The 288358-nt window shown below is 42.0% G+C and overlaps 6 protein-coding genes and 1 pseudogene across 6 annotated transcripts; 3 read left to right on the top strand and 4 right to left on the bottom strand.

Moving 5' to 3' along the window:
• Window positions 1-73242: 73242 nt before the first annotated feature.
• Window positions 73243-81932, bottom strand: hadhb (hydroxyacyl-CoA dehydrogenase trifunctional multienzyme complex subunit beta). The gene is made up of 16 exons (XM_069656737.1): window positions 81871-81932; window positions 79685-79757; window positions 79407-79448; window positions 79179-79275; window positions 79007-79051; window positions 78620-78719; window positions 78408-78495; window positions 77941-78128; window positions 77627-77807; window positions 76050-76171; window positions 75528-75607; window positions 75382-75429; window positions 75196-75283; window positions 74224-74298; window positions 73855-74019; window positions 73243-73679 (listed from the first exon to the last, which is right to left on the bottom strand). The coding sequence occupies exons 2-16, from the start codon at window positions 79749-79751 to the stop codon at window positions 73644-73646; spliced, it is 1422 nt and encodes a 473-aa protein (XP_069512838.1). The 5' UTR covers window positions 79752-79757; window positions 81871-81932; the 3' UTR covers window positions 73243-73643.
• A 338-nt stretch (window positions 81933-82270) lies between these two features.
• Window positions 82271-91679, top strand: hadhaa (hydroxyacyl-CoA dehydrogenase trifunctional multienzyme complex subunit alpha a). The gene is made up of 21 exons (XM_069657347.1): window positions 82271-82337; window positions 82822-82863; window positions 83914-83984; window positions 84147-84280; window positions 85327-85465; window positions 85551-85670; window positions 85852-85954; window positions 86092-86214; window positions 86562-86680; window positions 86777-86833; window positions 86947-87056; window positions 87150-87284; window positions 88284-88455; window positions 88628-88714; window positions 88955-89095; window positions 89232-89300; window positions 90506-90619; window positions 90788-90869; window positions 91087-91201; window positions 91285-91430; window positions 91534-91679. Exons 1-21 carry the CDS (start codon window positions 82271-82273, stop codon window positions 91677-91679), a joined length of 2292 nt encoding a protein of 763 aa, XP_069513448.1.
• Window positions 91680-94137: 2458 nt separating this feature from the next.
• On the bottom strand, window positions 94138-111228 carry gareml (GRB2 associated, regulator of MAPK1-like). Its single transcript, XM_069686654.1, has 7 exons — window positions 111117-111228; window positions 107038-107178; window positions 100578-100708; window positions 100295-100460; window positions 99193-100043; window positions 96457-96626; window positions 94138-95134 (listed from the first exon to the last, which is right to left on the bottom strand). Exons 1-7 carry the CDS (start codon window positions 111226-111228, stop codon window positions 94537-94539), a joined length of 2169 nt encoding a protein of 722 aa, XP_069542755.1. The 3' UTR covers window positions 94138-94536.
• Window positions 111229-113659: 2431 nt separating this feature from the next.
• Window positions 113660-116171, bottom strand: atp5mj (ATP synthase membrane subunit j). Its single transcript, XM_069686720.1, has 4 exons — window positions 116082-116171; window positions 115003-115126; window positions 114770-114790; window positions 113660-113800 (listed from the first exon to the last, which is right to left on the bottom strand). Exons 2-4 carry the CDS (start codon window positions 115124-115126, stop codon window positions 113787-113789), a joined length of 159 nt encoding a protein of 52 aa, XP_069542821.1. The 5' UTR covers window positions 116082-116171; the 3' UTR covers window positions 113660-113786.
• Window positions 116172-118077: 1906 nt separating this feature from the next.
• On the top strand, window positions 118078-222994 carry syne2a (spectrin repeat containing, nuclear envelope 2a). Its single transcript, XM_069685177.1, has 110 exons — window positions 118078-118153; window positions 122879-122940; window positions 127099-127194; window positions 127326-127403; window positions 127488-127580; window positions 127676-127872; window positions 128058-128257; window positions 128544-128644; window positions 129633-129746; window positions 129843-129980; window positions 130146-130310; window positions 130456-130568; window positions 131217-131385; window positions 131565-131661; window positions 131750-131934; window positions 132137-132289; window positions 132380-132517; window positions 132606-132707; window positions 132813-132980; window positions 133146-133304; window positions 133397-134101; window positions 134463-134597; window positions 135817-135954; window positions 136080-136246; window positions 136560-136896; window positions 138576-138691; window positions 138963-139113; window positions 139799-140691; window positions 141749-141907; window positions 142003-142153; window positions 142247-142405; window positions 143178-143345; window positions 143444-143545; window positions 143774-143977; window positions 145580-145785; window positions 147112-147219; window positions 148714-148990; window positions 149259-149306; window positions 152294-152458; window positions 152581-152919; window positions 153040-153161; window positions 154123-154252; window positions 154388-154558; window positions 154652-156037; window positions 158996-159166; window positions 161422-161577; window positions 162092-162333; window positions 162419-164435; window positions 164518-164852; window positions 164982-165126; window positions 166398-166598; window positions 166759-167018; window positions 167095-167245; window positions 167642-167785; window positions 167861-167992; window positions 169128-169310; window positions 169436-169573; window positions 169696-169881; window positions 169963-170085; window positions 171778-171960; window positions 172356-172451; window positions 173681-173782; window positions 174257-174334; window positions 174509-174919; window positions 175691-175794; window positions 175893-176040; window positions 176398-176484; window positions 177208-177363; window positions 177481-177681; window positions 178313-178402; window positions 179097-179282; window positions 179604-179774; window positions 179918-180049; window positions 181361-181560; window positions 182103-182235; window positions 182536-182718; window positions 183301-183450; window positions 184029-184205; window positions 184685-184840; window positions 184925-185080; window positions 185206-185376; window positions 185729-185862; window positions 186095-186284; window positions 188467-188649; window positions 188826-188939; window positions 190320-190474; window positions 190818-190965; window positions 192063-192151; window positions 194143-194374; window positions 194497-194694; window positions 196963-197079; window positions 198798-198953; window positions 201937-202095; window positions 204276-204442; window positions 210909-211071; window positions 211451-211641; window positions 212076-212226; window positions 213634-213816; window positions 214043-214180; window positions 214304-214495; window positions 214820-215105; window positions 216492-216560; window positions 217664-217806; window positions 217888-218014; window positions 219408-219610; window positions 219687-219863; window positions 220000-220128; window positions 220216-220407; window positions 221329-221417; window positions 221537-222994. The coding sequence occupies exons 1-110, from the start codon at window positions 118078-118080 to the stop codon at window positions 221742-221744; spliced, it is 21879 nt and encodes a 7292-aa protein (XP_069541278.1). The 3' UTR covers window positions 221745-222994.
• A 609-nt stretch (window positions 222995-223603) lies between these two features.
• On the top strand, window positions 223604-223863 carry LOC138611903 (H/ACA ribonucleoprotein complex subunit 3 pseudogene; annotated as a pseudogene).
• Window positions 223864-228359: 4496 nt separating this feature from the next.
• esr2a (estrogen receptor 2a) lies at window positions 228360-243147 on the bottom strand. Its single transcript, XM_069657223.1, has 8 exons — window positions 242747-243147; window positions 241744-241910; window positions 239414-239530; window positions 238635-238943; window positions 233985-234123; window positions 232112-232245; window positions 228708-228891; window positions 228360-228588 (listed from the first exon to the last, which is right to left on the bottom strand). The coding sequence occupies exons 1-8, from the start codon at window positions 243145-243147 to the stop codon at window positions 228360-228362; spliced, it is 1680 nt and encodes a 559-aa protein (XP_069513324.1).
• Between the last annotated feature and the right edge of the window lie 45211 nt (window positions 243148-288358).

Genomic DNA, 288358 nt, shown 5'->3' with positions numbered 1-288358 from the left:
ATGCATCTGACACAAAGTAAATTATTCGGAAAACTTCACCAAAATCTAGGAATTTAAGTTTGTTAAATCATAACTCTCACAAAGTTTTTCCCAACAACGACGAATGGTTTCCTCAAAACATCTGAGAGGGAAAAATTTGGCCAACATGGGTTACCATAAATTCAAAGTGTTAAATTTTCTGGATGAAGGAAAATCAGAAACAACCTGCCGTGTCAGTATTAAAAAGAAATCAGTATCTTAATGATACTTAAAAAATACTGGGGTACTTACACGGTAAACTTTATTACCAGATAAAGCATATTTACCTAAATGAGAGTGCACATACAGTAGAATAAAATGAAAACCCTCAAAAGGCAGGCGTCCCATGTACAGAGGCCACAGTCCGTGACGCAACAAATGCAGGTTCGACTCCCGGCCTTTGATCATTTGGTGCATGTCATCTCCTGTCTCTCTTCAGCTGTCCCTTATAATAAAGGCTAAAACAGAAATAATAATCTTTCAAAAAAAACAGACTTTCAAAAAAAACAAGGGAATTTCCACTTATGTTTTATATATTTTGCAATGACTGAAATGTGTAGAAAGAAAAACCTTTGGAATAAATGTCCCGCTATATTTTGTTTAAAACTGTCTGATAATATTGACCCTGCAGCCCTGAGCTGTTTAGTAACGTACTGTATGTGTTTGATGTGTTTGTATGATGATAATTAAACTGAAGCACGCTTTCACACACTGTACCTGTTCTCCTCTACACCAGGTTTTATTAGGGTGGTGTTTTTTTTTAAATTATTTTATTACAGTTTCCTTTTCTTATGTGTTCATGTACAACACCAAACTTTTTTTATTTTTTATTTTAGTTTACTCTCAGTAGAGAAATGTGCAAGGAAAAAATGATCAAAACTAAAACATCTGATATAACAATAAACTTTTAAAACATAATTTAGCAAACACAACCTGTTACATTAACCCAAAAGTGGATACAAACTTTAAAGATAATTAATAAGTACCATAAATCCCACCAGAAGAGCTGTGTGTTAAATTAAACAGAAAATAACATTTTTATCGTCGTGTCAAGCAGTAGTGAACTTTACTCGATCATTTTAAATGTGGGATCACTGTTAATAAAATAATTAAAGTTTAAAATTAAATAGACAACAGAAAAAAACTTGACACTCCAACTTGTGTAGAAACTATTTAATTGCGGCGCACCTCCTCGGTGTGTGTAAAGTTAGACTCAGGAGCACACACGCGTGTGTCAACCAGATGAACACAGGAATACAACCCACTTTATTTATATAGCACATTTAAAAAATCATAAAAGTTTATTAAAGTGCTGCACTATTAAATTAAAAAGCAGAAATAAAAACAGTAAAATACATTAAAACACATACAAATACATTAATAAAACAATAAAGACCATAAAAAGTGGGATAATTTCACAGGGGAAGATGACTCGGAATCAAATTTAACAAAATAAAACAATGTAAACTTTAACATATTATATGTGTAAAGTGTATAAAATGTCTCACTATTGACCTTCATACAAATTTAAACAGAAAATGTCCATTCAAACTCCACGTCTGAAACATTTCTCTATATATAATCTGTCATTTTACCTCCTAAATAGTGTAAAATGATTTTGTTCTCAGAGCACACTGGTGGCTTCAGTGGATTTCAGGAGCACAGACAGAGGTCAGGAGGTCATTTAAATACTTAACTGAGCAGCCGTCTTAATTTATCCCATGTGGATCGCACTGACGCTCTCTAACCTGCCAAAGAACCTGTTCAAACTTTGCCGAGCGCTCCTCCAGTGGTGAGCTGATCTTCCTGTACTTCAATGAGAACATTAGCAATGCTAATGAACTCTGATCAACTGACCGCTATCAGTGGAGAGCTGGGATGGCGGGGAGGTGGCTGCCCTCGCTCGAGCTCTGCGGAGGCGATCTCGGTGACATTTTCTGGTGACGCCTGACGTGCTCTAAAGCCAAAGTCGGAACAATCCGGTGTCGGCGTTCCTCCTGTGTCTTATTTGAGACACACATCATCTTCAAAGGAACATTTTGCTCCAGTTATTGCTCTTCAAGGGGATCACGCTTTTTATAGAACTATAGGAATCCACTCACTTCTCCCTCAAGGGGTACTACTTAAATGTCATTTTTGTCAAGCACATTATGACAAACTTTAGACTTCTTATTAACTGCGGCATGTCACAGCCCATCAAGCTTGATGCTGAGAGCAACATTAGACGCTCTGTCATGATCAAGTGTGGTTTTGATTTGATATGAGACAACAATGAGGCGTCGTCAGAGGAGGATTGGCGCGCTTTAGCTGCCGGTTGTTGCTGGATGTTGGGCCTGTGGCTGGCAGGCTGCTGCTAGCGCTCTGCCAGGCAGATGAGAGCCGGGTTAATGTTGGGATTTGTTCCCTAAAGCTCCGACACAGAGGAAATACTGATCAGCTCCGCCGTCAGCCTCAAGACCTGCTAATCGCTAATCAGCGCTTACACAGCCTCTGTCTGACTCTCTCTCACACACACACACACACACATGGAGGTGGAGTAGTGACACATTTCCTGGCTTTATGTTTGTTTGTGTTCAAAGATGAAATATACGTCTGCAACTTTTTGATTTTTCACTTTTTCTGTCCTGCACTTTTGTACTGTAGGTGTGGTGTGTGAATTTTGCAACTTACAGCCACTGAAATACGCCGCGGTAATTATTTAATTACAAACCTAATGTTAGTATTTTGTTTGTCCTTTTAAATGAGCGTGATTATTTACGCAGCTTAACCAGAAAAAGGAGCGTCCCTTCAGATCGGGACCTGTGACCAACATTAAATACACCGCTGATAAGACAAGATTAAAGTTGTGGGTAATATTATCGAATTATTTGAGCCCATTTCTTTCTTTGTTACTTTAACTTTCCAGACATTTAATATGTATGTTTTGTGTATTTATAGTCCCTTATAGGGTGTGTTTGATCCCCAGGAAGCAACTACATCAGCTGATTCTTAAACATAAACAACGTCTAGTTTGGATTAGGTTACTTATTGAAGACGCTTTGAAATCAACCTGCAGCAACCTAAATGTCACACATACGCAGAGGCTGAATTAGAGACAGTAGAGCACACAACAGATTTAGTTTTAGCATTATTAAACACAAACACAGGAACTTTTCTAATGTTAAGCGGACGTATCATCCCTCTGCTAGGTTAGAGAAACATATCAAGAAACAATAGGTCCAAAAATATAGATCTGCCTCACATAGCACCTCAAATTAAGATACTCAAAGACTGCAGACCTCCATAATTCACCTCTTCTTCAAGTGAATTGCCGCCTCGCTCTGGTTTCCATCCTTTTATACAGTCTTCTCTGTAATTAAGCAAAAAAACACACATTATCTTTTATGTCTGCCTTAGTCTCCTTTCTTCTATCTGTCATGTGTTACCTGCACGTATGAGACGCTCAAAGCACACTTCATTTAAACTTAATCTACAACAACAAACGTTTGTGAATTAATCCACCTTTCAATTGTAGGTGTTTATTTTGCAGGTGTTGCATCACTGCAATTAGTTTTTTAATTTGACACATGATTTGTGCAAAAGCTGTGGTTGCAATGTGCCGAGTACACCTTTATTGCACAATCTGATTTAGAGCTTGTAAATGATGTAAAAAACAGTCGACACTTTAGAGCCTTTAAAATGATAAGACAACAAAATAATATATTGACACAGAATAAAGAATAAAAAGTAACCTTAACATGTCATTTAATACTAAACTTGCTGATGTATACACCAGTTATATAACTGAAGTTTAACATTTGTACTCGTGGTTGACCGATGTGGGTTTTTCAATGGCCGATATTTAGAGCCGATATATGATGCAGATATCATGCTGTTGCTTTTATTGCATTTGATAAAATAATTCAATTCAATAATAATAATAAATTAGACACAAAATGTATTTAACTCTGTTGTCTGCATTATCTGCAAGTCCATCGATTCATCAGTCGACCCCTAATTTTTACTCCATATTAGTGATCGTCTCAAAGCTCCTTTAACAACCACACTTCTACTTTTACTCTATTTTTTCCAACAGAAATGTTTTAAAAATCTGAGCGTATTCATGTGCATGTGAACTTTACCTGCAGAGCAGTAAATACAGTACAGTCCAAACTGCACGGTATCGATCCCAGCCGAGGTGGAGCTCATGTGATCTGTAATAAAAAGGACGTCATCACCCTCGGCATCGGCGTGTCCGCCTGGCAGATCTCTGTGATTAATTCAACATCTCAATCACATCCAATATCTACACCTGGTGTCACAGCGCTCCCCTCACAACCATCTTAACCTCCTGCACCACGTTCAGGTCCACCCTCCACCGCCCCGCCACCCCCAAGATTGGACCCGTCATATGGAGGCTATAATGTGGGCATTGTTCTGGGCTGGGCCGGCCTCTTCACAGGAACATCGGATTCTGTTTGAAGTCGTGATCCGGCACGGCCGACTCACCTGCAAAGATCAATACGCCGGGGTTCAAAGCTGCCGGCTTCACAGAGAACACACTCTTATTAATTTATAGAAACTTCTAGAAACTTTGTCTGAAGGGGGAGAAAAAAAAAGCTCCAACTCTGTGTGGTGGAGAGACAGGGGGAATTATTAATACACCTGGAGAGAGAGAGAGAGAGAGAGAGAGGCCGGCGAGCCGTCTTCTAACACCTTATATGAATATTTAAATCACTTCCTGTTTGATGTGGATTGATCATACAGAAAGTGTGTGCGTGTGTGTGCAGACAGATGGATAAGGAAGACGGTTAAAAGACTCATTAGATCAGGAGTGTGTGTCGGCGCGTGCGAGTGTGTGTGTTTAACTCATTAAGGGAGCCCATTTGAGTTCTCCTTTGTTGTCAGATTTGATGATTTGGGGGAAATTTTCCAGCCTCGGATTCAAAGCATTCCCGTTCGCAGCTCCGAGCCCGCGGCGTCCGGGAATGAAACACGCTGCATTTATATTTAATGATATCAATTTATCAACAGGAACAATCTCAGGATGTTGGCTCAGATTTGATTCCATGTTCCCCTGTTTTTACCTGAGGGACACATGCGCACGTTTTCTCATCGGCAGAGCCATTAGCATACTCTCCTCCGCTCCTCTTCCTCCGCTCACAATCCGTGAGCAACAACTTCCTGACGGAGCAGTTCAACGTGCGCCTCAGTTACTAACAGCACACACACCGAGTCTGTGGGGGGGAAGCGGGTGAGGTTTATACAAGCTGGGTGCAGACTTAACAAAGATTCTGAGGAGTTAAGATTCACTGAAATCCAACAGGAATTTATGAGCAGAAAAATAAGAACTTTAATCTGCAGACATGTTCATGTTTGCAACATTAAAACAGCTTTAAAGCGGATACAAAACATCACGTAACAACTGAACAGTCTGAAACCTCAAGTTTAACTAATAATTGTGCTCCAGGATGATGTTTGCCCTCCTTCTTGTGCACTGATATGCAGCACATCCGTCCTCCAGGATGATTTAAAAAATTAACCATAATGTTGCAGCAGTAATTTCTATACAGGTAGAAATGAGACTGGACGCCCTGAGAGAGTCCGTTAAACCTTAAAGATGACGAAAGTAAAGCAGCTGTTAAACACGGAGCAAAGGGCTGAAACAGTGTTGGATGTTGTTGGAAGAATATTTAAACTATTGCGTCTTTTATCACTGACATTTATGCTGATTATTTTAAATGTTTTTAACAACTTTTATTCAAGTTAGAGAACGTGCATGGGAGGGAGCGCTGGCTTAGCTCAGACTCGACTCCCGCTCTGTGATCATTTGCACGTCATCCCCCCCCACTCTCTCCTCCCCACGTCGCTGCTCTAACTAATAAATGCGAGAGCCAAACAAACCCGACAGAGACGTAAGCTGTGGACGAACACACACTTAGGTAAGCAATAAAATGATGCAAAATGCAGATAATAAATCAGGTCAGTTAAAGTAGAGGAAACAGTCGTGTCGTATCAGATCCATCACTTTATGTTAAAGTAGAAGTCTAGAGAAGTCTGTACATCAGGGACAGGCAGGACAATATCTCTCATCTCATTATATCTCATCATTTGTAGACAGAATGCTCGACTTACAGAGCGTGTGTCTAAAATCAGTTAGAAAACAAGTTATTTATTTAATGTTTGCAAGTAAACCGATGCCTCACACTACAGCATTTATAGCCTTGTCTATTTTGCAGTGCCCGTCCCTTTAAAATACTTACAATAAATACACAAGAGACAGAACAGAACAGACTCAACAACAATAACACAGATATACCAACACAGGAGACAAAATGTCCCACAATGAAACCAGAACAGGAAGCACAAAATCACACACGACCACATGACTGAGACCTTCTCAAAGATTACTACGCCTTAACATAAAAACCCTCTGACATAAAGGATCTGCACTTTATTTTCATAATAATTAACAGTGGATGTAAAATGTCATTCATTCAATTGAATACACCTTTCACAGTGTGTCACACTTTTTTTCCCCATGATGCATTGCACAAGGGAAATGGAGGCGCTTGTGATAACCGTGCACAAAGTGTTATTTAACCCAACTCAAAGTAAACCGGATCTAAAATCAGAACAAAAAAGTGTGTTCAGATGTTATTGATTATTAACACTTTAACATGACATTTATTGTCATTTTATCGTGCACGTAAAGAGTCGATCCTTCATCTCAAAGATTTGACATCAAGTTTCTCAGTGAACGCATGAAGAAGAAGTTTTGATGCTCTGATGTCAGACACACGAGGCAGTAAGTCAAGCCGATTAAAGTCCTCAAACCTCGAGTCAAAGGCGTGCTGTATTAATCACTGACCTCCTTCTGTTCTTCATCCTCCTCCACTTCATCCTCCTGCTCCTGCTTTTATGTCCTGCTCTGTGCTGGACTTCTAGAAGTTGCCTGCGTGTGTGCGCGTGTGTGTGTGTGTACGCTGCATATAAAAGCTCCTCCATCCTCGAAAACCAAGTGAACTGGCACAAGCTCAAAGTAACAAGGTTCAAGAGTGCACGGTTCAACTGGAGAGGCTGAAAGTGTGTGTGTGTGTGTGTGTGTGTGTGTGTGTGTGTGTGTGTGAGAGGAGGGACGCTTAAGAGGTAGATATTACATGACTGACTAAGTGTGTGTGTGTGTGTGTGTACGTGTGGAGAAAAGTCCAGTGTGCAGGCCGCTGCAGTGAACTCTGGGGAAGGTAGAGAGAATCCTAAGTCAGTCTGTGGAGAGCGAGGGCTTTCCCTTTCAACTAGAGCTCCCCTGGACTCTGCACACACACACACACACCCACGCACACACCCAGAGACACACTGATGTACGTAGCTCCATGCACAAGCCAACACACACGCACAAATATACACACAAATTCACGGGGGATTTAGGGATGTGGAAGCCGGCATGCAAACACCGACGAAAGCACACACAGGATTTTTCTACACATTGTTACACACACACACACCGTCATGTACGCACACACTCATTCGCACACACACACACACTTGCTCTCTCTCTCTCTTTTAGTGTCTCTCAGTAGTTCCTCAGTGTTTCATCTGACAGCTTATTCCCAGTGTGGCTCCACTCTGTATTCACCCCGGATCCCCTCAGCACAGACACCCTGTGAACACACACTCCCAGGTGGAGAGCGGGGGGGAAGGTGACCTCGGTCCACACACACACACACGCACACACACACACACATGCACACACTCTGACACGATCACAACGTCAACACGACAAAAACAAATTCTCCACGTTGACAATTATTTTCCGCAAAAATTAGACTCTCTCAGATTTTACACGTGCTCTAAAAATGTCGGACGTGTCTGGCAGTGACGACGAGCCGTCTCCAACATGTTCTGCAGACTCTCAGGTGACATACGTTCAGTTTTATGGTTTGGTTTTATCGCACAAGGTGGAAGCTGAAGGGCTGAGTTTGCATGGGAGGAAAAAAGGCAGCAGGAAAATTTAAATCTGCACCGCTTCATCAATAACTGTGCCTTTTTTTACCCCTAAAACGCCTCTACTGTACGACCTCAGAGACGTGCCTGCAGAATTTAGCAGCCTAGAAATTGAACCTTTCGCCTCATTTTGTTGAAGTATATGTTTCCTGAGTCTCGTCTCTCAGCCAGAACAAACACTGTTGTTAGAATAAGTCTGAGTTCATCATTCAAAAAATCCTGCAGGTTTCTGTTCCCGTCTCAGCTCGGTGTTCTTGTGGAAAGAGAAACTGTAACACCGTGCTGAAGGATGAAGCTTTAAAGAGAGAAAGTGTGACCAAGCAACAGGAGGGACGAGAGCGAGCCTTTGACTGGGTTCGAGCTGTTAGCGAGGGAGTGGTCTGCACTTTGAAATTTAAGCAAATATTTGCGCTTAACATTTCTTTAAATTGTTCTTTTCATGTTTCAAAAACACTTTTACTTCTTGATACGAGAGCAGAGTCCTCCTGATGCTCTCTGTCGAACTTAAACTGCACATCACCTCCCTGTTTAGTCTGCTTGTACTGTAAATGGTAAAACTGTATATAACACCTTTCTAGTCTTCCGACCACTCGATGCTGCTTTCACACTACACGTCACATTCACCCTTTCACACACTCGTTCACACACTGATGGCAGAGGCCTAAGTGCGGATCTCCAATCAGATGTATGCATTCATACCCGAGGGCTCTGCCACCAGGAGCAGTTTGGGTTCAGTGACTGTGACTGTGGCAGTCAGGGATCGAACCACCAACCTTCCCACTGAGAGATTGTTTATTTGTACTATATTATTTTATTATACTTTACTAGCATTTCTCGATGTGTCCGTCCGTCCGACGGCTTTCAGACCTTTCGTCCAATCACTGCTGAGGTCTGATTGACAGACGCCGGGCTGAAGAACTGAGCCGTGATTGGACTACAGGCCTCTAAATGAGATACTGTACGCTCACACACACACACACACACACACACACACACACACACACACACACACACACACACACCTGAACACACACTATGCTATATTTGTGGTATCTCCTATTGACAGGAAGTGCTTTGGTTTGGTTTAATACAAAACCAAACCACTAAACCAGTTCTAACTTCTCCTCCTCTTTCTCTCTCCCTCTCTCTCCCTCTCTCTCCCTCTCCCTCACTTCCTCTCTCTCTCTCTCTCTCTCTCTCCCTCTCTCTCTCTCTCTCTCTCTCTCCTAAGGTTTCCCCTGCAGCACTTTGGGAAGAAACCCAACGTCAGGCAAACCGCCTGCATCCCCCGAGAGTGGGTGACATCCACAACCCGTGAGTGTGTGTGTGGAGTACATGTTCACACACACGTGTGTAGGAATGTGTGTGTGTGTGTGTGTGAGAGTGTGTGTGCGTTTTTGAGAGAGAGCGAGAGGGAGCTGTGGCTAGCCCTAAACCATCAGCCTAGCGGCACTACAGTAATAACCACAGGACTCAGTCACTACCACAGGCAATGTGTGTGTGTGTGTGTGTGTGTGTGTGTGTGTGTGTGCATACTGTAGGCTTATGCCTGATCGTATGTGCGCTACGTCTATTGATCTATTTCTGCATGTGTGTGCACTTCCTCCTCGCTTCCTTATATTTTGTATAATGTCTACCGCTGTTCTACATGTCTGTACACACAAATGCAGGAATACTGTGTGTGTTCAGGTGTGTGTTCAGGTGTGTGTGTGTGTGGGAGCGTACAGTATCTAATTTAGAGGCCTGTAGTCCAATCACGGCTCAGTTCTTCAGCTCAGTTCTGCGTCTGTCAATCAGACCTCAGCAGTGATTGGACGAAAGGTCTGAAAGCCGTCACACAAGGTCACGACAGACAGATAGATAGATAGATAGATAGATAGATAGATAGATAGATAGATAGATAGATAGATAGATAGATACATAGATAGATAGATAGATAGATAGATAGAGCGCTACATCATCTGCATATCAAGTGATTTGGCACTAAATATATGCAGCGAATGATATCATTTAAAAAAAGAGGAATGGTAAAATAAGCCTGCCCTCTATTGCCCTCTCTTCCTCTCTCTCTCTCTCTCCCTCTCTCTCCTTCTCTCCCTCTCTCCCTCTCCCTCTCTCCCTCTCTCTCCCTCTCTCTCTCTCTGGTTGCTGCAGGGTTGATTGGAGGTTTTGTCACGCCTGCTTTGACAGGCCGGGCAGAGCTCAGGTCCCAACGGTTTGGCAATTATCCTCTAACCCAGCAGCCTACTACTGCACAAATGCACTCACACACACTGCACACACACACTCACACACACATACACACACACACATACATGGCCTGCATGTCAATACGTCAGAGATGGGGAGACAGGCTGTCTGTGTTTTCCATCTCCTTCTCTTTCGCCCTCTCCACATCTGTCTCTCTCTCTCATTAGCCGGCTGCGTTTTCGAGGGGAGGAAGGTGTGAAACTCCGGAGACTCTTAATATTCCCCTCTAATATACAGTCCATCTTAAGCCATCCAGGGCCTGAACTCGCACACATACGCACGCACACGCGCGCGCACACACTCCGTAATCCTGGGAGATCAGAAGGGCTCCTCTTCCTCTTGCTAAGTAGCGCTGGAGCCGTCTACAGACTCGCTGACAGTCTCTGCAGCTTAGTGAATGTACAGCAGCTTGTCAAGCACAGGAAGTAGCTTAGGCCGCGGAATTAACTTAAACATGCACTTTAGAAACAAGGAGGAAGCTGCAGCGGCATCCAGCCTCGTGTTAAACCTGCGATGCAATTTGTAACTTTACTTCAAATTGTTACAGATCAATAGGATGTACTGTACTCCACATCAGCGGCTCCCTGTGACTGCTACGGCTGCAGATACAATGCAGTGATACTACAGAGTAATGTCACTGTATGTATTCATATTGATTATGTAGTATTTGAGTTTGGCTCCGACCCCCGGCCCTTTGCTGCAGGTCATCCCTCCTCTCTCCTCCCATAGCTCCGACCCTGTATCAGAATCAGAATCAGGGTTTATTGCAGAGTAGGTTTGCACATACAAGGAATTTGTTTTGGTGGTTTTGGTGCAGAACAATTAACACAGAACTACAAAAATAAGAAAATAAAATAAGATATTGAAAAAAAGGCAATAAGAATTAAAAAATATAAAAAGCAATACGTATTATACAAAATATGTACAACAGGTGTGATTAAAAACTGTATAGGTGTGCAGGATATTGAGTGTAAAAGCTCACAGTATAGAATTAAAAATACTAGTGTGTACTGCCTACTACATACTCAAACAGTATGTACTGCATACTGCCTACTAAACTGACTATTAGGATGCCGGTGACATCATACTCAGAGCCGTCTTCTCCGTATCACGTGACTTAATCGTTTACGTATGTCCGGTCTGATCTCCGGTCCATCTCCACCATAGTAGAAGCTGAATAGCCGCAATGCATTTTGGGGCGGTTGAGTACAACCAGTGAGCTCCTGTCTCATACTCAAATATCCGGGCTGATCTATTATACATCTGGGCATTTCTTGCATACACAAAATTGCATACTATGAGATGGGAACGCATGACATACTCAATTTGACGTCACGGTTAGTATGATTAGTATGATAGTATGCAGTTTCGGACACACCGATGGTCATGTGGGGGGGTCGGGGCCTTGTTGACGAGGCTGGCAGCAGAGGGGAAGCGACTGCTCCTGTGTCGGGAGGTTTTGGTCCTGATGGAGCGCAGCCTCTTGCCAGAGGGGAGGGTCTCAAAGAGAATGTAACCGTGGTGAGAGGGGTCGGCCTCAATCTTACCTGCACGCCTCAGGATCCTGGAGGTGTCAGGTGTCAGCCAATCACCCTCTCTCACTGCAGCCGATGTTCAGCTCCCACCTGAGGTCCTGGCTGATGGTGGTCCCGAGGAAGCTGAAAGACTCCACACTGGAAACAGTGGAGTCCTCTGTCCATCCACTGTCCTATCGAATAAAGATGAAAGCCACAAAAAATAATGAATCAATAAATAACACGATAACACTTCTTGACAGCGAGACCATAGAAAACAGCTGTAGTTTGTTATTCAGAGGATTTCTGTAATGATTTGGTGAATACATCACGAGTGCAGAGGACGTAATGTGAAGGATTTTAATAAAGTGATAATCTGCTAAATAAATGTCTGTAAAGTCACTATCTATCGCCAAATTAATTTTATTACAAGTACGTAAACAGTTACATAAAATAACACAAGTACCGTAACAGCTCAGATAATTACACAAGCCAAAGATAAACAGATTCAAACAACAAGCTACGTGGTTTCAGCAATATCAGCGTCCATAGCAACCACCATAGCAACAGCTGAAAACGTTGAATTTCTACGCTTCTGAAAGAATCTTCAAACTAAAGATCAAACACATCCAATGAGCGAAGATTGTGAAATAAAATGTACATTCTCGCTAGCAATGTCATCAAAACGATCTTATCGATCAAACAAAAGGAACGTCCGCCATGTTTTTTGTCTTTAGCCAAGGGAAACTCAGACGGGACACCGGCCCATAGAAAAGAATAGGGGGGAAAAAACGTAGGCATCTCACTATTTTAGAGCCGTTATTTTGAAACTACGATTTGCAGCGCGAACCAACGTAGCTGTTGTACATTTTGATGTGCGACGACCGTCAGCCAGGAAAATCAAGAGTTCCAACCGGAGCCAAAGTCACACATGCAGCACTGTCTGGATATCTGGGAAGTGTGTTCCCGCAATTACCGTTTATCGCCACAGGTGCCGCCAAAGAGAACAAAACTGCTGGCATTTTTTTTGTTTAACATGTCCTAAAAACAAAATGAGTAAGCTACCTGATTTACAACGGGAGCTAGAGCTGAAACGTCGTCATCTAATTGAGCAGTTTGTCAAGCAAGTTAAACAAGCCAGATTTTTCTCTTAAAGAGACTCAGTTAAACTGTTAACCTTTTCCGGGTTCTCCAATATAGAAATATGTAAATCCAGATCTTAATTTCTAATATGTGTTTCGTTTTTGACTGAATATTTGTGCGTTTTTACTCTGTTCCATCATTTTATAGATACATTAATTAAAAGAATGAAAATAACCACTACTTTTCGTGCTGGATTTCAGAGCTGTTGGAGCAGACCGTCCCTCATGAGTGCGTCCGGTCGCGCTCCAGATGTGTTGATGAAGGTGAGGTCGCAGTCACAACAGGTACAAACAGAGGAGAGAGAGAGAGAAACAAAGGGACGAGCACAGGTGCAGAGTTGGCTGCGGGTCACATGCCGGATGCTTGCCAGTTTGCCGGGTGGAGAGTCGGCGGTGGAGCTGGATTATCCCACAGAGTTCATCAGACGGCCCGTCAAGGTGAGTGACAGGTGTAGCTGCGGTGACGCCGGAGAGATGGGTTTACCTCTGGGACAGCAGGTGGATGTTATTAGCAGGCTGGGAGGACAGAGCAGCAGAGGGGTCACGACTGAAATACTGGGAAGAATAGTGTGCTGCTTATTTGTATCTTACTCTAACTGTGCTTCTTTTTAAGCGTCTCTTAATCTCTTTAATGTTATATTTTAAGAGCAGTGATATTATGCTCATAAATTAAGACGCCTACAGGTTTCCCATTCATGCATAGTTCTTTCAACACTAAATACATCCTATATAGAACACATTAAGCACCATTGTAATTAATACGAGCTGCACGGTGGTGCGCTGGTTAGCACTGTCGTCTCACTGCTAGAAGGTTGCTAGTTCGAATCCCGGTTCTGACCTTTCGGGCCTTTCTGTGCGGAGTTTGCATGTTCTCCCCGCGCATGCGTCAGTTCCCTCCGAGTACTCCGGCTTCCTCCCACAGTCCAAAGACATGCTCGTTAGGTTAATAGTCGACTCTAAGATTTCCCGTAGGTGTGAGCGTGAAAGGTTGTCTCTGTGTGTCAGCCCTGTGATTGACAGGCGATCAGTCCAGGGTGTAACCCCGCCTCTCGCCCAATGGGATAGGCTCCAGCCCCTCACGACCCTGAACAGGATGAGCGGCATATTCTATTTTTATTATTTTATCTATTTTAAAACTGTAGTTACTTACTTGCTATTTTTTTTACTTTGGTTGAAGGTTTACTGTCTTATTGTCACGATGCTAGAGTTTATGTGTCCTTTCATGAACATATCGTAGCTGAAGTTCAGGAGCAGGCCTGTTAAATATCTATAACTTCCTACCTGCCGGACATGTTTACATTGTTGTTAAACTACATCCTGCTCACCTCCGTTACTTTGGTGTGCAGGTTGAAATTTGTCTCTCTCAGAGGCAGACGTCTCGAACACCGGACATACAGCACAAATATCTGCAAGGCTCAATGCCGCAGGTTCTCAGTGAAACTAATGCTTACTTAATGATTTATACATGTGTTTATATACTGATAGATTTACACCAATCAGCCATAACATTATGACCACTGACGGTGATGTGCAAGGATTTAAGCGACTTTGACAACGGCCAAATTGTGATGGCTAGACGACCGAGTCAGAGCATCTCCAAACTTGCAGCTCTTGTGGGGTAAACATTGTTGCAGACTAAGTACACCCCCTCATGGAAACGGTATTCCGTGATAGCAGTGGCCTCTTTCAGCAGGATAACGCGCCCTGCGACACTGCAGAAACGGTCCAGTAATGAGTTCAAGGTGTCGTTCCCCAGATCTCAATCCAATCGAGCGCCTGTGGGATGTGCTGGACAAACAAAGTCCGATCCACAGAGGCCGCACCTCTCAACTTACAGGACTTAAAGTGGAGGTGAAGTGAAAAATGTCATTTTAATCCTTTTAGATCACCTCCCCGGTAATATTGTGCATCTATTTGACAATATAGGCCAAAAAAAATACAGAAAATCCATTTCTTCGTATTCTTATATCAAAATCCGATCATTTTTTCTTCCGGTAAAACTAAATTTCACGCGTGCTTACGTAAGTTAGCACCAAACAATTTCAACCAATCAATCTGCAACATGTAGCCGCAGAGCACCAAGAACGCTCGGTCAGTTAGCTAGCTACTGCGCTGTGGAGAACGTCTGTCTACGCCCACTTCTCAACGATCAAATCAAATCCCTCTAACGATATGTCCCGCCTGCACGTCCTGTTTCACTCGGAAATACGTCACGATACGGAAGCTAGATACTCTCGAGATGCCGTTTCAGCTCGACTTTAACTGATCTGCTGCTGTTGTGGCCGATTATGCCACTCATGTCCACAAAACTGAGCGCAGTGATTAAAGAGGAAACATGTTACAAAAACCTGTCAGGATCCAACAGAAAAAACAGCTGAGTTTAAAGATTACTGCGTCAAATTAATTAAAGTAAGTAGTTTATTTATACTGAGCATTTTGGAAAGAGCCCCTTAAATTCAACAATTCTCAGAGCAGGTTCTGAATTGGTCTTTTTATTCTGACTCCTCCTGGGAAACATGATGGGATATTTAACTATAATAAATATGTAGTAACACTTTTTTAGTCAGTATTTTTTCTTCCTTTTGCACTTTCTGATAACAAAAGAAATATTGAGTGTTATAAAGTATAAACCAGTTCCTGTCACGGCCTCGTAAAATTCACACCGGCATCGTCTGCAGATTTCCCTGACAGGACGTTTCCCTCCTTTTAACTTCTTTAATCAAGTCGTTCATGCTCCTCTTCCTTCCTGTTTTACAGCGTGGCACCATCGCCGTTTCTTGCTCAGCGCCCAGGGCGGCGTAATCGTCAAATCCATCAACACACTCGCCTCACATCAGATCAGCACGGCGCTCTTTGAAGGAGATGGACGTTGTAGCTTTATCAAACAGACAAAGCAGTGATCTTCCCTTCCGGCACAAAGCAACTACATACACCTTACAGCAACAAACGCCTCTGTGTGCGCGCGTGTGTGCGTGTGTGTGGAAGCAGAACAAGTAGATGGGTGTAATTTCATAGGTGTGTGTGCTTGAGTGTGTGTGTGTGTGTGTGTAGGCGGACCTTGCCTCAAGCTAAAGTCATTGAACAGTTAAGGAGTTCCTGCTACACTCCAGGCTAAAGCTGAAATGCAACCGTCTGACCACGCGTGAAATTACCAGCCTTTCATGAGAGCAAAACACACACACACAGCCACTTACACACACACAAGATTGTATATTAGGCACACATATACTGTACACCTGGAATAAACACACACACATGATAAAAGCGTGTGAGGAAAGCATGTCATGGCTGTTAGGAGGAACATGGCGTGATGACATGAACGTGCCTCAGATGTGCTAATAGCCCCTCCAGTCCAAACCCGTTCTGTGTGTGTGCGTGCATGTGCGTCTGAGTGTGTGTGTGTGTGTTTGTCTCAAGTCAAAATTGGACTGTATGAAGCAGTGTAACATCTTTATCTACAGTATACAGGACTTCCCTGCACTAAAGGCTGCAGAGAGAGCAGACCGAGGAAAAGAGATGACAACTGAAAACATGGAGAGTCTTAAAAGAAACTAAAAGAATGTCAAATCTATCAGATAAAATGTCAAATTAAACACATTTCTAAGCAACGGAGGCCAGACTTAAGCTCACATGACAAGCTGGGGAGAGAAATATGGCGGCAAATTGAAACCAGAGAGCTCTCAGTCGGGAAGAAACAGGTGTCACGTTAGAAAATATTGCCATCAACATCTTGGCTTTTCGGAGCCATAAATAACCATGTTTGGAAGAAAGAGAGGGGCTAACAGTTGAACCATCTATGCCTTGCTTATTAGCTAGTTGACAAGCGAAGCTAACCAGGTATGCTGAAAAACACCAATAACTGCTAATTAAGGCTAAAATCAACTTAAAGAGGGGGTATTCTGCTGTTTCACATTTTAATGTTACAATGTTGGATGTTCAGACTAAACGTGGGTAAAGTTTCCAGTCTGTAGGTAAAAGTATGTTGGAGTACAAAGTGCAGCCTCAGCAGGCCAATCAGAAGAAAGCGGGCTTGTAAGGGGCGGGGTTTCTTAAAGGGACAGAGCTGACTGAGTCGTTTCAGGCGGAGGCTGTTTGAGGGCCTGCACAGAGCACCAGTGTGAGAAACATGAGGAGTTTTTTTAACTGTAAATGATGCTAAACTACTCCACACATATCACAGAGTGAAATATGAAGCTTTAAATATAAAAATTCACCCCATGTACAGTTTTAATGAAAAGTGAAATAAGCTATAGAGACATGACCAGTTTATGTACCAAGATGTAAACAAGTTAAAATTCTGCTGTGAAGTTGGGCATCCTAACGTTGGGGTTAATGGGGAATGACTCACTTTAGAAGCCAATGAGCCTCATGTGGCCGATCGAGGAACTACAATCACTGAAAACATTCATCCATCCATCTTTAATCTGCAACACTTAGGTCAGGGTCGCAGGGGGGCTGGAGCCAATCCCAGCTGTCATTGGGCGAGAGGGGGGTACACCCTGGACTGATCACCAGTCAATCAGGGCTGACACACAGAGACAGACAACCTTTCACACTCACACACCTACGGGCAGTTTAGAGTCAACAATGAACCTAACTGTGCGTTCACACCGCGCAAGTTTGAACACCGGATCAAAATGCAGGTTTAAATAACAGGCTTTGCTTCCGGAATGGACTAGAGGAAGCGGGGCTTATCTCCATGGTTACCAACGGCGTCAGGAGAATCTCGATGTTGATAGACTTTCACTACACCACATGACACAAATTCGCAGAGGAAGTTACATTTTTTTCAACTTACGCAAATTCGTGTCGCATTCACGCCGCCCAACGCAAATTTGCGCCTACCCGCGTCATTGCATTGACTTTGTATGGAGTCTCGCCGCCAATTTGCGTCTATTCGCGTTCAGTGTGAGCACACAGTAACGAGCATGTCTTTGGTCTGTGGGAGGAAGCCAGAGTACCCGGAGGGAACCCACGCATGCACAGGCAATGACAACATGCTGCTTAATACGATCAATAACCTTGATAATAGCCACCGCTTCTTCAATGAAAACAAACAAGAACCGAAGCTCAGTGTCACAGAGACATGGCCTTCACCTCCATCACTAACACACAGCACGTTTACTTTTCTCTGCACTATATGAAAGTATAAGTGCAGCTTCCACTCAACGTAAATCTTTAATGCAGTGTGGCAACACATAAACACAATCCGGGCTGTAATTAGAGGATGAGCTCACGCGCTCCGACGCTCAAGAAAGGCAGACAGGAAGTGAACTCTACGATGTAAAAGAACTGAAGTGACTTAGTTTGACAGCTCGGATCGTCTCCGACAGTCTGCAAAAAGATGTACGATTTAAGTGACACAGCACAAATACATCTTCACTTTGTTTAGTGTTTCCGTGTATAGTAAATATATATAATCCTGGGCTCTGGTGGATTAAAGGTTTCTCTTTATTCAGCTGCAACCTGATTTTAAACGTTCACTAACACTCGGCCTGTCACTAAACAGGAACAACTGCTCGGCTTACTTAGACAAAAAAAAAACTCAATACAGAACCCACTCATGGTTTGTAAACACAACCTGTTTATCCACCTGCCAATCAATCTATCAACCTGTGTCCTCACACACACGCACACACGCACACAGAGTCGCACACAGCCCTGGGTGCTGGTTCAGTAGGGTAATACAGTCTCAAGCCTTTCGTGAGGCAGTGTGTCACGGCGCATTATCCCAATTTCAGATCACAGTGAGCGTCATTTAGACACACACATACAGTATGCACTGCTTACACACACACACACACTCGGAGCCATCACAGCAGTCGTCAGTTAGATTTGGTTCTTTTGAAGCGGAGCAGAAGTGCGGTAATGTCACAGCCTTGGGCGACAGACTGCTAGCACCCTGACACCCATATTACCCACAAACCCCCTCCCCTCCAGCTCACCCCCCTCCCTCCCCTCGCCAGCCAGCCAGCCAACCCGCCTGCCCGCCCACCACCAACCACCACCTTCTTCTTCTTCCTCGCGGTGAAGGCACTGAGACACACACACACACACATGCAGACTGTCACGGCACATCTAGCTCCAAACTCCGACTCTGAGTCTGTGTGTTGTTAATATCTCCATCTCTGATACTGAGCGCTGCTGCTACGCGAGCGCTCGCCTCTGCAGCTCAGAGATACAGACAGAGAGAAGGCTAGGCTACATTTAGACACAAGTGAGGCTTCTGCAGGTCGTTTGATAGAGCTGCTTTTGTATCCTAAACCTCAGGTACAGTACACCCTCCTGCGTTCGCCCTCCCTGTCCTGCCTTGTCATCTCAGTCTGGGTTCATGAGCTTGAAGCTAATCATCTTCCTGCTCGCTCAGAAATTAAAGTTGACACATCACATAACTTCCAGGCTTCAAATGACTCCGCGTTGTGTTTAAACTACGAGCACAAACAGCTCTACGCGGTAAACTAAAGCTTCTTCTTTGTCTCATGATACTGCAGACAGAAACAAGAATTGATTTTGATGAATCAGGTAGTTTCTTTTAACTGCTTTAATTGCGTCTTATTTACCTCTGTGTTGTGAGCCTCCGCTGCTCACCACAAACACTACTTTAGATGTAAGCTGGCAGCTGCTGTTAAATCAGGCGGATGACTTTTAAGATTAAAGCACCAGTCAAAAGAAAAGTTAGGAGCCATGAAGTTCAAGAAAGTATGCTTTCCAAGTTTAGGAGGGCGAATGTGAGAAGATAATTCTGGTTTATTACGACTACGCTCTTTATGTTATCGTTCTTATTGATTGGAAGCTATGGAGGGACTTGTCTTTGATATTTATTGGTGTTTACAGCAGCCAATAGCACTGACTGTGAGAACAGTCAAACACAGGATGCTGGTTTAGCTTAGCTGGTAGAGCAGGCACCCCATATATAAACTGTTGCTCCAGGGAGGATGCTCCATTCGTAGCCTGCGCTGACCGTTAAAGCCGAGCTGAAATGAGACGGTCCGGTCTGCCCTTGCGTCACCAAACGCCGCTCCTGTTGCCTAGCAACAGGTAACCAGCGGGCTAACTAGCTAGCATAACTAACGTTGAGTTATTTAAAAGATCATTTGTTTCAAGGACCCTTTTGTTTTCTTAAACATGTGTAACGCTAGCTATTCGAGTGAGTTGAACCAAAAACTTTAACATTTTTAAAGTGTATTCCTCGGGCGCGTTAAAGTCCACCACTTCGTTTGAATTGGCGTGCAATGCATCTTGGGATACCCTCGGCTGGGAAATGGAGGACGCATTTGTCGGCCGCATCTGACGGAGCCTTCGAATTGGGACAGCCTTCGACGCGCTTCTGTGATGCCTTCAAATACAGCCTTCGAAGGCTGCAGCCTCTGGATTGGGACACAGCTACAGAGGCTATCGCCTCTACACAGCGGCCACAGGTTGGACTCCCGCACTCATCCCTTTGCCGCATGTCATCCCCCACTCTCTTCTCCACATATTTCCTCTCTCTCTTCAGCTGTCCTATCAATAAAGGTGAAAATGGCCCAAAAAAGTATCTTTAAAACACTCAAACAGACGACCCATAATGGCTAGCTAGCTTGTAGGTCTGGTGTGCTGGTTGCAGATTTTATTGGAGGGACAAAATTTCAAGAGAGCCTTTAAATTTAACGTCGTCCAAACCTCTAAAAATAAACCTCATATAAGTATAAAATTAACTGTTCACACACAAGCTAATGGATCGCTAATCTGTTGCTAATGCTAGTTTTTGCTGCAGCTCAAATGTCCTTCTCGTAAGTCTTCCACTCAGCAGCAGACTCTTCTCCTCTCCTGTAGCATTAACAGACAGTGAACGTAGCAGCAATGTTAGCATAGGGAGAAAAGTATATTAGCACTAAAGCTAGCTTCACTGTAAAGCTGAGGTGAGCTCGGGTGTGATCCAAGTACGCGGCACTAAGCTGCTCCTCACCTCTTCCTCCACAAACGAGGCAATTTGGGAAATGTGATGTTAGCGCCGCCGGAGCTTCAGGAGCTGTTGTGTCTCTGAAGCGTGTTCATAAATCTGTGGATGTGACATATCGACCCGCTCGGAGGAGATTTATTCACTTCACAAAAACCTCCGAGCTGGCGGTGGATTTTCCTCGGGTCCCTGCTCCGCGCAGTCATCGGTCACACTCCGGCTCAAGGACGATGTGTGGAAGAGTGTTGCAACAAATATCAGCGTGTGTTCGTGTGAGACATTTTGTTACGGGTGTGTCTTTGCTTTTGTGTGCGTCGGTTTTATAAGCAGGTGTGTGTAGAGTTAACTCTCGTATTAATGTGTGTATTAATATGTTGCAGTGCATGGATGTATTTTACTTTGTTTGCAAGTGCAGCTATGTGAATGTGTGTGTGTGTGTGTGTGTGTGTGTGTGTGTGAGGGAGATAGACCATGGCCTGAGGTCATATCTGCGTCAGGCGGCTGCTCGAGCTCAGTGCCGGAGCATGATCCCCTACGCCTTTAATTAGACACATTAACATACACACACACACATACAGTACACACACAGACAGGAACACACACACGCACACACACTTCTTCTCTCTCTCTGCCTCCCACAATAGGCCTGTTGCATGACCCGAGGCTATGCCGACCACACCACATTAAAACCTGGACTAATCAACCTCATACTCTCATGGACACTTACCCACACACACACACACACACACACTCTGCTCTCTCCCATGCGAGTCATACTTAAGCTCACACACACACACGCAGACACACTCTCGGCTTGTTAATTCTCCAAACAGAACATGAACTCAGAGTCACGGTGGTTACAGTCTGATTAGATGTGGTGGCTGCGGCGTGGAGTAAATTAAACCTCCAGTCCCGCCAAAATAAAAGGGACGCGGGGATGATTCGATACGTCCCCTTTAGCTGTTTTAATGTATATAAAAAAAATCAATGTGCCCGCCTGTGGTCAAATTGAACCGATCACCTGCTGAGTAAATGTATAATCACGGTGTTATGGTAGCAGCTCGACTGGATCATGTCTGGTAAACGCAGACTGACGTCATTGTCTGCTTTACTTTTAGTTCAGCAGGGCGAGGAGAGTCTTCATGTGATCACACAGCCAAACTATCTTAACCCAAAGTTAACTCACCTGAAAAGTGAGTGGTGTTATGTTATTGCATTGAACAGCTATGTGCCTAAATAACTCCTAAAGATATTTTAGGCCAAAGGCGAAGCAGGAAGTGGCCTTCTAATACGTTGAAGTTAAAGAATGAGGTTGTGCACAACCTGTATGACAACAGTTCCTCAGAGGACTTCTTTCTAGCAGTGTCAGCGCAGCCTCACATATCAACAGGATTTTAAAAATCTTGAGACCCTTCTCCAAAGACAAACGAGACAATCAGTGGTGACGAAGCTGTCTTCTATTGAATCCAGGGTCCTTCCTGAATGTGACTTAAGCCGGAGATATACTGGCTTTTAAGTAGACATTTGCGTGCACTTTCTCAAAACTTAAAGGAGCAGTTCACTCCTGGAAAAAGCCCCTGTCAGTCAAAGCTGGTGTTCTCTGTAATTGATTGAAGCAATAATATTTTAAATTGGCGCCATAGCTGTGGAGAAAGTCATACAAACAGCTCGTGGTTTCGCCCATTCTACATTCCTACAACACCCAGCGTGCATTGCGCCCCTCCATCTGAAAGGAACGGCCCAGCGAGAGACGCTGGAGTGAAATACTACGCTACAGGCAATGGCTCAGAGCGTACAGAATCAGAAATACGACAATAATATACCGGTGGCTCGTCTAAAAAATCTTCAGGTCTGCAGTCTACATTTCAAACCTGCAATTTTGAACGAGACATGACATCGGAGGCGGGCGTCCTAGATTGAGGAAGTGTAGTTTAGCGAGCTCCCTGGCCTCCGCCAGATGACGCATTTTACGCAGTCTGGCTGAGGTTTTCCAGAGCCCATTGGAGAAGCGGATAGCATCCTCCAAAGGCACAGAGCGACCTATCATAATGGCATTAGCTCCCCATAATAGCATGATAGGACTGAGGTTGAAAATCGGCGAACTGGCCCTTTAACGCTACGTGTATGCGAGATGCAGTATGCACATGAACAGTAGGGGCAGTGTAGAGGCAGAGGGGATGTGACAGGGTGGACATAGCAGCAGGGACAACAATGGCATTAAGTTCTGAAGACAAGCTGTTAAACCAAGTCAGCGATTATCCACATCTGTACGATGTGACATCGCCGCTGCACAGCGACAAACATGCCTGTGAAAACAGCTGGAGGCAGATAAGACTTATAAAAAAGGACATAACCATTAAAGCTTGGTAATAACCATGTCGTGCTTCATGTATTTTTATGTTGCAGGACCTGAGTGACAGCAGCAATGGCAACCCTGCAACAAGAAGGAGAGAGCTGGCTCGGTCTGCTACAGGCTTCTGAAGGGTGACACCGATATCTCTGCACTCTAGCTGCCCATAGATGATGTAAATAACTTTTAATATGTCAACGATGCAACAAAAAAGCATGTTTTTCAGTTTAATCTACAGAAGCCCGAAGCGGACATGCATCTATACTTTTTATTCACTCTGTTTTCCCGTGATAACAAGTGATTTCCGGTTGTTTTCTTGAGATCTGAAATCATTTCTCTCGTTATCTCAGGATAACAAAGCTTGATTTCTCGTGATATCGGGATTATTTTCTGGCATTATATAAAACATTCTGGACTCTGGGATATTACAGACCACTTTTGCAACTCTGTGGATACGAGTTATGATCATCTGACGATACGGTGGTACGGTTGTTCTCAAGATAACGAGATAAATAAGCGATCCCGAAATTTCTCGTTATCACAGGAAATATAATGTACTGAAGCATGTCCGCTTAGGGCTTCCGTACTTACTCCGTATTTAGACTATAGTTCCCTTGACTCTCACTGAAGTGTTCATAATGGTGATAAAACATGGCGGTTAAATACCTCTGATAGACAGTAAGTGCAGCATTGACAAACGCTGTTATAAATGTGCTCGATCCGACTGCATCTGCAGCTTGAATGCATATCTGATTTTAAATTAGAAGCCATCATCAGCTCAATACATCCGTCTAACCTTGGCTCAATGATTTTCCTCCAGGATTTATCAAATCAAACGTGCACACCTGACCGCTGAAAGCTGTCAATACTGTAATATTCTCATTTGCATGCTTCTTCTTTAGCTGCTGACCAAACAGTGACAGAGACAACCTGCAGGAAACGCAGGTATGAGTATCACGTGACCTCTGAAGTTTACCTCGCAAATGAACAAAGAAACAATCAGCGACCCACAGAAACCTTTGTTAAATCAGCGGACTCGCCTCTGTTCGTCGGAAATCAGTGCGTTTCCAGCGGCTGCTTGCTGGAGGTGTGGACGTAACAGTAGCCTGAGGGTGCAGAGCCGGGGATCCTTGAGGCTGCCATGAGGAAGTATTGGGAGTAATAGAGGCATGCACCGGCCACTAACCTGCAGCTAAATACACACAGAGACACACACACACACACACACTCGGTGTGGAGGAAGAGTTTTAATCCAAAGACACACACAGGCTACTTATAAATCTGCATATTGATAAAACAATGTCTTTACAGTGCACTTGTTTCTGCAGCCTATAGATTCAGGTTCATGTGAGAATACACACGACGACTCCACACATTTTCCCTGCTGCACAATATTGATCAAAAGTGAACCATCAATTTAATTTATTTATGAAACTTTATCAGCAGGAAAGTTTCAAAAACAATTTTGCGAGATCTGATGTTTGGATTACAAGAACAGTTACGGTATATTAGCAATAATAAAGGTTAATAATGGTGGAAATGACGTGCCTAAGTGTCTTAAAAGAAAGTATAACTACATAACTATTGTCCTAAATATTTAAGTCCATCCTGATCAAATCAAACTAGGTGGAAGTGAAGAGCTCTCAACTTTAAAGACTTTAAAAATGTTTCCTTTAGAAAACATGCTGTTCATTCTTTGCTGCTTTGAAGTAAAGAAACCGAACGATACTTTTTTACAGATTTATAAACGTGTGAGTGTGTAGAATCCAAACTAAAAGTGTATGCACGCTGTAAACCCGAAATAATTCAGATTTCTAAAACCGTGTACACGCGATCCTGCACGCTGTGTTCCCCTTATTAATCACAATCAACCTGGAAATGTGCACACGTGGATCAGCCCTTTACTCCGCCCTCTACACGCCCACGTTACACCTTACATGGTCGGATCAAAGACTTTGCGGAGAATCACGGAAACAACTGAGAGGAAGACAAAGGAAGTTAATGACATTTTCCCATCAAGTTTGATTTTACAGATCACAACTTTTGAGTGGGGAGGTGTACGGCACTCGCAGGATCCGCTTTGTGCATATGCAACATTTATAAATGAGACCTCAGGTAAGGACACTCTGACAGTCTGTAATCTAGAAATTTGTTCAAGTATAATTTAATACAATACTCATTCTAACATGAGAAAATTGAAACCTTTGCTCAAAGTTACAAACTATCCAATCTAATGCAACACAGTGATGTAAAAAATGTTCCTTTTAAAGAGCTGGGAGAACAAGAACGTCTAACACAATCTGACATTCAATAGAGTATACTTTGGATAAACACTTTCATTGCAGCCAGTAAGGTCAGCTGCATGTGTGTGCTTTCTTTCTGTTGTGTTATAAGTATGTTGAATAACCAATAAATAGCATAATAAGTTGCAGTGATGTGTATGGTGGCCGACAAGGGCAACCGCGTTGCAACGGCCCAAACAGTCTCCATCAGAAGAAACAGGTTGCAATACAAAAACACGTGTGAAAGTCCAAAACACATGCAACCATGGAAACGTGCTGCAAATTCAGAAACAAATGCATTAACATCAAATGTGCTGCATATACAGAAACTGTGGAAAGTCAAAAACACACAAACCCAGAAAACACACGCAAAAGAAAAACGCTGCCAATCCTGCCAACACAATGAAAGTGCTCCAGGCCTGCAGGGGGCGCTCACTGTAAAAGCTAGGAGCAAGAGCTAAGTGTTGCTTCCCTTCCCATCTAAGTTAGCCGTGTAGCTAACGGTCCTGTCAGCTGACTCTGCCTGGTGTCAGGTTTAAGATGATCAGAACTTGTGGTATTTTCAAAAGCTAGTATGATATCGTTGAGGTTACATTTTCCGACATGTTTTGCCTAATTTGAGCCAGTCTTTGTGACTTAGAACTCTGGATCACAGCAGTGAAGTTGCTGTCTGAATAGCTCTTGTAAGTGATGGGACTGATATCTGAAACTATGTGAATAAGATGCAGGGTGTGTTCCTTTTAAAGGGTCAAAGTACACCTAATGAATAAAGAAGAGTTATGAACTATTCAAGTTGTTTTTTGCCACTTCTTGATGAAGTTATACACTCGCAGCTGTGTCCACACGTACAGCACACACAAACACAAACACACATATATGATGGAGCAGGAGGCAATCGAACATGAAGGGTAGAAAGAGGTCGATGGTTCACGCTCGGAGCACCTCTCACCTGGAAAACTAATGATTATTGACTTCCCTCCAGCGAGCGTTGGGGACGTTCGCCTCAGGCCCTCGACCACCTCCCCTCCACCTCCCCCCTCCAAAAACACGCACACGGAAGTTACTGAAGTACAGTTGACACCAGACGCATGCAGCCTCAGAGGCAGGAGGCGGCGACCATTTAGCACCGCTCTAACGGAAACCACGCACACACGCGTTTAGCGCTGACAGACGGGGGTTAGTGAGGAAAGAAATTGGGAGGGGGGGGTCGAAGAAGAAGTAGAGAGGTTTGGTGAGGGGGGGGGGAGTGGGCATTGTCTGCATCTTTTTTTTTTTCACTCCAGTAGCAGCAGCATTGCCTGGGGGGCTTCAGCCCTGCCACTCCCTGCCAGAGGAGAGAGGCTGTCACTACGCGTCTGTGTCACCCTGTGTGTGTGTGTGCGTGCGTGTGTGTTTATGTGCATTTCAGCGTTGTACATGTGCACATATGTGTGTTGCAGTACTTTCTCATTTGTGTGTGTTTATGTGCAAGTTTGTGTATGTGTGTGTTTGTCAGTCCTGCTCTGTGTCAGCTGCTTAAAGCTGCCAGCCCACATTGTGTCCCCTCTCTCTCTCTCTCTCTCTCTCTCTCTCTCTCCTTGTGTGTTTCCCTCTCTTACTCGCCCGGCCCTGATTGGTCAGTTCGTTGGCTGCTGGGGGTAACCAAGGCGTAAATAAGCCGGGAAGGAGGGGAGGGGGGCAGTGATGCAGTTAGTGTGCGTTTAAGAACTACTCACAACTTTTCTTTGATGCAGTCATCTACTAATAGAAGGTGTTAAATATGTAGGTTGGAGCCAGAAGGCAGTTAGCATAACTTAGCATGAAGACTGAATGCAGAGGGATTAGCTAGCATAATTAGCTAACATAAAAAAAAAAAATAAAACCATCTAAAAGTATCACTAGAGCTCCCTATGTACGACATTGTCACTTTTTAGATCCATCTATTTAATCCATACACGTTATGTAAAACAACAATTCGATTCAAAGATTTATTGTCTGATGTTCGATGCTATAACTTTTATTTTGGCGGGCAACAGCTGTACACAGTGACTTCCTGTAGTTCATGTTGTCACAGTGCGGTTGTCAGTAAAGCACCAGAAACACAAAACAGACAAAAATGTTCTTATTAAGTTTGATTTTCTGCTCACATTACAGAGAGAATATGTAAAAGTTAGCTTTAGCTGTGTTAGTAAGCAGCTAGCTGCTCCGACTCTAGCTCCACTTAACACACAGATAGTAGAGTGGTAGCAATCTTCTCTGCTAGCTATTTTCTTTAAAAAGGGCAACTTTTGGTTTCACTCAGTTGCCCAGTTGCTGTTTTAGCTCAGGTGCCCCGTGAACAGAGGCTAAAGTCCTCAACGCACTGATCACAGGCTCGACTCCCCGTCTGCCGATCATTTGATGCATCTCATCCCCCACTTTCTACCCCCCACATTTCCAAGAGCTGTCCTATAAATAAATAGTTGTTTTTCTTACTGTGAATTAATACTTTTTAGATATGGACTGTTAGCTTGAAAAACAAGCAATGTGAACGTGTGATGGGCTTCAGAAATGTGATTAAAAGGAGACTTTGTAGCTGCTGCTGTGGCCACAAATGACATTAAAGCAAAACATTTTAAGGGGAGATTTACTGTATTTCATCGAGATTTTGTAAATCAACGTATTTTGCGGATGTTTATTGTGATGATGGACATCACAGACAAAATATTATCTTACTATGTAACTGAATAAAATGAATATTAAAGGACAATCATTAATTTCGTAAAGTATCTCAGTAGCGCCAGTTCTGAAGGTCTCAAATATTAGCTACGTTAGCCAACATTAGCTGCTGGTATCAACTGAACTTCTAAGTGGAGGATTGTGTTATTTAAAGTCTCACTCTAAATAAATGAAAGGATGATTGGAAAGATGTTCAGCAGTATTACAGATAATGAAAAATCATTAGTTGCAGCCTTGATTTAATTCCCTCAAAATGATCCTGTTAGACGAGATACATGCCGTCTGACCAGGTACAGCACAGTCAGATCTTCGTTGTTATAATAAATAATCAGCACATAAATGTACCCCTTGCTCTGTGGATAAAATCAAATTACAGTTTGAGGAAACTCACTTGCTGATTTGAAAATTTGTCACATTAAACATTAGAGAGCCTCTGCTGAGAGAGGACAGCTTGGATTAAAAATACCAGCAGCCTGACAGACACCGGCCTGTTTTTATTGTCAGTAAAGCATCAGTTGACAGATGTGAGGTTGTGGCTGTGTGTCTGCTGCCGTCTGTCTGGCATGTCTGGCTGGATTCGGCACGTCAGCGCGACGCGAGGAGGTTTCCCACAGACTGACAGATGTGTTAAAGCCGACTCGGCCCTCGAAACCCAGCGTGTCACCTCCGACACGCCGCTGTCAGCTTCCCCCTGACGAGCTCTCACACTGAAATGTCTCTCTCGCTCGATTCAAAAGCATCAGCATCAGTTTGTTAGGCTTTTTAAATGTTTTTGTTGTTGGACTAATTAAGAAATTTTACTGAAACTTTCATATTTTGATTTCAGCAGGAAGAATAATATATTTGATATCTTGTGTTATCAAAGCAGGGTGATTTAAGGACACTGTTTCGAGACCACAAACATATTCATGATACAATTTTAGATATTTACTTCATTTGGCCTGAAACAAATCACTCCTAATTTCTTAGTAACAGCAAACTCCACAACATGACTTGCTTATATATGTGGAAAAGAACATTTACTACCTCTAAACGTTCATAAACGTATCCTTATACGACAAGTATATCATTAAAAAACGACATAAGTTCAATCAATCGAAACACATGCAGGTGTTGACTTGTTTAAGCATGCACCTCCATACTGCAGAACTGATTACATCAAGGATGATAAATTATCTGTGATGTGATGCGATGTATCAAACATTTTAAAGAGTTTAATGCAGCTAACAGCATCTTTCACAGAATACTAATAATGTTTGCTGACCTGCAGTGATCCAGGATACATCCTCCATCCATGTACCTCGCAGGAAAAACTACCGGCCTTACTGTGGCACAGGCTAAGGAAGAAACCGTTACTGACTCACAAGCAAGCAATAATATGAGATTTATTTTCACACATAACATCTCAGACAAACATATATAGTTGTTGCATTTAAGGATTTGCTTATAAGACTGGTATAAGACATAATGGTCTTTACTGACCACGTACAGCACAGCCAGATAGTTAATTCTAGTGTATTTGGCAAGTTGCAAAAATGTTAACTGAACTTCCCAGTGTGTGCTGAAAACGTTTTTTTCTGCAATTTTATTTTTAGACAAATGTAATACGACATGATGTGATGCGCTCAACACGGCACGATACGATACAGAGCAACACGATACGATATGTTACAACATGACACGATACGATACGTTATAACATGATACGATACCTTACAGCACGACACAATACGCCACAATACAATATGATAAGACACAATAAGATACGTTATAACACGACACGATATGATACAACACAGAACAATACAATACAGAGCGACACGATACGATACATTACAACATGACACGATACGATACATTATAACAAGATACGATACTTAACAACACGACATGACACGATACACAATAGCACAATGTGATACGGAACGACACAATATGATACGTTTCAACATGATACAATACGACACGATACGATACAACATGATACAACATAGCACAATACGATACGGAATGACACAACACGGCACAATATGATATGTTTCAACATGATATGATACAATACAATATGATACAACACGGCACAATACAATACGGAACAACACAATACAATATTTTACAACACGACATGACACAATACAATAAGATACGACACGATATACTTCATTGTCAATTCAAAGTTCTGCACATATTTAACCTGCCTCTAGAGAAGTATTAATAAATAAACAACATAAACAAAAAACAAATTAACAGAGAAACACATACTAATGACAACCACAAACGGCACATATTGCACATGTTCATTGGAGTTGTTATCTTTGTATAACTCTTATTTTGTAGTTTAATTTCGGAGCAACTTGGTCCACAAATTTCCTTCAGGATTAATAAAGTTATATTTTATCTTAACATATAGCTCTTTGGTTCACCAGTCAGTAGGACAGAGGCAAAGTCCTCGCCACATCGGCAGCGGGTTCGACTCCCACTCATGGCCCTATGGTGCATGTCATCCCCACTCTCTCTTCCCATAATGCCTGTCACTCACTGTCCTATCGATTAAAGGCAAAGGGACAAAAAATGATCTTTAAAAAAATATATAGCTGTTTCTTGTGAACCTAATTCAGGCGACTGTTACACATGCCAACACAAAGTTATCAGGAGAACAATTTAGCGCTCTATACATGTGATTGTGAGGAGAAGCAATGACACAATGCAACACTGTCAGATGATATAAAGAAGTATTGCATTATGTTTAATGTCAAAGGTCTGATGTCTAGATTGCCGACAAAATATTTGTCAGAGAACATTATCCTCCAACAAGCAGCTAACCAGTGAGCAGAGAGGCAGACGGCAACGAGAGGTGAGAATAAAGGGGTGGATGGAAACACAGGGCAGACTTTTAACTCTTTTAATTCTGCTGGAGGAAGCTGGTTAACCCTTAAGTGTTTCGCCCTGAGGACATCCATGAAAAGTTAATCAGGCCCACCTGGGATGGGCACCACATAACAATGACTGCCTGTACGTGTGTGTGTGTGTGTGAGGGCTGTGGGCCGTGGTCAGTGAGGTATGCAGCTCCATGTCTTATTGATGAGCGGCTGGCAGCAGATGGGCGGAGTCTGCGGCGTTGTGGCAGCACCACAGAAGAAGAAGAGAGTGAATGAGGAGATGAAGGCATCCTGAGGACCATATGCACCCGGTCAGATCGGTTAGCGTGCCCAAAGGCATGGCGGCTTTCATCTGAATATGCCAACTTTGTACTGCATGCACAACCAACGTGGTAGCTGCAGGTCAGTGCGGTCTGTGTGTGTGTTCGGTGTGTGTGTGTGTGAGTGCAAAACAAGTGTGTGTGTGTGCCTGCAGAGATCGATACTGTCGGTGTCCGATGGTCTGCAGCTCATCAATAGCATTGATCACATCGTATCTTATCTATTCTGTATGGTAATGCATTAAGGCTAATGAGACCGCACTCACACACACATACACACACACTCAGCGCTCATCCCACCTGAGAGGTAATTTCTTTCTCTTGCTGAGAGGCACCAGAACAAAACATTCATTTATTATTCAGAAATATATTATTCATCTATTCAATTAGCTTCTGTTCTCCTCAGCCAACCTAAAGAATCAATGTGGGCAGCGGATATGATATGCACAGTCCGTCGTCTCTCTCTCTCACACACACACACACACACACACACACACGGGGAGAGGTCAGTTAGACTGTGATCAGAATCTGTAATAGATATCGGACTGAAAACCACCGACCAGACCAGCAGGCAGCAGCAAAAACACAGAGCCTTTCAGGCATATGTGCTAAAAACAGCACACAGGTACAGAGATCAGACAAAAAGGAGGGAAAGGTCTGACTGTAAACTGATGAGCCGAGGAGACGTTTCAGGGACACATGCAGGTTTAGTGTTTGTGGTCTTAATTTGGCCTGAGTCGTACTGCTATCAGAAGCGGCCTTCCAAATGCCCTGTTAACCAAATCATGGGGATGACATTTAATTTTTAGTGTTGTCTTTTGACAGATGTGTACAATGTTAGTCTAAGATATAGTCATTTATACTGTAGCATGCAGACGACAACATGATATAGCTGAGCAGAGATGTGAGCAGAGACTTTGCAACTTGGACTCAAATCGACTCGAGTCACGTTTTTATGACTTGACAAAAAATAAATGACTTGAGACTCGACTTGGACTTGAGGCATGATGACTCGGATGACTTGAGTGTGTCATAAGTTTGAATTACAACATTTTATATTTAACATTCAAAGTTTCTGTCTAACTATCAAGTATGTACGCAGCGCAAACTGGGAATCATGATTGGACGCCTCAAAAAGCTCCCTGGTATGTGATTGTCATGTTTATAGGACTGGCTGTCAGTCAAACTCCTCGCTATGGAAACACGCAACATCAAAGCCCCCAAATAGAATCCTCATCAGTCGTACTCGTTACTACTCAATACGGTCTCAGAGCAGACCATCATCATGGCTGCGTCTGTGCCAAGATAACACAGACAACAGAGCAACACATACGATGCTCGGGCATTCAAGGTGTTTCAGAGCGTATCTCAACTTCAGTAGACAGACTTTTGAGTAAGCTTCCCAAACATCTCGCGGACAACAGTAATGCTACAGCATTAAAGTATCCAACCACGATTTATGACCGTTGTAGAGGTTGCCTATGACAGAAAGAAAATGTACATATACTTTCATTTCTGTTTAGACTACATTACACCTGTCAGGATATTAGTTTGTCTAGCGTGTCAGAGCATTGTAGCTTTAAGGCATCAAATGCAACACAGAATCTTTAGCCCTGTTTACACAGCGCCGTAACGAAGCTCCGCAGTCATACCACCTTTGCCATTTTACACTGAGCCGAGCAACGCCGGTGTAAAGCTGGCCCAGTGTGTGTGTTTGCTTAACGTTCCATTACGCCGGCTCCGGCGTTAACACTGACGCCATTTCGCCTCTGTTGCTACCTCCAATGCCGGCTCAGAGGTGGAACAACTTTGCCCCACCGTTCCACCTCGGTGTGTTTTACATAAAAGACGAGACGTAACAGAGGCTTAATATTCCGGCCTTGACCAGGCAGTGTATAAGGTGCTTAACTCTAAGCTCTGTTCTATTGAAAAGTAAGGAAAAGGGGCCATACTATGGTAGCTAATAATGAGTTATGTCCCATAAACTCTAGGGGTAATAATAGGTTACTGTGTTGACCAATAGCCTAATAGCTCAGCAGATTAATGTATCCAAAAATAAAATTATACCCCAAAAACTTTCAACTTAATAACTCAACACTGCAGCCAACGATTCATCAGGTAAACATCGTGCAGTCTGGTGAGTCAGCTGATGAAGTGAGCGACAGAAAACTCCTGAAAACTTGTTGTTTAACAAGATGTAATGAATTCAAACTCCTCCCACGGCTTTTAAACCGGCAACTCTTCAACAAAGTGTTCATCAAAGGCATTTGTGCAGCGAACGCAGCCTCGCTCTGACACTGACCTGTGTGTCAGCGCGTACCCGATGTCAGCCTCCACATCAGCAGAGATGCTTCCTGTAGGAATTAGCCAGAGGTGATATCCCTTAAAGAAGACTCACCCGTTCAATACTGTGCATCGCTCAGAGCCTCCCATCATCAGAGTGGATGATACTGAAGAGATAAAGAGAGAGAGAGATGGGGATAGAAAGAGAATAAAGAGAGAGAGAAAGTGTGTGTGTGTGTGTGTGTGCACGGCAGCTTCAGATAGAGACATTGGGCCATTTTTTGTCCCTCCTCAGCGGGGATAATCATCTTTTGCATATTCATATATGCAAACACGACATGAATAATTTCCCTCTCCACCTTCCTCTCCCTCTCTCCAAAGGTTAGCTCATTAATTACAGCCCAACAATTAGCAGGAAATATTTTTATAATTAATTATTTGCTGCTTTTTTGGCGCCAGCGTCGGCGCATAACTTCCAGCGGGGTCAGAGCCCAGGACAGCTGTTGACGGTGTCTGCAGCTAATGTGTGCCCATGCTAATGCAGTATGTAAGGCTGTGGGCTTTGGAGTTGGCGTTAAATGTGTGTGTGCGTGTGTGTGCGTGTCAGTGAGGATGTTGAGTTAAAGTATTTCAAAATAAAAGCGCATCAGCATACGCGCCATCAAGGCAAAACCACACACAAGCAAATCAACGCACGCATGTCAAGACAAAAACATGAACACACAGACCAAACGCTGTCTCTGACTCTGCCTCACACACACACACACACACACACACACACACACACACAGAGGCAGGCAGCGGTCTGAGTGTTGCTTGTTGCCTGTGGGCCTGTGGTCTTTGAACTGCCTCTCAGACTCCAGTCTGTCCAAATTCACTATGAGAGATCCAGCGCTCTGCCTGCCTCAACTACTGCAAGTCAAACACACACAAAGAAAGAAGCACATGCACACAGATATCCCGCAGACAGACAGACAGACAGACACATGCACTATAACACACACACACTGATGGAAACACACTCCAAATGGCTGCACCTTGACTTCCTGAAGAAGTTCTTAGAAAGCGGGTTTCAGTTTCTCCCTGAAGACGAACATCAGTCATTCTCTCTCAAAACTTCAGATATGAAATAATTTAGGAGATCAATTATCAGACGCAATATTTCTCACTGTTTTAGCAATATAATGGATTCTATGTGTTCACGTTTAAAGGGCCAGTTCGCTGATTTTCCACCTGAGTCCTCAGTTGTGCTATTGTGGGGAGCTAATGCCATTATGTTAGGAAAAAGATGCCTTTGGAGGACGCTATCCGCTTCTCCAATGGGCCCTGGAAAACCTCCGTGGGCCAGGGAGCGTGTTAAACTACACTTCCTCAATCTAGGATGCCCGCCTCCGATGTCATGTCTCGTTCAAAATCGTCAGGTTTGAAATGTAGACTGCTGACCTGAAGATTTTTTGGACAATCCCCCGGTATATCAGAGTCTTTACCGGCACTGAAACGCTAGTATTTCACTCCAGCGTCTCTCGCTTGGCCGTTCCTTTCAGAGGGAGGGGCGCAATGCACGCTGGGTGTTGTAGGAACGTAGAATGGGCGAAACCACGAGCTGTTTGTACAACTTTCTCCACAGCTATGGCGCCAATTTCAAATATTGTTGCTCCTATCGATTACAGAGAACACCAGCTTTGACTGACAGTGGCGAATTGCTCCTTTAAAGAAGTAGCAACAGTGATCAGCAGAGTCCAGACATGCTGTAACAGCGGGAAAAAGATTAGTATTCATCTGAAAAGGTTCGGGCCTCTCAGCCTGCTGTCAGCCATCATCAATGCTTTTATATTATATGGAGAGCTTTGTTTCATCACAGAGGGTGTAGACAATGCCATCAGCTCGAAGTCATTCTGTTCTGTACGTCTGGTTTTGGTTTGGATTGCATTCACTGCATGTATTGTATCCTCCACTGTGGCCTCAGAGTTTTATCTAATCTTCTGGGACACTTAAAGACTTTCTGATTCAGCTGTCAGCGTGAACAGACGGGCCAGAGGCAGCCTTTACCTCTGAAAAAAAAACATTGTTATTGTTGCACAATCTTTCACAGGAAAAGGTGGTGCTGAAATCTTGTTGACCTCCAGGCTACGTCTGGATTGCACAGCGGCTACAGGAAGGGCCTGTGTCCGGTAACGGCGTTTTTTTGCACCTCAATTTCAGTTGCTGTTGCTAGGTTACGGAACTTGTCACACGGCACTTCCGCTTCCCTCTGTAGTGACCGTTAACTCTGTTTTAAATCGCTCTGTATCTTAATATTTCATTTCATTCAAGGACATTTTACAAAGAAAACGTAAAAGCAATGGAAAGGAATCGTGTCCTGGCATTGGTACGCTTCTCCTCTGCCATTGTTGTTAATAAAGTTTTTACCTGAAGTCCCGCCCCTTCTTGGTTTGGATTGGTCGGTGAGGGAGCAGTGACATTGCCGAGTGCGGCAGAGTTCCAAAAGTTGAACTATTTTCAACTGAGCGCGCTGTGAGGACGCTGAAGTGCATTGGTTTTGTATAGACAATAGATGTCGCCAATTTTGGGGCTGCGTCCTTCAGAGGACGTATTTGAAGGCTGATTACGTCACAGCAGCACGTTGAATGCTGTCCAATTTTGAAGGCTCCTTCAGGTGTCCTCCTTTTCCCGGGCCGCGAAGGATCCATCAGGTGCATCCTTTGCGGCCCAACATATTCCGAGATTCATGGCGGACTCTTAAACAGCCGAGGAATACATTTTTAATGTTTTTGGTTTCAACTCAATTGAATAGCTCGCGTTACAAATGTTAAAAATAACGAAAAGGGGCCTTGAAACTAATTATCTTTAAAATAATAGGTTAAGTTACGTGACGTTAGTTAGGATAATTAGTTAGCCAATTAGCTACCTGTTGCTAGGCGACAGGAGCAGCATTTGGTGATGCAATAGTAAGGGCGGGAACAGCTGGTGACACATACAGGAAATCCTCCGTAGACCAGACCGTCTCATTTCAGCTCGGCCTTAGCGTCGGGCTATGAATGACTCATCCTCCAAAGGATGCAGCCCCTGATAAAAGGTGCTGCCAGTGCAAATAAACTGCTGTTAGTGGACACAGTCCTTTATAAGCCATGATTTAAAGTTTAAAATAGTTATTCATAATTTCCTCCTCTAACTCGCAGCCTTAAAAGGCGTTAAGAGAGGCCATGTTTTGCTTTTACACATTGTGTCGTCGTCTGCAGATCCTCCGTGCAGCATCACTTGTTATTGTCATTGTCGTCTTTACAGCGTTGAGTCAACAGGTGCTTAAGGTGATAAAAGCTTTACTTCCTCACAGCTTTAATGCAAAGTGAACAATACGACACGATGCTAACAGTTTCCTTTGGTCAACAAACCAAAGGCTGAAACACTTCACTGTCACTGCGGTGTACGGCAGATAATTTCTCTTCCCCCGCGTGACGGCCTGGCATCTCCTGGCTTTGATCCGCTCTCTCTCTCCTCACGCTGTGAAACGAGAGGATGTGACTGCGCCGCCGTACGCCGCGTGTGTAGTTTGTCTCTCAGCTTTAAAGAAGTGCGCTTCAGCGCCGAGCAACCTGTCCTGTTCGCTTTCTCCTGAAGACTAATTTACGCTCGCTGCCTCTCATGTCCGCGCCGCTCGTTCACCGCTGCAAAGGAGCTGTTGACTTCCACACAGGCGGGAAGGTGTGCGTATGAAGGCTGGTGTTTGTGTGTTTGAGGGAGAGAAATAGAGACAGGGATGACGCGTGGGCGTTTGAAGAGTGAAAGGAAACATTCTCGCGCTCTCTCCTCCCATTAAACATATTTGTACATTTCATCGCCAATAAAAACAGCAAATCAATCTCATCCAGCGCTCTTCAGAGGCCGCTTTGAAGTCTTCTTAGTAAATGACCTCCCACTTTCCCCATCAACCGCAAACCCCCCACAACCCTGAAAAAAAGACTAGTGCAATATTTATCTCACTTCACAAAATTTTAAGTTTTTTTCTTTTTTTTTTTAAAGGAAAATCCTTGAAATTTTCATCAAAAGCATTCTAATCAGGCACTCCTCAGGTCAGCTAATGAGTTGGCAGGAGTGGGGCCCTCGCCGGGCGGTTCTCTTCAAAGGGCTAGCTCATTAGCGTTAGCGGCTCTGATTATGATACTTTCACATGCTCCCCCTCACACACTCGTACACACACACACACACACACACACTTGCCAGCTCACTGATGCTGTCTCTCTTGCTTTCACACACATGCACACACACACACACACAGCTGTCATTAGCCCTGTTAGCATCATTAGCATCATTAGCAGCCAAGGTCAGTGTTTGAAGCCAGACAGACGAGCGACCTCCATCTTCCTTCAACCAGCCTTTCAAAATGTCTCCCAGCTACTTTAACAGCTCAAAAGTTACAGTGCCGCGTAAGGCCAGGAGAAAAGAGCGGAGGAGGAGGAGGAGGAGGGGAAGAGGAGGAGGAGGAGGAGGAGGAGGAGGAGGAAGGATACAGAAGGGAAAGGAAATGTAAGGGAAGATAGGCTGGGAAAGAAAAAAAGGAATACAGGGATGGTAAAGGAAAGGAAGGTGAGGTACAGAAAGGTAAGGGAAGGGGGAGAGGAAAGGAGAGGTAAGGAAAGGAAAGGAGAGGACAGCAGAAGAGAGGTAAGAAAAGGAGAGGAGAGGTAAGGAAAGGAGAGGAGAGGAGAGGTAAGGAAAGGAAAGGAAAGGAGATGAGAGGTAAGGAAAGGAAAGGAGAGGACAGCAGAGGAGAGGTAAGGAGGGGAAAGGAGAGGACAGGAGAGGAGAGGTAAGGAAAGGAAAGGAAAGGAGAGGAAAGGAAAGGAAAGGAAAGGAAATGATAGGTAAGGAAAGGACAGGAGAGGAGAGGAAAGAAAATGTAGGAAAGGGGAAGGGAGCTAAGGAAAGGATAGGAAAGGTACATAAAAGAAAGGAAAGGAGGTAGGGGTAAAGAAAGGAAAGGACAGTAAAGGTACATAAAAGAAAATAATGAAAATAATGGAATGGAGGACTGGTAAGGGAAAGGTAAGGATAGAAGAGGTAAGGAAAGGAGAGGCAAGGAAAGTACAGTAAGGGAAATGGAAACAAAGGTACAAAAGAGAGGATGTGAAAAACAAGGCAAGGGAAAGGAAAGGAAAGGCAGGGCAAGAAAAGGAAAGGGATTTAAATGTATAAAAAGTAAAGGAAATGAAAAAGGAAGCAAATGAAAAGGAAAGAGGTGATGGGAAAGGAAGGTAAAGACGAAGTACCACTGCTGGGTAAAGGAAGAAAGCAAATGTACGCGTTGCCCTTTCTGCCCTCAGACTTCCCAGGTTTTTTAGAAGCGAGCGTTTCCCACCATCTTTCTCTGCCGTCAGAGAGAGAAAAGAGTTCACGTGTGATTTCACGACTCCTCTGAGAATTAATTAAAAAAGATGAACAAAGATGTCACCCTGTCGAGGATTATTCTGCCTCTCGTTTACCTCCGAGTGACATCACATCTCCGTCTATATGTGGAGACTCTGGGGGGGAGAGTTTTTCATGTTTGCTGACGTTCGTTGGGCCGTCACGGAAAATGGTTGATATGTTGTTCGTCGGTTGCAGAGGATGTGACGAGATTACATAATTCAACTCCTTAATTTTTTTCTTCTAAAATAATTTGTCTTTCCTTCTTTTGTCGTCATGTTTTACTTGTAGTTTTATCAGCAGGATTGGTGATGACGAGGAGGCAGACTGGAAACTACATGTTGGCCTTACAGGTGGAAAGAAGGGCAGTAAAGGTGAGTATTTTTACATCTCATTGGTATAAAGAAGACATAAAACACAGAAAACACAAACATATTTTTCGACCTTTGTTGGGGTCAAGGCCGCAGATTGAGAAGCACAGGTCTGAAGTAGAAGGAGAAGAAATTCAACTTTAAGGTAAGTGTAGTTATACTTTCTTCCCAGGTAGGTTCGCATAAATCCTTCTTGGAATATTTTTGTTTTGCCTTATTTGATAGGCCAGCTGAAGAGATGTGGGGAGGAGAGAGTGAAGGATGACAAGCACCAAATGATCGGCCGACCGGGAGTCGAACATGCGTTGGGTCGAGGGCTGTAGCCTCTGTACACGGGCAGTCTGCTCTACCTGAGCTAAACCAGCGCCCCATCTTGCAATATTTCTATGTAGAATTTTCTGCACCTCCTCTTTACTCTCAAGTTTTATGCACTGTCCTCTCTCTCCAACGAAGGCATAAAAGGCAAAATGTGTGCCCAAATTAAAGGGCTGCACGGTGGTGCAGTGGTTAGAGCTGTTGCCCCACAGCTAAAAGGTTTCTGGTTCGATGGACGTAGGGGGCCTTTCTGAGTTTCTGTGTGTCTTGCATGCGTGGGTTCTCCGGGTACTCCAGCTTCCTCCCACAGTCCAAAGACATGCTCGTTAGGTTCATTAGTGACTCTAAAGCCACTTTCCCACTGGTCAATACACCCGCTAACACTCAGCTTTTTTGCTTAATGGGAAAGGTTACAATCGGCATTCAGACCCGGGTCGGAGTCATCTGACCCCTTGTTATCGCCTCGGAACGATCAGCATCGTTGGGAACACAAAACCTGGTATAAATTGCCTGTAGTTGTCTCTGTAGCCCTTTTTACGCTGCGGTTCCGCCTCAGCGCCGTACAGAAGCTCCGTCATCATGCAGCCTTTGCCATTTTACATTGGACCAAGAAAGCGCCGGCGTAAGGCCACCCCAGTGTGCGTTTCTACAGAGCGTTTTGGCGTTGCGGAAGCAAAATGTGCGCAAGGTTTAAACAAACAGCGCATGCTTCAAATACACACACACGGCGCTGTTCCACCCTGCCGCCTCTGCTGTTTACACAGACGCTGTTACGCCTCTGTTACTACCTCCGATGCCGGCTCAGAGGCGGAACAACTTCGCCACACCTCTCTGCCTCTTACCTTTTACATAGAAGATGGAACAGAGGCGTAATAATCCCGCCTTGAACTGGGAGTGTAAAAAGGGCTTGTGTGCCAGCCCTGTGATTGATGATCAGTCCAGGTACATAAAAGGAAAAGAAACATAACATGATAAAAAAACCTCATCACTGGCATTCTGCTGCATTTAAGCCCAAAGAGGGCGCCACAGCTGCAGGTCAAACACACGGTGTCAGGGCTCGTGATCGGCTCAGTGGAGGGGAGAGCGTCCTTTAATGGGGAACGTCTAATGTACTCTTCTTTCCTTGTTTCATTTTAGTTTACAACAACTTAAGAAAGGTTTAAAGTTCTTTTGTGACAGACTTTTGTTTTGTTTGATGCAGCTTTCAGAGTGTGTCAGTCCTAACAAGCAGAGAGTGTCGTGATTTCACGGATCAGAAGGAGGGGATTACATCTGTTTAAAGAACCTAAAACAAAGCTTTAAACCACAATTTAAGAGGGAGGACCTGTCTTTCTCTCTCATTATCCGTCTGTCCTCCTCCTCTCCGTGGCTCTCTGTGGTCAGCGTGTGTGTGTGTGTGTGAGTGTGTGACAGCGGCCCCGGGCTGACTAATGGCTGTGGGCGAGATGTCTGGGAGACGGATCTGCTCCTCTAATTCACTGCTGCTGGACACACTGACTGCGAGTGTGTGTCTGAGGCCGCGTGTGTAAATGTGCTTGAAAGCCTAAAACAGAGAGAAGGAAGCGCTGCTGCTGCTGCTGTGTGCGTGCATGCATGTACATGTGTGTGTGTGTGTATGTGTTCCCAGAGAAAGCCCATTGAAAAGCCTCTCTCCAGTCTATCAGATTAGCTCCATTAGTGGATTAGCCGGATTAGCGGGTTAATTGCGCTCTGCTGCTGCGTTGGTGCGCAGAGGCTAATGACGGCTAACGCTAGTTAATCACACACACAGCAGCGTTAGCCGGCTACCGCCACGTCTGGCAACATGGCACACACATCGGGGGAACCAGCGTGCAGCAGCTTCCCATGAGGATTAGGAACAAGACATGTTTGGATTAAAAATGTAATGCCAAAAGCATACTGTCTTTTTTTAGTGCTAAGATTATCTATTTTTGATCATCTGCTGCGTCTTTTCTCTGAGTTAGAGACTTTATCACATTGTTCTTACAGTTTTCAACCTCTGATGTGGGTCGTCTGTGCTTGTTGTTTATGTGTAAGAGGATTTGTCCACTAAAGTATGAATTTAAAGGAGATGTTGAAGCTGGAATTAAAACTTAAAGGGGCTTAATTGTTGGGGAATTTGTGAATAACAGAAGAAAGGCAGCACATCGATCAACCTCCTCTGTAGCACCCCTGTGCAAAGAAGACTTTCCTGCAGAAAAGACATCATAATATTTACTATCTGATACCTATAAAACATGCCCTATATATCATCTAATATATTTTGATAATCTAATGTTTGTATGTCTTTATGAAGAGAATCTGTGCATCTTAAAATCCACCGTCACCACAACAAGGCTCCTCACACATTTATAGGCAAAGTTGCTCCTGTCAAGTAACATCCCTTCAAATCTAACAGTGATATTGCTGCTTGTGCATTGCATTAGTTTGACTTAAGGAGTGCGTTCTGCAACATGTTGTCGTTATAAAGCCACAGGCGCGGTTTGACTCTGCAAGGTGAGAACTGCCTGCCTCACTCGACCCCCTGCTTATTGTTTATTTCACGCGGACAACAAGTACAGAGATTAATATGAATGCAGTGTTTGAATCAGCATGTGGCTGCACAAACTAATACATATTAATAGTGAACTGATCAGGCTGTGATGTGATTTTATATTTATTGACAGAATGAACTGAACTGACTGTAGTTGGAAAAGTCTTTGTAATAGTAGCAGTTCAATAAAGTTTTAATGTCTCCTAAAAAGCTGTTTGAATAACGAGCAGTTCATGTTTAGATTATCAACTAATACATGTTTTTAAAGCTCGATGTGCTGCTTTTATTTTTGTGTTATAAGTTAAAGTGATCTCAGTTTATTCTCTTTGGCGCCACCTTATGGCGATAAACGGTAACTGTGGGAGCACACTTCCCAGATATCCAGACAGTGCTGCATGTGTGACGTCCTCGGTTGGCTCCGGTTGTAACTCTTGATTTTCCTGGCTGACGGTTGCTTTCCTTTTCAGACTGTTTGCTTCATCTGAGCGTCGAGTTTGTTTCTTTTTCTTTGGATTTTCACTTCTTGTTGAGGTTGTATCCGTAGTCAACGATCTTTTCTTTGTTTGTTTAGCCATAGTAGATTACTGTTTACTCGCAACACTTGCAGAGACCGGAAAAGCAGCCGCTTAGCTCCGCCTACCCTCTCTGGCAGACCAACCACTGCTGGCTGATGGAAAACGCGTCACTAACTGGGCGCCACAGACAGCCAGTCTGTAATACTGCAAATACAAAGGCTTTCATCAGCAGGCCATAGGCCCAGTCACCATTGTGTTACCTCATTCTGTGATAGATAGTGACTTAACAGACATTTATTTAAATGAACCAGATCATCACTTTAAGTTAAAGTTATTTTTCGAGGATGAAATGGTTGAAATATTTTATCACTGCAGGAGATTGATTTCACCTGGACATCTGTACTGACCATCACTGGGTTCATGTACTCTCTTTGTGCTGTGTCTCTGTGAGAAGCATTAGAGCTACCCACAATGCTTTGCAAACTGTATTTTGCCTGTGACTGTTTTTGTTGACTGCAAAACTCAATAAAACAACAAAAAACAAAAACACATTTTATAAGAGAAAATGTACACAGACCATGAACCATGCTGCACATGCAAAGCTTTACCACTGATGTCTTCTTATCAAAGCACTCTCAAACTGAGTTATTGAAAGATTATTTATGGATCCATATTTTGTGCAAATATTCAACATGTTTGATCATTTTTATGAGCATGAAAGATGAACAACACTTCTTTCTTTTAATAGTTATTGATTATTACAATTATTATTATTATTATTAGAATTTTATTGGTTTTACCGAAATGATACATTTTTTAAATTTTTTATGTCCTATTTTTTAATTTTTTTTTTTTATTCACATCATTTTAAAATAGTTTAAATTACTTTCTACTTCCTCGTCTTTTAAAATCGTCCTCGTTGTCAATTTCTGTTCTATTTTCTGTCTGTTCCTCTGTGAAGCATCTTTGTATGAAAGGTGCTTTATAAATAAAGTTGAGTTCATATTATCAGTGGACATGAACACAACTGACCTGCTGCAGGTGCGCTTGTAAACTTGGTCCGGCTAAATCTGCATATAAGAGGTTAAAAAATATTGATTATCTGCATAATCCATAAATATCAGTGTCAAAAAAATCAATTAATTAGCACTAATTGGTGTATAATCTTATTCCCAGTGAAAATCTTGCATTAGAGTCGTCCACATGTGAGCTGCGGGCCGACCCCGAGCCCTCCTGGATGAACAGCGGGGGCCGACGTGTAAACAAACCTCAGATCAACCCCAATCACCGCCGCCGCACCAACGAGAAGAAGGAGATAATCGGGGAAAGCGGCCGTACGTGATACGTTGCCGGTGTGGTATTGGGAGCCGAGCGAGCGCGCCGTTATTGATGCGGTAGCCAATGAGGTCTGACACATGGCTGCAGGACAGGAAATGCCAGGGGTTATGGGTAAAATGGGTGTTAGCGAGCGTGTGCAGGAAACCAGAAGCACACACCCACACCTATGCTCACCGCTCGCACGCAAACACACACACACACACACTTTCCATATATTCTGCGGGCACCTCGGCCTCATTAAGGGGAAGTGAAGGGCTCCCTGCTCATCTTTAAAAGATAAAACAAAGTGCTGTGATGTCATCCCTCATCAGCCCGCGCCAAGGAGACGAGGAGCACTTTAGCAGAAAGAGCCGAGTGTGTGATCGCCTGAACGCACAGACCTCCCTCTGACACTCTCTCCTGCTTTCTTTCTCACACACACACACACACACACACAAAGTATACACACACACTCACTCACTCACTCACAGTCGTGGCAGCTAGGATGGTGGATGAGGGATGCATGTTGGTTTGGGGCTAAACATGATATCTGCTTTCCCCAGGGCCGGCCAATCAGAACAAGCTGCCAGGGAAAAACAGCAAAAGCACTCAAGACGGGCAGAAGAAAACACACTTTCACACACACATAAACACACACACACACACACAACTTGTACTTCAACATTCCCTCCAAGCAAACGTCCGTTCAGACAAAGAAATGCTCGGGCGAACACACCCGGAGAGCAGTTTTAGTGCTTTAAAAGTTCTTAATCAACTTCACGAGGTAGCTAAAATATCAGAAGCTACATGCTAACAGCGCTACGAGCGACTACAAAGCCGAGCCTCGTCGTCGATGTTCTTAGAGTTGCACCAGTCAGCGCCTGCGGGGGGGTGGGACCTAAGGGTGGGAGCTGGGGGGTATCGGGGCACAGGAAGTAAGTACCTGGGAGGCAGCAGTGAGGGGGGGAAGCGCCTAAAGGTCCGGGGCTGAGGGGAGACAGAGTCACCGCTGTGGGCTCCGTCGAGGGGGGAAGGATCGAGGCTAAGTGTTTGCAGGGGAAGTGTAAGAGTGGAGGGAATGTTGTCAGCAGGGTGAAACCATGAAAGTGGGATAAAAAAAGAAAGATGACAGTGAAGAGGGGAAAAAAATAATGGTGAGAATTTCACTTTTTCTCACGAGGCGTTTGTGCTCCACTGATCTGATTTTGAGGCTCGTTTTGGGGCCTTTTTCTTGCCAAACATAAAATATCTGAGTTAAACATTTAAATAGAGACACTGAAGTCTTTTATTTTGAAATGCCACCACGTAAACACTGAATATAACATTCATATATTTATATAATGACATGCTCCTGCACGTTTCTTCTTTTTCCAGGTGAATACTGGTCTGAGTTTTAGTGCACACCTGAGGAAACTCTCCGGTCCACAACTTCACTGAATCACTTTTTTTAAACCTTTATTTAACCGTGCAAGTTATTAAGAACAAATTCTTATTTACACTGGCAGGTTGGCAGAAGGCAAAGCCTCTTGAGGTAATGGGCGTAAAAAGCAACATGCAGTCCAGCACACAACCAGTGGTACGGTGGCCCATGAGGGACAGTGGTCACATTTAATGAATTTGAAAAAGATCAATATTCATCATTATGGTCAAAAAAGTTCTACAAATAATGTAAATATTTTTAATAAGGGCTGTTCTACCAAACTAAGAAAATGCTTTTAATTTTTATTATCAACTTATTTTATTTAAAGTCTCAAGTAAATAAGATGAAAACGACCTCAGAGAGTGCGCAGCTGAGTTTTTAAATCACTCTGTTTGACTTAATTAAATTAAATGATCAAATTTGACTTTTCATGCTGGAAATATTTTTGCAGGTTGCTTGATAAATATTGTATTTATATTCATATGTATGATTATATAATATACTTGTTACAGCAGCTCACAAAAAAGAGGCAAATTAATAAAGTAATCGAATAGTAAACATACAGGAGCAGTAAATAGATCATATAAATAATAACAGTAATAATAATACAAACTTAACACACTACATTATTATCATTAATTTTCAGTTATAACCACACAAACACTCGCTTCATCCAGAGAGGAGGCACACTTACTAACACCATGCAGAAGAGCCACAGGACAGCATCAGACACCTTCAGGTGCAGCAGGTTAAACACTAGAGCCTGTTCAATTCATCATCTCACAAAAAAGAGCAGCTCAGTTCAAGTTATTTCTTGTTGATATTCATATATAAATTAAGAGCACGCGTCTCAATGAGATTACCTTTCTAAATAAAGGTAAACATTTTTGCATCATGTCAGCTCTTCTTTCTTCCTCTCTGTTCCAAGCAATGTGTGTTTCCTGCTCACAGCAAGCGAACGGTAGTACGTACTTCTACTGTACTGAAGTTTTTTGTGCTTTAAGTGATTTAATTTCCATTGAATGCATCCTCAACTCAGAGCAAAATATTTCACCCTTTATTCCTCTGCTTTTATCTGATGACTGTCGTAACTTTGCAGATTTAATATCACACAGAACTTTATTGATACAGAAGGAAATTAAAGTGACAGATTGCTCCAAAGATACAACAAACAACTCAATTATAAGTGAAATATAGAATATAAAGTGTTTATGTGTTAATGCAAAAAGACTCATATAAAAACACTATTACAATAAGTGATCCACTAATTAACAGTTATCAAGCAGTTAAAACATTTATATTGCACAAGATTATAATTTCAAAAATACTGCATGATGTAGAACGTAATTGTACATAATAATAAAATATAAATTAATTAAATATAAATTAAATATTATTATATTGCTCCTAATATTAAAAGTTAAAAAGATGCACATGATATACCAAACAATGCATCCTCTATAATGTATGATTATTAAATCATAAAGAAAATATATCTCCATAGTTTACACATAAACTGCTGTTCACACATTTATGCATCACTAATTTAATCCAATTATTATTATAGAAACGTATTTCAGGATAAACTCGTAGAGATCTCGTTTTCAAGGGGCTCCAAAACAAACAATGTATCACAGCAAATGACAATGACAACAAACTAAATAACAGGACAACAACAACAAAATAATAATAATAATGAAATAAAATAAAAATAAAGTTACAACCTTAGATTAGATATAATCAACAAGAAAATTGATCAAACTATTGATAAATCAGCAGAGGAAGGAGCAGTGATGTCACCACTGAGAACAAAGGCAGTTGGTTTGAAGATGAGAAAACAAAACAGTTTTCAATGTGACAAAGAACTTATAAACTTATAAAGTATAAAATACACTCTTTACTTTGGTCCAGTTTTAAATGACTTTAATTATTGTGAGTGCTTTTGCACTTTAAGTAAATATGTGATATAATTCCTGAATACTGCTTCCTCTAGTAAATGTGTGCGCACATCGCTCTCACACACCTCTTCACTGCACGTTCACATACACTGTACGCCATCAGCGTCAGGACAGCAGACTGTACACACACAGAGCTTATATAAGTCTGACAGTTACAACTTTTCTCTGACTTTTTATTGAACTTTTCTGCATTTATGTAAACTCAGAGACACCTTCAAACTGCCCTGCGATGTCACACACACACACACACACACACACACACTAAAGGGAGGGTAGTTATGCAATGTGAGGGCCGAAGCCACAGTATGGACCCGGAGCTGTACGTCATGTAGCAGAGTTGTTTGGAAACCTGCGCTCAGACGATCAGAGAGCGGAAACTCCCAGGTTTGTTTGAGGAGTCGACTGCATCGCTCTCTAGTTTGTCGGTGGGTCTCACTCGGATGTTGACCTCTTATAGATGTCGACAAGAGTTCAGTCTCACTTCCTGTTGCATCATGTCGGCATGCAAAGACGCCAACGAGTAAATACATTTAAAAGGTTCAGAGCGTCGACAGGAAAACTGTTGGATAGATTCTCTCCCCTTCTTTTCTTTCTGCGACTTTGAGCAATAATTAGTCCACAAATTTAAAGCAAGAGAAGCAGAGAGGACAGGGACAGGGGTGAGGAAGGGGGGGACGAGGGTGAGGGCGGGGTGTCAGGGTCATTACAGGGTGCAGAACAGTGAGGAAGTAGGGGGCACCGGGGCACGGAGGAGGGACGGTGGGGGTGACAGTTGAGGGGGGATTTGCGTGGGTCGAGATGAGGGAGGGGGGCAGCTTGGAGGCTGGTGTGCGGCGGGGGTGAGGGTTGGCGGGGTGGGGGGGAGGGAGGGGGGGGTATCAGTGGGGAATGGTGTCAGCTGCAGAGGCAGCAGGGAAAGCCGACATCTTAATAAAACAGCCTCGGGCTAAATCCCATTAAAGGCCTCAGAGCCTGTTACCACTGCTGGCCAGGTAGCGCACACACACGTAACACACACACACACACACATCATATATTTGTGCCTGCACACACACACACACACACACACACACACAGGAATATATTATATATGGATCCATGTGTCCGTCTCTCTGTCTGTCCATGTGTGGGGGTCTTTCTTTCTTTCTTTCTTTGTGTGGGTTTTTGTGGTTTCACCATCTGACCGGCGCGTGATTACACCCTCCACATCACACCAACCACACACACACACACACACACACCTTCTCCCCTCGCACTATTGTTGTTGAAGGAGCATGCTTAATTCACAATCCACGGCTCACACTCGTCTGCTTCGATTTCAGGCTCCAACCTTTCCCTCCGAACAAGGTGGAAATTCCAATCCTGAACGTTTCGAGGAAAAGGTGTTCAGAAATCGGAACGCTTGTGCCGTCCCTGAACACACCACCGGAGCGGATAGTGTTGATGCTTTCCCGGCCTTATCACAGTATAGATGAAACAATGGATCTGATATCACAGTGTGTTCATAATGATCCAACTGTATACAGGTTTATTGATGTTTTACATACGGAGAGGATGCAAGGAGATCTGCTCCTTCACTGACATCGTTTATGTAACGTATCTCTTAGAAAATCATGTTTCAGAAAGTCCACAGATCTTTCATCACTGCAGCTGCATATAGGAAGAGAAGTACATCAAACCTGCAGGCCTTGATCTGCAAAGAACGAAGGAATGACACAGATATGTTCGTCAGAGATGCAAACATAGCAGAGTTTGTTCGTAGCCTAATATGTTGCACACGCAAGAATGCAATGTTAGGTAAAGGCTGCTATTTGATATCACAGACCTTAAACCTTCCCTCAAACATCGTAGATGGTCTGTTCATGAAAATATCTCAACACATACAAACACTTTTTCTTGCCTTTATTGAGAGAGAGGACAGTGGGTAGTGTTAGGAACAAGGGGAAGAGAGAGTGGGGATGACACACGCCAAAGGGCCGAGGATGGGAGTCGAGTCCGGGGCAGCCGCGTCCAGGACTGTATCCTCCGTATATGGGACGTGTGATTTCACCGCTGAGCTAAACTAGTGTGTCTTCCTGCAGATCGTGTACATTATCTTTGACGCATACAAACGTATCACCAGCCTGCACATTAGGGGTGTTTGTGTGTGTTTGTTCCGGTGTACGTGAGGTTTAAAAACACAGGAAATGTGCAGTTCAAGGAGCTTCAGTTTGCGGGAATGACACCAACCGTTAACAGCTTGTTAGCCCACCTCTGTGTGCAGCATAGGTGATTTTAACGGTCTTTTAATGGGGCTGACGCAGCCGAGTGTCCTTGAATGCTTCCAGTTCAGAATCAGGTAAATGGCTGGAGTAGAGAAAGTGAGACAGTGGAGATGTTCGGTGCTTAAGGTGTAAAAACTGTGTTGTTCCTTTCAAAATAAAATCCTGCTGTAGCTGGAGAGGCCTGCTCAGCACACAGGTCATCTTTCAGGTCGCACTCTCCAGGCTGAGGGTGCCTCCACCCTTCTGCACCCCGCTCTGCAGCGCCCCTTGGTGGCTAAAATCAGACCTGCCAGCCTTCCTGGGACATGAAGGCAACTCTCAGAGAGCTTTCAAAACAAAAGCAGGTAGAAGAAACATTTTTCCCTTTATTGTGCAGTTTTTAAAATGTGTAGAATTTATATCCTGGGTTCTTATTCGTCTTAAAAAGTGGATAGATATATGTAATGCCTCATTTTTGATTCTTCTCTTCATCATTTAAACAGATTTATTTGGAAATAACTGCAGGGAGAAAGTCCGACAAGAGAAAGTCTTGTTATTTGTGCAGGAAATGTGAGTGTAAGTGCTTGTAAAGCTGGGGGTCGGGGCCCTCAGAGGGGTCGCAAAATAAATCTGAAGGGCCAAAAAAGTATTAATACACCTACGTGATGAAACTTCTTATTTTACAGACTTTTCTACAAATCTTTTCCTGTAAAATTCTGCATGTTTTCTGCCTTCATCTCCTCTGACTCTTTACATAAACATGCCAGAAGCACTCGCTCCTCGCAGACGTATGCAACATGTAACATGCAGTCACTTTATTCAGCTACAGGCTGAGCCGGTATAGGGAATCACTGCTGCTCTCCACACAGCTGCACGCAGCCTCCTTCAGCTGCAGAGACGGGAAGTCACATTTTTTGAAAAGCGAGAAAAGGAAGCGGCAGAGAAATGTTCGGCGCCGCGGATGAGCTCTGGAGGAGATTTGTCAGCGATGGCAATCCCTCCCCGGAGCTCGGCGCACGCCTGTATGATGAACAGAATCTAAACTGTCCTCTGAGTTTTTCTCCACACACACGCGCGCACGCTCTGATTCGGGGCTGGGATCCAAGCGCACTGGCCCAAATGAAACACACACACATACCCACACACACAAAGGGGGGGGGGATCAATATGAAAGAGGATTCTATATGTCCCAAAGTTGAAGTTCAGCCTGTGTCTGACAGAACACACAAGTTCCTGTTGTAGTAAACTATTGTTTTGACAGGATGTCACTTCAGTTCTGCCGAGTGTGTGTGAGAGCGCCGAGCGCCGCGCGCCTCCTCTTTATCTCAGGCCTAAGGCTACTGTCACTGAGCCGGGGGGAGAGTGGGAGACCGAGGCAGACAGACAGAGGGAGAGAGAGGGAGAGAGAGAGAGAGGGAAATAGGGAGGAAAAGGGAGAGATAATTCACTTGTCAGCTGCCTGATGAAATGCCATTTTAACTGAAGCTGCTAATAGGAGCATTACGGGGGTTCAGCAAGCCGCAGACAACTTGCTGATAGTGAAGTGTGTGTGTGTGTGTGTGTGTGTGTGTGTGTGTGTGTGTGTGTGTGTGTGTGTGTGTGTGTGTGTAATGCCAATACCAGCATACTTTTCCCCTTCCTTTATATAAAATCTCCGGCTGCCAACAGCCGGCACATCACCCCTCAGACTCCACACCGCCTGGGTCAACACTCGTTTAAGTCTGGCCTCTTCATGGAGACACGCGAGCCGCCGCATCCATCAGACGTGTTATTTACTGCACCACACTTTCACCTGTCAGCGCGCGCGTGTGAATTAAAAGTGTTCAAGAAACTTTCCTCTAAATGATGTTTGAAGCAGACCGGGAGCTGTGCTTTAACTTTTAAGTTTGAGAGGATAGAAGGGTGATTAGATGACCTTTGACCTTGTTATTGTACACAGCAAGTACAGGTGTCCCAAAACGCACTTTAAGATGTAACCAGACAGTTTGAATTGACAGTATGTGTTGAACTTATCAGGAGGTCGTCGTTTAAGAAGGGGTCAAAGTTTCTGTCCAACACGCTCGGAACAAATCAATTAAACTTTCACATGTCTGTAGTGTAGCTATAATAGAGTCAATAAATAGATGTACAGGACAATAAGTCTTATAATGTTACGTGTGGTATTCCGTCGTATAATTTAATTTGTGAGACTTACACTTTGCACATAACGGGTAAAGTTTTAAAGACCAATCAGATGATGACACCGCGCTGTAACTTTTTAATATATAAATATAATTGTATGTGATGAACAGCTGCATGTTTGATTATAAAACTCACAGTGGAGTTAACAGACAGACAATCTGCAACTCTTTTTAATGATGCAGATCTACTCTATTATATCATTGTGTTATATATTCATACTTTGGTACATTTATTAATCACCTGATCCATAGTGTGCGATTACTTTTTCATGTGCAGTTGTTCTAATCTGCAGTTTTCACCTCACGTCTCATCATGCTGCACGCCGTGTGTGTTTTAACTTCATGTGCATTTTTTCTGTTCAAAATCAATAAGTGTGTAAATAGTGTTTATATTTATTAGTATCATTTTTGCATTTTTTTAATGTAAGTATTTAGTCCCTGCATTTTTTTTAAATCTATGACTTGTTTACCCTCGTCTTTTACTTTGAGCTGTTGTAACAAGTGAATTAAATAAACTCTATCTTATCTTTTCTTATCTTAATTTAGTCTCATATTTTGTGACACTTTATGTTTCTGTCGCAGGTTTTATTTGTTTGTTAATCGGGAACTTTTTTGAAGTTAAAACAAAAAGTAGTCCAGCCGTGTGATGAGCAACATCTCATGTCGTTTGCTCATGTACTTGATGATTCCTCGTTTTTGTTACGTTTTACAATCTGTTATTTGATGTAGAAATAGATTTTTATATATGTCTTTAACCAGAGGCACGAACATATTTTAACTTTTTATTTTTACTAAACTGTTAAATAGTCTTCTGCCTCCTGAAAACCAAAGAGACTGATCAGATTGATTATATAGCTCTGATTGATTATATAGCTCTGATTGATTCAGGCACTTTAAACATGAGGAGAACTTGTCGTGCAGCTCTGTGATACTTGTGCAGAATTTATGGAACAAAGATTTTCTTTATAAAGTTTTACAACCAATAATTAAGCACCCATAAAGAGGTTGCATACGGTTTCTTTCACATTTTATTTTCTGTTCCCTTAAAGCAGACAGTATCATCAAATCATACATCAGCTAAGACGGACGATTAATACGGAGCTACATTAGGACATTATACACCACAGTGTAACTACATGTCAGATACAAACACCAACACCTCTCTGCTTCTTTAACAAACTTTTAGCAGCTTTTTTGGGAGATCTCGTCTCTTTTAAGTTTGTGGATAAAAACTTCTGCCATATTACGGAAGCCCTTAGCGGACATGCTTCCATACATTTCCTCCGTTTTCCTCTGCTAACGAGTCATTTTGTTGGTTTTATCTCATTATCTCGCGATAACAACGCTGCAGTTGATCATAACTCGTATCCCCAGAGGTTTCAAAAGCACCAAACAAACAGAAACAGGCTTCACTGACCTCATGAGTGGGCGAAGGCACACACAGTAACCAGCCTGGTATTCTGTTTTCTAGATCACCGGAAAATTATCCCGTTATCACGAGAAAACCAGCTTTGTTATCTCGAGATAGTGAGATAAATAAGATAAGATCTGGGAAAAAAAAACAATAATGGGAAAATGGACGCATGTCCGCTAAGGGCTTCCGTACCACATCAATGAACTGTGGTGTTTTTTATAAAGCTGATGGGCTCTAACAATGAAGTCATTTAACTTTGTACTTTTATCACAAAATAGACCCCGTTGGTAATTAAACCAAGTGTCATTACAGCCAATAAATGAATTTAAACACCTTATAACTTTAAAAGATAGTTTTTTTAATATTCTAATAGACCAAATATGACTCATCCGAGCTTATATCATATTTAAATGACATTAAATCTGAGAGTAAATTGAGCGTGAACGTTGTGACGTTCGGCTAACTCGGCTGTGATGCTGATTCGTGTGTTTTGGATCTCTGCCCTGAACGTTCTGATGCTGCGCTAGATTTCACTCAGACACACTGAGAGCTTCTGCAGCATCATCACAGCAACCAGGTCTACTGTCCACCAGCATTATGAGCGTTCAAAGGGACATCTAACGCACACACACACACACACACACACACACTCACACACAGAGAGAGAAAGGGTTAAGAGAGCCCTGAGGCCAAGTGATTTACGCAAGAATGGGCTGAATAGTCACTGTCTCTTTCTGCATGTGTGTGTGTGTGTGTGCAAATGTGTGTGCGTGTGTGTGAGTGTGTGTGGGCACTCAAGTACTGTATTTGAATAAAACACTCTGATAGAAAACTGCAGTTCCTCTTTGTAGTTGTAGAGTTTAAGAGATTTTTTATGTCTTTCTTCGTTCCTGTCTTATAGTAGAATGAAAACACGTACGCACACACACACACACACACACACACACACGCACACACACAAGCATTAAGATATAGAGATAATGTAATGCACAGACATATTCTACTTACATTAAGCTGGACCAGATATGACCTTCATTTCATTGTAAACATTATATTAAAAAAACTAATCGATTATATTCTTAAAAAATAACCACATTTTTTCTTTTCTTTAAACTATTTCTTTAATTTTGATGCTTTTTAAAGAATATTAAGTGTCATTTTTATATTTAAAATTTGTTGAAGGCCCTTGTAAGACAATAACATTATGTTTTTGGAAGATTTTTTTTCCCTATTTCCCAAAAATAACAATTTTTAAAAAATTAATTTAAACTATTTTAATAATGTGATACTTCTTTTGTCGTATTTAGTGTCATTTTTGTATCCAAAATGTGTCTACGGCCCTTTGAAGACAATAAAATGTTGTTTTTTTTTCATATTTCTGCAAAAGTTTCAAATGTATTCATTTTTTAAAGACTGTTTTCATAATTTCATGCTTTTTTCATCGTCTTTAGTGTGATTTTTGTCTTAAGAATGCTTGCAAATACCCTGAAATTAGATTTTGGTGTATTTGTCTCCATGATTGTTTTAATTGCAGAGCTTTAAAAGCACCATAATAAACAAAAATCACATGTTCTCATTACAAAAAATATCAATTTGGGCTCTAAATATTTATGTAGCTACTTATCCAACCTTGAAATAGCTTTTTAAGTAGGATACAAAATCCACCTAAACATATCAAATCTGTGACGGCAGGACTTTAAAAGGTCTCCTCAAACATTTAACACGTTAGGAGCAGAAGATGAGAGCGAGCAGCAGACGCACAGGCAGCCGCCTCTCTGTGTTTCAGTGTGTGAAGAGCCTGAACGCCATCTAGTGGCGGCAGCGGGAGGCCGAGCTGAGGCTGCACACAGCAGCAGGATCAAAGGTCACGGAGGGAGCGACTCTCATGTCAACAGCGCCCCCTGCAGGCTCGAGCTCACACATAACGATCTGCTGCAGTGTGGAGGTTAGAGTTTCAGTTTGACTTGGACGTGGAGGGAAATATTGACTTTTTTAAACACAGATTGATTAAATAATTTACATATTAAGTAAAGATTGAACTCATTCGTTTATGACGATGATTATACTTTTATTTTAGACTGTTCCTGGTGGGGTATCTTGGCCAGGTCTCCCTCTCTCTCAGGGGACTTCCTGGTTAAATAAAGGTTGAACAAATTAACTGATACATACATGAAAAGTGTAATTAATAAAAATCAACTGTCCATTATTTAATTTATTGTATCTCTTTTTAAGGCAACAGCAACATCTATGACGCTGCAGTTTAACACTTAATTCTGCTTTTAACACAACATTACTGCAGAGCAGCTTTAAGAGGAAAATACTGACATTTACTGTACACGTCTGAGAGCTTGTGCATTACTGGTTTCAGTCAAATGTTTGCTCTCTGCATACAGCTACATGTGTTTAGCAAACAGCTACAGGATGTTGGTCGAGACAATTCAAACAAGTTTACAATGCAGTCCGCAGGAGAACAGAAACAAATGTTACAAATCTACCAGGGTGATTGTTAACTTCAGCTGCAGCAGGTACACAGTGCGACGATAGTGAAATAACAGACCAAATCTGAACATCGCTGCATGGCCAAACACATCATTTTCTTCCTTTCATCAGTTACAGTATTTCAGATATTATTCATATTAAAATATGTTTATAAGAATATACAGATGTCTTCTTGGAGGTGACTCTTAGAGGGAGCAAACCTGATGCCGTCTTTTGTTTGGGTTCCATCTTTTGATGCACCATGCAACATCTTTCCCTTAAACAAACTGGAAACTTAATTTAAAACGTGTAACTTCCTGTATGTCTGAAGATGATTTCTTTGCAAAGAAAGAGGCTTTAAAGAACTCCTTTTAGTACATTTATCCTGATATTTAAAGCTGTAATCTCGAAGATCTAAGTTACATTCTCTTTGGCGCCACCTATGGCGATAAATGGTTATTGCAGGAGCACACTTCCCTGATATCCAGACAGTGTCGCGTGTGTGACGTCCACGGTTGGCTCCGGTTGTAACTCTTGATTTTCCTCTTTAGACTGTTTGCTTCATCTGAGCGTCGAATTTGTTTCTTTTTCTTTGGATGTTCACTTATTTTTGAAGTTGTATCTGTAGTCATCCATCTTTTCTTTGTTTGTTCAGCCATAGTAGATTACTGTTTACTCGCAAGACTTGCAGAGAGCGGAAAAGCAGCCGCTTAGCTCCGCCTACCCTCTCTGGCAGACCAACCACTGCTGGGTGATGGACAACGCGTCACTAACACCTCATTCGGCGATAGATGATAAACAGACATTTATCTTTGAGATTATTAATTACAAACATATAATGTATAATAATACCTAAGTTTGTAAGCTCAAACAGTAAGTCGGTATGCTGTATAAGCTTTAATGAAGCTAGTATACTGTGTAGGTTGGATCAGGATCAAAGAGAGAGAATTACTGATGAATAAATAAGTGGAAATGACGCTATAAGTAACTTAAACATACAGTTTAAAGTAACAAAGTAAGTTAAGATAGTAAATATGCAGTTGAATGTAGTTCTGTGTGTAATGTGCAGAGTGTATCCCTCCACGCTCACGTCCCAGTGGCCTCAACACTGAGCTGCTGACGGGAAACAGGGACACTGGATGGGCCTGCAGAGTGACTGTGAGGAACGAGGGACCATGGAGACTGACATGACACACACACACACACACACACACACACACACGTTCACCTTATAAAACAGTGTGACTCTGTGTGAGTGTGCTATCTCTTAAGGTGTGTTTTCTGTCAGTGTGTGTGTGGAGCTGTGGATCTCCTAATTTAGCCTCTAGAGAGCTGAGACGTCGGGGTGTCAATCTCCCTGCGCCGCTTTTTTCCCCACTTAACTTTTTAACCGAGTTTCCTCCTCTTTGCAATCCTCTGTATTTATAGCTGCCAAGCCTGGAGCAGCCACGTCTCTTTCTATGTGTGTGTGTGTGTGTGTGTGTGTGTGTGTGTGTGTGTGTGTGTGTGTGTGTGTGTGTGTGTGTGTGTGTGTGTGTGTGTCTGCGGTATTTACCAACATTAAACTCTTTGTGCCGTGTGTGTGTGTGTGTGTTAGCTGCACAGCTGTTGATATTGTGGGGTTAGGGGTTTGGTATTTCAGTCAATTTCCACAGAGACGGAAAGATGAAGCGCCGAGCGAGAGAGACAGAGGAAGTGTGGAAATCGCTGGAGGAGAAAGAGAGAGAGCAGAGGAAGAAAGAGAAGGAGGTGAAGGGGAGGAGGAGGGGTTTGAAGGGGGTATAGAGGGACGGATGGAGGGATGGAGGGATGAGGCAGACTTCTGGCCGGGCGAAGCTGCTCTGAGACTAATTAAGGTGAGGGCAGTGGCAGAGACGAGGTAATGATGAAGAAAAGGATTTACTCCCTCCATCCCTCCGTCTAAGACACACACCACCTCCTCTCCATCCGTCACTCACACCCTCACCTCTACTTCTTCACCCCCACCTCTCTCTCTCTCCCTCCTGTCCATCTCCCCTCTTGTCTCCCACTTCCACTTCCTGTCGTCGTTTCTTAAACAGCTCAGGAAGACTGAGTTTCGGTTAAACGCGCAGCAGTGATTTGGTTCCAAAAAGTAGTCCCGTTACTTGAATCCGAGCAGTGAAAACATGAGAAAAGTTAAAGACGAGTTTGACAAATAAAAACTGACTTCAGAGTGCATTTATTCTGGACCTTTTTTGGGACGGTGCGTTGGTTTCCTCTGCAGTGCAAACATCTGACCTCGGGGGCGACAACATGTCAGGCGAAAGCACAACTCCAATTAATTTCCATTCCCTGAGTCCCCAACAAGTTACATTGTGGTTAAAACACACCTTAACTTTAAATAATGACTGCTGATTTTCTTACACTCTCTTCCTTTCCTGTTCAGCTTCTTCACCGATCACATGACGTCCTGGTGAATAAGAGGTCAGGGTGCTCGTACACACCAAGCTGTGATCGCAGCGTCCTGTCAGTGAAGGCTTTGTGTAGCCTTGTTTCCCCTCTCTTACACTTCGCAGCGGCTCTAGTGGTAAAATTATTAAACTAACAGGAAGGCTGTTCCGGCTTTTTCCGTAAGGGTTGAAAAATATCACTGACTGTTTGCTGTCTGAGTCTCACTGACACGGTGATTGTTGCTGTTGAGTGTTGGGTGGTTAACCACACCTGCAAATCACAGAGCGTCAATTTGTGTACATGTGTAAAAATCTGTGGTTTGTTTTTGCGGTTTGCATTCTGTCGAAACGTTGCTGCAGTGTTGATACTTCAGTGTTTTTTTCTATTAGAAGGTCAAGCTGACAAAACTGATCTCTTCAGTTCAGGCAAAAGATGATTTTGAGAGAGTGGTATGTCACATAAGTTGGTTTTGAGAGGCTCATTTTAGACAGTTGTGATAAACATAATAATTTCAAATCTAATAATTGTCATGGAACAGATATTACTACAACAGGAAACATTGTGTGTTAAACTTCAGCACCTTCAGGCCCTTTGAGATCCTGTCTGTGAGTGATCTCGACGGATGAATGTTACATATAAATTCTGTCAATCATTCAGACTCTTTGAGTTTGCATCTTTGGAATGTGTTTTTTGTGTTTCTTGAGGAGAAATATATTTGTGTCCCTTTTTTTGGCACTTTTTTTTGTCTTTTCAAGCATCAAGATTAGACGTAGGCTTAGTTAGAGTCAGGGTTTAGATGTATCAAGATAATTATTTTTTCTTTTACAGATATATGTATTCAGAATATAGACATATATAGACACAAATATTAAGACAAACATATAAAAATGTGTCAACACAGAGACGAAGAAACACAACTGTGCTGAATAATAAAGAGAAATAAAAGACTACAGATTAACACTAACAAATAAAAATATTATAAAAATGATGGCTCAGTTTGTTGGAGATTAAAATGCTGATTACACTTAGAATAAAATACACTTTAATATTTTGGGTTCATTTTAAATTTTAAATTTTTTTAATAACGTTTTAAAAGCTTTTATATATTAGCAGCAATTATAAATACAGTTATATGTATTTACATTTAAAATTACTCCTGCAAACAAGAATTTGATTGTTAAATTCAATAATAATAATAATAATAATAACTTAGATTTATATCGTGCCTTTTAAGAATCCCAAGGTTGCTTTACCTGGGAGATCAAACAAACAAACAAAACAAATAACAAGTATCAACAAAAACTTTCAAAATAAAACAACCAGTAATTAAAAATATACATATTTTACTCAATCTGCAGGTTAAATATTTTAACAAAACAATTAAAAGGCCTAAAAAAAAAGAAGAAAATGTCACTTTAAGAAACGTATTCATCATTAAAGTCCAACTCAACCTCCTCCTCTTGTCCCCCTCCCCTCACCCCTCCCTCCCTCACTCTCTCTCTTTCTCTCCCTGTCAGACAGGTGTGTGTCTGCTCTCTCACTCCAGCTGTGACTCTTCCCCTGGTTTTCTCCTCCCTCCCTCAGTCGTCTCCTCTCCTGCTCCTCGGGCTTCTGTCTGTGGGCAAACAGGAAGCTGCGGCTGCTTGTCATGAGGCCTCCCGTTTTTTCAGCTCCACTAAATGTGCTCCTGTCAACGACATAACCTCCTTTTCCAAACGTTCACTTCCACCCACATGTTTTCTACATCTGTTCTCACCTTTTCTTTTTTTTTGTGTGTTACATTTGCATACAATACCTTGTCTTCTCCTTGTGTACATCCTCTCCTGTTGTCTGAGCCTGTCACCTCCTGGCTGGAGCTGTAACAATGAGGTGAAATGTCTCCTCACTTTAGTCTGATTGATTCAGGAGGAGCAGATCATTTCTGACCGTTTTTTGCTTTTAGCATGATTCTGTTGTGCCATTTGATTAACATGCACCTCAGCAGAAGTCTAAGCAAAAGATAGGTGAATGTACTGTTGTGTGAAACCTTAAAGAGAAACAGGTTTTGGTTGGTTTGGTGAGGACAAGCTCCGTTATGAAATTTAATGTAGCTTTACCGAAAATACACAGTCAATAAATATAGACAGAAATATTATAAAGATAATCATCTAGACCTGCTGTGTATGAAAAGTGCTTTGAGATAACTTATGTTGAGATTTGGCACATATAAATATAATCGAGCAGTCTCAATTGTGCCCAAATTTCTCTGCCTGTTCTAAATTCACTCCCCTTGTTTCACTCCGGTCCACTTGGTGGCAGTAATGCACCTCTGATCTGGTTTGAGTCAGTAATGACTACACAAAGTAGAACAAGAAAACCCATTTCCTTTCCTTTATTTTAACAGTAAGGAAATAGACTGTACAAAAGAAGTAAACAGTGCCTTAGTGTCTGGAAAGTGAAGCCAAGGACGAATTGACTTAAACCTGCATTCTTTCTTGTGGCCAGCAGGGGGCCGACTCCACTGGTTGCTAGCAGAAGTCAGAATTTATGTATGTATTTAGGAACTCAATAACATCTTTAAAGTCTTCTTCAACAGGCTACAGAATGATGTACAATGTTAAATCACTCTCCCATTTAGAGTGAACTAGACATAAAAGCAGGGTATGCTTTAGCGCTACTTCCAATTGAGACATCGCTACAGCAGCGACCTAAAAAATTTCTTGTTTGGCATTTGGTTGTACTTAAAAATACTCAAAGGTTTAGGATGTTCAATTTATCTGTAATAATATTTTGGTCATACCCTTTTTTCTGGTAGCCAAAATTAGCATCTCTGTTAATATTACAGATAACATGAACTACAGTTATACCTTGGCAACTTAGCTAGCACTAGCATTAGCTGATGACTTTAGCTAACCCTAGCTCCCCTGCAGCCCAACCCTCTCTTAGAAATATGGTCACTTTGGTGCAGATTTTACCAGAACATTTAAGCTTACAGACAAAAGAAGTTTGTTGACTAGCTTGATCATCGAACAAATTCAAGTCGTAGCCTTTTTTTGCTAGCCAAAATTAGTATCCGGGTTGATATCACAGCTAACATGAATTACTGATACAACCTAGCTAGCGTGAGCATTAGCTGATATATTTTGCTTACCCTCGCTCCCCTCCAGCTTAACTCTCTCATAGAAATGTGGCCACTTCGGTACAGATTTATTGACTTTTTGATTGATTTTTTGACAGAAGAAGTTTGTTGGATAGCTTGGTGGGCAAACATTTTATCCACATTTAAGTTAGTTGAGTTCATGATCAGACAAAGTTGAGGCTAGCTCTGCTGAACATGATTTTTTCAAATCCTCCTCTGTATTTATTTGTGGCAAGAACATGTAACACCAGCACAGTAAATCTGAATTAGATGTAAGGAGTGAGAAGAGAAATTACAGTCCCATAAACTACACAATAAAGCAGGCTATGCTTTAGCGCTACCTTTTAACTGAGAAGTTGTCACAGCAGCAACCTAAAAATGCTTTAGCATTCAGTTGTATTTAAAGACACTGAGGTTTCGGATGTTCATAAATTCAGTTAGTAGATATGTTTGAGTCACAGCCTTTTTTGGGGTAGATAAAATTAGTATCTCCGTAATTATCACAGCTAACATGAATTACAGATACACTTTGCTTACCTAACAAGCACTAGCATTAGCTGATAACTTGCTCCCCTCCGGCTTAACCCTCTAAGAGAAATATGGTCACTTCGGTACAGATTTAACCACAACATTTGGGCTTTTAAACAAAAAAAGCTAATTGGCTAACTAGGTGTGCAAATATTTAATCCACTTTTAAGTTATAATCGCTACCATGAAATGGAGAAGTCGCTACAGCAGCGACCTGAAAAATGTCTTGTTTAGCGTTCGGTTGCACCGGTTGCACTAAAAGACACTCTGAGGTTTTGGATTTTCAGAAAGTACATTTTGTTTAAAGCACTTTTGCTAGCCAAAATTAGTATCCCTGTTAATGTCATAGCTAACATGAATTACAAATACACCTTGCTAACCTAGCTAGCATTGGTATTAGCTTAAGACTATAGCTAGCCCTTGTCCCCCCTCAGGTCCATCCTCTCTGAGATGTAGGTCACTTCTGGCTCCAAAAAAAAAGCCAAACTTGAGGTTTCAAACGGATTTCGGCAGAACTTTTTAGTTGGTTGGCTAGCTTGGTAGCATCTACTGTTAAGCTAGTTTAGCTGATAAACAGAAATCAGGCCAACGCTGCTTTCAACTTTTTCAAATCTGCTGTAACTATTTGTGGCAAGAACATCTGATACCAGCTCAGTATAAATCTTAATCACAGGTTAGAGAGTGAGATGTTTCCTGCTCCAGAGTGTCGGAGCACAGTGAGGAATACCTCCTCGCTAATAGACGCCTTTTAATTCCTGGGGTTTCAATGAAAATATGAACTCTGCTTGCTTCACTGAGCTCACTGATGATATTCTTGAGGAAGTCAGTGAAATAACTTGTCACAAAAAGAAAAGCTTCACATATAATGATGGAGAAACAGCATGGAGATGGCATGTTTGATCACGGCGCACATCAGACGAAGAAGAAAAGCACCTCAGAGGAACACACAACTACAACACTACACCAACAGAGACAGTGTAAAAATGTTAAGAGTGCAGAAAATAACACAGTGTGCTTGAACTAAAAGAATACTGTACACAGTGATTCTGGGATATTAGAGTTACCTTATGTCACCATTACATGTAGGTCAACCATGTTTCTCCCTTGTTGTAAATTGAAGTTGAAGTATGATTGCAATAACCTTGCAATAGCGTTGGAGCATTTTGAGAAGAACAGATGTAAGAAGTCATAAATGTTCAACTGTATGAGTTACATTTAATTTGTATGCATACTTAGACTGTGCAAGAGGGCCAGAGGGACATTTGCCAAAATTGGCACTGTGCAGCGAAACATTGTTCAAATCTACAAAACTTTATTTTAAGTTCTAGTTGAGATTCCAATATTTTCAAACGAACCAAAAGTTTTAATTTTGGAGATTCTGGAAAAATTGTAAAAGAGATATTTAGCTGGGCTGGAACAAGCTGATACAGAATATGCTAAATATAGTAAATAAGCTATTTTTTTTTTCAACATTAAAGCTACATTCAGTTAAAAAAAAACTGTGTTAAAAGCTTAAAGTGATAAGATTTCCATTTAAATAAATTAAGACTCTGTTAAGTCTCTATCTATCGCCGAATGAGGTAACACAATGGTGATTGAGCCTATGGCCCACTGATGAAAGCCTTTGCATTTGCAGTGTTACAGACTGGGTGCCACTTGTGACACCCAGTTAGTGACGCGTTTCCCATCAGCCAGCAGTGGTTGGTCTGCCAGAGAGGGTAGGCGGAGCTAAGCGGCTGCTTGTCCGGTCTCTGCAAGTGTTCAGAGTAAACAGTAATCTACTATGGCTGAACAAACAAAGAAAAGATTGATGACTACAGATAAGACTTAAAAAATAAGTGAAAATCCAAAGAAAAAGAAACAAACTCGACGCTCAGATGAAGGCAAACAGTCTGAAAAGGAAAGCGACCGTCAGCGAGGAAAATCAAGAGTTACAACCAGAGCCAACCGTGGACGTCACACATGCAGCACTGTCTGGATATCTGGGAAGTGTGCTCTCGCTCTTACCATTTACCACCACAGGTGCCGCCAAAGAGATTAGATCTTCAAGATTACCACTTTAATTGCTACACCAGTTATCACCATTTTCTCAGTTAATTTCCACGTTTACACATGTTAGGGGTGAACAGTAGCTCAGCCTGAAGGGACTTGGCTTGTGAACCAGAGGGTGGCCGGCTCAAGTCCTAGTACAGACCAGGCCTGGAAACTGGGGCACATCTCCAGTTCATTTCCTGGGCACTGTCAAGGTGCCCCATGTCCAGGGTCCTGTTAGGGTCTTGCTCGTGCGTGTGTGTAGCATGTCAACCGTTTAACCTGTACTTCGATAAGCCTCGTCTCTTCCTGAAATGATTGAAAGAGTTTAAAACAGAAAAGACGTGATTATAATTAAAACACTGAACCTGAGCTGGGCCTTAACACTAGCGTGATGGATTAGTTAATCTTATAAATATATAACACAGTCAGTGACCACAAAATACTTTGAAGTGAACATTTCGAATGGTAATAATTTGCACATAGTATCTTATTCACCTTGGCTTTGACCCGGTCCCTAGGTGGCTAATCAACTTGCGATGCTACAAGGTATTCTGTAAATCTTTTGTGCTCTGCTGCAGCAGTTTTGACTCTTATTCTGTGCAAATTTTAATGAGTTTCTGCTAAAAAAAACTCTCAAAACTCCAGAAAACTTTCTGGATTCCTGCAGGACCTTGATGATTCATGCATGGTCAGCAATCTGTCGCGTCAGCTCCCACCTGCTGCCGTCCCTCCTCGCACGGCAGGCTGTTACTCGGTTGATTGCCAGCTTGAGCAATGCAGACACTTTGTCCATCATTTTGCAGTTTGTTTGACCTGATGATGGTGTTTAACTTTTGCTTTCTGCGCAGGGGAAGCCTGAAGAAGACGCACAGAAAGATCTCAACCTCCTGTGCCAATCCTTCAAGATTTAATTCCTACACCTCAACACTTACTCTAACTAAGCCTAATTCTAATCATAATGCATGTAAAGCCTTAAAAGAGGGACACAAATATATTTCTTTGCGAGTAATACCCTTAAACTCAAAGAGAAAAGAAGCAAAAGGACACACACATTATCATCAAACCGCCTTTTTGTTAAATTAGGGGTGAAAACAAGCCATTAACAAATGATGTTTTTGTCTCCAAAATGGCAGGACGTCAACCTTTGACCCTTTAAGATTCGAGCACCTAAGAGGCGGGACTCGCGGTGCGGCGGGCGCTCTCATTGGGCAAGGTCGTTGGACATTTGAGCCCTGTGGGGGGACGTGATTGGAGCGCGAGCCGTATGCAGAGCGCAGGATGCGGGCGAGAACAAGAGACAGCGACGCAGCATGAGACGCGTACAGCGAGAGAAGGAGGCTGAGAGGAGAGAGAGAAGGATGGATGGATGGAAGGAGAGACAGGGAGGAAGGTGTGTGTGTGTTTGTGTGTGCAGCAGAAAAGCCCGGATAGCAGTGTGTCAGGAGTGCTGTCAGTCACTCATCCATCCATCTGGCTAATTGGCTCCTTACCCTCTCTCTCTCTCTCTTCCTCTCTCCCTCTCTTTCCCTCACTCACTCACTCTCCCTCTCCCTCCCCTCCCTCCCTCGCTCGCTTGCCCTCTCTCTCTCCCTCCATCAGGCGTTGCTCCTAACTGCGCGCCGGAGGCCAAAATGCAGATGAGCTCTGCCTCGCGTCAAGGGGAGCTTCTGCTCTGCTTAATTATCTGAGTGTGTGTGTGTACGTGTGTGTGTGTGTGTGTGTGTGTGAGAGAGAGAGAGAGAGAGAGAGGGGTAGAGAGTTAGCTTATCAGCTTACCGGCCCACACACACACACACACACACACAGAAAACACACACGCATACCGTTCAAGCTGCTGCTGCTGCTGTTGCTGCTATGCTAAACAGCAAGGCATCCTGGGAATTGCAGTGACAGCTCATTTTGGTTTTTTCGCAGTCTATGTATGAAAGCTGCTGAGAGACAACCCTTCCCTCCCCCCTTTTTACAGCACACACAAACACACACTCATACACACACACACACACACACACACACACACACACAAAACCCTCCATCTTTCCCCGGTGCTCATGGGAACGGGTCCGGGGCCTGTCACTAACCCTCCCTCCCCCTTCCCTCCCTCCCTCACCCCTCCCTCCCCCTCATCGCGGCGGTGACAGGGCTTGTTGACAAACGCCAGCAGTCATCAGGGCACCATGGGAAATCTTCTGCCACCATTTTGTCAGCAGAATGACAGAAGTTGTTAATGTCTCGCCTCTCGCCCTGACACGAGACGCCGGGGCTGACAGACTCTGACACGCGCCATACACACACACCTGGAGATACACACTGCTGTGCGCACTGACACAAATGTCATGCTCCATTCTGACATAAACACACACGTCCGCGCGCGCACACACACACACACACACACACACACACACACACACACACACACACACCATTCATGTCCACATTTCGTGCCCCCCCCCCATCCTTCACTCTCCCCCATCTCACTCAAGTAAAACCGTCAGTGTGTGTGTGTGTGTGTGTGTGTGTGTGTGTTGTCTGACAACTAGATGTGTGTGGATGTTTAGTGTGTATGACTCCGGAGTGTTAATGAGGATACGTCTATGAGTGTGTACGGCTCCTAATGAGTTGTACTCTCTATGTGTGTGTGTGTGTGTGTGTGTGTGCGCGCGCACGTGTGTGTGAGAAAACAGTGTCTCAGCTCTCGTTATGGATGCGGCGTATGCGTCTGATCAATAACATTTACAATCCCGACAGGAGATCGAGCCTGGCGGACAACCCTAACTGACCGTTATGAGAACATGATGAACTCCGGACAGAGCGCGCGCACACACACACACGCGCGCACACACAGATACATACGGGCAGCTTCTCTGGACAGCCAATTACCGTTCCTCATAATCCACTTGCTCCACACACACTCCTCTGCCATCCACCTGCGTACAGTCCATCGCTGCACAGCCGACACACTTCCACTTGTATTTGTGAGTGTGTTCGTGTGTGTGTTGCCAAAGTTCCCTCCAGATCCACAACCAAACGCCGTCGTAAGCACACAGGCCCCAGATCAGATCAACACTTGGTAGTTTAGCACATTTCTCTGAGCCTGTTAGGAGCTGCGCTTTCTCTTTAACGTCTCAGGATCGTGTCCAGTCGCACCTGCAGGGACGAACAGCAGAATCAGTCCAAAGTGCGGGGAAAAGATGTGTTTTTATTGCGCTTCAAAGAGTGAATTAGAATTAGCTCGGGTGTTTCCAGAGGCAGGGAGGAAGTCCAAGCAGAAGAGAAAGATGTGGGCAAAGTGAGCGAGAGGAGAGAGGAAACTGTGACCTTGTGGCTTGGTGATAAAAAAAGATCATATTGCAGCAGGTGTGGAGGTTGTGTTCACGTAATACCAGACAGACTTTACCAATCAATACAGAAAGTAAGACATGGACAGCATCACAGAAACATCTTAATGTTCAGGAGGTACAAAAGGCAGATGATTTAACACCCCAGGTAAGAAAACTATGTGTGAATAATAAAGCATTTTTATGACATGCATACCTGTATTAAAGGAGTGTTGTGTAAGCACATTCAGAAGTGCAAATACAAACGATTCAATGAGCAGAAAGTGCACAATAATAAGACAACATTATGTATAATAGACACCTTTAAGTACAGTATGTTAGGTATGGCTTCCTGCGTAACTTCTAACATCAGACAAAAGTACAGCAACAAACAATCTTTGGTCCCAGGACCTTTTCTTACACTGAATTCTCCACTGGAAAAAGCCACTATCAGTCAAAGCTGGTGTTCTCTGTAATCGGCGACATAGCTGTAGAGAAAGTTGTGTAAACAGCTTGTGGTTTCACCCATTCTACATTCCTACAACACCCAGCGTGCATTGCGCCCCTCCCTCTGAAAGCAACGGCCCAGTGAGAGACGCTGGACTGAAATACTACGCTGCAGATGATGGCTCAGATCGGTACAGAATCTGAAATACTACTTAATATACCGGTGGATCGTCTAAAAAATCTTCAGGTCTGCAGTCTACATTTCAAACCTGACGATTTTGAACGAGACATGACATCGGAGGCGGGCGTCCTAGATTGAGGAAGTGTAGTTTAGCAAGCTCCCTGGCCTCCGCAAGATGATGCATATTATGTAGTCTGGCGGAGGTTTTCCAGGGCTCATTGGAGAAGCGGATAGCGTCCTCCAAAGGCACAGAGCCAAATGTAATTTTTTTCCTACCATAATGGCGTTAGCTCCCCATGATAGCATGATAAGGCTGAAAATCAGCGAACTGGCACTTTAAGTTTTCTGCTTCCTTTACTTGGAATGAACAGAAGGACCTGAAACTAAAGGATCTGCTCTCACTGGATGCTTTTAAGGTGGTTTTGAATAATGGAGGCAGGCACGTCTGGCTGTAGATGTTCTGCCTGATATGTGTGTGATATATGTTTGCTGGATTCACTTATTTCATGTATCTTGTATTGACCATGATGGCAGCACGTCCCAACGCAGCGGCCTTGCGCTCCTCAGATTGATGCAACTTAGGCTAAATGCTTTTGGTCCCCTAAGTGTGGCTCATAACTGCCGACCCTGCCCTTCATTATTGCACATCTGCACGTCGGACCCTACTACCTCGTTGTTTCTTCGTTTTGAATGCGTCTTACTGCTGTATTTATTTATTTTACTGATGGCGAGTTTCACCTTCAGTTTTGTTGTACCTTGTGCAATGACAATGAAGATAGAACTTTGTTAACTGTGCTGCTGCCTGTCTTGTCCAGGACACTCTTGTTTTTTTTCCTGATTAAAAAAAGGTTAAACAAAGAAACTAAAATAAAGGTACACATGCACTGGCCATTTGTAGTGTTGACAATAGCACGGCAGAACATTGTGGGACTTGCAGAAGAGTGCAGAACAAAAGGGAGAAGTAATTTAGAAAAGCAGCAGCTTTTTTGGCTTCTATAAATGATGTATTCTGTGGACACATAATAAGCGGTCAAGTGCATCCTAAAATTACCTCAGCAAGTGATTGGATAACAATTTCGTCTGGGCTGTGTTTCACTTGTGATTCGAATCGCTCCAGACGCATTTAAAAAACAAGTGTTAGCAGGGTCTATTTTATCCTTAAACTTCAAAGTGCAGACAGCATTTATTTGGCCACAAGAGGATAAATGGAACCAAATAGTCAAAACATTTTATGTGCAGGTACAGTGTTCCTCTTTAGAGTCCTCACGCCTAGAGTTCATAGAGTCAACAAAACGTTTGTCTTCTCGGTGTTCACGGCCTCCATGATGGATGTTTGTTTGTATGTAACTGCCTCAACCGCCTTTTCTAGCCTACTCACACTGGAGCAGTGACTATTAGACTAACCAAACAGGTTAGATATTATACAAACACACACACACAATAGTTACAAACACTGCCGAAGAACAGAAGATACAAAAACGTTTAACTTCACACACTCACACTCATTTAGACACTTGTACAGTAAGTGGGCTGTAAGGAAGCCTGTGAAGCAACACTCATATTTACACACACAGACAGACAGTGGAGAGAGCGATACTGTCATGTACACTGTCACACAAACACATGCAGTTCTGTCATACGTCAAATGGGTGTTGGGTCAGTTGTAACATGGATGAGTTGTCCCTACAATCAGACACAAGTCTGAGTGATGTAACTCACACATTACATAAGTTTGTAAGTGAAGGTAGTTGGCTAACATGATGATTAAAAGGAATTGATCTAAATTAGTGTGTTAGAAAAGAGGCGTGTATCTTTTTTTGTCTTCAGTCGGGAATTGGAAAAGTGTCCACTGAAGACAGTTCTGAGGGACTTTTTTAGGTCCTACTTCCACGGTGGCAGACAAAAGCAAAGCATGACCTGAAACTATTTTTAGAGATTTGTAGAGACTACAAATTCAGAAACAATCTAAATCCGAATTCAAGGTTTCGGGACGAACACAACCCTTGAGACCAACGGAGGTCAGTTTGGCAACAGAGAATACAGTAGTGAGGTAGTTTTCTTACCAGGTTTACTCCTGGACTCTCAGTGCTGCTGACCCCAACAAAACCCCCCGCTCAGGTCCGGGGTGGGCACTTACTGAGACTCTAAAGAGAGAAGGCTCAGACTACGGGAGTTATCTCCAATTTAGCCCTCCATCATTCAGAGCAGGAATTCAGTTTGAGGTCTCGACCAGTCTGATGTTCAGCCAAGCTTTACAGATCTAGTATTAAACCTTCTGAACGTCCTACAGACTCAATAGTATCAAACATGCTGTATATTTCAAATCTTTCCAACCACACCACAATAGCCCATGAGAGATAAGGATTCAAGACAATGCAGCTGCTGATAGGGTCTCCTGGCAATGCTAAACACCGTAGCCACTGAGGCTAACGTTAGCTAGCATTCTGCAGTAGACAGAAAATCAGCAGGCTATTCCATTAAAGACCTTGTTTGATCATTATCTATAAGCTATCTTCTTGTTGTAGCTGTTTTGAAAATGCAGATTTTGGGGGGTTGTGTTTTTGGTTAAGTTTGTCTGTTGTCAGCCGTATTAAAGAAAAAATTATGAACCAATTTTTTAGGCAACTTTGTGGATAGGAGAAGCATAGGCTGAAGAAGAACCCATTCAATTTTTGTCTCAAAATAGCCTCTACAAATCTTCAGACTTGCAGGAAGTTTTACTCATCGCATAGCTGTAGCCTCAAAGTGATATAAAGATATAAATGGGTGAAAGCCTGACAATTTTCTTGTGTTCAAAAATATGTGTAACATTGGCCGTTATTTTATATTGAAATATAGTTTTAGTTTCCTTAATATAAAGAAAAAAAAACCGGTCATTTATTTATAATGGGTATATATACGTGCGTTACAGTAAAGTGCTCAGGAACTTGTTTGACACCACACTACACACACGCACGCACACTAACTGAGCGCGCGGAGCAGGTGGAAGAAGTGCGAGTCAAGTGCAGCTTTCAGCAGGTGCGCCCCGCGTGAGCCGGCTAGGACGAGATGAAAGACACCGCTGCACACCGACTCTCTCTCTCTCCCAAACTCCCTCCCTCCCTTCCTCCCCCTCCGCGTGAACACCCCCCCGAACCCCCCCTTCCTCCCCTCCCCGCTTCCCCGCGCGCTCGGTGAGGTAGATTTGTAGTGACAGCAGCGGGTGCATTCGCCAGTCATTCCCCATAAAAGGTTCCGTGTGATCAAAGCCCCGCAGAGGCAGGGAGAGGCAGGGAGGCGGCCCGCTATGTCGGCGTGTGTCGGTGTGTGTCTGCGTGTCTCCGGTGTCTCGCAGGGTTGAGGCGGTTTTGAAGCTTTAAAAACACAAAAACCCTCTCTGTCTCTCTCCCTGCTATTTACATTCGAGCTCCGTTTTGCCTTGGCAGTAAAACATTGGTTTTATTCCCTCCGCCTGTAGCCCGTGTCTGTGTGACAGGCTCGGCTGCATTAATCAACTCTTCCCGCTCCTTAAACTGGAAGAATTAAATCTTTAAATACATTTTAAACGGAAGTGTCTGACTGAAGTTATGTTAACAAGCCCCCCAACCTGAGGTGCGCGCGTGTGATGAGCTGAGTAGACTCCCCGGTGAGCGCTGAGGGGATCGTGCACACCAAAGAAGAAGAGAGGCAATGTGTTGATATAAATTTACCCATCCGCTGTCAATTACACAAACACTTTGGCGGGTGTAAAAGTTCGCTTTCCTTCACAATAAGAGCACTTAAAATGAGGACTGCGCAGCCTGAACTTTAAAGTAGAAGCTATATCCCAAATTTTCCATATTCATGTTGTTTTAAATCACCAGGAAGCCCGAAAAAACTCTCTTTACCCCTCCTCATTAACATCAGTCGTCCCGTCAGAAGCAGACAGCATTATTCACCATCAATTAAGCGCGCAGGAATCCAAAGCCATCCACTGCTGACACATCCTGGTGCACACAGAGGCCGGGATGCAAATGCACAAATATTTTGGCAATGCAAATTTGGGAATCAGTTAAAGACTAGACTACACAACTCCCCCCTTTTCCCCAAATTCACTGTGTTATTGTTGTTATGTGCAGCACAAAGCTGTCTATACATTGATCTTTTCCCTTGTAATAGCTCTAGTCCCTGCTGAATTAAACATAACCCATCTACACTGCTTGAAGTTTTCGTCCGTGCATCAAGGGCCTTCAATCAGCAGAGAGTGTAATGCAAGTGTAAAGAAACGGAGAGCAAATAAGCTACTCAGGAGCAATGTTTTGTACGATTATAATTCAATCTTAGCTTAATTACTGGAACAACTGCTTAAATTTAAATCCCCTGATATATTTATCTTCATTCTTCAACATCAAAACCTTGTTAAACCTGCTACTTCTGCTAAATCTTTTGATACATGAGATGTTTAAAGTCGGAAAAAAATATTTATTTCAAACACATTTTCTGTAAGGAGCGATGTTTTACTACATGAGTTTTCTACCTAACTTCATGTTTTCTTTAACATGAGGAAACATGATGCCACCTATAAAGATTAAGCAACAATTAAATATAAAACGTGACGACACGAACAAACCGAACAAAACAAGTCCTTTTTATTTTTAACTTTTAATAAATAAAACCATTTGCTGACTTTACCTTTGAATGTTTATTTTTAGCCGCAAATATGTGAAAGAAAAATACTCAAAAAATCAAGTTTTTTAGGGGCTTTAAAGTATTTTAAAATTAAACATTAGAGCTGTTAAAATTATCATTTTAATAATATAAATGTATGATCAAGAGTGTTAAATTTTGAGGCAAAATGTTACGACGAATCACAGGTATAAATAATACAATTAAAGATGACTGAATTACATTTATCTGCTACAGTTCCAGGGTCATGGTATTGTGCATGCCAGCTCACTATCATTCTGTCATGGCTGACATGGACACCTGAACACAGCAGATTAAGATTCGTTAGTGTTGGGAGTTACGGCACTTTGAAGTGAGCCGGATCTTATGGCTCCGTTCCTTTCCGAGAGCCGTTCAAAAGAACAGCTGTTTGTTTCAGGGGGCGGAGGTTACTACAGTTTATCTGTGAAACAATCACTATGAAAATGATAGGGTGAGATTTGGATCAGATTCGAATTTAAACATCCCACCAATATAATTTCAATTTGCATGTGAGGACTAGGTTTAGCAGCGCTAAATTACTCTACCTGCAGGCAGTGAAATTTGGGCACAACTATAAAAAGAACGGCTCTCACCTACGACTCGGTTCCCGTCGTTCGCACCAAAGAGCCGTTCAAAAGAACCTGATCGTTCCAGAACATCACACCACTAATATCAGTAATTAAAACCTGTGATTTTCCTCCTATGACAAGTTAAAAAAAAGAAAGATGGAAGCACCCAGATATTAGTCGCAGTGTGATTCTCATCACACCTTTTAATTCCAACAGTTGGTAAGAAAAAACATATTACAGCTTATATAAACATTAGGATCACTCCAGCTGTTCTGAGTGTTTAAACTCTGCTATGTTACATTCGACTCAGTCACGACGCTGACATCATGGTTGCACCTTAAAGTCCACAAAATCAAAGGCAACTTTCCTCGACGACATTCTGCGATAATTTAAACAGCCTCTAAGCCAAAGCTGAATTTATACAAGATTCCTCAAACACACTCGCATACTGCATGGGACTCTTCTCCGATCAAGGCAAGACGGTGCTTTTATGTACACTCTGTTGTCTGGATATTAGCGTCTATGGAGCCGTCGTGGTGAATCTGAAGATTAAGTTAAAGGTGGTGTTTTTAGTTTACTGGGGGTAGGCCTCGATCACCATGGCGTGACCCTGGAAAACACAAGAATACAAGCGTGTCAGGAAAACAATCAAGTAGAATGGAAAAATTAATCAGCAGCTGGAAAAATGAAAAATACAGAAGGAAGAAAGCGTAAAAAAAACACGTAAATAATTATAATTAAAGAAGGTAAAGACTTGTGTGATTCATGCAGGTGACATAACCTACCTGTCCTCCTGCTGCACACGCAGCCACCAGTCCGTACTGTCCTCCCTCCTTCTTCAGCCGGTGTGCCACTGTGGTCACCAGCCTGCAGCCTGTGGCACCGAACGGGTGACCCAGAGACAGAGAGCCCCCCCACAGGTTGAACTTCTCCATGGGAGGAGTCCCCACCTGCGCACAATACAATAACAATTTTAGGACTGAGTGTAGTATTTAATATCATGAGAATTTATGGCCATTTTAGTATAACATTATATCCATGTAAAAATATGATTACATCATAATCCTGACTACATTGGCCAAATGTACTCAGTACACAATGTCCCTGTGTTGCAGTATCTCTTAAGTATCCTGTCTTCATTCAGCCGTCTTTACCTTCGATTTCCTGCCCAAGTACGTCTGGCCGAACCAGTCTGAGTCCATCGCCTTCAGATTTGCCATGATCTGACCCTGGAAAAACACACAAACACATCCACAGAGTTACCATAGATGCCAGGCGGAAACATTGATTTCTCAGGAAATGAAGTAGACCGGTTAAAGCTTCTGCCAACATTTGGCCACAATTGGATTAAGGCAGACAGAAATTGAGAGATTGTGGTTTATCATTAATCATTATTATAAAACATGAGCCTAATTTTGTCAAATGTTTTTACTTATACATACAAAAAGCCATAGCAACAGATAATTAAGCTGCAATGCCTGCAAGTAACCCTGTCATGTACTTGTTTTTGCCTCTGAGGCTGAGATTGTTATTTAGATTTTCAGACAAAGAATAAGAGCAATAGATTTTTGTTGTTAAGTCGCAGTCTGTTTTTAGGGGTTTCCCAGGGGCAAAAAGGTTTTCTCTATTTATTAATAAAAATGTGTATAGAAGTTATTTCAACACGATTTCAATTTATTTTCATTTAAAAACAAATTCAAAACACACACAAACTGAGTTTTCACCATGTCGAGTTTGCAGTCCTCCTAGCTACCGGTGCTGTAGCTCGCGGTAGCTGGCAGTCTACAGTAAGACTGATTGTTGTGAGGGTGGCGGCTGCAATGGCGATCATGACGGTGCATGTCCGTGACGAAGCGTTAGCAACAATCAAGTTAGTTTAAAACAGCGAGGAAGACACAAAGCAGCACTGCAGCATATTGTTAATAGGAGACGTTGCAGCGGCTTGGACCCGGAAACAGTTTGATGCAGAGGTGTGACATCGCCACTTAACAACCAACAGCTTTAGCTAGATTATAGCGCCATTGTCTGGGTAAAATACCCTGAAATCTGTGTTGAAGTTGGAGGGTGGAGGTAGGAACCAGGCACAAGCTAACTCAGCTTTTATTCCTAAAATGTTTTAAACTTACAGCGAATGCCTCGTGGAACTCAAAGACGTCAATGTCATTCATGGTCAGTCCGGCCCTTTCCAGGACCTTTGGAGTACCGTACGTTGGCCTGGAGAAGTCAAACAGGGCACAGTGAGAAACAGGATTTAAGTAAAAGCATGAACAGCTAACATTTCTATCAGGCATAAACTAAACAGAGCGACTCACCCCAAAAGCAGCTGATCTTTGGGGTCCTGGGAAACGTAGACAAAGTCTCTGCCGGGATGAAAATGTTACATGATCAGCACCTCAACGGAAATATGTTTGTTGGTGGAAATTGAGGCGGTTCTACCAAACAGAGAGTGTGCACATACCTTAGGTAAGCTTTAGGCTTGTAACCCATAGCCAAAGCTTTCTCTTCAGACATGATGAGCACAGCAGAGGCACCGTCAGTCTGCAGACACACACACACAAGCAGTTTTCTTACAGTCAGGGCGATACGATGCGTTTATAAAAAGTTAGCAGAAAAGTTCATCGTAAAGCCCTCATAAGATTAATTTACAAACTGAAGCCAAAGTTGCCGTCTGAACTCAAAAGAAATCCTCGTTCAAATCCTAACAGTGTTTAGCTTCGGGTAAATAGCAGGTTTATTTTTGTAGCTTGAAGTGTGTGCAGCTTTGTGCGTTTGTTTTACACACAGAGACAGATGCTCGTGTCAATGCTGAAGGTGTTTTTGAACCAGAGAGGAGGAATTAAGAACACTGAGAGTGCTGCAGGGCCTGATGTTTGCATGGGTTTATTTGTGTGTGTGTGTGTGTGTGTGTGTGTGTGTGTGTGTGTGTGTGTGTGTGTGTGTGTGTGTGTGTGTGTGTGTGTGTTTGTGTGTGTGTGTTTACCAGGAAGGAGGAGTTGGCGGCGGTGACTGTTCCGTGAGGTTTGACGAAGGCGGCCTTCAGTTTGCCCATTTGCTCCATGGATGACGGGCGGATGCCGTTGTCCTTTGAGACAATATCACGACCTGGTAACGACAAAAATATTCAGTCATTAAAAAATACAAATAAGAACAACATCATTTCTTTAAAGTTATGGTTTATACTGTTTTTTCTATTTTTTTTAAATTAAGAGTTCAAGTAAAACACCTTTAAATCAAATATTCATATAATCATAACCTACTGTTGCTACACCTCCTGACAGCGTCTATTTGGCTAACTGTACTGTACAGTTAATGTAACCTGATCATATTTACCAGATCTGTCAGATTGGATAATCAGGGCAGTAAGATGCATGCAAAACACAGCGGATGTAAATATGTTGCAACTTCATGCAATCCTGCATCTCTCGTGCAAATATTCTTTGAGCCAATCAGATAAAATATATTCTGTAAATATAAATGTGATAATATTTAAATCTGTTTTGGTTCAATAGAAAGAAATCTGCCTCTTATGTTTTAGTCTTTACTGGTTATAATATGTTGCAAACCTTAATACAGTGTAATAATTCATCGTTTCAGTATGAGTCTATGGTATTATGTGTAACAGAACTAATCTATAACTAAAATGTGCTTCAATTATTGATGTCTAAATACAATGATTGTATAATTTATTGGATCCCCCTTTTCTTCTGCTATATCTTTGTGTATCTGATACAATAAGGACAATCTAATTTAAAGTCAAAGCTAAAAAAAGCAACTTTTGGTTTATAAAATGTCAGAAGGTCCAAAATCAGGTCTTCAAATGTCTAACAAAAGTCCCAAAGCCAAAGATTTAAGTTTGCAGTGACATAAAACATGCAAAAATCAGTCAATATTAAGCGTTTTTGCTGGAAATAAAATTACTGGAAATTGAGTCAATTTTCTGTCAATTGACTTATCCTTCTTTTTTAGCACTACACACGACCTTAAAGCTCCTGTGAGGAGTTTTTCTCTGGTAATGAAACGGACTGAAATTACTTATGATGACTCCACATGAGCTACAAAAGCAAACCAGACCATCAGCTACAAGATTGATTATTTCTATATCGTTATTTTTAATGCCTGAAACTGCTGGCGGGGGGGGGGGTCAGGTGTCAGACGAAGCGATTAACTGCACGCTGTTAAAGTGAGTCATTCATGTGACTGTTAAAGAAAGCAGGATGATATTATGTGTTAAAAACCCCTGCTTAAGCATGAACAGGACAAAATCAGCAAAGAGAGAAGAGGAACGGCTTTGTCCACAGGGGGCGCCAAAATCAACACAAACCGAAAGTTCCTCTCGGGAGCTTTAAGCAATAGCAATAAATAGGTCAAATGGGCATTCATAAACAAAATCAATGCAAAGGATCAGCCAAACAAGCTCACACAAAAGACATAGATTATACACAGTACATTTAAGTATAAAGCCATACATAAAATTCCACATATCATATACAACTATCCAAAACCCTCTAAACAGTCAAGTGTCATGTATCTGAGCCTAAAGAGTGGAGCAGTGTTTACCTGGTACTTTAAAGGAGATGACGTCCTCCAGCAGGCCGCTGTCCTGGGCCTTCTTGGCCAGAGAGTGTGATCGCAGAGCAAACTCGTCCTGCTCCACTCTGGAGACCCCGAAAGCAGCAGCCAGACGATCTGCACTGTGACCCATCGTCTCAGCTGTGGAGAACTCGGCTACAGCGGGAAGCTACAGACAAACACATAATAAGAAGTTAGAGTTGGAAACAGTACTGTATGTAAAAGATCCAAGACTAAAAATCAGTATTTTTATGCTCGGAAAGCACATTTAACAAACTTCTTGATTTAAGGTGGATATGTACCTCTGGGGCGAGGTGTGCCATTCGGATGCTGCCGATCAGACTGAGCCTCTGTCCGAGGGTCTTTGCTTTGTTCAGGGACAGCATGGTCTTCCTCATCTTACGGCTGTGACGGATGGGAACGTCGGACATGAACTCCACGCCTCCTGCAACAATAGCGTCACACTGACCCGCAGCGATCAGACCAACACCTGGAGACGAGGAAGGACGGGAAAAAGAGACAAAGGTCAAACTAAGAGGGCGACAATCAGAAGCATTTTCAGGGCAAAATTAAATCTGTAAATGTTTTTTTTTCTTGTTAGCTTCCTGAATGTCCCTTACACTGAAAACATGAAGACACTTTTTATCTAGGTCTCCTGCTGTGATCCCCTTTGTTATTTCCCTACCATTGTTGAGATATCTACATAGTTCCTCATTTTAAATTTGCCTAAGTGTTGGTTTGTGTGCAGAGATTTCTCTCCCTGACAAACCTGAGGTCATCGCCTGGTTGGAGGAGATGCAGGCCATGGTGACGGTGTGAGCTGGGATCTTGTCAGAGAAGCCGGCACCCAAGGCTGCCTGGAAATGGAGGAGGTGCACAACAGAGCAAGAGGCTTAAAGTGAGAACAAAAAACATCTGAGAGGCTTGTGAAGCTCCCGATGATATAAGCATCTGGTGGGTGTCGTGGGTGCGTGTGCGTACCTCTCTTGCTACATTGCTGGTTTTGACCTCCTGAATGACGGTCCCATAGATGATGTAGTCTACGGCATCTTTGGGTAACGCCGTCCTGTTCAGCAGACCCCTAGGAAAAAACTAAATGTTAAATCACAGTAGCACAAAAAAAACTTAGTGACAAGTTTCAGACATTTTCAGATGTTTAAATAGATAGATATTACATTTGAAGTTTACCCATGATTCATAGAACCCCAGTTATATATATGTAAATCTTGTTACCACACCCACTACACCAACTGGTAATGGCTAGCAATTTGTTCACACCTGAAGTGTCTTTTTTGCACGTAAGGTAAATAATATGGATTAAGTTTTAAGTTATGTGTACTGCATGCACACGCACACACACACACGTACTGTAAAGCTGCTCTGGCCAAGTCGTGGGGCATCAGATCGGCGTATCTGTAAACATAAAGCAGAAAGGTTTTTAGCGTCAAGCCCGGATTCTTTCTCTGATTAAGTCAAAGGAAAACATTCTTTATTTGACGATTAAACATTTAAAAGCCGTAAGAGAAGAGCAGAGACGTACGTGGTTCCAGACAAAAGGAAAGGGGTTCGAACTCCTTCCACCAGAACTATGTTCTTCACACCGGGCCGAGCCAGCGTCTTTTTACTCTTTGTCTGAACTGAGAGGAAACAAAGACAGTAGATTGATGGACTCTGATTGATTTGAGTACCATAACAATATCATACACTTTCTACTATTCAGGTCTCGTCTCTGAAAGACTATTATCATGATTTTAATGTGACGACTTACCCTGAGCCTGAAGCTGGGCTGTCGTACTGAGAGAGCGAGCCCCTGAGAAACACAGAGAAAACAGTCCTCATCATCCTAGTTAAATAATTAAAAACCAACATCTCAAATTATTCCGAATATACTGTCCAACAATTTAAAGAAAAGATGTGTCTGTTTTCGGCTGAATCAACAAGAAGCATTAAGTGAAAAACTGAAAGGGAAAGTGTCCAAAGATCAGGTTTTTATAACTACTAGCATAGGTGAAACTATGAAAAACATCAAGAAAGTAAAAATCTTACCAAACCGCATCCCCAAGGACGGACTGACCGAGCAGCTCCGCATCGTCGTTAGCAACATGGAAGCCATTTTGTTCTACAGAGAAGGAAACTGTTATTGTTACTGCAAAGTTAAAACCAGGGATCTGGTGGCCCTGCGTACAAATACCCAGTTACTTTTTCCAGTTTAAACAGTTATGCATTTCTCAAACAGAAAAAGTGGTCAGACTTTAACTTAAACTGGACTACAGAGTACCAGCCGATGCAATAAACACCTCATTTAAATCAATGACTGCATGCTAAATAACTGGACCACCTCTTTGTATGATGCACAAAAGTTCAACAGCAACTTGAACAACATCCTCCAAAGTGTCTATAAAGGAAAACGGCTCTCTCTCATTTTCTGTTTTGAGGAATAGTTTTGAGTCTTGTCTCTCATTTTCTGAATTCACAGTGCTATTCTTGTTTTCAGCTGTGTGACTGCATGTATTATCATTATTATCTAAAAATAGTGCAGCCATGAGACTGATCTAACTACATTACATAGCCGGTCAGGTAATAGTAAGATATCCTTAGGTAGACAAAAGGTCAACTGGAGGATGCACCAGGGTTAGGGCCAGGCAATATGACGATATATATCGTTAAAGCGATATGATAATGTCTATCGTATGTGCTTTTCTATACTGTCTCTGTCGTGATGTCACAAAACCAGCAGCTGAGCTGATTTACGGATGTTTTACGTCATTTTGACAACACTTTACGTTCTAATCCTTGCACGTAGGAGTGAACCTGGAGCGAACCATAGAGGGAGGCGCTGTTTATTAACATGAACATTAATGTGCAGAAAAGGACTCAGGCTCGGCCCGAGCGAAAACGGACACTCAGTACTTCTTATTTGTCAAGTATTTAATTACACAAGATTATCCAAAATAGGCTTTACCATGTGGTTATTTCATACGGACAAACTATTTCTTAAATTAACAGAAAACATGATATATCCTGATATATATCATTATCAACATATGAAACATCCTATATTGTGATTTTGGCCATATCGCCCAGCGCTACTCTAAAGTGTCTATGAAGTTAAAACGAACACAGCTCTCTTAATCATTTTCAATTTAATTCAAAGGCTGTTTTTGCCCGACACTTTCAGGAACAATTTTGCCAATGCAACAAAATACTTTTACAGAGAATGATCAAAGTCTTGGCTCTGGTCATTCACAGTGCTTTACTTGTTTTGTATATATAACTGCATAACCCATAAGGTGTGGGACTGTATGTATTATTATTATTATTGTTATTATCTCAAAATATTGCAGCCAGGAGACTGATCTAACTACACTAGATAACCAAGATATCCTTAGGTAGGCAAAAGGTCAGCTGGAGGATGCACCTGTCTGTTAATGTCTGAGTTACACTGGACATGATAAACAGTCACTCCTGCTTGACTGTTTATAATTCGCACAGATTATGTGGTTTAATGTGAATGTAAAATATGTGGTTGAACATAATGTCCTTAAGCATTGAACTCGAATTAAAACTTCAAAATATACAGTGTATACATTCGAATAGCCAATGTATAGAGTTGATTCCATATAAAATGTAGAAATGTAATGTTAGCTTGCTTATCAGTAGAAAGTTGAGCTGAGCTGAGTTAAAACATGTAGACTCTGTTCCGCATTTGCCCCATATTACATCTAAATGTCGTTCAAAATGCTGTGCAGATTGAAACTAAAAAGATCTGTCCACTCGAATATACAGTATATTTGTTTAATACTGTATATACTATGTTTTATTATGTGTTATAATATGACTTTTCATTGACGGTCACCCAGGCCAGCCCAGCCCCCCCACTGTATATGACCCTTCACCTAGATTCCTCTCCTGGAGAATGACAGGCAGAAATACAGAATCACGGGACTCACTTAGGGTCACAACTGTTTGCAGTTCGACTAAAAACTTGATTACTTAAAGGTACATTGACAGAAATCACAAATCTAAATTACAGAAACGATCTAAATACCAAAACGATGAAGTTGCAAGCTAGCTACATGCAAGCTAGGTGGCTACTACTTGTTAGCTAAAGTTTCCATTCAGGTGTGGCCCTTTCCTGTGTTCTTGGCATGACGAATCGCATTTTCATTTCACACCACATCTTTTCTCTTTCAAGTTTTATTATCGACAGTGACAGTTAGGCTGAAGCTTACCTGTCCGTGTGATATGTCTTTGCCGACACTGCTTCCCTGTCAAACGATCGGCCAGTCTCAGCAGCGCTCCCGGACTACGCTTTCAAGGACCCTATGATTTGTTAGCTGACTAAAATAATGCCTGATTAAAAGATAATATTAAGCAATGAATAATTAAATACTTGCTCGTGATAATGGCCTTTATTGATTGTAATGGTACTATATACGTCTTAAAAATATTTATTTTATTTAATAAAATATTACAAAATCAGTACAATATCATTTTGAACTACGGCAATATTTTAGCGTCCTTTGGGTCCTAATCCCGTTTGCCATTGGACACGTTAGCGCCCCCAACGGTCAGAGTATTTTTTGTGTAATTTGTGTATTGATCACTTTTTCTTGAGATTATCAGTTGGACATGGCAATTGCTCGTGCAGTCGGTGTTTTTTCCCAGTTTGCAGCTCGCAAATATCCCTTATTGTCAGGTATGTGAGAAAAAACAACAATTTTTTTCTTAATTGTTTGTTGAAGAAAATTTATATGGCCAATGGGATAAATTGTCACTTTTTTTCATTGTGTTTTAGTTAAAAATCATAGGCCTACTTGTTATTAAAAGTTGGCCTTCAGTTATTTTCCATTTAAACTGAGAAAATTAATATTTTTAAAATTGTATCAAGCATAGACAGGACTTTGGTTCTTTAGTACATATTCAGTTAGTTAATTAGTAGTTAATTGTGCCAAATAATTGTGGGTGCTCTTTACGCAAAATGCCCTTCTCCGTTTCCAGTTTCCAATATATGTTTACATCACTGTAAATATTGGGTTTGGATTGTAAATTGGACTAAACTAACAATTTGAAAATGATGCTCTAGCAGATGTGACTGTTTTATGCATTTTAGCAACTGTCTGGGCCAAAACGATTAATTGTAATTAATAATATACATGCTAATGTTTCTCTATGTTTCTTAGGTCATGCCAGCCGGAGCCTCTCAATGTCCTCGTCATTGGCAGGTAAATAGGTGCTAAACCAGTGTGATAAGAATGATGGGTTACAAAAATATCAAGTCATTTCTGTTAAAGTTAGACTTCATCAAGTTTGCACCGTCTTTTGTAACATTGTCAAGTAACACTATGTTTCCTTCTTTACTCAAATGTTAGCTGAAATGTACCTTTGTTTGCATAGTCAGTAACTGACTTAAAGATAGTCTACCCTGTGGAGTTTTTCGGGTAAAACAAACAAAAGTTGTGTTTACATGCAGTGTTGATTTATCAATAGACACTGTGTGTATCCTTAAGGTGTAACAGAAGAATTGAATGCATTTCCTTCCTCATAAAACATTTGTAAAGCCCATTATTTTCTTTAGAACTGTAAACATCAGTTTTGTTTACTCCTATATGTAGAAGCTCTTCTTTCACATTGTTACTGCCATCTGAAGGTCAGTTAAATGATTTAAAAAACGACTCTTTTAGGCTACTGGAGGTAAATAAAAAACAACAACTGGGTTCCTTTAAAATGTTGTGATTTTGGACTAAAGCTTCTGCATCACTGGTACCATCTATCAGAGAGTGAGTCATCTGATTACAGTAAGTAGATAGAGCTCATTATCTCCTCTTAGTCTGGTTAAGAACTTAAAGCCTTATAAGTTTATTATGGTGGTTAATAACATCATTACACACACACGCATTGAGATGCAAATACCAGGTCTAAAGCACATAGTATAGGTTAATGTAGACCTACTAAAACACAAGATGTACCTTAGCATCTTTAAGGCCTTATAAGGGTCTTATTAACAAGCCCTTATTACAAGGACCGTAATATCTTTCTTGTCACACACAGGTCTAATATTTGAATGTTGTTAAAAACATTCACTCTGTATTTAAATGCAAGTGAGCTTGTGACATGCTGGTTTGTGGGAACCTTCAAGTTCCAACAGTTCCCTTAATGCCCAATTGTCCTTGAGCAGTGTCCTTGCTCATTTGTGCTATTTGTGCTAATATTCTCCTAGCATGACGTTAAACTAGTGATGTCCTCTCATCTTTTTTACTTTTCTCTCCATCAAGCTCGCACACACCTCAGCTACGAGCTCAAAGATGATGTGGCGGTCATACGACTCAATGATCCTACAGCCAAGGTGCGTGTGTGTGTGTTTATGGAAGAGGGTATGAGACAGCACATACATGTCAGAAAGAGAGACAGTCTTGATTTCCTGTCATAGTCTCTCACTGAATTATACGACAATGCTAATCACAATGTCTGTGTGTATATATGTGTGTGTGTGTTTGTGTCAGTGCAGGTGAACACACTGTCGGTGCAGATGATGTCTGATCTGACGGAGGCGATGGGGGAGATTTGGTCGAACAAAACTGTGAAGAGTGCTGTATTCATCTCTGGCAAGCCTGGCTGCTTCATCGCCGGGGCAGATATCAAGTAAGCTTATATTTAAGATCAAGTAAGCTTTAGTTTTAACCTTGAACAAGGATTTCCAACACTTGTGGACACATTGTCACTATAGACTGTACATAAGAAGTGGATGTGGCCTCTGGGTTTCAAAAGTGAGACCAATGTGAAAGTGCATTAAAACTGCATTCTTCCTAACCACCAGCAGGGGGAGACTCCACTAGCAGCAATAGGAAGTCAGATTGTATTAAACCAGGTGGGGAAAAAGACCCTATTTCTTAGTTGAGTCAGTAAGCATTTTCCTTATGAGTTTATGGTCTCAATTGTTAGTTTGAAGTCTCCTACAATACAGCATGATGTTACTTTTGCATTTTTTCATTTCATTAAGAGTAAAAACAAAAATAAAGCAAGGTGTGCTTTAGCATGTGGCTGGCTACCTTAATTTAAAGATATAATCTTATAATTAGTTTTGTTCTCTTTGGCGGCACCTATGGTGAAAAACGGTAATTGCGGGAGTCATAGTAGATTACTGTTTACTCGCAACACTTGCAGAGAGCGGAAAAGCAGCCGCTTAGCTCCGCCTACCCTCTCTGGCAGACCAACCACTGCTGGCTGATGGAAAACGCGTCACTAACTGGGCGTCGCTTGTGATTTTTTCCATGAAAGTCGCTCCAGACAGCCAGTCTGTAATACTGCAAATGCAAAGGCTTTCATCAGTGGGCCGTAGGCTCAATCACCATAGTGTTACCTCATTCGGCGATAGATAGTGACTTCAGATTGTTACTTTAAATATATGTGTCCAAATATGGTCACTTCTTGTTCCAAAAAAAAAGATGGCGCCGACCAAAAGGACAAAGGCGGTTCCCAATGGATGACATCGCGATTGGCTGCCTCCACTTCTTAAGCAGTCTATGATTCTCACACTTCAAGCCCACTGCAAGAAAAAAAGAAGCTTTTAAAGTCATACAATTCACTTCATGCAAATATAAATATTTAGTCAATTGAAAATATATATCTTCTTTTAACTGTTTATCCCTGAACTATTGAGCAATGAAACTCTTCTTTCTTACTCTCAGTATGATCCAGTCCTGTAAAACCAGTGAGGAGACCTCCCGTCTCGCTCGGGAAGTTCAACAAATGTTTGAGAAGTTTGAGAAGTCCCCCATCCCTATTGTCGCGGCCATCCATGGCCCCTGCCTGGGTGGAGGCCTCGAGGTAAAACCATTAGTATGTGTTTGAAAAGCTGCTTATGGGTGCTAATATTTCACCATTAAGTCCCAATTTTGTTTCTTTTCTGTAGTTTGCGATAGCTTGCCAGTACAGAATCGCCACAAGAAGCAAAAAGACGGTCCTGGGGTCACCAGAGGTCATGTTGGGACTGCTGCCTGGAGCAGGCGGCACACAGAGACTCCCTCAAATGGTACACACACACACACACACACACTCATAGTAATCAGTTATTGTCTTAAAAGGACTGCCAAAGTGTTATGCTAGTGGCTATGGAGTATGATAAGGTCAAGAGCCTCACATGGGGGAGATATCAGATCACTATATCTGTGCTTCTCGCCTGCATGTGTTTGTGTGTGTGTGTTTGTGTGTAGGTGGGTCTCCCTGAAGCGTTTGACATGATGCTGACAGGCAGGAGGATCAGGGCAGATAAAGCCATGAAGATTGGGCTAGTTCAGCATCTTGTGGACCCTCTGGGTACGTTTTACATGTAGATTTTCTTCTCTGCTATGCTACATAGGAAAGCTGATCCTGTTTTCCTGCTGGAATCTTCTGCTGTTTCTTCCTCTAGGCCAGGTTGGGAGCAGATTAAACTGTTTGTTTGTTTACTCCAGGTCCTGGTTTGAAGCCTGCAGAGGAGAGGACTATGGAGTACCTGGAGGAAGTTGCAGTGGGCGTGGCCAAAGGAATCGCAAACAAGAAGGTTCCCCTGACAAAAGAGAAGAGCTTCAAGGAGAGTGAGTGAAGCCTGGTTCAGACTTGTTGCCTTAATCTCACCCGCTCTCATTCCAAATTGGTGCGACATACTGTAGTTCAAATTCAATCAACAGATTATAAGACTAAAAGGTGTTACCCTACAAACAGATAAGCAGAGAGCACAGAAGCAGAAGAGCATTAATTCATTTGCAACCATTAATATCACAAACAGACTCAAACCCAGAAAGAACAAGCCTTTAGTGGGGAAAAAAGGCACATCACAAGAACCAAAAATGACCAAGCCATAATAAGATATGTGAAAAAGAATACTGACAGGCAAAGGCCTCTCATCATATCTCTAAACTATACCGTGTATCTGTGTGAGCAGAGCTGCAGGACAGAGTGATGAACCTGGGTCCAGTGAGGAGAAAGATCTTCAAGACCGTCAGTGAGAAAACCCAGAAACAGACGAAAGGCCTCTACCCGGCTCCAGCCAAAATCATTGAGGCGAGTAGCTCAAGATCAGGAAGAAGCGGAAGATAAATACATTTCCATATGTTTTTTGTGTGTATGTGACTGTCTTTCTCATGTTTGATTGTGCAGTGTGTCCGGACTGGGCTGGAGCAAGGCAGAGAGGCAGGTTATCAGGCTGAAGCTGAGGTGAGTCGTAGACTGTCAAAAAGAACATCAACAGTCTCCTACATTGTATGAAACTCTCTTATATTAAGACATAGCTGCATCCTCTGAACTCAATGTTTTTGCGCCTTACTCAGAACTTCGGAAAGCTTGCGATGACTACAGAGTCCAAGGCTCTGTTTGGCCTTTATCATGGTCAGATGGCTTGTAAGAAGAACCACTTTGGGACCCCAGAGAATGAAGTAAAGTAAGAGCTGTCGGCAGGGTTTATGTCTTATTAAAACACCTCAAACATTTGCTGTATTACCTCAACTTGTCCATGAATTGTGTTTTGTGTCAGGAAGCTGGGGGTCCTGGGTGCAGGGCTGATGGGTATTGGTGTAGCGCAGGTATCGGTAGATAAAGGCCTGACCACCATCCTAAAGGACACCAACGTGGAGAGCACCAGCAGGGGGCAGGAACAGATCCACAACAGGTTAGATTCACATGCAAATAATAATAAATTCTAAAAGCAAAGCTCTTCTAAGAAAGGTTGAATTGACCAGATCACACAGTGCCCATTTTGACGTCACACACAGGGTGGGAAGCTCAGATGCTGACATAATGTGTACCAGGTTACAAGCTGTATGAACGGAGGGAATCTAAAAAATCATTTTAACGCTTTTCTATTGATTAGCAATTAAAAACAATGAACAGTTAAAATCCAGAAGAACATCAGGCCATATTCAAACTATAAAACAACATATTTGATGACCCGTTAGCTTCCAGATAATAGCTAAAGTTAGCATTGAACCACTTCCTTGCTAATACTGGCATTAGCAAGGAAATGGCTGAATACTAACATCACTGTTTGAAAGTGTTATAAGATAGAATAGGAAATCCCTAGCTAAGGGTAATATTAGCAAGGAAGTAGTTGAATGCTAACATTAGCAGTTTTCTCACGCTAATATTGGCGTTAGCTAGATAGTGGTTGAGTACTAACACCACTGTTGATGTGTGTTACAAGATAAGATAGGAAAGGAAACCCCTAGCTAATGGTAATATTAGCAAGGAAGTAGTTGAATGCTAACATTAGCTGTTTTCTCACGCTAATATTGTCGTTAGCTAGGAAGTGGCTTAATGCTAACAACACTATATGATAGTGTTAAAAGATAGGATAGGAAAGGAAATCCCTAGCTAATACAGCTGGTAATATAGCTATTTTCCTCACGCTTGCTAATGTTTTTTAAATATATTGTTTTACTTTATATGACCAGATGTCCATTGTATTTTAAGTTACTGATCAACTGGGAAGTGTGGAAATGAAAGGCTAACGGTTGTTACATTCTCTAGGTTTATGACAACCGGGAACACAGTAGAAGGACATTTAACAACATTTTAGCTTCGCACTCTTAGCGTGACTTAAGAGGAAAACAGCCACTGTTTGCTGAATCATGGGGCCCTCTTTGAAGTGTTGTACTGTCTTTGTTTTCAGTCTGGACACAAAGGTGAAGAGGAAATTCATGACCTCATTTGAACGGGATGCCATAATGTCAAATCTCTCAGTCCAGCTTGACTACAGCGGCTTCGAGTCAGCCGATATGGTAATAGAGGCCGTGTTCGAGGACATCGATATGAAACATAAAGTCCTCAAGGAGGTGGAGGCAGTGAGTACAAGCCGATTACCCTTTACAAATAGTTCAGTTTGAGAAATACAATTCAAAATGCTTGCACTGTTTCCTCTTGGCTTTTTTTTTCTTGTCTGAATTCTTTCTTAAGTTTGAATTTAGTCTTCTGATAACATTTATGTCAGTATTTACCTTTTGTCTCTTTCCACAGGTAATCCCTCCCCACTGCATTTTTGCCTCAAACACCTCAGCTCTGCCCATCAAAGACATCGCTGCTGCCAGCAAACGGCCTGAGAAGGTTGGACAGACCCCAAACATTTACTACTGCATGATCGCACAATCTTCGATGATCTTTAGTGCAATATCAAAATCATTACACTTCCACTATTGAGTGTAGTGTTAACTAAGCTTTCAGTTTAAGCTTGTGGAGGTATTATATTGAAGCTTTTAACAAAAGCTTTTAGCAGCAAAATGCAAAGACAGTTTTAAGAATATTTTTTTCCCCCTCCTGCTGATTCATCCCTGTGTGCACTTGCAGGTGATCGGCATGCACTACTTCTCCCCGGTGGACAAGATGCAGTTGCTGGAGATCATTACCACTGATGAGACATCTCAAGACACCCTGGCTGCTGCTTTCAGTGTGGGCCTCAAACAGGGCAAGACTATCATTGTTGTCAAGGTGAGCTCAACTCTGAGAGTTTACTTTGAGTATATTTATGTAATTTCTATCTCAGTTTTCATTTAGCTATTGTTTTAATCTTTGTGTGTGTTTGACTGTATCTTCTCTCTCTGCCTGCTGACCCTCTGAACCACAGGACAGTCCAGGGTTTTACTCAACTCGCTGCTCTATTTATCTGTTGATAGAGATTCTGAAACTCTTACAGGTAAGCAAAGGACTTTCCTCAGAAGAAGTTATAGACAACAGATATATATAAGGCTCAGTACATTACTTTAATGTAGTTTTATCACACATAATTAATTATCTCAATGAAGTAATTGACCAAATTCCCACAACTGCCATTTTCCTCTCACATCAAGTTCAGTATAGGAAGCTGGAACTGGCTGAAAGCTAATATTAAGATATAGGCAAATGATTTACCTTCTAGCTAACTTATTGTTTGCTAACTTAATGTTAGCTAGGCAATAAGGAGTAAGTAAGAATGTACTTCCTAGCTAACTTATTGTTAGCTAACTTAATGTTAGCTAGGCAATAAGGAGTAAGTAAGAATTTACTTCCTAGCTAACGTATTGTTAGCTAACTTAATGTTAGCTAGGCAATAAGGAGTAAGTAAGAATTTACTTCCTAGCTAACTTATTGTTAGCTAACTTAATGTTAGCTAGGCAATAAGGAGTAAGTAAGAATTTACTTCCTAGCTAACTTATTGTTAGCTAACTTAATGTTAGCTAGGCAATAAGGAGTAAGTAAGAATTTACTTCCTAGCTAACGTATTGTTAGCTAACTTAATGTTAGCTAGGCAATAAGGAGTAAGTAAGAATTTACTTCCTAGCTAACTTATTGTTAGCTAACTTAATGTTAGCAAGGCAATAAGAAGTAAGTAAGAATTTACTTTCTTGCTAGCTTAATGCTGTTCCTAGTTATCTAGTGTGAACAAGGTGAATTGCAGTGATTGGATACTGTACTTGTTTAAATTTCTAACTTAATATTAGTGAGGAAGTTGCTAAATGCTAACATTAGCAGTTGTCTAATGGTAGCTAATTGGTCTTCCAATATGTTTTTTTCTTTGAAAAAGGTCCAGTGTCTCTCCATCCCACTGTCAAATGTCTTTTAGTTTTTTTATTAATCAGAAAGCGGTGAAATGATGCCCTAAATTTCCGACTTACAACCTAGAATACAGCAGTACAAGATTATAACTGCATGTGAACCTCCCACGCTAAGCATTGTTTCAGAAGGAAATGTGTATATGGTGAATAGCAGCAGTTTGGATTCTGCTTTTGTGACTGATTTTGATCATATTTTGATTAAACATGAAGCCCTACCAGTGAGCCACCATGCTCTCGTAACCCTGAACACACTTTCTCCACATATGACAGATAACCGCGTCATGTTTGTTTTTTTTTTGTTTCACAGGAAGGAGTCAGCTTAGAGAAACTGGTCTCTCTTGGAACGAGCTTCGGTTTTCCCATAGGCATTCCTTTTGTTACGGATGAAGTTGGTTACGACGTGTGTTTACACACAATAGAGGTAATCCTGTCAGGTTCAAGTTGCAGCCTGTATAGTCGAACTTATATGGTCTGCTTTGAATGTGACCAGCACTCTTTAAACTTTATTTTAAGATAATCAGCCAAATGTTTTTAACAAATTTCTAATTCAACACATCACAATGACGTTGGTGTGTGTGTTTACATGTAGGATATGCTCAATGCCTTTGGTTCTCGTTATGGAGGAGCGAACTTGGACATTCTGGAGATCTTTTTGGAGAGAGGCTTCAAAGGTAAAGCTTTAATAAGAAAATAAGCCAAAACAAGACTTTTTGTCTTTTAATTCCTGCCACTAATATGTTATATTAGGGGAATAATGTAAACTTGCATTTTATATTATTATATTTTGTTCATCCATAAGAAAATGCCCACTTTTATGTTCCTTATAACCTCTTTGCATCGCCCACTTAGCGCTCAGTGAGTCTCACACGTGTTTATTATTAATTGCAGGTCGTAAATCTGGAAAAGGCTTCTTTCTCTATGAAAAAGGAAAGAACTACAAAACTGTGAATCCTGAAGCCGTAGAAATCATCAAGAAATTCCCCCTGCCACCTCAGCCTTCAGTGTAAGAGAACATCCTCTGGCTTGATGTGATCACCACTTCACCCTCCCTGTTTTTTGTCTCTAAAAAAATTTTGTTTATTGCAGCTCTTCGGACAGGGACATCCAGCTCCGGATGGTGGCTCGCAGTTTGAATGAGGCAGTTTTATGTCTCCAGGAAGGAGTCCTGAGAAACCCAGTAGAGGGAGACATTGGAGCTGTATTCGGATTTGGCTTCCCCCCTTGCACTGGTGGTAGGTGTTTATCCTCACACACACACACACACACACACACGCACACATCCTGAAACAAAAACCAGCTAATGTTTTGTTTTTTTAAATTGTCATATCCGTGCAGGTCCTTTCAGGTTTGTGGACACGTTTGGCGCAGATAACTTTGTGAACACTCTAAGGCGATACGAGGAAGTCTATGGAGACCAATTCACACCCTGCCAGCTTCTACTGGACCATGCCAAAGACCCCAGCAAGAAGTTTTACAACTGATCTAATAGGGGGACTTCTCGTATCATCATCAGACCTTATTTCAGAAAAAAATACATACGATAGTCAGTGTTGGGACACACAAAGTTATTTGTCATAAGAGCTGTAAGCAAGGACGTAGTTTTCATTGTAACATTGGTGGGGACGACAAGTGCACTCTCCCTGCCTTATGAAGGATTTATGAATTCACAAACATGAAGTGATTATTGTTTCATCACTGCATGAGATTGAAAAGAAGAAATGATTTAAGTAGATGGACTCTGATCCTTGTTTTTTTCTCTGGTCTCGTCTCGCGGCAGGTTGTAACTTTTGATAGGACATGCTTTCATGATGAGGTGTCTCCACTTCAAATGTCACGCTGTATCCAAAGATGTTAGGGTAGCCATATTTATTAATATTATTATTTATAAAATTTACACAAACTGCACTCACCCAGAGAGAGGGAGAGAGAGAGGGAGAGAGCACGCATGCATATGGACAGTGCGAATGCAACACAAAAACTGATAATGAGACATGATCAGCTGTGTCACTTTCAGTTTAGTGAAGTGTATGAACTGTAGACTGGAGTCCTTGTTTACAGTGACAGACAGAGTGATGGCTGTCTCATCAATCAATCAATCAAATTGTATTTGTATAGCAAAACATCACAACCAAAGTTATCTCAAGACACTTAACAAAAAGAGCAGGTATGAATGTACTCCCCCATTTAGAGAGAGACCCAACATGAATCTACCAGGAGCAGTACTCTCAGATAAACGACTCATCTGCCGGCTTTAAGTGCAACAAGTGTAATTTGGACTAAGTTATTGGTAGGGACTTGTTTTAACGACAATATATATATATCATTAAAACAATGTGAAAATGTCTAGCGTATGTGTTTTTCTTTGTCGTCATTTCATATCGACTAATTATTTGTTAAATTACCTTAAAATATCATATATATGGAGATATATATATCGTTATGGAGATGTGAAAAATCCTATATTGTGAGGTATAGGTTTTTGGCCTTATCGCCCAGCCCTAATCGGGATAACTCAGTAATTTCTGGATATTGGTGGAGACATGTCCCAACCGTTCCTTCCCAATTCTACGCCCTTGGTTGTAAGGTGAGTTAGTCAGGATTGGGTTAGTGTTAAAAAATACTTTTTGGTGCATTGTCTTTCTAATTATTCTCACATTGTTGGTTTATGTATATTCAGCATCCATACATCAACTCTCTAGCATAATTCCCTGATAATATGTCGTTTATTTTACACTTTGTCAATGAAACATTTGGTCTATGAAATTTATGAAAGTGGTAAAAAATGTCAGAATTTTCTTCAACTCAAACTGATCTTTAAAAGGCATCTGTTTGTATTTAATAATAATAAAAACAATAACAGTTGTATTATATTGGATGCAACATTATTAATTAGGGATGCACGATATTATCGGCACGTTATCGGTATCGGCCGTTATCAGCTTAAAAATGAACTATTGGATATCGGCCAACACGCCGAGTTAGAAGCCAAAATGTCTGTGGTGTGGAAGTTTTTCAAAGTGTCCTAAATAGATAGCAAAACTGCTGTTTGCAATGACTGCTCAGCTTCGGTGATGCGAGGAGGAGCCAAGGCAAAGTCTTTCAACACTACAAACTTGATTAACCATCTCAAGACCCGTCACCCCGACCGTCGTAACAAATGTGATAAGAGTATCACCATTATACTGTACGCTAATTCCAATACAGAAGAGAGTTGATGATCTCTGCAATTAGGTGTGCGGGAAAAAAATATCGGTATCGGTAATCGGCTAAATGAGTTGTAAAATATCGGCATATCGGATATCGGCAAAAAATCCAATATCGTGCATCCCTATTATTAATCCTTAAACAGTTAAACTGTTTTATGTATACCTTCCTATATATTCTTCTGACGATTCAAGCAGTCATCTGTGGTGCGGAAACATCAACAACAACAAAATTTATTGTAATTTCATTTATTATTATACATATCTCAACAGGTGATCTGAGGTACATTTTGACAACTCTATTTCTGAGGCACTCCAAAAGGTCTATCATCATAGCATGGCAACAGGTCTGTATGTGTTACTACAGACAGAAGGACTTTTTTGTGTTACCCTTAAAGGGAATGTTAATAAACGTGTCAGCCTCTCATCGCACAAAATGATACAGGGGACTTTAGAGACTCATTGATATCTTTACTGGGTGATTCTGATTTCAGACTTTCGGCCATTTTTCTTTTTTCTTCGGCTTTAAACAACACGATGAGACAGGCTCAGGTAGGGAACAGGATCAGTGTTGTTACATGTCCTACTGCTCAACATTATAGGCTGTAAATCCCTCAGTGGCCCTTATATTGCAACAAAACCACATCTATAACCTTTGCAGGGACAATATGTAGAAACTGCAAAGTTTGTCAAGATATTTTATATGAAAAATGAAGCCGTGTTTTCCCCTCATTTCAAATTTTATGAGGGACCAAAGCATGGCGGTCTGACAGGGCCATGTAGTGCTTCAAACCTTCATCATGAATTTGTACGATCTGCCCCGAAAAACTTATTCCAAAAGGGCACTTATATCATGTCGCCCCTTTCATCATTGTAGCCTTTTGTTAGTAAACTAGTCCCAGTCTGTGATTCAGATCTGCAGTCAGTCTGTCAGAGACTCCTGGCTGTGAGAGCCAGCCAAGCATCAGTTCTATATTCTGACCACAGGGTGGCGTGTTTTCCTTCAGCAGAGTCAGTGGGGCTCAGCAGCCGCTCGGTCACAGTGGAAGGCACATTCAGGACGGCTCAGCAGCCAACAGGCACATTATCAGGACTGTTTTATCTGCGTGTGTGTGTGTGTGTGTGTGTGTGTGTGTTAGATCTTGGGCCTCCAGCCTTGTATGAACTGTGTGATCTTTGTGACATGGAGTCGGCTCAGGTGGAAGTCATGTGACAGGATGTCTTCGGTCAGCTGCACCAGGAGGCTGCCATCGATTCGCTCCCTCTGGAACACGCCCACCGCCGCCTCCGATAGGCCGATGAAGCGAAGGCAGGCCGACACTTCCTCCAATGACAGCACAGAGAGGTCGGCAGGAGGTCGCCAGGTGGGGTCAGGGGGCGGAGACAGGCCTTCAGTGACCCCTAATGATGTCCCGCCGCCCTCTGCGCCTCTGGAGGACTCTGTGGTGGTTGTGGCGGTGGGCTCAGGTGAGGGGCAGGGGGACTGGCGGTTGAAAGGGTTCAGCGCCCCAAAGGGGGCGAATCGGCTCTGCGGGGGCGGCCTCAGTCGAGGTCCGGAGGAGGTGAAGGAGTCCACCCACGGTTCTGCCCAGGTGGCCTGTGCTGGCTGAGGATTGGCTGTGTTGTCCGTAGGGAGGGAGGAGACTGGCTCGGGACTGGTGGGGTTTGGGGCGGGGCAGTCGGCCCATGAGCAGGGGTAACAGTAGAGGGAGGCGTCTGGAGAGGGCGAGCAGCTGGGACAGAGCGGGAGACAGTGACATTAGTATCCTATCCAAAAAAACCTTAAATCTGAAATCAGTCACATTTTATGTGAGGCTGCAGTTTCTGGTTATATTCTGATATCAACATTTCTTAGGCTCGAAGGTTTTTAGTTTAAACCAGTATTTCAGCAGCATTTAAATGTTCCTCAGCACCTTCAGGGGGCAAAGCGTCTGTCACTGACCAAAAGGTTCTGAAGTGACCTTTGAACTAGAAAAACCTTTATGTGCTTTGATCTGTATTTAGGACGCTACTTGAAAAAGTAGAGCTGAAACATTGAGACAATTAATAGATTAGTTGTTTACATTAAATCATTTGACGACATTAACGACAATATAATTGGTTAATTGTAGTTTTTGATAACATTTCAGAAAGTTAGCTGGACTCAGCGTCATCAATGTGACGAAAGGATGGTCTTTATGTTTTATATTATTGTAAAGTAATTATTGACAACTCAAGCAATGTGTGTCCCTTTAGGTCTTAGAACTGACTGAGGTTTTATGGACTGATATGAAAATATGAACATTATAAGTTGTTGCAGCGTTACATGCAATCTGATAGAGACATGTGAAAACAACATCTCGCTCCCGTGTTGATTGTTGTTGTTTATTAGTGTAAAGTTATTTTATACATCGATGTGTGCGTACAGGTCTGGGGGGATTTGACTACATATGTAGAAGCCCTCAGTCGAGTCTACAACTGAGGCTGTTGAGTGAGACAGAGCTTAGCAGACCACTGTAGCCTGCTCCTCTGCTCTGCTGGAGGCTTGAGGCTACATTAGCCACTACTAGCATTACACACCTGTGGTAAAGTTGCACTGTGGGTACTGAAGGCACCAGGGTTTGGCTATGAAGAAGAATCTGTGGAACAAAAAACGGACTCCTGGTAGGCCTGGTGCGATATGGCCTATATCACGATAGAGCATGTTTTCTGGTCATTTAACAAATAATTACTCTTTATGAAATAACCACATGGTAAAGCCTATTTTTGGATAATCCTGCGTGAATGAACTTTTATGTGAGAGTCATATTTTTCGAGTTTCTCAAGAGGAAGTTGCTATTTGTCCTGCTTCCCTTCCATATATCATCTGGCTTTATAAAGCAAGAAGGGTGATGATGATCGATGAGGAAAAAGTGGTCAAATCACTCGAGGTGGAAAAAACGACTTCCTATTTGGGCCTGAAGTACATCCAAAGTAAAAATATGTCAGGGCTGGAAAAGGCTGCTGAGTTATTTTACTACAATGTGATAATGATTTGTTGCATCTCTTAAGAAAAAAACAAAACCTCACACTGTACCTGTCCTGCAGTCCAGAGGAGTAGAAGGAGAGGTTGGGTCTCGGGGAGGTGGAGGTTTTGGGGAAGCGAGGCGGGACGGGCGGGCTGGGTGCCGGACTGGAGATGGAGCCTCCTTTAGAGCAGCGAGGGGGAACCGGAGGGGCGATCAAGTAACGACACTCCTCTCTCACCTACACACACACACACACACACACACACACACACACACACACACACACACACACACACACACACACACAGAAAAATTAGCTCTACAACAGCAAAAAAGTAAAGTCCATAAACTTGACTTCCCAGGAGGTTTTGTGTGTGTGTGTGTGTTTGCTTGGTAAATGTCAAACTTGGTGACCTTTACACCTCAAACAAACTGCCTCACACACAGTAGAAAGCTCTCCTCACACACACACACACACACACACACACACACAAACACAGAGCGTCTTGGCAGGCTAAATATCAGGGAATGAAGAACACTGTGTGCGGCAGGGTATAATCCAGCAGCACAGCAAACATCAACACCCACACGCCCTCGCTGCACCACTGTAAGCTGCCGTCACTGAAACGTTAATTAAGGCAAACAGGCGCGATCAAACACACACATGAACACAGAGGTGGCAAACAACTTTGTTGCAGCTCAGCTATAAAAACAAAGTTGGCTTCCACTTGAGACCGATTTTCTAATAATGTAACGACCCAAAAACATCAGAATGAAGAAGCTGCACATTTTAAATCAACATTCAACTAAAGCACGAGGAACAAAATACTCCACAACCCCCATATATGGGCAATAAAACAGAAATGTCTCTTTGTATAACCAAATGATGTGCCTCAGAACGTTACGAGCACTTGTTGATTATGAAAGCGTGTACTTTTATAGTCAACATTCTTACTGTCTGGTTTCAACTGTGTGTCATGGACAGGAAGTGATGCGTAATACAACCGAAGAAGAGGTTTGTTAGTTCTTTGACATGTTGTTGCTCGCTAGCTAACTAATGAATCTAATGTCTGTGTCGCTGAGAGTGGAAGATTGATTGATGGATGGGTGTCATGTTATTTGGAGAAAATGCTTAGGCACATGTTTAAAGTGATAATCTGGAAGATTTTCATGTAAATAAATGTCTGTTAAGTCGCTATCTATCTCTGAATGAGGTAACGCAATGGTGATTGAGCCCAGTTAGTGACGTGTTTTCCATCACCTAGCAGTGGTTGGTCTGCCAGAGAGGGTAGGCGGAGCTAAGCGGCTGCTTTTCCGCTCTCTGCAGGTGTTGCGAGTAAACAGTAATCTACTATGGCTGAACAAACAAAGAAAAGATGGATGACTACAGATACAACTTCAACAAGAAGTGAAAATCCAAAGAAAAAGAAACTCGACGCTCAGATGAAGCAAACAGTCTGAAAAAGAAAGCCACCGTCAGCCAGGAAAATCAAGAGTTACAACCGGAGCCAACCGTGGACGTCACACATGCAACACTGTCTGGATATCTGGGAAGTGTGCTCCCGCAATTACCGTTTATCACCATAGGTGCCGCCAAAGAGAACGAAACTGAGAACTTTGAGATTACAACCTTAACAGAAAAAAACACAATATATTTCTGTTATCAAAATACACAGACATTTTTTTTGGAATATATTGTTAAATCTCCTGTGAGGAACTTTCGGTATGTGTTGATTTTGGCGCCCCCTGTGGACAGAGTGGTACCTCTTATCTCGTTGCTGGTCTTGTCATGTGCATGTGTAAGAGGTGTTTTTTAACAAAAAGATGTAATTATCTTGTCGCTGATGGTCTTGTTTGCTTTTGTATCTCATATGGAGGCATCAGCATTAATTTCAGTCAGTTTTAAAACCAGATAAAAACTCCTCACTGGAGCTTTAAATACGGCAAGTGCTCAATATGATTGGCGATAAGATCTTAAAATGCATTTTTCATTTCAGCCTATTTATAAATTATAAACTGGGGGTTCATTTTTTTTTTTTTTACCCCCGATTAGCTTAAAACTTGGACTGGAAACCTCAGTTACACATTGAAAAGTGTGTAACACTTAAGTTTTGTCGTAAGTTTAGTCTCTAAGAATAGTTTTCTCTAACCTTTTCTCACAGACGTAATCCATTTTTAAAAGGAGACACAACAAGTTAATACAAAATGAGAGACACTGATTAAACTCCAGGAGCTGCAGACATACAGAGTAAGTGGCACTGCCCCAGCTGAGCAAATGTTTGACTCTCTTGCACGAGCAGCAACGGCCAACACGTCATCAGACTGACGTGATTGTTTAGGAGTGCAGTGCTGACGCAAAGCTGCCAGAGTTCTCACTTTGACAACAAACAGTTCAAGTTTTATATTATGTACGTATCAGACATGATTGGACTTGTGCTTTGTGGCCATCTTTATCATGAAACATTGTTAATCATCTCTTTTAATAAGGGTTAAACTCCATCATTTGACTTTTATTAGATTACTGTATCTATCTAACAGAGCACACATGTACCTGTACCTTGGTCATGACATATGTATTCATGGACTGTGAGTGTGTGGCAGCCTTTCCAGGAAGTCAGTGTGTGTTTGTGTGTGTGTTTGTGTGTGTTTGTGCATGTGGTCGGTGAGGTTTAAAAGCGGTTATGTATGAATAATTCAAACCAGGCATCCTGACTTTTAACAGCCGGATGCTGCTGCGGACAGATAAGAAGGATGAGAGACAGGAGGAGGAACAGGAGGACGGGAGGGTGAAGACTGAAACTCACAGCATCAGATTTTGGAGGTACGGGTGGAGGGGTGGACACTCTTGTCAACACAGTGCCGAGAGAACCGTCTAATGAAGACGACGAGTGGAAGGAGATGAGGTTTGGCTCCTTCCCCAGGCTCTCTGGGTTCTGATTGGTCCAGAGTTCCTCATAAGGGATTTCCTCACTGGTCCTCATTTCCGCCTCAGTCCACTCAGGAGTCACATACTCCCGCTCCTCACCTGGTCCCTCCCCCAGCCGCTCTCCAAGAGAGTCCCTGCAGCGCTGTGATAGGCTGTCCGAAACCCCTCCCCCGTACCCGCACATGGAGAGTCGCTGCAGTGCCGGTGCCAACGAGTCCTGACCCGACACACACATGCGGGAGCGCCGCGGACTCACACACTCCTCTGTCATACACTCCAGCTCCGGTCTGGTTTCTCTCACAGCTCGAGAGTACGCATCCGGGTCAAATGAATGTCGCAGTAAGAGGCTCTCTAGCGCCGCCGTGTGGACGGAGGCCTCAGCTACGTTGAATCTGGGCATGCAGCGCAGCAGCAGGAAGTGGGAAGGGGAGACTTCCTGTCGTCGCAGCACCATGCAGAGCACCACCGTCTTGCTGACGATGTTGAGCAGCTTGTAGCGGTGGCCCTCTCGGACGGCGTGGCGGTCGTAGGGGTTTCGTGGTGGACGTGAAGGCACGGACACGTTGACAGGGAGGCGAACTCTCTCGATGATGCTGCGTACCGTGTGCTCCCCTCCCAGCATGCCTTGCTCCAGAGGGGAGCGGGTGCAAAAGCGCCCACGACAGCCAAAGGGCAGGCTGACGCTCTGATTGGTGCGATGGTTCATGCAGACGAGGCAGGGAGTTTTACCTGGGGAGGTGGAGACAGAAAGGTGGATCAGCCACAGCAACATGAGCCCACAGAAAAGTGTGGTATCGATCGATATCACTTCTATAGTAGACAATATATAAAGGTCTTTTCAGATAGGGGGGCGACCTCCCTACCTGCCCGCTTGCCTCTTATTGAAAATGAATGACTAGGCGCGTTAATCGCCCCCCGTCTGAAAAGACCTTGAGACTTCTTAAACTGAGCACTCAACTCAACAGTTTGGCCTTACTTACTTCTAGGAGTCTTTCCCAGTCGCCTCAGGAGCGCGCTCAGTCCTGTCTTCTCCTTAGAGGGCGTGGCACAGAGGAGCTCCGCCTTCCCCATGAGTGACAGCTCATCTCCAGCCTGCAGAGTGAAGCTGTAGGGCTCGCTGTCCTCGCTGAACTCCCCTGAAACCACCTGCAGAAAACACATTAGGAAATTAGCTAGGAAAGATAGACTAATAAGTTGCAGTTTACAAAAATAGGATAAAGCAAATGCTGAAAAGGAATATAAGTGTCTTCAACGAAGACAAACCTTGACACTAAAAGTGATCGTCTCCATGACAAAGACCCGGTCAGGGAAGACTCCAGCAACTTCCTCCACACTGGCAAAATACTGGACGGGATCCCTGACGTCTCGGTCTTCATCTAACAACTTGAACTTCCCTGCAGAGAGGAAGGAAAGGGGAAGAGAAGGGTGAAGGAGGTGTGAGAAGGCAGGTACAAAGATGGCGGGGGGAAGAGGAAGTACGTTGGGAAAGGAAGTGAAGGCAAGCACATGAAGAAAAAGATGGAGGAAGGAGGAAAAAGGAAGATGAGGAAAAGGAACCAAGGAGGCAAGGGAAGAGTGGAGGAAGACAAGAAAGGAGGAAGTAAAAAGTTGTTTTGTTCTGTTTTTCTTCACTTTTACTTGACTCCCTGCAGCCCCACCGCACACACACACGCACCCACATTCCCGCAGGGGACACAGTTTGGACGAGGAGAACACAAAGACACCTCCGTGACCTATGACCTGGCACCAGCTCTCGGCCAATCAACAGCCGACGGGGTTGGCATGGCAACCAATAAAGGACCCCCATTCTCACGCAGAGCAGAGACACATCACCATGGAGACACTTACACACACACTCTCACACTCTCTCTCTCTGTTTCGGCCTTTCTTCCCCTCCTCCGTCTGTAAATCTTTCACACTCGTGCGCTCCGGTGTCTCGGTCCACTGACTCTGTAAACTGTAAATGTTTTAGATGTTGCAAAGACCCGTCCCATGAATGCACAATAGGCTCAAAATCAAATCCCATGATCCTTTATTCTTATTTAGCAGTTTATAGGATTACATTTAACTACTATTACCCAGCAAGGACCCTCCTGTTTTCTCACAGAGTCAGAGTGTTTGTGTGCGCGAGCGAGCGAGCGAGAGATGAGAAAGTTTCTTTGTCTGAGAGGCCGAGCAGAATATCAAACTCCACCATCCTCCTCGCCAGCACCTCCCTCCTTTTCTCCTCCACCCCCCACCTCCCAATTCCAACAAGAGCCCCCGGGATAAGGCGCTCCGACCCCACCGCACAATACCAGCAAGTGCTACTTTCAACACAGCCCAGTGGCCCCCTTCAAAATAAAAGTGACAGACTCAGGAGGAGTAAACAGGTTGACCAAAAGCTCCGTCCTGAAACTCTTATAAAAACAGGGGATGAAGAAACCAACAGAAGTATGACGTAACAAAATAGTCTGTAATTACTATGTGATTAAATGTTCCCAAAAATATAACTGAATCACTGTGAGGCTGTAAATCCTTGCACATAAGCCTCTGGCAGCTACTTCAGCATTACGAGGACGGCTGTGGCGCCACTTGCTCTCCAGAAACCTCTTCATTCATCTTTTCTGTCCTCTCCCCTTCAGTCATCCTCACGCTGATGGACGGAGGAGGAGAGAGCGGATAGGAAGGAGGGAGCATCCTGTTGTCAATCCCCAGAGGGGAACCTATATTGCTCTCCTCCGAAGCTTATTTAGACTTCCTGTATGAAGTCATCACACAGACGTTAGCTCATCACTGGCGATGGCCTCTGATTCAACAACAACTCACCTGTCAAGTGGTGCTAAAAGTGTGCATGCATTTAAATGGGCTTTGTTGGCTGGCGCTTTTCTCGTCTACCGGAATGCATTGCAAATCAGAAGGTTATCCGGTTGATGTCATGCTACAGGGGCCAGCAGCAGCGATGCTAACTGCATTATTTTGCAAGGAAGAAATCCCAATCTGAAAGGCAGGATAGCAGTCCTAACAAGGAAGTTACTGAGACCGATTTAACCGCCAGTGGAAGTTACTTCCTTTAAAAAGGTCCCTGCCATGAACATTACTAATTGGCTAAACACACAAACACCTTTTTAAAACTAGCAACTAGTTAGTTACAAAAAGAAGTAAGAGCAGGGAAAGCGACCGCATGAACCTGCTGCTGTGCAGACCATTTTTAATTATGTTGTACCCAATGACTGTATATACAGATGGATGACACGTCTCCATCTGCTCTCATTGTATGAAAGTGATGCCAAAATAGACCTGTGATAGGCGCTACCATCTTGTGATGCTGACGTCATTTGGAGCCAGAGCTGCGCAGTAGAAATCGGCAGGTGGCGCCGCTGTAGCCACTTCTGCTAACCAAAAAAACACACACTTAGCTTAAAGAAAAACACAGCAAAGATCCCACACACCAGCGTGTTTAACAGCTTCTTGTGGTGGTCTGAGGTTAACATTCACAGGTATGGAAACTTCAATGACTGTAGTGATTGTTTTAGTGACGTCTCCTCTCACCGTTCCTCCTCTACTCTGCTAATCAGGAACTGATCGGCTGCAGGAGCCGTATTTGTCAACAGAGCTGTCAATCATCATTTGGACAGCATCAAATAACTAATTAAAAATAAACTTGTCAGAAAAATGAACACTTGGACGTAAATCAGCATGATAAGAACTAACTATAATGACAGAAACCATGTTTGAGAAAAATGTATTTGACGTGTATTTTGATTTTATAGTTTGACTCATGTCCCATCTGTTAACATGGAGGAGGCGGGCTTTATGACCTATACTGCAGCCAGTCAGCAGGGGGCGATAGAGAGGGTTTGGCTTCACTTTTATGGAGCTGTCGTGTCGTCCATCTTTTAAACAGTCTGTGGTTTTACCTCATGTATAACCAGACGACACATTTGCATTTCTGCAAAGCAAGAACTTGTGACTTTTGAGTTCACACTCTTCAGGGTTTATCATCCAACACACAGATCCACTTTTAGAGTCGCCAATGAACATAACGAGCATGTCTTTGGACTGTGGGAGGAAGCTGGAGGGAACCCACGCATGCACGAGGAGAATATTCAAACTCCACACAGAAAGGTCCACTTTGCTCAAACCAGGATTCAAAATAGAAACCTTCTCGCTGTGAGGCGACAGCGCTAACCACTGCACCAGTCCTCAGTTTTGTCTATTGTCAACCCTTCTTCAGTTTATTTAAACAAGACGACCACGTCTTTAGCTTTGTTGAGTAGAAGAGGGAAATGCAGCATTACTTTCCTTTGAATGAATAGAAACTCTTACATAAGTTATGTGTAAAACTGGACCGTGTCCTTAACCGTTTACCAAAGATTCTGACTGTCTGCAAGTTTGGTTTGTTTGATGATTATTCAGACTTTGTTTTCGGGGCCTTTAAGCAATCAACCGGAATCAATGTAAAACCAACCAATCTGGCAGGAATACAACCACTTTAAAAATTACTGTGGGGCTCAATCAATGCAGTGCCTGCTGTTTTTAAGAGGAGATTTATAGTGGTCATCTCAAAGATCTCAGTTTGCTCTCTTTGGCAAATTAATGATAATTGCAGGAGCACACTCCCCAGATATCCAGACAGAGTTGCGTGTGTGACGTCCACGGTTGGCTCCGGTTGTAACTCTGTAATTTTCCTCGCTGACGGTCGCTTTCCTTTTTAGACTGTTTGCTTCATCTGAGCGTCGAGTTTGTTTCTTTTTCTTTGGATTTTCACTTATTGTTGAAGTTGTATCTGTAGTCATCCATCTTTTCTTTGTTTGTTCAGCCATAGTAGATTACTGTTTACTCCAACACTTGCAGAGAGCGGAAAAGCAGCCGCTTAGCTCCGCCTACCCTCTCTGGCAGGCCAACCACTGCTGGCTGATGGAAAACGCGTCACTAACTGGGCGCCGCTTATGATTTCTTCCACAGACACCCAGTCTGTAATACTGTGAATGCAAAGGCTTTCATCAGTGGGCCATAGGCTCAATCACCATTGTGTTACCTGATTCGGCGATAGATGGTAACTTAACAGACATTTATTTACATTAAATTCTTCAAGATTATCACTTTAAAGTTTCAAAATAAAGTCTTGTATTGCTGCGACTTGACTGTAAGAAGCTATGGTTTGGATTAACACGTTATCTATCAACTATTCCCAATGTGCTCATTCTTGCAAGTTCTTGTGAAGCGCTGGGAGGCAGGAATGTCATGTTCAAAGAATGTCTGAACTACTAGTCCCTGTTGATAAATTATGAAAATAGACTTCATACTCATGGTCATGGGTTGTACTTCTTCGCCACTGAAAAAAAGAAGGTTTTCAGAGCTTTTTAAAAGTGTGAAAAATCACCCTGATGCTAATGAATGAAACTGCTGAGCTCTCTGCTGCCTGAGCTTCTTACTGCTAACTGCTTATATTGCCAATATTTGTGGCCGCATGCTTCCGATGTAAAGTGCTAAAATGTCTAAAATGACAATGACCTCACCAAACCCCCTCCCATTCAAGAATTCATTCATTCTTCCGAAAAAGCAGCCTGAGCGGCGGCGGTGGTCAGAGGTGACATCAGCACTCAGTCAGAGGAGGAAACAATGAAGAGGAGGCATTAGGCTCCAGTTTCACAGCGAGTGATGTGACCGGTCGGACAGTCTGAACAATGAGATGGTGGTGATGGAGCTCCGGTGAGGTCATGATGATCAGACTCATTCAGCAGGAAGACGACAGGTCAATGAACAGGAGGAGTCGGGGAAGGTCACGTCTACAGCCGCTGGTTGGCTGGTTTAATGTGGGCTGTAGTGTTTGTCTGTATGTGTGGGTTGTAATTTATGCTTACAGTACATGTTTGAAGTTAAACTGTATGATTTTACAGTTTCAACCAAACCAGTGCTTTAACTATATTTGTGTCTACTGTTCGGTAAGTATTTTGTCAACCTTTTAAATGGATTGTTCACCAATTTTCAACCGTAGCACGAAAAACGTCTGCTGTTTTTATGCTGTTATTTGTATGTCTGTGGCTCAGCTGCAGAAGTCATTCTGCCAACAGCGCCATCAGCTGACTTGTGCAGTGACGTAGTTGGTTGCCCTGAGCAATTTCAACTAGTATTTCTAGTCTCTGCAAACAGCATCCCAAAATATGAGCACAGAGGACAATATGGACAAGAACACAGTTAACTGTGCTGTGGCTGATTTATTTGAGCCGATTATACAGCTCAAGAAATGCAGCTGCATGCATGCAATGTCAGCACAGCTCTGCTAGCAGGAGATTGACACTTTCTAGGCCAAACTTGCACAAACTTAGAATCAATTGACTACATTTACCACCTACACTGATTAGTAATCCATACATAATGGGCAACAATTCTCTTTAAAGTTGTCATCTCAAAGATTTCAGTTTTGTTCTCTTTGGTGATAAACAGTAATTGCGGGAGCACACTTCTCAGATATCCAGACAGTGTTGCATGTGTGACGCCCGCGGTTGGCTCCGGTTGTAACTCTTGATTTTCCTCGCTGACGGTGGCTTTCCTTTGTAGACTGTTTGCTTCATCTGAGTGTCGAATTTGTTTCTTTTTCTTTGGATTTTTATATTTGGCTGATCACCGGCATCAGCTCTACACACAGGTACACACCTGTATGTGACTGACTGAGTGAGTGACGGTACTTTCACAGCCGTAGAGAGAGAGAGTTGCGACATCGCAAGGGCGCATTATGGAGCATTTTGGACCTCCACTGATGCGACTCTCTGTCTATACGGCTCTGGATACTTTGTTCAGGGAGTAGGCGGGGCTGCTGCTCCGCTGTCCTCACCTACGTCCGCAGCGCGCACCTGCTTTCAAACACGTTGTCATCGGCCTCATAAAGACAGTCCTTGCAACACATTGCTCACAAAAGCGGACATTGACCTGTTGCGGTCAGCCACATACTAGGTTTTGACCGAGTCTTGTTGAAGTTGTATCTGTAGTCATTGATCTTTTCTCTGTTTGTTCAGCCAGAGTAGATTACTTAACAGAAATTTATTTAAATGAAAATGTTCCAGAAACCTCCACGTCTACCCAAGAATTCCAGCTTTCTGTCGGTTGGGACAAAGTTCGGCTTCAGTTCGTACTGACTGGTTCGAGAAAAACTCTCGGAGGTATTCATTCACACGTTTTGACATACGTGTCTTTTTGGAACCCTGCAATATGCCATAAAGCTGTTTTATTTGGTCGCTGAAACATTCATAACTCATTCAGTTTCCCCCTAAAATAAATATTTCTTCATTGTGGGAGTTTATATTTTGGTCCTGTGTCAATTTTGAAAGATGTATTTTCTCAAAGTTACCTGCCAAGTTCAGGATGAATTACAAGACACCATAAAATAGGAGACTGCTCCACTTCTATTATAAATATGTGTCTCTGTTTTATATGAGCTGTTGAACTTTACTTTATCTTCAGATTTATCTTTTGTGCAAAGAGACCAAATGGAAATGGAAATTGCAACAAATCAGACATTACTTTAACGTTTAGTTTATCTGCTTTTTGCCTGATGTCTGCAGAAAGACAAAGTTTCCCCAACAAAAATAGAGAATGGAAAATGTTGAACTTGTGATTTTTCCCCCCAGAGGGAACAAACATTTTAGGGACACGTTTGTATTTTTAGAGCAAGGATTGACTTTGATGAACTATTTAGACATTGCGTGTGTACTTGTGTGTGTGTGTGTGTGTGTGTGCTCACCCTGGTACTGCAGAGGGATGTCTATCTTGGGTCCAATAACATAGTGTCCCTCCTCTAAGCTGTGGGCGGTCACTGTGGTCCACTGACGACAGGAGTGCAAGAGCACCACATCCTCCTCCGACAGACCCTCCACACATTCACCTGTAACACACACACACACACACACACACACACACACACACACACACACACACACACACACACACACACACATTAACACACAGAAACGTATTACGAAAGAACAAATAGCACATGAAACAATTGGCTTTTCTTTTCTGAGGTCAAACTAAGTAGCTAAGAAACGTGAAACAACAAAACTTTCCCCACACAAAAGCAGACGCGTGCGTACATAATTACAACCCCCAGAGACAGTTCACCACCTCTAACCTACTCATCAGGACCCACTATGCAACTGGCAACCCACTATTACACTGCCCCCACACACACAGCTCTCCAGCTTAAACTGGGGCCATCATGTCGCACAACAGCATTGATTTCTGCTGATAGCACAGTGGTACAACTCGATCACAACACACACACTCTCTCACTCAGACACACAGATCACATCTTTTTGATCTAGTTGCTGATGAATGGCTGGGAATAAAAAACCTTTTAACTGATTGTTGCCTCTGGCTTCATAACAAACTCTAATATCTGTGTGTCTGAAAATAACTCGATGTCAAATGTTTTGCTGAAGGTCAGTCGACCCAAATCGAATCGACACATATTGCTTTTATTCCATGTAGCTAAAATGTATTTTTTGTTGTGCTCAAAGCAATGCCTTTTTCCATGCACAATATGGCTACTCTGCATAACAAAAAGTCTCTGCAGATTTGGAAACTACTTGCTAGGAGTTACCGCTAGTCATAAAGGCGCTGGTAGTCAAAAACATCATGAAAGGAAGTCATATGCACACTTATCCCCATTGCATACACACAATTATAAAAGTTCAGACAAATGTCTGCTTGATAGAAATATAGACAATTGTTTGGGTGTTTACAGTGGAAACATTTATTTATATTGGATTTATTCAAACTAAAGGTACTGAAAACTGTCCAATGTGAGGGGCAATTGGTGGATCATCTTGGGTAACTGCAAATTTAAAGCTTCTGTTCTTCTTAATTCTACATAGTTTCAAGCCTCTGCAGCATAATATACATTCTGTATATGCTCACACAGCAAGGCAGTATTATACATATATTTGCTTTACCGTAAATACTGTAGTAAATGGACAAAATTAGTTTTTTCAAGTCTCTTTAGTTGCAAAAAATACATATTTGACATACAGGAAGTTACACATCCTACTTTAAAGCTGCTGTGAAGAACTTTCGGTTTGTGTTGATTTTGGCGCCCCCTGTGGACAAAGCTGTACCTCTTATCTCTTTGCTGATTTTGTCCTGTTCATGCTTAAGTGGTGGTTTTTAACAAGAACTCTCATCCTGCTTTCTTTAACTGTCATATGTATCACCTATGTTAGATTTTTGCCCTGGAAAAAGTAAAGGCAGCGTGCAGTTAATCACTTCGTCTGACACGTACCCCCCGCCAGCAGTTTCAGGCATTAAACATATCCATATAGAAATAATCAATCTTGTCGCTGATGCTCTGGTTTGCTTTTGTAGGTCATATAGAGTCATCAGAATTAATTTCAGTCTGTTCCACAACCAGTGAAAAACTCCTCACAGGAGCTTTAAGTGCCACAGCAATACAACATAATAGAAATAAGAACGTTGTCTCAACTATTGCGCAACTATTACCAGCAAAATACACTGTATCAAAAAGTTAAAGCACTTTTTGTCTTTCAAATTGGTATAGTATTACATATATATTTAAGTATTATGCAAACAATAACATGGAGTCATTTTAGAACCTGTTGTACAGTAACTTAACCCACAACAATGCAACTTATCTTTTAAAATAAACATATGTTTTGTTCTTAAAATCTTAATCTACTAAGTTAATATTAACTGAAGCTGTCAAAGAAAAAATTGTGGGGAAAAAAGTAACATATTTACATCTAAAGTGGAGTAAAAATATAAAAAAACATACAGTTGGAATACTCAAAAAGGCATTTAAGACCAGTTACTTTTAAAGTATAAGTAATCGCCCACGGGCTACTTTCTAACAGTCGTCACAACCGCAGCTAATTCCACTTCAGTTAAAAGATTAAACAGGCTAGTCTATTCATGTGACTTTGGTTAACTGACTATTAATATATTGACATGAAGATGAATATTTGCTTGCTTCTCTCCATCTGTGAGCCAACTATTTAATTTGATAGCATGCAGTCTTGAGCTTTTATATTGCAGCCTATCAGGAAAGCCCCAAACACATTGAATTACACCCCCACGCTTTCTTTCCACAGTCTCTCTATGCAGATAAAACACTGCTGTTGTTTGTTGTTGTTAATTTGAAATGATGGGAGGGAAAAAATCCTCCATGAAATGCTGACATTATGCCCTTTTATAAATAACTAACCATAAAGTGAGTTGGCTGGCTGTGCAAACAAACAGGCTGCTGTGGGGTTAAGTGCGGTTAATAAACACCTATGGGTGCTCTAGTTATCACTCTATACAATGCACACGCGCGATACCAGAAGTGAAGGTGCGGATTTTTTGAGGACCGTGACATCTCCAGGCTCGGGCGCGCGCTTTAATTGGTCAACGAAGGGAAGTTTGAGGTTTTCCTCCTCGTCGTTGCTCGTTAGTATTCACCACATTCACCGACAGATTACAGCATTTACATATGAAAAGAATTGAGCAGCACTTCAGCAGCACAACAGACACTTTGTGGCTTTCCGGGCCTCGCTGGACTGGAACAATTTTGGCCATGACACCCATCAACCGTTCCCAAAGTGAAGACACCAAATCTGGTTAGGCAGAGAGTCATGTTGGCGGTAAAACATGAAACAAATAAATAGAAAACTGAGCACAATCGTTACAAAATGACTCACTTGTGCAAGTCAGTGGGCTGGGGTGAACTAGAAAAGTCGGTGGCTGAGTTTAAATGGTGCAGCGGCATCAAGGTAGCAAGATTCAAAGAAAATAGTAACGGAAATTAGGCGATGTGGGTTTCAAAATAAGAGCACCAAATGTTTCAGGGGTTAAAACTTTTCACTATAGCATTCTTTCCCCCATAAAAACGTTTAGAGGCTTTTGTAATGTTTTGTCATTAATGTCATTAATGGTGATAATACACCAATAAAATACATTTGTTGGATGTTAGGGTTAATGAAATGATTTCTTCCATCTATCACTTGTTAAAATGTTATCCAGGAAACATGAACTAATCATTTGAGTCACTCAGGCTCATAAAAAGCATTGACAGAGTGTCATTTGGTAAAGACAGAACAGAAACTAGTATCAACGTTCAGAAATTCTAGGTGGTGGATATCCAATGTATCATCCATTAGTATACAATGCTGTTAATGTCCTTATCAAAGTTGGGCTACAACCCCTGGTTTCTGAGATACTGTGATCAAACATACATTTTGACATTATTTTCAAAATAACACATAAACTTTGTATATATTTTAAACAAGTGTTCCCTGTATTAAACTACAAGACTAGCTCTATCAAAAATTCCCTGCCAACTTTAAAGATACGTTTAATTTATTTTTTGCTATTAGGGACTGATTTGCTTCATATAATCTTATTTATATATTTTATCATCTAAACTGTTTTAAATGTGTCTTTAAAAAGTATCTATATTTTTTTGATTTATTTTGAAAGTGTGACCGGAAGCAGCACTATTTTCCTGCTAATTTTGACACCGTTAAACTCCTCTACAGATTCTTCGTAAATTGCTACACTTGTTCTTACATGCCAGCGTAGCTATATTCACAAAAACCCCTCGAAACACACGTTCCTTGTAAAATGTTTAAGTTTTTCTTGTTTCCTGGCTGAAAGACCACCTTTAACGTTATTTATCATCACTACTGTCACGGTTATCTTAACGGTAGTGACATGGAACGATAGAGGAGCGCTCGAGTAAGCTAGCAGTTGTCCAAAATAATACAACAGCGCGAGAAGTTTTTAACGGTCGTTCTAGAGCTCGAGCACCTGCTGAAGGCTGTCCCTTACCGTGCGCGAGGCGGACCAGAGTGGGCAGACGGAACTTGCTGACCACCGCGTCCAACGGCAGCGCCAACGGGCTCCAAGTGATCTCCGACAGGCTCGCCGACAACTTCTCCATCCTCCCGGGTCATCACGGTACCGGAGATAATGGTGTTGATAGAAGTGAAGTTGATGATGACGGTGGTGATAACGATACAGCGGAGGAGGATGGGGGTGATGGTGGTGGTATAATGGCAAAGAGTTTCGCCATGTTTGAATGTGGGAAAAAGGGAGCGCAGTCACTGTCGGTGCGCACGAGCGGTGGGAGGGAGCGCGAGCCCTCTCTCTTTCTGCCTCTCTGTCATTCAGCGTTTTCCACCACCCCCACACATACACAGGAACAAACTAGCTAAGTCGGTCAAACTTTAAATTTGGAGCTTTTGTCATCATAATCTTAAGCGTCAATGTCAGTAAAACCTTAATCTTTCTTTCTAAGCATACTGTTTGTTAACCTGCCCTGTTTGTTCATAATTTCTCCATCAATTACTGTATCACTGTGTTCACTAAGGTTAATCTGTGTAACCACCTACACACCTGCCTGGATAGATGAAGGGACTTTTGGGGCAGGATAATTTATGGCCTACTGTGGGATCATTTTAAGATCCTATCTCATGAATTCTCACGAACCCAGCAATTACATAGTAGAGTTTGTGTGGTAATATCAGGGTTGAATGAAATGAGTGAAGTACTGAAATACAATTTTGAAGTACAGTACTTGATACCCAAAGTTCAATACATTTGTTTAGATTAAAATTTTAAACACAACCGCTAAGATTTACGGGACAAAAAGAAAGACATGACATAGGCTACTTCTGCTACAGAAAACAGACTTATTTCTGACTTTTCATTGGTCTTTGTATTGCCTGTGAAAAATGGGATAGTATTTGGTGGAAATACTATATAAAACATGTATTGGAGGGTCTTAAGTAGACATTGCTTCATTTTTCAAGCCAATATTTTTCACTGATAAAACAAAGCTTTAGTTATGCCTAAATGCTCAATCATTCGCTAAAAAAGCTGGACGAATATTTGACCTACAGATTTATTTTAAAGAAAATGTAATTGTAATTGTAAAAAATAATTAATGTTACATACAAATACATATGGCATTTTGTACATAACCTAAGTCTTATATTGCCCAGTGAATGTCTACATTTTAAAAAGCACTGTATTATGTTATTTATATGTATGCATGTATGTATATGTATGCTCCCCAAGACACTCACACCAGACATCAATGTAATGAAGTACCATTATTGTAGAATTATGTCATCACACTAGTACCTTATGGCTTCTGCAAAAGCAATCGATTCTTCTCAGTCCCACTATAGCAACTCTACCTAAGACTACTGCATCTGTGATGTTTAAAGACACCTCTGTATGATGTCTAGTTTTGGAAGATTAATGACAATGTTCATATTTTTGGCATCCCCTAAGCCTGATTTTAGATTTGTGCAAGTATTGACACTTGACATATCAGCCCAATCACTAGAATACATACACAGTATTGGTGTTGCGGAAGTGGAATCAGTTTATTCAACCCTTCACAAAGCACTAAACTTTTGGCCCCAGGCAGGACTCTGGTCAACACACTCTCAGTTCAGTGAACCAGATTGTAAATGGAAAGTGATTCTTTGACAACAGTTGTGATGCTACAGTCCATTTTGTTAAGTGTGTCATAAGTAAGCAGGTCAAAAGAGATACATGCAACTTGTGTTAAATCTAGAGTGTAAATTAGAGAAACCTTCAAAACAAGTTTTGTGAAAGAAGTATGGTTGATTGTGCAAATACAGATATTTTTAAAGTAGGCTCGTTCTGTCACATCAGTTATACTGTATTTTGGATGGGTTTCGAGATTGAACACAATCCCCACACACAACACCAAATAAGGCAGTGTTGTGGTTCAATCTGTCTTTTCAGTGAGTTAAAATGTAAACCCAAACTGTGATTCATTGGCTGTTCATAGCTCACCAATGCTCCCACAACACTGTGGCAATAGCCAAAATAAGAGGATCACATTTCCAAAAGACAAGGTAATCTGAATGTACCAGGCAAAGAGCGCTAATAACCGATTAAAGAATGGATTTATTGAATATTATTGTACTCCTACTTTCAACATTGTATGCACCTCTGAGCAAAGCATAAATGTGGAATGCAGTAGTTGTTTGCACGTCGGACAGCAAACTATTAATGGTTGATAGTTTCAAATTATATTGGTCAATGACATAGGTTATATTGTACAGAAATATATTGTAGAAGTTTTGGCTGCAATCAGATTAGCATCCCAATTACAGCAAAGGCAAAGGATGTATCTACTAAATGTATATGCATGAGGCCTTCTAACTATCTGCTCACTATAATCTACTAACACAGTTGTACCAGGGATAATGTTCATTCTCATACGTTTCTTTTGATCCAATTTTGTTGATATGATTTTTTGTGTTCAAAGTCGCCAGTGCATATCACGTGGTAATTCATAGTAAAATAAAAAAGCCAACAATGAAATGATAAAAGTTTTGGATAGCAACTTTATTTGTTCCATATTAACAAAAATTCAATGATGAAGCTGGACATCTTGACTAACGACTGGGGCATTATAACACAGCAGGTGAAGGGTTGGTCAGCATGGTGGAAAACTTAATGGGCAGGCTCTGCAAAAAAAAAAAAGAGGATCACAAAAAATGTCTTTAATGACCTAAATAAATATTATCTGAATTTATTTAAATCACAAAATATCTGCCAGTAAGGACTACATGAGCCATTTGTCAGTGACATCTAGAGGAAGTCATATGTCGTTGCACCACAACCTTCACATGATTCTGACCTTGCATCCGTTTGAAATTGATACCCCTTTAATTTAAGTTTTATTAACTAAATACAAGACATACAATAGATTGAGAAAAAAGCTTAGCGCGACTGTAAGTAATTATTAAGTAAATTCTATCCTTTTATATAACTTGCTTGTAGATACAACAAAAGCTGTTTTATAAAGATGATACAGCAAATTAAACAGCAAATTTTAGTAATGAAAAGGTTCAAAGCTCAATATTGCCACAGAATCATTCTTGCTCATTCATTTGCATAATTTCCCAGAGATTAGAGTCATCAAGGCTAGTGACTGAAGGTCTGACAGTAGACAAATTTATATTGTCTCACAGTATATAACCATTAATAGGGGTGTAAGCAAATATGGAGACGCTTAAGTATGGCAAAAACTCCTTTTGTAATACCAAACCAAATTATAAAAACTTTGTAAATTGTTCACACAATTATAATTTTTTTGTTTTTTTTACTGATGTGAGGCTAATGTTAATTCCTTTGCACAGAGTGAAGAAAAAGTGGCACCATTATGTTGGAGGTTACATGAACAACAATAACTACAAAAGTAGATCCTATTATTCTGATTATATACAAAAAATAAGTTACATTTTTCACTCAAATTCTATGCAAATGGTGGCAAATTCTATATTTATTAGTTTCCTAAAAATCTAATGTGAAAAGAGTAAACAGTATTGCAATATATTGAATCGTAACCCCTCTAGCTGTGATACAAATCGTACGACAGATTCTTGCTAATCAGCCCTAATTTAATAGTATCAGTGTTAACAAAGGTTACTTACTGTCCTTCACAGCCTTCTTACCTGGAACGAAGAGAAACAGACCTTATATCAGTCATATTTACTAATATATGCATCTAAAAGAAATCTAAGTTAACAACTACTTACATTCACATGTATTGAGTACTAGGAAAGCCAAAATTTATTTCACAACTATTTTCTACATTGTATTTTTATGTAACAATAAGTTGGAATCTTTTAAGCTTGTTAGTATTTCAATTCAACTTTATACTCACTCCCATGGGAAAGTTTGTAGTACAGGACCGTCATGATGCCAAGACCCACCCACATCTCCTGGTAAGCCTTAGTGTAGTAAGGGCTCATCTGAGACCACCACTTTGCAAACACGCGTCCAGCCATCTGTGGGAGAAAGAAACAGCAAAATTGTAATGCTCATGTACCAGGCCACTGCAATAACACAAACTTTAAGAGCCATTTCAGCAAATGCATGACTTTGCCATGCATTCTCCATTCAGAGAAAGACAACAATTCTACCGGTTAACCAAAGTTGCCCTTAAGCTCACCTGGCAGTTCTAAGTCTAAGATGTTGGATTAATCACAAGAGCTCACACTTTGGGCATAACGCATGTAATACCCTAGGCTGCACTAATGCTGACTGAAGATACGTTTTAAAGCTTGTTCCTTCCCCCAGACAAAGTTGTCACTATACATAAAGGTAACATGGTATCAGGACCCACAATGCTTCAGTGACCCTCAGCTGTATCAGGCCTAGCTCATGACTTTGGCAACCTGGGAAACGGTGTTTAAAATCAAAGGTAAAATAGCACCATTTCACGTTTCTAATCTTATTCTCGTGAGATAAGATACCTCGCCTTTTCACAGACGTTTACATCTACTCGTCTTGACTGAAGATAACGTAATGTTGTTGACTATCACTAATGCTACTGCTAACATTAAAACTCCGAATGTACCTCAGTCAAAGTTAGCATTAACTACAATGTATACAAGCCGGTTAAACGAAGGAACAAAGCACTTCAGAGCTGTCGTATAGCTTTTTATTATATGGCGTTCATTGACTTTAACTTGCTAGCAGTTACAGTGAAACACTCTAATCAATGAATGGCCCCTGACTAGCATATTAGCACATTCTGTACCATAGAACCAGGAAAGAACGTTAACTAGCGTTAGCAGGAAGCTAGCTAGCAACCTAGCCGCGTACACCTGCAAAATTAGCACACACAACCACAGTTAATAGAGATGATAGCTTCATTTTAAGTTGCTGTCGTGATGCAACAACTGTTCTTCTGTTGTTATAAAAGTGAAATTACTTTAAAAGTGTAAACTCTTCTCCTACCTTTCAGTTTGTCACGCTGTTGTTGGAAGGTCAGGACAGCCTGTACTGCTAAACGTCAAAGTCGTGGTGAAGTCTTCTTCTACTCTCAACTGTGTAGTATTTCATTTATGTGTTGGACTGTAGCGCCACCTAATGGATGTACATGATTAATTTAGTTGACATACAGTCTAGCTGGCTGATGTCTCCACCTTGAGGACTTAACCAGAGATGCTTAACACAGTTAGCTTTCTCCCGAGAATCATTTTATATGCATAAAAAACTATTCAATACAGGCAATAGATGGTCTATATATTTTGTTATAACCCACTGCATTAATTTGAGTCAAACTTGTGTATCATAGAGCCTACAATTTCCATATGGTGATGGAAACAGGATTTTAATAGAATAAATAAACCTTTATTGTATAGGTGTATGAATAGGTGTGAAATTGTGTTATGAATTTTTTAAACTCAAAAAGTTTTGGACATGTGTGGGGACAGAGTCTGGCAATTAATCAATAATGTTTGGTGTATCACATTGGTAATTCTATATCTTTTTAATTAGACAATAACTGGCCACTGAAAAACGCTAAAATTATTGAGGTCGAACGCTCAAGTTGTTATAAGGCAGAATAGCGAGATTTCCCGTATTTGTTCATGCAATTAAACCTTACATCATGCTCATTTCATTAGTGCTTTTATAATCTGCATTTTCAGCTTCACACACACAACAGTAACCTTTTATTATGAAAATCTTTCTTCATCATTATCATCATCTTTCCATTACAATCACACAATGTCATCAAAATGTTGTTGTATTTTAACTTTTCCAAGGAACAAGTCAACCACCTTTTATCCTGTTCTACTTTTTGACACCTGTGCCTCTGCCATAATAGAACTGGGAATTTGAGGTGAGGGTGCAGCTGCCATGTGGGACACAGACTTTCCACCAGCTTTGTCTGCTCTCCATAGTGAAACAACAAATAAAACACTGGCACTGCTTTCAAGGGTAAATGTGGCATAGTGTGACATGCTCTACTGCTTGTCACCCCCCCTCTCCCCTTTTATGCATAGCTAAAACATATAAATAACACAAAAACGGGATGAAGCGGATCGACTAAAAGCAGAAAAACATGTATTTTGCAAAATCATGGATTGGAATGACACCTAAAAGATACTTAAAACAGTTTCACATTAACCCTTCAAACCAAATGCCTTTCCCAGCACTGTTGTCTCAACTGTTACATTATTGCATTAGCTCACAAAGAAATACAAAGAAAGACAGAAAATGTATTTTTTATACAAGTTATTATGATCTGCTTCTGCAAACAAAGCCAGAAGCCAAAATAATCAACTCTGGGATTTGTGAGGATATGATTTTTTCCCCCTAGAGATTATGTTGGTATTTCAGCCTGCAGGAGTGATTTGGGCCTGCAGTTAGCGTGGGTGGGACTTCCAGCCTTTTTTGTTCTCATGCTCCAATAGGAAAGAGGCACCTTGTTTCGTTTATGAGCACCTAAAGGCCAAGTCCTATTTGAAGGGACTCAACACAGTGAATGCACGCAGACTTGTGCCAATATGAAAGGACACAGCTGAGGACATTTCCTGTGCAGTGAGCACACTCTGGGTTCATTGTTATGCACTTTGCACTATAGCTGTCTTCAGTGACTACAGCGCTACAGGTATGTTGAAGATTTGTGGCCAGGCCATTTGTATTTATACAGTGACTCTTTCCATACAGCACACTTACAGTATTCCTCCTCTTCAAGCTCCTTGTTTGAGCGTTTGCATGTGTGTACTTGCGTGTGTGTGTGTGTCTGTGGTAAAGTAAGGGTGTGGAGGGGTGCGTTCTTACTATTACATGACTAATCAGGCAGCAGAGGCAGTTAGAATAAAGGTTTTGGAAAAAAACTTTGCTCAGCAGTATTTAGCTTTCTGTTTCTCTTGAGTGGATGATTTGCTAATCCGAGTGTCCTGGACTTTCCTGAGGTTGATCTCGTGCTGCTGTTGGAGACTTCATGGCTTCAGGTGGAGCAGAGGAAGACGATGGAGGGATCCCACTGGACATTGACAACGTGCACATGCTCCTCCAAGGTCAGTCTATTCCTGTACTTTTATACGTGTTCTGTCATGTGATGTGCTTTCATCGGACATCGCAGTGGTGGCCAAACTATGAGATGTGATGACGAGATGCTGTTTCAGTGTGTCTTGCATTGCTCTGATATGACATATGACATATGTACTGTGAATTCATAACCTGAAGGTGTTTTAAAGGCAGGTTAACTATCGGATTAATGCAGATCAGTGCTCAGGTGGAGGTGGTGGTTTGCATGTGTTGACAGCATTCTGTAGACACAACAGCAGCATGATCATGCAGTCACAAAATTAACTTTAGAGTATCTATTAATCTGTCACCAGTCAGTCAAATAATTAGTCACCAAACACACTGACAATATTTATTTTGCTGTCAGATTACATCTAAGACTTGTAATGATTCTTCTGACAGTGAATGAGTGAGCTGTTCAGTCCTTCATGCTGAAATAGGAAACCTGTAATGTTTGTTTGCTCTATACCAATAAGTTTGCAAGTGACTTTGATTGGAAGAGAGATTCAATATTCCGGTCAAACTGGTATTCAATCACATCCTGTAACACTGAAAATGATGATTCTTTTTTTTACTTCAAGCGTAACATGACCCCACAGGAAATATGTAACTATGGCTAAAGCCTCTGAAAACTACTACTACTACTACTACTACTACTCAAAGTATTTATTGATTAGACAAATAATTAGTCACCAAACACGCTGGTACTGCCGGTTTTGTTGTCTCACATTTGAAAACTGTACAGATCTTGTACTTATTTATTATTTCTCATCAGTGTTCACTAACAGCTTTGCACTTTCACGAGCATCAGGGACTACTGAAACAATGCACAAAAATAAATAAATGCATGATTAGATTGTAAAAGTAAGTCGCATGGTATCTTAAAGTTGTAATCTCGAAGATCTCAGTTTCGTTCTCTTTGGAGGCACCTATGGTGATAAACGGTAATTGCGGTGCTGTGGCTCAGTGGTAGAGTCGGTCGTCTTTCAATCGGAAGGTTGGAGGTTCGATCCCCAGCTCCCTCAGACTACATGTCGAAGTGTCCTTGGGCAAGACAATGAACCCCAAATTGTTCCCGGTGGTATAGCCAACGGGTATGAATGTGATATCTGATTGACAGTTGGGCACTTTACCTGGCAGCCTCTGCCATCGGTGTGTGAATGGGTGAATGTGACATGTAGTGTAAAAGCAGCTTTGAGTGGTCGCAAAGACTAGAAAAGCGCTATATAAGTATAGTCCATTTACCATTTACTTCCCAGATATCCAGACAGTTCTGCATGTGTGACGTCCATGGTTGGCTCCGGTTGTAACTCTTGATTTTCCTCGCTGACGGTCGCTTTCCTTTTCAGACTGTTTGCTTCATCTGAGCGTCGAGTTTGTTTCTTCTTCTTTGGATTTTCACTTATTTTTGAAGTTGTATCTGTAGTCATCCATCTTTTGTTTGTTTGTTCAGCCATAGTAGATTACTGTTTACTCGCAACACTTGCAGAGAGCGGAAAAGCAGCTGTTTAGCTCCGCCTACCCTCTCTGGCAGACACTGCTGGGTGATGGAAAATGCGTCACTATCTGGGCGCCGCTTGGGATTTTTTCCGTGAAAGTCGCCACAGACACCCAGTCTGTAATACTGCAAATGCAAAGGCTTTCATCAGTGGGCCATAGGCTCAATCACCATTGTGTTACCTCATTCTGTGATAGATAGTGGCTCAACAGACATTTATTTACATGAAAATCTTCCAGACTATTACTTTAATATTCACTAACAGCTTTGCACTTTCACAAGCATCAGGGACTACTTTAACAAAGCACCAAAGTAAACGCATGCATGACTAGATTGTAATAGTTATTTATATTGTATATTAACTGAAACTACTATCAGAACATCAAAATGATCTACACATACACGCTCTCACAACATGAAATAACTTAAAGCAACATCTACGTATGATTGCACTTTGACCTGAAAAAACACATTTGACTGATGGCATCTTACAAACGCCTGAAGCTAAACGTTATTATAAAGGATTGAAGCCTCCTTGTTCTTTTGTCCTGGGCATGTCAGTAAACTGGGTGGAGTCCAGAGATTTAATTTGGCAGGCTCTTAAACAAACAGCCGACTCACTGAGAAAGATTCATCGACATATCTGATATCTGAAGGTGAGAGTTTGTAAAACTGAAAGTTAATCTAACAGAAAAGCCCCTTTCTTTTCTGCAGACTGAATCAACAGCTTGTTGGTACTCCTGGAACCACACAAGGTGTTATTTTGCAGGTTGTACTTAAAGCCAGCACAAACACTTATCATCTTAAGCTCTTGAGTAACACCATTACACAAAGATACAGAAAGTAGTGCTTAGTGGTTTATGAAGAGGACACAGGTAGGATAGGACACATGATAAACTCCTGTACATTACACTGTAAAATGTATCTTAATAAAAGAAGTTAAGTTAACTCAATCCAAGAAATTTGTCGTAACTCATCCCAATGAATTATCAGTCACTTAAAAATGATTATTGTGGTACTTACTCATTCATTTCGAGTGACACTAATGTTTGGAACACTTTAAGTTGCATTAATTGATTACAATAACTTATTTAGTCTAAAAAGTGCTGTATCTAGTGACAGCTGGCAGCCTGCAGTAACACTGATTGTTGTAAGGTTAAAAAAACAAAAAAACAAAACACCAGGTCACATGTACGGAAGAGGATTAGGGCCACTGGTGAAAAAAAAAAAAAATTAAGGTACAATAAAAAAATGTTTTAAATTTTATTCTGAGAAAAAAGTTTTAAAAAATTTTTTATTTGACCTTTTTTTTTTTCAGTGGCCCTAATCCTCTTCCGTACTCATGACATGGAAAGTATTGAAAAAAACATACACCAATATTAATAGAAAATATTAAAAGCAATATAATCTAATGTAATTGAGTTGTGTCTCATGTGTCCAGGTCAGTTTTAACATCTGATATAGATTTGAGGACACTGGGTCACATGACATGGAAGCTACATGGAAAAAAAATACTATACATTTAAAAAATCAAATGTATAAAAAGTGCATCTTATACACCTAATTTTACAGTATTTGTTTTATGATAATACAACTTACACAAGGTTTAAGGTAATCGGTTTCCTCAATTGAAATGAGTCGACACAGGAGAGTTTTAAGTTGAGATAAACTACTTAACTTAAGTTCAGCTTATTTAGTTGATAAGTTGAAAATACTCACTCATTGTCGGATCAGCTGTTTGTGTCAGCGGTTTGTAGAAGAGACAACAAACAAAAGAAAATACAATATTATGGAAGCGACAAAGTGCCGTTCACGGTGGGGACCAGAGGATGTTGTTTTCTTCATGTGTGAAGTGTTTTAAATACATTAAATTCATTCAAGCAAGCAAATTCCCAAACTACCTCCATGTTTCTATGAGCTGTCACTACTAAATTACCTGTAACAAGTGAAGTCTTTATAATGTTATAAATAGTAGAAGGTTGATATTTTGTCAACAGCAGCTTAAAGGTTCTGGTCTAGTACTCTTCAAAGAGCCATGCATGAACAAAATCCCCTCACTCTGTGTGTGCATATCTGTCTGGGAGTTCATTATCGCTAGTTGTGTCTTAGCTGTGTGTGTGTGTGTGTGTGTGTGTGTCAGTATCTATGTCTGTCACTATCTTGGAAGCCTTCCCGGCGTGTTGCCAGATCCCGCTCGGTAGCCTTAGATTAGCTTAAAGAGGAAGCTTGCCACTCTGGGTTATCTACTGACAGAGCAGTTGTTAAAAGTGCACCCATTATACATGGATTTACTGACCATCATTTCTAAGCATGGAGGGTCGAAGTCAGTCGTCTGCTGAAGGTGAGTATCTTATGACCTGCCTGCAGCTCAGATCAGGGTTCTCACTGCTGTAAGGAAGTTTCAGCAATTATTATTGAATCAGCAGCCGCATGTTCCAAACAAGGAAGTCCGGGTTACTTTAGAGAAATACACTGTCATGTAAAGACGAAGGAGTAGAAGTGTTGCTGGGTCTTTGTAGTAATCACATACAGCACAGGTGCTCACTGGATACTTTGCTATGGTTAATTCATCTTGTAAAGGAGTCGTTGCACAGGTGAAAAAACTCAATCAAAAAGTGTAAAATGTATTTGTCCTTCAGAACACAATCCGAGGCACTCTGTGAGATTCCTGTAGAATTAAAGAGCCGTTATTTCACATGGTAAAAATATACTTTTAAAATAGCCGTGACCAACTTGGTCTTCATCAGGACACATGTCAGCAGTGGTATACTGTCACTTACTTTGTGCTTTTGCCTGCATTAGTCTGTGTTATCAATCCAGCTTGTCTTGAAAGTAGATCCTCCAGACAATTATAGATGTAACCTTTTTAAATCTAAAGCTTGGCCAATCTTACACTGGTGATAATGTACGTTTGATGATTGAAACTGTCTGCTGCACCCTTTTTGTATCGTCCTTTTTGTAAAAAGATATGTAGAAGAGTCCCTCGAAGTGTTCAACATACTGTTTGCAAAACATAATTGCATGCCTGTTACTTTTGAAACCAACATGGTGTCGTAAATAGTCATAAAAGAGATAACGCAGGGATGCACTTTACAAATGATTTACTGAATGCACCTATTTGCTACCTATGTATGTATGTGTCTATTATGTTGCAGCTCTCCATGTTGTCTGACAGAATGAACGTGTATAACATTCTTTATGTCTGTTTCCTCGACAGTGGAGCACGAGCAGATTCAGAAAAGGACTTTTACCAACTGGATAAATGCTCAACTCTCTAAGGTATGTTAAGACTTATAATGAGACATAAAATAAACATGAATTTTGTTGCATTTGTTGAAGGAAACAAGGAGCTGTTCACTCCTGATTTTGATGCAGAGTAACGATTACGTATATGTTGTAAAAATCAAAAAGCTCCCGGATGGTTTTAAAACTTTAAGCACAAAATGTTACCATTTTTAATCTTCTTGAAGGAGCATTTCTACTTTAATGAAACAGATTATATTAAACATCATTTTTACATTAAGCTGTAAAATAGGATCTTTTACAGATGGAGTGTATTAGTCAGTGTATAAGAGAGATCCAATACACTTTATTTATATAGCACATTTTAAAAAACAGCATGGCTAAGTTCTGCACGGTGAAATTAAAAAGCGGAAATAAAACACAGTAAATTACATAAAACTTAAAAGCACAGACTATGAAATAGATAAAAACACATAAAAGCCTGTAAACACATAAAACATATGCTAATAATACTATACAACACCACAAACAGAAAGAGACCACAGAACCCTCATGCTGGGTTAAAAGCCAAGGAATAAAAATAACTTTTAAGACTTTTAAGGATTTAAAAGTTGGCAAGGTGGGGGCCATCCCCGTCACCTCTGGTTTTCAGCATAGTCTTAGGAACAACCAGAAGCAACTGGTCGGCGGACCTCAAAGACCTCGAGGCGTTATCGATTTGTAGGAGGTCATAGATGTACCGAGGTGCTAACCCATCTAAAGATTAAAAATAAACAATAAAACCTTAAAATGAATCCTAAAACGAACGGGGAGTCAGAGGGGGGGAGGCCAGGATGGGGGTTATATGTTCTCGCTTACGAGTTCCTGTTAAAAGACGAGCAGCAGCATTTCGGACTAACTGTAAGCGTGCAAGTGAGGCCTGGTTAACTCCAACATAAGGAGCATTACAGTGGTCCAAACGGGTAGAGATTAAAGCATGTACCAGCTGCTCAAAATCATTAAAAGATGAGACGGACTTGATCTTAGATCAAAGCCTCAAATGGAAAAAACTACATTTAACAACAGAGTCTATCTGTTCATCCAATTTAAAATCACTGTCCAAAGAGATGATGGTGTGTTGATGGAAAAAAGGACTAATAAGGAAATGTGTCTCATGTAGGGATGCTGTATTTTGTATTGCATGGCTTTGAAAAACTCTTATTGTTGGCTTTTTATTTCAAATAAGGTTCAGTAAAAGTTTAGACTACTTTGTCCGATATTTATCCAAAACCTACTGGGCCTTAATTTAAAAGTTGTCCCAAGCAAAACCTTCATAAAATGTGTGAGTGTTTGCATTTGAAAGAAACTGTTTTGCAGAGCTCTATCTAGGGAGGTGAGACATCAAACATGACATCATGCTGTGGTGGAGCTGTAAGTGATATGAAGCGACCTGCAGACGTGCTGACTCATTGCTGAGGTGCATTGAAGCAGCTCGCCACAGACCTGAGAGCATGAGCTGCTTGTGACTCTCGCCCCAAGTATAAATAGTGCTCCGGTGAAGTAGAACAGGACGTAATCTGATCCCGCCATCTCTTCATAACCTCATGCCCCTATGACTGCACTCTGAAACCACTGGTTGCTGCCATCTGCTACAACGATCTCTTTACACCCCCAACAGGAGATACTTCCTGTGTTTCTAGAGGACAACGGTCACTGTCTGGACTTGACCTGAAACGTTGACCCAGAAAGTGAAAGTTTTAATCAGACAGGAAGGTTTCATTGAGAGAATTTATTGGGTTATTAAATGTCTTTATGAAGAGGTGATGCGCAGCATAAAAAATCCTGCCATGACCAAATAAATATAGATATTCAGCACTTTATAAACCCCTTTTTGCCTCATGTCTCTCTTCAGATTTTCCTCCCTTTTCTCTCATGTCACTGAATGTGGTGTTATAATGAATTGATTTTGATGATGCTACTGAATGCAGTAAACTGCTTTGAGGCTTTTAATGCAAAATCAAATTGCATATGTTCCTCGTGTGCTGAGACTCACAAGTAAAGAGCTGTTATGTTTGCAGTTAATGGAACAGATCAGATTAAAGGGCCTGAAGTGTAGAAGTTATTTTAACCAGAGATCTTTTAATCAGGTCCCGTCCCTTTCTCTGTGCAGCCTTACTGTCACTTATAAACAACCTAAACTGTCAAGAGAGAATGCTGGGAGGGTCACATACTCACCGAGAGAGGGTCGTGGCCCTTCCGTAGGAAACAATTGTTTATTCACCACTCAGAGAAATAAAGAGAAGAGAGATTTTCTTAATTAATTTTCTTTATTCAAAGATTATTGTGAGCGCTCTTTTATGTATATGTGCTTATATGATTTCCACAAACGCACAAAGCTTTTCCTTCAGAGAGGTGCTGTAAGTCTGTTTTTGCTAAACTAATTTCCGATGAAGGTAAAGCCTTGCTTTTTTCCTTTTACGGTTTTTGGAGGATTTTCCCAGGAACTGCAGGGTTTCACTTCAAAGTGCATTATTTGAAATTAATGATAAACTCCAATGCACTGTAAAACCTCACAGTCTATCTCAATAAAAGAAGTTAACTCGATCCTCAAAGAAATTTGATTTAACTCATCCCAATGAATTAGCAGTAACTCAAAAATGATCATTGTGGTACTAACTGAGTGATACTCATTTTTGTAATACTCTTTAAATAATTGATTATTGTTAGTTACATCAGCTTATTGAGTCTAAGAAGTGCGGTAGCTAGCGACAGCTGGCAGCCTACGGTAACGACTGAATTGTTGTAAGGGTGGCGGCTGCAATGGCGATCATGACGCTGCGTGTCCGTTGAAAAAAACCAATACAATTTTACATACAAATATGAATATATATTAGCAGCAATAAAATCTAATGTAATGAGGTGTGTCTTATTTGTCGAAATGAGTACTAACATCTGAAATTGATTTGAGGACACCGGGTCACATGACATGAAAGCTATTGAAAAAAAACTACAAATTAATAAATAGATGAAAATAATGTATTTAAAGTGCGTCTTATACACCAAATTTTACGGTATTTGTTTTGTGTTAGTGCAACTTAAAGGGTTAAGGTAATTCCTCAATTGAAATGAGTCAACAGGAGAGTTTTAAGTTGAGATAAACGACTAAGTTCAGCTTACTTAACTGATAAGTTCAAAATACTCATTTTAAGTTCAATACTCTGACTGGAATGAACTGTTTACTTCATTTATTGAAGTTACTGTAACAGTAAATAAAATAGTTGGTTTCCTCAAATGGTTTGAGATGAACTAACTGATCAGGTGTCACAGTGTACTTGAATACATTAAGTGCTCACATCTAAATGTACAGCTTACTCTCATAATGCATGTGTATTCTAAACACATAATCATTTCACATGACTCGACACAGTTAAGTTCTTTTACTTAATTGTCCCAAGGTAATTAAAAAATAGTTCGAATTTATAGTGTCTTTCTTATGATGAAAGTATACAGTGTACACCAAAATCATCATTATAATTGGTTCAGGTTTCCCTGTCAATATACTCTTCAAGTAAGCAAGCAAATTCCTAAACTACCTCCATGTTTCCAAGAGCTGTCAGTCTTTCCTGAAGTTACTGTAACATGGGAAGCCTTTACTTCCCAGGGTTTCCACCTTTAAGCTGGTTTCTGTTCCTGCCTTTTTCCTTTTACGTTTTTGGAAGGATTCCTTAGAAATTCCCGGGGTTTCCCCCTGTTCAGCTTTAGAGAGAGGAGAATAGGAAGAAGCTAGACTAGTGCTAGAGCCCTGATATTTATTCTCTGAGCAGAGGGCGTACACTGGGTGTTAGCACACACCAACTGTCATTGAACAAACGTTCAAGTTGGTGGATAAGTTGTCCCTAGTTAACCCAAAGCTCTTTACAGCAGTTGGTGCAGGTTGTTTGCCCTCTTTGTGAGGCCTCTCAGCTCTGTGACCTTGATAGGTGCTGAGCCAATCGGTTTACTGTGTCCTTCTCAAGGATGCAGGTATCCTCCTTTTTTCCCCTCACAAAGTGTCTCAGAGTTTATCTGCAGGAGTCGGTGATATACGTTTGATGCTCACGTCAATAGAAAGTTCCCAGACTTCCAACAAAGACAAGTCATAATCTTTTTACACCCCAATGTATCTTGCAGCTGGATTGCTTAATCACTGAGACTCCATGTTGTGTGTTGTTGCAGAGATGCCCTCCCTCCTTTGTGTCAGACCTCTTCTCTGACCTCAGGGATGGGTCACAGCTGCTCGACCTGCTGGAGGTGATGACCGGCCAACCTATGGTGAGATACTGTGATGTGCATCTGATGTCAGAGAGTTAAAAAGATTTGTAATAAGAAGAACTGCGGAGGTAAAAAGGCAAAAAACAAACAAACCCAAAACACACTAAATGCATATTATTGTGTCGCTCCAGAAAAGACAAAGGGGCCGAGGGGTTTTCCAGCAGAGGGCCAACATCGAGACAGCACTGAACTTCCTCAAGAAGAAATCTGTGAGTTGCACACACGCACACAAAAACATACTATCACAATCTGCAGGTTGTTGTATTAACATTTCTTGTGGTTGGTCTGTCTAGATAAAGTTGGTGAACATAAACATCCCAGATATCACAGATGGACGTCCCTCCATCATCCTTGGACTCATATGGACCATCATCCTCCACTGTCATGTGAGTACAAATGGTAATTTTTGCGACCTCATATACTGCTCTGCTGATTTTAAATGTACTGAAAATTCATTATGCGATATATCTGTCTGTGTTAGATCGAGGAGTTGGCCAGCACTCTCGCCTACAGCTCCTGTCATTCCTCCCTCGACTCTCTGACCAGCCTGGACTCCTTCTCTGGCAGCCCGGTCCCAGCTAGTCCGGTCCCTGCAGGCCGAACGTCACCTCTCCACAGACGCTTCCGGATATCAGCCAAGAAGGCCCTGCTCATGTGGGTCAGGGACCAGTGCCAAAGGTGGGTTATCCACTTTGTATAGGAACAACTACTCCCAGACTTTTCTTTGTCCTTTGTCAGCATCCTTTGTCATCCTACAGTTCAAAGACATGCAATACAGATGGATAAGCTGTCATGCATTCTTGTCTTTGTAAAAGAGTCATTTCTTTCCTTTTTTGGAAGTTGATTTCTCTCTCTCTCTCCAGGGTCGGTTGCTCAGTCAGTGTGAAGGACTTTAAGAAGAGCTGGAGAAGCGGAGAGGCGTTCTTGGCCATCTTGTGCTCTCTCAGACCGCAGCTGGTCGATCTCTCACTGGTCCGCTCCAGAAGCAACCAGGAGAACCTGGAGGAGGCGTTTCATCTGGCTGAGAGGGAGCTCCACATCCCCCGCCTGCTGGAGCCCCAGGGTGAGGCTGACTTAGTGCCATTCTTGAGTATAACAAATGACTAATACTCATTATAAGGAATTGTGCAATGGATTCTTGACTTACTTGGACGTTTTTTTAATCTGTTTAAGTTACGACATATTATTTTCAATGGATTATTTCTTGGCGAATTTTACAGATATGACTGTTGCACCTTGATTTTTATGCATCGGATATTTATGCATATTATTTGCATCCTCAAGAAACAAAGCTAACTTGGTGTGCTGAATGTAACCTGAAACAACCTCTTGTGATTCTTTGTATTTAGACGTTGATGTTAAAGACCCTGAAGAGAAGTCCATTATGACTTATGTGGCCCAGTTTCTTCAGTACTCCAATGACATGCCAGCACCTGATGACCACTTGCAGGTACGCCTTCTGAAGAACCAAAAGCATGATGTCTTTCAAAGCTGCATCCTCCCCCTTGAAAGCTTAAAGGGCCAGTTCGCCGATTTTCAACCTCAGTCCTAACATGCTATTATGGGGAGCTAATGCAATTATGGTAGGAAATAAATGCAGTTTCGCTCTGTGCCTGTGGAGGACGCTATCCGCTTCTCCAATGGGCCCTGGAAAACCTCCAGCAGACAACGTAAAACGTGCCAGCTCGCAGAGGCCAGGGAGCTCGCTAAACTACCCTTCCTCAATCTAAGACGCCCGCCTCCGATTTCATGTCTCGTTCAAAATCGTCAAATCATCAAAAAAGATTTTTTAGACGCTCCACCGGTATATTCTCATCGTAGTTATGATTCTGTACGGCTCTGAGCCTGCAGCTAAACGGTTGTCTCTCGCTGGGCCGTTCCTTTCTGAGGGAGGGGCGCAATGCATGCTGGGTGTTGTAGGAATGTAGAATGGGCGAAACCACAAGCTGTTTGTACAACTTTCTCCACAGCTATGGCGCCAACTTCAAATATTAGTGCTTTTGTCGATTACAGAGAACACCAGCTTTGACTGACAGTGGCTTTTTCCAGGGGAGAACTGCTCCTTTAACCTCAAGTATCTTCACACTGATTGTATCTCAGTTTCTGCCCCTGCTGCTTCCCCTCCCTGCTCAGACCTTGAACCCACAATCTCTTGCATAAAGAAATTGAACGGTGTTGTTTTCTTTCTCTGTTCCTTCCTGGTGTTGTTGGTGTAGGTGTTTCCTCTGGGTGAGCCCTCTTCTCTCCCACCTGTCAACTTGTCTGCTCACTTCACTCCAGCATTTGCTGTCTCACCGTTACGCCAGGTAGCCGTACACCGAGCAAAAAAGCTCTGCTTCAGCTTCTTTCTCTCTGTTATTTTCATGTCTTTCCTAAATCCAGAAAAAAGATTCATGAAGTCAAAAAGTATTGTGACACTTTCAATATTGAAAATGTAGGTCCCCCCAAGTGAGCGAGCACAAGAGGTGACCTGCTGGCTGCAGCAAACATACCAGGAGCTGTTAGAGGCACGGACGGCTGCAGAGAAATCCAGCTTTGTAGAGAAATATCAGGTAAGGCAAACAACAAGAGCTGAAAGAAGGAAACATCCATAGATGTGTATTGTTTTGGTTTGCTGAACAACAATTTGACTATTTGTGAGTCATCAGGTGTTTCAGAGACTAGCAGACTCCTTCAGTGAGCAAAGGAAACCAGTGATGACCCTCCTCGCTGCCATCAAGCGCTGCCCTGAGCTGAGCCAGGAGCAGCGAGCTCTCAGGACGGCGTGGGATCGTCTGGAAGAGGAGGTGAGGACATCCACTGTGGATAATAAGCAGATGGCTGCTGATGGTTCACTTCCTTCATCCCTCTCAAGATGACTAATTAACACATACAGAGGAATCATTGCACTACATTGCAACTACCAGGTTTTCTGCTTGTACAATGTTATGTATCTGTGTGTCATTTCTCAGCTGCAGAGATGTAAAGTGGACCTGGACTCGAGTCTTCCACCTCCTCTGGACTCGGTTGTTTTGTGGCTGCAGCGTGCGGAGGCAGCGTTAACAGAAGAGGGGGGAAAAGAGAAAGATCATGCAGACGCTGCAAAAGATGCAAGAGCTCAACAAGACAAGTTAAAGGTTAAAACAACTCTTAAACACATAAGATTAACAGGTCATAGAGAACAATGGGGCAGATTTATGCCGCAGGAATCAAAAGTGTTTTAAAGTTTGTGAGATGAAACTGGATGTCATAATGTGAACTTATTATTTTAATGTTTTTCAGACTTTAATTAAGGAGATGAGCCATCATGTCAATACCCTTGATACCTACCAAAACGTGGATGACTCAGGGAAGTTAGTCGTGCCTCTTGAAAAATATGATGAGGTTAAAAGACGGTAAGTGATTAAATTGTTCAAGACATTGAAAGTGATAATCTCGAAGATTTGTTAAGTCACTATCTATCGCAGAATAAGCTAACACAATGGTGATTGAGCCTATGGCCCACTGATGAAAGCCTTTGCATTAGCAGTATCACAGACTGGGCGTCTGGTTGGACTTTCGCGAAAAAAATCCCAAGCAGCGCCCAGTTAGTGACGCGTTTTCCATCAGCCAGCAGTGGTTGGTCTGCCAGAGAGGGTAGGCGGAGCTAAGCAGCTGCTTTTCCGCTCTCTGCAAGTGTTGCGAGTAAACAGTAATCTACTATGGCTGAACAAACAAAGAAAAGATGGATGACTACAGATACAACTTCAAAAATAAGTGAAAATCCAAAGAAAAAGAAACAAACTCGACGCTCAGATGAAGCAAACAGTCTAAAAAGGAAAGCGACCGTCAGCCAGGAAAATCAAGAGTTACAACCGGAGCCAACCGTGGACGTCACACATGCAATTACCGTTTACCGCCATAGATGCCGCCAAAGAGAACAAAACTAAAATCTTCGAGATTAGCACTTTAAAGACTTAAATCTTTAAGTGTCTTTTATTCTATAGTTTTGTTCCAATAAAACATTCATCTAATGCATTAACACCTTCTGTATTTGAAAACAGTTTAACACATATCAGAGTCACAGCCAAGTATCAAGGAATTAAGCTGGAATACCAGGAATCCCATCACACTGTGCTGGATCTCCTGGGCCGAATCCGTGCTAAGATTCAGACCTGGAAAGCTCCCTACAGATCCCAGGAGACAGTGAATCAGCTGCTGCAGGACTGGCATGTAAGTGTCTGACAGAGTGCGGTATAAAATGGATTAAAACAGAAAAGATTCAGAGAAACACTACAATATTCTTGGCTTAAGTAAAACATGTTAACATTTTAAATCTCTTGAGTCATCTGACACATTATGCTTCCTGAAAAGCTTACAAAAGTGATGACTTCTCTTGATTTGTTACCTAGGAAACAGTGGAGCGTCAAGGCCAGCTTTTGATTTTAATGGACGAACTCCAAGTCCTGAAGGAGAAGGCGAATGCTTACACCAGCAAGGCAGCGTTAGGTACGAGCTACATCCTGATAAAAAATCCCGGCTTGATGATTGATGCAAATATTTCTCTAAACTTCCACACGTTTCACCCTTCTCCCAGGTCAAGATTCCCACCTTGTCACACGTCAGGTGAAGGAAGCAGAGAGTGAAACTGAGTCGGTCAGACAGGCTGTGACGGCCGTTAGAGGGACGATGGAGAGAGTCGTGTCTGCGTGGGAGACTTACAACAACTGCATGACTTCTCTACAGACATGGCTGACACAGGAGACACATTCATCCCCCCAGGTAACCTCTATAAATAACTAACTATACTTTATGACTATCACTCTGAAGTCAGATGGTTGAAAGCTGCAATAACCAATAGATATATAATTAAAAAATACACTTATCACTGTATATACCCTCGCAGTTAATCCCAAACTAAGGCTGCAGAAGTAATACATTTCAGCTTCACTACATATTTTACATCTTGTTTTGGTTACTGTAGGATATGAGTGAGTGGATGTCATGCCAGGCGAGGTTAAACGAGGCGGGAAACTTCCTCACTGAAGTGACAGAATCCTCAACCAGCCTCGCTCTGGCAGAGCAACTCAGCAAGGTCAACATGCAGTGGGCTGAATGCATGAAGAGGACAATGTTTGTAAGTTATCTGTCTTCATTTCATTGTAGCAGAACAAAATGTGATTAAACTTTAAAGATAAAAGGAGATCATTAAATATTTCTTTCTCAGGAGGTATCATCAGAGCCCAGTGTCGGCCCCTTGTGCAGTCAGACGGTGCATTCACTGACCCAGGAGGCCAGCTTGTTACTACAGCAGCCGCTGGAGGTGTCCTCAGTCCCACTGAAAGCTAACAGACAGAAACTACAGGTTGGTGAAGTTACACATGATTGGATGCATGCGCAGGGCATGCCAGAGCAAGACTGTCTTTTTAATTCTTGTACTTTCTTTTCATCAGCTGCTGAGTAAAAAGATGGCGGAGGTGGATCGTTCATCTCTCAGTCCATCCCCAGACATTGAAACAAGTCACATAGAAAGCCTCCAGCGAAGTCTACCACAGGTGCGAGAAATATTCTCTGACTTACTGTGATGCATTTTAACAAGTTTCATTCCTTCTCCCAATTTTTGACTGAACCCTTAAACCCTTCTTGTATCTGTACGACAGATGCTTGCTGAAGCTGAGAGGGCGTGTGGAGAGCTGCAGAGGGCTGCATCCAGGCTGGAGGGCCGTCTGGCTGAGCTGGACCGCTGGAGCACCGAGGCCCTGGACTGTTACAAGCAACTAAAGGAGAAAAAGCACAGAGGACGCTCTGCATTGGAATCCACAGCCAAAGTAAGCTAGCTTAAATCAAGCGTGCCTTTGATATGACTTTAGGGCAAACAAAAAAGCTAAATGTGTCCTGTAAAGTTGGTAGCCGTGCCAATGTTTTGGTTTACGTGCTTAAATTCAAACAATTCAATACATAAAACACAGTATATGTTATATAATCCTGTCTAGGTGCTGATCTCTCGAGGCTTGCAGCTAGAGAACCAGGTTGTAACTGAGGGACAGGATCTGCAGGACGTTGTGGCACAAGCACTGAAAACCTCCCCTCTGCAGCACCTCAGCACCTCTGACGTGCAGGACAGGATGTCAGAGGCCGTCTCACACTGCCAGGTGAGGTGACAATCTGTTTGGTTACTGTCTTCACTTGTCACATGTTTTTTTATGAAACAATCTGAATTGTATTTGGTGACTTTTTTTTTTAGGACATTCTTGGTATGTTTAGCTCCCTTGGGTTCCAGCTGCCTGTAGGCACAGCCCATCGGACACAGAAGCAGCCAGAGCCGGGCTCCATTGTTGTGGCCAGAACCAAACAGGTTGAGCAGATTGGGAATGTTTTACTGCAAACCCAGGACTCAAATCAGACGCCTCAACAAAGGTCAAGAGGTCTCCAGGACATAAACAGACAGGGCGAACCAACCATTGTCATACCACATGTCCAATTCCAAATGCTGCCTCGGCCTTTAAGAGAACCAGTTCCTCAGATCCATTCTCCTCTAACTCAAACTGTAAAAGAAGCCAAATCTGAGTCATTTTCCAAAGCCCACGCTCAAGCTCCAAATCTGAGTCAAAGTAACCAACTTCCACCTGCTTTGACCCGAGCTCCTGTTGGACCAATAAGTCCAGTTCTGTCTCAACATGCAACAAGTCCAGTACTGCAAGAAAAGAGAAGCTTATCCCCCTCACACACCCACAAATCCAGAAGTAGGGTGCAACCAAACGCTCCGCAGAGTGAGAAAAAACCTCCACTGCCACCAGTCATGGACCGCAGTGAAGTTCATTCAAAAGCCCAGTCGATGGCGAGGAGCAGACTGGGGAAGGCCAGGTTTCACCTGCAGGGACGCATCCAGCAGGCCATCAAGTTATTTGGTGGAAGAGAGATTTCAGGGTCACAAGCGAAGAAGAAACAGGTATGTTCAAAGATGAAATGGTGGAGAATAAAAAGGACTGCATTAATTTTAACTCACAGCAATAATATTTTCAATTGAATTAATAATGTTTTAAAAGGTTTTACTGTGAGATTTTGATCAACATTTGCCATAAATACCCCTCTGAATGTACAAAGCGACTGTAAAGCCAGCTTGCTTCCCCCTTGTTGCTTCGTATAAGCATAAATCCGAGCTGTTTTTCATGTTACAACATCCAGACCTTTGAAATTCAAACACTATCTTCAGAGTTCGGACCCATCCTTTAAAGGTCTGTGGTGTCTGCTTTGCACAGCTGCCGGTTTTGTTTGTCGATGTTTGTCCAGCTTTGTGTCTTTCTGTGCAGAAAGCTTTAAAGGTTCTGCAGCCTGCCGTCCTCGAGGAGTTCCTGGGTGCCGTTGAGGGTTTTGGGGCCTTTTGTACTGGGCCTGAACTCGAGGAATTGATGTTGCTCTCTGACTCAGTCAGAAAACAGTGGGAGGTATGACAGAGGCTGCACACAGCAGTAAAGAATTTAAATTGCGTTGTGAAACCAGTACTAAGACTTTAAAGAGGGGGTATTATGCTGCTTCACATTTTAAGACATGTATACAATTTTTAAAATCTGTAGGTAAACGTATGTTGGAGTAATCTCCAGGCTTCTCAGCTCAGTCTGCAGGCTGCTGTGAACGCTCGCTTTCAGACAGACTTCTCCAGACGATTCACTTTGTGATGTCACAAAGTGGAGGAACTCTATATTTAGGCATCTGCCCAAGACAGAGGTCCTGCCCCTAGCACAGTTCAAGGACAGGCCACCCAGCAGCTCAGTCTGCCTTGGAAATCTTTTTCACTCCACCACTCTACTCAGCTGCTCTCCTCGTCACGTTGTTTAAGAATGTCTTTGAAGAAAGTGTTTCTTTGGCTGTGAAGGAAAGACGTCAGTGTGACGTTCATTTCAAATCATCAAAACGAAGCTTACTCTTTGCCGACAACACGGCTGTAACACGACCACAGGGTAGGAGGCGTGCCTCAAACACTGAGTTCTGCCCCTTGGCAGGCTTCAGAGAGCTGGCCAATCAGAAGAAAGCGGGCTTGTAGGGGCGGGGTTTCTTAAAGGGACAGAGCTGACTGAGTCGTTTCAGGCAGAGGCTGTATGAGGGCCTGCACAGAGCACCAGTGTGAGAAAAATTAGGAGTTTTTTTAACTGTAAATGATGCTAAGCTACTTCACAGGTATCACAGAGTGAAATATGAAGCTTGAAATTAGCATAATACCTCCCCTTTAAGTTTACAATATATTAAAAAAAATATATATATATATATGTTTTCTAATAAAATTGCAGCATTACAGTGAGTAAAGCTTAGTAGGAGACATGTAACAAGACGTAAGTGTGATATGAAGATTCTCATGTAATAAACTGAAGCAAATACACTAATCCCGTCCCTGCAGAGAGTTAGACGTGGAGATTGATACCTATCAAATTTGTATATTTAGCCAGGAGAGATATATCATCGCCAGCTAACCTCCACTTAGGTTTCATGTAACTGTCTAACTTACAAAACATCTTCATTTCTGGGTTGTTCCACCTGTAACACTGTAGCAAATGTTCATAACAGAAGATCCTAGTTAATATGGTCTCATTCAGCTTTGATAGCTATTAGTTAACATGATCACCTGGCAACACTTGTATGTAAGTTCATGTTTGTTTGTGTCACTCTCAGGATGTACGCAGAGAAATGGCTGCCTTTGTTCCCCTCTTATGGTCTCAGATCAGAGAGCAGTCATTTTACGTTGTGTCATGGCAAACTAACACTTTGCATGAAGCCACTGACCGGACTGACTCTTTGCTGCAGGAACAGGTATTTGCCTAACTCTGTAACATTTGCGTTAATGTCTGATTGTGCTGTGTGGCGAACTGTATGATTTTTGGGAGAAGAAACGATACCCTGGTTTCAGCTTCTCAGAGGTTTATTTTTTCTCTCAGGCCGTCATGGATGAAGCTGCGTCTGTGGAGGAACGAGCTGAGTCACTCGAGGTGCTGTGTGAATCACTTACACCAAGACAAACCTCCTGCTTTGCAACAGACCAACTGAGGGAGTCGGATGAAGCACAGGAAACACAACCCAGCGACACAGTGCTCCCACCTGACTGGTAAGAGAATGCTAAGAACAGGTGCAGCTGCAGGCTGAAGACACTTATTGTTAGCTCATAAGACATTAGAAATCCCTTTTAAAGATGGAGAGAAACAAGGAAAACATTTCTTCACCCTCAGCATTACAAGTAACAAAGCATTTAGAGCACTGAAGTTGACCTGCATGGTTAAATTGAAGCAGACAGTTTACCTATTAACGTTTGTCACTCTGTAATCCTTCAAGTCTATTAATCTTAATGAGATGCCTGCAGACCGAGTGGTTCTAACTGACCAGCCCCGACCTCCCCCCCTGATAAACATTTCTTAACTCAGCAGGGGACGGCAGCTCCGGGTAAACACCCTGCTGAGAGCGACTGGCACGTCGGCCGACACACAGCGGAGCAACAGTCTCCCACAGAAACAAAGCGCTGACAGCCCCGAACGAGACCTGTCAGCCGTGGACGGCGCTGTGTCAGTGCAGCCTTGTGGTGGTACCGTCCAGCTCCGAGCTCAAGATCTCCCAGCAGAGGGTGGAGATGACCTGACAGGACGTAGAGGCTCTGCATCGGGGAAGAATCTGAAGCCTGCGCTTCGAGCCAAAGAGCAGCAGCTGAAAGCTCGTCTACTGCACGTAACAGGGAGCAATCAACCAGCCCAGGCTCGTATACAGGTATGAAGACAGAACATCCACATTGGAATCAGAATCAGGGTTTATTGCCAAGTAGGTTTACACATACAAGGATGATTGTTTGGTGATTTTGTTGCAGAACAAATAACACAGAGCTAGAATAAAAATAAGTAGAAGACTTAAATAGAATAAGACACAAATTAGGCAATAAGAAATATATAAAAAGCAATATGTATCATATAAAATATGCACAACAGGTGTAATTAAAAACTGTACAGATGTGCAGGATATTGGTGAGTGCAAAAAGCTTACAGTATAAAATGTAAAATACTTATTTATATTACTTAGTACTTATTTATACTACATGTTTACTTAGTTTTAGTTGTATAACTCTGAAATGTAGTATCGTATGAGCCCTAAATTGTAGCTATAAACGTTAATCAAAGTTTAAATAACTTATTTTTTAACCTATAACTCCTGTAATGTTAATAGCTTCTTTTTAGTGTGTATTCAGGATGGGGGGGGGGGATTTCAGTGGTAATTGGTGAGTCTTCTTTAGACGTAGCACACCCAAATAAATATCTCAAAATATCCATTTGTAAGCATTGCATTTATAGTTTTGTATCTCATTTCATTGTCTGTGATTTCCTAAGTATAAATCTGTCCACCAGTTTCCATACTTGACAGTAGATCCTAATTTGGGCCAGTTGAGCAAGTATGTGGCGTGCTACACTCTTCCATGGTGCAGCTAGACTAATAACACACATGAGATGACATAAAGCCTTTTAACAAAGAAAGAGTGGGAAAGCTCTACTGTGCTAACTTGGTGGCAGTTTTTTCTTAATCCTGTATGTCCATGTTTTCTGCACAATTTGTCTCCAGGAGGCTGATGCAGCAGAAGTTAAAGTTGTGCCTCTCTCTTAAGTAAAAACCTTAATGCAATAAGTCAGCAATTTACTTCAGTTCTTAATGTTCTTTATCTACAAATTTTGCCAAAGCAGCTTTGAATTTGATATGAGGCATGTTACGCTTTGTGTTTCGACTGCAACGTAATGTTAACAGTTAATAAGTATAATAGGTGTGCATGGTGTGAGTATACAGCAAATATTATTAATAATAATACCTTTATTTATATAGCACCTTTTAAAAACAGATGTTTACAAAGTGCTCTGACAAACAAAGCAAAGGCAGAAACTCTGAAAGAATAATGAGTCCGGCCAAACAGAGTCTAAAAAATTCCACAAAGGGCAAGAACACAGTGCAAAAGGTCAACAAGAATAAATGCAAATAAAAGGAATAAAGGTGATAAAACAGGCAGATCTTAAAAGTTAAAGCAATAAAGCAAAGCAATACAAAGAGATACATAAAAGAATAAAAGCAATAAAGATGATAAAAAAAGATTATAAGAAGACGACATCACATGAGAGGAAATAAAAACAGATAAAAAGATTTGGAACAGTAAGTAAACTTATTGTAGATAAGTAGATTGTGTATGTTGCATATTTTAATTACCCTAAATTAATCTTATATATTGCATATAAAGTCTTTTTTTCTGTAAGAGTTGCAGGTCAGAAAAAGCAGTGTTGTTTGCTGTGACTGACCTGAACAAGACACAGCAGCAGCTGCAGGGCGCTAATCCTCAGTAATTGGATAGGCTTGCCGCTCCATCTTTCCCTCTTCTCTGCACTGGACAGTAACTGTGTGACTCTCCCATCTCTCAGGCGGTTGTCAGGGGCAACACTGTGGAGACCAAGCAGAGGGCAGAGTGGACCGTCATCCCTGAGAAGGCCGTCCTGCCACAGGAAGAGCATTGCTCTGAACAGGAAGTTCTACAAAGGTACTGCTTGATATCTCAGTTTTTAAGAACTTTGAAGAACTTACAACATGTGACATCAAGTTTTAACTCTCTTTAAAGAAGGAAGTTATCTGGATCAGCAGCATTCTCTGACAGTGATAATTTAATGTACTTTTTGTACAGTTGTTTATAATTAAGTGGGACTTAATGGTGTTATTGAATGTCTCACCAGCTTTAAATTATTTAAACAACAGAATTACACAAAATAAACAAGTGATTCAACTAAAGTCGCTTTCACATTGGTGTGTGTCAGGATGACATCTCTAGAGGAAGCTGGTGACCTGATGGAGTCTGCAGACGCTCAGATCTCACTGATCGAAGAAAAACTGGACCGGATCATCGGAGAGCCTGTGGACATCTCCTGCATCACCTCAGCTGATCCTGGCTTGTTAACTGATTTAAAGGTACATTTAAGATGTTTATTAAAATAAGTATATATAGATGGACGAAGCGTCTCCATCTGCTCTCATTGTATGAAAGTGATGCCAAAATAGCCCCTGTGACGGGGCTGCGCTTGTAGCCAGAGTTGCACAGTTGAGATCGCCGGGGGGAGCCGTCGTAGCCACTTCGGCTAACCAAAAAAACACATTTAAATTACTGAAAAAAAGCAGCAAGGATCCTGCATGCCAACTTCTTGTGTTGCTCTGAAGCAGACGTTCACAGATATGTAAACTTCAATGACTGTAGTGATTGTTTAGTTACGTCTCCTCTCGTCAATCCTCCTCTACTCTGCTAATCCAAAACAGATCAGCTGCAGGAGCCGTATTTGTCAACAGAGCTGTCAATCATCATTTTTACAGCATCAAATAACTAATTCAAAATAAACTTGTCAGAAAAATGAACACTTGGACGTAAATCAGCATGATAAGAACTAACTATAATGACAGAAACCATGTTTCATGTCCCATCTGTTAACATGGAGGAGGCGGGCTTTATGAGCTATACTGCAGCCACTCAGCAGGGGGCGATAGAGAGGGTTTGGCTTCACTGTTAGGGAGCTGTCATGTCGTCCATCTTTTTTATACAGTCTGTGATTAAAACTAATTCTGACGGCGAATTATGCAAATAACCGCATCCCTTCTTACCCAGGAGATGGATGACAGACTGCAGTCTGAAATGAGGAGGCTATCAGAGCGAGGCACTAAAGAGGAAAGACGAGGGCTGGAATCCACATCCCCCTCATCCCTTCACCAGGCTCTCCACAACAGTGTCCATCATCTCAAGCAGCTCAGACAGCGGCTGGAGAAGGTTCAGACAGCTGCCCAGGCCCTGGATCACTTCCTGTCCACAGTGAGGGAAGTGAAAGCCGAGATCTCAACACTGCTGGCAGAGCAGGACCCCAGCAGACAGCAGAATGAGGCAGACTGGGAGCAGGAGGGACGCTATTGGCAGGCAGCGATGCAGCAGAAGTTGCAGACTGCTGCGGAACAAACTGACAGCACTTTAAAGGCAGCAGGAATGACTCTGACCAGGGATGGTTCAGTGGTGACGTGCCAGGATGTGGTGACGTCATTGTCCCGGCAAGCTGTGGATGCAGAGAAAGAACTGATGAGAGCCAGAAAGAGAGAGACACTACATGAGATGTATCCGTTGGGGAGGGTGGAAATCCAGGAGAATGAAGGGTTGAATCCCATGGAGATACATCAGACAAAGACTCTGGAGGATTCATCACAGAAGGAGGAGCATCCAAGTCTGAGTAGGGCTGAAGAGGAGTCAGAGCTGGAGGCCAAAAGGAGTAGGCTGGAAGAAAATAATGAAACAGAGACACAAAGGGAGGAAGAGCAAAAGGCTCAAACACAGAGGCCTGACGGGGATGTCAAAGCTGAGAGGAGAAGAAGAAGAAGCCAGGTTAAGAGAGAGGAAGAGGAGGCAGAGAGTTTGGTCCAGAGGAGAGCTGCCTTGTTAGGAGCACTAAAGGAGATAGAAGGAGCGGCTGAGCAGCTGGGGTTACAGGAGGCCACCCTGCCTGCTCTGCAACAGAGGTACAACACTGACCTGGTTGCATAAACTGATGACCTGTCTGGTAGACCTGATAGTTGGTGGTTTCATCAGGCCAGTGAAGACTGCATTATGTAACTAAGCTGACTTTGGTTATTTAATAACAATAATAACTTAGATTTATACAGCGCCTTTCAAGGAACCCAAGGTCGCTTAACATGGGAGTTCAAACCAACAAAAATAAATGAACACAAGCACAAGGAAAGAAAACAAAGTGAGCTGGGTCACAGCTGTTATCAATCGTACATCTTGTTGAAAAGGAAGGTTTTGAGCAGTTTCTTTAAATGAGTGAACAGTTGTTGCATTGCAGATCTCAATAGGGAGAGAGTTCCAGAGGGTGGGGGCTGCCACACTCCCCAAAAGTCCGCAGGGGAATGGTGAGCAGGCCCGTGCAGGCTATGGCATTGAGGGATTTGTATGTGAGAAGGGGGATTTTAATGGAGATGCGGGACCTGACCGGCAGCCAGTTAAGGTGGATGAGGGTGGGGGTAATGTGTTGCCAGGGCTCGGTGTGGGTCAGAACCCTGGCAGCACAGTTCTGCACATACTGGAGCCTGTCCAGGGATTTCCTGGGACAGGACTCCATTGCAGCAGTCCAGACGGGAGGTAATGAAGGCATGTATGAGGGACTCAGGGAGTGATGATTGGAGTCTGGAAAATGCCTTGGTCATTCAACTGTTAAACCTTCATTATCTGCTTTATGATCACACAATAGGACGTCAAAATCCTTTAAAATCCACATACTATTAGGTTGACAGTTGCACTTAAACTGCAAGTCTTTGCAGCTTTATGACCCTCAGGTTAGGGATATACTTGATATCAGACAGAATTGTTAACATCTATCGGTCTCTCTGATTGAGTTAGCAAGTTCAAAGGTCTGGACGCAAGCAGGGAAATAACACAGGCCAAATAATCCTGTTGTGTTATTCAACATTTTATTCTCTAAGCATCGTCTTTGCATTCCAAATATACTTAAACAATACGAACTCCCCCATGTCTACAGGTGTCTAAACACCCTAATGATGATTTTGTTAACTGCAGGACACGTGCCCTAAAGGAGCTTGAAAGTCGTCTTTCTGTCCACCTCGCTGAGCTGCAGCACATACAGGGAGCAGCTTCACACGCAGCGATCCCTGATGGGAGTCAAACCAGAGACGTGGAGGAAGTCTGGGAGGAGACGACAAAAGCGGTTGCTGAGCGGTAAAGAGATCAGTTTCTTGTTCTGACTTTAATACTCTCAAGGTATGGTGCTTGAGTCTGATGCCTGTGTGTGTTGTGTTATGGATCACATGCAGCCTGGAGCAGTGTAACGTCCTGACAGAGCTGCTGAAGAGGTTTCGGAGCATACGTGGTGAGCTGAGCGGGACGCTGCAGAGGGCAGAAAGCACCATCAGTGAACAAGCCTCCTACATGGGGAAAGACAACCTGCAGAGACTGCACACTAAGGTACACAACACTGTTCATTAAGACGGTGAAGAAATACACCTGTTTAGTGGGATCTGATGTGTATTGTGCGTGTATTTTTGTGTGGTTTCTCAGGTCCAGGAAACAAAAGCGGAGCTGAGCGGCCTCGGGGACAGAATAGAGGAGGTGCGCACGGTCTGCAGGCAGCTTCACACTCATCTCCGTCAGATCCCAGAATGCAACAGCATCCCTTTTGAGGATGAAGCAGATGCGCACATGGACCGCTGGCTGGATGTGAGCAGACATGATTCACATTACTTATACCTTTTCTTTTATTGTTTGTTGTGCCTGTTATTAACAGTGTATTTCTTACACACAAATAGCACTTTCTCTTTGATGTTATGTGATGCGGCTCCATCATGTAGCCTTAAAGGAGCAGTTCGCCCCTGGAAAAAGCCGCTGTCAGTCAAAGCTGGTGTTCTCTGTAATCGTTAGAAGCAATAATATTTGAAATTGGCGCCATAGCTGTGGAGAAAGTTGTACAAACAGCTCGTGGTTTCGCCCATTCTACATTCCTACAACACCCAGCGTGCATTGTGCCCCTCTCTCCGAAAGGGACCCTGGAGTGAAACACTACTGTTTCGCTGCAGGCAACGGCTCAGACCGGTACAGGATCCGAAATATGGCGAGGATATACCGGTGGATCGTCTAAAAAATCTTCAGGTCTGCAGTCTACATTTCAAACCTGACGATTTTGAACGAGACATGACATTGGAGGCGGGCGTCTGGCCTCCGCCAGATGACGCGTTTTACGCAGTCTGGTGGAGGTTTTCCAGGGCCCATTGGAGGAGCAGATAGCGTCCTCCATTTTTTTCCTACCATAGTGGCATTAGCTCCCCATAAAAGCATGATAGGACTGAGGTTGAAAATCGGCAAACTGGCCCTTTAAGCATTGTGTAGTAGATCATTATCATTGCAAATATCTCTTTTTTAAGGTCTTATGTTGAGGTGTGTTGTTGGGTTGCAAGATAATTGCTAGCATTCATCTCAAAACAAATTCTTGCAGATCTCAGAGAGAACCGATTCCCACCTTGAAAACCTCCATCTTGGCCTGACTCTGTGGGACGGCATCCTCCAGCTGGGAGCAGAGGTGGAGAGCTGGACCGCCGACAAACTAGCAGTATTTGCTCAGTCTCCATCCTTTCAGACTGAGGAAGACATCGGGGCTTTGCAGGTAAAAGCTCGTCCTTATTCATTCTGTAGTTACATATTCTCTAAACAGAATCATACAGTTGCTTTAAGCGATGATCTCCTCCCTGTAACCGTCTACAGAATGAGATTGTGGCCCAAGAGGAGAATATGGAGCGTTTCCACAGAAGAGCCACTGAGATCCAGGCTCTGCTCCAGAGCACAGAGCCCCCTCTGGAGCTGCAGGTACAGCATGTAGCTTTTGATTTGGGTTTCTGTTTAAGATGTAGGTTTTTTAGGCTGAAGTAAAACTGCTGTGTCGGACAGATACAGAATATAAATATAGCTCCAGTTTCCTTTTAGTTTTGTTACCCTATTTGTATGGGAACATTTTATTTCTGCAGGTCATGATATTAAGGCTGAATGTGACTTTTGAGACTTTTACAAACACAACAACTTTGTTGCTTTGTGCAGGTTGTGGAGACCCAGATGAGGAAGAAGACAGAGCAGCTGAAGGAGCTCCTCTCTGAAGCTGAGGATGTTTACAGGCAGATGGTGGCTGCGAAGGGACACATTACTGCCAGGATGTCTGAGTGCGTTCACTCCCTGCAGAAGATTCAGGACTCCCTCCGAACTCTCAGTGGTTCTGATGTCGCTGTAGTCCTCGCAAAACTGAAGGTGAGTGCTTGAATTGATGCAACAGTTTGTGTGTGCTGTGGTGACTTCAGATTACATGTCTTGGTAGTGAAGTCTCAAGTACACAAAGACAATGTAAGTAATGTGCAGACAATTAAGTATTTTTATAGACATTTTACTTACATGGCATTGAGTAGCAGCAGGAACCTCTATATGTTTAAAGACTTTTGTAAACAATACAAATTATCAGCTGGATTTTTAGTGCATGAAACTTCGTGTGGACCAACTGAGTGTTTATACATTCAGGAACAAACTCCCACAAGATGTACCTGGACTCTACCACAGCATAGGGGAGACAGTCCATGTGCTTATGTCCCAGCTGTCAAAGCAACAATAACTAAAGAAACAATTCTCATTTCGGTCAGCTTACTGTTGAATTACCTGCATTATATAGAAAAAATGGCATCTTAACATCTGCTTAAAGTCAAATAAAAAGAACCGCCTCCCTGTCTTATCACCTGGTTCCTTCTGGAACCTTTAAATTGTACAACCTGAGGACTGTTTTTACAAGCTCACCCATGAGAGAGCAGAGAAGTGACAGCACAGCTATGTTGATATATTAAGTTTGTTGGTGCTTAGCCAGACTTACATAAGTTTTATTGCTGGCCCTCAATCAGTTCCTGCTGAGTGGTTGTTTCATTGTCTGCAAAATACTGATTATATAATACTGATGATTAAGATTAATACACTCATTAAAAGTTGTTTGTGCATTTATATCTTTGTCATTAGTTACAAATCCTCATTTCAGTCAGGAACACACTCGTCATAGATGTGACCATGTATTGGCAAATGGAAACACAGTTATGTTTGGCGCTGATGGCTCCACTCTAAGGTTGCTCCCTGGGGTAGCTGAGCAGCATGCTAAGGCTTTCCAGGTAACGCAAAGCAAACCACCCTTCAGACTAGAAAGGAGGAGGCTGGGGTGGTGGAGGCAATGCATTGCCAGCAGCAGCATTGGTGTAGCAGGGATGAGTGAGAGGGAAGTTGCATTTAGACGGAGCGGCTGTGATTGGTGTATTACTGATTAGAGATGAGGATTCAATCAGCAGGCTGTCAGCTGATTACAGCTGAAGTGTATGACTTCTGTGTCCAGCATGAACTAAGCTTCATAAAGTAAGCATATGTATCTTACAATACAAACAACTGCGAGTTATCAAAAAGCATGCAAAGTGAAGTCACTGAAATCAGTTTATAAATCTTAATTTGGTCTTTATTTGCAGGATAAAATGTCACCATGTTTGAGCCCAGATTTCTGTTGATGGAGCAAACTTTCTGCTTAGTCTATAGTTTCACTTCACCTCAGTTTTAGTCTTTTTGTTGAACAATAAACGTAGTAGACGGGATACAGATTCTCAAACAGATGGATGGAAAGCAGCAGAGACATGCTTTTTATTCTGTATGTTGTTTTGTGTCTTACAGCCATCTATTTTAAACTCATACCACACACTCGTAAAGTAAACTGAGAAACTGTAATCACATATAGAAGTGTACACATGGTCGGTGTTTATGCAAATGTTTGAAATGACACATTGACAGCTGACCTTTTAAAGTGCTAACCACTAACAGAAACATATGTCTGTACAGGATCTACTGTTTGAGCTCCAGACTCAGGATGAGCAGGCAGAGAGTCTCCTGGAGGACCTGTGTGTTATATCCTCCATAGCAGGTCCAGTCAGCCTGCAGAGTCTGTCTCAAGATGGCGTTCAGCTGCAGGAGAAAGTCCGAGACACCCATCAGCTCTTCTCTGAGGTGGAAGAACAGACTGAGAGGAACATCGAGGCCCTCGACAGGTAAATGCATAACGCTAAGCTGTTGAAGCTGCAGCTGTCATGTCATTTTCATACATACACATGCAATAAAATATTAATTAGTGTCTCTTAACAATGTGGCATGCATACACACATTATTCAACTTAACATGCACCACTTACACTTTACAATAAGGCCAGCTGGGCGGGTATTCCTGGAGCACTTAACGAGCACAAAGACACAAAGCATGAAAAACCAGCCTGAATAAAGTACTTAGTGTGTCTGATGTAACCACCGTGTGAAAGTTGTGATCAGTAAAGCATGCAGGATGCAATCTAATTAGGCAACTCTGTTCTTCACAACATAAACATATGTAGTGCACAAGATGTCACAAAAGAAGAAGTCACAAAAGTTAAATGTTTTCTCTCGCTATTCAGTTTTCGTGAGCCACGTGTGCACGGGGGACGTTATTATGTCGTAGCGTTTTTACAAGCTTTAAGACAGCAACAGATTTAGGTTTATTTTAAAAGGAAAAGACCGCCGCTCAATCAATGAATTTTCATTGATAAAAGGAGAGCTGTGTGTAGAACCCGCTCGCGACAGGTATGCTACAAGAGAGGGAGAGAGCGAGGGCTGATTGTCCACTTATTGATCGATCTCAGATGGATAAAATAGTACAAAATTAAAAGTCAGGTAACGCTGTGTCACGTGTTTCCATCATGTTTTCAAAGCTGCTGTATACGGTTGTATGTTCAGTGACTTATGAGGTCAGGGGATATAATAGCGTGCAATTAATATGCATTATTTTTTTTAGGTGTTATTTTTTCTGTAACTAATCAATAGAAATTGATGCGTTATTTTGCCCTACTAACACTTTAGACAACCTCACAATGGGATCAATTTTAAGGTATATGTTTGTGTTGTCTATCTCTACAAAAATGTTGTGGTTATTTTCAGACTGACCCCAAATAAACACACATTTTTAAGTGCTCTGTTCTTTAACATAGTGACAGTTTACTCAGAAAAAGCATCAGTTTATTGTGAGCTTTAGGCTGTTCATGGAATAAGTCGATTATAAAAAAACATTGAATATCACCAGACTTATACTTTTAACTGTATGTATTGTACATACAAGCTTATTCGTGTGTGACTACAATGCTCAGATTCATACAGTCAAACTCTGGAGATTAAGAAGAAGACAGCAGGACAAGTTGAACTTGTTTTCCTAAGTCTTCTTTTTAAAGCTTGTATCCTGCAGCAGAGCAATTTTCTCACAGTGATATAACTTTAATTAACAGTTTATTGTGCATACTGTACATGTGTCTGTGTCCCGCGCATGCCTGCATTCACGCTCCATGTGTGTTGCAGGCTGCAGAGGGAGAGTGAGCTCTTGGATCGATGGTTGCAAGCAGCTGAGGAGAAGGGAGCAAGGGAGGGTGACCTTAATCTCCCGCAAGAGGAAACGCTTCAACAGAGGTAAAGTGTTTCTGATGCAAGATGTAAGCTGTGTGAAGATAAACAAATCATGTACAAAAGTGACAAACTGTTTGTTTATTTATTTATGTTATCAGGCAGAGCAATATTTTTAGTTCACAGTGGGCTACAGTCGGTTTACACTGATAGTAACATGTCTCAGGAGATAGACATGAAAACTTAGATACAAAAAATATCCGTGAGATCTAAAAGGTCTTAGAGAGCAGTCACAACATTTACAAAAATAGTTAAGAAATTCTGCAGCCGGCAATACGTCTTTGAAGTCATTTAATGAGTGAGCAATTCTGGAGGCTGTTTATCCTGTTGTGCTGTACAGATGACTGAGTCATCCTAAACTACATGACCTACTACTCTCCAGCCTGTTGTGCGACAAACAGTGAAAGTATTATTACAACATGGATTATAATTCATTTCCAGTACTAGTGCAGGAGCCCCGTGGTGCAGTGGTTAATGCTGTTGCCTCACAATTAGAAGGTTCCTAGTTTGAACCCCAGTTTGGGCGTAATGGGCCTTTCAGAATCAGAATTGGTGTTTCTTGCCAAGTAGGTTTACACATACAAGGAATTTGTTTTGGTGATTATATTGCAGAACAATTAACACAGAACTAGAATAAAATGAAGTAAAAGACTTAAATAGAATAAGATAAAAAATAGGAATAAGAATAAAAATATAAAAGCTATACGTATAATACAAATAGTACAAAATATGTACAACAGGTGTGATTAAACACTGTACAGGTGTGCAGGATATTGAACAGTGCAGTATTAATTTAAAAATAGTGCAGCGTATAGACAATATAAGTCCAGTGTGCATTAATGTAACGCATAGTCTGAATTACAGACTTAACACTTGTTAAGTGTTATGTGACTGAGGGGCTGGATGAGAGTTTCTGTGTGGAGTTTGCATGTTCTGCCAAGTGCTGAAGCACTCCGGCTTCCTCCTTCTGTCCAAAGACATGCTCGTTAGGTTCATTGGTGACTCTGAATTGCCTGTAGGATGTGAGCCTGAAAGGTTGTCTGTCTCTGTGTGTCAGCCCTGTGATTGACATGTGATCAGTCCAGGGTGTACCCCACCTCTCGCCCAATGACAGCTGGGATAGGCTCCAGAATGTCTCTGTGTTTTTATTCAACACAATTTTGCACACCTGATTTATCACACTGGTTGTAGGGATAAGTTCTGGAGCACACTGATGCAGCAGCATCATTTCGCACATCATAGCAATGACGTTAGAAGCATGATGCGCCAAATGCATCATCTCTAATCACAGTGATTCAACATGAAACCTTAATAACTAAGTGTAGTGTTCCTTTTCTGTTTTCTTCTCATGCACCCTGAAGAAGCTGCAGGGTGTGACAGCTTTTCTACCTCCCTTCTCATTAACAGTACAAGCTCAGTGTTAGCCTCCTGTCTAACATTTGTAATTGTGAATAAAAAAATAACCTAGCATAAAACCTGCCCATTTTTTTCTCTCTGCAGGGTGAGGACAGAGGGCCTGCATCAGCTTGTATCATCCTTACAAAGCAGCTCCCTTCAGCGGTCTGCTCTGGTGGAAGAGGCAGGCAAACTGTTGGAGAGATACCACAACTTTGAAACCACCGTGCTGCGTGGCTCCTCAGTGCAGCAGAGCTCTCTAAGCAGGGACACTGAGGGGATCCAGACTCTAACAAAGACTTTGATTGGAGATCTGAGTCGAGCTGTTGACTCTCCTCTTGAAAACGTGGGTCCTGAAGAGAGGACACTTCAGCATGCTCCAGTAAGAACATATTGATTCATGTAGCTGTAAAACAGCAGCAATTATATTGGTGTGTGAAGGGTGTGGCCACACAGATTTGTTGTTTCGTCCCATCTGCATGTGTTTCTACTTGTCCTTTAAGAAGGAGTGCCCAATGTTGCCTCTGAAAAGGCGGATTTGTGCGCACAGATACTAAATAAGACAGCACACCTTTCAGACTGTGAAGTGACAGATTGGTGAGATTACAACTTAAAGTGTTACTTTTCTCATCTGTTGATATACTTTTCAGACTTTAAGTGCAACAGCAGAGGAGGACGCTCGCCTTAAAGAGCTCGGGGTTACTGGAAATGGTCTGAGCCACAGATTGAGCGATGGAGACGACCTGAAAGAGAAGAGTCAGAAAACAGAGGAGCAGCTTCATCACAGGTGAGTGGATCCAGCAAATGGCTGATTGACAGGTGATTGAAATGGCTGAGGACAGATTAAACATAAACCGTGAGCTCAGTTTTAGATGGATAAGTGTGAATGATTGTATTTTCTAGGGTCAGTTTAAGACAGAAGGTTTTTAAAAACAGTAAAACTCGATGTCCAAGTGCTGCCAGCCTGAAAAACTGCCTCCCTCGGGTTCCTCTTACTCTCTGCTGAGACTGCTGGTGCTGTACTCTGTATTGATATGACCCAAGGCTCTTGCAGCTTTGTCTCCAGCCTTTATTTTTTTTTGCATATTTAAACACTTGTTGTATGGAGCTTGGGCTGCACGGTGGTGCAGTGGTTAGCACTGTCGCCTCACAGCTTCCTGGTTCAAATGCAGGTTCGGACATTGAGGGCTTTTTTGTGTGGAGTTTGCATGTTCTCCCCGTGCATGTGTGGGTTCTCTCCGGGTACGCCGGCTTCCTCTCACAGTCCAAAGACATGCTCGTTAGGTTCTAAAATTGCCTGTGAGTGTGAGTGTTAAAGGTCGTCTGCCTCTGTGTGTCAGCCCTGTGAGTGACTGGTGATCAGTCCAGGGTGCACCCCACGCCTCTCGCCCAATGACAGGATAAGCGGTATAGATAAAGGACAGATGGATGGATGTATGGAGCTTTATCTACTACCTGTTGTATCAACCCCTGGATCTGCTCTTTATCACTTAAAGCTGCATCACCCAAAAGGCTTTCTCTCCCATGACCCGCTAAGATGTCCTTAAAGTAACCATTCACTGACATGGTAAACATGTGTGACGTTATAGTAATATTGCATGTATTCTGAGTTGTGCTCTCTTCGTTTCTTTTGGTGCGTCAGTGATCCACAAGCTGATGTAGAGCTCACCTCCTCCTACCTGGCCCAAAGACAGCAGGCCTGTCACAGAGTGGAGGATCTTCAGCGCAGAGCTGCTCAGCTCCGGTCTCCGCTCCCCTGGCCTGGCACAGCTGAGCGCAGACAAATCTGCCTTTTAGCCCATCAACTGCAGGATGAGGCTGAATCCCTGCAATTAACTCTCACCAGCCTGGCCGAACAGAGGAGGGAGCTGGCCAAACAAGCAGGCGACGCCATCTGGAAAGATTCAGCTGAGCCGGAGGCCGGCTGGACATCGCTGATGGCAGAGCTGAAGGTAAACTTGTTCATGTTCTAGTGATAATTGTGGTTTCGTACAGTGATACCAAACAGGGTGTACTTACAGCCAGGGAGCTCATGGGAAGGTTTTTAAGTAGAATAACTTGAAAAATACAATCAAAGGTTTGATTTCATAAAAAAACATTTAGACACATAATTGTGTTTATGAGGAACCTAAACTTCCACATCGGGTTACAAATTGATGTGATGCTAATCTTTTGTTAATTTATAGTCAACTTAAACAGCAAGCTACCGCTAATAGGCTTACTGTGGAGTATACGCGTCCTACTTATCTGAGACAGTTGTAAAGCCTTAAAGCCACGTGTTGCTATATAGACTGCTTAAAAAATACTGAAGTTGAAAAAGTAAGGAAAAAGTTAAGTAAAAGTAAAAAGATTTTTGACCTGTTTAAACATTTCTTTTGGTAATTATCTAAGTTAGAAAAAAACGGTTAAAACAATAAGCTAAAAGTAGAACCCTCAGGTGTTCTGACCGGGGTCTGCTTGTCGTCCCTCGTGTCCGACTGAAAACAAAACTTGATCGTGCCTTTGAAGTTGTAGCTCCAACACTTTGGAACACTCTGCCTATGCAAACACACTCTGCAGTTTCTTCTGAAGCTTTTAAAAAGCAGCTTTTAAATTTGGCTTTTGATCATCTCATGTCATTTTGAACATTTTTTTTCTCTGTTCATTTTGTTTTTTTGATTGTTATTACTATTATTCTAATACATTATTATTATTGTGATATTTTGTGAAGCACTTTGCTCTGAGAAAGGTGCTGTACCATATAAACTTGACTTACTGACTAAAAGTAATAGTTATATGTAGGGATGCACGATATTATCGGCACGTTATCGGTATCGGCCGATATCGGCTTAAAAATGAACTATCGGATATCGGCCAACACGCCGATATCCGCCGATATAATCAACCGATAAAATAATGGGCTGCTGCATACTTGATTAAATGCCTGACCTCGGCGCAATGTCCCCGGCGCGAAGAAGACCTGCGCGGCGCAGTTTGATGACGTCACGTGTGTCTACCTGCAGCATGAGAGAGTTAGAAGCCAAAATGTCCGTGGTGTGGAAGTTCTTCAAAGTGTCCGAAATAGATAGCAAAGCTGCTGTTTGCAATGACTGGTCAGCTTCGGTGATGCGAGGAGGAGCCAAGGCAAAGTCTTTCAACACTACAAACTTGATTAACCATCTCAAGACCCGTCACCCCGACCGTTGTAACAGATGTGATGAGAGTATCACCATTATACTGTACGCTCGAGTTGATGATCTCTGCAATTAGGTGTGCGGGAAAAAAATATTGGTATTGGTAATCGGCTAAATGAGTTGTAAAATATTGGCATATCGGATATCGGCAAAAAATCCAATATCGTGCATCCCTAGTTATATGGTTTAAACAGAGAGCCAAGAGTTGAAATAATTAGCTGGGAGTAAAGATTGTTTAAATAGTTCGCTGAAAGTTTAAATGTTCAGGCTAACGGCAATAAATAAATAGTTAAAATGTCCACCTACTTAAAATGCTAACTTGGCTAACCTGACCTACATATGGACTTCCAAATACATTGAACTGAACACATTTGGAGCATGACAGGTTGAGATGATGAAGAGATACTTTAGCTTCTCTGAGAGGAGTGTAGGGGCACATCCCAGGTTTGGTATAATAACAATAAGTTAGTCAGTCTTAGCTCTGTGGCTTGATGTGTCTGAAATGTCCACAGGGTGTGTGTTCCGGCCTCGAGGACGGTGTGCGTAATGAGGAACAATTTGGCCAGTTACTGCAGCACTGCCAAGATAAATTGACATCCCTGCAGGAGCGGCTGTCAGCCTGTCAAGCCCAGAAAGAAAACTCACCTGCACTGATCACTGATGCAGCGGCTCTGGAGGTGAGGTCCTGACCTGAAAGATAAATATAAGGGGTCGAATATTTCCTGACATTAAGCCACCTGTTTTGTATATCTACTCAAATAAAAGCAACATGTTTATCTTCCCTCTCTTCCCTTTTCAGGCTTTGCTACAAGAAGTAACAGACGTGGAAAAAGACCTTTTACAATTAGCAACACTCAAGGACTCTATCGCAGCTGGTGTCACAGCTGAGGCCCGGGCCGGCCTCTCACAGCGGGTCAGCCAACTGCAGAACCACAAGAGGGCACTAGATGACAGCATCAGAGAGAATCTGGCACTGATCACAGAAAGCAGAAACCAGAGAGTTCAACAAGTGAAGGAAGAGGTCACCTGTGCACAAACGGCTCTGAAAGACCTGCAGGATCATTTTGGAAACGTATGCGGGAGCTGTGAAGAGCTGCCTGATATCGTCCAGCTCAAACAGCAGTGGCACACAATACAGGTATTGTTACTATAAAATGTTGCTTTATCCGAGAATAACAGCTGATAACAAGTGTTTCAATTATCTGTGCACATATCCACCCTAAACACACTCAAAGCAGCCTTCTTCTGTCTCTCTCAGGATGGTGAGACCGGGCTGACAGAGCTGACTGCAAGAGTTTACAACCTGCAGAAGAGCAGAGAGGCAAACACCCCTGCAGAAGTCATTTTGAGTGTGGATGCAGTTGCAGAAGACATTGACAGGTACTTCACCTTCATAACTTAACAGAAAAGTCACTTTTCTTGTATGATTAACCATTCAAATGGATCAAATGAAGAAGTTCGCCCCTGGAAAAAGCCTCTGTCAGTCAAAGCCGGTGTTCTCTGTAATCAATAGAAGCAATAATATTTGAAATTGGCGCCATAACTGTGGAGAAAGTTGTACAAACAGCTTGTGGTTTCGCCCATTCGACATTCCTACAACACCCAGCATGCATTGTGCCCCTTCCTCTGAAAGGAACGGTCCAGCGAGAGACGCTGGAGTGAAATACTATTACAGGCATTGCCTCAGAGCGGTACAGAATCCAAAATAAGGCGAGAATATACCGGTGGATTGTCTAAAAAATCTTCAGGTCTGCAGTCTACATTTCAAACCTGACGATTTTGAACCAGACATGACATCGGAGGCGGGCGTCCTAGATTGAGGAAGTGTAGTTTAGCGAGCTCCCTGGCTCCCTTTTCCAGGGCCCATTGGAGAAGCAGATAGCGTCCTCCAAAGGCACAGAGCCAAATTGCATTTTTTTCCTACCATAATGGCGTTAGCTCCTCATATTAGCATGAGAGGACTGAGGTTGAAAATTGGGGAACTGGCCCTTTAAAGGGCAGGATTTTAAAATCAATTGGTCATCAGCACGAGAAGGTTAAGACACTGGTATAATTACTAATATTCTAAGACTTTTCTTTTTTCCAAGATGACCATTTATAGACAAACATTCTGGTCAAAATCTGAATAATACAATGAAGGAAGAGAGTCCTCGGCTACTTTAACAATGGGTATTAATTTTTTGGTCTATGGCGGGATTCTTGAAGGAGTGAGAGTTTGATAGGAAAGTAACTTCTACTGTTAAACCTGTCATGCCAGGGAAGGCAGTGCTTACGAATTTTAACTCATTCAGTTTTCCCCAAAATCATTGTTTACATTTTTTCTCTCGTTTTCTTACTTCAGCCTCAAGTCAGTTTTTCTACACAATAAGCAGGAGTGTGTAGAAAACACTGCTAAGAGGGTGAGACAGACCATCAGCCAGCTGCAGAAGTGGAGTCAAACAGCACAAGCAGAGCCGTCATCACCCAGCCAGGTGAAACACAATAATAAGTTTGTGTACAAATACATGTATTAAAACCCAGAATATCAACATGAGGCATAAAAAAGCTGTGTTTGGTAAAAACGATGTGAGGAATAATTTTTCAGTTTACGTATCCGTCTCTCACAGGCAGCTCTGGATGAAGGTTTGGGGCTTCAACAAGCTGTTCGTGAATTTCTCTCAGATCGAGATTTTCTTCTGAACTGTTTGGGAAAGAAAGTGACGAAGAAACTGGGGAGAAGTGCTTCTAATGCTCTCAAGGAAAGCACACCTTCACTTGAGGCATTATCTAAACGCCTGGTGAGTTTCCACTCATTCACAAAATATAAAAAATATAATATTAATAATATATAATATGGAGATTTTGTGGTTTATTTTTTGTCAATGAAATAGGTCGGTCAAGATTCATCCAGCAGAGTTGTTGAAGAAACTTTAAGAAGTGAGAGTGATACCCCGCAGTTAGCTTCACCTGAAGAGACTCCAGCGATACGTCCTCCTGCTTCTTCTTCTTCACACAAAGAAAACTCTGAAAGTGATCAGAAAGACGACAGAACTGAAACCAAAGACACTTTAGAAACAGCCAAAGAAGATGCATGTGAAGAAATCCCTCATATCTCAAAATCACAAACCCAGGAAACATCACATCTAACATCAACTCCATCAAAAACAAAGGCGAAGACTCATCTCAGGTCTAAAGATGCTACAAGCACATTGAACATCAACACAGAGCCTTTAACTTCTGACTCATCTCCATCTCTCAACAAGAGTTCAACAGCCCAGAAAGAGAACACAGAATCATTGCAGGAAGACACGACCTCAACCGTGGAGTCAGCACCTGGTGTCACTTCCCTGGTTGCATCCCCAGCGATGAAGCCGGACAGCTTCCCCCTTCTTACCCCTGAAAATCTGTCTGAACGTCCAGCAGCACAGCCAGAGACCTTTAAAGCAGTTACAGATGCTAAAGAACAAGACTTCCCTGTAACCCCAAAGAAAGTGTTTGCAATAGTGCTGGAGATGGAGCCACAGGACATGAAGATAAATGAAGATCCAGATGTCCTCAGATGTTCTCAGACAGTGTGTGATACAGAGCTCGATTCAAGTATTGAGAAGGGATCTGGAGTCCCTGCAACATTAATGAGTCCTAAATTAGACCAAACAGACTTGAAAAGCCTTCATCTAGAAGCCCAATCCGACACGTTGAAGTCAGTAACAGATGCTGAAGATCAAGAAAAACACATCAGGACATCAGTGGACACGGAGATGCCTGAGCCTCAGCCACACTGGGCGTTAGGAGGTTCACAATTTGAGGCTGTAAAATCCACAAGTGCCAAAGCAGAAGGCTCAGAAACCCATGAGGTAATGCACAATGACGTGTTGAATTCCTCCAAACCATGTGGCACTCTTGCTGAACGTCAGCTCGTCGGTGCACGTGCAGCAGAAACGACATATCCGGATGTCAGACAAGAGGAGATGACTGATTTCTGTCTTGCTGGAGGCCAAACAATGAGCTCAGTGTTGTGCAGTGCGGAAGGAGATGCCTTGACGGAAACACACACACCTGCTGGTGACAATAACCAGCAGACTGTTGCACAGAGCACAGGAACGGTACATTTAGAGATGGCAGAGGGAGAAAACACAGAAGATGCATGTGACCTTGAACTCCCGGAGTCTAAACTTTCAGAAGTGCCAGAAAGAGGAGAGGAAGCTACGCTGCCAATAGATGAGAGTCAATGGAAGGTAGCTGCATCACTGGAGGACACAGAGGGGACACAGACACAGGTACATGTTTTAAAAATACACTACATTTACCTCCTTTCTTCCCTGAACCATCCTTCTTGTTCTCAGAGTTTTGCTTCCCCATTAGAAAAATCTCTCAGTGCAGGATTCTCAAGCTTTTCGACCCCTAAAAACAAAACAATGTATGCTTGTGACCTTCATCACTTGTTTAATGTTTACCTCTAGTAGAGCATCACAAAAATCTTTACACAACCTGAAAAATGTTCCAAGGCCTAAAGAGGTTAGATTACCTAGGAAAGGGCAAACATTAGAGGCAAGTCAAATTATAATAAGATCCAAACTAGAGAGAGCACTTTTCCAAACTCACCTTTTAAAGAGCTTCACACAGAGCCTAACGGATCCTAACGACAAAATAAGTCAATAAAAATGTTGAAAATGTATCCTGATGATCATCCCATGGCCGCTCAGATTTTATCTTGTGAATTATTGTTTAATGCAATGTAGAAATTTAGAGCAAAGACCTAAGTACCTACCTTAAATTGGACCAGGTATTAGTTGCTCTGTGTTGTCAATCTCAATCTGCAGTTTGTTTAACAAAATCAAATTGCCCTGCAGTGATGTAATAGTAATAATATAGCAGCAATAGAACGATAAAAAAAAAAAAAATCTAATTGCTTATGTTGCAATTTCGATATGATTTGCAATATTAAAGGGAATGATCATTTTTACATTGAAAAATGATGGTGTGATTTTTGATACCTCCGCCTGTGTGTGATGTGTAGGCCAGAACATCTCTGCAGCACAATATTTAGATTAAAATGGTGTTTTGACACGTTCCACATTTAACAAATATTGTGCCTCCTGCAATTTGAAAATTGCAGCATAAAATCTATAAAATTTCGATTAATTGTTCAGCCCTATAACAGCCTGACTATACACCAGGAGAAACAGTAGATATCTTCATGTTCTGGATATTGTCAACAACATCCTGATAATTTTTAAAAGTATTAAGGAGACATTTTACTCTCCAGTAGTAGTAGTCGTACACAGTGGAAAGGTAATAGGACGTGAGATGGCAGAGACAGTGAAAGAACATTAAACAGACTTCAGCTGGACTGTCTCATATTATAACATACTGTACGTTTTTTAATATATAAGTACACAAGTAAAATCATCTACAGAACTTCAGATGAAAATTAAATTAAAAGTTTTACATCAAAATGATCAATGGCTGCTCTCCAGATTTGTAATTATTATGGCTAAAAACGTGTTAACCTGTTGAATGAATCAAAACCCCTTTCATTCCTAAATGACACTAATCCAACTCAGTCCTCTTTGACATTTCCAAACCATTCTCCTGTCCTATTCTTACCTTCATGTTAGAGGGGTCATTTCTGACATTTTGAGAGTATAATTTCCAATCCAGGAGTTAGCTGGAACTTATTTCCTTTTAGAATATTTATTCCTCCCACCGTTTGGCATTTGAATGTCATCACATTTGCCAGAGGCAAGTTTTGATATTCATCTTTTTGCGGAGCACTGTTCATCCATCGGAAAGAAACGTATGTTTCCTTTGACAAAAGGAGGAAATCTGTGCTGCATATCGGCTTGTTTGCTGCACAGGACGAATTATTACAACACAAAATGATGCAATGCAGTTTAAGCTTTACTAACTAACATTTATTCAAAGCTTTCAGTTTGTGTTGATTTTGGCGCCCCCTGTGGACAAAGCTGTACCTCTTATCTCATCCTGCTTTCTGTAACAGTCAGATGTGTCACTCACTTTAGATTTTTGGCCTGGAAAGTGTAAACAAAGGCAGCGTGCAGTTAATCGCTTCGTCTGACACCTACCCCCCCAGCCAGCAGTTTCAGCATTAAAATTAACTCTATAGAAATAATCAATCTTGTCGCTGATGATCTGGTTTGCTTTTGTAGCTCATACAGACGCATCAGAATTAATTTCAGTCTGTTTCATAACCAGCAGAAACTCCCCACAGGAGCTTGAAGACAAACAAAAACATAACAAATGGAAGATTAAGAGAGGCTCTTTCACCAGCTAAGCCCGCAGCAGCTCTACAGAAAGCTTAAACATGAACCAAAATGCACATTTATTAACCGTCATTATCACTAGAGGAGGCACAGAACCGTGGCCCTCTTCTCTGCCATTCATATCTTAACTTAATGCTGCTTCATGCTGATGATTCTCCACTACTGCATGTTGCAGAGTAGATTTAGTAAAAGGTCATCATGCAGAGCTCTTCAGTTATCACACTTGTCTTTCCGCACTACTTGCCTAAATCCTCAAAGGACCTGAGGAATTTCTCACAGACATGTAATTATCATCAGTAATAACAGCCCCCCTTCTGTCTGCGAACAGCTGACATTTCCAGGGTGAATGCTGAGTGTCCAAACACGTTCCTCCAAACACCAACACATTTGTATACAAGAAAGCATTAACTGGCTTCCTAAATTAACAGTCAGACTCTAGTTTAAAGCACATAATTATGATACTACTCACAAATGAAACATTACTTAAACACTGTACTGCTTCCTTCCTTCAACCAACCAGAAACCTGCTGTATGTTTTCAAACCCTCTTCCCGCTCTACCTGCACCCTCCTCCGAGACACGCCCTGCTCTTACCAAAACTATTTCAAGAGGCACCTCCCCTGTTTGTAATCGAGTAACCAAGCAGTTCCAGTCATGTTTTGGTGCTCGCCCCGTCTAACCAAGTTATAACAGATCACTTATTTCTTTATAGGATCCAGGGAGGCAACACTTTGTACATGAATACATTGAGTCCGTCTCCCTCGGGGCAGACTGCTCCCTACTCGGGCACATTCTTGTGCTAACTGTACTGACTCGCCGGGCCACCGTCAACATAGTAATATTCACTACTGTGCAGCAGGGAGAGAACAGGAAGCTATGTTATTATGTGTGGACAAACACAGGAGAGAAGCAGGCTAAAATGTGACACCACCCTTGTCCTCTGTGTGTGCAGCCTCAGATCGCAGAGAGCATGGAGCCTGAGAGGACAGCGGAGGGTTTGAAAGCTGGTCTGCAGGACGGGGAAGCGACAGGTGGATCACAAGAGACCTGCAAACACACGTCCACCATGCAGGATATTCTGACAGAGATCCAGAGCTTGGTGGAAAAAAGTAACATCATAAATGTGAGTATCAGTGGCTTTAGCCTTTCTTATTAAGATCTACTTCTACTTAGAAATATGCTGCCGTGGGTTAATAAAGTAATTTGTAGGGGAAACTGGGGATGGTTGTAACATCTTTTCTGTCTGTATCTTGGAGTTCTTTTAAGCAAGTGCTTTCAAAATATAATACAAACTAGGTAAACGTGTCTGCTATTAAACAGAGTAGCTGTCATCTCTGTAACACAAACTCAAAATGAATGGTTAAGTGTCAAACACAAGGAGTGAAATGTCACAAGTTACCCCATAGTCGGGGGTTAGTTGTAACATACACTGTTTAACATAATTAACCATCAAGAGTCACAGTGGCACCGTATGACACTCGAGTAGAACAGGTACACTTACATATGTACATACAAACCTGAACAAAATGTGCACAAGCTTGAACAACTGAACATCAGTGTGTCTGTTTGTATGTGTTTGCATGCGTCTGTGTGTATCTGTGGCATGTGACTCTCCTGGAGTGCAGACTTCTAAAATGAGCATGTTCAGAGTCACAGCGGTGACAGATGGAAGGCATATGCAGGGTTCCCACGTGTCCTGGAAAACCTGGAAAATCTGGAAATTTACAGACTAGTTTTCCAGTCCTGGAAACACCTGGAAATTGATTAAAATGACCAAATTTCCTGGAAATAATTTCATGTTCTCCTGGAAAATTTAAATTTAATTTAGCCCCACGCTCAGCACAAGTTTGCCGCTTCAACTCCAGTCAGAGCGCCCAGAGCTGTCACATTCACAATCGAGTCCTGCGAGGGGTGCAAGATCGCCGCCTTTAGACGCTTTCCAACCAACTGAAAGACGATAGAAAAGTATGACACTTGAATTTGATGATGCTCTCTTTAAAATGTTAACAGGCACACCCCTGTGTGTTCCAAGACTTAGGCATACTGAAATTCAAAGAAAACATATAAATACAAATGCAGTTTTATTTGGGGGAGGTTGTAACATTTTCCCACGTTGTTACAACTAACCCAGACTCCCGTTGCCGTGAACGAGCCTACCTTACAGCGAACAGCTGAAGCATTAGCACTAAAAACTTGCGTGAGAGATATCTACATAGACATATAATAAACATGATGTAAGTTTGACGAATGTAACATAGCATTTTTCCTTATAAATCTGGCTGCATCTGCCACAGGGTGCCACTTCTCCACATGAGGACTAACTGAGCATGTTTAGAGCGAATCAGGTGATTCTTAGCTTGTTGCTCATTCCAGAAATTGAAACTATCCCATGTTAAAACCATCCACGGTCTCCCTACAAGTCTGCTTTAGAGTCTGTGCAGAAAAGGTTAAATTCTGAACTTCTTTGGAATCATTTAAGTTAAAAACAAACATTATTTGTTTGCTGTTTTCAGCACTGACCGGTTTCTGAAGTTGCACACACCGTGTTCAGTGAAAGTAGAAATGACAATCCTCCTTCATGCATCTTAACGTTCATGATTTTTAAGGAGCTGCATGGCTTCCAGTGTCCAAAAAGTGCAAGAGGTCAATTACAGTGTCAGTAAACAGTGAACTGATAAGAGTGGCAGTGTTTTTATGGATGTTTGTGTATTCCCATGATTCTGCAGACGGGAAGGTTCACAGGAAGGACATGAGAGATGCAAAGATGTCCCGCAGGGTCGTTAGTGGGTCTAATTACTCACAGTAAAGTACAGTTTGTGACTTGCTCTGCGACAGTTTGACTCTTTTGTGATGTCGCTTGTGATGTTTGATTTTAACCACGTATAACCTTGAAAAAGAACAACACTGAGACATATAAATCAAGCAAACAGGACTTGAAAGAGAGGAATGTAACTTGGTCATTTGTGGTGTCCTCGACGACCCTTATGTAACAAGTGCAGACAGGAACACGGCGAACTTTAAACTGATTACCTTGCTTGCTATAACTTCTCTGACTCTTGATATCGCATCTTTTTTCTGCTTTATACTTGATTATCATTCAAGCTGAAGCCATAAATTATTTAATCCACATGTCAGTTGACAGGATTATTCTGAAACTACTTTGATAATCAGTAAATCAAGAAATAATTCCAAATAATCTCTAGTTCAAGCTTCTCAGATGTGACGACATGAGATTGGGCTTTAGGATGTGATCATTTTCCAGACTAAACAATGAATCCCTTCTCATGTGATTTATCAGGGTGTTGATCGACATGAAGTTCTGTAAGAAGCTGTTTTTACATTTCACACCGTTTATATTTGTTTGCTGTTCTGTTATAGCGGACGCCACACATCGACTTGAACTGGTACCTGAAGTCGTCTCCTGGTGAATCAGAGATTCGATTGGTTCGAACCGTCCAAAAAGTTCTCGCATGTCGTTATCAACCAGCACAGCTCGATGTCACTGCAATGGCCAAACAGCTGCAGGAGGCAGAGGTATGTACTTGTGTTTACCACTTATGTGTTATGATAAATGTATCACCTAACGACTGTCGATTAATCTAATGTTTGCACCTGAACGCTCACACATCTCTCCTCTCCTCTCGTTGTGACTTGTATCGCAAGTGCGCATTGAGTGAGTGGGCGAGCAAGTACGAGAGAGAGAGAGTGACAGTAAATACGAACGGAGCAGAGACACAGTTAAGCTAATATTTAACATCTTACCGGGGCTTCGTTCCAAACGGTTTAGGCTCAAGCCCCCAGAACGTGGCGCCCTAGGAGACCGGCAGTGATGAGTGACAAGATCTGTTTCTGCCTGCACAGAACTTAAGCTTAACTCAGCCTCTTGTTTTTGCAACCCATCGGCACATGTTACACAAATCGACATATTTCCGTAAGCCCTTGTATCTTGTACCAACTTCTGCTCCACAAAAGCTTCTTTTTCTTTAACGTGATCATCACCAAAATCAATACAAATCTTTATACTTGAGGTCTTTTCTGTCGTCTCTAGGACTACAGGCGCTGCGTGCAGGAGCAAGTGGCCACCATGAAAAGCACGAGCGGTTCCAGGGCTTGTGCCACCGATGCCTTGAAGAGTGTTGAAGGACAGTGGAGTGCTGCACTGCTGGACGCCTCTGCCACAGTGCAGGTCAAAGCAGCACAGCTGGATCAGGTCAAACAGTATCAGAAACAGATGAAGATCATCAGAGCTTTCTTGGCTGTTGTAGCAGTTGAGAAGGACAAAATGAGCCTGTAAGTGATCCTTTGATTCAATACAACTCAGTAGTATTTGTTTGTCCAGCTGATGCACTCATATTCTTTTGTCTGGGTTTGTAAGGGATACTTTAGGAAGCAGTGCCCTTCAAGCTGGCAAACTCCACGGCCTGCTGCAAACCATGGTGCTGAAAAAAGGCATGACGCAAGAGCTCCTCCAGATAAGCAGCCAGCTGTCAGTCCACTTGAGCGACGCTGAAAGCTCAGGTGCCCTTCTTGCACAGCTTGGAGATGTCCAGGAGGAATGGAGGCTTTTAGAAGGAAGTATCAAAAGAGCTCTGCAGCACGCTTCGAGCTCCACCTCGCAGTCCTCTCTTCTAATAAAGGACACCAATCAGCTCAAAGCCCAGCTTAAAGCTCTTCAGACGTCTGACTTCGAAAGCGCTGACAGCAAAAGTGCTTTAGAATTTGTTTGTCTGACCACAGACCTTAAACTGTACAACCAGCTCTATCTGCACTTAAAGTCCGAGTCAGAAGCTCTTGTGCTTTTCTCTCTGGGTCAGAAAGAGAGGAACGAGATCAAACACAGTCTTCAGGAAGTTGGGTCCTTGCTCAATCTCACCAAGAGCAAGCTTGACACTTCCTCATACAGCTCTCCAGCTAGGATAAACAAGCAATTACAAGATTTAATCACATGGGCCAAGCAGGCGGAAAACCACATCTCCATTGGGAAAAAGTTAGCTCTGTTCCCAGAGGAGGCTCGGATTCAGATCGTCGAGATGAAGAAATTCCAAACGGATATTTGGTCCCGAAGGTCCAAGATGCGAGCGGAAGTGGAGCAGATGAAAGATACCGCCTCTGGCGTGGAAAAAGAGGAAAGTGACCAAGTACTGAAGACTGTAGAAGACCTGTATGAAGCCATTGCTGACAGCTTGGATCACGTTCTTGACACCATGAAGAAAAGTCTGCAAGAGAGAGAAAAAATGCTGTGCCAGCTCGCTAGCATGGATGCCTGGCTAGCAGAGACGCATGCTAAAAGAGACCCCTGTGTGCACGTTGACAGTGTTTCCAACGCTGACATCAGAGAGCTGAAGAGTGAGCTGAAAAGTCACACATTTGCCACAGTGAAGATAGAGAGCTCAATAAAACTGGTGGAGGAAATGGCAGAAAGGTGCAAAGAGATAGCGGAAGGGTTGAGTCCAGGAGAGAGCCGCTACCTCGTCAACAGACTGTCAGGTCTTTGGACAGAGTTAGACGGATTGCTGGCTCTTGAGAGATCAACCAGCTGGGAATTAGAGGAGTTGATTCATGAGAGATCCTCTTCAGACGAGGAGTTATCGACCGTCCAGGCTAGTTTACAGCAAATGTCCACAGATCTGGAGCAGCAAAGGTTTCCTTTAACGCACGAAACTGTGTCAAAAATTGCACTTTTCAGGCACATGCTAATGGAGCATCAGTGTCAAGTACAAGAGCTTCAGCACTGCCAGGAGGCCAAGCGAAGCTCCCTGCTGTGCACCATTGGGGAACTGCAAGACCAGTGCAAAGCTCTCAGTATTAATGCCTTTGAGCAGGAAAAGTATCTGCACTTGAAGAGGCAAATGGAGGAATCGAGGGACATTGCCAGAGAGCATATCGAGCGTGCCAAAAATGAAACAATGAGTTTAGGTGAGAGGTTCAGACTGTGCCAAACGCTCTTGGTTGAACTTCCCTTGGTGAAGACACAGTGTCAAGAAGCAGCGGACCAGTTGGAGGCCATAGCTCAGGAGTTGAACCCAACTGAGCTTAACTCAGAGAGGCAGAGTATTCGCAGCACTGTGGAGACTCTCGTCAGCTGGGAGGAATCTGTAACAGATGATATCAAAAACCTAGAGGCCAAGCTTCTGCTCGGGCTGCGATTTTCCTCTGAACTTCCTGCCTTAAAAGAGTTTTTCCAAAGAACACGAGGGGAGCTGGAGGAGGCCAAACCGGTGAATCCAGATGAGAAAGCCATAGATGTTGCTCTGCGGAGGTGTTGGGTTATTTGGAGGAATACAGAGTCTGGGATGAGGGTGTTGGAAAGACTCGGACGGAAAGATAAAATTAACCTGAAGGAACTGTTCTCACTTAGAGATGCAACCATGCAAGAGTGCCATGAAAGAATGGTAAGCATAAAGAGAACTTGTATCTTTGCAATTCATACTTTTGTGAGTTTTTCTGAACAATGCTTAATCATGTATCCAACAGGAGAGTTTATCCCACGCTCGAGAATCCTTGAAAGATTACCAGTGGGCTGCTCAGGGGGCGATAGGTTTCCTTCATAACGCTGAAGCCACCTTCTTATCAGCCCCTGGAGGGTTTCTGGACTGCACCGAGGAACAAAGACAGACTCAGCAGGCTCTGGAAGCTCTTGAAGATGGATTTCAGGCTCACATCTGCCACCTTGTGGATCTGGTACCAAAACAACCCTGCCTGTCCCGCCCAAAGACCGAGCAGCTCCACATCAGCATCGTCAGTCAGTTGTTGGTGGGAAGAGCCTCTCTGGAGGCCCAAGCCCAGCTCAGGCTGGAGTCCTTGCAGAGGTACTGGCTGTTCCTACCTCATTCAAGTGCTTCTCTACAGCTGCTGTCTTCTCTGTTGTGATTATTTTAGTCATTCCCTTCTTCATAATTTTATCTAAGAAATATACTTAAAAGACTTCATTCTCACAGGTGTGAAGCAAGACAACAAAGCCACAGGAAGTGTCATGAAGACCTACGTCAGCGTCTATCAGGGCTTGAAGCTAATCTTCCAGAATGTGCAGCTGAACAAGTGACATCATATGACAAATGTGTCGCCCAACAAAAAAGAGCTAAGGTACGGTTGATGCAGTGGTATTTTGCAGCAAAGGATTCAATATGCATTCCTCCAATTCACTGGATGTACTTGAACTAGGCATATTATAGCTTTTCCACCATGCTAACGGCGTGGCTTTATGGGGGGACTAATTAACAGGATGGCTATGCCGCCAAGGTGATGAATCCTGAGCATTTTAAAGATCTCCTGATGTTTCCTCTGGTGTCACCATGGCATTTGTGGTGCAGACACCCATGTCTCCCTCAGGATGAGGAAGCACAACGGATAGTTACATAGACATGTATTCAGGATTGCCTGAGTTCAGTTATCCCTTTCATTTGGTGTCATCACCGATTTAAAATTGCCCAATTCACTTATTCATTACCAAGAACCAGCAAACCAAATGTAATCAGCCTCAGCTGCAGTTTGTGTTCTGTGCTCATAAGCAAATAAATATATTAGCATTATCATTGTGAGTTTGTTAGCATGCTGACATTAGCATTTAGGTAAACAACCATTTGCCTCACCACAGCCTCACAGCACTGCTAACACAATGGTAAAGTCTTAACCCCTTTTCGCACAGGACTATTATTACCTGGGGACCTCATGTGATTTAGAAATGAACACCTCACGTCTGTGTTTTGTGCGGCGCATTCACACACGATAAGTAAGGCTTCATGTAACATCTGCTTAAAGCCTTAAGCCTGTTGAAAGATAGAAAAATGTTCCTTACCGCATGTTGCCATGCATATCATCGTCTTTCGAGATTTTGCTCTTGAATTTTGTGCTGGATTTGAGTTTGCTCGTTCTTTTTTTATTTTTTTATTTATCACGTGCACAGCAGAAGCACTAACAAGTATTTACAACAAACAGCAAAAGTACAGAGACATATCATAAATAACAACAACTACTACAATGCCAAAAGAAAAAAAATGAGAGTTTGCTCTTTCTCCGAATGGGTCCCCATGCTGTGTAGCGACATGAGCCTCCTGATTTTGCACCCAAGATGTTGTCAAAACTTTCGTTTATAAATGTCCACTGCAGCCTTCGTAATTCTCGACCGGGAGAGAGGCAGGAAAAACTGCGTAGACGACAGACAACCTCCTTAATTATTACAAATTACTCGAGGTCCCCAGGTAATACTAGTCCAATGCGAACAGGGCTTTTGTCTTGTTGTTACCTGTTTGGAGTCTCACATGTGCCTGTGCCCGTTGATCATTGCATGGCGCATGTAGAAGTTCCACAGCCTGATTTAAAGTTTTAATTCAAACTTAATTCCATTCTTCATAAAGCTTCTGATGGAAGATCTCCGCAGCCTGGCTGGTAAGATCGAGGAGCTGAGAGCTGGATGTCCGATGCAGGGCTGTGGGGTCGGAAAGGACGGAGAGTTGGAAGCCCTCTGGAGGCGCTGGGTGTCATTACGACGTGGCGTCGGCCTCCTGATGGCACACACAGAGCAGAGAGGAGAGGAGTGGAAGGACATCACCACGAGTGTGAGTTTTACGAAGACAAAAATACTGAACAGATTTTGCATCTTAACACGGCCAATGTACAAGATTATTTTCAAACAAATGCAAACAAATAAATGAATGTCAAATTTAATATCTACCCCATATTTTACATATATTGAGGATAACATTCCTTTCTCTTTAGATGGAGCAGTGCTGCAGCTTCTTGGCCAGTCTTCAGGCTGAGGTTCCCGACTCCTCGGCGGTGAGCTTCACTCAGGAGGAACCCCAGGAGCTCCTGGCTCAGGCTGAGATGCACCAAGCTGGGCTGGAGCAGGAGCAGCAGGCCTTGGCCTCCCTGGAGCATCGACTGGAGCACGCCCTGAGCTTATCCAGCTCCCAGGATCCCATCAGCCCGGGACCTGTCGGAAAAACCCTTGTGAAGATCCAAGAGAATGTCAGGAGGTGGGATTTGTTTGATGTGGTTTAAATTGACGTCTCATTAATGTTAGGGATGCTGAAAAGATGCTTTTCTCCACAGCTTGAAGGAGAGAAACCTGCTGGTGGTAGCTGCAGCCCAGGCGGAGGAGAAAGAGAGACAGCAGGTGCAAGAGGAGATTGAAGAGGTGGAGCAACATGTGTTCGGCATTCTGTCCTCACTGGAGGCCTGTTCGAGTCCATCCAAACAGCAGGTCAGAGTCCGTCTTTATGCCTTAGAGTCAGAGCTTGAAAGTTGGAGCTTGAGATAGAAGCTCTTCACAATGCCAGCGAGAAATATAAATTGTGTGGACAGGCCTGTTTTTGTAAAGTGCAGCTACAGAGCTCATGTGACTCCAATGATTAAGTTACAAAGTGGCCTTTCAAGTTGACATCAGTCTGAACTGTGTACTATGTGTAACATCAGCAGTTCAGTAAATCATCATTCTCTTTCAAAGAGGAGCCGATAAACTTGTGAGGGGCTGCTGGCTTACCTTGAAGTTTTAACTGGAAAATAAGTTAAACAAATTTAGAAAGAAGGGATTTAGAGCTCAACTTTTCACCCCGTCTCTGTCTAACACATAATTACGTGCGCACTTTCACTCTGACAGGAGCTCAGAAAGGATTTGTCCTCCCAGACGGCCAAACTAAGGTGCATCAGGGACGGTGTGCAGAGCCGCTATGCTGAGATACCAGCTGATATCAGCAGGAGGTTACAAGAAGTTCAGCTTTCTCTGAGATCAGAGGAGGAGAAGGTAACTCAAAACATGATTGAATCTATCCTTAATGAGATACCTCCTTTTTTCTAACTGTGTGTGTTTATTTTACAGCTCATGGAGAAGAGCATCCCGGTTCAGAAGCTGAATAGTAAAGTGGTGGAGTTGGGTTCTGGCCTGGAGAAGGTGAAAATGCTACTGGAGCAAAGGAGTCCAACAGTCAATGAAGCTAAACATGTGCTCAAGGTGAGTGTGTTTCTTTGTTAGGGTGCTTTCACATCTAAAGTCCGTTTGTTTGATCCGAATCAAAGACCAACAATGTTGCATTTTGCCTCGAGTTTGGTTTGTGTTCACACGGCAGCTGTTATCAGTGGACCAAAAGTTTTGATGCGCGAGGACCGACATTGTTCCACAGATCGATCAGTTCCATTCTCCTTTAGTTTTTCACTGAACAGTTTGAATCGCTGTTCTTGTGCGTTACCACAAGCATTTGTGAAACTGTTTGGTCAGCCCTCATCTTGTCGCTCCTCCACGTCTGTCTCTGCAAGCGTCAGCACCTGCTAAAGGGGCCGTATCTTTTGAATGGATATTCTCATATTTTGTGTGGGTTTATTGTACACAGTGAAAAAGTGAAAACTGCATAATTCCGCGTTTTCCCAGAATCACATTTTTAAAAAGATCGCCTCTGAAACGGGCCATTCAGAACAGCTGCAGGTTTCTACGTAGAACCTTGCTTTCGCTGAAATCGACGAATCGTTATTCACTGTCATTCAGCTCAGGCTGCCTTCTTGCTCCAGCTTGTAGTCAAGATCTCAACTTACCATTCCGATACCTCCTGGTGATTCTGTCTCGTACATATAAGGCCGAATAAGCGATCCTAGAGCAGCCATGTTTTCTACGACTTTGGAGTGACAGTGCAGTGTGGCTACTCCCCAACGTGGGATCGCATACATGGGGGAGGGGCTTTGCAGTCACTTTAAATACTGTCAGCCAATCGTGGCTAAGGTCTGACCTTTGAATGGCAAAATGGCTTGTTCGTTTCAGGAGGAAGGAGAGGCTCTGAAAAATAATTACATTCAAATATGTATACAATTTTTAAAACGTAACAAAATTTAACAACGTTATTCAAAAACACTTCCTATATTAGGTCCTACTTTAAGTCCGTTTTTTAAATAAATCACATTCACTGACTGATAAAATATACCCCTTAATTCACATTTGAATTACTAAACACATAATAATCACTTTCTACTAAACAAGTTCACAATTTCATCATGCCAGCTCATTTTTCACAAGACAGCTGGAACAAATCAACGTTAACATCCACCACTTGTTAACCTCAGAGCTCCACATGCTTTAGTTCATATGGTTTGTTCTCCAGCGTGTGTGGGACGAGCTGGACGCGTGGCACAGCCGCCTGATGCTCCTGGATAGCGAGGTGCAGGATCTTGCAGAGGAGCATCCACATCAGGCCCACTTACTCATGGACCAACTCAACCAGCCGCTGCAGCTTTACCAAAACACGGCGCGGATGGCCGAGCAGCGCACCGCCTTCCTCAGCAAGGTCAGGGATACTACTCTTACATCGACAATGAAGTGCTGTATGTTGAAGGCAGAAAAGTAACCATTAAAAATCCATCTGTTAAACTTTCATTCTGTTTCTTTTTATTTCCTATAATCCTTTGTCAGATTCCCGCCTGTCTTCAGGAGTTTGAGGACATCGTGCACAGCGCCACCTGCTGGTTAGGAGAGGCACAGTCTTGGCTCAGTGCTCCCTGCTCTTTCACAACAGCCAGAAGCCTCCAGAATCATGCAAACTCCCTGCAGGTCAGCGATGCCCACTAACAAGCAAACAAAAACATCTGAAGCTATGAAGACCCTTGATGTGTTATGTTTTATGTTTTCTTATTATAATTCTTGGTGATTTCATTTTAAATCCTGAACTGCAGCTGGTCCTTGATGATTCTTCGAGGATCAGAAGCGCCCTGCAGGACTTCAGACCAGTCCTGGATGAGGTCTCTTCTGTGTGCGACGTTAGAGCCCAGGAGGAGAAGCTGGACCACAACGACAAACAAGTCCACAGAATGCAAAGCAAGGTCCTGGAGCCCCTGGAGCAGCTTCTGCAGGCTGTTGAGGTGAGATTTCTGATTGTTGCTAGTGACCCTACAATCCAAAGGCAGTGTTGCTGAAAAGGTTGCTGGGAATCTTGTTTTCAGGTGGTGGAGGAAACAGAAACGGAGCTGAAGACCATGGAGAAGAACATCCAGAAGATCAGAGCGATTTTATCCTCCATGGACAACTCCAGCATCACTCTGATGGAGCATCTTCAGAACCGACAGGTGAGACATTAGATTCCTAATTCTTTGTACAAGTTTCATCCAAATCTTCTTCATTAGCAGGGCACAGACAGAGCATGCAAACAGAGGGATGACACACAAACATTTAAAATCAAGGGCTGAGTCTGTGGAAACTAATGAATTCAGCAGTTAGTTCATGCTCTCATTGTACGTAGATGGATCTACATCTAGATGTAGGACTGTCTCATTAGGGAAGTAAAGAGTCCTAATCATCCTGTTAAAACAGTAGAAAATCTGTTGGAACCAGCATTTTTATTTTTTGTTTCCATGGCATCTTAAAAATGCTGAACAGAGGCAGTGTCCAGTTTTTTGTGTTGGCAGCGCACATGACCTCAATTTCAGGGTGCTGTTCACCGGCGCTTACTGTTGCTAGGTTACGAAAGTTGTCTGGCGGCACTTCTGGTTCCCTTGGTAGTGACCGTTAAGTCTGTTTTAAATCGCTCAGTTTCTTAATATTTATGTTTATTCAAGGACATTTAAAGTGATAATCTCGAAGTTCTCGGTTTCGTTCTATTTGGCGGCACCTTATGGTTGAGGCATTTATGGGAGCAAATGTCTGAGATAACCAGCTGTCTACGGTTGGCTCCCTTTGTAACGGTTGTAACTCTTGATTTTCCTGGCTGACGGTCGCTTTCCTTTTCAGACTGTTTGCTTCATCTGAGCGTCGAATTTGTTTCTTTTTCTTTGGATTTTCACTTCTTGTTGAAGTTGTATCTGTAGTCATCCATCTTTTCTTTGTTTGTTCAGCCATAGTAGATTACTGTTTACTCGCAACACTTGCAGAGAGCGGAAAAGCAGCCGCTTAGCTCCTCTGGGTGATGAAAAACGCGTCAATATCCGGGCGCCGCTTGTGATTTTTTGCTTGAATGTCCCCACAGACACCCAGTCTGTAATACTGCAAATGCAAAGGCTTTCATCAGTGAGCCATAGGCTCAATCACCATTGTGTTACCTCATTCGCCGATAGATAGTGACTTAGCAGACATTATTTTAATGAAAATCTTCAAGATTATTACTTTAACAAAGAAAACAAAAAAACAATGTAAAGGAATCATGTCCTGGCATTAGCAGCAGCTCTACACCTGGAAAATTGCAACCTCAAACGATTGAAACGATCCGTTTCTCCTCCGCCATTGTTGTTGACAAAGTTGATATCAGAAGTCCCGCCCCTTCTTGATTTTGATTGGTCATTGAGGGAGAAGTGACATTGCAAGTGCAGCGGTGTTCCAAAAGTTTTCAACTGAGAGCACTGTGAGCACAGCAACAAGAAACTGATGGTGAGGAAGTTTTTGCGCTGAAAACGCTGAACTGAGTTGCTGCCAGCGAGTGGACACAGGCTCCAGGATAGCTGGAGTTGATTAAAACTTTCTATCTCCAGTGCATATAAAATAAGTTACACAATGATGATTTAAAAGGATGCAAATGAAAAAGTTTTGATGCGAGCAAATGTATGTGTCAGATGTTTTCAGTTACCAAAATAAAATCATAAGTTACATTCTTTCTTCTTCCAAATGTACATTTTAGAGGGTCAAACTACAGAGAAAGAATCTAACGCAGATGTACTAAAAGTCTTCACATTTCTCCCGTTCTCCTGTTCTACAGTTGTAAGGTCACTATTTTAACTTATGACACCCAAATCATAATGATCTAATCACAGTTTAAACAATCTTCCCAGGTGATCCTGGCCAACGTGCAGTCAATGCGGAGGACACTGGAGGAGATGGAGAGATGCAAAGGAGAGCTTCAACTTCCAAAGGGCGCAGAGGACAGCCTGCTGGTCTTCTCAAGAGCCAGACTGCTGCTGCAGCAGCTCAAGGAGCTCGAGCAACTGACCCAGCAACAAGCTACACTGCTGGAGGTACAGTATGAAGTCCTAACGTTACCGCATGTAGAATAAAAAACATATTTGATCAGTTACTGTGGAAGATTAGGGAGGGTCAGGAAAAGTTGTTTCAGGACTGCTAACAATGATAGCACTTCCTTGTTCCTTATACTGCCTTATTAGTAGCAAAAATAAAGCTTAAGTTTGTATCCTTGTGTGTTGTTTCTGAAAAGAACACACTCAAGGTTGCTCTGTATCTTTGTGTGCTGATCTTCTCCGCCTTTTGTTTTGTTCCTCTCTGCACAGCAGCACAAAGAAATACGACATTCTGCAGAACAACCTTGAATATGTATCTCATTAAGTTTTGTAGCTTTTCACAACCTTCCTGTCTTAGTCTCCCTGTTTTTCTTGTGTCTCTTTCACCGACATAGAACCAGATAAAAGAGGAGAATCTGGGCATCACAGCAGTCTCTGACTCTCCTAAAGAAATACAGAAGTCAGACGGATCGGAGAGACGCTTTATTCAGGTAATATTAATACACAATCATAATAAGGTGGGCATGATCATCAAACACCAGCTTAAACAAGGCAACCTGTGTGATGTTAAACCAATTAAACACCTCCTTTTTATTTATTTAATGCTAACAATCTGTTGCAGTGAAACACTTTACATTTAAACCATCAGGGGAAATTCCCTTTGTTATCTGAAATAGGTTGAACCTCCCTGGTAGAGTCCTTTTTCCTAAAAGCATCAGCCTAAAATATGTTACGTCCACTTAATGTTTGTTTTTGGGGAATGACTGACACAGAAGAATTAAATGATTCATTTGTTGTATATTGAGTCTTCCCTGAAAAAATGAACAATCCTTTTAAGCTAATATGTGCTGCTAAATAGACTTACATTACTCCATTTGACTCTATGAGTGAAGTATTTTTCTTGTTATATATTATAGTTCTAAAATTACTTAAAGAGCAGCTCCAGTCATGTTTTAAGACATAAAATGTTCTGCTTGAAATAATAAATTGTGTCTTGTGACATGTTTTTTCTGCAAAATAAGTTTAATTACCTTGTAAAAATCCTCCCAAGGCATCTCCTCCTTCTCCCTTATTAAAAATCTGCATAGGCCCCGCCCACTATGCACATTTCCAACCGCCCCCTCCGTCGCGGAAACAAAACGCGTCTCTGCCATCGATTAGTGGCAGCTTGTTGAAACTTAGCTTGAAATGTAGTAATTAGCAGTAGTAACGTTAACGTTAGCAGTCAGTAGTGAGTTCGCAAAAATGACGATGACGGTTACAGCTGGCTCGAGCATCGCTGAAGTGGTTGCCATAGGTTACACATAATGATATGCATAGCGTCACCCCGTCCATTAACGGGATTGGCTCCTTAGGTTTGTGACGTCTCAAACCTGCCAATCTGAACACGTGTTGTTCAGCCTGTCCTTGGTACACTGCAGTTTAAAAGCAGACAGGCCCAGCCATGGAGATGACTGCTGATGTTGCCCCTGATATGTCTTGTAGCACATGAAGAACACCACATGGAGATGTTTACAAGGTTAAACACTTGTTTTGCACTGGAGGGGGGCTTTAATAATCCCATTTTATCTCCAAATTAAATGAGAAGAGGAGAGAAGATGTCTATAGAACACATTGTTTGAGCATAACATTAAGGAAAAGTTTTATTTAAGACAATTTATGGGTAAATTTTCCTTGAAATAACTCTTTTGATCATATCATTAACCCTCATTACTAAAAGCAGGAGGCTTTTGAGGGGTCTAACTCAGAGGAAGAGGAGGATGAGGAGAACAAGAGTTGTCACTCGTCGTCCTCTGACACACTAACATGCAGTATCCCAGAGGTAAATCTGAAAAACGGCTCAGTGGAGCGTGTTTCTGAGCATGTTTCTGGGCACCTCTTTGGGTTTCATTCCAAATTGTCAAAGTAAACAGTGTAAAAACTGCGAGGCAAAGAATTTAGCAATATACTTACTAAAAATACTAACCCCTTAGCGTCTTATGCTTCTTCTCTTCCTCCTTTATTTATGAATTAATATTTTTTAACATTAATATTGCTGCTTTTTCCTGTGGTACGGAGGATTTCACTAGATTTGTGCATGTTTGAAAGAAGCTGTCACACAGGCTGCTCCTTACTTCCTCTTGTGAATCCACTCTTTCACTGTCAGACGCAGCTGCTTGAAATGTTCCTCCACAGAAACCTGTCCTTTCAAACACACAGATAAACACAACCACAGTGAGAACGGCATGTAAACGTGTGTGTTTTTGTGCGCACGGATTCTGCTTACAATTGTACATTTATATTATTCATGTGTTAGGACCCAGAGGACACGCTCGATGCTTTAGATGTGCAGAGTGAGGATAATGCTGACATTGAGCCACTGCCAGAAGTTAAGGTAAATTATATCTTTCCTTTCAGACGAATGACTGCGGAAGAAACACTGATCATGCATGCACAGCAACAAATTGAGACATATTGTGTGTCCACCCTGCTCTACCGGCTATTTCTGATACTGATGATTTAAAACAAAATGTTTTCTTATCTGTTCTTATTCTTTATCGCCTTTCAGGCGCAGGAGAGTTTGACGGGTCCGTCTACTACTGAAGCGGAGGTGAACACAACAGGTCCTGCAGCTGATCGTTTATCTGTGAAGCCTGAGCTCGATTCAAAAGACTCTGGATCAGAAAGTATCGACCAAAGGTTAAAAACTGTGGATTCCGAAGCTGATGTTGGCAAAGCATTAAATCCTGAGTCACTCATCGCTGCAGTTGAAGATGCTGCTGCTACACTGGACCAACAAGGATCACCAATATATAAAACCCATAGCACAGAACTCCAAACAAAGTCCCCTCAGGCAGCAGCTGCAGCGGAGGACACAAGACTGATTCCTGCAAGACCTGTGACTCCGTTCTCTGCCGCAAGACCGTCAGAGGCAGGAGAAAAGGACCCTTCTTTGTGCACAGCTCCCTGTCAAGACCTGGTGAGTGCCTGAGAAAGAACAGAAACTTTTTTTAAAGGGGCCGTATCTTTTGAATGGATATTCTCATATTTCTGTGTGTTAATTGTTCACGGTGAAAAAGTGAAAACTACATAATTCCGTGTTTTCCCAGAATTACATTTTTAAAATGCTTGCTTCTGAATGGGCCGTTCAGAGCAGCTGCAGGTTTCTAGGTAGAACCTTGCTTTCGCTGAAATCGACCAATCGTCATTCACCGTCATTCACCTCAGGCTGCCTTCTTGCACGAGCTTTTAGTCAAGTCGTTTGGCGATTCTGTCTCGTACATATAAGGCCGAATAAGCGATCCTAGAGCGGCCGCGTTTTCTACAACTTTGGAGTGACAGTGCAGTGCGTGGCTAAGGTCTCACCTTTGAATGGCAAAACGGCTTGTTCGATTCAGGAGGAAGGAGAGGCTCTGAAAAATAATTAAAATATGTATAACATTTTTTAAAATGAAACAAACTTTACCAACGTGATTCAAAAACACATCAGAATAAGAGAAAATTGATTGCATAGCTAAAATATTTCTACTTTAAAAAGTAGAAATATTAACTCTTCAGTGACATCCGGCTAAAAGTTAAATTTTGTGACTTGTTAAGTGTTAAATTGACACTAATTAAAACCCTGAGCATGAATAATGTCTTGCAATATTTGTTCTATGCAAAACTGAAATAATATTTGATGGTAAAAGTGCAACAAAATTCAAAAGCATTTATTTGTTTGACCCTTCATTTTTTTCTCTTCCATGTCCAGGAATCTACGACTGTGTTGAAGGAGCAAAGTGAAGTCTGCACCAGTCAGAGTGGGTTGATGGAGGAATCCCAACAAGCCCAGGAGTCTTCTGAGGAGCCAGTCAGGTAAAAGACAAAATGGCAGACCACAGGAATTAACGACTTAATCACAGGCACAAAATAGCATAGACTCAGATATACTGTGTGTTCCCTTTGGTCCCTAGCTTGGCTGGGCATGAAGAAGAGGACACAGAGCAGCAAAGCTGGAGTCGGCTTTACACCCAGATCTCTCAAAAACTGACCACTCTGAAAAAAGTGAAGGAGGAGCAGGAAGCCCTGATCGGCTCAAAGGATGGAGTGACTCATGGAAAGGTAGGAAAACACAGAAAAACAGTCCGATCTTAGGATCAGTGGTTCAGATTCTTTTTTTCAAAGCTGAGCACTAGAGGAAAAAGGATGTGGATGATGAGTGAGGAGGGACGAAAATAGACTGAAGCAAAATTATTTCTAAGAAGTAGAAGGAATTAAATCCAGCATCACATCTGTTTCCAGGGCAACAGTAGGCCAAACCTGAGTAATCAGGTACTGTAGTAAAGGAGAGGGAAGAGATTTTGTCCTCTGTGCTCCTTTCACTTTAAGAGTGTCACCAGTTTAAGATGAGATGAGAATAATTTACAATATCTTAATATTATTGTTTGAAGTTAAGGAGAAAATTATGTTTTTGTTTAGGTTTCAGAAAAGGAGCTGGTGTCAACCGGATCTGCCTCTGCCGTTCTCCAGCGAACACAGGAGTCCATCAACAGGCTGAGACAAATTGTAAGTACGAAAGTAAAGGTTCAATTTGACTGTAAATGTACGTTCCTATAGAAAAGGCCTTTTCTGCAAACGCAGAGATTGTTGAGTCTTTTCAAATATAAACCTTTTTAGATAAACCAACCCTGTGAAATCAACTTGGTAACAATAAATTCAATCTTACTGTAAACTTACTGCAAACATGTATTTTCTTGAAGGCGATCTAAACAGCATGCTAGAAAAACATATGTTTTTGGGTGCTGGTTTAGCTCAGTGGGCAGAGCAGGCACCCCATATACAGAGGATACAGTCCTCACAACGGCCGCGGGCTCCACTCCCACCCTCGGCCCTTTGCTGCATGTTATTCCCCACTCTCTTCTCCCCATATTTCCTGTCTGTCCTCAGGTGCCCTATCTCAGTGGTTCCCAACCTGGGGTTCGGGGTTGTGCTAGGCTTTGTCTGCACTGAGATTGTCAAGATTAGATTTGCACATGTTAAATAAAATCATTAAAAAAGCACTTACTTGATAATCAAAAGTCTGTTTAACTATTAAAAATAGCTTTTTTTGTAGGCCACACCTCGGCGAACTATAGACTGATCGGTGTTAATTTTTGCTAATAAAGATTTGGAATTAATCTCCTTATTGTTTTGGTGTATGTGTTTGCGGGCTTGTGGGGCTCAGCCTTTTTTAGATACTGTTTCCTAGAAATAAAATGTCTTTACCATGGCAAACATTGCTTTTCCCAGGTGAGCTCTGCAGACGGTTCACATCCAGGTGTGAATAAGGAGTTACACGATGCTGTGCGGAGGGTCCTCCTCTCTCTGGACGCTCTGACCGACCTTCTGTTGACTCCTGGTGGCTCTGATGAAGACAATCCCCAACTGAGGCTGTTACAGCAGGAGGTGCACAATGCTACTAAAGCACACATATGCAGTTTAACCAATAAACAACAGAGTTATCATGTTTTATGTCTTTTATACCCTTTCTATCATTCTAAAAGCGCTCTTTGGTTTCTGCAGTGTGTATCAGCTGAGCTCGCAGCGGTGTCTGAGCTGCTGAGTAAAGCAGAGTCAGACGGCAGACCTGAGCTCTCGAGGGAAGAACCAGAAGCTCTCCGCTGTTTCACCTCCCTGCAGGATTGTCTACACACAGTCCAGCTGGTCTTCACTTCATCCCGCAGTCAGCTCAGTGAACATCTGGACATCACATTCCCACATCAGGTTAGGAATACAACTCAGTTACAAAGAGACCCCCATTTCTCACATCCTCTAGTGATATTCATCATTTATATAAGACTGTTTTTCTCTTCAAACATACAATCACTTCATAAAATAGAATGCATTGCTGTGGTACTGTGAAAAACAAGCAGAAAAAGTCATTAAAGAGGGCGTATTATGCCGGTTTGTGACGTCACAAAGTGCAGTCTCAGCAGGCTTCGGAGAGCTGGCCAATCAGAAGAAAGCGGGCTTGTGGGGGCGGGGTTTCTTAAAGGAGCAGAGCTGACTGAGTCGTTTCAGGCAGAGGCCGTATGAGGGCCTGCACAGAGGAGCAGTGTGAGAGAAATGTAAAACTCCTCTTGAGCAGCTTCCACAGCTACAATTCTGCGTACACATCAATGCATCTGGATTTACAACTAAATAATAAATCACAACATGAAGTAGATATGGTAGCATTTCTGCTGCACAGTAACTACTTTAGTTTTGGTCTTTTACATATGATTGTTCTTTACTTCTGCCAAAGTAAAACTTGTGCTTTTAGGACTTTCAGTGGAGTATTTTTCGCATTGTGGTGTAGTGGTACTTCTTCCACCGCTGGCCTGAAATAACACATGGTATTTCTTCCTCATTGAAGCTCTCATCCAACCAGCTGTGTGTGTTGGAGGACTCTGAACTTGGACCAAGTGAGATATTCCCCAGCATAAAGGACGCTCCCAGTTTGGAGGTAACCAGTGCTCTGCAGCATTTTGTGTGTGCATGTGTACACTCAGATAAACAATATCACATTACAAGAAAGGGCTGATGTGCAAGGGAAAGAAATATATTTATTTATTAGTTTATTGAACAGGGACAGTGCTCATTAAGGAACATTAAGTTATCCGAGAGGCTTTTTTTCATTTGTAGTCCCTGGACAGATAAAAAAAAAAATTACAACGTCATTAAAATCAATTTAAAAGATGCACCACAGAGGCTTGCAATACATGATATGCAACAAATACAAAAGTTAATAATGTTGATAAATATGTGGACTAAATGATACCACACGGTGCTGCATTTTACATTTCAAAAGTAAGCAGCAAGGGCGCTTGTTTAGCTCTCTTAGCTGTTAAGGTTTGCGCTCCACACAGAGGACCCGGGTTCACACCCGACCCTCAGCCCTTTGCTGCATGTAATCCCCACTCTCTCTTCCCATGTTTCCGACTCTATCCACTGTCCTGTTGAATAAAGGTGAAACAAATAGTCTTTAAAAAACAAAATAAATAAAAAAAGCAATAAAAGCCAGAATAAAAACAATAATAAAATATGTAGAATATAGAAAAGAGCAGAAAATCATGATCCTTCTTGCAGCTTGATATCAAAGCCGAAGTTATGTTTCAAAAGTTAATAGTATTTCTCGTAACTTCTCCTGCCTCCCTCAGCAGTGTGTGCTGGGCAGACATCTGAGGGAGGGTCCAGGGGAAAAAGTCCAGCTACAGCAGGCTTCCAGGTCCTTGCTTCAGGGGACGACTCGCCTCCTGGAACTGGGTGAAGAATGCATCACAGAGAGGCAGATGAGCCAGGTTCATAACCGCGGCCAACTTCAAGCCGTTCTCTGCAGACACAAGGTATCTCACTGTGCTTTCAACAAGTTGTTCAGCAGGCAGGGAAAGACCAGATTTATGCTCGGCACTATCCCAAGAGTGTGCAGAAGCTTCATGATGGTTTTCAAAGAGATGTCTGCTGCTTAAACAACCTGAAAGGACTCATGATTAGAATTTCGCACTGTTTATATGTGGGTTTTTTTTTCGTGTACTGCTGCTGTTCTCTTTCTTGACGCAGACATATAGGCCTTAGTCACACTCAGAGTCTCTTGCGTTATTTGTAAGTCTTACTTTGCAATAATTTCACTTCCTTTCTGTCACAACTCCGCTCTCTTGGTGATCCAGAAGCTCCTGCGGGTCCTCAGATCTCAGTTGGCTTTTGTGCAGCATCTGTTCCGACGTGAGCCAGAAGCGCTCGGGTGTCAGGAGGATGATCGTGTTGAGCTGGAAGTCAGAGCCAAAGCTTTGCAGCAACAGGCTCTGGAACAGGAAGTGGCTTCTCAAAGGAGGATCCAGGTTTGTAGAGCACATTTGCTGAGGGCCATATCTATTCATACATAAACAAAAGTGGGATTTCTTGTGGAAGTATTTCTTCTATGTGATGCCTGTGCTCACAGATGTAATGTTATTGTCCCAAATGTGGGTTTGACTTTGTGCAGACGTGGAGCCGCTGGGAGGACAATTGTGGTCAACTGGGCAGGGTGCTGGATGATGTTGAAGCCTTCATCAGCAGTGAGGAACCAGAGGGAGAGGATGAGAAGTTAGCAGAGGACCGACAAGGTGTCTGCAAGGTAAACCCTCTCACGCTGCACACACACGTGTTGAATACGTTTGTTGTCTCAGGATTTTTTCCACTTAGTTTGAGTTCTTTCCCCATCTCTGCAGCTTTATGTACCTCCTCTGATCCTGTACATATCCCCTCACAGGTTTAGAGCCAATATGTAGGATTTTTGTGTTATATTAAATCTTATATTTATTTATTTTTAACTTGCACCAAAGTCTTTTAAATCTCAACATGTGGCTTAGGAGACCTTGTGTGTATCTTCATGTCTCTCGGGTGAGCTTGTTCTGAACGTCTGTGTGAAGTTTATGTCTATTATTCATTAGAAGACATTGTAGTCAGTCAAAGCAGTTTATAACAAGATTTAGAGAGCATTATAATATGTTGACTTGCTGTATTATAATCCCCTTATTCATTATGCTTTATACCTTCTTGCCATAGGGCAGGGCTTTTCAAGTTTAACAGCAAGTAGGCCACATAGGATAGTCACAGGAGGTTCGCGGGTCTCACAGAATGTTTTGTCAATACATGGCTTCAAATAGCTCCTGCCTTTACAGTATAATGTTTATACATTTCAATTATAGTGGAATAAACTCGTTATGCAGTATTCCTTTTTGATTTAATTATAGACAAACAATAAATACCTTGGTTTATTACTTGTTATGGCAAAGAAAGTAGATAAATAGTTTTCAACTTTAGGTCCATTTATTTTGAAGATAAGATAAGATAAGATTGACTTTATTGATCCCCCATTGGGGGAAATTAACTTGTTACAACAGCTCAAAGTAAAGGACAGGGTAAAACAAGTGATGGATAAAAAAAGCCAAGACAAAAAGACAATAAAATGCAGTAATAATATTAATAATAAATATATACACTCTGCTTACCTTTCACATTGTGGCTTATAGCTGCTTGTTGGCTAATGGGACTTGTTCTGTAAATACCCTGTGAAGAGTTCATATTTAAAGGTGCAGCATAGGTGAAGAATAGGTTATTTGTTATATCACAATCCTTCCTAATTATCAACTATATTTTTGTGTATTCCTGACACCAGTTCTCTGCGCTTTCTCCAGGAGCAAAAAAAGACCTGTTGCTGTAGCAGAGTTATTTGGAGAGCATGAATCAGTGATATATTTTTGTGTGTTTTTTCTGAGGAAATTACGCAGACTCATGCTCCTTAGTGCATAATTGCTTTCCTTTAAATCACAGTTGTTCTCTACTGCCTGATTCAAACGTTCATGTGGATTTATCTTATCAAGAGAATCTCACAGACTTTGATGTAAACTCATCATAAGCACTACCTGTTCTCCCGTTCTCTCAGCAAACGCTGGTCCAGCTGGATGAGAGCAGATCCGCTTTAGGACTGCTCCTGGATCAGGGGAAGCTGCTGCAGAAGGAGCCAGCGCTCGCTGCCACAGTCGGTCACACAGGAGGCGCCCTGGAGCTGCGATGGCAGAGCGCCTACAGGTGGACAGAGCAGGAGATTCAACGCTGCAGAGACATCCAGGACAGCCGGGCCAGGTGGGAATGTTTAACCCCTTTCTTTTAATTATTGCAGCAACCACAACTCTTTGATGAATATACAACAGGCATATTTTCAGGCCTTGAATGACTTGGACACCTTGTGTAAATATGTGAGGAGGGAATTGGCACCTTTTTTCCCCCTAAATATTCCTTGGTATTTAAATGTTCCCCCTCTTTTGGAGAATGACGGAGGCTGCAGCGGAAAGTGCGAAATCTCAGAAGGCTTCATACAACTTTTTGGAAATACCACTACATTAGATTTTTATTGTACCCAAGGATGTTCCCTGGGATTTACTCTGTAAATTTGAGCGAAACTCAGACTTCATTGTAACATGAAATGTGCCACCTGAGAAATGAGGGATTAAACAATCCTTTATTAATCGCTTTTACAGCAGCTGATGATTAATCTGTTGCAATCATCCTCAGTCTTATTCCGTAACATTGGACCCACGCCTGGCTCCTTAACTCACTCTTCTTTAAGCATCAGTCATGTTCTGCTGCACTGGATGAGCCGTCTGTTTTTCTCCTCTCACCCTCAGATTCCAGGCAGACTTCGCCTCGGTCAGTGATTGGCTGGTCGGTGCCAACAAGCGCCTGAAGAATTGGTCAAACCTGGCTGACACCTCCGACCTGAAGCAGGAGTGTGTTCACAACAACCTGATCGAGCTGCTGGTAAGTTTGTTTTTAAAGCACATTAATGAATCCCACACTGACCATGACGACTGCTTACTGCAGTATGACCTCCAGAAAAACACGTTTTCTCAGCTTTATGGTGATTTGATTTCCGTTAAGCTGAGTCAATCTGCAGGCGAAACATCAGAAAGTAGAGACAATTTAAAGAAGCTTGATTAGGTCTTTAACACGTAGCTCTAGATAACATAAAGTAAAGCTGAGGGAAAGCACAGGTTGAAATAAAAATGTACTCATGAAAGGAGAACGTTTTCTGACACCTGATCTGCCCTCATCCTGCAGGACTTCTCCACGGAGATCGAATCTGTGTCAGTAAAGAGAGCGTCTGTTTCGAGAGACGCCTCTCAGCTGCTCCACCTGAGGGAGGCCGACTGTCCCGGGCTGAGAGCTCAGCTTACTCAGCTGGAGGTCAGCTGGAGCCAGCTGACCTCTGACCTGTCCAAGATACAAGACAAGCTGCAGCAGGTAAAGTGTTCACCAAGAGTTTCCACCCGCAGCTGAAGCAAAGTTACAGACAGTTTCAGATAGAGGTACTGTATCTGTTAGACGAATAGTAAGTGTCCTATGAACCTTGGACATCATTTCCAGTCCTCCAATAAATTAAGATAAATTGAAATTCCATTGAAGTGCTGTTTGTTTCAAAAATAATGAGCCATTGAGAAATCCCCTCCTCCCCCTGACGGGGAGTGAACACGCTGTTGAAGTCAGCTTTGTGGTGATTGAAGACAGGAAATCTGGGAGGTGAAGGACACTTTTAATTTTTGCTCACCATTTTTCACCAGTGAATGGAAGCAGATATTTGACATTGTAGTGATTACACCTGACCTGCCAGGTTTGTGATACAGAAGGTTCATTTTGATGTACTTTGGTAATCCCCTCAGGAGAGGATGAAAAGATCTTATCAACCACAGAAAGATTCATTTATTTGGAGAAGAACAAAAGTCCGACTGTGAAAGAACCTATGTTTCCTGGATGACTAGAAAAAGAAGCGAGGTTAGAAATTAAACATCCAAATGACTTTGTTCTCTTCTGTCTTGTGTCCTTCAGCGGCTGCTGGCTGCATGGCCACCGGTGCAGCTGCTGTGTGAGCTGGAGGACTGGCTGAAGAAGCAGGAAGCTCGGCTGAGCCAGGAGACAGAAAGGGTTCGCAAGGCCAAAGATGCTGCTCAAATCACTGAAATCCTGCAGCACTGCAAGGTCCACTATTTATCTCAGCCTTTTTAATGTTTCTATCTTTAAGAGCAACTCTGTTTAAAAAAGGGTTAGGTCAATGTCAGCGCTTTTATTTTATTTTATTATTCATTTGCTTGGCATTTAGTGAATGTGCATTTATCGCTTTATCCATATAAGATACTTCTGTGTTTCAGCCTTACTCTGGCATGTCTATTCTTTTTGCATTAAACATAAATCAATCAAATTCTGCAGAAAAAAGAAAACAAAGCTTTTTTTTGACAAATTACTGTTTTAAAAATGAGTCGAATTAGTTTTGAAAGATTTGGCAAAGAAGAATGAAAAATAAATATTTATTAATGCAGTAAAAGCTCAACTAAATATTTTCAGAGCTTATCAACAATTAGAAAATGCATGAAATTTTCTCTGTACACTAAAAATGTTTCTAGCCAGACACCTGAAATAAAACATGTATATATCGTAACCATTTCATTACCTCTAAAAAATCAGAGATTAATGATATGTACTAATTTTTCATAGTATGCATATGCATTCTTCATATGAGTGTTTGTATTGATCTCTTTCTATGTTATAATCTCTCTCAGGAGTTAAAGGCCGGCATGGCCAACGGGCAGCTCCTTCTCGATTTCCTTTGTCAGTCCGGGCCTCCGGTGGTTGGCAGAGACGTCAAGACTTTCCGCTCCAAACGTACAATGTTTGCAGAGAACCTCGGTGGCGTCAAACTGAAGTGGCAGCACGTTCAAAGAGAGCTGGAGAGTCAGGTGTGTTCTACAGCTACAGTACAACACCACAACCGCATCGGAAATGTAGCGATCCAACTTTATCCGTCTTTGATTCTGATTGTGTCTTTTGATTCTTGATTCTGGTCTTACATTTTTAAAGTGTTTAGTTAGCAAAGCATTTGTATACAAAAAGATGTGGCTAATACGGGCGATGCTCACTGGCTAATATGGAAAAATTGTGTATGAAATGTTGTGAAAGCGAGCTGATCTAACATATGAAAAGCAGTAAAGTAGGATGGCTTGCATCTGGACTTATACAACCAAGTCTTTTTGTTGATGTGAGGTCATAAAGAGCTCAAATAAATAGCTTTTATCATGATTGGAATCCACTATTCAAACCATAAACATATTTCAGTTTAAGCCAACAACAATGGAAAAGCTGTCGGCCTCTCCAAATTGACTATGAGGACGTCATGTTTCATGTATGATTTAACCACTGTTTGGCTTCGTCCCCTCAGATTGGTGCAGCCGAACAGATCCACCACACTTGTGCTGACAGAGAGAGGCGGCTGCAGCGTCTTCACGGCTGGATAGAACAACAGAAAAAGCAGCTGAATCGGTGGAAACAGCCCGCAGGTCTGACTCTGGCTCGTGCGGCTCTGCTGGAGTCGGAGGTACAGTGACGGGAGAACAAGCAGGCGTGTGTTTGAACTGTCTCTCTCTGCTGCTTTCCTCTGATCTGACACTTTTTCTCCCAGGCTGTTGTGGCGAGAGCGAAGGAGGTGGCTGCAGCTTTGCAGAAGTTGAAAGTGAGACGGGTGCACAGGGAAAAGGAAGAGGATGAGCCTTGTGATGTCGCCTTCTCCAGACAGACAGAGAGAGTTTGTCAGGGTTGTGAGGATCTCAGTCAACAGGTAAACAGAAATGAATATTTTGCCAGTGTTCTCATGCTTGAACCTGATCATATAAAAGTACAGTACATCATCCACACTGTGAGAAATGTTGCATGAACAAACACCATCCTGTCTTCACTTTGCAGATGCAAGCCCTGAGACCAGCTCTCCAGCAGACTGTGGACGAGTGGGCATGTGTTGAGAGAGCGCTGAGGGAGGTTTCTCTGCACACCACCAGGCTGCGCTGTTCTCTGCAGCATCAGCGCGCTCCTCTGTTCTCACTAAAGCAGACAGAAGCAGACATGGACCTCCTCCAGGTGAGAAAAAGCACCGGCTGTCATGTCACATAAAGGCCACATTTTATCATAATAATCATCACAATAATTCAGACACATTTTGCCACTTTAAGCCTCGAGCAAGTGGATTGGAGTCTGAAAGGCTTGACAGCTTAAAGCTACAGTTTGGAAAGCCAAAAGAGGCTTTTTTGTTTCTCTGAAACAGCCAGTTGTGACTGTATGAAGTTAAAAGCCTGTCCATCCAGTATTGATGGATTCAGTAAAGGTGTGGGCATTCATGGACGTTAAGCTGTCAGTACTCGACATTCACTAGGATTTAGGAGGGTAATTGCACCCCTGAAGCGAATGTGTAAAAGGTTTCTTTTACGCACAGCAACTCCAAGAAAAGGCCGGAAAAGAGGGAGAGATTTGGGCTTCTTTGGACAAGTCCTGTCAGAGCCTCCTGAAGAGTCTTCATCATGGAACAGCACAGGCTCTGGAGGATCAAATGGGAGGAGAGAGGAAACGGTGAGTGGCCTTAAAGTAAAATGTTCCTCTTAAACTTAAAAAAAGCATCCTACTTTTTAAGCTTTAGCCAAGACAGTTAAAAACCCAACGGATTATCTATATGAATTGTGTGTTCAAATTGCACAAATATCATCGATCTACCACAGCGTATTGACACAATTATAGCTTATCTTGCTGTATGCATATAGACAGTGTATAGTTGTGGTGCACTGATATATTTTGTTCATGTCAGGTGGAAGGACGTGTTGCAGGAGCTCAAAGACGAGCACACAAAGACAGCAGAGACACTTTCCCTCTGGCAGGAGTACACCAGCCTCTCTGATCGCTGCTCCCTGCACCTGCAGAAACTGAGACATCAGTCTGAGGAGATTTCCACATCTTCACCTCAACAGGACAAAGAGGCCGAGGCTCGCTCAGTGGAGGTGAGCTCAGGGTGCTTTCAGGAGAGTTTGAATATGCAGTCTAATGTAGGTTTGTTCACCAAAATGCAGTGAGTGTTGATTTTAACTGATTTTATATCATCCAGCTGATAGTACCAGTATAATGTCCCTGATGTCATGCTACACTAATCCCATGCTAGGAGGAGATAAGACCCAACTAATTTTGATACCAGTGACAATTCAGATATTTGACAATTTAAAGGGCCAGTTCACTGATTTTCAACCTCAGTCCTATCGTGCTATCATGGGGAGCTAATGCCGTTATGGTAGGAAAAAAATGCAGTTTGGCTCTGTGCCTTTGGAGGACGCTATCCGCTTCTCCAATGGGCCCTGGAAAACCTCCGCCAGGCTACGTAAAAGGCGTCATCTGGCGGAGGCCAGGGAGCTCGCTTAACTACACTTCCTCAATCTAGGACGCTCGCCTCCGATGTCATGTCTCGTTCAAAATCGTCAGGTTTGAAATGTAGACCTGAAGATTTTTTAGACGATCCACCGGTATGTTCTCGTCGTATTTCAGATTCTGTACCGCTCTGAGCCATTGCCTGCAGCGATCAATGTCCTTGACTGGAAAACGGTAGTATTTCACTCCAGCGTCTCTCGCTGGGCCGATCCTTTTCAGAGGGAGGGGCACAATGCATGCTGGGTGTTGTAGGAATGGGCGAAACCACGAGCTGTTTGTACAACTTTCTCCACAGCTATGGCGCCATTTTCAAATATTATATCTTCTATTGATTATAGAGAACACCAGCTTTGACTGACAGTTGCTTTTTCCAGGGGAGAATTACATAAACACATATGCACTAAACATTTTTATTTCAGATTGCATAAAGATGTGTAGTTAGGGAAATTAACAGCAAACAGTCAATTTCAATAAACTAGTTCTTGTTCACTTTTAAAATTCCTATTTTTAGTTGTTTTGTTTGTGTGAAAATAACTTTTGCCGCCTTCACTGAGGACCCTAACGAAAGCCTTATACAGCTCTGGAAAAAGTAAAGGGTCCACTGCAAAAATCTGTTTTTCTCTGGTTCTTCTATTTATAAGGTTTGTGTTTGTGTAAAATGAACTTTTGTTTTATTGTTAACAACATTTCTCTCTACTTCCAAATGAAATGTTCTCATTGAGGTCTTTTATTTGCAGAAAATGACGACTAGTTAAGAGAACAAAGAGATGAAAAAAAAGATGATTTTCAGATGTTGAATAATCAAAGAAAACAAGTTCATGTTCATGTTTAAAGAACAGAATATTAATGTTTTAACTCAGGAAGAAAACCTGATTTTTAATTACAGCTTTCATGCATCTTGGCATGCTCTGCACCAGTCTGTCACAGTGTTGTGGGGTGACGTTAGGCAGCTTGGGCATATCTGGGTTAGGCCGGCCATGACATGCAGAGTGAGATGCTGATTTAAGGAACATTTGGAGTGGTCTTCTATTTTTTTCTGGAGCTGTATAAAAATGGAAAACTACAGAAACTAATCTACACAGGAGTCGTTAACCGTGGATAGTGTTTTCAAAAATGTGCTGATGTTTGATTCCATGTTGCTTAATTGCATCAATAAATTGTATTAATCTGGCACTACGTGTGGCACAAAAGTAAAACAAAATGTTCCTCATGTAATATAATTTTCACTTAAATGGGTCATATCTTTGTTCATGCATGTCAGAAACATTGATTTGTGAATGTAGGGGTTACAAACATCTAATAATGTTGGATGTTAGTTTCTTGACATCTCAAAGGCCACAAACAGAAGCAGTTTGATAACATGCTTATGAGACTGCTTGTTTTTTCTTATCATAAAATGCACTGCCTGACTCGTCCTTGCTGTGCCGATTCAGACTCGTTTACATTCACTATTTAATTTGCTCAATGACTGGTCTCCTGCTCTCAGACAGGAACAGACTGCATGCTCTCATGGGCAGAAATATCAGCCTCCTGCTCCCTTCAGCAGCACTTGTACCTGTGTAGTCCAGATGCTGTGTAGTCCTGCACGTTCTGGGCTCAATATTATGATCTTTGGTTTTGGCGCATTTCTGAATTAATTAACTGTTTCATAATAGAAAGCAGCCAATTCTAAATACAGTAGAAGTAAAAACAGAGAGTCACTTCTTATTCCAATACTATTCCTCTGTCTCACATCATGTTATTTCTCTCACTCATGAATGCCAGCATTTGCAGAAAGCTGTGGAGGATTTGCAGAGCAGCGTGGGAGATGTTCTTGCAGCGTCAAAGCCTCTAGCTGGACGGCTTCAACCACTGGCTGCAAATTTGATCCAATCAGAGACCAGACTGCTGTCACGGGACGTCCTGCTGCTGACCCAGGGCATGTCCAGAAAACTGAAACATCTTCAGGTGAGGAAACAAAAATTACCCTTATTGTTTTTTTATATGTGACTCTGTAAGAATCTTTCTCAAGACTGAATTTAAGAAATGTCTCATGAAGACATGTCTCATGTCTCGCTGTTTCTTCATGTTCATATTTTAAAAATCCTTGTAAAGTAACATCACGTTTCTCTCTGTGTGTGCAGGAGGATTTGGAGCAACAAAAACTATTTCATGCTCGACTGGAGGCCGTTGAAATGCAGACACAGAAAATTCAGCATAAACTTCAGGCCAACTGGAATGACACAGACTCTGTGAAGGTTGGTCAGAGTCCCTATTATTCCCAATATAATATCTTTCCTGTACTTTGCTTTTATGCAGGTTTTTCCGACTGTAAAGGAGAGTTGAAAGTGGATGCAGAGGGACAAAAACTTAGCATACAGCATACAACTCAACCTAAAAATAAACATGGGGGTGTGCCAGAGGGGGAAAAAATGTTTTCTCCAGCAATTTATTAATAAAAAAAAACATTCATTTAAGTTATTTCGACACTATTTCAATTTATTTATTGATTTATTTATTATTTATTTAACAGATCTAAAACACACAAATTACAGTCTACCATCTGTTTTCACCATGTCATGTTTGCAATCCTGCTAGCAACTGGTGCTGTAACTGCAAGCCTGCAGTAAGGTTGATTGTGTGAGGGCGGCGGCTGCGATGACGGTCATGACTGCGCATGTCCATGACGAAGCTTTAGCTAAATTATAGCACCGATATATAGGACGCAGCCCACTTTATAGATGAAAAAAAATGTGGTAAAAGTTTGTTTTATAAACCGAATTCTACCGAAGACCTGATGCACAGATTGTTTTAGCATAATTCACACTTCCTGATACAAATCATCAATCAATCAAAAAGAAATGTAGAAAAAAGGTGCCCTTAAACTCCAGCATTTCCCTTAAAATCATCAGATTATAAATTTTTCTTCAGTACCAAAATGATCCTAAGGTAGTCCTCTGCACATACATGGATACACTGGAAACAGGAAATGCTAAAAGCTAATCTAGAAGAGTTTTAATTTTGACCAAATGAAGCTAGTGCGAGCTAGCTCAGGCAGACAACTCGTCACACTTGGTCTACTTAAGCTGCAAGATTCCCAGTCTCTCCCTCTGCTCTGTCATCGCCACTGCTGCACTGCACCAGTACTGCTCTCATGCCTTCAGCCCCACCACCACCCCAGCATCCACCTGCAGGCTCGACTAGGAGGGTTTATGATATTATCTCATCACTCTTTAAAGTTCTGCATTTAAGATAAATCTGCGAGAAGTGACGAGGTCGGAGTCTCAACACCAAAAGTTATTTCTGCTCCAATAAACATTTCAAGCTGTTAGAAACATGAGTTGTCTGATTGGACTGGCTTTATGGTAACATTCTACTTCCTGTTTACATCCCCCCTTCCCCCAGCATCATGGGAAATGTAGTTCCAAAGCGGAGAGCATTATTATTCCCAAAGTAGAAGTAAGAAGAAGAATGATAAAATGAGCGACAAAATCCATCAAAATGAACTTTTTTTGACAACACTGAGACTCAGAAAGTCCAACTGACATGTCTTTGTGTCAGAGCTGAGGTGGTACATTGTGATCATGCAAGCCTTTTCTTTGTAATGATCTGAACATGTTTATTTCTCAACTGTGTAGCAGGTTCTCCTGGAGCTCAGCGACCTGTCTGCGTCACTGGTTGACGTCAGGGAGATGAGTGGCTGCGTGAGCCTGAACAACAACGAGACAGAGAGAGTTCACATGCTCAGCAGGCAATGGGTTGAAAGCATGACTCACACGCTGGGCATGAACAGGTGAGAAAGTTCAGCTTAAAAAGTGCACAAGTAATTATCCAAAGAGTGTGCGGTCGTGTTTCTGTGTTTTTCTTATTTAACTTTACTTAAAAAAAAAAGCTGCTGCCGATATTTCTTTTTAGGAATCCTTCAAAACATGTTTTTCTGGTTTTGTGCAGAACTTAATCAAATAATTTGTTGTTTTGTTACTAATAATATAAGAGTATTAACTGTAACATTATAAAGCAATGTGTGGTTTGGTTTTCGAAAGCAGCCTTTAATAATGACAGATGTTGCCTTATTCCAGAGGGAATGCAGTTGTAGTGTAATTAAACATGTTTTGGTGTTACATGTTTTTTTACAGAGAGCTGCAGGCTGAGCATCAGCGTTCCCTGAGCTTTCAGGAGAAGTGTGAGAACCTGACGTCCATCCAGAAAAAGCTTGAGGAGGGACTGATGTCCAAAAGATCTCAAAGTTACTCCAGCCTCCAAGAAATGCTGACTGACCATCAGGTACAGTAAACTTTCATTTCATTTAAGAGACATTAATTAGATGTGTTTCTGAACAAGTGGGATCAATGTCATAATGTTTTTTTACTTCAATTAAATTGTTGGTTGTTTAAGGGATGGTTTGGTGAGCTTGTGTACGTAAGACAGGAGGAGACGGACCACGGCACAGTGTGACCACTTATTTGCAGATTACCAGCACAATACCCGTGTCGAGTGAGGCTGCAGAGCGTGGATTCTCGCTCTGCAAATGGATAAAAACAGCCCTGAGAAGCCGCCTCACTCAGGAAAAGGGTTTACAATTAGACAGTTGTCCAATGGATTGGATAGCTTTCACTTTGCAAAAGCAGCGGAGCAGTTCTGTTCAATGAAACCGCAAACTGACTTAAACAGTAATTTGACCAACGCAAATTTGGACCGACAAGGCTACCTATATTGGCTTCTTCATGTAGCTTATTTTAAAGTTATTTTATTCAACATTAATGACATGCAAAGAAACACACTTGGGATGATGTCTAATGAAATGATTCATGTCAAACGTATTAATTAATAAGGCATATATGGCTATTCAAAGCATGTGTCTGGAATTCTGGAATATTAACGCCCAAATTGGCGGTAAAAAAAAAAGTCTAGCGTAAACTCTGGTGCCGAGGGAAAGGGCTGTGTGACACCAAGGTGAAGCGGTGACAAAAAACTACAATACAGCGTACACTTGAACTGAAATGTTTGTTTATATATATATATATACATATATTATATTTGAAACGTCCGAACTATCCCTTTAAAGGCTTCCCCTCCCCCACATCTCCAGATTAGTCTAATAAACAACTCAGCTATATACTGGTCCGATGTTAATAGTTGGCGACATGTGGACAAAGAAATATTTGGTGATTAGGGCTTCAGGTAGCTGAATCAATGAGCTCATCGGCACAAGGGATTGTTTAATATATCACTGTGATTATAGCAAGACACGAGGACGCTTGAGTTCTAATTGTTTAAAGTAGTGACTGATATTTTGAGGAAAACGGTTCGTTCTTTAAATCATGTGTTTGTCTACTGATGGTGTGGTTTAAAGTGCCGTGCTTCTGTTCTCTCTCCCACAGAGGCTTGAGACCGAAATGAATGTTGGACACCAGCTCCTGCATCGTCTTCTCTGTCATGCAGTCGAGTCCATGGAAAAGGGAGAGGAAAGGTTAGTCATGGAAAACTCTCGGAGGATGCCAGTTTAACATTTCAAACCTTTCAAATGTGTAAACTTCAAGAGTCTAAAATACTGCATTCCTAATTTAAAGGATAACTTTAAAGGATTTTTCAACCTAGACCCTATTTTCCCATTTATTTGTGTGTAAGTGACAAGTGGAGACAACAATTATTGAAATCGATCCAGTATTCAGGGAGGGAGCACCAGCTGGCAGCCGCCAAATGAGATACAATGTAATTAAACCGGGCACCGGGCATACGCCAATATACAGCCACTAAAAGCGCTTGTTTTTGCTACTGACAGGCAAGCTACACTACTAGCAACTTGGCGTCCAAAAAATCCAAACTATCCCTTTAAGTCTGTTTTAAATCGCTCTGTATGCTCAATATTTGCTTTTATTCAGGGAAATTTTACAAAGAAAACATTAAAACAATGAAAAGGAATCGTGTCCTGGCACCAGCAGCCGCTCTACACCTGGAAATTATTGAAAAAACGAGAGGATCATCTTCTCCTCTGCCATTGTTGTTGACATAAATGATATCTGAAGTTCTGCCCCTTCTTGACTTTTTATTGGTCAATGAGGGAGAAGGGACATTGACAAGCACAGTCGTTCCTAAAGTTGAACTATTTTCAACTGAGAGCTCTGTGAGTGCAGCGACAAGAAAAAGCTGACTCCAAGTGCGTTTTTGCGCTGAGGACATTGACTTAACAACTTCAAACAGAAAATACACTCGCGGCCAAAACCTCCGCTAACAGAGCGCTACATAAACATCAGTGCAAAACTAACTTACATATTCATGGACGCTCACACGATAGAATGAGTCCGTCGGCGATCACTGATGTCTCCGTAGCAGGTCCAGTAAACTAGTCCGGGCATGTCTCCCTTACTGCCGTGTTTCAGGGGGGATGCTGCATTCAGGAGCGCTCAGAAACATGAGTGACCTTTTGAACAACACCTCTTGACACCCGACAAGTGTGAAAAAGGGTGCAAGATGTCTGCTTTATGGCAGTTTTTGACCACTACAATAAGAGTAGGCATGATATCAACTACAGGGGAGACTTGATGTTCTCTGCAATTACGTGGAAAAAACATGTGCCTAATATATCTGTATCAAAATCGGCAAAAAGGGTTGGAAAATATCGGCATATTGGATATCGGCAAAAATCCTATATCATGCGATAGGGTGGGATGTCGCACCTAAATACTTTTAACTATCAACAAATTCTTTGGTTCTTTGACGGAAACTGGCAGGAATCAAACTGGCACTAAAGTTTTAAATATATATATAAAAACATTCCGCTCTGTCTGGGTTCTTTGCGGAAGAGTAACTGTTGAAGTAATCACAGATCAGTTGTCTCCTGATAAAGTAATTAGACTTGAGCTTTTCCAGTTGCTCACATACGGTTGCGCACAGACAAACAGCAAACTTCGGCGTGTGCAGGTGTTTCCTGCTCTGGCACAGCTGGATGTCTCTTTCCCTGATACTTCCTTAAATCTTTTTTTTTTGCTCGCTCTTTGGAACGCTCGGAAAGCTCTTAAAAGAGTGAGGGAAAGTTTCTTTTCTTACCCCTGCTGGAGTTGCTACTTCAGGCTTTATGACGGTCTTAAAATCCTGCTGACTTTATGTTGATTTAGAAATTGCCTCTGACAGACCTTTTTGTAATTTATGGGTAGATTTTTTTTTCTTTCGTGAAAGAAAGAACATTATATAAACCTAATATGCCCGCTGAGATCACAAAATGTTTCCACTCATCCCACATTCTGTATTTAAATCATAATGTGGGATATTAACCCTGAATGAGTAGCTGAATACACTTTATTGGCCACTAAAAGTGCGCTAATAAAAGAGCACTTAGTCACCAGGTTGAGTTATTTTTTTTGGCCTACATGTTTGAAAGTAGATGTTAACATTTTCAGCTATTCAACTATTGTTTTCTCCTAATATAATTAAATGAAACCTCTTGTGATGTTCCTCACACAGACCTGAACTCATGGCGGAGGTGACCCGTACGAGGGAGAGCTGGTTCAGCACCGTGACTCTGGCTAACCAGCGCAGGACCTCCATAAAAGATCACGTGCGCCAGTCAAGAATTTACATTAGTGGCTTGAAGCTTTTGTGGAAGCTGTTGAAGGACGTCGACCCTTTGCTGCCCCCTGCTGGACCTACTCTATGCTCAGTCCATCATCTACGCAGCTGTGTGGATAATTACCAAGTCAGTATCTTTGGAAGTGTCTTCACAAATATCCACTTATTTTGTAGTCATTGAAGTAAAGTAAAATTGAATGTTTTAGTTGATTAAAAATGCGGAACAATAAACTGTCTCTTCTTTCCAAGTGTGTTGAAGAGGCTCTGGACCTGCACTCCGCGGTGTACACGCAGACGATGGAGGCTGGTGGTCATTTATGTGACACCATGACAGGGCTGGAGTGTCAGAGCCGACTGCAGTCAGAGCTGCAGGCGTTACAGGAGGCCTGGGAACGTACCGGCTCACTGCTGCAGAGGAGACGAGAGCTGGTCGACACGACAGATCAGGTAATAACTCAGACTACTGCATATTTATTATCTTAATTTTAAAATGTTTAATCTGTCACTAGATGTTTTTATATTTCACAATAAAATCCTTTTTTTAAATTTACATTTGACATACTGTATTCAAAATCTATAAAATCTAAATGTCACGTTTCGAGCTTTTCAAAATAAAATAAAAACAATGAAAACAAATAAATATCAAATAAAGTTTCTTTAAACACGATCAAGGAAACATTCATACAAACTTTTAAGCACAGCTAAGGGACAGTTTTGATTTTCCTAATATATCCATCGAGTCCACTTTTATTAGAAGTTCTTTTTTAATACTGGATGGAAAAAGTAACTCCTTTTCGCTGCAGATATAGTGATATATAATGAGTCAAGTCCTCAACAGGCAGCAGAATTCAGTGAAACTTGCAGATTTTATCTCGCAATTTGCAGCCTTTGAACTGGCAAAATCCAAAAGACGAGCATGTGTCACAGTATTAACAATGAAGTAGGAGGTGTCAGCTTTGCGTGACCCATATCCAGGAGCTGATCATCCCCCAACACACACACACACAGATACACACACGCACACAGGATCTGGTTTATTGCCCTGGCACAGACCTCCAGCCAAGAGGGATCAAAGAGAAGCTCAAATCTGTCCATGATCTGCAGCTAGAGACGGCTGCTTACCAGCATCTGTCCCTTTCATCCATGTGCAGAGCAGGGCATAAATATATGGTACATTAAAGCATGGACATACCGAGAGTCTAATTCCATACTATAACAATAAAGTCAAATTAACATCCACTTGTTTACAGCACAGACTGTATAAAAAGATGGACGACATGACAGCTCCCTTAAAGTGAAGCCAAACCCTCTCTATCGCCCCCTGCTGACTGGCTGCAGTATAGGTCATAAAGCCCGCCTCCTCCATGTTAACAGATGGGACATGAGTCAAACTATAAAATCAAAATACACGTCAAATACATTTTTCTCAAACATGGTTTCTGTCATTATAGTTAGTTCTTATCATGATGATTTACGTCCAAGTGTTCATTTTTCTGACAAGTTAATTTTTAATTAGTTATTTGATGCTGTAAAAAGGATGATTGACAGCTCTGTTGACAAATCAGGCTCCTGCAGCTGATCTGTTCCGGATTAGCAGAGTAGAGGAGGAACAGAGAGAGGAGACGTAACTAAAACAATCACTACGGTCATTGAAGTTTACATATCTGTGAACGTTAACCTCAGACCAACACAAGAAGCTGTTCTGCTGTTAAATACGCCGGCGTGCGGGATCTTTGCTGTTTTTTCGGTTAGTTAAGTGTGTGTTTTGGTTAGCAGAAGTGGCTACGGCAGCTCCACCCGCCGATCTCTGCTGCGCAGCTCTGGCCTCAAATGACATCACCATCACAAGATGGCAGCGCCCGTCACTGGGGCTGTTTTGGCATCAATTCCGTACAATGAGAGCAGATGGAGACGCATCGTCCATCTATATATACAGTCATTGGTTTACACACATACCGAAAATGTGTACTGTAACGTGGAAGCAAAGCATGCCACTGTTCTGAGTTTTTCCTGGCTTTAGTCAGGCTTAAATGTCGTTACACAATCTAATTGGTTACTCCATTGAATGACATGCTGTCAATAATGACAACAGTTACAGCCTCTGTATGTTTTTGGTGCCCGGGCCCAGAAAGGTCAGGGAAAGTTGTGTTAACCCTTTTCAGCTAAACAGGATCCACCCGGGGGAAGGGAAATCCCTCGGAGCATGTCAAAGATCACACATGGGGTCGCATTAATGCACAGAGTAGAGCTGACAGCAGGAGATCATCAGCTAACAGTAAATAAAATGAACAGGAAAGTGTTCTTGCTGCGGTTTTCCTCCTCTTAAAGCTGCTTTTTAAGCTTGTTGCCGTATTTCAGTGAGTAAAACGTTAAAGCAGACAGTTAGCCTGGGATCTTTAAACATGAATGATTTAGTTTCACAAAGAATTCTTTGAACCATCTGAAAGATTTATGATTCTGGGAATATTGCAGAGATTGCATTGCACAATTCTGCCTTTACATGGTTTTAAACACATTATTACAGCAAAGGCATCAAAGACAAAATCACTATATAAACTTTTCTAAGTATTTTCAAAGAAACAAATGACCACTGCCATGATTTATGTTGTCCCTTTTTCATTCCGTATAATTTAGTGATTTACTGATCGTAACGTGTCAGATGTTTGTCAGACTGACTCCTGATGTCTCCTTCCTGTGTTTTCTGATGTCATTCAGAAGTGGTCTCAGTGTCAGGACCAGATTACCAGCATCACGTCGGATCTGGATGACATGAAAACCAGGCTCCACCAGCCTGACAGACCACAGGACTCGGAGGAGGAGAAACACATTCAGGTAAGTACAAAACCACCACTCTACAGTAGTCCTGTTCCTAACCACTACATGCTCACGGCTGGAGGAAAAGCTTTTTCGGCCATCTTTAGATCAACTGGTGACATCTTGAACAACTTAAACTGGGCCCTTAAGAAGACATCAGAGAGGATCGATCTGTCCTTGAACAAAGATCGGTTGCTCTGGTGCTCTGTGCCAAACTGAAGCCGGGCAGTGGGAGATTTATTTATGAAGCACATTTCATACAGATTCAGTGGTACAGAGAAGTTACAAACAACACAAAGTTAAAACAATGCAACACACAGAAGACAATATTGTGGCATTGTGGGGTGGCTAGACGTAGCTTAATTTGATAGAACAGCTGAAGAGAGACAGGAAATGTGGGGAGGAGAGAACGGGGGATGACATGCACCAAATGATCACAGACCGAGAGTCGAACCTGCAATCAGTGCGTCGAGGACTGTAGCCTATGTATATGGTGTACCTCTTGTACCAACGGAGCGCCACTAGCAGTGCACTCCCCAGTGATCAAATACAAACTTAAGCACACAGTGCTGTCCTTGTATCGTAGCAGAGCACAGGGATTATCCGAAATAATGTGAGAAGTCTAATCTGTGTAATCAGTAAAGATTCTATTGTACTGGTTGTTACCAACCTCACCTGCTAATGAAAACGTAATTAGCCTACAGTTCCTTATTTCTCCATGCGAGCATGGTCGTAGACACTGAGGACTCTGAAGCTGTTGTCTGGATATTTTTATAGAAATGAAAAGAAACATAAGGTGTTTTTTTTCCAGCCTGATTCCTGCGTTTTCTATTTATTATCTTTTTTAAAATAAGACTTCTGGGCACCAGTGTAGCTCAGCTGTTAAATCAGCAGCCCATGTACAGAGGCTACAGTCCTCGATGCAGCGCCCCAGTTTCAACTCCCACCCTCGGCTCTTTGCTGATTGTCACCCCCACTCTCTCTTCCCTTGTTTCCGACACTATCCACTGTCCTCTCTCTCCAATAAAAGGCTTAAAAAAACGTATTTTAGGTCAATAAAACAGAGAAGAATAAAAGACCCTTAATATTTCTTCAATCCTAGTTACGTCCCTGTGACTTAAAAGCTGCTTCCAGTCATCCTGCAGGACAAGTTTTTGAAGATGCACATTAAGGATACATTTCCTGCAACAGCCTTAAAATGACTCAAATTAACTTTTAATTTTCATGCTTGATTTTGTAGAAAAGCGGCACGGTGGGTGGCTCACAGTGTTATTTGCGTAGCCTGATCAGACTTTTCATGGTTTTGGATTAAAATTTTAAATGAAAAATGAATAGAAAATAGTGTCATGCTTGTCACGCTGAAGATTATCGTACACTTAGTGTCATATGAAGGCATTGAGTTGCCTTCAAAGTCCCCTAAATCAGCAGCATGAATCTGAATTAAACCTAAAGTCAGCTGGTCTTAAAACTGGCCAAAGTTCCCCCCAGCTCTCAACTTTATCAGCGTCCGCCCCCCGTCCCACCAGAGCGCCTCTGAGTTTACCCCCCTTTCCCTTATTTAATACCCCCATGCTTTCACTCCCCTCCCCCTTTCTACCCCCCTCTACCCTCCCCCTGTCCTGTCCACAGCCCTTTAATCTGGACGGTCAGAGCGAGATAGAGGGAGAGAAGCGTGTTCATGCAGCTTGTACATGGCTGTCTGAAAGCGTGTTAAAGTGTCTGTGTGTGTTATGCAGGAGACCGAGCTCTCTCTGCAGCGTTTGGCCAGCGGATTGAGGGACTTAGCCACCATGAAGACGGACCTGTCCCAGTACGTCGCGGCCGGTGACTCGGCTCTGTTGGAGCAGCAGCTGGAGCAACTCCACGGTCAATGGGAAGAGCTGTGCATGAAGGTGAGACTCGAAGAAGCATGCGTAGTTATAGAGAGAGGTCGTAGAAGTTTCTTTGACGCAGAGAAAGTGAGAGATTGTAGAGGGTGCAGGTGCAGAGGAAGGATATTAGGGAGGAGTGTGGGGGAGAGAAGGAGGGAAAAGTTGCTCCCAGCGGTGACCAGCAGCACAAAGCCTCCGCACAACTGGGGCTGAACACACACACACACACAACACACAGGCACATACACACACTCATTTGTTTGAGAAAAGAGCCACCATGTGCAGCTTCATGGAGGGAAAACTACAACATCTTACCTTTTTGTAAACTTATCCTCCTACAGCTCAAATTAGTTTGTTTTTGTATCATTTTTACTACAAAATTGCCAAAACTTAAGGTTAAGTTCAGGTTGGATGCAAGTTTGCTTTTTAAATTGGAGTGTTTACTGCTTGTTTTAGCGTGCCATGAGACCTGAAAGCTTCTGAAGTTTATTCAAATGTATTAAAATAGTCACTTGACAGCTTTTCAGATTGTAATTAGCTCCTGACTCAGACTAACGGAAACTCTGGAGCTGGAGCAGGCTGTTAATTCTGTTACTTAATTAACGGTGAAAGTCGCTCCGCTGTACAGACAGGCTCAAATTCCTACAGTTAAGTCTTTTGGCCTGAACACAAATGCACTCTTGTTCTACAGAAAGCAGCGGTTATGGCATGCTCTGGACATTTCTGTCCGTTATTAGGGTTAAGGCATCATTTGCACTCATGCTAATTGGGGCCCCCGAGATGCTTCCACCTGCTCCTGTGTTGGCAGGAGCAGGTGGGATTCACAGATGCAACAACAGCAGTGTGTCTTTATAATAATCAGGTTTTATGTTGCTGTTTGGTTTAATGTATAAAGCAGTCTCTTTGTTATTTGTGTGTTACAGTAGCTGCTCGTCCTTACTACTTAATTTTCCCCATGTTTGTCTGAAAACAAACCTGAAACATGACGCATATAATTTCCTCGAAACAACTGGACGTCTTCAAGGAAAGAAGAGTCACTGAGTGCATAGAATAAAACATATAAAAGCCTACATGAAGCATCCTTATTTAAGCAGTTTGATGCAGTAAAGTAAATCTTAAGCAACCACCAAACTGATTTTTTTAATGACAAATTTCTTGCTGACTGGTTTTTGGGAGAAAAATCTTAAATTAGGTAATTTAAGAATGCAAAGACTTCTTTCACACAAGATTTTTAATCCCTCTTATTATTTCCTGACGTGGCCGGGGGGCAGTTTCCTCCGCATAGTTAACAGGTTGTAGGTGGGGGAAGCCACCGGAATGGGTCCGCTGAGCAGATGGCCTGGCTGGGCCAAAGGGATTCAAGGGACAGCCTCTATTGTTCCAGGGGAAGCACAAAGTCCTCACAGGGCGACAGCGGCTCACAATGCACCCTAAATTCTCCAGAGTCCAGAAAGACCCAGCAGCGTTAGTGCATTAAAACCAAAGCAGGGCTCATTTAAATCAAATAAATGCCACTGAAGAGTAAAATATAGCCGGTTCAAACGTGCCCCGGGGGCTCGCTAAGCCCTGTAACCTCCAAAAGATCATCAGCCCCCTCCTCATCAGCCGTGTAATGGGGTGTTTTCATGGCATTAAGCTGTCATTAGGAAAATGGACCTTGTTAATTTTATCAAACTGCCTCTGGGTATACCCCGGGGATTTCTCTCTATTCGGTTTATTGCTGAGTATGCTGGAGATTAGATGGCAATAGTGCATCAGTGTAATAAAGAAAATAGTTTTTATCATCTTCTGTAGCATGCAGGTTGTTGTATTGAACTGTAGTTTAATGCTACAACTTTTCTTCAGCACTGTAAACATGCTGTTTGTCTCTGTGCACTGAGCTTAAATCTACTAAATGTACGTTTGTGCAGCAGAATTAGGTCACAGTTGGGAGGATACATACCAGGAAGTGTTATAATAAATTAACCTGTTTTGTCCAGCACATGTTAAACAGTTTACACCTTGTTGTGTGTACTTGTTCCCAGTAAGTGTATCATAAATCTGGCAAAGAAAGAACCTACTTTTATGACTGAGACACATTTGTTTTGCTGGTATCAATGATGTCAGTTTCATGGTTGTTTAAAAAGCTATAAATCATGTTTATTGCTTGGTGTGGACAAAGCACCAATCCTTGGTTTGGTCTGGACAAACATGTTATTTGTTACCATAACTTCGTCTGATTGTGACCTCAAAAGTAGCCAGTGGAAATGTGATACCAAAGCTTACCTGATACCTGTGTGCTCTCCTGCAGAGCACCAATTCCCATGCAGAATGTATAACCTTTGGGTAGAGGATCGATAGATGGACTCTTACTTTTGTATTTTTAACTGTAACTTAAAGCCCCCCCTCCAGTGCAAATCAAGTGTTTAACCTTGTAAACATCTCCATGAGGTGTTCTTCATGTGCTACAAGACATATCAGGGACAACATGAGCACTCATCTCCATGGCTGGGCCTGTCTGCTTTTAAACTGCAGTGTACCAAGGACAGGCTGAACAACACGTTTTCAGATTGGCAGGTTTGAGACGTCACAAACCTAAGGAGCCAACCCCGTTAAGTGTAACCTATGGCAACCACTTTGGCGACGAGCGAGCCAGCTGTAACCGCCATCGTCATTTTTGCAAACTCACTACTGACTTCAAACGTTAATGTTACTACTACTAATTACTACATTTCAAGCTAAGTTTCAACAAGTTGCCACTAAACGATGGCAGAGACGTGTTTTGTTTTCATGACGGAGGGGGCGGTTGGAAATGTGCATGTCTTAAAACATGACTGGAGCTCGTCAGGTGTCCTGCTGGCAACATAACGGCTCTTATTTCTTCAAAGTGAAGTGTTTTAAAGGTGCTTGAAAATGCATACGGTGAATATCTGAGTGCTGGTTCCTCTTCTACTCTGACATTTATCTCACTGCTCTAAAATGTGCCAAAGTAGCTTAATGCTTTTATCCCTTTGACTCTTCCCAGGTATCCTTGCGTAGGCAGGAAATTGCAGACCGCCTGAACGCCTGGACCATCTTCAACGACAAGAACAAAGAGTTCTGCGATTGGCTGACGCAGATGGAGAACAAGGTGTGCCACAGCGGCGATCTCAGCATCGAGGAAATGGTGGAGAAACTGAAGAAGGTACGGAATCTAAGGATCTATCTTTTTTTGTCTCTGAGACGTTTACGAGATTGTTTTTGAGTATCGTTGTACAACTGTGCACACAAAACCACATCAGGGTGAACACTGGTTAGAGTGACAACTTTGGGGGTACATTTTGTGGATTAAACTGGACATCTTAAATATCCAAAAATGCACGTATGACTGCTGGATCAGAGCTCACCTTGCAGGTATTATTTCATTGGTATGCTCCTTTTTATGCAGGATACTACCTGCACATTATTCAACATAAATAACACATTCTGAAATCCCACAGTCGACCCATGATTCGTGGTCTGAACGCGACTCGTGTAGGTTAACATCCATACATGAGCAACATGGATTATGCTGCTTATAACAGATGGTGGCCTGGAATTTAATGGCTGCATGCCCTTTGTTCAAACACAACAGTTGTCCTTTCAGTGTATGAAAGCCTTTTGTACCTTCCTGTCTCATCGCGAAGCAAGCATGCTCGTTTTGTCAACAAGATAATAATTGGTTTGAACGGTGCAGGATCGTTGTTTTGGGCTGATGGATGGGATGAGAAAATTAGAGACACTTGATGGTCTCTTTTTAATTACTGGATCACACAAGTGGGCACTTCCTGGTCTTATCTGACGGCTGCAGGGCGTGAAAACAGGTGTTGGGCAAGTTAAATGAACGGGGCACTGAAAAGGAAGTATTTTGTTGACACTTCTTTATTGTTAAGCTCACTGAAATCTATATTCTTAGTGTTTTGTCGGTCACATTGTAACGGTTTGACAATGTGCTGGGGTGCCAGTTAGGTTGCAGCCTTATAATACTGATGTCAGGGTTTGTGAGTAAGTGTTTTTTTTAAGTCAACCGTAAAAAGCAGAGTTATTATCTTTTTTAAATTTCCATTAGTTTTTATTTTTATTTAGTCTTTCTGTTTGTTTTTTGATTTCAGTTTAGTTTTAGTTAGTTTTACAAGTTCATAAGTAGATTGATTTTATTTTTATTTTGAGAAGTTGACTCATTTTTATTTAGTTTTAGTTTTTCAGGTATTATGAGGAAAGCCTTGATTTATAGAAGCTGAAAAAAGTAGGATTAAAAAAATGCACAACGTCATATATGATTTACGAAACCAATGTTTATTTAATGTCCCATATTGTGCAAAGCCATTTTATTTTATTAAGCCAGTGTCTCTTGTCAAACTTAATAGGACAAAGCGGTTTCGCAACGAAGCCGATTTTACCTGTAATTCTATTCAGTTTAGTTTGACTTTGTGTTGTTGTAGTTCTTCTTTAGTTTTCTTTTTTTTTTTTTAATGTTGTTTTGTTTCAGTTAACGAAAACATTTTTTCACAGCTAGTTTTAGTCTTAGTCTTCGTCAACTAAAATAACCCAGGTACAAAGGTCGTAAAAATCAGAAAACATAATTAGAGCCCATGATGCTGTATTTATTGTAAGGCGTCCACAGACTGGTCATATGAGCACAAAACATGCATTTTGCTAATGCTATGCTTCATGATAATCTGGCATTGATATTTCTATATCAAAATTTAAAGGGCCAGTTCGGCGATTTTCAACCTCAGTCCTATCATGCTATTATGAGGAGCTAACGCCATTATGGTAGAAAAAAATGCAATTTGGCGTTGTGCCTTTGGAGGACACTATCTGCTTCTCCAATCAGCCTGGAAAACCTCCGCCCGACTACGTAAAACTTGTCATCTGGCGGAGGCCAAGGAGCTCACTAAACTACACTTCCTCAATCTAGGACGCCCGACGGTTTGAAATGTAGACTGCAGACCTGAACATTTGTTAGACGATCCACCGGTATATTCTCATCGTAGTTCAGATTCTGTACCGCCCTGAGCCGTTGCCTGCTGCTCAACGGTAGTATTTCTCTCCAGCATCTCTCACTGGGCCGTTCCTTTCAGAGGGAAGGGCGCAATGCACGCTGGGTGTTGTAGGCATGTAGACTGGGCGAAACCACGAGCTGTTTGTACAACTTTCTCCACAGCTATGGCGCCAATTTGAAATATTATGGCTTCTATCGATTACAGAGAACACCAGCTTTGACTGACAGAGGCTTTTTACAGGGGAGAGTTGCTCCTTTAACAGGGATTAAATCATATATTGTACATAACAATTCTTAAAAAACATCTTGAAACACAGTCTGCTCATGTCACGTTTCCACAGGACTGCATGGAGGAAATCAACCTGTTCAGTGAGAATAAAAGCCACCTTAAGCAGCTTGGCGAGCAGCTGCTGTTAGCCAGCGACGAGGCCAAGCAGTCACAGGTCCACGGCTCGCTGCAGGAGGTCAACCAGCGCTGGCACCACCTCTTCCACCACATCGAAGCCAGGTGAGAGCAGTCACAGCCGTCACAGAAGCGATTGAGTTACCCGCTTATCAATGAAACCCTTCAGAAAAGACCCAAAAGGGAAACAAACAGTGTTAAAAATGACTGGATTGTGTGTGGATTATAAATCAAAATGTGTGTATAGGTTATTGAGTCCAGCTGCACCTTATTGCATCCCATGATTAGCCTCGGCACAAGCACCTTTCACAGCAAAGCCACTCCACATTAAAAAGCATCACGATGAGCTAAAAGGCTGCAATGAAAAACAATAGCTCTAATGTGAATCCATCCACCTGCTGTTGTGTTAGCCGTGCTCTGCAGCTGTCAGAGTACACAGCATCTAATGTACAGACTGTAGGTTAAGCCCCTGTGCTGATGAACTGTTGCTGCCCCCGACCCCCGACCCCCGCCTCAGACAGATGGACAGTCCTGGAAGAGCTGGAGATGCAGACTTCACTCCGAAAGCATTACAAAAAAAAGATGTGCTTAAGTCTCAGACAGTACCATATGTCCTCATGTGGACAATGACTCCCCCCCGCCTCCTGTTTCGAGTCTGTCAGAGTGGGATGACGTGAGGGAGGGGGGTAAGAGTGGGAGGGGCTGGGTCTGTCGGCATGCATTAATCGCTGATTTTCAAAGTGAGGCCCTCTCAAGTATTGCATGAGCAGATTTCAGGGGGCTTGATGGAGTAGCGTTCTTCAGTCACTCTGGGCTGTATGCAACAAAAAGAGCAACAATTTCTCCTTGAATTATTTTCCTTATGTAAATTAAACAGCAACAAAGCCTCATTTACTTTTGTCATTTACACTGAACTTCATTGTTGTACTCGTTACACCCTTCCGTACAATGACAGGTAGAAACTAAAAAACTTTTTTAATGTTGATACACTTGTTTGTCTTGCTTATTACAGCAAAGCAAAATGTAATGTAACAGCTGCAGTGAGGTAACAATAACTTAGGCATTGGTACTTTGGAGGTGCATAAACTTTTGTGCAAGTAAGCGACATCAGAGACAGGGCAAAACGGACAAGAGCTATTCCTTTTGAATTATTTTCAAACACACTTCAGTTGCGGTATGAGCCTTGCAGTTTTGATTGGATAGAGGCATCTCCCCAAATAGCAATTAAATCTGCTATTTCGCCGTCTCTCCACTGCTGCGTGTTGTTGTCCTCCATGGTCAAGCGGTCGTCTTCTTCTTTAGAATCACTCCAGGAAATGTGCATATTACGACGACAACAAGGAACTAATTCCGATTTTAGAGTTGAAATACAAGTCGCATGCTTTGGATTCCAATTTAGTGCCACATACTCAAGTAGCCCAGTTAGCCTGGAACTGGGACCGTTTTAGCTGCAGTATGAATGCAGCCTAAAGCTGTATTTATTGATTTTTGGCAACAACGAACCACAAGAAATCCAAACTCACACAACTCTGACATTTTGCACTCATAGCTGTTTTTCTAACTACATTAGACTCTTGTTAAAGAGACAAAAAGATAAAATAAAACTTTATTGATCCCACGACGGGGACATTTTTTTTTGTTGTACAGCAGCAAAAGAAATAGCAGCACACGGTGCGCAATATAATCGAGCAATTAGACCAGAATACTACAGTGCACACAGCACACAGAAAAGTGAAGGTGGTTGAATTTGTACTCTTCTTTTAGTCGTGGTTTGGTCTATTTGACCTCTTGAGAAAAAGTTTCTTCAGCTTCTTTTTGATAGCCTTTCTTCCAAAACTAGTTGCTAATTTAGTTGTTTTCTTGCTGTGTTTTGCTCGGCTGGAAGTGTAAAAGGTTTATCTTAGCTTTTATCACTGGAAACAGCAGCTTTTGATGCTGGAATCAGTTGTTGTCAAAAGCAATACATACTCTAAATGCGGGGTAGTTCAGGCAGACCACTCGCGTCACTTCCACAGTCACCTGACAACACTTCCTCCAAATTGGCGGTCTATTTAAGCTGCAATATTTCCGGTCTCTCCCTTTGCTTGGTCATTGCGATCGCTGCCCTACACCAGTACTGCTCTCTTACTTTCAGCCCCACCACCACCCCAGCGTCCACCTGCAGGCTCCGACTAGGGGGTTTAAGATATTATCTCATCACGCCTCAATTTCTGCATGTAGAATAAATCTGTGAGGAGTGATGAGGTCGGAGCCTAGACGGCAAACACAAGCTGTGTTCTGCTGCTGCAATAAACATTTCAAACATGTGAGTTGTTTAACTGAACAAAATAACATACCTGTGCAGTGGGTGTTTTGGTCTTTTAAAGCCAAAACAATGAGCTGAATTTAGATGATAAGCTAAACTAAGCTAAGGAGTTGGGTGACGCCTTTTACATTTCAGATATTGGATTTAAAGTTAATGTAAAACCAGCAGTTAGTGAAGCTTTATATTGAACTGCTGTTTCTGCTAAGAGGTTATTTAAACATACATAAACTGGACATTAATTCTAGTAAAATGAATGCCTGAAAATATGGTACCCCTTATGTAAGAAACAGCAGCTGCTACTGTGCAAACATCTTGGAGGGTCTTTAGTTCACTTGCGAGCTACAACAAATTTAATGTGATGCAATATCACGTGGGCTAACATCTAATGCTTACTTTATGATGCATGTAGTCAAAGCCAAATTAAAATGGTGGACTAAAAGCACACGTACAGTAAAGAGCTGCATAACTACAGGGACGAGAGTAAATGTCAGTTTGAGTTTAGTCTCTGGGTAACTTAAAGACCTCCTGTAGTCAGAAGTACTTTGTTAACTCCGTCCACCCACCATATATCCTCACTTATCCTACAGCTCTTTTCTGCTCTGTTTCTCCGTCCATTCTGCTCTTGTCCTGTCCCTCATCGAGGACCCCTGACCGTGTTTTGTGTCTTTGTTGGGCCTCCACATGAAGCTGCTGGTCTTTGTTAGGCTGTCAGAGGTAGAGAGCGAGTGAAAGGGAGGGAGAGACAATTTAGTGGCGTAGGATGGTTGAGTCTGCCGAGGGGAAGAGTATTTTCTGGACTGAATTTACAGTGACTCTATTATGTCTTCATTACACGGCCATAAACACGAAGCCGCATTAACTACACACACAAACGTCCACCGACTACATACTGTACATTATATATGATCTCTATAGGGCTCGGAATCAAATTTACTACTGCCGTTAATCCGACACCTGCGTCTTTGTGCAAACGCCAACATCAGGGAGTTTTTCAATCCCTTATTTTAAAGTCCTTCTTTGTTACGTATTGAAAGCAGTCGCATAAGAAATGAGTCTTTGTTTAATAGCGAAAAGCTAGCTTGGTTAACATTTAGATAAGAACATATCTGACTTAGAAGAATGACATAGTAATTAATACAAATTTTCAGTACTTGACAGCTTGACCAAAAAAAATTACTTTATTTGATGTCTTACTCTGAGAAATAAATGTCTTTCTACAAAAAAATAAAATGTTAGCCATGCTAGCAGTCTCCCATAAAACCGTACTACTAGTTTTTTTATTCATGAATTAGCAAATCTTAGCATGCTAACACACTAAACTACTATTGAGAGCCTGCTAAATATTTACTGTAAAAACATAGCATGTTAATTGTCTTAAGTATGGCAGCATACTGATGTTAGGCACCGTGGATCTTTTAACTAAATGCTAAGTACAGCCTGGGAGCTACATTAGCATGCCTGTAGACCCACAGCCTTCATTTTAACATTTAAGAGCTATGGCTTCTTTTGTTGAAAGGCGGTCTGGATTTAACAATCTGAACAAGAACTTTCTCTAGACAAAAGTACAGTTTAAAATGAGCAAAAATCACATTTAAATAAGACAGACATTATTTTTTAAAACACATTTTAGCCTGCTAGCAGTCTCCCATAAAACTTGCTATTCTTTATTTGATATGAATTAGCAAATCTTAGCACGCTAAACACTCTAAATCATGATTGAGAACCTGGTTAGTATTTATATTACTATTCATGTTAGCCTTTAGCTCAAAGCTCCACCGTGCATAACATCAGTCTGCTGAAATGTTAGCACTTATCACACTATTTTTTGCAGTAAAGAGTCCAACATAAATGCTAAGTGCAGCCTGAGAGCTACATTAGCATGTCTGTAGACTCACAGCCCTGTTTATTTAAATGTGAGAGCGAATGCTGCTTAAAGAAACTAAAATAAAATAAACTAAAGACTCTGAATGAGAACTTTCTCTAGACAAAAGTGCAGTCTAAAATTTGCAAAAATCCCATTTAAATAAGACATAGCTTACTTTAAGAAATAAATGTCTTTTTTAGCCATGCTAGCAGTCTCCCATAAAACTTGCTATAGTTTGTTTGCTATGAATTAGCAAATCTTAGCATGCTAACATGCTAAACCTCGATTGAGAACCTGGTAACTATTCATGTTAGCATTTAGCTCAAAGCTCCACTGTGCATAACATCAGTCTGCTGAAATGTTTACAATCAACAAGTTATTTTCTGCAGTGAATAGTCCAACATAAATGCTAAGTATAGCCTGGGAGCTACATTAGCATGCCTGTAGATTCGTAGCCTTGTTTTTTTTGAACATTTAAGAGCTATGGCTTCTTTTGTTAAAATGTTGTAAGGACTTAACAGTCTGAACAAGTACTTTCTTTAGACAAATAAAGTCTAAAATGAGCAAAAATCACATTTAAATAATAAGTAGTTTGTTTGCGGTGTGAGTAAAGATGAGTACAAATCTGAGCTACAGTAGCATACCATGCTAGCTTTTCGTATTTGATCAGCTTTTCATACTAAGTAAGAGGGGCACCGTTCTTTTGTTGCTACACAAAAGTACTCAAAAAAATGAAAAAAACTATTAAGATAACTTTTATTTAGATTATACATGAACTCATGAAATCTAAACTAACCTCTTGAAGCAGTAGCACCATCCAGGAACTACTAACATTCTTTACTTTGGGGTTCAACAACACAAACCAGATCTCGTAAGAAAAGATCTAAACGAGCTCCTCACACATGCACACACTCAACTTATCCATAGTCGTCCCAACGTCCGGCATCTGTTGGGACCCTTTCATGCTTTCTTCAGCCTGCCACTTACACTCACAGCTGTTTGTAGTGCTTTTATTTTGGAGGAGAGTGTCTCCCTCTCAGCCCCGGCTGGACCCCGACAGGAGAGGAAGGATCAAATGTGGAAATTAACTCAAACTCCCCAATGGGGCACACTTCAGGCTTTTAAGCCTCCGGAGAGAGCTTTTATTGTCCCGAGCGTTGCTATGACGCCAGTCAGTGAGGCTGTGTGTTCCGTGTGTGTGTGTGTGTGTGTGTGTGTGTGTGTACAAGTGGGTCAGTTACCATGGTGACTTTGAAAGTTCTAGCGTTGTAGGTTGGTGAAGACTTTAACTTTCTTTGCCGAAATCTTTTTTTTGTCTTTCTTTTCAGACTTTCATTTTGTCTCTTTCCTTCCATCCTTTAATCTTTCTTTGTCTTTCCTTCTCTCTGCTTTTCAGTCTTTTTTTTATCTTTCTTTCTTTGATGTTGTCTCTGTTTTTCTTTCTTTCTTTTAGTCATCCATCTTTCTATTGTTCTCTTTCTGTTTCTTATCTCTTTTCTGTTTTCTTTGTCTTTTTTTGTTCTGTCTCTGCTGTTCTTTATCTCTTTTTTTCCATCTTTTTTCTGTGTATCTGTCTATCTTTCTGTCTTTTATTCTGTCTGTTTATCTTTCCTTACGTTTCACTGTCTTTTTTTCTCTTTCTTTCTGATCTTCAATGTTTGTTGCTTTTTTCTATCTTTCTATTTTTCTTTTTTGTATATCTGTGTATCTTTCTGTCTTTTATTGTCTGTATATCTTTCTTTACATCTTTTATCGTCTTTCTTGTTCTATCTCTGCCTTTCTTTTTCTCTGTCTTTCGTCCGTCTTTCATGTCTTTTATTATTTCTGGCTCTTTGTTTTTCCGTCGTTACTTCTGTCCTTCTTTCTCTTCTGTTTCTTCCTTGTCTTTTTTCTCATCGTTTTTCTGTCTTTTTTTCCTCCGTTTTTTTTTATTGTATTCTTTTTTTAATTACGTATATTTGTCAGTGATCATGAACAAAAAACTTTATTCTCAAACAAAAAAAGACATTCTTTGTATCAAATTTAACCACTAGCTTTTTGCCGTTTCATTTCTTAAGTGATTAAATTCTTTGTTTACAAAGGATCAGTGTTTCTCAACCTGGGGTTGGAGACCTCACATGGGGTCGCAACATTAATCAGAGGAGACAACTATCAGGATAGAAACAAATAATGCAGATTGTGGATATTAGACTGATGCATTTAACCTCTTCACTTTGCTAAAATCCCTTTCTTTCCCAAACTCAGCCGCTGATGGGTCCCAGGCCAAAAGAGTTGGGAATCACTTGGTTTCATGTTGGTTCAACCACAAAAGCACAAATGTTTCAAGCAGACCTTAATAACGATTACACACTCATTACACACATAATGAAACTGTGTGTGTGTGTGTGTTTGTGTGTGTTCAGGGTGAAGAAGCTGAAGGAGACTCTGGTGACGGTGCAGCAGCTGGATAAGAACATGAGTAACCTCCGCTCGTGGCTTTCTCGCATCGAGGCGGAGCTGTCCCGGCCGATCACCTACAGCGTGTGCCACCACCAGGAGATCCAGAAGAGGCTGGCGGAGCAGCAGGTACACAGAAACACACTGAAATACGCATACTAGTCCACACTGATCCATTTACACCAGGGATTTACATCTTTTTGATATTAACTACTTTTTTGTTAAGTTTTTCCCCCCCTAATTTTTGTGTTTCACCCTTTTATTTCTCTATTTCTCTTTTCTTAAAGTGTCATTGCTTTTAAACAATTTCTTCTCACACTTATGTTTCCCAGTTCTCTGTCACTCCCTCTCACTCTTTGTCTCTCTTTATGATTAATAATTCATATCTGTCCTTTGTTTAACTTTGGGAGTGGTGGTCTCATGCTGTCCTCTGTCCGCTCGTCTGTGGACTGATGTTTAACACATGGTTTCACTGACTAAAGAGATGCCTGTCTTCGCGTCTGTCCAGGAGCTGCAGAGGGACATCGAGCAGCACACGGAGGGCGTAGCGTCCGTGCTCAGTCTGTGCGACGTGTTGCTGCGGGACGAGGACGCTGCTGGCGGCACGGAGGCGGAGAGCGACTCCCTGCAGGAGACCAGCCGCAGCCTGGACCAGCGCTGGAGGACCATCTGTGCCATGGCTCTGGACAGGAGGCTCAAGTAGGAACGAAAACACACACACACACACACACACACACACACACACACACACACACTCTATGTTGTCCTCACACTTTTCAACTGTAAGTCAGTCGGATCAGAACAAACATTAATCCTTTAATGCAAGTTTTTAAGATTTCACAAACAGTAGAACTCTTCTTTTGTCTATTACTGTCTCTACTGATATCAATGTATATATATATAGTGTTAAATATAATGATGTCACAGCTCTTCTTCTGAACTTCTTAGGCTGGTTAGTCCATAAACAAATCCTGAAGCCATGTAGCCTATAGGCACAACTTCTTTTACATCCAATATATCACCCTGCAAGTCACTGTCCTGGTCCATTAAATGTATTTCTAATAAAAACACTTAAAGCAAAATCCACTTATTGGTCTTTCAATACTCTAACTCTGGTACAAAACTCCTCGCAGGATCGAGGAGACGTGGGGACTCTGGTGTAAGTTCCTTGAAGACTATTCACGATTCGAAGATTGGCTCAAGATGGCCGAGCGCACCGCTGCCAACCCCAACTCTGCGGACGTCCTTTATACGGTCGCCAAGGAGGAGCTCAAGAAGTTTGAGGTCAGTTTCGAGGCCGGCTGACAGAACAGGCACAGGCAGATGTGTTTTGTTTTCTCAAAGGGAAATGATTCTAATTGTTGGGTATTAAATTTCATGTCACTGAGTTAATGGAGATTATTGCTTTGACAGATTTGTTTGCACAGCACAAACAATGGAAAAACCCTGCTCAAAGTTTTATTACATCAGTGTACGCTGCCAGGGATTGTTTTAAAGCTCCCGCTCACTCTTTGAACAATCATTGGAGCCATGTCTCATGTGTTTTAACAAATAAATACACGTGTGAAGTAAATCAAACTGCCTTGTTTGACTTTACAGCTGAACACTATTTTTTTTATCAATTTAGATGCTGATTATTTTCTCAACTAATCTGTGATTCGTTTAGTTTTTATGTCCATCCACTTTATTTTAGAAGAAGAGGAAGAAGACAAAGAAACAAGCAAATGTGCTCATTTTTAGAAGCTGGAAACAGCATTTTTTAATATATTCAAAAGTAATTAAATGATTCATAATTTTCTAATTTCATTTAAAGTGATAATCTGGAAGATTTTAATTTAAATAAATGTCTGTTAAGTCTCTATCTATCGCCAAATGAGGTCACACAATGGTGATTGAGCCTATGGCCCACTGATGAAAGCCTTTGCATTTGCAGTATTACAGACTGGGTGTCTGTGGCGACTTTCATTTAAAAAATCCCAAGCGGCGCCCAGTTAGTGACGCGTTTTCCATCACCCAGCAGTGGTTGGTCTGCCAGAGAGGGTCGGCGGAGCTAAGCGGCTGCTTTTCCGCTCTCTGCAAGTGTTGCGAGTAAACAGTAATCTACTATGGCTGAACAAACAAAGAACAGATGGATGACTACAGATACAACTTCAACAAGAAGTGAAAATCCAAAGAAAAAGGAACAAACTCGACACTCAGATGAAGCAAACAGTCTAAAAAGGAAAGCGACCGTCAGCGAGGAAAATCAAGAGTTACAACCAGAGCCAACCGTGGACGTCACACATGCAGCACTGTCTGGATATCTGGGAAGTGTGCTACTGCAATTACCGTTTATCACCATAGATGCTGCCAAAGAGAACGAAACTCCTAGAATCTCCTAGATAACCACTTTAATAGAAGAGGAAGAAAACAAGACAACCAGCAAATATGCACATTTTCAGAAGCTGGAAACAAATGATTCAATGATTCACTGACTTTCTAACTTTATATCGGATTTCGGTCAAATTACTTATTGCTTAATTTAATTAGAGCTTCAGTCCTCTCTGGCATTTTAGATATAGATGTAGAAATTGATTCAGAAGATGAAGTTGCATCTTACACAATAAAAAAAAACCCTGCTGTAGCTTCAACAAGTGACACCGTTGTTACTCTAAATGCATGGTTTATCCCATCTTCCATTCTCCTCTTTAGGGTTTCCAAAGGCAGGTTCATGAGCGGCTGACCCAGCTCGAACTGGTCAACAACCAGTACCGCCGCCTGGCCAGGGAGAACCGCACTGACCGGGCCAGCCAGCTCAAAGCCATGGTCCACGAGGGAAACCGGCGCTGGGACAAGCTGCACCGCCGAGTGGGTGCCATCCTCCGCAGACTCAAGGTACAGAACAGGAACACTATGCCAGTCATAGTGAGCATATGTTAGACTTTAAGGTGCTGAACATCTTAACAGCAGCATCCACAACCTATGTTTATTTCCTGTCATTGCTTTACTATATGCTAAATAAAAGCCATAAAAAGTCCTTAAAAATCATGATAATAAATACAGTTCCTGTTTTTCCTTTCTTGCTTTTCATCCCGTAAATCTTTCTACACTTTCCTCTCAGTATTTCACCAGCCAGAGGGAGGACTTTGAAGGCACCAGGGAGAGCATGCTGGTGTGGCTGACCGAGCTGGACCTGCAGCTCACCAACGTGGAGCACTTTTCAGAGAGCGACGTCCATCACAAGATACAGCAGCTCAATGTGAGGACACAACGTTATAGAATCACAGAACCATTACAGAACATTAGCGGCTCCTTTTGGTTTCCTCCTCTTCTTCCTGCCTCAGTCTCTGCTCATCCAACTGTGTAACCCGTCTCCCTGCAGAGTTTCCAGAAGGAGATCACCCTGAACACGGAGCGTATTGACGGACTGATAGTGTTTGGAGAGGGTCTGATCCAGAAGAGCTCGCCGCAGGATGCCGCGCTGATAGAGGACGAGCTGGAGGAGCTGCACTCGTACTGCCAGGAGGTTTTCAGCAGACTGGTCCGCTTCCACCAGCGCCTCAGCCAGCCCCCGGTGAGCCGGAGAGCATGCATACGCTACATCCAGTCTTCCATTCATAACTTGATTTATACAATATTGAAGGAAATCTCCTCCACTTTCTATTTACTTTTACTGATTTTACTGTTGCCATATAATTCATACAGTTTTCATTTCCTATTCTAAGCCAGCTTTGCAAATCCAGTGAGCTTCAGATGTTTCTTTTATGTAGGGATGTTTAAGGGTATGAAACTACCCCTTACAAACTCTTGATTTGCTGGAAACAGAGCAACAAGATGCCCAACAGTTAAACAAACTGCTATAAAACATTCAAACTATATGTATGTATTTTTGCATCAGATTATCATAGAAGAACCGGAGGTCTCTGGTACATCCTTTTCACTGGAGACGAGCTTGGAGCTGATTAGCCGACCGTGGCTGGGGCGGAGTCAAGCAAGCTTCCCAGCCACGCCCACCCACCTCCTGGCGTGTCCGCAGGAGCGATCGGGGACTCCGGTGAGCGTGGACTCCCTGCCGCTGGAGTGGGACCACACTGTGGACGTGGGAGGTTCATCGTCGCACGAGGATGATGAGGAGGGGGCGGAAGATGAGGAGGATGGGAGAACTTACTTCAGCGCACTGTCAGGTAGATTTACTGTGAAAAACAAGCAGATTTATGGTAAAGGCATAAAACTGAGACGCCATTTTCACATGTTATGAAGAACAACTATTTTTCCCTATGTGACTGTCGTGTTTGAATGAATGCTGCAAAAGAGAAAAGCTCACAAAAGGAGACAGGAAACACAAGAAAAATTATTTGAGACTAAGTAGCCTTTGATTTAAATTTAAAACTGGACTTTTCCAGCTGAAATACAAGGAAAACTTTTAAACCCTTAAGGAGGCGGTATTATGCTGTTGCACATTTTAAGAAATATATATATTGTTACAATGTTGGATGTCCAGACTGAACGTGGGTGAAGTTTCAAATCTGTAGGTCAAAGTATGTTGGAGTAATCCCCAAGCATCTCCGCTCAGTCTGCAGGCTGCTGTGAACGCCAGGTTTCACACAGTTTTTTTCTACACGCTGCACTTTGTGACGTCACAAAGTGCAGCCTAAGCAGGCTTCGGTGAGCTGGCCAAGAGAGCCCAGAAGAAAGTGGGCTTAGAGGGGCGGGGTTTCTTAAAGGGACAGAGCTGACTGAGTCCATGTCTACACGTACAGGGGTATTTTTGAAAACAGTGTTTTTCCCTCCTTCGTTTCCAAAAAAACCCCGTCCACACAAGATTTGTTATTAAAAAAATCCCTGTTCAAACAAAAACTTAAAAACACAACAGAAACGCTGTCTTTAGAATGCCACACCAACAGACGGCGATGTAACTCGGTCATGCAAAGAAGAAAAAGAAAATCGCGGCCAATCAAAAGTCTGAAAAAATCTATTGCAGGACGACTGCCTGGCGGGCTGCAGTGGTGCATCGAGGACGGGGGGCGATATATCAGTATAGTGGACGAGTAACTGCACATATAAGTGTCCTGTTAGCAAGGTTAGAAGCATCACTGGTTTTGTCACGTCCGTCATTTTGCAAGGAACGTCGCCTCATTTGTGACGCCTCGCAAAGGAGGTTACGGCGCACAGCCTGACGTCACGAGCCAAAAATGCTGTTTCCGTGGAAACAGAGTTTCTAAAAGTCTTCGTCCTGTCTGATTTTACAAAAGATCCGTTTTCAGTGACCTTAAAAGGTGGACGAAAGGTCAAAACACAGAGAATAAGCTACGTGTACGTGTGGACATGGCCTGAGTCGTTTCAGGCAGAAGCTGTATGAGGACAAATTAACTCTAAACAATGCTAAGCTTCTCCACAGGTACCACAGAGTGAAATATGAAGCTTGAAATTAGCATAATACCCCCCCTTTAAATTGCTCCTTCGTTACGAAAGAAGTTCCTGCATTAGAAAAGGATCATGTCTGATTTCATGGGACTTCAGAGATGTTCTAACATACACGAATCACACACGTGACCCCTCTCTCCTCCCAGAGCTAGAGCTGATGGAGAGCTTTGAGGAGTTTGTGGAAGCCAGCGAGGCCGTACGAGCCTCCTCGCCGGGTAGGCAAAAGAACGTCTCCACCTTCGTCCGCTCTTCGTGGTGAAATACGTTTCCAGCAAACATGTTCCAGCAGCTGGTGCATCACTCGCCGGGCTGTCGCTGCTGCTTTGCTTTGTGTTGGTGCGGTGTGGAAAATCATTCAGTGCCAACGCAAACACAGTCTTTGCTTTCTCTAACTGGTGTTAAATAAGAAGTCTTATTGGAAAATAGAATCATTCGGGGTAAAAAAGTCAAAAGTTTGGGGTCTTTTTTACTTGTTTTTTTATTTTTTTAACAGTCTTTCTCAGGATAGATCTCTTATTATTCCACTTGAACACATTTTTAATGTTTATTTCCCAACCAAACCTTCTTTTTCACCCGTCCACTCTGTTTTGTTGTTAATTTCAACATTCATGACCTTTAATCCTCCTCCAACATGCTGTCTTTTATCTTCCTCCCTTCTCTGCTCTACACTTTCATCAGTTTATCCTACCTTATTCGTGAGTCACTCCTCCTTCCTCGTGACCTTCGGCATTTTGTTTTATTAGCTTTCGGTTCCTCCCGTCCACTCCTACATTAATTTCCAGACAAATTATGACGGCTCGAAATGAACGAGACGTTTTCTGAGACGATCAGCTACCAGTACTCTGAGTCTCATTTTTTATTTACTGCACAGAAACTCTCTTTCACAATAATTGGACACGACAGTTTCTGCTTTATTTGTTTAAAAACAGTGTTGAAGTTTCCAGCAGCATCTTGCCGTGATCTCTCTCTCCTCTCTCTCCTGCTGCATTAAATAAGTGATCTCACACAGATACCAAGCTGCTCAATCTCCCGGGTGATTTACGCTTGGGTGGCCTCTTTGCTTGGTATCATTCCTGCAGACTTTTGGGCAGAACTCAAGCATGCAAAGGGATGTTTTGGATCTTGTTCCCGACACTGATCAGCACCAATTTTCATCTACTTTGTGTTGACAATACATAAATTGTTCCATCCTGGATTAAAGCGAATGAGTCATAATTTGATCCTGATGTTTCTATCTGGCACAGACAGAGCTACATTTAAGCACAAATTGGGAGTGGAGTCTTTGATAGAAAAATAATTTCAAAATTGTTTGTTTCAGCCTCCAGCAGGTCTTTGTCGGCACTAGAATCTCCAAGATGGCGCTCACAGGGAGACGCAGACACACAAACTCTCCAGCTGGACTCAGGCTGCCAAACTGAGGCTGCACCCGCCCTCACCAGCACGCCTCTGAAGCCAGGCTATGTATGTTCTTAACAAAAGAATAAATCAATATCAGTTCAAATCTAAATGTCAGGACTAACGGTGTGTTTGTTGCGTCTCCAGTTGCGTCTCATGTCTCAGTGCAGCGGCAGCATCGAGGACATTAAACGACTCTCCCTGATGCTGGATGACGAGGAGCAGCCAGATGAGCGCGGCCTGACGGGGCTGACCGCCTCGGACAAACAGTCCGGTGAGAAGCCGTTGAAATAATGCGATAAACACTGAGATGGATCGCACAAACAATAAACACTTATTTCAGCTTTAAAGAAACAGTTTATGAGTGGGTGGTGGGGATATCAATCAGTGAACAATTGCTCAGGACAGAGAGCCTGTGGACAGAGATACTCCAGCGAGTCAAACAGAGACAAGTAGATTTCAAACAGCAAACAAAGTATTCATAAACAAACCATTTGAGGTCAGAGCCTTGCAGTAAATCCCCTAATGATGTGTCCCTTTACATGTTGTGTTTAGTATTAAACTCTTCTGTAAACTGGCTGCAGTTTATTTCCTTTAAGCTAAAATACCTGCATCCACAAAATACAAGGATGCTGCCATAGACTGTGTATAAAAAGTGTTTGGCCTTCCCCATGTTGTTTATTTTAACCAGAAGCGACCATATTTGGACGAGAGCGACAATGTGCAACATGTCTATCCTGATTGACAGTTTCCTGTGGTAGTCACCTGTCACTCACAGGTAGCCGGAGCCTGTTTCATCGTCTGTTTTACTGTAAATGGGACATTAAGGGCGCTTTCACACCTAAAGTCCGTTTGTTTGATCCGAACCAGAGACCAAATAGTTACAAAGTTGCATTTTGCCTGGAGTTTGGTTTGTGTTCACACGGCCGCTTTTACCAGCGGACCAAAAGTTTTGATGCGCGAGGAACCTGCTCTCTGATTGGTCCGAATTTCCACATGGGAGAGAGCACACTCCACAATCACACACATCTCCGTGTTCTTGTGTGTTTCGACAGCTTTTGTGAAATTCTTTGCTCAGCCCATATTTCTATTTCCTCATCCCACATCTGTCCTCTACTCATCGTGCTGCCTGGCTGTGTGTCTGTCCCTGCAAGTGTCAGCACCCGTTAACGACCCACAATGCACCATGTTTTTTGGTTTGCTTCCTGTATTAGATCCTACTTTAAGTCTGTTTCTCACCTAAATTGAACCAGACTGTGGTTCATTTGGAAACAGTCAGAGTCCCGTCTTTTCTGGCAGACCACGGTCCGGTGTTTTCCGAGTAAAGTCTAAAGGTCTGGACCAAAGCTGTCAGGTGTGAAAGCACCCAAATCTACGAGATGAACATCAAGTTGATTGAAGAAGACTTGAAATAAACTCATCAGGAACATGTGTCCTGAGGTAAAGAACTACAAAGAAGGGTCATTTTTAGGTCGTCTTCTTTTTGCACCCTGAGGAGTCGCCCCCTGCTGGCCGTTAGACAGAATGCAGGCTTCACTTTTGAAACCAACAGGCTAAATCCACTTCTTCTATACAGTATATGGATGGTGATTATGTCAGTTTCTCAGACCTAATAATAATAATAATAACAAAACTAGATGAATAAAAATGTCTGTTCTCTCTCTCAGGTGTGATTGAACGCTGGGAGCTGCTAAAGGCTCAGTCCAGGACCGACCTACACGCAGACTCTCGGGAGCCTCAGCCGCTCACATCAGACCTGGATGACATCACTTCCTGGTTGGAGAGCGTGATGCCACACCTTGAGCACCTCCAGCAGTCCGAGCCTGCAGCCAGCATTGAGGAAATGGCAGCAAGAGCCAAAGAACTGAAGGTGAAACTCAAGACCAATTATAACAGATTTGATGATAACTATTGAGTGTTTATATTCATGGATGTTTCTCTTGCAGGAGATGCAGAAGACGTTTGCTCACTACAAGTCCATCATGCTGTCTGTGAACCTGCGAGCTGCAGAAGCTCCAGAGCTGCAGGAGAGACTCGCTGGTATGAACAGAGACTGGAGCCGAGCGTGCACGGGCCTGCAGCAGTGGGACACCAGCCTGAGGAGGACGCTGATGCGCTGCCAGGTGAGAAGATATTTATGACCAAACAGGACATGTGGGGTTTGAATTAGGAGTGACCAGGGGAGAAAATCTTTTGCTCTTCTTTGACTCTGGTTGGCGTAAACACTGTAAGAAAGTATCTTTATCCTTCTCCATACAGGAGTTCCATGAGAGCCTGCACTCTCTGCTGCTGTGGCTGGCCCACGCAGAGAGCAGACGCTACGCAGTGGACATCAGTCACCCAGACACACCTGTCGGAGCCCTGCAGCAACACAGCAGTACACTAACAGTAAGCAGACACAATCACGTTCAGTGGAGTATTTACTTTACTGACAGGATGCAACGTCTCAAATGTCTCTAATGTTTCCATCTGCAGGATCTGCAGGAGGAGCTGCGGGGCCGACAGACGCAGCAGGCCTCCCTGCAGGCTCTGTGGTCCCAGCTGCAGCCGGAGGACGAGGCCGAGGAGAGCGACGAGGCGCGGGAGAAGCTCCACGTGACGGGAAGCAAACTGAAGCTGCTGCTGAGGCAGGTGGACGAGGACCTGGGCAGCCTGCAGCAGCGTCTGGTGAGAAGTCCAACAGGAAGTTCTACAGATCTTTGTAATTTTTGGAAGGTGCATAGTATTTACTCATTCTTGTCACACCAGCCCGGGTTTGATCGTGACCAGCCCCTTGTTACATTTCATCACCTTTTCATTTTATCATTTTGTCCCGGTTTGGTCAGGTTTGTTTTTTTGCTTTATTTTAAGTTATTCGGGCATTTTTTTTGCTCTTAGTGGACAGCTTGAGGTGACGATGCAGACAAGAAAAGGGGGAAAGAGAGAGAGAGAGAGAGAGAGAGAGAGAGGGGGCATTATATGCAGCAAAAGTTGCTGGCTGGAGTTGAAACAGCAAGTTTGCCGTTAACCCTTCAACTACCAAGGCCCTCCACCACTGGCGTGCTTGATATTAGATTTTGGTCCTTTTGCAAGCACAAAAAAATGGCCTTAAAGTTGAAATCTCGAAGATCTTAGGTTTGTTCTCTTTGGCGGCACCTATGGCGATAAACAGTAATTGCAGGAGCACACTTCCCAGATATCCAGACATTGTCGCATGTGTGACGTCCACGGTAACTTTCCTGGCTGACGGTCACTTTCCTTTTCAGACTGTTTGCTTCATCTGAGCGTCGAGTTTGTTTCTTTTTCTTTGGATTTTCACTTATTGTTGAAGTTGTATCTGTAGTCATCCATCTTTTCTTTGTTTGTTCAGCCATAGTAGATTACTGTTTACTCGCAACATTTGCAGAGAGCGGAAAAGCAGCCGCTTAGCTCCGCCTACCCTCTCTGGCAGATGGAAACGTGCATAGGCTCAATCACCATTGTGTGACCTCATTCTGCGATAGATAGCGACTTAACAGACATTTATTTGAATGAAAATGTTAGATTATCACTTTAATGTTAAAATAAGGGAGGCCGAGACCGTCTAACAATTCTTTATCTTCCCTTCAGGAATGTGAGTCTGCATCAGAGGTTCAGGGCCAAACTGCCTCTGCAGCTCCTTCTCAAGAGGCCACAAAGAAAGGTTCCTCTGCTCAAAGGTATGCAGACAGACATTCAGCACTTTCAGTGCTGCTTTAAATTGTGACTAAAGAAGAGTTTAATTACTGTAACGTTTATGTCCTCATCGCTCAAAAGCTTATTTATTTATGTCTCATAGGGAGAAGAGGGACTCGTCTCCTCCTCGCTCCTTCTTCTACCGGGTCCTCCGCGCAGCCTTCCCGCTCCACCTCCTCCTGCTGTTCCTCCTGCTGCTCCCCTGTCTGATCCCCCTGTCAGAGAGTGACCCAACCTGTTCTACAAGCAACAACTTCGCCCGCTCCTTCTACCCCATGCTGCACTACACCAACGGCCCGCCGCCCACATAACGAGGAAGAAAAGACATTCTAAAGAACACACAGGCCACCTTTTTGTCACAAAGAAACACGACTGTCGATCATATGAAGCTGATACGTTGAAAGAAAAAAGTCCAAAGAGCAGAAATTGTATTTAAGTGTCTATTTTTTAAAGATTTGATTTTAGAATTGTATTTATTTTATGAACAAAACGACCCATTTGATTGCATTTCAATCAGGACAAACACCACATATGAACAAATAATGCAGAGATCACGTCGCCGTCTGAGAAATCAATCACTACAGCTTCCTGGAGATCTGCCCCGACATGGTAGATGTATTCTTGTTGAATGGGAGGGGGTAAAGCAGCGCAGATAGGCAGGTTTAAATATCCTTCAGCTAATGTGGAAGCCAGCGAACAAAACTAAAACTAAGAAACCAAGTCAGATGACCGTGGTACAGTGGTCAGCGCTGTCACCTCTCCTAGTTCGAGTCGTGCGTCCATGTGTTCCCTCCGGCTTCCTCCCACAGTCCAAAGACACGCTCGTTAGGTTCATTGGTGACTCGAAATTAATTGTGAGTGTGAGCGTGAAAGGTTGTCCAAAGGCTGTCAGTCCAGGGTGTAACCTCGCCTCTCCTCCAATGACAGTTGCGATTGGCTCCAGCTCCCCCTGCGACCCTGAACAGGTTAAGTGGCATACATAATGATTGGATGGAAAAGCTAATGAGTGCATCAGATTTGTTTAACATTATACTTTTCAGTTACGCGTTTTCACTCCTGCCACCGTCATGAGTTGTATGTTATTTTATGAGCTGCTGACATTTCCTTATCGTGATCCTGCACACAAAAACATGCTTGATCTTTTTTTTTCATGGGACTGAACTAAAAAAAAAGGTTGTTTTTTTTTTTACAACAAAAGATACAAAAGAGTAAATTGTTTGTTTGGGGTTATAAGAAAGCGGTTTTTATACGCAAAAAATGTATATTTTTTTAGATGTCTTGAGTAGACTGTCTCACTGCACTGCTGAAACTCTGTATGTAGATTTAGCGGGATGATGTGTATGTACAGAATGTATTAATATAATGCTTATTTATGACATCAAACTGGATTTATGCTCCATTTTCTGGTAGTAAACACTGATTGTCTTAACCCTTCTTACTCTAAGCGTTTCCTTCCTGTGATGATGAACGTATAAATACACCTTTTGTTGGTGACGAAGCCTTTTAGAGAAATTCAGAACAGGAAGAAGTTTCTCTGTTGTGTGTAAAAGAAAACAGAAAGTAGACGTGCAAATTAAGACTCCTCTGTTGCTGTAAGTGCTTTGGTCCGTTTTTTTAAGGCTACCATCATAAGCCGTTACACAATGGAGACATTAACAAGTACAAGCTAAAAACAGTCCCTCATAAAAGCACTCTCAGGTCCCAGTCAGTCCCAAGTCTTTCAGTACGAACACGAGAAAAAGTGGCGACTAATTTGAATGTTTTTAGAGCTGTGAAAGACATTCTGGTCGGGTATGAAAAAGACTTCAATCATCACTGAATGTTAAAAGCTGAAGAAAAAACACATGCTACATGCGTGTGATGCTACAGTCTGATAAATACAGCTCCGGAAAAAATCAAGAGACCTCTGCAAACTTTATTTTTTCTATTTGTAGGTTTGTGTTTGTGACTTTTGTTTTCTCTCTACTTCCAAATGAAATATTCTCATTGGGGTCTTTTATTTGCAGAATATGACGACTAGTTAAGATAATAATGAAATGCATGAAAGATGTTTTTCAGAGCTCCAATAATGCAAAGAAAACAAGTTCATGGTGGAATTGAGAGCAGAAAGAGTGCGTTATCTGCAGCCTTTAAATATATTTTTCGAAGCTCTAAACGAGTTATCGTCGAGATGTTTCTGCAGTAAGACCTACACAAGCCCGGGGACAGAGTCTACACTCTGAAGAAGATCGTCCTGATGGGCAGCCCAACAGCTTGGCCCGCTTCTCTCCGAAGTTCTCCCGACACCGTGTGATGGTGAAGGAACGCTTCGGCCTTCTGCTCACCCAGCAGCCACAGACCTGTGCTGTGAGAGCGATGGACGGACGGACAGACGGAGATCAGGCCAAGAAACGGAGGGAGGGAAGGCGAGGATTGGGACTGTTAGGATAAATACACATTCAGGATCCAGGACTTTTCACCCAAGGCTCCTGGATCATATTTGCAGAGCTGTACATGCGTTGGATATCTGCTTTTTATATACCTTAATTTGTTAATATATTTATCTGGGGTTTGTGTTTTTTTTCATGCTCAGGAAGAGCTCACAAATCAATATACCTGGTTTTTAATCACAGCGTTGATGTGTCTGAGCATGCTCTCCACCAGTCTGTCACAGAGCTGTTGGTGACGTCATGGCACTCTTTCTTCCTCTTGATCACATTCAGGAGGTTTTTAGTGACGTTCACATCTGGATTGGGCGGGCCATGACGCGCAGAGAGATTTATAAGGAACATTTGAGTCTCTTAAGTTTTTCCGGAGCTGTATGTGTTTAAAGCGTTTACTCATCAGTACACAATTATTCTGTTGTGTTTTACTGCCACAATAATTTAAGTACAAGATTAAGACAAAAACTCAAAGCACACATGATGTCAATTTCTTTGTTTTTCATTAATCTGGATTTCAATACAAGTGAATAATGCCATCTGTACAATATGTTTGCGTCATTTTATGATGTAACAAACAGAGAACGTGTAAATGCATAAACATACGATAAGAACAAATCATCATCTGCAAACTGCTTTAGATATGAAACCTGGTTCAACACTCCCTGATGATTGGTGAGGTGGATGAACAAACTGGAGATCGTGTTTAATAACTGACGGACACAAACAGTTTGACCAATAACGCATCGTTGTGAAAATGTATACGCATCACTGGGTTGCACAAACTGGTCTTTACTAAGCCTGGTCCTAACCACTAAGTCAGCCTTCGTAAAGAGAATGGACTTAAAGGAGCAGTTCACTCCTGTAAAAAGCCACTGTCAGTCAAAGCTGGTGTTCTCTGTAATCGATAGAAGCAATAATATTTCAAATTGGCGCCATAGCTGTGGAGAAAGTTGTACAAACAGCTTGTGGTTTCACCCATTCTACATTCCTACAACACCCAGCGCCCCTCCGTCTGCAAGGAACGGCCCAGCGAGAGACGCTGGAGTGAAACACTACTGTGTCGCAGAATCAGAAATATGACAAGAATATACCGGTGGATTGTCTAAAAAATATTCAGGTCTGCAGTCTACATTTAAAACCTGACGATTGTGAACGAGACATGACATCGGAGGCCGGCGTCCTAGATTAAGGAAGTGTAGTTTAGCGAGCTCCCTGGCCTCCGCCAGATGAGACGTTTTACGTCGTCTGGCGGAGGTTTTCCAGAGCCCATTGGAGAAGCGGATAGCGTCCTCCAAAGGCACAGAGCCACATTTTTCTACCATAATGGCTTTAGCTCCTCATAATAGCATGAGAGGACTGAGGTTGAAAATCTGGCGCTTTAAGCCTGGTTTAAACAACACCTATTCTTAAGAATGCCCAGCCAGGTGAATGCCCATAGGACTTTGGCAGTTTGCATTGCTAGGATAAACTTTCTCTGTCTTTTTAAGTTGGAGTGAATCATTTCTACTGTGCAACATTGTGGAGTATCAAAAAGTGAAGGCAATTTCACGGATAGGAAACATTAAGATAACAGAAAATGAAAAGAGCTTTACAGCCAGGACAAGACTGCCAAGCATCTGAAAGTAATATCACATACGAAGAGGCAGATGATTTAGAGATAAATAACAGAGGGCATGAATGATTGTTCAGACTTTGGTAGACTTTAAGAGAACAAGGTACTAAAAACCCTTTTTTTACTGGTTTGGTTGGCTACAGATGCGGCTTAGATACAGACTCTACACCTGCTTCTGACTAGGAGATTTTCAATAAAGATTTAGGCCCAATTTTAAAGAGAGGAAACTTAAGCTAGATGGTGCAACCTGCTTAAATATAAGGTTGGACTAAGTTACGACTGACTTGGCATAAGACCAGGCATATTGGATTGTTGCATGTTGGACTTGAAATTACATTATGACGATCTTATCTGGAAAGGAACATAGAGTACAATCAGAGTACACAGTGATAGAACAGGTTTTGATGTACAGTGATAAAGAGAGTGACCAGAGCAGAAGCAAAAGGCAGACAGGATTAAACTCGGGCAGACGTAGATGGAGGGATGGTTTAAAAGTCTACATATTTTTCATACTTCTCGCAGTAATCCTGATTGTCAAAGCTGCATCATGACATGAAAGCTACAAAAATATTTTCCCTTTTCTTCTTGACATTAAAGAGTGCAATGTTGTCTTAAGTGTAATATAGTGGTTATGATTCTTCACAGGAAACGAGTGAAGCGTATTTGACAATAACGCCAGGACTGTACAGTACACAAAGTCATCTGGAGAAGGCCATCAAGTGTGAGTGTGTGCTGTAAGGCGCCCTCTAGTGGTCAACAGGAGGTCTGCTGTGCTGCAGCAAAAGCTAGAAGAAGAAAAAACGCCAGAAAAACGGGCTGCTATTTCAAAGCTGTCAGATATACTGTTGTTATTTTCTGTCCTAGTTTCTGGCCACATAATTACTGAGAAAACTGAGCAGTTTCTTGTTTCAATAAGGCCAGTTTAAACAATCATTTAGAGTGCTTATGGCTACTTCTAAACCAAACTAGCGTGAGTTCTGCTAGCGCCAATCTTTCACTGGCCAAACTAAAAACTTTACGTTTTTTTAAATGTATTAAACACTACATGTTGACCACTGTGATTTTAATCTGGATAAGACAACAGTTTTGTTAGCGTAAGGCAACAACAGCTCATATTTAAGCCACAGGGATGCAGTCAGAATCTCATGGGAGCGTTAGCTGTTGATGCTAACAGAGGAACAGTTTCATCTCGAGGCACGTATCTCTCCAGGTTAGTCGTCTATCATAGTAAGTGTGACTTTTTGTTAAAATGAATAGTTAAAATTTTTAGAAGAGAATCTGTAAACTTGCTTCCCTCTCTTGCTAGCTGAGAAGAAACAACACGTCTGTACAGTAAATATGATGCTACAGCTAGCAGTCGGTTAGCTAGGTTTAGGTTAGCCTGTTAGCACCAATTTTGAAAGCCCACTGATTGTTTTTTTGTTACGAATTAATAAAATATAGTGTGTCAAATTGAAATATAGTGTTTTTTGTATAGAAAACCATTAAATAAACAAGATAATAAGCTAGCCTAGAATTGATGGTAGACTGAGGCTAGCTGTTTCTCCCAGTTGTCAGCTTAGCTACATATTTACCGTACACGTGTGAGACAGTTATCAATCTTGAAAAAGAAAGCAACCTATTCTTTTAAAATATAAATAATTGTAATCAGGAATTGTCTGTAATTTCATTTTTGGTGTTTGTTCGTTATCCCTCCTGGTGAATTTAATACCCAACAAGATGATTAATCTGCAACCTCCATGTCTCTCTAAATATATCATCACATCATCCAAGCACATTTATGCCTACACTACAACAGGGGTGCTGATATTTTTTTTTTTTTGCTAGCTTGGTTATTTGCCTTCAGTGTGTGTAGGTACTCTACAGGCAGCATTCTCTGTTGGACCAATCGACTGTATAAAAAGATGGACGACATGACAGCTCCCTTAAAGTGAAGCCAAAACATCTCGAGCGCCCCCTGCTGACTGGCTACAGTATAGGTCATAAAGCCCGCCTCCTCCATGTTAACAGATGGGACATGAGTCAAACTATACATTTTTTTTCAACATACATTATAGTTAGTTGTTATGCTGATTTACGTCCAAGTGTTCATTTTTCTTTAGTTTATTTCTAATTAGTGATTTGATGCTGTAAATAGGATGATTGACAGCTCTGTTGACAAATACGGCTCCTGCAGCCGATCTGTTCTGGATTAGCAGAGTAGAGGACGAACAGTGAGAGGAGACGTAACTAAAACAATCACTACAGCCATTGAAGTTTCCATACCTGTGAACGTTAACCTCAGCTTAACCCAGAGAGACAGCTTCTTGTGTTGGTCTAAGTGTGTGTGTTTTGGTTAGCGGCAGTGGCTACGGCGGCTCCACCTGCCGATCTCTACTGTGCAGCTCTGGCTCCAAATGACGTCACCATCGCAAGGTGACAGCGCCTATCACAGGAGCTATTTTGGCATCAATTTCATACAATGAGAGCAGATGGAGACGTGTCGTCCATCTATATATACAGTCAGAGCTTGGACCTAAAAGAACAACACTAGATCAGGACGATGTCTAAGTACTGAAACCATACCGTCTTGATATGGCGCATGAAGTGGTTCATCTGATCTGAATAAGCTGCTCAGCACAAGAGAATCATCAAAGCAACATATTACATGAACATTTAAGCGAGTGCTGGTGCTACTGGATGAATTGTAATAATGTTTTCGTCTTCCACTCTGGCTTTCCAATACGTGTTGGTAAGGCAGTGAATATGGCAGGTTTGGTCTATCTGATTTTGAAGTTCATCAGAAATAGTGCACAAAGTGTCAAAGCTTAAGTTTCACCAGTTCACACAGTTCTGCAGAATGTCACAGTAACATGTCTCATCAGTCTCGAGAACTACTTCACTTTATGTAACTACTGCAGTTCACTTCCACCTTCTGTGCTGCTGGCAGTCCAGGTGTTTGAGGGCTCGCCAGCGGGGCTGTGTGGAGCCTCCTTCTGGTCCCCGGAGTCCTGCCTGGGAGGCCGGCGAGGCAGACGGGAGCTGTGCATGATGTGGGCGTCCAACATCTCCAGCAGCAGGTCGTACAAAGGCACCATGTTCTTCATTTTCATGCAGTGGAGGTGGTCCATGCCTTTGTTACTGCTCACGGAAAGAACAGCAAAAGAATCAATGGTGTAATAAAGATGAGGGGTTTTCTGCAGTACATGAATACATAAATAATGTATCTCCAGAATTAACATGAAATGGGGTCCTTTTACCTGACGTGGCGGATGTGTGAGAGCAGCATGAGCAGGTGGGCGAGTCGGGTGTACTGTTGGCGGAAGGTGAGGCCTGTTTTGGCGATGGCCCACACCAGAGCGTCCGTTACGGCGTCCAGCAGACGCAGCAGCTTAGAGCGACTCTGCAGCTCCTCGCTGGTCTCTGAGGAGCCGAGGCACATGTCTGGTAACACACAGAAACAAGCCTCTTTTACACTGCCAGCTCAAGACGGGATTATTACGCCTCTTATGTAGTAACAGAGGCATCATAGAGGCGAAACGTCGTCTGTGTAAACAGCGGAGCTGGAAGGGCGGACACTGGGGGGCGTAACACCGGCGTTGCTTGGTCCAATGTAAAAATGGCGAAGGCTGCGTGATGGCGGAGCTTCATTATGGTGCTGAGGCGGAGTAAAAAGGGCTACAGAAAGGCACTGAAGTCACGCTCTATAAATAAAAAATGATTAATAGATTGCGTTTCATTTTCTTTAGCAGCATCTTTGGCAGTTAGAAGTAATTACAGATGTGTTTTTGGACCTCAAAGTGGAGTCATCTAAACATTGTCCTTGCTGACCGTTGTGACCGTTTGTCTTCATCTGATTATAGTATTTGTTTCTTTCTTCTTTCTCTTCTCATCAACAGATAACAAAAGAAGAAAGATAAGATTTAAGACAAGATAATAGCTAAAATTTATATATTATATTATTATATATTAATCAACTGTACGTGAGAGTTATACAAACATCCACTGTGCATGAAAAATACTTATTTATGTTATAAATGTTATTTATTAGAATCAGAATCAGAATCAGGTTTATTGCCAAGTAGGTTAACACGTACAAGGAATTTGTTTTGGTGGTTTTGGTATTATTTATTGTCATAGCTTAATTCACCTTCTTTTAATGTCTACATTATCAAAACATCGAAGGTCAATTCAAGAGCTCTGTAAATACTGTAAATACTACAAACCATCTCCCTCTTGTACACAACAACCTGATTCATAACAATATTTATCTCGGCACCGTTGTGCTGTTGTCTCCTGTTGTCTCTTGTCTATAAGTGTTTTTTTTGAATAGATGTATATATTTATTTGTGTATATATATTTAAACCTTTTAATATATGTTGTATTCATAGGCCTGCATATCGTAGCTTTAGTTTTTAGTGTTGTAAGTGTTTGTTTTGCCTTGTCTAACCTGTCCTTGTTTTAAATGTAGTTTGTCACTTTGTGTGTCTGTACTTTGTGAGTTAAGAAAGCCGAGTCAGATTCCTCGTTTGTTCCCACGTACTAGGCCAATAAAACTGATTCAGATGAACATTAATGTCTTCATCAAAAAAACATTTAGTCATTAATGCTGAAAAGAAAAAGAAAAATCTGCTTTGATTGAAACCATCAGGACCAGAACTCTGAGACTGAAGCAGCTAAATGAAATCCAGCCATGATAAAACACGCTTTTTAACTCAGGACATTTTTACATGTCTTCACATTTATTGGAATGACAAGTCTTTAACTACATACTTTAAAAGTCTTGCAAGCTCTATAAAACTTGCCATTAGCCAAAATCAATCACAAATGTTGCTGCACTTTGTGTCTTTGAAGAGGACAAGAACATTTAAATTTAACAGCAGACAAGTGAAGCAAACCGAGGCAGAGTTTGTAGCTATTAGATCAGCTTGTTATCTCAAACCATTTGAAACAGATCAGCAACTAGGGCTGAGTGGATAAATACCTGTGAGGTCGATACTTTAAGTTGTCACGTAAGTCTTGATTTAAAGTGATAATCTTGAAGACTTTCATTTAAATAAATGTCCTTTTAATCACTATCTATCGCCGAATGAGGTAACACTATGGTGATTGAGCCAATGGCCCACTGATGAAAGCCTTTGTATTACAGACTGTCTGTGGTGACTTTCACAGAACAAATCCCAAGCGGCGCCCAGTTAGTGACGCGTTTTCCATCGGCCAGCAGTGGTTGGTCTGCCAGAGAGGGTAGGCGGAGCTAAGCGGCTGCTTTTCCGCTCTCTGCAAGTGTTGCGAGTAAACAGTAATCTACTATGGCTGAACAAACAAAGAAAAGATGGATGACTACAGATACAACTTCAACAATAAGTGAAAATCCAAAGAAAAAGAAACAAACTCGACGCTCAGATGAAGGAAACAGTCTGAAAAGGAAAGCGACCGTCAGCCAGGAAAATCAAGAGTTACAACCGGAGCCGACCGTGGACGTCACACATGCAGCACTGTGTGGATATCTGGGAAGTGTGCTCCTGCAATCACCGTTTCTAAGGTGGCACCAAAGAGAACGAAACTGAGATCTTCAAGATTACAACTTTAATGCTAATATCCACACAGAATAAATGTATGGTGTATTCTGACCTCATGAACACATCTTGCATTTAAATAAGTAACCATTGTTACACAGACAGTCTTATTGTTTTACAATTTCTGATGAGCAGCTTTTATTGGAAACATTTTGGCTTTAATTTGTGTTTTGTTTTTTGTGGTGTTTCCCACCCTCACTGCAGCTTCCATTTATCCGCAGCAGGAGCTAATCTCGAGCGATAATATTTCTGTGCCCCGTGTTGTTGCCAGCGGAGACGCTGCGGGGGAGTCAGGAGGATCATTCGGAGCGGGGAAAGGTTAAACAGAGAGACGAAATGAAGAGGAGTTGATCCATCCTGCCATCCCACTCATTCCACCTTTGAACAGGGATATCAGTCAATTATTCAAAAAGGAAAAGTTGTCTGCAAAGAAAGACAACTTTTATTTAAAAAAAATTAAGCAGTGACAGTACGACATAATGCAGATCCTCTAAAAGATCTCTCTCTTAAAAGAACATTTGGATTTGGTCGGGCATCAAGAGCTCAGAAGCTAATATTTCATGTCTGAAATTGAGCACGATTATTACATTCTGCATGTGAAAGGTTAGAGAGAGATCCAACCTTCAACAATTTTCCTAAAAGGTTGAATTCAGAGCCTTTTTTTCTCCCCGCTTATACACAAACGTTTAAACAGACAAAAGCTGAAATGGACGAGACACAGCTGGAGGCAAACACAAACATTAGACGTTAATTACTCCATCGCGTAGCTGCCTCCGAGCGGCTCTGGTCCTGATCATCTTAAGCAGGTACTGCCTGTGAGTCTGAGCATTCAGCAGACTATACACCGTGTTCCCGTCAGGCTTAAATAATATAGCTGCTCCACGCTGAGCACACTCACACTCAGATTAGATTACATGCTGAGATACCAATCAAGCACACGACTGGGATGCACCTGAGAGCTTCACACACATGCATCTCTTTATCTCACCTACACACGTACATCACACAAAGACTGATTATGCAGCACAAAATATGAGGCAATTAAAGTGTAAGTACGCCCACACACACACACAACGTTCTCACTCACTGGAGTTAAGGAGGATCATGGCCTTGAGGCAGACGTACTCCTCCCTCTGCAGCTTCAGCTCTCTCACTCTGGACGTGGCGGCGACCAGCATGTCAAAGATCTCGGCGAAGTTCTGAACACAGCTGCCCTCCTCTCTGCCACACAAACACACAAACACAGGAAGTTGTTTATCAAAACACCCCACCATATCAGGCGGACATCATGCGACCTTTTGCATAAAAGGTTTTTGGATTTAACTCCAACAAAGACCCGAAAAAGGGAACAAAGAAGGATTTGTTAGAGTAAGCATTACTTGTCTTGTCTGATGGTGATTAACTTTGACTCTACTGAAGGTTTGACTGACAAGCTGCACATAACACAGAAGATACGAGTGGTGGATAAATACTCAACTCCTGAGTCCTGAGTACAGTTTTAATGAACCTGTACTTAAAGGGGGGTATTATGCTAATTTAAAGCGTCATATTTCACTCTGTGATACCTGTGGAGTAGCCTAGCATAATTTAAAGTAAAAAAAAAACTGCTATTTTTTCCCACACTGGTGCTCTGTGCAGGCCCTCATACAGCCTCTGTTTAAATAACATAAGAAGCACTTTAACATATTTTTCAGACTCAACCACCTACAACATTTTAATACCAATGAGATGTTGATTCATCAATGTCTGACTAACACACGGGGTCATTCTGCATCATAGGTACTTTTACTTTTGTTTTTCAAGCTCAGAAATGAAGATCCTTTTCTGTACTTAAACTTAAAGGTATAACAAATCAGATTTTCTTTAAAAGAAGAGCTAATACAAATACCTCCCAATAGTCACTAATGACCAACTAGAGGCGTTTGGTGGTGTCTGTATTAGAGATAGACCGATATGTTTTTTTCAGGGCCGATACCGATACCGATTATTAGTAGTCAAGGAGGCCGATAACCGATATTTGGAGCCGATATTCATTTGCAGTAAAAGTGAAAATATTGGCGTCAAAATTTTGAATAATACAAACTCCAACACTTAACTTTGTTTAAATGCCTTTAAGCATATGCATCAGAGCCAAAATAACCCAGTTTTAAATTGATCTCTTATCGGCCGTAGGATAAAAAAAAAAAAAAAAAAAGGCCGATGCTGATATGCTTTTCGGGTGTGAAGACGGATCTCTGTAAAAATGGTAGCGACCAGGTGCCTAACTCACGATACACATCTCAAAGTAAGCTGCAGGTGCCGTTGGAGAAGAGCCAAGGAGAAGAACTTAATATAATGTTTACAAACCTCAACAAATCTTCTCATGCATTCAGATAGACGACACTTTGACCTGTGCAGCAGTACGTCTACAGTGTGCTGCAGTGAAAGTAATCACTGTTTGAATCATCTTCCTGTGACGCATGCACTGCAGCATGCACTGCACTCATTCCAATATTTAGTATGATGATGAGAATCACCGCAAAGGAAATGCCTTTGTGCACAATGCAAACACTCCTCAGTGAGATCAGGACACTTGGCTCCAGCTTCTGATGCAGCTGATACATCAGCAGATACCCGTTTGTAACCACATGTGGACACAGATGCAGACTGCAGAGCTTCTGCTTTCATTGGCAGCTTCACAACCTGACAGAGCTGTGGAGTAGGAGACACCACGTTAAAGCTCGTCTTTAAGACATCTACATTTACAGAAACAATAGTTTTTACTTTTGCGAATCCAGTGTGTGAATAGCAGACTCTGCCAGTAACAATTATGTAAAGAGTTTATTACAGAGTGTGAACTAACTCTACAAGAATAAATGAAGGAAACATTCAACCCCAAATCAACAACAGTGATGTCAAACAACCCCCCCTTTAATGAAGCTTGTAAAGTCGTAGCACACGTGACATTTCGGCGGAGGTACCTGCTCAGGCTGAGGTCAGGGGAGAAGATGAGTTTCCCTGGATGGTCCACTGACCTCCACATCAGCCCCACCATCAGCACCTCCAGCCAGCAGCACTCCAGCAGGTGCACCTGGTCCAGGAGACTGAGCTCTACAAACCCTGTGGACGAGACAAGAAAAGACGTGTTACTGTGAGCTGCCAGTAATAAGGCAGAATACACAAGTGAGAGAAGATGTTTTAGAACCAGAGTAACTTAATTATCAGGAAAAAGTTTGGTTCAGTCTTTAATAAAACCCAGAAAGAGCTAATGAGGCTACAGGCTGAAGTAGTTAAAGACCAGCTTCAGTCATGTTTAAGACATATAAAATGTTCTCCCTGTGTCGCGAGCCTGTAGCTCACCTTTGACTCTCCCCATCTAACTCAGAGGGCCGAATGCTTGTGTTGATTTTTCTATTTTGCAACGTTAGCTTCTGTATACGCTACACAATGTCAAGAGATAATACAGGGTTAATTCAGCACTACATGTTAGAACCGGAGAGGGATTCAGAAGAAGAAAACAGGGTGGCATACAAGTGGGTGTTTCAGAATGGTAAGGTATTTTATGTATCACTCTCGAACATGAATTACAGCAGAAAGCAAAACACGTCTCTGCCATCGTTTAGTGGCAACTGTGCAGACATTTTGATGATGGTTACAGCTGGCTCGCACATCGCCGAAGTGGTTGCCATAGGTTGCACATAATGATATGCATAGCGTCACCCCGTCCATTAACGGGATTGGCTACTTAGGTTTGTGACGTCTCAAACCTGCCAATCTAAAAACGTGTTGTTCAGCCTGTCCTTGGTTCACTGCAGTTTAAAAGCAGACAGGCCCAGCCATGGAGATGACTGCTTATGTTGTCCCTGATATGTCTTGTAGCACATGAAGAACACCACATGGAGATGTTTACAAGGTGAAACACTTGATTTTCACTGGAGGGGGGCTTTAACAACAGCAACACAAAAACAGAATTAAGTGGCAAACAGAAAAAAAAAGAACATTCAAAATCCCTAAAATCTCTATTGGCAAACACTTATAAAAATTCCTTGGTGTGTTTCTAAGTGCTGAACATTAAAATTAGGGTACAGAGGGTGAAAGGGAGTGCTGTTCTTAATCCCACACTTAGACACTACTGGCTGCTAATAAAGTAAAACAAAAACACATACGCAGTCACAATCTGTTTGCCTCCCTCATCAGCAACAACTGGACTTAGAGGGCATGAACTTAAAGGAGCAATTCACTCCTGGAAAAAGCCACTGTCAGTCAAAGCTGGTGTTCTCTGTAATCGATAGAAGCAATAATATTTGAAATTGGCGCCACAGCTGTGGCGAAAGTTGTACAAACAGCTCGTGGTTTCGCCCATTCTACATTCCTACAACACCCAGCATGCATTGCGCCCCTCCCTCTGAAAGGAACGGCCCAGCGAGAGACGCTGGAGTGAAATACAACCGTTTCGCTGCAGGCAACGGCTCAGAGCGGAACAGAATCCGATATATGACGAGAATATACCGGTGGATTGTCTAAAAAATCTTCAGGTCTGCAGTCTACATTTCAAACGATTTTGAACGAGACATGACATCGGCGGCGGGCGTCTTAGATTGAGGAAGTGTAGTTTAGCGAGCTTCCTGGCAGATGACGCGTTTTATGTTGTCTGGCAGAGGTTTTCCAGGGCCCATTGGAGAAGCCTTTACTACCATAATGGCATTCGCTCCCCATAATAGCATGATAGGACTGAGGTTGAAAATCAGCGAACTGGCCCTTTAAATAACCTGTGGCCAGCTTGGCCTCCAACATACGCCCCCTGGTGGTCGGGGGAACATAACACAAACAGGCTGCGACAGGTAGTATTTAACTCTCTATGTCCGAGCGTGCTGAAATGACGAGTCGATCGATAAAGAGCTGATGATTTTAAAAACCGATAAATAATGTCATTCACGCATACATGCCACAATGGCCCTTTGCTTTCATGTACTTTTTATTCAATGCTTTTGTAGACTAAAACATTAATCCAAATTTAAAAAGAAAGATTAAAAGAGGGAAAAGAAACCATCATTATTTGCAGACCTAATCCAAATATTCATTCATGATGTCTTGAATCAGGGCCAAAATGAGGTTACAGGTTGGGAAGAGGTTTGTTTAGGAGTGCACACGCTGTGACTGAGAGGCACATCATGTTCTGTTATCTGATTGCAGGCGGGCTATGAGTGGCTCTACCTGGCCAAGGACACACAAACATGTCACTTTAGGTTGAGGTAAAAGGTTTCTGTGTCTAAGGCACAAAAAAAGGGGATGAAACCAGCTGAAGTCACCGTGTTTAAAACTTTCTTTTTTGAATGGATCGGCATGTTTAATTAACAGAGACAAGGTGATACAAAGTTATATCACAGCTCATTATCCACATCAAAATTCCAAAAATGTTGCAGGACTGCACTCACATGCTAAATAAAGGACAGACAATCACTGTGTTTGCCCAAGATAAGTCATAAACTCAGCTCAGCTCTGCGAGGCTGACCAAAAAGATGAGGGCTATAAAAAGATCCTCATTTGTCCTTCGGGGAAACATGCTTGATACTTAAAAAAAAAAACTATTTTCAAATTATTGAAGTAAAAACAACAAATTGTGATCTTCTATTAACCCTGAACTCCTTTTTGTCCTTTTTTCATATCCTTCATGAGATTCTGTCGTCACGAGAGCTTAAAATATTATTTAAAAGTGTTTTAATGGCCTCAAAGAAATCAAATCAACTATTGAAAAGGTCCAAATTGTGCGCAGCTCTCCAACAGTCAAAATTATCTTCCCAACTGCAGGACATAATTTTGTTGAAGAATACTGAACATGTCCTTAAAGGGCCTGCTACTGTAATGTGTCTTTCATTTTACTTATTACAGTTAAAATGTGAAATCTGTCAAAAGTACAACTCTGTGATATAAATGTAATTATGAATGTAAAAGTCCTGAAAGCATCATTTGATGTTGGGAAATGAAAAATTCTAATTTTTTTGAAGAGAGATTAATAAAAAGATTGATACTACACTGATGCGTTAAGTGTGGAGCTAGGGCTAAGGTCGGTTAGCCTAGCATGGTGTCGGAGCATGTGGAAACAGCTAGCTAGAAATTAGCTAACTCAAAATTGGCCAACTAGCACTAACAATTAGTAGGCAACATGTTGTAATGTGTTTCTTTAATGTTTTTACAAACAGAAATGTCAAAACATCGAGTTTGGGTTTTATTAGCTGTGCGCTAACTAGTTGTTAGCAAGTTCAGTTCCAAGCTACTACTCCAGGTAGTTACATTGCACGGATTAGGGATGCAGAAATTCAACATTTTCTTTAATTGATTACTCGTCCCATTGCCTAAATGATTACTCGAGTAATCGCTTTGTAGTTTTTGTTGTTTTTTACCCGTGCGGTCCAGCCTACAAAAGTTACGCAATGGAATCAAAGAGGGTAGCATTGTGCTGTTGTTTCTAACATTAGGTCCTTCGTCGGCCATTTTGCCAGGGTGCCTCCACTTTGTAATGTAATTTGTAGATTCAATTCCACCTGACATCATTTTCATGTTACTTTATCTCCGTCTTCATACACGTCAAAGTGTGCCATGCAAAGCTTTTTTTTGCAGCTATCAGCCATGGTTTCACCAGCAGCTTTTAGCTAAGTCTTCACAGGATTTTTTAGCTAGCTTACAGCTGGCTGCGTGCGATTCCTATGACATTATTGTTGAATTCGCAACATAGCCATGAGGATTATTTTTAAAACACAGAAAGAAACAAGCATGATAGCTTTTTAAATAACAATTTTATGCCTACATGACACAGGGAACTATATAAAAAATATAAGAGTACAAAGCAAGTATCAATTAGATTTTTTTTTAACTGATTATGATTTATTTAGCGAGTAACCTTCAACCCGAGTACTTGTTTGCACCCCGAGTACGGATTAGTCGAGCAAGATACAGCATGCTAATTTGTGCGATTAAGAGGTGTTTCAAGGTTTGTTTTTGTTTTTTTGTGACCGAGCTAAGCTAGCTGTTTCTAACTGCTAATACTTCTTTAAGCTAAATCAATTAAGCTAATCATCCCTTAGCTCTAGCCTCATAATAACCATCCATCCATCCATCCAGTATCTAGACCGCATGACTGGTCGGCAGTCAATCACAGGGCTGACACATAGAGACAGACAACCTTTCGCACTCACACCCACGGGCAATTTAGAGTCACCAATTAACCTTACAAGAATGTCTTTGGACTGTGGGAGGAAGCCGGAGACCCCGGACCTTCAAGCTGTGAGGCAACAGCGCTAACCACTGCACCACCGTGCAGCACCTCATAATAACCCTACTACTCTACTAGTTTTTGGCATCAGAATAAGGACAGGAAAAGACAGAGAGAGAGACTGACAGAGTTAAGCAGAAAAGGTGATAAGTAAGTTATGTAAATTGCACTTGTACTTATACACAGCTATTGTGTAATAAAGAAACAAGCACAAAATAGTTGTGAATGAGGGTTACACTCTTTTTCTCTTAATGTCTACCTGTTGCTATTGTCTGGTTTTGAAACTTGTAAGTTGCTCTGGTTTAAAAGATTCTGCCAAATAACAGCAACATAACATGTCAGTAATAAACCCCGCACACACCTGGAATCTTCTTGGCCCAGCCGATCATGTGAACCAGCTCTTTATCGGCCAGGTTGGTGAGCGACATCATGATGTTTGCTTCAGTCAGCGGCCCCTTCATGTCCTTCATGAGGTAGATCTCGGGCGGCTCAGCCTCCATGATTCGCTCTATCAGCTGCTCTGGGGTCAGCGCGGGAGGGTGGGGTGCGTTTAGCAAAGCCACCCCTGGTCCCGTGAACATCACCGGTCCATTGGTGCCGCCTTGTGAGGACGAGCGGCTCCCTCGCCTCGCCTGCGGGGTCCTGTAGTTTGCACGCTCCTTTCGAATACCTGAGACAAAGGAAACAAGACTTAAAATACGATAGAGCAGTGAGAAAGTTATTTCATACATTTAAATAATTGCAAATATTGCTTGCTGCTGCTTTAAATACTCTTAATAAATTACTACAGTGGGTCACTTGAAGTCCCCTACAGCTAAAGCAGTCTTCTCCTCTCCATACAGCTGCTGAACAGATTATCTTCACATGGAGAAGAACAACAACCTCCCCTGGCTGGTGTCCTTGAGTAGTCTGGATATGAAAAGTAGGGAAACATTCTTGAACAAACAAATCCACGTGGGAAGTTACGATCTCCTGACAGGTGAGTTTTAAATAAAATCAAAACTGCACGTGTGTTAAAAAGCAAAGGGAAATCAACTGGTTACAGATTTATGTGTCGCTGAGTGCGGAAAAAGAAAACTCACACAGGAACAAAAAGGATAAAAATGAGAAAACACAAATAGCAGAATAAAAGGCACTAACCACACTTGGTCATGCCAACCTCGTAGCATTTGCGAAGGCGACACGCCTGGCAGCTCTTACGGCGGTTCTTGTCTATAGTGCATTGATTGGTTGCTGGGCAGATGTAGTCGTTGTGTCCTGAAACAAAGAGGAGAAGAAAGAGAGACGATGAAGACAAGAAGACAAGGATGGATAAGAGGGACAATGAGTCTTAGAAAAATAGAAGACTAAATTAGAAGTATTGAAGTAAAGAAAGGAGAGCTAAGCACCGTTTCACTGCAAAATGAGCATCCGCTACAGGATGCTGATGACAGGCTGTACTGTTTTCTTCTGGGATCATTTCAAGCCCATTTATGAACCATGAACACGGTCGTAAAACGGAAGGCTGAGTCAGCGAGTACAGAAACTGCGGTTCAAACGGTGGGATTCAGCTACGGTAAATGGAAGGCAAAACACCAAAGCTCATAAAATTTGTTAGCTATTTACGAGCTCGTAAATAAAGATTACAAGTTTTGATATGGTGTATTAAACAGTGTTAAAATCCACAAAGAGTTCAGTGAGGCACATGGACGGGCTTGTGTGATATCAGATCCTAGTTTTAACAAGACTATAATGCTTTATCTATGCTAGCAGCTCTGTGTTGTCTAAAATGGGGCTTTCGGCTAAATGCTAACACCCTCACAGTGATAAACACACCGATATTTAGCAGGTTTAATGCCCATCGTCTTCACTATGTTAGTTCATTATTTATTTTCTCAAGAGCTCCACTTATTCACGAGACCAAAATGGTCAACACAGGACTATTAGCCAAGCAGCAGAGTACAACTCTGTGATATAAATATTATTATAAGTGTTAAAGTCCTAAAAGCATCATTTGAAATTGGGAAATGGTCTAACTGTAATTATTTTGATGAGAGTTTCATGAAAAGATTGATACCACTCTCATGCCTCTGCGTATATATGTATCAAGCTAGGGCTAAGGTGGTTAGCCTAGCATAGTGTAGGAGCACATGGAAACAGCTAGCTAGAAATTAGCATTAGAAGTCAAAAATGGCCAACCAGCACTAAAAATGAGTAGGTAACATGATATATTTTTACAAACAGAAATATCAAGTTTGGGGGGCTGGTTTAGCTCAGTTTAGCACACGCCCCACATACAGAGGCTACAGTCCTCGTCACACTGATCGCAGGTTCGACTCCCGGTCTGCCGATCATTTAATGCATGTCATCCCCCACTCTCTCCTTTCAACATTTCCTGTCTCTCTCCAGCTTTCCTGTCAATTAAAGGCAAAAAGCCCAAAAAATAATCTTTAAAAAAAAAGAAATGTCAAGTTTGGGTTCTATTAGCTGTAAGCTAACTATTTCTTAGCTAGTCGTTAGCAAGATCAGTGACAAGTCAATACTCCAGGAAGTTACAGAGTACAGATGAAGCTAACAAGATACAGCATGGGAAACTGAAAATCAACTTTGACTTGATATTTTAACCAAAACAATCATAAAACCAACCAGTGTTGGTACCTAAACCTTAGCAAATACATTGAGACATTGAGAAACAGTCGTAGCACCAACACTTCTTGGTTAGGTTAAGGGAAAGACCATGGGTTAAGCTAAAACAATACTTTAAGGTGGACTTATTTACAGGATATTCTACAGCAGGGGTGGGCAACCCTGCTCCTGGAGGGCTACCTTCCTGCATGTTTTAGGTTTCTCCGTACTCTAACACACCTGATTTGAATGATCTGCTCGTTATCAACCAACTGAAGCATCTCAGGGGATTGGTAACGAGCGAAACATCCGAATCAGGTGTGTTAGAGTACGGAGAAACCTAAAACATGCAGGAAGGTAGCCCTCCAGGAGCAGGATTGCCCACCCCTGTTCTACAGTATTCCTGTACTCCTGAGTGAAACAAGTATGGCTCTGGGATGGCAACAAGTACCGGCCCATCACAGCGCACTTGTTCTAGCCAGTTAAAGCACAGTAGTAATAGCCAGTTGCAGCCAATCTCAGCAAAGGAGTGCAGGATTGGACATAACCATTTTGAGAGAAAAGATTTTTTGCTAATTAGCAGCTAAAGTTGATTGGAATGTAAGTTTTGTAGGCCTTTGGTCATAAAACTACAAATAGCCAAATTAAAATGTTGACTTCATAATACTTGCGTTTAAGTTAACTCAAGGAAACTCGAGAGGGACATGAATGTCTGAACCAATTTTCAGTACAGTAGCCAATACAGTAGAGATTCTAACGAATATCTCTGAAAGTCCACATAATAACCGAACACTAAGAGCTTCCCCAGACTGCAATTCTTGTGATCGTGTAAGCCAAACATGATACAGTACATTTTTGTGTCTCACTTTGGATGCTCCTCTTGAAGAAGGCCTTACAGCCCTCACACGACCAGACGCCGTAGTGGTATCCTGAGGCGTAGTCGTGACACACGGCACAGTAGTGGAGGTCCGCCTTCCCGCCGGACGACACCACGTCCTCCTCGCTCTCCTGGGAACGCCTCCTCACTTTCTTACTAACAGAAAAGTTTTAATGAGTCAGCGTTCCATCCCAGGACAAACACAATCTTGGAAATTAAGGTGTGTGAAGTGCTGCTACTACAGGCTTTGACGGCCTATGTTACATTCTGAAATGCAACTGTGAATACTAGACCTTAAACCATGTGTCAGATAATCAGCAATTTGGCCGACAGTTTGTTCAACAGAAAAAACTGCTATGCATTTGATGTTCCCTGCTTGTCAAATGTGAGGAACCTCAGTTTTGTATTTTTTTAATCAGAAATTCTCCGATCTCATCAAGTCCTTCTGAATACCGATTACTTGCGCATCGACAAAAGCCAACTACCAAACCATAGGCTGGATGGCAACACTAGTGGTGCACCTCGAAACTGAAACTTTACTTCCTGTTGTTTTACTGCCAAGTTGTCGGTATGTTTCTACCTATGACTAGTGTTACATTGTCATTTAGCCCCATACCATTATGCTAGTGGTACTAGTAAACATTGGCAACCATAATAAAGTTGTGTAGGTTATTGTTTTGGAGTAGAGAAGAATGGATTTCTGGTCAAATGAGAAGAATTTTTACAATGCTAATACACGATGGTATCAGAACATTCAAAAACTGGTGTACTTATCATTATCAGTCCCGCATTTAAGGCGTTACCGGAGCCATTACACATACTGGTATTGGTATTGGAACAATAATTGCAATATAATTTTCAAAAACAACTAAACATTTAATCAATTAATTAGAAAAATACTCCATAGATCAACAAACTGTTCCACTGGTTGCATCCTTGCTTCTAATTGTTATAATAGTTTGCCAGAGTCAGGAAGTGATGCTCCGTCCTACCTGGTTGTTAAGACGCTGTCCAGCGGCGAGAGCTCCACCCATGGAGATGAAGACTGGATTGTCTGTCCGTGCTGAGGCCGAGCCTGGGAGTGAACCCCTGGCATCGGGGGCCCAACGTGGCTGTGACTGGGCCAGAACAAGGACGGGCTAAGTGACTGATGGACGGAGGGGCAGTCTGTTATAACCGGAGCAGAGTAACTGAAGATAGTCGGACTGTAGAAAGGTATGGTGGTGAAGTCGTGGCTGAGGTCGTTGTAAGGGGAGGGGATGCAAATGGGCTGGCTTGATTCCGACGAGGAGGTGAGCATCGGAGAGAGGACGCAACCTCCGACTCGACTGGAGTCCACCTTCTGGAGCTGGAGGAGAGGTTGGTCCTTCTCTAGAGAGGTGGCAACGGCCATCGCAGCTACACGCGGTAGATTACCACATCGTCGACAAAGAATATGAGCTTAGGATCAAGTCATTTCATGGTGTCATGGTGTTCACTGTGGTAATGTCATTATCTACGAATACTAGCCGTAAATAGGGTAGTTTAATGTTACTAATGAGCTCACATGGTAAACTGATTTAACTCTGCTCACTCAGAAATGCCAGTGTTGGGGTGGATTACATCAGCAAGCTGACAAGCAGAGGGGAGGTGATGCTGTGAAATGATCCAGAGGACAGTGAACACACAGGACTACAGTCTGTCCACTCCACTGCAGGGACGATGATCAGAGCTGAGTCCAGGTCCAGCCATGAGTCTCACATCATAAAGATGCACCAGGTAGAGTCAAAGGAGTGGAAGCCTTTTCACCTGGAACACAAAGAGAAAAACATATTAGAGGTTGTGTCTTCTTCTTTCTTGGTATTTTTTCACTTCATTGGGTCGAGTTGCTAAGTCTGCTGCTACCGCGACCCGGGCCTGGATAAGCGGAAGAAAATGGATGGATGGACGGTTTAGAGGCGAACAAGGAGATTGGAGGAGAGAGACGGAGGCAATGAATGCAACAGATTTCACCGACTGGTATCAAACACGCACTACGGCAGTTGGCATGCGCTGTTCGACCATCAAGTTGCTCCACCAATGACCACTTGTAAGTACGTGATCAAGCCCTCCTCGAGCAACTTCTATTTGTTGAAGATGTCTGTCAGAAATAATCAGGTGTTGTAGGTGCAGGTATGTTTTGGGACTTAAAACCATCAGTGAGGATGTCGTTTGGATCTCTGTTTGAGTTATAAAAGTTTGTCTTAATCTAAACGTCAATTTTTTAATGTTTGCTTCCAGAAGGATCAAAATATTATCACTGAAAGATGGAATTTCACTTCCTTCAGAGGAGAACAGTGTCTGAAAAAGTGACAAGTAAATGGGAACACAGGATTTATAATGTCCTGTAGACAGACCCAGCTGGTGGATCAATAAACACGACGCGCACACGGCAGCTCCGTTACAGTTTTAAGGACATACTCTTTAAACATCTGATACAGCACATCCGGCGCAGTTAATCATTCCTGTGTGGCAGGAGTCTGTCTTCAGTCAGAGTTGGTACACACCGTCTCCACCTTTCTGGCACAAAGCTCACTTCTGGAAGTCATTATTTATCCTCCATTAATCTCGCCGAATGGCCGAGAGAAGCTCTGTTTGCGGCTCGCCAACAAAACTCAACAATCCGTAGGAGTAGCTGGAGTCTTTTGCTGTGAGCGTAAAAATGAAGAGTGCTGAAATCTGTAATTAAACTCACAAAGCTGCAACGAACACCAGTGGTCATTTATTTTTGTGGACACAGAGGAATGTGATTTTAAATTAAGATGTTATTGGAGAAAATCTCCCCGACAGCTGTTAAAACACAAATGGAGCTATTTAACGTGCTGAACATTACTTTTCTTGTCAACAGCATTCCAGCTAATTATATTTCTCTTTCTGCTTAGACTATTCTTCAGCCCTGAGATTTATTAGCGGTGAAAGCTATAACACTCACCACTGTATCCACTGTGATAAGGTCGGTTTGCTTCTGACCATGTGATGCAATAATCCTTGGTGTCCATATATTTATGGAGCTCTGGTCGGAATATTACAATCATTCATCACATCTATGATGCGTTGAACTCTGATCCATTTTGAGTTTGCTCCAGAGGCTGGTTCTGCAGGGAACTCATGACAAGACGGATGTTGGAGGGGCTGCTTTTGGCATTAGCGCAGCAGGCTGAATGAATACTCTTTTACATTGTGTAGACTTGAAGAACGTATTTAAAGCCAGTGGAAATTTGGCTTGAAATAGTGCATACATGAAAAGTTGAGAGTCTCATTAAGCTATACATCTTCGTTACTATCAGAAACTACTTATAAAGCAGCTAATTCTGCTGTTTAGACCACTTCTCAGAGCTGTGTGGGTGTGGCTGATCACGCTACAATTAGCGCAGCTCAGCCCGCAACAGTAAGTTTCAGTATCTGATTCATGGTATAATATAGGGACAGACCGATTATCGGCCGGGCCGCAGCCTTTTTTTTTTTTTTTTTAAATCTGACGGCCGATAAGAGATCAATTTAAAACTGGGTTATTTTGGCTCTGATGCAGCCGCGCCTCTCTGTCTGCAGTCACTACTCTGTCTCCAGCATTGTCCCACCCACAGCACTGATTGGTTACACGTAGAGCCATGGCACGGGTAACAGCCAATCAGCAGTGAGAGCTGTGCATGCAGAGTGCTCACACACACGGCGGAGAGGAGAAAAAGTTCATTTCTTTGCTAATTTTATAAAACTTCAGGAAGTTATTTATTTATTTATTAAAATTTTCAGTTAACTTTATAAGAGATGCTGCTGACCCTGGGAACTCCCTGTGCTTTTTGTTTGTTTGTTTAATAAACATATGCTTAAAGGCATTTAAACAAAGTTAAGTGTTGGAGTTTGTATTATTCAAAATTTTGACGCCAATATTTTCACTTTTACGGCAAATGAATTTCGGCTCCAAATATCGGTTATCGGCTTTCTTGACTACTAATAATCGGTATCGGCCCTGAAAAAAACATATCGGTCTATCTCTAGTATATAAAATGCAGTGAGCAAACACAACATTAGCTTTGATGGCCTTTTTGTTCTCAAAGCGATGAACATCATAGCATCATATTATTACAGAACTTGACTCCTGCTGTGCTCAACTCTCACTGTCAAAAACAGATCAACTGCTGGCGCTAATTTCTGGTAGTAGAACCGTGATCAAACCTCACACCCGCATGTAGGGGGTGGAACAAAATATCGACACAGCAATATATCGCTGTCCTGACCTGTGCAACACAACTACCTCTAGGCTGGCGCCAAATATCAATACTTTAATTTCTAAAACAGATTTTCCCACGACTTCGACTCGACGTGTTACTACTTCACGACTTCTCGCTGTGGCGCTGATGACATGAATGAGGCTAACAGAAGAAGAAGATAATGTTGGACAGCGGTGAAAAGAAGAGATGTGCCAGCCAGCTTTCAAAGCAAAAGTCGCCATTTATTTTTACTGTTGTTCTATAGCTCTGCAAATTTAATTCAGACTGAAAACATGTACATTGTTTCATCCCAGTTTGTGTCAAATTCTGTGAAACTGACACCAAATTGCAGTGAATAAATGATCAATCCTGCACTTTAACTTGTTCGGGGCATTTTGTATTCTTCAGTATCTCAGATATCGTGATGTAACACTACATGATTCTCTTGCAATATATCAATTATCGCAGAATCCAAAAAGTAGGAAATTTGCATAGTGGGCGGGGCTTATGCAGATAAGGGAATGTTTAATGTGGGAGAAGGAGGAGATGCCTTGGGACGATTTTTTAAGGTAATTAAACATGCAGAAAAAACATGTCAGACACAATTTATTATTTCAAGCAGATAATTTTATACGTCTTAAAACAGGGGTGGAGCTGGTCGTTAATATTTATTGTTTTTTCAGTTGCTAATCATATGTGAAGCTGTGAAATTTTTTGCACACTCCTTATGTCACTAGCTATCTGGAACACAGCAGTGCAACAGTAACAGCATTATAGCTCCCTAAACTATGCTTGGCATCTTTAAAATGGCGGCTGTGTGAATACGATGGATACAGTATAAAGTGTCAATGTGTATTTTGTGGCAAGAATCTCCTCGTGTATTTTCTGTGTAATTTGTGTTTGAAATCTCGTGTGGAGTGTACGAGTGTTCACAATGACATGTGCAGTCATACACGGGGATTCTGCTGGTTTTTAAAGTTATTAATGAGACACAGTAGCCTTCACCTACAACCATCAGTTTGTTCAGCTGTGAGCTCTCAGGCAACCTTTGCTGCATATTTCGGCTCCTTAATGACATTTGGTTTGACAAATGATTCATTTCTGGCTTATTATAGCGAGTGTGTCTTGGCAGTGGGAGGATGGCTCAGCCTCTGTCTTCTTCGCGGTTTATCAATCCGAACCTGACATCCACACTGATGAAGCACCAGGAAATTAAAGCGTTTGAGCTATTTGCTGTTTGAAGTTTAATAACACAGCCTGCCAACTCATCTGTTTCCGGTTGAGTCATGGGGATTATAAATGATATAAAGTGATAGATTGGGTCTCAGTAGCGCTGCATTTGTTGTAATTGAACTTTCTATCAATAACACAATCTTGTTATTCCTCCTAATGTGATGACGTGTGATATATTCTGCAGGTCTGATGTTGCTGAAAGCAGCAAAAGGGGCTGTTGAGGACCACTAATTTTCCAATGACCTTGTGTTTGTACCCAATGAAGTGACTCCTTAAACGGATGAGTCATTTTAATAGAGAGGAAAAGAGACTGTAGCAAGATCTTTCGACTTCAATTACCATTTGGGGGTAAAAGCAGATGTAGAAGAGTTTTCGTTGCCTTTGAAGTCTTGACCTTCCCTTCAAACCTCCTCACTGTCACGCTATCCAGCAGCTGGCAGCTCATTGTGAGAGAAATCCTCCCTTCTCCACATCGCCGCTCATCACGCCACCACTACAACCAGCGCACGCTGACAGAAAATGCTTAAACAATATACAGTGAGGCTCAGTTCCTTCATAGAAAGAATGAGTTTTATAGTACAAGCTTTGGCTGTGGGTTAAAGGTCAAGGACCTCACAGCCAGCTCCGTAGCCACTGTGGTCGCTAACCATTACGGCCTTACAGGGCTGTCGAAACAGAAGTTCTACAACGCACGGAGCCAGGCCATTATTTCTAACGCATAAAGAGATTGTGTTTCTTAAGCAGCTATTTAAGGCACTGAGGTGAGGCCTACAGCATCTTGTTTTTCCGCTTTGTTGTGCAGAAAAAGCTCAACTAACTTAAGACTCCAAATACGCTGCCCTCAACAGCACCTGTAGGATTCAGGCTTTGATGTGTGTTACAGTTTATATCAGCGATCATTTTACTGCAGAAAGAAAGTTGCTTTCTCTTTGTCTGTTGTGCGAATTAGGCCTAACTAAATTGCTCTTTTACATATAGTAAAAATAAACTACATTTCAAGTTTAATGTCTTCCTCTACATCCCATCTGCTTTGTATGATTACATGCTACTCTTCATTTTTTGGCGCAAATGTTCTTGCTCTTCTGCATCAAAGGCAGGGAGCAGAAACTTAAGAAGAGAATAAAAGGATTTTTTAGTTGGAGGCTATTTAGAAGGCTAAACTTAATTTTATGCTCTTCAAGTCTGACTAAATTTATCATCAAAAATCTTACATAAAGCCTTCAGAATCATTTAGATCCTGCACTCTTGTTTCGGGCAATCTGAACACAACTACAACGAAAATATGCTCTGCTTTCTTCAGGTTAAGTTTAATAAATTAATCTTTAATAAAATACAATGATAAAGTGACTTAAACGCATCTCAAGCTCATCAAATCATGGCAATCCCACACGCATCAGCAGCTAAAGCAGCAGTTAGCCACTACTCCGCTTAGCTAGGCTAGTTAGCTTTGAGCAGGTTAGCTAATGTTACTTTCTTTCTCCATTAAAATTACACAAAGCTACTCCCTTTTTTTATGTGGTATAACTAACAAAGTAAGCGAGACGTTTGAGCATCAAAATAGATTTTAAACTGCAGTAAAAGGCGGTGAATTAGCTTAAGCTAGGGCTATCTCCCCAGCTAGCCATAACTAGCTTGAGATATCACTGCAGTCCTTTGAAAATGTCGATGTTTTAATGCAAAAATATTATTTTAATGGTAAAAAGTCTGATTCTGGTCCCAACTTTTGACGTATGTGTAATTTAAGCGTTTTTGCTTTGAGCGGCTGGTAAAACACTCATTCTTAGACCGTCAGTTAGCAAACATTATGTAGCTTTTATATTAGCATGCACACACAAATAGTCTACATATGCAGAAGGATTTACCAACCCTACAATTCTCCACATATTTCAAATCATGAGCCAAAACTGTTGCTGCAGTGCACATGCACACACAACACACACATGCACACACAAAGTATGTACCCCCCCCCCAAAAAATGACACACAAAGGTCAAAGCCAAAAAAAGAGCGAAATCTGACGTGACTGAAGTGTTCCTGCAGTGCATGCCTTTTACACAAAGCAAGCTCAAGGCCATGTCGTTCTCCCCATCCCGAGATCTCAGCGCCTCCCTAAAATCAGGCGGAAACGGATGTGAAACTCTACAGAGACACGATGTGACTTACTACTATATACAGTAAGGGAGTATGAGTGGGGATGTGAGTGGAGGTCAGTGCCAGAGAATGTGACAAATGTCATTGAGTTGTTTGACACACACAGATTTATTTGCTTATCATTAACGTTGTTTGCGTGACATTTTATCTCATGTATTATCCCGCAGTATCTAACCCAGGGACGGAAAGGCCAGCTGTACATTGAGACCATTCTGAGTTTTTCCAGCTTATTACAGTAGAAGAGGGTGCTGCTGGTGTTTTAACAACTTCTTACTAATGAGTTATCAATCAGGGAATCATTGAGTGTAAGTCCAGCCGTGTGACTGACACTGATTGACAGGCGTCCTCCAGGACATGCAATGTAAGGTAGCTCCAAAGATGTACACTAGAGTAATCTTATTTTTATATACACTGACGTCCAAAAGTTTTGAATCAGACAATTTTGAATGGTCTTTTATGCTTTTATGTTTTAAAAAGTCCTCCTCACAAATAGTTTTATGAAGGGTTTGCAGAAGAAGTTTTGTACATGGAGAACAAAACGCTGGATCATTTTTCAAGCAGACTCACAAATAAAAGGACGGAAGGAGAAGAAGAAACGTCTGAACAGTTAAATAAGAGAGGGAGAAATCACAAGTCAGTGGTAAAAGCAATTAAAAGCTTTGCAACAAAATCTGTGAGGGTTTAAACATGAACAGGTTTCTGTCTCAATGGTGGGTGTACAATAATGCACACAAGCTGGAACAAACAGGCGTGCTGCTTTTGCAAAGTTTTCTTAAAACTTGAATATAGAAATAGGATGAAAATGCAGAGTTAGACTGAAAGAAAAGCAGGTTCCTGATATATTTAGAGCCAGATTGCAAGCTTTGTTTCGGTTAAATAATAATCATCAAGCTTTAATGGACTGGGGAAAGGAAATTGGCCACTTCATTAGGTACACCTGTACAAGCTCATGCAGTTCAATTCAACAGCACTGCCATTGATTCTGATTTTATGATGTTCACTTTTGTTTTGTTGAAAGTGTGTAAATTCAATGATGTTTATTACTGAGGCCGTAGTTAAAGGTGGTGTTGTACTGAACTACATTATATTGAGATGTGTCTCTAATTTTATGTCCTCCCTGTTTACATACATGAGGGGGCCAGAGTATTAGAAACACCTCTGAATATAATGCAGCTCAGTACAGCCCCACCACCGATTATGACCTTGACGCTGAAATATCATTGAATTAACACCTCTATGACATCTTTGACAAAAGCTTGTACATTACAGGCAACACGAAAGCTAATCTTCTGGCTGTGTATTGGATTACATTCGATTTTTCAGGTGTACCTAATGAAGTGGCCGGTGACTGAACTATTCTACCCATCAACTAAATGGATGTTTCAAAAAGTCTGTTATTTTCCTTTTTGAGTTAAAACATTTTAAAATACATTGTAAAGATTTTAGTGTCTGAATAACAGCTGTAATCGATGTTAAAAGAGCCATTTTTAAAATTAATTGCAAACTTTTAAACAATATTGTGCGTTGGAGGCTACAATCTTGGATGTAAAGTTTTCACAGAAGTCTCTATAAGTACATTTGATACAAGAAGAAAATAGCTTCAATTACAGTTCGGTCCATTAAAAGTGAATTTTCTCTGCGATAGTTGTGGCTTAGTTTCACTCAGGTATTTAAGAAACACACTGTAACTTAAATATTGAAAAATTCTCTATAAATAAAAGCTAAAAAACATCTCAGATCAAACTCTTTCTCATTAACAGAACATGTTTGCAAATGTTGTCTACGTTCGGCATGAATAACAGTACATGTTTTAATGTTATCCTTTTAATAATAATAGAAAGACCAAAGACCAATAGCACAACGTTTACTTCTATCTTTTAGGGTGTTAACGATGTTGATTAGCCACTCAACAACAAACAAAAAAAATGACGTAAATGCTTCAAAATTATTATGAATAGAAACTTAGTAAAATGAGGTAAGACTCGTCTTTTTTTCTAATTTGGCATGCCCTAAAATGTATAAAAAATTCATTAAGCCCAGATCAGTTGTTTGAAAAGAATGCCTTACAAATAAAAAGTGAAATAGTTTGTGATCAACCACGAGCTGCACATTTAAACACGGGATAATCAGATGTCTTGTGGTAGCTGCCTGCATCACAGCAGCTGGCTGATAGCAGCCGCTTGTTTACACAGTGATAAGTGTCTTTTGAAGTGGGCTGTTAATCACATGAGGCATGTTTGAATTGAAACGTCTAATTCTTAAACCACATTAGAGATCCATGAACGCTCAAAAGAGACAACTCGGGGCCTGGAGTCACAGATTAATGGACGTGGATTTATCTGATGCTCTTCCATGTGATAACTTTGATGAGAGGATTGATTATTACCGCATAACATAAATCCTAAAGTCGTCTAAGAACTGTTAAAATAATATAATTTAATCCATTTGACATCTGGAAATGATTGAATGGCCCACAGCCTGCTTTGATAAACAAGATTAAACCCTCAGCTTCTTGGTAATGATTCCTTTCTTGGTTTTATTCTGTTACCCGTTAACCAATCTTAGTAAAATACGCAGTTAAAGTCAGATCTGAAGTGTGATATGCGCAGATACAGGCCTGCTACTTGTTGCTTGTAGCCTCAATAATGTGCTATAAATCAGTGGGACAGTTGGGACCTCAGCCCCTCGTCCCGCCTGCAGAGCTGCACGTAAACAAACACAAATAAGTAGTCTTTTAAACATGAAAATAATCTTACCGCTTCTTCCACACACACCAGTTGCAGAAAAGTTGTCAGTTTGACAACATTGAGTCCCGCCGCGGTGTCATTTGTCGGAAAAGTGACAAATAAATAAAGTTTTTCGGAGATGTTACGAGCTGCAGAAAGGCCGAGCACCGAGTAAACTTCACCGACTGTCAGATAGTGTTCTTATGAGACACGGCTGTCGCTTTCAGCCCAGAGGCGAACGACCAGATGCGTTTAGGGAAACAGCGTCATGTCCGAAAGAATACGACGCACAAGATCCGGTCAGTCCCTTCAAAATAAAGTCCCACCAATCGCGTGTGGCTGAGTTTCGTCTGTATTTTTTGGAAATTATTATAGCTGCAATGATTAATTGATAACTCGTCAACTAGTAAATATCGCCATGTATTTTTTTTAATAATATATCAATCTGTTTGAGTAATTTATTGAAAATTGTGAATATTCTGTTGTTTTTAACTCATCTATGACATGAAAATGATTATCTTTGAGTTGTAGACAAATTATTTGAGGACATCATCTTGTGTTTCAATTATATTTCTTAACGTTTCTGTAATTTCATAGAACAGCCATTGAAATGATCATTAGTGGTATTTAGATCTAGTAGCAATTCCCTAGTGTAAGAATACTTAAGTAAAAGTCTGGAATTTAAAATCTTAAATTAGAGTGTCATTAAAAAATACTTACCAAAAGTAGACTTAATCCAAATGTAGAATTATTAATTAATTGTATATTACTAGTTTATAAATAGCAATTTACTGTTGCAGCTGGTAACGGTATATTAATAGTAAGGTATCTAAAGCGATAAAGTCAGTATAGTGGAGTAACAAGTATTACATTTACTTCCAAAATGTCAGTGTGTAGTGGAAGTGGCAAAAAAGAAAACACTCAAATAAAGTATAAAAATTAAGAAGCTATTTGTGTAGCCTGAAGTTCAGTTTAATAAAGTGCATCATTCAACATGAAATCATTAAATATGAAACATATGTTCAAAGTAAACACACCGACACACTGACCCTCCTTTTCCCTAAGTTTTTGCAATAAAGTGCTTTTATTTTGAAGGGAATCGATCCTTTTTCCGTGTTTTTATATAATTGTGTGAACTTGACGCTGCTCAAGGAAAGTCGCCCAAAGACGTCAGAATATAAACCACACCTACCTGGTGTGAGTGTTTACACCGCCCACTACGTGTCAATCAAATATTAATTAGGGCTATTGATCAATTCACATTCGATTAAATCCTAAGAGAAGCACAGCCTGCTAAACAAATGTTACACATGTTCCCCTATTTGTTATGTGATTTCCATCTATTGAGAGAACATTGTGGATGTGTCCTTTAAGCACTGCGCACAGTTCAGTCACATTTAAGGTAACAGACAAAGAAACGTTTATTTTAATGTTTACTTATTGATTATTTAAAGCACCACAAACAATGTAAACAAAATTACAGGAAGTTCTCACTTCATTGTTATCATCATTATCGTTGTCAATGTTATTATCTATTGATTTCTACTTTCTCAGTGGACTGTAACTTTAATGTTTTATTTATATGCCTGTTTTCATTGTGCTTACTGCAGCGTGAAATGTGCTGTATAAATAAAGCTTTGTTTGCTTGCTTTTATGACACTGAGTTTCCTGAAGATTAAATGTGCTGCAGCTGAAAACATGAAGGCTCGTCCCTTCCTCTAATCACGCCAGGTGAGATCAATCTTTGGCCAAATGAAGTCCATTTTATTTCATGTAGCTGCTCTGCATCCTGATTTACTGACGCTGGAATTATTTCAGCAGTGACAGTGTAATTAACCAGTTCATCCACCAGAGCATGCTTGGCCCTGCAGAGGTCTGGACCTGAGTTTAGTGTTAAAGACCTTCACTCGCTGAAGAGCAGAGCCGAAGTCTGACCCCTGCTTTTCTCTGAACTCATTAGCAAAGAGTCCAGAGAGGAACTTGTTCATGATTCTGCAGCCAAAGAGGCCGCGAAGAAGCCAGGAAAACAAACAATGCTTTTTGAAAGGGGATGATGCCAAGGCAGTTTAACACTGTTGCATAATCAGAGGTCTACTGGAGACTACATCCAGCTACACTCAGGGTTTTCAATGCCTGCATCATCTCAAATAATATCAACAAAATGATAGGGATACATATTATCTAACTGTGATTAGCTCTCTTTTGTTTACAGAGATGTTGTTAAGGGAGCGATCTTTCTGAGGGACTTACACAAAAGTTCTGTATTATTATGCAAGAAGCAGTTTTGGAGCCAGGGCTGATCTGGCCAAGAGTCTTGCAAACAGACAAAAGCTGTTTACTTTCAGTGTTTCTCACAAAAACAAAGAGTGTGTCCTTCAAGTCGAACTTTTAAGTTGAGTGTTTTTTTCTAAGTCTGCAAAGCACAATTAGGCTTTGTTCAAATCAATGTTTTTCATGGTTTGATTTCCTGTTAAGAGGAACCAGGGGTAAGCAAACAGTGGTTCACAATCATAGACTCCATGCCCAAGCTAGAAGTTATTATCTCGAAGATCTCAGTTTTGTTCTCTTTGGCGGCACCTATGGTGATAAACTGTAATTGCGGGAGCACACTTCCCAGATATCCAGACAGTGCTGCATGTGTGACGTCCACGGTTGGCTCCGGTTGTAACTTTCCTGGCTGACGGTCGCTTTCCTTGTCAGACTGTTTGTCTTCATCTGAGCGTCGAGTTTGTTCCTTTTTGTTTGGATTTTCACTTATTGTTGAAGTTGTATCTGTAGTCATCCATCTTTTCTTTGTTTGTTCAGCCACTGCTGGGTGATTAAATGAAAATATTGAAGATTATATCTTTAACAAACTGAAAAAAAAACTTGAAAAACTTGAGAACAGACCTCTTGGACAGTCTGTTAATATAATTGATCACACAGCAATCCATATTAGGCCCCAACACCACGAAAGGGTCAAGGTCAGTGACTTAAGGAGGGGACACTTAGCTAACAACGAGCAGCACCCAACTGTCGGACAAAAGCCAAAAGCCCTTAATAATCATTAGTTTAAGCCTAATATAATTTACTCTGGGTGAGTTATACAAAACATTTACCCTCGTACAGTTGTCATGAACCATAACATGGTGGCCTATGGGGGTTGACTCACCTTAGGAGCCGGCCGCTTTTCACCACCGAAGGTTGCTGCTTGATTTTTCTTTTTTTTCCCCTGTGGATTAGAGTAACTGTTAACGTGTGTACCTAAGGTTAAACATAACATGTACCTGAGATTAAGTTTGCATAATATTTACCTTCAAAGACAAATGTGTTTCATTATGCAGAACCTTTTGTGCAAAGTCATCCGTTGACTTTGAAGTGGTTCTGAACTTAATTTGTCTCCTCCTCAAACGTAAACACTTATCCCAAACTGTCGCTTTGCAAAGTGCACCATCATCAAGTCAACGTGGTGCTGCTGATTAGCCACTCTGCTAATTGTAGGGAGCTTCTCCTGCTTATTTACCCCGACCCTGCAAGCTGTGTCGGCACGATGACGTAAACCAGATGCTAAATCATTAGAGGAACAAACACGAAGAAAAAATATGTCAGAAAAGCACATTTGCTCCCTGTTGCAATTAGAGAAGTAATGCAGAACATAATGCACCGACTATTGGCTCTTGTACCTTTCATGCATTCTCCAGATTCAATCCCCCTCTACACCTGCTCTCCTGTGAGGCGCAGGGGGCTCAGTATGTGTGTCTCAAAGAGCATTTTCACCCTGGCAATTTTCTTCCAAGAAAAAAAAAGAAGCTTTTGCCAGCCCCGGCCCACCACCACACCTGGCGAGATAATCATTCAGAATTACGACGTGCTCATTTCTCACCTCTTAAAATCCAATTTCGGTGATTACTTTTGGAGGCTGCTCCAGAGGCTCATTTGACATCGCTGGGTAATGGACCACAGTCTTTACATTCTGACCAAACCTACATGAGTGCTCTGCAGGTTGCAAGGTGCAAATTGTGCCAGGAGATGTGACTCTGGCTTCTCCTTTCATTTGGTTTATGGGGGCCTGAAGGAGCAATTTGCCCCCTTAAAATTGGGCTTTTAACCCCCGCTTGTAATGACGGCACATAACGAAGTGAACATTACCGGGGATCTGGACCCGCTGGTTTTATAACTCAACTCTTCACAAAGGTAACTGCCCATAGAATTGATTTTTTGTACTGTTATAACCAAAGTGTTCCATTTCCACTCGGATAGTTCTTGATAACCTTTGACCTCAATGATGGAAGTTAAGTGTTGCTCAGACTATTGGCTTCTACTTGCCAAATCAGACTTGGTTGAATAGATCCATCCATCCATTCTCTATACCGCATATCCTGGGGGGGGCCCTATCCCAGCCTATCCCAGCTGTCATTGGACGAGAGGCGGGGCACACCCTGGAGTCAATCACAGGGCTGACACACGGAGACAGACAACCATTCACACTCACACCTACAGGCAATTTCAGAGTTTTTGGACTGTGGGAGGAAGCCGGAGTACGCAGAGGGGACACACACATGCACGGGGAGAACATGCAAACTCCACACAGACAGGCCCACTTCATCCAAGCCGGGACTTCCACCAGGAACCTTCTAGCAGTGAGGCGACAGCGCTAACCGCTGCACTGAACTGCACTGAAATATTAACAACTAAGCCCAGTTTGTGCCCGATGAAAGAAGAGCATGTGAGCAGTGAACTACCTGAAATCAAACTAGTAGTTTAGCAGTAGCCTGCTGATAGTGCCACTTTTTGTTTAGCTCACTACTTAAAATAACTGAAACTACAAAGAATTTAGGATGTACAAATAAAAGGATGGTGTGAGTTAAACATGTTTACTTTAGTTGTAGTCATATAAAACAGATTCCAGGTTTCTGGGGTACCAGTTTAGCTCAGAGTTAAAGCATGCGCCCTGTGCACAGAGGCTCAGTGCTCGTTGCGGTGGCCCCAGGTTCAACCCCGACCCTTGGCCCTTTTGTCGCATGTTATCCCAACATTTTTCCCACATCTCTATTCTCTATTCTATTAAATAAATGCAAAAAAGGCAACAACAAAAAAGAAATTCCAGATTTTCTGAGAGCAAGAGTTTAACTTTACTTGGAGTTTTGCCTCAGTTCAAAGCCCAGAAGCTTCACTCTGTTTAAGAGCAGGTTTAGGGCCTCAGGTTTAGGGTCTTTAATTTAAATTTGTAAGATTAAATTATATTTAATTCCAATTATTATAAGGTCTTAATTATCAGTATTTGTCAAGTAAATAAGTTACCTGGCTGACTGAGTCATCCTGCTTTGTGCAACATCCCCACCTGGACTTCCTGGCACGTGTCTGACTGATGGGCATTACATCCAAAACCGGACCTGAAAAAGATAAGGAATGGAAAGGATGCGTTTTAAATATAATTTGTATCACATTCATATCCTGTTTTACAAAGTAGTTTAAACTCCTGTTTTTAAGATCAAGGTGGAGGATATCTCACTTATTCCCGCAGGACAATTTGTTTTAAGCTACCACACGACCATCACACAAACACAGAAAGAAATAACAAAAAAAAACACGCGACATAGCTTTAAGCAAAGTCGCATCTGTAGTCCGTTGGCAGGTCAGAACAAAACAAAACACAGGACAGTAACAAACAGTGAAAGTCAAAGATGGAGGAGGTGGGAGGGGGTGAATGAGTAAATAAAACATGTTAGACTTTGACTAAAGAGAGCCCTGATCACTTCCTGGATCTACACACAGCACATGGTGGGTTTAGAAAGAAAACATGTGGTTGGGTTTGGAAGGAGCGCTGGGGTTCAAATAAGTTGGTTGAGGTTAGGAAATGGTTGTAATCGTGGTTAAAGAGGAAATCCGGTATGTTTCAACCCAAACAAATGTGGTCACAGTGAGTCTAAAAAAAGGTACCTGCTCAAAACATCGTAACAGCTGTGATACTCTCCTTCACAGGTCCTCACTTTCTACCATGGTTCCATGTTTTATTATTTTCAATCAGGTCCGTGTTAGGGCTCGGGACTGTAGAGGAAGCAGTATGAGCGTGTAACCGTGTGTCAGAACAGCATTTTTGTGGAAATTGTAATGAGATTACAGAGTTTCTGGGCCCAAAATTGACCTGAGACCCGTCTCTCTCTCTCCTCTCTGGTAGAAGTGTACCTTAAAAGGATCTTTAGCATCTGCAACATTAAGGCTGAGACATTTTCCAGCTTTCTTTATCAAAAAAGGACAAAACGCCTGAGTTTTCTTCTTCAATCAGACCTCGTAATGAATTTCCAGAAGGGCTCAGGTCTGTGACTTTGGACCTGTGAACATCCACCTCCTTCAGCTTTACATGCATCAGTCAACTCTCATCTGAGTCTGATCCAACATAAACACAGACAGCAGCCACCTGTGGCAGCCATTATGGCTGACAGTATACTGTAGGGATCTACAAACATGCAGGGTAACTTCCTGGCTTGTTTTCTCTGCTACAGCTGCAGTGAGTCAATAAAAACAAGTAAACAGAATATTGTTAATGCTGGTGTGTCACACAACTTGTATTACAACACCTCAGTCACTTTAACAGTGAGCATGTTCAAGTTGTTTTGGATTCAGATTTAATTGTTGTGAAAATATTACATATTTTATTATTTCCAGTTATTTTGGAAGAAGGTAAAACTTTTAAAACTTTGCTTTGCATTGTTGCACTGCTGCACATCATTTAAAGCCCCCCTCCAGTGCAAATCAAGTGTTTAACCTTGTAAACACCTCCATGTGGTGTTCTTCATGTGCTACAAGGGACGACATCATCTCCATGGCTGGGCCTGTCTGCTTTTAAACTGCAGTGTAACAAGGACAGGCTGAACAACACGTTTTCAGATTGGCAGGTTTGAGACGTCACAAACCTAAGGAGCCAATCCCGTTAATGGACGGGGTGACGCTACGCATACCATTATGTGTAACCTATGGCAAACACTTCAGGGATGTGTGAGCCAACTCAAACTCACTACTGACTACTAACGTTAGCGTTAATACTACTAATTACTACATTTCAAGCTAGCTAAGTTTCAACAAGTTGCCACTTAACGATGGCAGAGACGTGTTTTGTTTTCACGATGGAGGGGGCGGTTGGAAATTTGCATTGTGGGCGGGGCCTATGCAGATTAGGGAATGTTTAATGAGGGAGATGGAGGAGATGTCTGGGGAGGATTTTTAGGTAATTAAACATATTTTACAGAAAAGAACATGTCAGACACAATTTATTATTTCAAGCTGAGACTTGAAACATGACTGGAGCTGCTCTTTAAAGCGTTTACTTGATTGTTCACATTGTACGTGCTCTAGTTTTTTCCCCTTATGTTTTGCATTCCATGTATTTTTTGTATCAAATGGTTTAAATTAAATGTTTTATTTATTTTTATTATTATTATCATTCTGTCTGTTTTTATGTGCATTTGTTTTTCTTATTATGAAGCACTTTTAGCAACATTTCTTGTAGATTTATTATTATTATTATTATTATTATTATCATAAACAAAGTATTGATGTTCATGGCTGCAGGAGAATAATTTTTTTCTCATTTTTTTAAGACAGTGATTTTGGTGCGGAAACAGCTGGCACAGAGAAAGGAGAAGTGCTGTGTGCCCAGGGAGAGATGGACCCATCAGTAAGAGGAACACAGAAGTTATGCCCCCTTCAGAATTCATAACCCCAAAGAGCTGCCCTCAAACTCACATTTGTTTACGGTAAAAATATTACATAAGACAAATTACAGCTGATATGATGAAAAAGCTGGAAAGATCCGAGGATTGATCCGGGCTTCAGGTGAATCAATCCCATTTAAACTCTCCAAACTCTCTGCTGAATGAGCTTCAAGGCCTAACAGCATCCACACACACAAACAAACAAACAATCTTCCTCTAACAGCTGATAAACAAACACGTCACCTGATGTTTTCCAGCATCAAAACAAGGAATCAAAACTGCCCGACCTCCAGGCTGCGAGGGTTTTATGCCAAGGTCAGAGGTTCACGTTGACCTCTGCAGGCCTGGGACAGGGCAGCGGTCACATGCTGGCAGCTTTGTAGAAGTGAGAGTGGGAAGTTGTTGCTCTTTCTGTGGCAACCTGGATGGCACACGAGGTGACTGTGAGGGCACTGCTTTGCATGTTGGGTAGCTGTTTTCACACGCTGTGCTGTGATTGAATTGTGGCAGCGATGAGTCAGCGCAGAAATTGATTCAGGCGGCTGAGGGTTTCAGATACGCGGATGTTTGTGTGGGCGGAGGATTAGGAAAGCTTTTAGCTCGTCTCACCTTTACCTCCGCAGTTTGTCTACTTCAACTAAAAAGCACCAAAACAGCTGCACTGTGGAGAAAAATGGAAACTTCCCACTTAAACTAAGAAGGATTTGTTTATATCTACCCTAGTTTAGTGTCTGATGGAGAGTTTTTGCCTCATGTTATACCCTCACCCTCACTAGCATGAATCCTCTTTGACCAGCCCCGCCTCTTTTCCTTTCATCCTAGTTGATGCGACGCTAGACCAGGCAATGCATTAAGACACAGTATGGTAACTTCACCATGATTCTGTCTACGTGAACCGTGTCCCATCATGCATTTATTTATTTTGTTATGGTTATCTTAATATTCTTTGTGTCCTAGTTATTATTATTATGTATATTTGAAATACTAACATTAAAGTTGTAATCTCGAAGGTCTCAGTTTCGTTCTCTTTGGCGCCACCTATGGTGATAAACTGTAATTGCGGGAGCACACTTCCCAGATATCCAGACAGTGTTGCATGTGTGACGTCCACGGATGGCTCCGGTTGTAACTCTTGATTTTCCTGGCTGACGGTCGCTTTCCTTTTTAAACAGTTTGCCTTCATCTAAGCATCGAGTTTGTTTCTTTTTCTTTGGATTTTCACTTCTTGTTGAAGATGTATCTGTAGTCATCCATCTTTTCTTTGTTTGTTCAGCCATAGTAGATTACTGTTTACTCGCAACACTTGCAGAGAGCGGAAAAGCAGCCGCTTAGCTCCGCCTACCCTCTCTGGCAGACCAACCACTGCTGGGTGATGGAAAACGCGTCACTAACTGGGCTCCGCTTGTGATTTTTTTCTGCAAAAGTCGCCACAGACACCCAAACTGTAACATTTAGCAGGAAATACTTACCATTTGTTCAGACCTAAAACAACTGTCTGGCTTGCTTTACACTGGTGCAGTTGTGGATTCAGAATTTTCAGCGGTGGCCATCTTGGTCGTCTAAAGTCCTTAAACGATAACCTTGATGGCTCTTAAACTCACCCCATACGAGATATACCGTTGTGATTGGCCCGACCTGAATCAGGTCGCATGGACAACAGTCTGAATGGGAACGGGACCAAATGCATCTGCAGAGAAAATACAACACGAGCTTGCAGATTCGTCTAGTTTCCCTTCTATTGGTTTTTAGATTTCAACATCTGATTATAAAACATATTTAGCGGTCTAGCGTCCACACAGTAAGGTTACTTTAAGATGCAGGACAGACTAAATAATTCCCCAGATCTACAGCAGAAACCTTGCAGTGGCTGGACAGAGGGGTAGAAAGGGGTAGAGAGTAATAATAGAGGAAGGAGAAACTTGGCTGAAAAGAAAACGTTGAAGAGAGTGTGTGAGACATTTAGGTGTGTGATAAAGAGAGCCAGAGCACAGAGGAGGGCTGTGGTGCTGGTGTGTGTGCATGTGTGTCAGTCCCTTGGATTTTAGCTGCTGGTTTCCTGTAACAGGCTGAAGAGGTTATTTATTGCTGGAGAGCGCCGTGCCTGGCATTCTCCCTCGGTACACGTTGTGATGTGGGAGTAATGCTGCTCTTCTGAAAAGCAATTAAAACCATCTGGGACGGGAAAAAAAAGATAAATAACTAACGACCCAGGAGCCCCCGCCATTATTCAACAAAGGGAAATATTTAGCCTTCTCATTTTGTAGGTACAGGCTTTGGCTTGATTCTAGTTTCCCGTTCAATAAGCAGAGAATGAAACTTATTTGTTTCCTAGTTGTTCTAAATATACCCACATGAAATAACCTCTATTCATCTCCAGCAAAGCCACATCCATTTACAGCCAGTTTCCAACGTCAGTAAGAGTGAGCCATTAAATCTCCTGTCACTTAAAAGGAGCAGTGTGCAGGATTGAGTGGGATCTAGTGGAGAGATTACAACTAATAACCTCTCACCTCTCCCTCCTGTAGCGGTCGCAAAAGCTTCAAAATACATGAAAGGCCGGCTGTAGAGCCACGTGTATGGTTGTCTGTCGTGGGCTTTTGTCAAATCATGGCCGCGCAATTCACAAGATTCAAGCTGCATCCCTCCGGGGCTGAGACATTAAGACAATACAAAAGTGCCAAAAGCTGCAGTTCCTCAAATGGCCACTAGAGGCTGGCTCCAAAAGCGAGTCAATCCCCATTTGGCCCCATATTAAAACACCCAACTTCACAGCAGAAATAAACATGAAAACTGCACAGGGTGTGAATTTCTACATGGCACACAATTTTGAATCATCATGGTCAAAGTTGTGCATGGAGGCTATGGGTGACGGGTGGATGCTGCCAGCTGTTTGCAAGACATCAACTTCAGCTAATAAAGTCACTTAAGTGAACCACTTGGCATTGTTGTTGGCGCTATTTTTTGGGATTTGTTCATTTATAATCTCTATTTACAGATTCTACATAGAAATGTAGAATCTGTAACGTGGATTTTAGGGACGGCAAGTGTTCCGGTTTCCATTTGTAGTAGTAGTCCAAGTCAATCACGTTTCAGCAGACTGCGGCACATGAAGGAAAAACAGTCCATGTGGAGAGCAAAAGCAGGCGGAGCGTAATGCGCCGTAATGACATCACAGCTCCCATCAGTCATCCAGCAATGATTTAGCTTCTTATTAATCTCTATAAACAGACGTCTGCATGTAAGTTCAGCTCACAATCTGTTCTACGTCAAAAATTCAACTTGAGATAAATTCTCTTGACGCTGTGTCGTTAAAGCCGCTCAGCGTTCATATTTCCCGACTTCCTCGAATGCATCAGAAATGATCTATCCGACCTCCGTTCAACAAATGAGCATTTTAAAGGTAGTTTTCTTCTCCTCTTGAGGACAGACCTGACAAAGCTTCATTTTGACTTTTTACTGATCTGCATCATGATGTTGTGATTTCAGCAAACTTAAGACCCGTTAATTAAAGGTTTCTTTTTCTGTAAACAAAGCAGCATGCGGAAAAGGAAGTCTTGGCTGGAAGTTGTTACAGCCGGTGGGATCAGAGTTCATTCAGATACATTCGACAAATAATATGGCTTGATTTGTAGTTTATTGTACCAAAAGGCCATCACAGGCGAGTGAGTAAAAATCTAATGTTATTTATATGTTAGCACCAACAAGCAGCTGCTGTTTTGCATAGTAAAACACAGTACACCCAGTGTAGGAGGCTGTGGCTCAGTGGTAGAGTCAGGAGGTTGGTGGTTCGATCCCCAGCTCCCTCAGTCTACATGTCTTGGGCAAGACACTGAATCCCAAATTGCTCCCGGTGGCATAGCCATTGCTGTGTGGATGTGATGACTGATTGATAGTTGGGCACTTTATGTAGCAGCCTCTGCTATCAGTGTGTGAAAGGGTGAATGTGGCATATAGTGTAAAAGCAGCTTTGAGTGGTCGCAAGACTAGAAAAGCGCTATATAAGTACAGTCCATTCACAGTAAGGTATTAACAGTCAGGTCAGAGGAGTCAGGTCAGAGGACTGTTGTTCTTCCCCGCAAAGATGTTTTCAAACCCCTCGCTCCTCTCCAGCGCCACCCTCTCGTTCAAATATGGTCACGTCTGCCTCCAGAAATCCAACATGGTGGCGGCCAAAATGACAAACTCAAAGCTTCAAAAAATCAGTCGACAAACCATTGGGTAAAGTCATTGTAGCTACGTCGGTTATTGATTCAGTCTATGCTCAATCAGTAGGCATAAAGCGATGATTCTTAACACAATGAGGTGGTTATACACTCATGTATAAAACATACTTATGAAGATGCCAATAGATCTCCCTAAATCTGACACACTGGACCGTAAACCAGCATTGTCTGCTCGGCTCAAATGAAGATTCCTCTGTGACACAGCCAAGCCGTCCTGGGAATCCATAAAATCAAGTGATTGTGTTTCCTCTAAGCAGAGTTGAAAGCCACTTTAACGGTTTGATCCAGTTTCACTCCACAAATGAATCATGAAGTCTTGAGTGCTGAGTAGGCGTGAGACTCCAGATGAGTTTCATGAGTTGTTGCTCCTCGACACATTTATTGTCCACAGTTTAGTTCATCCTCGGGTCAGCACACGAGACGAGTCGGCAGCTTCAGACGTGTCACACTACATCAGATTATAATCTTATTCTGGTCTGTTAATGTCCTGATGACACACGTGTGCAGTGTAGTCATCGGTGCACTTCTGATGCACCGGATGTAGGCCAGACTCAGACTGAAGAGTCACCTTGAATAACTTAATGTCAGACGGATGAGGCGGTCACAAACCTGTCTCAGCTGAGGACAAGAAACACTCATTATCAAACAGTATCCATTCATTATCTATACTGCTTATTGAAGGGGGGCGGAGCTTGTACCAGCTGTCATTGGACAGACAACCTTTCATGCTCACATTCACACATACCAATGAATCTAACCAGCATGTCTTTGGACTGTGGGAGGAAGCCGGAAGACCCGGAGACAACGTCCAAACCGGGATTTGAACCAGGAACCTTCTATCTGTGAGGCGACAGCGCTAACCACCGCACCACTGTGCAGCCCCAATGATACTCCTCCAAATAATAAAACAGATTTGTTGAATTTTAAAGCCAAAATCCCTCAAGTGCGGCATTCAAGATCAGCCGAAAGGGGAAGCAGCCTTACCCCTGAAGCACATGCCGTTACCAAAATAAAATTCACATCACCCCGGTTTTAGCATCTATTCGTTGGCTCCCAGTTCGTTTTCGGATTGATTTTAAAATTCTTCTCTTTGTTTTTAAATGTTTTCATGGTCTTGCCCCTCAGTATCTGTCTGACCTGCTCCGGCCGTACGCTCCCTCACGCTCCCTCAGGTCAGCAGATCAGTTATTGTCAGTCGTCCCAAAGACGAAGAGGAAGTCGAGAGGGGACCGAGCCTTTTCAGTTGCTGCCCCAAAACTCTGGAATGAGTTGCCCTTGCACATTAGGAAGGTCGACTCACTTCCTGTTTTTAAATCCTCTCTTAAAACACATTTTTTCTCTTTGGCTTTTAACTCAGTTTGAGATGCTGGCTTTTATTGTCTTCTATTGTTTTAACTGTTTTGTGTTTTTATGTGTGTGTACAGCACTTTGGCCAACTCTGTTTTAAAGTGCTCTATAAATAAAGTTGAGTTGAGTTAAAATTCTGCCTTAGAGTCAAAGACTTACATTTAACTTGTTACCTTTGAGGAAAAACTGTCTCGAACATAATTTGTCTGTCATCTCTAAAAGGTGATAATACGTCAGTGATGTGTTTAGAGCTACTCTTTTGCTGCTCAAGTGTGGCCAAAGAACTTAGTGAAAGCAGGTTTATCTATGTAGAATTGTTCTGTGCAGGATTAATGTGGCATTTAAAATTGTACTTATTGTTAATTTTATGGATAGCTTCTTATATAAACGTTGCGAAGGATCAAAGAAAGGAACAACCAAACTTGACTTCTGGTGGAAGACGTGGCTTGTTGAATGAGTGCAGCTCGCCACTGTGCCTCTCGTTTGTTAGCTATTGTTAGCTTACTGTGTACGTGTTTTAAAGCACATACGTTGTTATTCTGAGGAACTTGTTTATGTACCAGGATCGGGCCAGGGATTGGATCACACTCGCGTTAGAATTTCATTTGTTAGAGACACTAGGTGCAGGGGTGGTGTTGGTCTAGTTAGGTTTTATTTCTTTTTTTATTTTAGGAAAGAATAGTGTTATTTAGCTCTAGATGAGACTCCTCTTTTTGTTAAAATTACAATTATCTGCCTCACTTTTAATCGTTGTAAAACGATCATTCTTCTTTGTTAATAAATAACTGTGTTTTACCAAAAACAACTGGTTTTATGTTGCTTCCCTTTTCCCCTCACAAGCCGGGTCTTAACAACACACGCAAATATATCAAGTTATACAGCAGTTGTGTGGTGGACACTATCTTCATTTGCAGAAAACATAATATTGTCTAAAAATTAAAGAAGTATTGGTTTATTGATGTTTAAATTTTTCCTCCTTAAAATCCTTCAATATTTGTAAGCTTTCAGGATGCTCTCCATTGATCCTGCATGTTCTTATGTAGAAGGACAGTGCACCCTAGTGGTCGGTTTGCTCAACAACATTAGATCTGAACCATTTCATTATATCGTCTAATCACTATCCTGCCACTGTAATACACATGTACTGTTATAATACAGTTTGAAGTTTGATTATGAAAAGACATTTTAGTAGAAGACAACAACAACAAACAACAACACAAAGCTGTTGAGTCTCTCTGTCATAGCTTGAAAAGTCCAGCACTTCACCACAGTGCACCTCTCATTCACATCATAAACACAGAGGACGTACCTCCACCAATTCCTTGACCTGGAGGGATTTTAGCTTTACAACTAAAGCAGAAATATACATTAACTGGGGCCCAGTGCTCGTGCTGGGGGGAGTGTGGATCGGTGCGGACCATGCCCATGGGAGAACGTTTAATCTCAGGGATGATGGGCTTTCGTACTGATGTGTCATTTCTCTCTTTGTATCTTCGACATATTCCCGAATGTAAAGGTAAAAGTGCAGAAGATTTTCATGGCTGCAAGTAAAAAAATCCATAACCAAATGCTGGCTTCAAAGAACCGTCTTACTACAGACCTTTTTATGGGCAGAGTGAACTGACTGAGCTCCATGGGAAAGATGAGCTGCACCCTCCGTCTCCAGAAAGACACAAGAGGGAAAGATACTGGATGAAATGGGACTGTTAGCTACAGGACACTGGGAAGGACACTGATTAGGGAATTTCTTTCACAGTTTTACTTTTGTAGTGAAAAGAAGCAGCAAGTCTGTGATTATTAACAAAATTAAAGTCAATAAGAAGGGTTGGTTTCTGCATACATCTATAGATGCAAGCTTGGCCACATCATCAGTGATGTTACCTGGGGTCATAGGGTGTCAATGTTTGACAGGGTCTCCCAGGCGACCCAGCCAGGGTTGATCACGCCCCAGCCTGTGTCCAAGCAGCTTGTGTTGTCCCCCGACACACAGCCATCTCAACACCTTTTCTGCAGCATCTGCGGTCTTCTTCATGGCTCCTGTAATCCCCACCCGCTTGAGGACCCTGCAGAATGAGTGGCCAGCGAAACCTCCGCACCCGACCTCAAATGGTTCACACCTGGCCCTCATACTTACCTGCTCCATCCGGACTTCCCAGTGAACATTGAATTCCAGCAGGACCACATGTCGTGTTGTTCCTGACATAAGCACCATGCCTGGCCTCAGGGTGGTCACTGCGATGGTCTCAGGGAATCTCGGCTGCCTCCTGAGGTCAACCTCGTGCTGTAGCAAGGAGCCCCCCCGCTGGACTTGGCTGTCGCTGCAGCCTCTCCCTCGCCATGGAAAACTGCCTCTGAAGTAGACTTGATTAAATCCTCCTCTAGCTACTAAATACAATGATGCTTGACCTTTATCATAAAATGACCAAAGATATTGAATCTAATAATTCAAGCTTCCTATTCGTTATTCTCTGACGTGATTTATTCAATATATTTAAACTGTAACGGCCGAGAAAACGATAGTACCATTAAAAAAGAGAGAGAGAAATGTGTTTGTTCTGCGTGCCCATGTGGTGAGCAGGCAGCTTGTATATTGTCTTACAAGGCAGACACACACACACACACACACACACGCACACGCACTAGATGTTGATACAAAGGGAGGAGTTCAGTGAACTGTAAAAACACTAATGGGATCTCTGACAACATAATTAACTAATGAGGCTGATGGAAGTGACTGCTCTCTGTCAGCAGACACCCACACTCCTCTCTCACAAATTATCCCTCCTCCTCCTCCTCCTCCTCCTCCTCTCAGGACGCTCTCACCTCACATCTGCTGCTCTCTGCCTCAACAACCCATCATGCATCATTTTATCGACTATTCTGAGATATTATATCAAGGTTTTTTGTTTAGAGAATAAAACAAGTCACCTAAAAATGTTTCTCTCTCTTCCTCTTTTTTAAATTTACTGTCCTGTTTGTCTTCATTTGTTTCTATTCAGTATATATTGCAATTAAAGGTCCTTTAAGCCTCATTGTGTTTATTTAATGTTTATTTCTACAACAGTTTTTGTTGTTTATGTTTGTTGCCATCGGTTTTGCTTTGTTGTTTGTTCATTGTTTTTGTGTGTTTGTGTTTCTTTTGTGTGTTTTTGGTTATTTTTTGGTCATGTTATTTTGTTTGTTTGTGTCATTGTTGGTGTGTTTTAGTTGTTGTTTTTGTTATCAATAACAGGAAATAGTCACAATTGCCAATTATATTTTATGTGTCTTCAAGACGATTTTTTGTGCTTCCTTGCGTTTCATTTTTAAGGTCACCACGTCGACGTTGTTCTTGACGAGGTCACATCCGTGGTTTAAACACAGATTTAAACATTAATAAAACAAATTGATATAGAGCACAGATCTGCCCGCTGTGAGTGAACACATGTGAGTACACCTCATCCCTCGCTGAGGCATACACTGCAGGTGCACAAGTAAAGTCAAACATATGTTTCTTCTGCTTAGGGCCTCACATGTCCGATCTACTTTTTATTTAAATCAGAACAAGTATGAGAAAGAGTTTAAAACAGCTCCTGTGAATAAAACACATTTTCCCAGCAGCCAGCGGTTCATCCGTTTAAATGACTGAAAGCTTTCTGTTGTTTACTGACAGGCTAACGCTGCTGCTGGTTAACAGTTAACCTCTCTGCAGGCCTAATTTCATGGTTGGTACAACAATACCTAAAAGCAGCTCACTGACGAGGTCAGAAACGTGAGATTGTTGCGTCGCCACCGTGGCTGTGGCCCCTGCAGAAACATCACTGTTACATTGTGTTGGAGTGTCACTCACTGACTGCAGCCTCTGATTTATTACTGAGGCACAAAAAGGCGTCCTTTGTGTGCTCGTATAAAAGCCAGGAATGTTGGACGCTCCATTAATTAGGCAGTTTGTTGTGCTTTTGTAAAAGGGACGCTGGTAATGATTAAACAACTGCACACAATCAGTACAGAAAATCCACATGATTCTTTACATGTGCAAAAACACATGTGAAGTACGTGAAACACACATGAGTAAAGGTGGTCTTGTTGTGGAGGTAAAAACTGTGTTCCATGTTTTTCACATGTGGAAAATTCATGTCTGTGTTTGACCAGTCTGAGTCCAGTGGCACACTCAGAGGTGACCAGCTCAGCAGTGGAAGGTTATAAGACCTTCAGACGAAGTATAAATTGAGCTTTTGTTGACCGGCTCCCTGAGATGGAAAGCCACGGGTCTCCTATCACACCTCAGAGGAGCGTGAGTTAAGTCGCCAACGGTCACCAGAGTTTCCCCCTCTCTGTGATTGGCACTTTTTTTGGCGTGCAAGAACCGGGCCTTTGGAAAGCTGTGCTTAACCATTCTCTCCCCCCCCCCCTCTGAGTGTGCCGCTGGACTCTTCCATCTTTGTAACAAAAAAAACCCCATGAATTTCCCATAAACCACAATTTTAACAGGGACTTCACAACATGTGTTTTTGCTCATGAGACTCTGACTCCCACATTAAGTCCTGTTCTTCCATTGATGATCTGAAATCACATTTAAAGACTTTTTCCACTTGCTTTCTGCTCGGTCATGATTTTCCCCAAATTCACTCGTAACTCATTTCAAAAGTCCTTTTACATTTCACTCTGTTGTTGGATTTATTTTGTTTCTATAATTTATTACTTAATCTTCAGTTGCTTGTCATTGTGCCTCATAAAGACAGTGGCTTTAACTTGACTTAGATACATACTAAATACAATCTGTAATATTGTGATATTATCTTAACTGATCCAACTCTTTCAGTGTCACGTATTAATCTGCAACTTTACACGTAACTTCAGCTGATAGACTGCCAATACAGCCAATAAAATGTCACTCATGCTCTCACTGAAACACTCTGCAGTGAAGCTGTAAGGACCCTTTTCTAACAGTAGGGGTCAGTGTTATCAAGTGTAAATGCAACATATAACCAATACCTCCCTCTTTACACACATATTTATCTGTTTTACAAACACCAACATTTCCATCAGTACCGTGGCTGTATGTACAGTGCTCTCCATCCTTACATTAGTATTGTGTCTACACAGTATTCTCCAAATGTGTCTGATTATTAGCAGTTGTAGCAGTAGTAGTAGGGGGTAATGACCTGTCCGTCTCCATCTGCCCTGTACCTGAAGTTAAAGGCATGAATGAGACATGATAGTGGAAAATTAAAAAACAAAACCACTCATAAGTTGTGATTCAAAAAAGACTTTTAAATGTCTTTTATGTCAGGAGAAATTTGGACTCAATCAAAACAGCCCCTCCCACCTTGGCTCATGGACTGCATGCTCCAGCATATGAGTATTAAAGTATTATCTTATTCACCCACTCTTCCTGTTCCAAGTAGAGCAGAGTTGTCAAACAAACAAACTGCCAGTGTATACAGTCGTACTATCATGCTTTTTCTCCATCTGCCAGTCTTAAAGCCTCTACAAACACCAAAGCCTGTTAGCTTATTTACTGATCCGCAGCAGAAAGAGATAAAAAACGTCTTTGGATAAAATATTCTGTCAATAAAAGCAAAACTCGACTGTAAGTTTCAGTCTTGTTTGAGAGCTATACTTGACCAAGACTTACTTACTAACTTGTTGTCCGTCATCTACACGGCTTATGTCACTGGGCGAGAGGACTGGACTGATCACCAGTCAGTCACAGGGCTGACACAGAGACAGAAATCCTTTCACACTCACACCTATGAGCAATTTAAGGTGCTTTTCGACAGCAGGAACTTTCCCTAGGAACTAGGAACCTTTTGAGGAACTCTGTGCATTTCGACAGCAGGAACCAGGGTCTAAATTTTATTCCAGGGTAACTGATTTACCCGCTGAAAAGTCCCTGTTCGTAGTACTTTCCAAAGGTACAGGAACTTTCAGGGCGGGGCCTACAGTGCTGATTGTTTCCGATTGGCCGAGAACTTGCGGCGTTTTCTTTCACCCGCCATGTTTAAAAGAGAAAAACATCCTGCTTTTAGACTGATCAATCAAAAACAGCACAAGTTGAGTGTCCTCCATGCTAACAGGCTAACTGTCGCTCAAGTGATGATACCGGCCCATTCGGCGCCTTTTATGGCGCCATCTTTGTTGTATGGTCTTCATCTTCTTCTTACCGCCACCTACTGGACTGGCGGTGTAGTGCAGTTACTTTTATTGCTTCTCCATACGTCATTGGCCTGATTTGCATAATGTCCCCGGACTTTAGGCCGCTGTTCCAAGTTCCTGGAACTAAAAGTTTCTGGTACTTTTAGTTAAAAAGTACCTATAGAGTCACCAATTAACCTAACGAGCATGTCTTTGGACTGTGGGAGGAAGCCAGAGTACCCGGAAGGAACCCATGTATGCGCTGGGAGAACATGCAAACTCCAAACAGAAAGGCTCCTATGTCTGAAAACAAGGAACCTTCTAGCTGTGAGGCAACAATGCTAACCACTGCTAGGTAGTTGTAACGTTACCATCTACACCTTCCTCAGGTCTTTCCCATTCACTGTAATGCCTTTAAAATGATGCTGTCTTTTTGTTTGACTGTATGTGTGCTTGTTTGTTGCATGGACCATTTATTTCCTGGTGACGGATTGGTGCTTAAACAGGCTTAAATGCCACAGGCTATGTTTAAGATGACTGATTCTCTTGTTTAGTTTGCATGGTCATTTCCCTTTAAATACCTGTAACTAATGCATTGTGGGTGTGCATTTTTACGACATGCACTAATAGATTAATCACCAAGACTCTCTGCATTTGTAATGAGGAAGTAACAATGCAAACTCCAAGGCCCCCTGCATATCCAAATCACAGATATTATCATATTTTAAATATTATCCCAGGCCGCTGTGTTTAAAAATAAACCAGCTCCCCCTGAGAGAGAAACCTTTGCTTCTTTGCCTCCTCTTCTCTTCATCTTCTCCTCCGTGTGTGTGTGTGTGTGTGTGTGTGTAGAAGAAATCCTTCCCTCCCTCCTTTGGCTGTAAACTTACTGACCCTCTTTGCTGCAGCAGTAGTGCTCATCTCTGCATTGACTCCTTCTGTGGAGAAAATCAATAAGCAAGGGTCAAAACAGCCACTGAAGGAAGGAGTATTGGTAACACTATAAAACCATCAGCACTGGATTTATCGAGGATGCAACCATGGAGAGAAAGTGGTGTGCTAGCTGCTGTTAGCTTATTAGCTTGATCTAAATAGTAATCATCGTTAAACTGTTAAGAAAGGAGGCTAAAGAGAGAGTAAACACACTCTCTCACAGATGCTTTAAACCCTCCGATAGGCCCTAATGTGAAGACATCAGCCTCTCCCCCTCTCCACACTTGCCTCTCACCTCTCAGCACTCTCAGCCCTCATCATGAATAGTATCTTTGGCTCCGCGCCTGCTGGTGTTCATGCCGCGGCCAGGCTCCTTATCAGGTGTCAGATGTGGGTCTTAGTGTCGCTGAAGCCAAGTCCGTTTCCCTTCACACCCAGTTCTTTAAGCTTTTTAAGTATGAGCGAATAAGACGAACACAGAATGATATCCGTCTTTAGTCCAGGGTCAGCGCAAGATGTGGCTTAGTTTTTGCCATATTCTTATTGGAGTCAAGATGAAATGAAAAATGCCAATTTAACCCTTTGAGATCACATCCTGACTCAGATTGTGTCATTTTTTTAACAATATATGCCCAAAAAAGAAAAAGAAAATCTGTTTCTTTATTTCTTTCTTGTATCAAAATCCTATCGTGTTATCTTTTTCAATGACGTGCATAGGGACGCTTTAACCAACCAATTTCAACCAGCAATTTTACAAAGTTGCATCAGTTGACAGCAAAAACAAAAAAGTGATTTGTCTTGTACTAAACTAGAAATACTAAATTAATTAAGTTATTATCAGATTGTGCTTGTGAGACATCCTAAACTGTCTGCAGAGTTCGGAAAGTCCCTCAGCTAAGCTAACCGTGGGAATGCAGGACATGAAAGCTTACGGGATAAGTGAATGAACAGTTCAGATGCAAAGTTGTCTCCACAATGTAACTGGCAATTAGCCGCTGATGAGAACAGGAAAGACGGCAGACTGCATGAATGTCATCAGAGAGCTCGGATACAACAAAGTGGTCTCAACAGAATGAGGATCAAAAGCTAATGTTGTTGCACGCTAACACCAGCAAATCCAGGAGGAAGTGGAAATGCAGGTTGGTGAAGGCTTAATTGACTTGGGCCACTGTATAAAGGTGTAATGAAACACATCCTCAGAGTGGAACGTTTTTATATAAATATAAAGCTGCTGAACAGTACATGGCTACAAAAGAAAAATAACCCAGTTTCTCTTCAGGCATTTCTTTTTCATTCACGTCCGCCTCTTCCCTGTCTAGCATAGCCTCGCAGTTAAATAAAGGGGCTTTATCAACAGACCAAAACACCTCTGCATGCTACAACTACACTATCAAATCACCAACTAAACCTGTGACATCATGCTAGCATGCTAGGCTAGGTAGCTAGTTCAAACATCCAATTCATTCGGCTTCTAACAAAAGACATTTAAACCCGACCAATATCAAAGGAACGGTTGTGATTGGCCCGACATAAATCAGGTCGGCTGGAAACCTGTCTGTATGTAACACACAGTACAGTATGCAGCCATGTTTGCAACTTTGTAACTGTACAGTAACCTGCCTGTGGAGGGCAACAGAGCCCAGGTGGCCTCAAGATTGCCCTCATTTCTTTAAGAATGTATGAGAGAATTTATTAGATCAAAGGAAAGTTTGTGTCTCTTGTCAGCAGATTCAGATTGTAAATGAAAGTAGGATGCTTATGGGGAAAGACAAAGGGAATGCCCTTGAAGGAATGGATCAGTGAATAACCATCAAATCATTTCTCCTGAGGCTTTGTCAAGATGTCTTCAGAGTATGATGACTTATACGCATTATGAAATGTTGGAAGGAATCGATTCATGAGTTTCACAATTAGGACTTAGATAAGATTTAGGGCTATTATGGAAGTCCTAAAAAAGAAACAATAACATTTAGAAAAGCTGCCCTACACATCGTAGCCCTACATTTACTGAGTAACAGTCCAGAGGTATTTGAAAAACATGAACCTTAAAGCCCCCCCTCCAGTGAAAATCAAGTGTTTAACCTTGTAAACATCTCCATGTGAGGAAGGAAGTTTTTTCCTTGCCAATGTGCCAAATATTGCGAAGTGCTACTCATGGTGGATTCATGTTGGGCCTCTCTTTAAACAACATCACAAAGAGTCGGTCTAGACCTGCTCTTTCTGTAAAGTGTCTCAAGATAACTCTATGATTTGGCGCTATACAAATAAAATTTGATTGATTGATTGATTGATGTGGTGTTCTTCATGTGCTACAAGACATATCGGAGACAACATCAGCAGTCATCTCCATGGCTGGGCCTGTCTGCTTTTAAACTGCAGTGTACCAAGGACAGGCTGAACAACACGTTTTCAGATTGGCCGGTTTGAGACGTCACAAACCTAAGGAGCCAATCCTGTTAATGGACGGGGTGACGCTATGCATATCATTATGTGTAACCTATGGCAACCACTTCGGCGATGCGCGAGCCAGCTGTAACCGTCATCGTAATTTTTGCAAACTCACTACTGGCTACTAACGTTGACGTTACTACTACTTATTACTACATTTCAAGCTAGCTAAGTTTCAACAAGTTGCCACTAAACGACGGCAGAGATGGATTTTGTTTTCATAACAGACAAGGCGGTTAGAAATTTGCAAAGTGGTCGGAGACTATGCAGAGTTGGGAATATTTAATGAGAGAGAGGGCATCTCCTGCCTTGGGACTGGAGAAAAACATGACTGGAGCTGGTCTTTAAAGGTATAATATGCAACACTTCTGCATTAAAAATCCTTTAGTCTAACTGTGGAATGACTTAAGTAAAGAAAAAGTATCTCAAAATCTTCTTCAGCACAGTAGCTAAAGAAATTTACACCACCAATGATAAGCATGTAAATTTCAATAAATTAAAGGTTTAGGGTATTCCTGGCTCATGGAAAATTATACAATGACATCACATTGACATTTCTTGGTATTCATGTTATCTAAAGGTTTGAAAGTGAGATTTAACTTCAGGTTTTGTTTGAAAATAGGCCACGATCAAACCCCTAAACCCCCCGTTAACACATCCACTTCACTCAGGTCGGGAATCTTGATCATCGGTTGGAATTTTCTCCCTCGCTTTGATGTTCCTCCAAGCGTGACTATTTATACAGCCACCACTTGTTGTCTGGAAAGTGCAAGCCTTCGGCCGCTCCGCAGATCCCTGCTGTACACAAGCATATAAACACGGCCCGGCCTCACAACGCTGCCCTCCTTATCGACAGGAACCCAAAGTTCCTCCTGTGGAAATGTCTTTGTTCCCCCCTCGGCTGCCACACAATGAGCGCGACTCTCTGGAGTCGGCTGAAGGCACTGCAAGCAAAGGCCTTCACTCATTCCTCACATAGCACAGCAAAGGCGCTGACCTTGGCGAGAAGCTATTAAAATTGTTCTCCACCAAACACGCGTATGTACAGTCACCTTGGTACACAAAAACACGCTTTTGTACGCAGCAAAACATGTTTCAGGAATTGATTCTAGGTTAAAAAAACAAAGGGAGTGTAGAAAGACAAATCACTCCAAGAACACCAGAGGTACAGTCTGTCCACAGCATCTAACCATTTACCCTTGACCTGAAGTACCATATCATATTGGAACAAGAGCTGTCACATACAGTTATTTTCATTACTCATTAATCTGCAAATCTTAAATAAGATCTCCCCCTTTTGTCTGTAAAATGTCAATGTCAGACAGTTTCAGAAAATATGCAACCATAGACTGCATCAAATTATCTATACACTGCATTGTATTGTTCTTGATCATTTTATAGCTAGAGCTAGAGCATCAGGAATGAGCAAACCCAATCAGAACCATTAAGAACTATCATAATATACAAATGCACTGCAGGACGGTGAACACTCGACTGATACCGGAAATATTGAGGCCGATACTTATATAATATAATGAGATGTGAAAATCTGATAATTAGTGAATGTGTTTTGATTTAAAAATGAACATAGGGGAGCCGTCCTTGACCCTTTGCCATCCCCATCTTTCCTGTCTCTTTCTTCAGCTGTCCTATCAATAAAAGGCACAAAAAAAGTATATTTAAAAACCCCCAAAACAAATAAACATAAACGGCAATCTTGATATGAAATCCTCAGATTTGTTTTTCTTTTATTTTCAACTGTGAATAATTTAAAGATTTGTAACCGAGACAAAGCGAGCAGAACATTTTACAGATGAAAATCTACTGTCAGTCTCGCCCTCTTTTTTAGTTTGGCATTTCTGAACAGCAAGCTCCATTACCAAAATATTCGCAATACACTAATATTGGTCTTTATAGAACTCTATCACTAAGGACATTATGTTCCATCCATCCATCCATCATATCATATCTCCTATCATGAATTTCGTATTAATCCATGGCACATATCTATCTTATCTATCCATGACTACATTGTAACTATAAAATGTTCTGTCTATTCTATCAATCACATTGTATCATACCTATATGGACTGTATTGTATCTACAGTATTTATGCGTTGTATTACGTCTATTTACCAACCTATGCACTGCATTAATTGCCTCTACTGCCTACTGTATCTCTCCAGTTTCCTCTGCAGTACAACATGACTAAACATTTGTCCCAGCTTGTATGACCCTCTGCCAGGTGCACTGTGGCCTAACTGATTCACCAGCATCCTACATTCAGTTCCTTTAAGAAGGCAGACAAACATGTAGACGCGCACGCTCACACGCACACAGATATTCCCTCATGACTTTCCTCACGGCAGCAGTCAGCCGGAGCTCCCCGGAGGACGAAATCCTGTTACAGCTGGCTTTTCATGATGCCTTTAACCACATTACTCTCCCTTCTCAAGTCGAGATCCAATTTCCCCATCAAACAAGGTAGCACACACAGGGACACCGTGACAAGGCTGCCTGGCTTTAATGTCGTAAGAAACAAAGTATGTGGTCTCTCAGCATCTCCAGTGGACGGGCTCTCTGGGTGGATGGGAACAGGAACTCAGTCAGACACATGGGGAGGAAGGGGGTGAGTGGATAACTCACTTTACTCTAGTGGATGTTTGTGTGTATATGTGTGTGATAATAGAAAGATGTGGAAAATCCTCCTTAGCGAGGACATGCTATCCTCATCTGTTCACCTAGCTACCTAGCTTCTTTAGCATTAGCACTTGCGTTGCACTTGGTTATATTAGGTTATATAAGGTTATATAGTATTCATTAGGGTTAAAGGTCAGGGTTAGTTCTATAATGAAGGGGTTGAAAGAGACAAAAACAGTCTTCAATTTTGAGAAACTTTTGTTACTGGTGGCTATGAGGTGAACTCCAGTCAGCATCCTGTTGCTAGGCCACAGTCTGTAGACGACAACAGTGACACGTCATACATGAGACTAACTTCATCAAGCTAGATATAAACCCTTGTTTTGTACCGTTACACCGTTAGATGTGGGATAAAATGAACACTGTTTGTTATAAAACATAAGTAAGTAAGTGTCATGGATCATGTTAGCTTGTCAATTTGGCAAGCTAGTCAACTGCCATATCCCCACAGTAAAGTAGGGCCTACACGTTATGGATCTTGCATTGATTACTTTGAATAGCTAACAAAGTCATTTGCAAATGTTACCAGCCAGATCAGCCCTAGCAGTTTGGGGGAATTAGCTTATGTTACCCGCTAAGCTAGTTTTTCTTTATGTTAGAAAGCTAGCTAGCAATTTGTCATTGCCCTGCCAGTGTTGACCCTGACGTTGGTGATATTACGTCCGGCCAGACAGGCTTCTCTTAAAACTGTGTAATGACTTAACTTTTGGGTTTTTTGTGATTTGTGTTGGACACTGTGTTGTAGTGGGTGCTGGGTGTTAGTTGTCGCTTCATTTTTAAGCTAACGCTAGCTGGTGTTGCACACTGTTGGCACATTAGGGAGGCACGAGAGAGGCAAGGCACTCAGGAGTTTAGGAAGGTAGACTACAATCCGGTGTCATATTGGCAATACAAAGGGTTTACTTGATAATAAAATACATTGTCTGCCCAGTTTTTTGTCTATTATTAACAAGCGTACAGATGAAAACTTGAATTAGCCAACAAAAGCGGATACATTCTACAAATAAAAATGTGACTTAGGTAGATTTGACTCCTGCTACCTCTCATCAAGTAGGCTAAATCTCACATATTGAACCATAGACTGGCACAACTAGCTTTAATGTTTAAGAGGTAAAGGTAAAGCTTCCCCTCCCCCCCTGGTCCCCGCAGCAGAGAAATCGTCTGCCTGTCAGCCACATGTTTGTCTGCAGGATAAAAGGCCTGCCTTATTAAGTCAGCTGTCACATTGGGCACAATGCCAAGCGACACATCCATCCCCTCACTACTCCCAGCTGTGCCCTAATCGCTAAATGCCAACGCCGAGTCCTAGCATGACCTCACACAACCTCAATATGGAGATTTACTCCGCAACCTGATTCCTACTAAGACAAAGACTCCAAATCTCAACTAATCAATTTGAAGAAAAGTCTAATTAGTTATCAACCATGCTTATCTGGTGGGTCCTTAAATGACAATAGTTCAAACCAAATTTAACTTCGACCCATGACCCTCAGTGTTAACGGATGAAAGGGGTCACTGGCCTTGAAAAAGGCAATTCATTATCCTTGTGGTGGTATTCCCTGTGTTACCTTCAATTATCCTTCATTTGGCCATGTTATTGAACTGATTGAGTTCAGATGGAGTTGACCTCTGATCAGCGATCAAAGGTCGTGTCAAGTTGAGAGAATTGATTTAAGTATTGGACTGGTTTCTAATTGATTGAGTGTCACATTCACCTCTTTCCTTCAACACAATCAACACGATCAATCAATCTCCCACAGCTGGTATCTGGTGTTTTGCTTTAAATCAGTTTCCATAAATGTCTTCTCAGATTATTTACTTTAATATAGCCTTGTCAGTCTGGGTTGCAACCTCTGCATATTTATTATTAACTGTGTGAGAGGGAGCCCAAAGTTCGTCTTCTACCTTGTAACATAAAGTGCATTTCCTATATTGTGATATCACACATGTTCAATCCTTATTCATGCAATAAATTATTAAATGTGATCAAAGACGATCATCTTTATAATACTTATCTAGTTGATTCACAGACAATTAAGGGTCAACTATGTTGCTAATTGGTCAATCGTTGAAATCACTAACTGTTGCAACTCTAGATGGCGATTCCATTGAAACGCAAGCTAACGCTACCAAGCAACCTAAGCTATTTAGCTAGTGAGTAACAGAGATATTTCCTTTGTGACATTTGGGGAATTAGTCAAGAAAGAAAGGTAAAAGCTCAAAAACCCTGGACAGTGTTTTTATACAGCGACATACTGGAGGTGAGGGCGATTAGGAAGACACATTGAACGTTCATGGCTCTACCATCCTGGGGTTGAAGTGCAGCAGGCTAGTGCTACAGCCTTGGTACTACTGTCTGATATTTTCGAAGCCTAATCCAAAAGGCAACTGGTTGCAGTTCTTGAAGAAGTTTAACTCTCATCCGAAAGGCTTCTTCAGTAATATTAGGTCAAAAGTTAGCCAGCCTTTTGAATGAGAGACGAAACGTCTTCAAGAACTTCAACCAACTCCAGTTGCATTTTGGATTAAGCTTCAAATTACCATGACATGGATGACTGAGAACCATCAGAGACATCTAATATTTAATCAGCTAAATAAATCATAATGAAAATAAACATTAGTAGAAGCCCAACTTCCTCTCCTAAGCCCCATAAGTACACTATGACTCTGTGTAAAGGGAATGCAGGAAGTTCAAGAATTGCCTCTTTAGATAAAAATGCCCTTGAGCAAGGCATCAAGCTCCTACATGCTGCAGTTGAGCTGATCACTGGTTTGTAATGTTACAAGTCTGGAAAGCTCACTGACTGCACTGAATGGTTTAAACGAGGGGAAAGGGAAAAACATTTGTTTTCATTCCCTCAGAAGCTGTTTGTGTTTGAGGTGTAGATCAGAGCCACCGTACAGTTTCAGTATGTCCAAGGTGCCCAATCACTTTCTCTTCAGCATTACATCTCAAACACACTGACTCACCCTTTACTTGACATGGCTCAAGGCAACATATTTCTATGACAAGCCCAAACCAACCGAGGAATGTCTGATATTACAAAATCCCTCTTTTATTATTTCCTTACACATTATGGATCGAATGAGTCAAGGATGAGTCACTCGGCAGGTGTGCCAGTACGAAAATTAACGCTAAATGGCTTAAATGTACAAAAGACTCCTCTGAATAAGCATTTGTGCTTTTCCATTACAAGAACATAACTCACATTTACCACGGATGTTAACAAAACCATCTCCACTAAAGGTCTACTTACTTGGTTTCCATCAGTAGAGGAAGTTTGCTAAGGTATAATGGAGCTCATTTTTCTAGAACATATTATGATCCCTCCGTGTTGGTTTAAAAGTTGAAAGATAAGTGTCTCGATCAGGTCAAATTAGTCTAATAGTTGTTCTGGAGCTTTCGATCATATCACATGATTTTTAATCTCCTCTTTTAAGCCAACATGGACGAGAGGTCCTCAAATTCTTCGGGCAAAAAGAAGGAAAGTTTAAACATCTACAATGTTATGACAATTGGGTGAATTCCATCTGCTGATGAAGATCATGCTTTATGATCGAAAGCTCCAAATCAGTATTGTTGATCTTGGTAACAGCAGTTGAGAACAACCTCACCACAAGGTCAGTTAAGAGGTTCTGGACCTTTCAATTTCTTTTGTGGCAGGATAAACCTGCACTTTTAACCAACATGGATGAGAGGTCTTTGAACTGTCCATAAAAGGTTAAATGCATAGAGCCTTCGTGTGGCAACAGGGAAATTTAACTTGCCTTTGAAGATTATAATATGGTCAAATAACAAGGTCAAAATTCTACAATATTTAGAAACCATTCTAAATATTGTAGAATTGTACAATTCCTATTTTTGTTATTCATATTTTTCTTAAAAAGCAGAACAAAACGATCTACCTGAATTTGAGTATTGTGATGGCCATTTTTTTTCTCAGTTGCTGCCCTTTTAAAGTAGAAACCATTGATTAGTTAGCATAACTGAGTAAATATTTCCAGACTGATCAATATTGAAAAAATCCTTACATGCATACCTGCATAGCACAAAAGGAAATTTGTACATGCCTAGAATATCTCATTGAAATTTACACTAACCCTGTGACTCACATATTTTCATCAATATGTAAAACTACACAATTCATCTGCTGAAACAAACCAAAGAAAAATGAGCTCAGCCACTACAAGACATGATTTAAGAAGGTTAAACAAATGCAAATACTGTCCACAAAAAAACAGAACTGCTGAAATAAGCAGCCAGGATAGACCAGGACACAAACAGAACCACCACAGCACAATTTAGCAATGTTAGCTTATCTGATACTACCAAGCCCTTAAACATGACTGGACAGATCCAAAACATTCATTTACAATATACCGGTACATGTTAGCACAAGCAGCATGTACTTACACTTGGTAGAGTGAAGCTGGGATCTTCATAACTGAGCAGAAAGTTAATCCTTTAAGAATGGACAGCAGAACCGGAAACAGAATGAGTACTGCAAGCTAGCTACATTAGCTAGCAGTCAGAGTGGCACGAGCATGGTTATTTCCTCCGTAAAGCTGCCACAAAGAAACATAATCAGACTGTTTGCGGGCTAGCTTGACTTGAAAATGCTAAGGTATAAAAATATTGGCAACAGAGGTAGCAGTAAGTGTTTACAATAATATCACAGCTAAGTTAGCTAACAAGCTGCTTACAGCAGCCATAGCACCGTCAGAGAGTGTGCAGGGCTCTGGCAGCTTAAATAGACAGCCATATTTAAAAGGGTGCGTTTGATATACAGTATGTTACAGCCAGAAGTGTGTCACATGTGAGTATATCAGTACAAGGAGGAAGAAGAAATATATATACTAGTTAAACATTATTAGAATGTTTGTACTGATACATCAAAATGTAAGCAACATTTTACTGTTAGCTTCTCACATTTAAGCTAGTTTTAACAACTCTGTACAGTTAGCTACTTCCTTCCTTCCTTATCCTTCAAATCTATTTGTAATTCTAATGAAACAACCTGCTAATAACTCATTAACAGCGGAAACTTTTGGCATTTAAAACATTTGATATTATCAGTTTCATTTTGCAAGAAAAGTTCATTTTAATCTCAGTTAGGCCTTTTCCAGGTTAAATAAAAGTTAAATAAATATGTTAAATTTGACAAATGAAGGTACTCAAGAGCATCAGGTCTTTACACAGACTATTATTGTCACTTTAGATAATGCTGTATTTTCTCATAGGCACTACACACTATGTTGCCAGTACTGTTGTCAGATATTGAGTCAACAGCTGGCTGAAAAAAATGATAATGTCAGTTTAACTTTCTCCCTCTGCACGTATTCAGTAACTTAAAATTATTTTTGTAATATGCATAGCCTACTGTAGTTTCCTTTAGAGTAGCTCCTCGGGGTATCTTACACTCTTTGATGTCACTCAGGCTAAGAAAGGTGCAAATTGACCTTGCATATCACTGTACAGGGTGTTGGGTTGCACTGCACACTGTCACTTGAGCGTGTACAAACAGACATGCATGGGCTATGTGGAGGCAAACATACAGAAGGAACACTACCTGATGACATTTAAAAAATAGCACAGTCTGGAGCGCAATCCTCCCATCTGGCAGTTTATGTAAATGTGGATTATACTGTATGTGTGCATTATATATTCAGGATATATGAATCCATGCGCTGGTTTCCTCCTCCAGCAGTTAAAGGCCAGATTCTCACCAGAGATATGAGCAATAAATACAGAATCAGACAAAAATCACTGCATGAATATGCATGCATTTGTGCAAGAGTGTGTATGTGTGGAAAAGGTCTCCCAGCTGATTGAGAAGTAGATGCAAATTCACAGTTTGTTTACCCTTCTCTGACCTTTGACCTTTTCTTCTGCCCTGCAAAATCCAACATGTGTGTTTTGAATGACTGCCACGGCTGCAGGTGTAACATTAGCCTCGCTTGTGAAGCCTTTTTAACATCAATATATCAGACTAACTGTGCGAAATAATTACTATTAAACCATAGTTAAAGAGCTAATAGTTAATTTATATATTATCTGACAATTAATCACTAATGGCAACAATCATTTCTTGAATCATGATCACATTTTAGCCTTAAAGGTGCATTGTGTAAGATTTTACATGTATTAATCATATTGCCAATGTGTGAAGGGATAGAGGAACTAAAAAATTGAGACCTTCCCCAACTTCCTCCATTACCCATAACAGCCTGTGGGCGGATTCCTAATTCCTAATAGTTTACTTGCGAAAAGAAGAGGATGTGACGTATATGCACGCCCCCGAGTACCTCGCCTCGCTGCCTAGAGCTAATTCTCCGCCCCCACAGTCAACAGTGTGCAACACGAGACAACTCAAGCTGAGAAATGGAGACGGATAATGCCAACAAACGGCTGGGACCCACATAAATACCAACACAAAGTACACACAAGATCGGCAGGGCATTCGAATCATGGAGTGACCTTTGATTGCTTTAAAAGATCAGAACAGACCCAGAACTGGCTCTCTTGCTATTAGACAAGTAAGCTGCCGCAAAGCATGTGAAATATATATCACTGTGATATTGTGGTTTTAGCTGGCTGATGTTAGCTAATGTTTGTAATGATATGCTGGTTCACTGGCGTAATTTGCCGTTTGGTTGCGAAGCACAATGCCAGAATCATGCAGTGTATTTACATAAGAGCTAGTCAGCTAACCTTAGCATGCTCGCTAACGTTATGACCAAAATACTATCTGAGTGTGTATGTCAGGTATTTAGCTTGTCAAATAACTTTGCCAGCTAACATGACATACGGTGTTGATTTTAGCCAACAGTAAATTATGAAGCATAACAAAGCAAATGTGTATAACTACCGACTGTTTTCTGTTAGCCAATATCGTTGCATTATCTGCCCAGGCTAAGGTTAGCCAGACAGCTGTAAGCTGGCAACAAGCTACTGTTAGCAAACAAGCAAACATTAGCTTGTCACTTGTCAACAAGGATTTTTGAAAGTTACACAAGGCACATTTAAACATGTACTTTTGTCATGTTACCTGCAACTAGAAAAGTACATGCATTTTTAATAAAAACTTTTGTTTATTATAACTGATTATCATAAATGGCTTTAGCCCCTGAAGCCTTAATTTTAGCTAAAATTCCAATACAATGTTGTGTATCCAGTGACTTCTTTGGTTTATCTGTCATGTTAAGTTTCTCCTCAACACATTTGTTTGTTTAGACACATGGTCCCGCTCACACACTGAACAGTTGCCCCAGAAAAGCTGCTATAAGAGTCCCAGTTACGCCACTCCCCCCTCACCCCAGCCTTCCCCTCCCCTTTGCCAAGTTGTTGCCCCCCCCCGCATCTACTGGTGCAGAGGGTAAGTGTGTGGGTTACTGCAGGGGCGAATAATACCTGCAGTGCCAGCCAACACAGACACACACACACAAACAGTCAGTACACTGTGGTTTGTTTCCCAGCCTCAGTCGGCCCACAGTGCCAGCTGCAGCCCGATGTCCACCAGCACGTGCCAGCTTGACGTCCCATAAGGGCCATGTTTGGTTTGTGACTGTGTGTGTGTGTGTGTCTGTGTGTGTGTGTATGTGTTAAAAGCAACGGAGGGCTTAGCCTAAAATCCTGTCACCCAGCTGCCTCCACTGTCAGATGGTCCCAAAGACCCACATCAACAGATGTACGGAGCAGCGACGGAGCAGGAGCACAAAATACCACCTCACAGTCAGTCCGTCTCCTGCAGTCTGCATGTGTGTGTACAGAGGATGCATGTGTGTATAAAAGAGACTCTCTGCTTTAATGCAGTAACAGAAATTAAGCCGATTTGTCCTCTTCATTCAGTTTTCCACTTCTGCTCGCGAACGCTTTCGGCCATTTTGCTCTCAGTGTAGTACTACTACGTGTTTACAAACGCAGCACACTGAGATGTCCTTGGCTGTTGTAAGGAGCCACTTTTGGAATGTGGTGTCGCTTTACTGATGCAGTCTGGGATCAGAGTGTGTGTGTGTGTTCGTGGAGGCGGGGGTAATGATGCTGACAGGCATAAAGGAAACTTGGCATCACATCACATATTTACTTTGTACTAAGCAATGTCCATAAATAACTTTTGGTTTATGTTGAATGATTGGACAATAAAAGAGGAATTGAAAAACCTTCAACACCAAAATGTTTAGCTGACAACATAATTGATAACCTAACAGCAAAAAAAAAAGAATTGTAGAGTATGTAGGGTATAAAACATCCACATTAATTGTCAGAAAGTCACTAAGTTGGTACTGAATAGAAATACATGTCTTCAGCTGTTCTTTGACAACCTCTTAATGAGGTTTGGTTGTAAACCACGTTTGCATAGCTTCATTGTTTATGTACTTACAGGCCCTACCGCTTGCTGCTCTGATAAAACCGTACAATACATGGTCAAAACCTGAGCATTACACCGTGATGTGATTCTGAACATCTCATTCCAAAGCAATGTGCATTAATCTGCTGCTATAACAGCCTCCTCTCCTCTGGTTTCAGGCTTTCCACCAGATTTTGGAGCCTGGCTGCAGGGATTTGTTCCCATTCAGCGACGAGAGTATTAGTGAAGCCGGTCAATGACGTCAACTGATAAGAGCTGGCTCGCAGTTTGTGTTACAGTTACACCAAAGGTGTTTGATTTGGTTGAGGTCAGCGCTCTGTGCGGGCCAGTCAAGCACCCACCAAACTGGGAAAACCAAATATTTATAGGGGCTGTTTTGGAATAGGAGAGTACTGACACAAGAAAAGGGCCTTCCCTTAACTATCGTAGCCTGTTTGTGGCTCCAGAGAGCTGCAGATAAACTAAGTGATGTCACTTGAGTCAGTGTCGTTCAAAGCATATCTGTTGCCTCCACATCTCTTGACACTTGAGGCTACATTAGCTGCTCCCAGCATGAAACACCTGGGGCAGGTTCAATCTGAGAAAGTGTGCATCGCTTTGCTCCAGTCATGTTCTCCCGAAACTGTGTGCAACAGGCTTTGAGGTAAATTTTCTTTGGTTTGGTGGGTGTTTTAAAGGCTTTACCCAATCAGGCTGTATTTAAAAAAGGCAGTAGGGTGACAACAAACCCCCATTTCTCCCCAAATTTACGACCACACTTTCGATGGTCGAGATCCATTGCGGGTAAAGTAGACGGCAGGTTAAGACAAAGAACTACTGTCCAAGTATAACATCCACAATATATCTCTATATAGGATCAAATGATGCTTAGGAATTTACTGTCATCCATATATATCTGTAAACATTATCAGCCCTCCTCCCCTCTCCCGCCCGCAGCTCCATCACTTCCACAAAGCTGTGTAAGTCGATCCGGCTTTTCCGACAAGGGAAGGTCCTATTAGCGCCAGCCGGAGGTACCCATGGGAGTCGGGAGGAAAAGTGTCCCACCCCACCACCACCACTCCGCCAGGCATCATAACATTACTCATGAAACATTCACATCCTAACGTGGCCAGGATGATCACGCCAGCCTCCCATTGGCGGAGACTGGATCGGCCCAGAACAGGAGATGAGGTTCTATTGGAGCGGTGGGGGCGAGGGCGATGGCAGGATGGAGGGGAGGCTGGAGAGGTTATTGGATGGATCGATCCAGGCCGTCCTCAGCCCACACAGACGAGGGCAAGGGCACGTACTGCGGGGTTTCAGAGGGTTGCTATTCTTGTACAAATCGCAGCAGTTGAGAGGATGAAAGTTGATGTGCAAATACTTCTAGGTGGTTCGAATAAAGAGTGAACCTAAGAAACAAAATTACAATTGAGCCAATCAGCAGAGCTAAACTTTGCAGCTCAATTTTCTTCAGGTAGTGCTATGGTATCCAGCAATGGAGAGCAACATTAAAGGTGGGGTATTATGCTCATTTCAAGCTTCATATTTCACTCTGTGATACCTGTGGAGTAGCTTTAGCAAAAAAACTAATAATTTTTCTCACTCTGCTCCTCTGTGCAGGCCCTCATACAGCCTCTGCCTAAAACGACTCAGTCAGCTCTGTCCCTTTAAGAAACTCCGCCCCTACAAGCCCACTTTCTTCTGAGCACAGCTGAGGCTGCACTTTGTGACGTCACAAAGTGCAGCATGTATAAAAAACTGTGTGAAACCTGGCGTTCACAGCAGCCTGCAGACTGAGCTGAGAAGCCTGGAGATTACTCCAACATACTTTTAACTACAGATTTGAAACTTCACCCACGTTTAGTCTGGACATCCAACATTGTAACATATACGTCTTAAAATGTGAAACAGCATAATACCCCCTCTTTAACAGAGGATGTGTTCCCAGCCTGCTGACAACTTCCAGTAATGGCAATATTCACTCTTCTTTAAGCTCCATTTTTGGTCTCCATAGGTAATTAGCTTACTCCTTAGCTCGCTTAATGCTAGTTGCTAATTTCTTAAGCACCATAGTTGACAGACTGCCTGATGTTTGGTGCCAAGCAGGTCTACAGCAGGTTTATCAGAGTATGAACCAACATAGTGTCTTCTTGTGCAGTGAGGGTGAATCCAAAGTTATTGCTCTTCAAACCAAAACCATTAGCTGAAAGTCACTAAAACACTATGTAGAAGTAAGAAGAGCTGCAGAGGCAGGTTATAATTTTCCATTAGTTCTTTTACTCCTCTACTATGAGCAACCAGTTATATAACATCCATTAGATAAAAATGTAAGCATGAAAATACTGATGACTGAAATCTTAAATTATGGTGATATTTAACCGTCTATTTGTAATCCGATCATGACATTTTAGCAATACTTGTGTAGATGAACACTACAAAGCAATATCTACATCAGA

This window comes from Semicossyphus pulcher, unplaced genomic scaffold (genome assembly GCF_022749685.1).
Source record: "Semicossyphus pulcher isolate SPU_LCO1_2020_fin unplaced genomic scaffold, fSemPul1.0.p SCAF_11, whole genome shotgun sequence".
Lineage (NCBI taxonomy): Eukaryota > Metazoa > Chordata > Actinopteri > Labriformes > Labridae > Semicossyphus > Semicossyphus pulcher.
The sequence above is the reverse complement of the archived record's forward strand: the minus strand, read 5'-3'. Positions and strand labels throughout refer to the sequence as shown.

Coding starts and splice junctions, on each gene's coding strand:
- gareml (XM_069686654.1), bottom strand. CDS start 111,228: ATGGAGAAGTTGTCGGCGAGCCTGTCGGAGATCACTTGGAGCCCGTTG. Junction 100,461..100,577: donor CGATCACTTTTAGTGTCAAG/GTTTGTCTTCGT, acceptor TGTTTTCTGCAG/GTGGTTTCAGGGGAGTTCAG. Junction 96,627..99,192: donor TACCTCCAAAATCTGATGCT/GTGAGTTTCAGT, acceptor GTGTGTGTGTAG/GTGAGAGAGGAGTGTCGTTA.
- atp5mj (XM_069686720.1), bottom strand. CDS start 115,126: ATGGCTGGACGCGTGTTTGCAAAGTGGTGGTCTCAGATGAGCCCTTAC. Junction 114,791..115,002: donor CTACAAACTTTCCCATGGGA/GTGAGTATAAAG, acceptor TCTTCGTTCCAG/GTAAGAAGGCTGTGAAGGAC.
- esr2a (XM_069657223.1), bottom strand. CDS start 243,147: ATGGCCGTTGCCACCTCTCTAGAGAAGGACCAACCTCTCCTCCAGCTC. Junction 241,911..242,746: donor GACAGCGTCTTAACAACCAG/GTAGGACGGAGC, acceptor CTTTTCTGTTAG/TAAGAAAGTGAGGAGGCGTT. Junction 239,531..241,743: donor CTTCAAGAGGAGCATCCAAA/GTGAGACACAAA, acceptor TCTTTGTTTCAG/GACACAACGACTACATCTGC.
- syne2a (XM_069685177.1), top strand. CDS start 118,078: ATGGCTTCAGGTGGAGCAGAGGAAGACGATGGAGGGATCCCACTGGAC. Junction 172,452..173,680: donor CGGAGAGACGCTTTATTCAG/GTAATATTAATA, acceptor CATTACTAAAAG/CAGGAGGCTTTTGAGGGGTC. Junction 186,285..188,466: donor CCGAGGCTCGCTCAGTGGAG/GTGAGCTCAGGG, acceptor CATGAATGCCAG/CATTTGCAGAAAGCTGTGGA.
- hadhb (XM_069656737.1), bottom strand. CDS start 79,751: ATGGCTTCCATGTTGCTAACGACGATGCGGAGCTGCTCGGTCAGTCCG. Junction 75,284..75,381: donor AAAGATCAGCTGCTTTTGGG/GTGAGTCGCTCT, acceptor TGACTTCTCCAG/GCCAACGTACGGTACTCCAA. Junction 74,020..74,223: donor ACTTGGGCAGGAAATCGAAG/GTAAAGACGGCT, acceptor TATTGTGCGCAG/GTGGGGACTCCTCCCATGGA.
- hadhaa (XM_069657347.1), top strand. CDS start 82,271: ATGGCAATTGCTCGTGCAGTCGGTGTTTTTTCCCAGTTTGCAGCTCGC. Junction 90,870..91,086: donor TTTGGAGAGAGGCTTCAAAG/GTAAAGCTTTAA, acceptor TATTAATTGCAG/GTCGTAAATCTGGAAAAGGC. Junction 91,202..91,284: donor CTGCCACCTCAGCCTTCAGT/GTAAGAGAACAT, acceptor TGTTTATTGCAG/CTCTTCGGACAGGGACATCC.